The 288358-nt window shown below is 43.9% G+C and overlaps 6 protein-coding genes, 3 long non-coding RNA genes, 1 other non-coding gene and 1 pseudogene across 21 annotated transcripts; 8 read left to right on the forward strand and 3 right to left on the reverse strand.

Moving 5' to 3' along the window:
• Nucleotides 1-12402: 12402 nt before the first annotated feature.
• Nucleotides 12403-46485, forward strand: ENTPD3 (ectonucleoside triphosphate diphosphohydrolase 3). Its single transcript, XM_061127838.1, has 11 exons — nt 12403-12481; nt 13281-13332; nt 17023-17150; nt 25240-25357; nt 33077-33227; nt 35568-35727; nt 36705-36938; nt 41573-41845; nt 41990-42100; nt 42976-43113; nt 44892-46485. Exons 2-11 carry the CDS (start codon nt 13293-13295, stop codon nt 45126-45128), a joined length of 1590 nt encoding a protein of 529 aa, XP_060983821.1. The 5' UTR covers nt 12403-12481; nt 13281-13292; the 3' UTR covers nt 45129-46485.
• A 6996-nt stretch (nt 46486-53481) lies between these two features.
• Nucleotides 53482-71802, reverse strand: LOC133046214 (uncharacterized). The gene is made up of 3 exons (XR_009690436.1): nt 70982-71802; nt 68568-68798; nt 53482-53822 (listed from the first exon to the last, which is right to left on the reverse strand). It is a non-coding gene; the product is annotated as an uncharacterized LOC133046214 (long non-coding RNA).
• A 285-nt stretch (nt 71803-72087) lies between these two features.
• LOC133046369 (U6 spliceosomal RNA) lies at nt 72088-72194 on the forward strand. Its single transcript, XR_009690499.1, has one exon. It is a non-coding gene; the product is annotated as a U6 spliceosomal RNA (small nuclear RNA).
• A 1746-nt stretch (nt 72195-73940) lies between these two features.
• On the forward strand, nt 73941-77431 carry RPL14 (ribosomal protein L14). Its single transcript, XM_061127839.1, has 6 exons — nt 73941-74029; nt 74567-74668; nt 75507-75601; nt 76648-76747; nt 76839-76892; nt 77101-77431. Exons 1-6 carry the CDS (start codon nt 74027-74029, stop codon nt 77371-77373), a joined length of 627 nt encoding a protein of 208 aa, XP_060983822.1. The 5' UTR covers nt 73941-74026; the 3' UTR covers nt 77374-77431.
• A 3024-nt stretch (nt 77432-80455) lies between these two features.
• ZNF619 (zinc finger protein 619) lies at nt 80456-101805 on the forward strand. The gene is made up of 5 exons (XM_061127840.1): nt 80456-80587; nt 81073-81155; nt 86809-87009; nt 87983-88099; nt 93040-101805. The coding sequence occupies exons 2-5, from the start codon at nt 81113-81115 to the stop codon at nt 94281-94283; spliced, it is 1605 nt and encodes a 534-aa protein (XP_060983823.1). The 5' UTR covers nt 80456-80587; nt 81073-81112; the 3' UTR covers nt 94284-101805.
• LOC133045646 (zinc finger protein 621-like) lies at nt 88016-130013 on the forward strand. 4 transcript variants are annotated; one of them, XM_061127848.1, is made up of 5 exons: nt 88016-88099; nt 109793-109876; nt 126901-127027; nt 127572-127679; nt 129049-130013. In XM_061127848.1, exons 2-5 carry the CDS (start codon nt 109853-109855, stop codon nt 130011-130013), a joined length of 1224 nt encoding a protein of 407 aa, XP_060983831.1. In that variant the 5' UTR covers nt 88016-88099; nt 109793-109852. The 4 variants fall into 4 exon arrangements, with proteins under 4 accessions (XP_060983831.1, XP_060983830.1, XP_060983833.1 ...); XM_061127847.1 differs by lacking the exon at nt 88016-88099 and adding an exon at nt 108954-109325; XM_061127850.1 differs by lacking the exon at nt 88016-88099 and adding an exon at nt 108954-109084.
• A 150-nt stretch (nt 130014-130163) lies between these two features.
• LOC133045649 (uncharacterized) lies at nt 130164-157974 on the reverse strand. Of its 4 annotated transcripts, none has more exons than XR_009690296.1 (4): nt 157784-157974; nt 157588-157696; nt 156999-157127; nt 130164-130569 (listed from the first exon to the last, which is right to left on the reverse strand). It is a non-coding gene; the product is annotated as an uncharacterized LOC133045649 (long non-coding RNA). The 4 variants fall into 4 exon arrangements; XR_009690298.1 differs by lacking the exon at nt 130164-130569 and adding an exon at nt 141666-141786; XR_009690297.1 differs by lacking the exon at nt 130164-130569 and adding an exon at nt 153196-153874.
• On the forward strand, nt 141085-141652 carry LOC133045647 (zinc transporter ZIP9-like; annotated as a pseudogene).
• LOC133045645 (zinc finger protein 621-like) lies at nt 157926-169274 on the forward strand. Of its 2 annotated transcripts, none has more exons than XM_061127845.1 (5): nt 157926-158155; nt 158864-158947; nt 166198-166324; nt 166871-166975; nt 168337-169274. In XM_061127845.1, exons 1-5 carry the CDS (start codon nt 158084-158086, stop codon nt 169272-169274), a joined length of 1326 nt encoding a protein of 441 aa, XP_060983828.1. In that variant the 5' UTR covers nt 157926-158083. The 2 variants fall into 2 exon arrangements, with proteins under 2 accessions (XP_060983828.1, XP_060983829.1); XM_061127846.1 differs by having other exon boundaries at nt 158052-158396.
• Nucleotides 169275-169371: 97 nt separating this feature from the next.
• On the reverse strand, nt 169372-192813 carry LOC133045650 (uncharacterized). 4 transcript variants are annotated; one of them, XR_009690300.1, is made up of 4 exons: nt 192623-192813; nt 192427-192535; nt 191838-191966; nt 169372-169777 (listed from the first exon to the last, which is right to left on the reverse strand). It is a non-coding gene; the product is annotated as an uncharacterized LOC133045650 (long non-coding RNA). The 4 variants fall into 4 exon arrangements; XR_009690302.1 differs by lacking the exon at nt 169372-169777 and adding an exon at nt 174970-176561; XR_009690301.1 differs by lacking the exon at nt 169372-169777 and adding an exon at nt 188248-188715.
• LOC133045644 (zinc finger protein 621-like) lies at nt 192765-206279 on the forward strand. 2 transcript variants are annotated; one of them, XM_061127843.1, is made up of 5 exons: nt 192765-192994; nt 193703-193786; nt 201038-201164; nt 201712-201816; nt 202956-206279. In XM_061127843.1, exons 1-5 carry the CDS (start codon nt 192923-192925, stop codon nt 204005-204007), a joined length of 1440 nt encoding a protein of 479 aa, XP_060983826.1. In that variant the 5' UTR covers nt 192765-192922; the 3' UTR covers nt 204008-206279. The 2 variants fall into 2 exon arrangements, with proteins under 2 accessions (XP_060983826.1, XP_060983827.1); XM_061127844.1 differs by having other exon boundaries at nt 192891-193235.
• Nucleotides 206280-288358: the final 82079 nt, after the last annotated feature.

The raw sequence follows: 288358 nt of genomic DNA on the forward strand, positions 1-288358 counted from the left end.
ATGTTACAGCAAAAAAGTACATTCAAGGGCTTAGAGCACCCCCTGGGGAGTTACTCTGGGGAGTACAAGGTGAGGAAGCCAGCCTTGAGGAGCAAGCAGAAGGGATTGCTTTATTCTTCCATTAAAATTTGTTTTTGTCCTTACAGAAATATGTTCATTTTAGAAAGTGAGAAAACAATCATTGACAGAAATTAATTCCATGGAGCAATTCATCCATTCCACTCTCTTTTTTTTTTTTTTGGTCCTTTGGTTTTTGTTTTCTGGTCATGTTGCTCAGCTTGGAGGATCTTAGTTCCCCAACCAGGGACTGAATCTGGGCCACAACGATGAAAGCGTCGACTTCTAACCACTGGACCATCAGGGAACTCCCAATTTTTCTTATTCTTTTATTTTTCTTTTCCTTTATTCAGTTCAGTTCATTCACTCAGTTGTGTCCGACTCTTTGCAATCCCATGATTGCAGCACACCAGGCTTCCCTGTCCATCACCAACTCCCCGAGCGTACTCAAACTCATGTCCATTGAGTCGGTGATGCCATCCAACCATCTCATCCTCTGTCGTCTCCTTCCCCTCCTGCCTTCAATCTTTCCCAGCATCAGGGTCTTTTCCAATGAGTCGGTTCTTCGAATCAGGTGGCCAAAGTAAGGAGTTTCAGCTTCAGCATCAGTATCCAATATCAGTATCATCAACATCCAATGAATATTCAGGACTGATTTCCTTTAGGATGGACTGGTTGGATCTCCTTGCAGTCCAAGGGACTCTCAAGAGTCTTCACCAACAGCACAGTTCAAAAACATCAATTCTTCGGCACTCAGCTTTCTTTATAGTCCAACTCTCCCATCCATACATGACTGCTGGTAAAACAATAGCCTTGACTAGATGGACCTTTGTTGGTAAGGTAATGTCTCTGCTTTTTAATATGCTGTCTAGGTTTGTCATAGCTTTTCTTCCAAGGAGCAAGTGTCTTTTAATTTCAAGGCTGCAGTCACCATCTGCAGCAATTTTGGAGCCCCCCAAAATAAAGTCTCTTACTGTTTCCATTGTTTCCCCATCTATTTACTATGAAGTAATGGGACCAGATGCCATGATCTTAGTTTTCTGAATATTGAGTTTTAAGCCAACTTTTTCACTCTCCTCTTTCACTTTCATCAAGAGGCTCTTTAGCTCTTCTTTGCTTTTTGTCATAAGGGTGGTGTCATCTGTATATCTGAGGTTATTGATATTTCTCCTAGCAATCTTGATTCCAGCTTGTGCTTCATCCAGCCTGGCATTTCTCATGATGTACTCAAATTTTCATAAACCTCCACATGGATCCCAGACTCACCCTGGGAAAACTGGACTAATAGTTTCTTGGGAATATGTGGATATGGGGCTAGTGGGGGAAATTCTTACTTGACAAGTTTTGCTTTTGTATTTTTAAAGTGTGTGTGCTAGAGTATATGTGTGTATACATTTCATGGTTATTATTACTTGGGGACTATTCCATGAAATCAAGTCAGACCAGATCTCTCTGTAGAAATGTTCATCTCAGTCACCTCTCAGTTGCCTTGAAAAATTCATTTACCAAATGATAAACTATCCAAACGTATATTATAAGAAGAGGAAGAGACACCAGACCCCCCCCCCCCCAACCTCTCTCTCTCTCATACATACAGGGAAGGCCATGAGAAGACACAGAGAGAAGGTGACCATCTGTAAGCCAGGAAGAGAGCTCTCACCAGAAACCAACCCTGACAGCACCTTGATCTTGGACTTCTTACCTCCAAAACTGTGAGAAAATAAATCCCTGTTGTTTAAACCACCCAATTTGGGGTTTCCTGGTGGTCCAGTGGTTAAGACTCCATGTTTCCATTGCAAGAGTCATGAGTTCAATCCCTGGTTGGAGAACTAAGATCCCACAGGCTGTGTAGCCAAAAAAAAAAACAGTGTGCTTAGGTTTGATCCATGGTTCAGGAGGATCCCCTGTAGAAGGAAATGGCTACCCACTCTGGTATTCTTGCCTGGAAAATTCCACGGACAGAGGAGGCTGGCAGACTACAGTCCATGGAGTCGCAAACAGCCATACACGACTGAGTGGTTAAGCCTGACAACAAACCATCCAATGTGTCGTATTTTGTTATGGCAACCTGAGTAAACTAATACAATAGATAAATTGCAACAAAAGTGGTAGATGGGAGAGCGGATCAGAGTGATTGTGTTTTACAGATTGTGTACTCTTTGGGAGTAAAATAAAGATACAGATTTTCTTCATCAAGCATATATTTTACATAGCAGAGCATACATGTTAAAGACAAGAGAGTAACTGAAAGGAAGGAAAGAACATTTTTCCTCTGATCTCAACACTTCTGACCCCAAATGTGTGCAAGTTTTTTCTCAACACTAATTCTTCGCGTTGTCTGGATGTCCCAGAATTCAATTATGATGCTAACTACCTGCAGTTAGTGCAGATGACATAGGTTAAGGGCTCAGCCCTGCAAGACTGCCTCTACTTCAGATGCCAATCACAGCCTCAGGTTGTCACCCAATGTTCTCTGAGTTACTTGGCTACTAATTGGGGGTTCCCACAACCTTCTCCTCAGGTTTCATAATTTGCTATAGGGAAACACATTTATCAATTTATTATGAAGGATACAATAATGGATACAGATGAACAGTCGGATAAATAAGTACTTAAGGTGAGAACCAGAAATGTTCCAGGGGCAGTGGAATTGGGATGAGCCACCATCCTGGCACATGGATATGTTTCCCAGCTCACTCTTCTTTGGATTAATTCATTTGGGCTGTGCTGGGTCTTCGCTGCTGTGTGGGCTTTTCTCTAGTTATGGCAAGTTGGGGCTACTCTCTAGTTGCGATGTGTGGATCCTGGACCAGGGATCAAACCTGTGTCTCCTGCAGTGGCAGGTGGATTCTTTACCAGTGAGCCACCAGAGAAGTCCCTATGATTGATGATTAACTCAATCTGCAGTCCATCTCCTCCCAGGAGAATGGCAGGGGCTGAAAGTTCAAAGCTTCTAGTCAAGTTTGACCTTTCTGGTGACCAGCCATCCATGAGCCTAGCAAGACTTGCCTCATTAGAACAAAAGATGTTTCTATCACCTAGGAACTTCCAAGGGATTTAGGAACTCTGTGTCAGGAACCAAGAGCAGGGACCAAATATATATTTCTGACTACATCACAGTAACCAACAAAAGAATAAAAATAGAATGTATATATTCAAAACTGGTGAATGGAAAACAAGGAAATAAAGAAAACTCAATCTGGAAAGGCAGGAAAGAGGGAAAAAAGAAGCAAAGACAAAGAGATAAAGCACAGAAAATGAAGATCACTAAATAAGATGATAGAAAATAAATAAACATGTATCAGCAGTTACAAATTTACCTTAAACATAGAGTGGTTTTAAGAAGTACATAAAACCTGCATCCCAGCAGAATCCAGATAAGATGGCTTAGGGACAATCCACGCAGGGAGGTGGGATTTAGGAAATAAATAGGCAAGAAAAACAGGCAGAAGCTGTTGCTACTCTCAGGCTGGAAATGACAGGAGGAATAAGTTCTGTCAGATCTCAGAGTATGCTGGAACCCGGAGGAGAGATCTCCATCAGCCATGGAGGAACATGGCTTCCACCAGATAATGTAGCTTAGATGGAGGAGGGTGGAACAAGAAATACTTGACCTCTTTCTTCTCCATTCTTACAACTCCTGCCTCCCACTGGTGACCTAACCATAGGCAGCTGGCAAGGGAGCTTGGCTGATGCAGTCTGTGGGCCAGAGCAGGGAAGAGAAGGCGGGGAATGTATCTGGGGTCGGGGCAAACAGCATGGCAATCTTCATACTGGATAGGAAGGACTTTAAAACAGTAAACCTTATTAGGAATACAGAGGAATTTTGCTTAATGGTAACAGGAACAAGTCACAAGGCTTCTCAATATAAAAATAAAACACCACAGGGGTTATAAGGAGACAACAGCAAATATACTCTCATAGTGGGAGGTTTTAAAATATCTCTCCCAGAAAGTGATAGACCCAATAGACGACATTTTTCTAAGTCTACAGAAAATTTGAACAACACAAAAAGCTTCATATAATGGACGTATATCATCTTCTACTCCCAATAACTTAAAACAAACAGTGTTACTGAAAATCTTACAAATGTCCTTCAGCTGGTGAATGGATAAACAGACTGTGGTATATCCATACAATGAAATACAATCCGGCAATAAAAGTGAATGACTTATTGACACATGCAACAATGTGGATGAACTTCAAATGCATTATGCTAAATAAAAGTAGTCAGACTTAAAAAGTCACATAGTTTATGATTTTATTTACATGACATTCTAGAGAAAGCAAAATGAAAAGAGCAGAAAACAGATTAGAGATTGCCAGGTGCTTTGGCAGTGAGGGGAGAGGTTGACTAGAAAAGAGCAGTAGAGGTTGCTAGGATGGTTCTGGTTCTATTGTGGTAGGTAGTCACTGGCCTCTGTTCATTTGTTAAAACTTAAAGAACTGTACTCCAAAACCAGGAATGTTATGCATATAAACACATTTTCCAACTGAATCCTAAAAGCATTAGTCTATTCATGCTAGGTTGCTTCAGTCACGTCTGACTCTTTGCAACCCCGTGGACTGTAGTCTGCCAGGCTCCTCCGTTCATGGAACTCGCCAAGCAAGAATACTGAAGTGGATTGCCATGCACTGCTCTAGAGGATCTAGCTGACCCAGGGATCAAACCTGCGTCTCTTATGTCTGCTGCATTGGCAGGCAGGTTCTTTACCACTAGTGCCATTGGGAGTCCAATAAATTATCTACACATTTGACAAAGTACATGACCACAAAGGCAATATTAAAACTATCATACACACTAAATTCACTAACTACAGTACAATATAACTCTAAAGCAATTATAAAAATTTTGCTCCCAGGGAATTTGGGGGAGAATGGATACATGTATATGTATGGCTGAGTCCCTTTGCCGTTCACCTGAAACTATCACAGATTGTTAAGTTGCTATACTCCAATACAAAATAAAATGTTCAAAAAAAGAAAAATTTCGCTCCCAAACCTCATACTTTTGGAAACTAAGAAAAGACATTTTTAAAAAATCAATGGGTCAAAGAATATCATAATACAAATCACAAAATATTTAGAGCTGAATAATGACAAAAATGTTCTTTATGAAAACTTGTGGAACGTAGCTGAAGTGGCAGTTGAAATAAAGAGCATAGCCTTGGAATGTCATCTCAAGTATATATATAGAAGACAGGAATTTTAACCATTTTGCTCAGGAAGTTAAAAAGGACAGGAAAAAATTTTAAGTAGAAAGGGGGAATTCTTTTTAAAAAATTAGCTGTAATTGTAAACAAAGGCACATTGTAAAGAACAATAAAACTGTGGCTATAGCCAAACAAGAAAACTATGAGAGTAATGTAGGAGCCAATCAGGTGGAAAAAAAGATAATTTAAAGCCAGTCAAGTGAAGAAGGAAGTTAGGCATATTCCAACAAGGAGTGGGTAATTTCATTCCCCTAAATTAGGTGATAAAAATAGAAAGAGATTGCAATCAAAATCGGTGCCCAAAGGACAAGTGAAGCGCTTGTTTATAAATCTTACCCCACAGAAATGTTTTGACTGGGCTGCCCATGCCTGCCCAGTCCCTGGCATGGACAGGGCCCAAGTCTAAGGGAGGTTTAGTATGTGCCCGTCTATGACTCAGAACACAAGTTCCTCAGACCCCAACAAGGTTTTATTTTTCATGGGTTTTAACTCCCATGGTTAGAGAGCATCACTGACTCAATGGATATAAATTTGAGCAGACCCCAGGAGATAGTGGAGAACAAAGGAGGCTGGCGTGCTACAGTGTATGGGGTCGCAAAGAGTCAGACATGACTCACCCGCAAACAACAGCAACAAAATAGATAACAACATGGGTAAATCTCAGGGGGAGAAACTTTTGAATGAAAAAGGCAAGTGGCAAAAGAATAGTATGTACAACATTAGTAAATTTTTTAAGGCAGAAAAAAAAATTGGCAGAAGATCTTTGAATGCCAGGCTGATAGACATTTCAGTAGGCAGTGAGAATTGATTGTTGAATGAATGAGTCATCAAAAGATTTTGAGCCAGAAACCCACTGTTGTGCTATAACAATCACCCAGCAGGTTCTTAAACTGGAGTCCACAGACAAAACTCAGGGGGCTTACATCCTTGCATGGGGCAGGGGGATACTTTTTTATCTTCAGGAAATGGAGTGCTTCCTTCAATTATGAATATAGTCAACAAAGCATAATGGTACTGGCAAGACCTGTGATTTTGTCACCAAAAGAAATCACAGATATTTTCATGTCACATTACCGTTGTGGTAGATGTCCTTCAATATCCTTTTACACTCATCACACTTTGAAATTAAACCAGGCATTAGATCTGCTACTGGACCTCATGACTTAATGAGTTAATAAAAAAGTACATACAACACAAGTCTGATTTTTAAAACATTTTTAAAATGCATTTCAACATAAAGATTTCCTTGCAATTCTATGTACTTCATTTTATACATTTAAAAAAAACAATTCTGAGAATGTCCATCAGCTTCACCAGACTGCAAAAAGGGTCCATGATGGCAAAAAAAAAAAAAAGTGAAAACTAAGTAAGAGGGCTAAGAGGGGAAGGTGGGGCAGATCCTTGGAGGCTGTGAAAAAGTCTAAACCAGTGATAAGAGAGCTGGAATGAGAAGGTGAAGGACAGGAGTGAACTCAATCCCCCAGGAGTCACTCATTTCCTGCCCAGACCTGGTACTAGAACGGTGCTTGGAACACGAGGCCACTAAGTCAAATTTTTTAAATGAATGGAAAATAGAAGTGGCGTGGAGGCAATTGTGAGGTGGAATATACTGGGCTGATCCACTGAGTGGGCTTATGAGTCAAAAAAGAAGGGTCAAAGGGGTATAAGGTGTTGCATGAAAGCTGGGGCATTCAGAGAGGTCTGGCACTAGAGTAGGTGTAGGAGGTTGGAGACTCACAGTGAGCTACCGCAGCGGAAGGATTTATTCATCTTCTGAGCCTCTACATCACCTGGAATCACGCACTGATCTTAAGTTTTAATTTCACCCATCTGGTTCTAAACTGCTTTTCTCCTTTATAAATGAGACTCTATAGAGCCATTGTCCCAAAGCACATTTGTCAATCTTCCTGAATATCTTCCACAAAAGCATGTTGGAACGAGGTTTTTCTAGCCCAGAACACTTAATGCAAGGCATGACTTGTCCTATATGATACCACCCAGGCAAGTCTTGGATCTGGGACCAGAATCATAAAATTCAAGAAGAGGCAATTAGATTTCATAATGGTTAATTTTATGTGTTAGCTTGACTGGATCTTCAAATGTTCAGCTGGTTAAACAAATACTGGCAGAATGGGGACAGTGTACTTTCTGCCTGACTGTCTTAGAGCTGGGACATTAGTCTTCTCCTAGCTTCGCACATGGACTCAAACTGAAACGTTGAAATTACACCATCAGCTCTCCTGGTTCTCAGGCCTTCAGCCTCAGGCTTGTAGAGCATTGGTTCTCCTGGGTTTCTAGCTTGTCAAAACAGCAGATCCTGGGACTTCTCAGCCTTCATAAACACATGAGCCAGTTCCTCACAACAACTCCAACTCCATATATATGTGTATATATATGCTCTAAATCATCCACATAGAAATGTTACATACCATAAGTTCAGAGAAAAACTGTTTGCTTCTTTTGCTTTACTTAATTCATTAGAGTAGCAAAAGAACATTAAGAAACATGAGGTGATGAATTTCAGTGGGATTTAGGTTTGGTTCACACAGTGAAGGCGAGGACTGCTTTAGAAGAGCAGGAATTAAGGTCATCTGGGGCATATGCTCACGTGCACACACCTGCTCCCCTTCCTCCTTAACCACTCTTCATGACTTCTGGCAATCTGGCTTCCACCCTGAGGCTCCATTATTAGACCTTTACTCCTGGTCATCTCTAGTCTTCCTCCAAATTCCAACCATTCCCATCCAATAATGATGTATAACTCTAGCCTTAAGCTTTCAAAAATAATGGAATCATACACAGATGCTAACTACTGTCTCCATTTCACAGGTTAAAAAAAAAACAAACCAACAACCTAAGGATCCAAGAAGTCTAGAGATGTGTTCAGGGTCACGTACCTGCTGGTAATTAGAGCTGAGATTAAGTAGTCGGGTTTCCTAAATATCAGTTTAACACTCCTTTGGATAACCCAGTTGTCCCTCTGGTCTATGAGCAACACTGAACTATCTCCAATTAGATATGCTTTGTTCAACTCAAAGACTTCAAGCTGCAACATGCAGTTAGAAAGACAGCAGTAGCTTGTAAAAATGCTGAGTCTTAAATGGAAAACTGGGGGAAAGTATGTGTCATAGAAGATAGTCAAAGGGTTAATATCCTCCATTTGTAAGACAGCATCGTGTCCATTTGACTGATATTTATTGAGAACTTACTAGCTGCTTGACTGTGGTAGATACTAAGAATACCATGGTAAGTAAAAATAGCATGGTTTTTACTTGCACGGGATTTACCACCTAGTAGGCAGGGACAGACTCATCAGAAATCATTGTTGGGAAACGCAGTCACATGCAGCTTCCTGCCTCCTGCCTGGAAGGGTTGCCCTGGGCCTAGAACGCTTCCTTACAAGGAGAGAAAAAGCCCGACAGCCTGTACCAGCCATACGTCTTTGCTTTGGAACATCTTCCCCTGCTCCAGGTTTGATGTGTGCTTTTTTGTTCTGCTTGAGCATGTGGCTCATTGGCCCTCAGGGATGTCCCCAACTTTTTGAATTTCAAACCCATATGGGGGACAGGGTGTCCTTCACCTGCAGCAGAAAAGGGGTTCACGCACCATCTCCCTGTCTTACTCTGGGCTGTGGAGTGAGACCCGCTGACCACAGGGGATGGATGCTGGCTGTTGAAGCTGCTCTTGCTCTGTCTCTTTACGGGGGCAAGTGTTGTTCCATCCAGAGCCTGTGTAAGTTCTTTCTTGGCAACCCTGACACCTGCAAACCATGCAGTGGGTTGACCCCCTGGTACTGCTGCTGCTGGTGGGAGGCAACAGGTGTCACTTGCTCCACAACTGCCGTAATGAAACCACAGCTGAAGGGAAGAAAAGCCCCCTGAGGGAGCACGTAACTCAAGGGTGGCTGTGACTGAGCTGAGAAGGAAAGTATAAACCAGAGTCAGTTAGGGAAAAATAAAAGAAGAGGCAGACACCACCCTGTCCCTTAGGCAAAGGCAAAGGAAAGTATGTGCAACTGCCCTATGGCAGGAGGAAATATATTTGAAAAACTGGAGACTTCCCTAGTGGGCCAATGGCTAAGACTCTACATTCCCAATGCAGGAGGCCCAGGTTCAATCCCTGGGCAGGGAACTAGATCCCACATGCCACAAATAAACGTTTGCACACTGCAATTAAACATCCCGTATGCCACAACTAAGACCTGGTACAGCCAAATTAACAAATTTAAAAAACTGAAAGAAAGCTGGCATGCCCTCAGGGCATAAAGTAAGAAGAAGGATGAGACTAAAACAGGCAGAGAAAGGAAGGTTGGGACCAGACAGAGCAGGACCTTCTAGGTTATATTGAGGATTTGAGTCTGTATCGGTTGAGAAATGGATAGCACAGAAGTGTCTGTTAAGGACGGGGCTGACACAGTGAGATTTGTCTTTTGGAAAGAGGAGGGTGGTAGCAATGGGAAAATGGATCAGAAAGGAAGAAAGTGAGACCACTGCCCACGTCCAGGAGCGAGACAATGGTAGCTTAGACCAGTGGTTCTCAAATTGAGAAATTTTACCCCTCAGAAAACACTTGGCAGTGTCTGGAGACATTTTTGGTTGTTCCACTATGTGTGGAGGGATGTCACTGGCATTTAGCAGGTAAAGATCAGGGATGTTACTAAATCATGATACAGAGAGCTGCCCCCACAACAAAGGATTATCTGGCCTGAAATACAAATAGAGCCAAAGACCGGGAAACCCTTGCTCAGAATGTGGTGGTGGTGAAGATAAGAGTACATATTGCAGAGATAATTAAGAGGTTAATATCCACAGTAATTAGTGGCTGATTATGAGGAATGAGGGAAAGATTATCTAAGATAACCCTCAGGTTGCTGGCTTGCCCAAGTGGATGAGCAGGAGTGGCTTCCACTGAAATGAGAAAATTTTGGAGGAGGTGATGATCTGGTGGGAGAAGATGAGGAATTCAGCTTGAAGCCTCATAAACTGAGATGACTTTTAAGACATCCAAAGAAGTCAAACAGCCAGTTCTCTAAGTCTACAGCTCAAGGGGGGAATCCTGAGTAGGAGACATGTATTGGAGGGGCTTTTGTGAATAGAAGAGAAGTTGTGGGCATGGATGAGATTACCTAGGAAGAGAGTACAGAGTAAGGAGAAAAGAGGGCCCAGGACTACTTGTTGAGAAACTCCTGGGAGAAGAGCACAAACTAGCAAAAAGCTTCTAGGATGTGGAAAGAAAACCAGGGCATGTCACATCCCAGAAGCTTCAGAAAGGCCTGTTTCCCCCACAGCTTCTCCAACATGGAGTATCATAGATCTTTTTTGGTGCTGTTGTTATATTCATTTGTTTGTTGTATTTTTAGATTTCATATACAAGTGATATCAAACAGTACTTTGTTTCTGTCTTATTTCACTAACCACATTGCCCTCCAAGTCCATCCATGTTGTTGCAAATGGCAAAATTTTGTTCTTTTTATGGGTAATATCGTACACACAGACATACACATCACAGTTTCCTTAACCATTCACGTGCTGATGGACACTGAGGTAGCTGCCATATCTTGGTTATTATAAATAGTGCTGCTCTGAACATTGGGGTGCATGTATCTTTTCCAACTTAGGGGAACTGCTGGATCTTATGGTAGCTTTATTTTTAGTTTTTTTGAAGAACCTCCATACTGTTTTCCACAGTAGCTGCACCAATTTACATTCCTATCAACAATGTAGGAGGGTTCCCCTTTCGCCACATCCTCACCAACATTTGTTTTTGTGTTCTTTTTGACAATAGTCATTCACATAGTTTTAGCTTCGCTATTGCTCCGTTTAAAAAGTCTAATTTAAAGATATCAAAGTTTTAGGCCCAGGACACTCTTCTCAGCTGCTGGGAAACCCTAGGGGATGTTAAGGTCAGCTATTCACCCCTTCGAGCCAGTGTTGACCCCAGGTCTAGGTGCAAAATCAGCAGCTGCTTGTGGGTTTAGGACCCACCCAGTCCTAAGCCTTGTGATTCATTGACGCACAGTGTTCAATGAAAAGAAGCCTTGCAAATCAGCAAGTATTTACTGAATGCCCCACTCTAGACTCTGTACAAATCCTGTTCAACAGTCCATGTCCATCAGACTTAGGGTGAATGATTGGTGCCCTTGCATGCTTGTATGTGTGTGTGCACCCACATACACACACCCAGCTTGGGACCCTCCTCTCTGGGCTCAAAGGTCTCAAAAAACAGGGGTACTGTTCTCTGAAGGCCCTTTCGTCTCATGAAAGGTTTGGCCCTACCTGCACAGGACAGAACACTAGTGGTGCACAGGATCTAGCTCCCAAGGACATAGTCGAGGTCTCAGCAATTCCCTTCAAAAATTCAGGAGCCACAAAGAGGGATGACTCAACAGAAGCCTGCTTACGCATCTTGCTGGGATCATTCCAAGAGTCCCAGGGGGTCACTCAGAGGGGCCACAAGGCTACCTACTGGTGCATTAAAAACAGACTCCTGGTGCATGTGAATGGCTGCATTTTGGTCACTTTTCCTATTTGGCCTCTTCCAAGAAGTGCTTGGACTGAATTTTGGCCTATAAAATGCAGTGAGGGACAGCATTGCTCAGTAACTAGTAAGAATGTCCCTGGACATAGTGAAGGCAGTTCTGCTAAACTATCTGAGAGGGAAAGACTCTGTATTACTTTGCCCTCCTGCTCCAAGTGACCCAGGGACCGGTCTGCTTACTTGTCTCACCCCCACCATTTCAGGTGTTTACAGGTGTCCTCGATGTCACGGAAAGATGGAGCACCAGTGCACACCCACAGAGTGCCTAGTCTCTGCCCTGCCCTGACTCCACTTCCCCTCCACTGAGGCTTGGGTAACAGTGGAGGAAACCAACAGTTAAGTCAAAAGGCTGTTGGCCTTGACATCAAAGAGGGCAGCAGTTAAAAGACATCACCCCCGCCCCACTTTTCCCAGGTAGGCCCCGGGCGGGATCGCTAGTGAAGAGCCAAGGCCCCGCTGCGGTTCCCAAACCTCCCCGCCCCCACTCCGCATGACGGTGAACTAGAAGAGGGAAGGTGAAGAGGTGCTTGGCCAGGACCAGTGGGCGGGCCCAGGACACGGAAGCCCCGCCCTGCCCCCGCCTCCGCCCCGCTCCCGCAGGAGCCCCTGGAGCTCTGGCTGCCGGCGGGCACTGCGGCAGCGCCAGTCGCCTTCCTCCGGTCGTCTGCGCACAGGTGAGGAGTGGACCCCGCGTCTGAGCCGCTGCAGAAGGAGTGGGAAGCTTCGTGGGGCTGAAATCTGGGAGGGAAGGAAACGGAATCGAATTCCTCAGGGGGCCGGAGGGAGGGACAGAAGTACGCGGGCCCCACGTCCTCGGGCCGTGGGGAGGTGATCCATGCGGCCCCCGGAGAGGTGGACGCGTCTTTAACCGAGCGCTTCTTCGGGTCCAAAGGAGCGCCGGGAGCTTGGATGTCTTGACTCTATGGGGATTCAGTCCAGAGTGGGGCCTCCTAGATCCTGGGGCGCTGGATGCTGGGGGCCCGACATCCTCTTGCAATGGTAGCCAGTCAGCAGCGACAGATACTCGTCTTGGATCTTGAAAGAGCGACCTCGGGCTCGCGAGCCGCGAACACACAAAGAAACCTCCCTTGCTGGCGTGCTTTGAGAAAAAAGCCCTGCCTCAAACTGTGAATGTTGATAATAGGTTGAAGATTTGTTCTGCCCCAGGAGGTGTGTACAGGTGGGAAAATCTGCAGGAGAAGCTTGACTTCTTCGAAAATTTTTTGAATTTAAAATTTCAGCAAGCCTGTCCTTCCTTTTTGCATGGGGGGAGGTGGGGGTTGGCGAGAGAGGACTCTAGAATATAAGCCCAGCTTTGGGTCTGCCTGGGAAGTTCTAGGTTCATCTGGCCCCCAGCAGGCTTTCCTTTGGAAAAAGTGAAGTGGGTTTGTGCTTTAACGCGGTGCAAGTTTTCGGAACTTCTTAAGTCAGGGACCAAGTGCGCGCCGTCATTCTATGTTCTCTCACCTGCAGCTGGAAGGAGAGATGTTCACGGTGCTGACCCGCCAACCTTGTGAGCAAGCAGGTCAGTATCACTCAGCAGGCAGCGAGTATGATTTTGTCACGTCACCCAAGAATCCCAGCTTCAGCCCAAAGGCTCTTTCATCCACGTCCCCAGCAAATGACGGTTTAACCTCTTTGGTGGGAGACTTAGTCGTCACCGGGCTTTTGCCACCGGCATAAAGTAATTCTTTTCCTCAAAGCCACACAAAACAAGGACTAGCATGCTTGTTTCGCTTAAACGGTTTTTCCGGTTTGCATAATCCATTAATTTGGCCCTTGTGGTTTCCCTTACCCAGCTGTGTGTAAGGTCTGCTTTAGAATATTGTTGATTTTGTGATGAACTGTAAAGTACTTGGAGCTTGTCTTTCTTTCCATCCAAGTTGCTGCTGGCCTGGTGCCTACAGCATCCCTTCCCCCTCCCCTCTTCCCTCCCCTCCCTCCACCCCCTCCGCCCCCCCAACCCCTGCCATGGTCAGTGTTGTTACCACCTTTTACTGCAGGCACATGGGTAGAATTTGCACACACACACACACTTCTGAGCTTGTCCTGCCCGCCTGCCTGCCTGCCTGCCTCTGGAGCACATTCTGCAGCTGCTCTGTGTGGAAGCCTAGAAGGGTTTGGCCTCTCCCCTCTCGGGAGGCACCTAGTAATGACAGTGTTCTCCAGCCCTAATGACAGCACAGCTCTAGGCTGCAGTTCCCTAAACGAATGAGACCTGGTCTAGTCCATTTTGGTCTACGACAGGCTTTTCTGCTGGAGCAAGGCTTTGCTTAAAGTAATCACAGCTTTTCACCTGAAAACTGCTGAAGCGCAGAGTACTTAGGAGGCTAGGCTCGTGGCTGTGGTCAGGAGACTGCTTACGTATCACCCCCAGTTCCGCCCCATGGACAGATGTTCTTTAGTGGTACCCCTAAATTGGTATTCAAAACACTTTGATAGTTTAACACATATACTGTAACATCACACATGCAGAGTAACTTGTTACATTCCTTCCAAAGGACAAGTTTAACTTGGCAGATTAAATGTCTACCTTGTCTTGTATATAACTGACCTGGCATGTGCACTGTGTAACAGTTGATGCAAAAGTTTGCCTCTGCGGATAAACCGGTTTCTGTCTGGGTCATACCCTTTGATCTGGAATCACAGAAAAGTGAGGCAAGACCCCTCCAGAGGCTCTGAAGGTTAACGCCACAGTGGCTGGCCTCCCTCCAGGTGCTATGACAAACGATTCCGCAGTGAGTAACTTGGTGTATAAGTCGTTTAACACACTTAGGACCAGTTCTGTGGAATAGATTCCCAGAAGTGGGATTATGAGGCAGATAGTATACACATTTGCAATTTTGATACATTTTGACAAATTCCCCTCCAGTTCACTCCCAGTGACAAGGTAGGAGAATTAAGGCACCTTGGACATCAAGATGTGTCTGTGGCAGTATTTATACTGCAGGGGAATCAGATGAGGTAAGTTAAGAGTTGGCTCTTCTGAGGTATTGAGACCTACTGCATGACTGACCTCCCCAAGTAATGAGCACTGTGATGTGACTGGATATTGAGGTTGAATCTGACTCTATATGGTATTAAATACATGCTCTTTTTTTTCTTCCAAGAAAATATCTCCTAGAAATAATGGAGTAGTAAAGAATAGCTTATGATGATCTAAAAGTAGATGTTCCAGAATAGGGCAGGTTCTACCCCATTGCTGTTCAATAGAACTTTCTGTGATGGTAGAGATGTTCTGTAATTACACTGTCCAATATGGTAGCCACTTTTGATTATTTAACACTTAGAAAGTGGCTAGTGCAACCGAGAAACTGTATTTTTAAATTTTATTTACTTTTAATTAATTTAAATACTCAATTGGTGAGACATATTTGGATTCTCTGAATTCAATGATCTTCTTCTTATGCTAGTGTTTATCATAGTTCAGCCATTTGAGTGTCACTACTTATGTTTATGTTGTAATAGTTCTAACAAGACTATTATTTAGTCAATATTTTACTCTAATGTCTTTTTATCTTTAAAAAAATTAGGTATAAGTTATATATAGTGATAGGTAGTGGTGGTGGTGGTTTAGTCGCTCAGTCGTGTCCTAATCTTTGCAACCACATGGACTGTAGTCCACCAGGCTCCTCTGTCCATGGGATTTCCCAGGCAAGAATACTGGAGTGGGTTGTCATTTCCTTCTCCAAGTGATCTTGTGACCCAGGGATCGAACTCGGGTCTCCTACACTGCAGGTGGATTCTTTATGCTGGTAAATGCAGGAGACCCATGTTTGATTCCTGGGTCAGGAAGAGCCCCTGGAAAAGGAATAGGTTACCCACACCAGTATTCTTGGGCTTCCCTTGTGGCTCAGACAGTAAAGAATCTGCCTGCAACGTGGGAGACCTGGGTCTGACACTACTGAGTTACTTTCACTTCTTTAATATATAGTGAAATGGATAGATCTTAAGTTGTGTCCCTAAATCTGGTATTCTTGCCTTCTGGAAGGATTATGTTTTTAGAAAATGGGCAATTTATAAGAATATTTTTTAAGGGAAATTGTATCTAAAGGAGCTGGTTTGCTGTGATTTTTAGTTTTTTTCCAAAGGATTTTGGAAAGTTTGATAAATTTTGAAAAATGCACAAACTCATATACCCCACAATCCTATTTAGATATAAGAGCATTTTCATTTCTCTAGAAAGTGCCTGCCCCAAACCCCTGTGCCATCACTGTTCTGATTTCTATCACCCACCTGTTTTAGAGGGTAACATAAATGGGGTCATTTCAGAAAGTTTCTTTCCTTCTTTTCTTTTTTTTTTTTAAATAAATATATTTGCTACTTTATTTATGAAATTTTCATTAGCCCACACTGGTACATTAAGACCCAAGTAAATATTTGCTCACAATCATCTAGTTAGGAAATATTAGCTTAAATTTAGTAAGTAAAAATAGTCCATTATGATACATTGTATATTATCATACAATGCATATAATTATATAATTATCTTTACTTAGAGGCTATATTTAGTTGAAGACAACTCATATGCTACTTTTTTTTGTTTTGCATTTACTTTTATGATTAAAATATAAAATATAAATACCAGAGATTACATGACCCCTTTGGGAGGGAACATGTGGATTGGGGTCTAGTTACTCTTCATTTGTAAAAATGTCTATGTCTTTACTATAGACACAGGGAAAATGACTGAGGTTGAATTCTTACTGGACACCCACACATCTTAGGAATTCAGACACATTACCATTTGTTTGACAATGTCACCATGTACTAAACTTTAAAATCATTGATTGTATCTGAAATACAATAGGAATTTCTTATTTATCCGAGGTTATTTTTTTAATGAAATATTGTATCACCTGCTTTAATAGAAAACTCATAATTTTCAAATATACATTGAAATAAATGTTATTGGAAATCATCTCAGGGACAACCAGTAATATGCATAACACACTTTGGGAAATACCAGAGAGCTAGACTATGCACACCCTCCTTGCAAACGGTGTTTTAGTCCACTCTTTGGAGGAAAGATACTCAAATGGGTATTTGAGCCCAGTTGTAGTTCTAAATGTTTGGGTCTCAAAAAAGCCAGAGGAAGTGGCTTATGCATGCAGCTGAGCACCTAGTTAAGCACCCAATTCACAGATTCTACGAAGAAGGGCAGAGCCCTGTTCCTGATTCCCCCTCATGTGTCTTCTGGGCTTCCTCATTTTAGGCCTCAAGGTCCTCTCCCGAACTCCAGCCATCATCGCCTTGGTGGTCTTGTTTTTGAGCATTGTGGTGCTTATGGCTATCACACTCATCCAGACACACCAGAAAGAGGTCCTCTTTCCAGGACCAAAGGTAGGTGTGAAGGGGTTGGCACTGAAGGGAAGAAACGGGCTCTGGCATCAATGACTCTCAAGCTGTGAGTTAGAAGAGAAGAAAATTCTTGCCCTTCCTCACCTCCAGCTGGAGCCAGGGAAAGGTGGGGTAAGACCCAAGGAGAAAGACTGGACATGCTAGATTTGTGGTGTTTGAGGTGACAGACTGATAGTGGTGACACCTTCTCCTAGGATGATGTGGTCTTGCTTTGACTCCTGACTTTTGGAACCAAAGCACACTTTGTTGCCAACTTCCCTGGTGGCTCAGACGGTAAAGCATCTGTCTACAATGCAGGAGACCTGGGTTTGATCCCTGGGTCAGGAAGATCTCCTGGAGAAGGAAATGGCAACCCACTCCAGTACTCTTGCCTAGAAAATCCCATGGATGGAGGAGCATGGTGTCCCTGGGGTCGCAGAGTTGGACACGACTGAGCGACTTCACTTCCACTTTCACCAAAGATTTACCAGCTTGTCAGTCTCCCCAGATGACCCAACCTTGCTCATGAGCAGAGACCAGGAGACCCAGGCTCTTCTTCTGGCCTAGCCTGGGTAAACAAAATCAAGGACCTGGAAAGTCTCCTTGATCTGTGCTGTGCTACGTCTCTTGAGTCTAGAAGTATGCCTTGATCCCTCTGACTCCTCCCCCCACCAAAATTATTCCGGACCTCATGCTAAGTTCCAGAGACCTCTGTCAGCCTTGGCAAAACCATCCCCCAGTGGATGGACTCTGGTAGACAGAATTGTACGTGCCCTCTGCCTTGGCTGTAAGGGTGACGGGAGGTGATCCCCTGAGGGAATGTCAAGTGAAAGGTGAAGATAATCGGTGAGTCCTTCAATTATTTTGAGTAGAAGTCAGCAAACTTCCTCCGTAAAGAGCCCGACGGTACATATTTTAGGTTTTGAGAACCACTTATAGTCTATTGCATATCTTCTTTTCTTTTTCTCTTCTTATGACTCTTTAAAGCTATGAAAACCACTCTTAGATGGAGCGCCATAGGAACCATGTTATTTGAATCTCATTTAGTATTTATCTTTGACCTTGGGTCTTTTCTAAATCTTCCTGCAGTTAGGGACTGTTCATAGGCTATATTTGATATAGAGGTTTTTAAAAGATAAAAAGAACCATTTTTGCCTTGACTCTGTGGTTGAGTTTGATCTACCATCCAGAGTCCACTTTGCTAAAGGAGTAGAGGAAAATCTGTTTCTTTCTTTCTGTCTGTCTGCCTGTAAATTAATTAATTAAATTTTTTTCTGGCTGCAAAAAGAAGCTTGTGGGATCTTACTTCCCCAACCAGGGATCCAGCCCAGGGGCCCAGCAGTAAGAATGCCGAGTCCTAACCACTGGACTGCCAGAGAATTTCCTAAAATCTTTTCTAGATAATGGAATTTTGTTCTTTTATACTTTTCTTAAGAATCTCAGCCTCCCATGAATAACATGAATAAAAAAGAAAAATAAAAGCCTCGTGCAGCTGTCCAGTGGTGAGAGGAAAACAGATTATCTGGCTGTCCAAAGACATTAGCTAAGGCCTAGAGAAGCTATTTTCCCAAGCTCCAGGCACTGCCTTCCTCTATAAACTGTATAAAATCAGGAGTGCAACTAGAGGAAATACCATCTCCTTACTCTTTGTAAATTGCTAGTCAGTTGAGTGAGCATTTTTCCCTGAATAATCTCACTGAAATCTTGTGCCAGCTATGGAAGATGGACAAGCCCTGTCACCACCATTTTGCAAGTGAGGAAACAAAGGCTTGCTCAATGGATGGTGGGACCAGAACCTGAAACCTGAACATTCCTCTACCCACCGCCAGGGCTCTCTTCATTTCCTTCCAACTGTTCCTTGATCCTAAGTTCTGAATAGGGAGGCCAGGAGGAGATACTGGCTTCTGATAGGAAAACATGTCCTCCTTTGCACAGGAGGGGAGGACGGGCACAGAGACAGGAAGGTGCTGAATCGCAGGAGCGACTTGGGGGGCAAGTCCATTCTTAGACCCTAGTACCACCCTGTGCATGCGTGCTCAGCCGCTTCAGTTGTGTCTGACTCTGCGGCCCTATGGGCCATACCCCGCCAGGCTCCTATGTCCATGGGATTTCCCAGGCAAGAATACTGGAGAGGGGTTCCATTTCCTCCTTCAGGGGGTCTTCCCAATCCAGAGATCGAACCCACGTCTCTTACATCTCCTGTTTTGGCAGGCAGGTTCTTTACCACTAGCACCACCTGGGAAGCCCATTACCGCCCTTAGACCCCATAAATCAAAGGAACCAGCTCTAGCTGCACTCCAGGTACACCTTTCCATGGGACAAGGGAATGTGCCCACCAAGAGCCATGCTTCCCCTTCTAAAACATGCTGGGGACCCCAGAATCCAGGGTCTGTGTGGGCCTTCCCCTGAGAGCAGACCTCACCACTGACCTGAGGGGTGGCAAAGGGGCAGCAGCTTGCAGGGGGAGTAGACAGAGCATGGGCATGGTCTGTAGTCTGAGCTAGCCCACCTTCTACAGTCAACGTCCAGTGCATGAGGCTGTTCACACTGTGGATTTGCCTGTGGATGAGAAAAAGACAGGCGGCGGGGCGGGGGCGGGGCAGGACAGGGCAGAAGTCTTCCTTTATAAAAAAGGGTCTCTTGGGCCCTTCAAATGTGAGGGATGGGCTGGTTAAGACAGTTGTTTGGGGAGATGAGAGGTAAGTTCAAACTGGAGGGACATGGAGGAATTAGAAGACCTGAAGAGTAAACTGGGGAGAGAAAAGTGGGTCCCAGAGCAGTGTGGAGGGTGCTGTTGAAGGAGACCACACATGTTTAGTTCCACTGTGTCAGAGCGGTTTCCCTAGTCAAAGATGCCTGTGCAAGACTGTCATGTGGGGGTGACCCCAGGAAGCACTGGGGGGGTGGAAGTGAGACAGAAGTGAAGGCAGTCAGTGGAGGGGCTGATACCCAGCAGGTTACCACTGTGGGCAGCTGGGACTGCCCTGGGAGCCAGTGCGGAACTCACCTCAACTCATCTGTCACGGGCATACAGAACACCTGCCTCACAGTCATCCGAGTCCGGGGCGTATTTACACACCAGCTTCCATTGGTCATCGGTTGAGGGCTGCTCCCTGGGGGACATAAGCTCTCTAGTATTTCTGGCATATTGTGAGCTCAGGTAGGCTAGGCCAATGGAGACAGCCTTCAGGCAGGTAGAAAGTACATAAGTGGACATCACAGGGGTGAGGTCTGAGAGCTTGTGGGTGGGGAACCCTCAGTGACTGTCACCCCGTAGGTAGATTATTTTCATTCCCACTTTGAAAACGAGAAAACAGAGGAACAGAAAGGGCAAATAGCTTCCTGCGATTACACAGATTAGAAGTAACATAATTGGCATAGAAGGAAGAAAAAAGCAGAGAACAGTGGCCTAAGGCAAGAGTTTGGAAGGATCGGTATGTATATCCTCATTAGCAGACACAGTTCAGAGAGGGGATTTTTAATTTCTTCAGCCCCAGCTGTAGGAGAATGAGTTCTATGACATTGGAATATTGGCTCAGGGGCTCATCCTGTTTCACTGAGAGAGTTAGGTGTGAGAAAAGACAGATGTTGTGGGCCAGCTGAAGTGGAGTGGAATGACAGCTTGGAAGGGGGCCCTTCACATGCAACTTTTCTCAGGCTGTCCAGACACCTGTCCTTCTGTTGTGCAATGTGTGCTGGGGGTGGGAAGGGCAGTGTGGAAGTGGAGGCAGTGAATATTAAAAAAAATGAAAAAATATATAAATTTTTCACTGTTTATGTTTTCATACCTTGCTTTATCTTGCCTTTGCATGCAGCTGGTGGTTCTGAGGGGCCAGCTCCATGGTGGTCTGCCTATATAGGGAGCCCTGGAATGTTCCTCAAGACATGAGAGGTCAAGATTTCTAGCTATTAAATCCAATGTTGGCCCATCTGACCTTGTTTTATCTGAGTGTTCTATTAAGTTCAGTTCAGTTGCTCAGTCGTGTCCAACTCTTTGCAACCCCATGGACTGAGGCACACCAGGCCTCCCTTTCCATCACCAACTCCCAGAGTTTACTCAAACTCATGTCCATTGAGTCGGTGATGCCATCCAACCATCTCATCTTCTGTCGTTCCCTTCTCCTCCTGCCCTCAGTCTTTCCCAGCATCAGGGTCTTTTCAAATGAGTCAGCTCTTCGCATCAGGTGGCCAAAGTATTGGAGTTTCAGCTTCAACATCAGTCCTTCCAATGAACACTCAGGACTGATCTCATAGAGTGGAACTATTAAAACTTAGGCAACAATAGAAATATCCCCAGTCCCTTTTTCATTGTTACTGGTTTGACCTGCTCTATCAGCTTGAGGAATAAACATGACAACATTGCCTTTGTTTTTCACCTACCCTGCCGCTTTATTATCGTTAAGTCTGACATCCTCCTCTTGAGGTTTTACCTCCCAACCCCCTCACAGTTGCCTGGAAGCCCTGAAGCCTCTCAGTCCCATCTGATCAGCATCCCTGCACCCACCTGGCGTCACTGGTGGAGAAGGGCATGCAGAGTCCCAGGTCTCAGGGACACTGCTTTTCTGCCATGACCTGCTCAGGTCACATTAGAGCCCAGGTTGGATCACACAAAAGCACAACAACCGGACCAGGCTGTGTTAAAACCATTTCCTTCTAACCCTCATCCATTCTCAGTCATCAGCCTGGGTATCAGGTACCCTGTGGCCCACCCGGGTTTACCTCTTGGAAAACAAGAGATGGGTAATTGGTTTATTCCTTTCTAGAAAGCCCTGGCTCCTTATTCACATTGGTCATTCTCCTCTCCACCCAGATCTGCATACCACTTAACTAAGAGTTTGCTTTCAAGGGTCTTTTGTCTGAACAAAGTCTGCCATACCATACCAGGCACCTTCTTACTAATCAGTCACCATGTTAAGACTTGTTTTTCTTCAACAAATATCATATATTAATGCATCTATATGGAATCTAGAAAGATGGTACTGATGAACCTATTTGCAGAGCAGCAATGGAGACACAGACATAGAGAACAGGTTTGTGAACACAGAGTGGGAAGGAGAGGGTGCGACAAATGGAGAGAGTAGCATGGAAACATATACACTATCATGTATAAAATAGATATCCAGTGGGAATTTGCTCTACGACTCAGGGAATTAAAACTGGGGCTCTGTGACAGCCTAGAGAGGCGGGATGGGGTGGGAGGTGGGGAGGAGGTTCAAGGGGGATAGGACATAGATATACCTATGGGTGACTCATGCTGACGTATGGCAGAAACCAACACAATACTGTAAAGCAATTACCCTTCAATTAAAAATACATTTTAAAAAAGACTTGTTTTTCTTGGAACTCAGTGAAAGTATAGGGGCTATGAGTACAGTTTGAGAGTCAGATCCCAGCTTGATCCCAAGTCTGTGACCTTGGCTAATTTTACCTCTGTGAGCCTCAGTTTTCCCATCTGTCAAGTGGAGATGATGATAACACCTGCCTTATAAATGCGACATTAAGGCCCTTTCTGTAATGCCTGGCATATTATAAGGGTTCAGCAAATGTTTATTACTATCCCTATTCTTATTATTATAGTAAGAGTAATGATGATGATGATAAACACAGCTAAGAAAGCTGATCATGTGATCTTTGCTTTTGCTTTTCCTAGACGCTCACACAGTCCATGACCATGGGTTAATATGGAAGACTGTTTTTTTTCTGTTGACCCACTGAGTGTGTCTTCAGTTCTGCGTCAGGCCATGTGTTTTTTTCTGACAGTGCATTAAACAGAGGGTGCCTTGCTGCTTTTCACCCAAACATCACCCACTTCATTGAACTGAATGAAATTCATTCTCCTCTTACACCTTCCTCCATGGAACCACACTGAGTTGCACTGATCTAGGCAAATGAACTCTGAAAACCGGTTAAAGACCAATTTTTCCACTTTTGAAAATGCCAGTGAAAGATGGTGGGGTGGGGGTGGATTGTGTTAGTGAGAAGTAGCCCTGGGCCTGGAGGCTGCCCCTGTCAGTACATCAGCAGGTACCCAAGGGGCTGCCATTTCTCCTGCAAATCTCAGAGCAAAGTCTCTGGCTGCACCCACTGTGGTGAAAACTAAATCCCATTTTTCTGGAGTTACAAATGAAAGTGAACATTCTTCTTTCTTTCTGATCTTGGCCCAGGAACCCTAAGCGTTCTTCATGAAGGGTTGGAATAAAGAAGATTTGGGAATAGACAGTATGGTATCTTGTGGAGTGGTTGCCTTCTTATGCTCACTCTCCTCTTATCAGTACCTGGCCTGGAGGGGCTGGTGGAGGGGTAGTGAGCAGGCTGGCAGCAGAGGGAAGGAAAGAAAGCACTGACATGGAGGCTCAGACCTCTGGAGTACCTGATTTCCTTCAGTTTCAACCTGTGCTTTAATCTCATGGGGAGCCTCTGCCTGGAACAGATTGTGAACAATGCCTCCCTTGTTCGCCATAGAGGGGTGTCATGTCAAGATCCCAAACAACACGCGTCATCAGACTGAACAGCCAAGTTGAAGAGGCTGTTCAAATTCAAATACCAGTGTACACAGCGTGTTCTAAATCTTAATAGAATGGAGGAGCTGGAGTAACACTTTTTTATTTGCTCCTATTTCAAATGAAGCAAGTGTTCATGGCAGAAAGTTTAGAATCAGGGGATTGGATAAATGAATTACTGTACGTCTCACAGTCAATGTGATGAATGTCTTAAAAATCACGATGTCAGTGTTTTTACTGATAGGGAGAGATGTTCTTGATATATTTTTCTAGTAAGAAAAGAGCACTGGAGAAGCTTCTGTGTAATATAATCCTATGTTGATTTAAAAACATATGAAACACAGGTGTATATGTAGTTGTATGCATAGAAGACCACTGGAAAAGATATATAACAAGGTGTTAAAACAGTAGTTGGGTTTGAGGAGTGTTATTCACTTTTCTTTCCTCTTTTTCTTGCTTTGTAATTTTATTGATTTTGCTTACTGGTTTTTCTATGTAGCCTGAATTTATTGAACAGCCAGTAAGCATCAGGCAGATGGTCTCCTATTTACTTCCGAAAGGAAGTTGTCTGCAGATGATGGAATCCAGAGAGCTTAGGTCTCTTACACAATATCGGAAAAGTAGGAATCCATCCGATTTGACCTGCCTCCAGAACCCAACGTCATCTTCCTCTCAGACAGGCTAGGCTAACTCAGTGGCAGAGGAATTGGGGAAAAGCTGCCATCCAGAAGCCTCTGATGCCCTAGGCTGACTCCAGCCCAACCAGATACTGACCTAGGTCAGCATAACTCATTCCCGTGCCCCTTGGCTGCTACTGCATGCTCTGTCTTGGGCAGGCCTGGTCCAGGGCCTGGGCTGGGCCACACCTTCAAGCAAAGCTCTCTGGTAACTGCCTCAAGCTGGATGATATGGCTGGCAGTACCCTCCTGTCCATTCTTCCACACATGAGTCACCAAAGTGAGATGATATATCAACAATCTATTGTATTTTGGTTTTTTCCTCCTTAAGTACTTCCTTCCATGGTTTCCTATTGGTTGCTTATTCCCAGGCGGATAGTCCTGGAAGTTTGGAGAAGAAACGGCAGCAGGTGACTGACTATTCATTTTCCTCCTGAGACCCAGGTGGCTTCTGACCTCCCCTACTTCCACCCTGCGGAATCTGGATGAAGGAAAACCAGGAGATTGTCTTTGCATGCACAGTCCTTGGGGTACTCATCTTTAACCTTGGCTGCATTTTGGAATCACCATGGGAGCTTTAAGTACTGTTTGTGCCTGGGACAATTGACAGAGATTCTGATTTAATGAGTCTCAGGGTGTAGCCTTGGCATTGGGAGCTTCAAAAGCTCCCTAAGTGATTCCACTGTGAACCAAGGCTGAGAACTGTGGCCTGGAACACCTGACCCATCTCCTCCCCACCCCTCCCTCCAGTATACAGAAACAAAGTTGGTTTGGAGAAGATAGTTTTTTCTGGTCAGGTTCTATATAAAGGAAGCAGTGTGGGTTAAACTCTTGGGACGACTCAGGGTTCTCTGGGAAAAGGGGTCCTCAGAGAGGCTGAGCCTGTAATTAACTCTCCGTCCCCCTTTTATTCAGTATGGAATTGTACTTGATGCCGGGTCTTCCAGAACCACAATCTACGTGTATCAATGGCCAGCAGAGAAGGCGAATAATACTGGAGTGGTCAGTCAAACCTTCAAATGCAACGTGAAAGGTAAGGCCCAAGGGCAGAAGGGAGCATCCTAATGTCCTTTGGAGGCCTGCAGGGGTCCTGAAATACTGCCTGGAGGCGAGGAGTGAGCACTGGGCTGGGCGTCAGGGAAATGAGACCTCTCCTTAGCACTGCTACTCTTCAGTACAGTGACCTTAGGCTAGCCCCTTCCCTTCTCTGGATCTCAGATTTCTCATCTGTAAAACGGGAGGTGGGGGTGTCAAGAACTGTGAATGGTGTGATACAGGTGCTGGTGAAAGACCCAAAACTTCTGTCAGAAACAAAGGAGAGTTTATTACTCACACAAATAGCTATAGCCCAAGGATCAGCATTTTCTTGTCCTGGTTCTCTGAGCCCAATTTGCACAGGGTGATATAGAGAGTGCCAGATGGTACCTGCTTGCACAGTGGGTTGTATTACCAATAAGGAACCCTGAGATTAGAGAACTTGAAAGATTTATAATGGGCGCCTGCCTTGCTCTGGAGGGAAACACTATCCGTATCTTCTTAGCCTGCTTATTATGCAAATATCCCTGAACAGATAGTCCAGAACAACAGCAGTGAGTGCCTCTGCTCATAAGATATGTAGAAACACAAGAAATTCATGGAAAATTATATTCCAATAGGAAAATTATATTCCAGTTGGCTGTGTATGGTGGGAGGGGAGGGTAAAAAGAGATAGAGATGGACCATCTGTAAAAAACAGGCTTGTGTGGCTCTGTTCCAGTAAAACTTTCTTTATGGACCCTGAAATTTTGAATTTCATATAATTCTCAAATGTCACAAAATATTATTTAAAAAAAAAAGTTCAACACCATCTAAAAATAATGCACGAATATCTCAGTTCATAGGCTGTATAAAAGAAGGTGGTGAACTGTATATGGCTAGGGAGTTGCCAATTCTGAAACAGAACGTTATCAGTGTCTTTAATGACCCTCCATGCACTTCCTGCTTCCTCCACAATATATCCTGAATGTTATGTTGACTATTTACTTGTTCTTTTTTATAGTTTTGTCCTTATGCATTTAGTTTTTCCTGGTTTTGGAAATGGAATCAAGTGCATATTTATACAATTGGAAGCAAACACTTATTCTGTAATTTGCTTTCTTCACTACCACTTGGTTTTTAAAATGCATCTCTGTTGCTATGAGTACCTGGTTCATTTTTCCCTGTTGAGGGATATGTGTATTTCCCTGGTTACTAATACGGTTAAGTATCTTTTTATATATTTATGACTATTTCTGTTTCTGCGAAATGCCTGTTCATGTCTTTTGCTCATTTTTCTACTGAATTGCTTGACATTTTCCTATTGAGTTGTGGAATTCTTTGTCTGTATTCTGAATATGAATGCTTTGCTATATTATTATTATATTGTTGCTAATATCTCTCACAGTTTATGGTTTGTCTTTTTAGTTTTTCATGATGTCTTTTGACAAATAAAAGTTCTTAATTTTTACAAAGGTACAGTTATCAGTCTTCTGCCTTTTCGTTTGCTCTTTTGTATGTTTTATTTAAGAAATCCTTCCCTAACTTGAAGTCATAAAGATATTTTTCTATCAAAAGTTTTGAACTTCCCTGGCAGTCCATTGGGGATCACAGGTTCAGGCCATGTGGCACAATCAAAACAAAAAAGTTTTCTAAATTTGCCTTTTACAATTAAGTCTTTAGGCCACATAATCAAGCCCAGTGAGTGAGTGTATATGTATGTGCCACCCTCTTTAGAGCACTATGATTTTTGACTTGGCCTGGATCTTCCCAACCAGTGTACAGGATAGGTTACAGGGATACCCTCAACCTAGAGGATGAGTTAGACTCTGGGCCAGTCACCCCAAGCAACTTCCTTCATTTCCCTCAATAAGCTGCTCAAATAGAATACCCTCTTGCAGATCGTGGTAGAGAAAACGTTGGGAAGCAGAATTAGCCTTTCCCGTAGAGAGACCAGGAGTTGTCTCTGGATAACCAGGGTGCACTCTGACCATCTGCCCTTCCATGGAGGACAGCCAGGAGCTCGCCGATCCTGGAACATAGGTGTCACAGCTAGGGTCTTAAGGAGCAGATGCGCAGACAGAGGCTGGGGTGCAAGGGAGTGATGAGTGGAAGAGAGGCAGAAAGAGGAGGACTGCACAGAAAGAGAAGTCAGATTGCAACTCAGGCAAGGCAGAGCTCCAGCCAATTAGAGGTGTCCTGCACTGGGTATAAATGGTCTGAAATGACCGGATGGTGATTCCTCCTGTCACTGTCAGTTATTGGATGCTGCCAGCTTGGGAAGAAGGTGTTGACCAAGAGTTTTCTGCAGCTAAAGAAAACCCTGAAGGAACTAACATCTGAACACTAAGCCTTTATTTGAAGGGGCATCTGTGTGGCACTTCTCTTGGCTCCTCACAACAGGGAACTTTTGTGTCTTCTGAGAACCGCTTGCATCATTACCTGCACTTCACCAGCAGCAGCAACCTTTCTGAAACTTCAGCCAGAGACCCCATCTCTGTGCTCCTAACTTCTGAGCTATCTCTTCACTGTGAAGCATGAAACAGGATGCTTTTTTAGGAAAGACAGACCAGCCACTCCAAGCAGAGATAATATTGTAGGACAGTGATGAAGACATCACCCTCATCCCTACTGTGAAAGCTCTGGAAACTTATCTGAGCTCTCTGCATCTTGACTCCCTCATCTCTAAAATAAAAAGCATAATAACAGTAATACCCACCCCACAGGAATGATTTGGATTAAATGACATAATATGTATAAAGCAGGTCCATGGGATTTTTCAGGCAAGAATACTGGAGTGGGTTCCCATTTCTTCCTTCAGGGGATTTTCCCGAGAGCTTGGCGGGCTGCAGTCCATGAGGTCACAAAGAGTCAGACACAACTTAGCAACTGAGCACCAGCACACATAAAGCAGGTAGCAAAGACCTGGCATACAGTAGGCACTCAATAATTGTTAGCTATTATGTGGCACCACACTTTAGAATTCCCAGTGGATATTCTTGCTAAGAGGCTGTCTTAACATAGTTGTAAGATCTGCCTCTAGCCCTGGGAGGGCAGTTTAGCCAAGTCAGTCGTGATGGCCTCAAACTGTAGGAAGAGGTGGCACTTTCGTGGGGAGGGACCCGGGCAGTCTCTCAGGGGCAGGGGCCCTTGGCCCACCCTGGATGTGATTGAGGGGTGGAGCAGGGTCATGGAGCCCACACCACATCCATAAATGGATCTTCTCTTTGATCACAGTAGCCTCAGGGATCCATATATTCTCGGAATGACCAGAAGACCACAAACTACAGCTCAAATAACAGAGTTGAAGTTTGGCAAGTGTCATCCACTGGAAGACAAGTGGCTTCGCCAAGCATAATTTGGGTTTCTAGTTTCTTAGCTGCAGATTTCCCCAGGACTCCCCTGGCTTGGCCAGTGTGAGGGAGCTGTGAATGTTTGCTTGCCTAGCAGTGTTCCCTGAATGCCCAGGGCCTTAGAAATATCTTTCTCAGGGCATTAGTGGTAGGCGTCAGTCCTCAGATGCTGCTGTTTTCTGTGAGTTCAGTGGGTGCTGCCTTAGCTCCTGGGCGCCATGCCGGTGTCTGTTACTCTGGCTGCTTATTTTAAAGCCATTCTCTGAGGGTCACTGGCTCCTTGCCTGTCCCTCATCTCTTGTGCGGGATGCACTGCTCAGGCTTCCTGCTGCCTTCTCTCAGAGGTAACAGTCATGTTTTCCCTTTACACCAGCAGTTAAAATTTTTTTCAACTCCACTGAGACTAGACTTAACCATCTCCACTGAAATACCTTCAAAAGTTGCTCTAGGGACCAGATCACTATAGCACTGAAAACCGTCTTTTGCTCAGAACATGTCTTTTGCTCCTGTCCCACCTCAAGTAAGTCTTATGCCAGCTGTCCAACCCTCTCTTCTCAGACTGGAATAGCAGTTTTAGCTCTTTCGTTGGAGTTTCCCAGTATTCCATGAGCCTGTGAACCCAATCTCCTTTTCCCTCTGGGAGGCTTAAGGGAACCTTATGAAAATAGGTCCCTGAGGGACATGCTCAAATACTCCACATTTCAACATTCTAGCAATGCTCCTAACCAGTTCCTGTCCAGAGATCAGTTCTTGCAGAAATATATTTTGTTTGCTCTAGACTGAACTACACAATCCCCTTCCTATAGTGTGGTGGGCTGATCTGAAAATCTCACTGATTGATTGATTCATTCATATATTTAATAAATATTTATTTGGGTGCTTGCTATTTGCCAGTAACTGTTCTTGACACTGGGAATTCTAAAATAACCAATGTACAAAATGTACAAATACATGTACAAATGTACAATGTACAAAATGTACAAAGTCTCTACTGTTATAGAACTTACAGTCTAATGAAGGAGAGATAGCAAATAAATGGGTATATGATGTCAGTCAGAAATGCTGGGAAGAGAAACTAAGCCAGCTAGGTGGATAGAGAGTAATCATGCGTTTCATGGGAGAGCAAAGGTGACAGCTAAGCAGAGACCAAAGTGAGATGAGAGGGTGAGGCATGCGCGTGTTTGAGGGAAGAACGTGCTAGCAGAGGGCATGGCAGGAGAAAAGACCATGGGTGGCAGCAGCTCAGCACTTTCTAGGAAAAGCAGAGGGGCCAGTGTGACTGGAGCAGAACGAGTAAGAGATTCAAGTGAGAAATGAGGCCAGAGCTGTTGCAGAGGCCAGCTCAGGGAGGACCTTGAGATGGAGTAAGGGGTTTGACTTTTACTCAGATGAATTTTGTTCACAGTATATTGGGAAGCCATTAGGAGATTCTGACCAGGGAGCTAACATTAGATGACATCATTTTAACGGATCACTCTGTCAATGTAGAACATGTAGTCAAGAGACCTAGAGGCAGGGAGACCAGGGTTATTAGAGCAGTGCAAGTGGGAGGTGATGTGTGGGTGGTCTAGCCTAGACTCGTGCTTCTCAACATAGGGCAATTTTGCCCCCCAGGGAACATCTGTCACTATCTGGGGATATTATTTTTTTTATTTATTTAACGGATTTATTTGGCTGCACCAGGTCTTAGTTGTGGCATATGGGATCTTAGTTCCCTGACTAGGGATTGAACCCAGGCCCCCTGCGTTGGGAGCATGGAGTCTTAGCCACTGGACCACCAGGGAAGTCCCTCTGGGGACATTTTTGGTTTTCCCAACTGGGGTTTGTGGTGCTGCTGGCATCTAATGGTAGAGAACAAGGGCACTGCTAACCACTGCATGACTTGCAGGACAGTCCCCACAATGAAGAACCATCCAGCCCAAAAGGTCAGTAGTGCGGAGGCTGAGAAACACTGGTTGAGAATGGTTCTGGGGAAGGAGTGAGAAGTGCTGAGATTTGAGCCGTATTTTGGAAGTAGAGCCAACAACATTTTACGATTGTTTTAATGTATGGCATCCTGGCTGGTGGTACCTAAGCATCAGTTCTGACCTGAGTGACTGTGTGCATGAAGGTACTGTCTCCTGAGAACGGGCAACACTGAGGGTTGGGGCTATGGCACGGATTAAGGAATCTGGTTTTGAATATATTAAGTTGAAGGTGCCAATAAATCATCTAACTCAGGAGACAGCAAACTTTTTCTGTAAAGAGCTAGAGGATAAATATTTTTCATGTGTTGGCCATATGATCTCTGTTGTATTTAACTCTCCTACTTTAGCATGAAACCAGCCATAGACCATCTGGAGACAAATTAGCATGTATGTATTTCAAGAAGACTTTATTTATGGACACTAGTATATGCCTAATAGGATATACCCTAAGGACAAAAAAGAATTTCAAAAATGTTTAAATTGTTTTCAATAATCCTACCACTGGTGGTAGTGCCGGTACTGTCACTGTCATGCTGAGACTGCTGCATGTGGACTGTGAAATAAAGCAAATGAGTTATTAAGTTGGAGGGATTGGGGAACAGGATTTTTAGCATAGGAAAAGGAAGGTAAAGATACAAGATCAGTGAATTCAAGGGAAAAATTGAAGTTCTGAATTAGAAATACCACTAAGAATTCATGACATATTTTCTCTTGAAATAAAGTTTTCTCTAGGTCTGTCTTCTGGAAAGGTTTGCAATGAGCACCCTAACTTCTAAATTTTGGATACTAGATACCATTACTCAATAAAAGAAATCAGGATTTCTTGGAGAAATGGCAGATTCCAGATCTGGGGCAGGAAGTATATAGGTCATTGAGACACTGCATATCAGAAAGCAGAGAAGTTCTTAAAGGTTTTTGGGATCATGTCAAAAGAACTCAGCTACCAAACTGAAGAAAGCACCACTGGATAAAGATGGGCCATCAATAAGAATAATAACTGCAATATTATATAGCAAACGTATCTGTAGATTCATAAGCCCTTAAAGATATTAAACAAACAAATAAAATCCCTCATTGGTTAAGAAGATACTGGAGATGCAACATACACACACACACACACACATATATAGCATATATATAAATTTTAAAAATTTATTTGGTCACGTGGCATGTGGGATATTAGTTCCCCAACCAGGGATCGAACCTCCGCCCCCTACATTGGAAGCGTGGAGTCAACCACTGGACTGCCAGGGAAGTCTACAATCAATATTTTTTAAGCTGGTAAATAAAGGGAAAGAATCAAGCACATATCTATCCAACCTTCCCTGTACCAACTGTACTATAGGGTAACCAAGTAGTTAATGATGGGGAAGTTTTCCTCTTTTAAAAGCATTTTAAATAAAAAGTGAAACAAGAATGATGGAAATAAAATATCACCATTTCACAAACCCTAATGGGCTAATGGATCTAGGCAATGATCACTGATGCCTATTAACAGCACAAAGAGAGAAGCAACCAGATGCTTGTGCGTCTTATTGGAAATGCACATCCCTACAAATGACTGTTTCTGAAAAAGTTCAGACCTGAATCTGATTAAGCCTCTGTGTTCAGTTACCAATTTATAGAAAACACTGAAACCAAATAACATATTAAATGAACCATGGAGATGTGGTCAGCAAATTCTAGACTTTAGGAAACTATAGGACAAATGAAATTGCAAGGGAAAAAGTGTTTAATTACAAAGAAAAATTAGAAAGAGAGGGCAGAATCTACATATTAAAGGAAATTTAAAAGACATGGCAACCAATTATAATGGATGGAATTTATTTGGGCCCTAGTTCAAACAAACTAGATAGAGGTAGAGGGAGAGAAAAAACATGAATATGGAGGAAATGTGAATCTTAATTAGATATTTAATTATATTAAGTGATTATTTTTTAAACTTTTATATAGACTAATGAGACTATGGTTATGTTTCTTTAAAAGAAGTCTTATCTTTTAATGATACATAATGAAATATTTATAGAATGAAATGATACCATGTCTGTAGTTTGCTTCATTAGGAGAGAATGGGAGAGTGCAGATGGGGCAAGATTGATCACTGTTAAAACTGGAAGATGGGTGCATGGGTTTGTTGCACTCTTCTCTCTACTTTTATATATATTTGAAATTTCCATAATGAGAACCTTTTTTTAAAGCAGGTTTCGGCTCAATTTTTTTCACCTTTGTAATTCTTTCCTTCTATATTTTGAGAATTGACTCATCTGTGTGGCCACATGGAACTTAGCACATATACTGTTTTCAATCCCCTACAAAAACCCATTAATTTACAGAGCTGATTTGCTTTTTTATTTAAAAGTTGTATGGCTCTTGTTGGTTCCTGGTAATGCTAAGAAGTGATGAATGTTTGCTCTTCAGGCTCTGGGATCTCCAACTATGCGGAAAACCCCCAAGATGCCCCCAAAGCCTTTGAGGATTGCATGCAAAAAGTCAAGGGGCACATTCCAGTCCATCTCCATGGGTCCACCTGCGTTTACCTGGGGGCCACAGCTGGGATGCGATTACTGAGGTAAGAGCTCGAATGGCCCAGAGAAGCCCGTTGGACCAACATAGCCAGGAATGTGTCGAACCTTTCCAAGAATATAACTATTTCTGGGAAAGAAACCCATATTCTGCCATAAATTTAGGCTTTCAAAGTTGGGAAACTTTTAGTCTTAATACTCAGAAAGAAACAGTTCTATATTTAATTCCCTTCCCCATGGTGATTTTATTGAGAACTCTGAAAAAAAAATGAAAGTAACATGAAATCTAGTCATGGGATGTACCTCTAGTTTTCTTGAAAAGTAGAAACTGTTTTTGACCTCTGGTATTTTAACACTGGGGTTTCCCTGGTGGCTCAGTGGTAAAGAACCGGCCTGCCAGCGCAGGAGACTCAGGTTTGGTCCCTGATTTGGGAAGGTCCCCTGGAGAAGGGCATAGAAACCCCCTCCAGTATCCTTGCCTGGGAAATTCCATGGACAGAGGAGCATGGCAGGCTACAGTCCATTGGGTCATAGAAGAGTCAAACACAACTGAGCGACTAAATAACACCTTTAATACCTGTGCACAACCAGTGCCACTAAATGTAAGCCACTATCCTCCTAAGCTATTTAGCTTCTACCCATGTACAAAATGTCACCGAAATATCTGCTTTCAAATAATGGGAATTCTGCTCCTCGCCCCAAAGCCTTTGGGGTTACTATAAAAAATAAACATCTCATTTCCTTCAATTAAGCAGTTCCTTCTAAATTTTCAGCCATGACTTTTAGCCCCATTGTATTGTTTTTGAATGTCCTTTCTCATTTTTTTTCTCCATGATAATATTTCCTTGACCTTGAAATTAAAAAAAACAACAACAGTTTTTTAAAAACCCATCAAGCTTAAAACTACCAAAATTAAAGGGCAGATGCTGCCCTAAACTTTGAAAATAAGGCTTTCTCCCCAAAAGATGACACTCATTTGGTTGCAAAGTCACTTTGTCTATGATCCTAGGGATGTAAAATTATACGTATTTTCTTCACCACATGCAGAAACTTCAAAGGAACAAACAGAGTCGCTTTCAGATGATCATCAAAAAGATCATGAAGCACTTTCAGTTGGATTAAGCCTTTTCCTTGTAGTTTTCCTCTCATTTTTTTTCTATTCCTATGTCCTGGTTGATCAAGTAGAATGTGGAAGGAAGTCAGATTTCTTTGCTTACTCTTGGATTTTGCAGTGTGTTTTCAAGATTGCTGTGTTTACTTGAAATAGAAATGATATAGAAATCCCTTCCTTCTGCCTTTTCTTTCTAATGGAAGCAAAGAACTCAACTTTGTCTTGGTTGCTTTTTTCTCCCAGTCCTCTCAGTGAGAAATCATTCAAAGGCTCTGTAATTTATAGCCATGGAAAAAAACATGGAATAGAAAGTTTGCAACTTAGTGAGAAGGTGAATGTTACATTTGAATAGATTAAATACTGATGCTTCTTTGTGAACTCTTTCACAACCTCTGATGGTGATCCATTTCTTCTGAGGAACTAGTTGATATTTTAATTGCCAGAAAAGTCACATATAGAAAAAACAATAATTTGAGTCTCTGGGATAGGAACTAATAAAACTAGGAAAATCATTCATTATTTTCCAAGCAGTGATAAACTGCTACTGAACGGGAATGGACTTCAGCTTGTAGCATTGCTCTTTCTTCTTCTTCAGCCAAGAGTGAGCCACCCCCCTGACTTTCTTAACCCACTGATGAAAGGGAAAAGAATGTCCCAAGTGAGCTTTCTTCCATCAAATGGCACAGATGAATGATACAAATATACTATGTCATGGGTGATAGGAATCCTATGTCACCACTCCTCCATGGGTCAGCACACTAAAGGATTTCAATTCAGTGACAACCGTGATGGCCATCATATCCCCTCATGCCAAAGCCCTCCCAAAGAGCAAAGCAGGGACAGCGAAAAACCCCTCTTCCTTTCCCCCTCCCTCCTAAGCTCCCCTTCCTTCTGGCCTGATGAGGGTTTCTTTGTATAGTGCCCCAAGCGAATACTTGTGCTACTCCTATGCCTTCACTAATCTCCTTTTCTCTGCTGATCTGAGACAAGCAATAGTGATTGAGTAGGAGGCTCTTTAGCTGGTTGCTAGATAGCAGAATAGGAACAGGTAAGGGAGGCGAGAACAAGTGATATTTTTACTGGTAGCTATTTCCCTGCTTGGCAGTTTGACAGGTAACAAGTGCAGCCTGCCTTCATGGTTGCCTGGAAGGCTTCAATTTGCAGAGGGGGTTCCTGTGTCTACATCTGGAAAATGGTCCCTGCCTGAGGGAGTGGGGAGGTTATTTTAAGACTGTTGTCTGGGCACTCAGCCTTTTGTGTTCTGTGCCTTGAATAGGTTGCAAAACGAAACAGCAGCTAATGAAGTCCTTGAGAGCATTGAAAACTACTTCGAGTCTCAGCCCTTTGATTTTAGGGATGCTCAAATCATTTCTGGGCAAGAGGAAGGGATATATGGATGGATTACAGCCAACTATTTAATGGGAAATTTCCTGGAGGTGTGTGAAAACAAATGCATGGTTTTTAATCTTGCTGTTTATTCTGTCCCCTGGGATTGGGAGCTTAAGCAGAGGTGCATGCTGACAGGGCCATCTGTCCTGCATCATTTCTATCATGTAATGCATTAGGGAAACACCAGTGATAAAACAGCCAGGACAAGACATGTATAGCTGGGAAAAAGCCTCGGATCCTAAATAAGACAAATGCATGTGGTGGGGGTGGGAAGGATATCATTTTACCAACTAACAAGAAATTTGAGGGGGGGGGGGGAGGATCTAAATCTTGCAGTGGGCCATGAGTCTTTTGAAATCCAACTAGAGAAGGACCCTTCCAAGAAGTCCTGTAGCTGTCAGGAATTTACGGAGCCCTCAGGCCGCCTTCTTCTCACTCACTCTGTGTCCTCAGGCCTCCTCACACTCCAGTCTCCACACTCCCTGCTCCTTTGGTGCAGAGGAAAGCTGCCTCTGAAAGATTGTCACCAGGTCACAGAGGGTGTAAACTGAGGATACCCCTACCATGTCCAGCCTAAGACCTGTTTTCTTCCCCCTTGAATATATTTTTAGTTAATTAATTTAGTTAATATTTTGGAAAAATTCACATAGAAATCCACAATTCTAGCTTCTTCTGGACTCCCTCACTCCCCAAAAGTTGGAAGAGCTGGTCAGAGTAGACTCACATTCCTGCATGCCAACAACCAACTGGAACAGAGTATATAACTCATACATTCCCCAGATGGCCACAGTCCTCTCACCATTCCCTGTTGTGTACACCTAATCTACTCACTCATTTCTGTTGCCTGTCCAGTCCCTGAAAGCATTTGAGTTCACCACCCGTGAAACTAAGGAGAGATTTGGCCCTGAATGCACCCTATGTCATACTTCTTAGCAATAAGAGATGGATCCTGGGTGATGAACCCTGGCCAGTCAGAGATGGCACCTTTGGTCTTTTTTTCTTGCTTCTTTTTCCAACTGTGTAGAAGAGCCTGTGGCATATGTGGGTGCATCCAAGTGGAAAGGAGACCACAGGTGCCCTGGATTTGGGTGGTGCCTCCACCCAGATATCCTTCGCGGCAGAAGAGAAGGTGGGGCTGAACACCAGCGACATCATGAAGGTGACCTTGTATGGCTATGAATACACGCTCTACACACACAGCTTCCAGTGCTATGGCCGAAACGAGGCTGAGAAGAGGTTTCTGGCAACCCTCGTTCAGGTACCTGAGGCAGGGGGCAACAGGTGTTCCCTCGGGGAGAAGATGCCTTGCCTTCTGGGGTCTGTCCTTTCCACTCCAATTAGAAGGTGGATGGAAACAGCAGCATTTTCTTGTTAACTTGTAGGGGTCCAAGCGTTCTCTTCCTCTCTCTCTCTCTCTGATACATTGACCACTTCCAGTATATTTGAGTCAGAAGTCCAGGGAAATTCCAGAGCCGCAGAGGTTTTATAAATGATTCAGGACTTGGGATCCCTTTATGGATATAAACTGCTTTAAACTAGTAGCTAAAGAAGCTGGACATTGCAGAGACTCCCCTGAGTGCAGACAAAATAATATACCTATTCACAGGAGAAATCCTTGCTGACAACAGAGAGGGCAGAAGACCTCCCCAGGCTCAGGCTTCTTTTAGATGAGCCTGTATTAGGCAGATTTAATGCGCTTTATATGGTGGGATCTTAGAGCAGCCGAATTCCATCACACTGGCCAGTAATTTATATGGTAACTGAATATGATGGCCACCTCAGACATCAGTTAGGCTGCCACTAACATAAAGTTGACATGAGTACTGTTGGTGGCAGCGAGAGCACTCACACCATGGATGTGACCCTGGGCCCCAAACTCCAGCGCTCAGGGGACGTCCATCTCGGCCATGGCTGAAAAGGGAAGGTGAAGATGAAAGGAGAATGAAGGGAAGGAACCTTGATCACCTGGAGGGGCATGAGGCCAACCGGAGGCCACAGATCCTAACTTCTGAGGGGAGCCGGGGCAGGGCACAGGGGCTGAGTCAGCCTCTGAATGTAGTGGACACAGCATCAGTAGGTTAACCCCCACCACTGCAGCTTACTCTGGTCATGAGGAAGGACGCAGTGTTTCCCAGCCACTAGCTGTAGAAAAATTGGGTTGGTTTACAAAGAGTCATCAGTAGAACTCACATCTTCAAATCCCTGCATTTACTGAGTATTCATGCAGAGTGGATTGTGAGAATTCACCCTCCAGGTCTGGCCCTCTTCCCAAAACTTCTCTTCCAGCCTCACATGAAAGGCTGGAGCCCCAGCACACATGTATGCCACATGTATTTTGGGGAGAGGCTGGGTGCTCCTGGGAAAGACAGAGCGGGGGCCCTGCCGGCAGCCCTGAGCTATTTCTCCACGGCTCAGGAGACTCGGTGCCCAGGCCAGACTCCCAAATACAATCCCAACTTGGCCAAACCAAACCCCGCAAGGAGCTTAGTCAACCCTCTCTAACTGGGCTCCTCTTTTCTCTCCCTTTTTATTTCTAGCAATACTTAAGGCCCCTTCCTTCAGCTCTGGCCCTAGAAGCGGTGCAGGGTGGGGCAGGGAGGGCAGGGCTCCTCTGAACTTCAGATGGGAGAAGGGAGGCAGGAGAAATCACCCTTTTCCCAGGGTGAATGTAGGTTTGAGAAGCTAACCTATTAAATTTGGCTGGCCATGAGGGGGTGTGTATGTATATTTGTGCACACACTCCTACAAGATTTATTAAAGAATGACTGTCTATGTACCAAACAGTCTACAGTAGAGAAGTGAATACACCATCTGGGTGAGGTCTCATTCGAACTTGAGAATGCAGGTCTCAAGGTGTGAGCCCAGGTCTGGGGACAGAGGTGGGACACCCCTGCCTCTCACTGTATATAGTCAACTCACAGGGACAGGGGGCATCTCCAACTTGCCTGATAACATGTGGATGCCTGAGAGAGTGGCTTTGCCCTCTAAGCCTTCTGACTCATGTGTGGGGAAGGATCCAGGTGTGATGAGGATCACCCACAAATGCATGTCCCGACCTGCCCAGCCAATACTTTCATGTTCCAAAGATGTGTTGCCAAGCCCCAACTTAAAGGTTCCCAAAGCTTATTGCATCATGAACGCTGCCTGAGTAATTGCCTCCAGTCCAGGTCTCAGTTCCTGGACTGAAATATAAAGGGCTACAGAGTATGGTGAGAGTGACACCTAGATATATGAAAAAGTGAAAGTGTTCATCAGTCGTGTCCAGCTCTTTGCAACCCCATGGACTGTAGCCTGCCAGGCTCTTCTGTCCATGGAATTCTCCAGGCAAGAATATTGGAGTGGGTTGCCATTTCCTACTCCAGGGGGTCTTTCTGATCCAGAGATTGAACTCAGGTCTCATGCATTGCAGGCGGATTCTTTACCATCTGAGCTACCAGTATATACTTTGCAAATTATTTTCTTAATAAGGGATCTCCAGCGACCCTAAGTCTCAAGTCTCACTCTGATAGCACGTTAGCATTAGTGACATGCATTCACTTTGTCTCCCTTGTTAAGTAAGATTTTTTTCTTCTGGTTTTAAAGTAACACATAGTCGGTGGGGGAAAAAAAAACAGAAAATACAGACATAAAGAATATAAATAATAAACAACAAAACTTGGAATTACCCATTATCAACATATTGCATTTTCTTCCAGTTTTGTTTTAAATGCAAGAATATGTGTATTTACAAATTTGGCTTCATACGGTATATATATGGGCTTGCCAAGTGGTGCTAGTGGTAAAGAACCCGCCTGCCAATGCAAGAGACATAAGAGACACAGGTTAGATCTCTGGGTTGGGAATATCCCCTGGAGGAGGAAATGACAACCCACTCCAGTATTCTCGCCTGGAAAATCCCATGGGTGGAGAAGCCAGGCCAGCTACGGTCCATGGGGGTTGCAAAGGGTCGAACACGACTGAGCACAAGCACAGGCAGTATTCCAAATACATTATTTAAAAAGAAAAGCTATGTTGGTCATGTAGTTACAAAGGAGAGTACATGGCCCTTTCATGCTAATGCCCTGCAAAGACTAAATTCAGGGAAGATTTATTAAATGGCGAGGGACTAAGTAACTTGGCACATTGGCAAGTTATATTTCAGCAATGCTATAACAAATAATTCATGATCCAAAAAGAGAAATGAATTAATCTTTACCAAGCTTCTTCTAGCCAAAAAATAATTTATATTATTTTGCTTCTTCTCCAAGCCAGGCCAGAAATGATTTATTTTAATTATTTAAAAAGTGTAAGTCAGCTTTGGAGGGGGAAACTAAATGATTAGTTGTTTATTTGACTTTTTTTTCTTTCAATGATTATTTCAGCCATAGGGTGACCGTGATGTGCTATGTTACAAATCAGACGTAACAGCTTTTGAACACCATAGACTTTTTCACGCCACTGAAGCAGAAGGGGCCCATTTGCTGCCTCCACAGTCATATTAAGATCTTTCTGTAGGACACTCATATGTTATATCGGATGAGTGTTGGACTTCTGTAGGATTCTGCATAGAATCCTATGACAGCCTTTCATTAAATGATTACATTATTTTGATGTGTACCTCAGGTTCCTCAGCAGTAAAATGAGAGAGCTGAGCTAAGTGTTTTCTGGGCCAAGATTTTACTGTAGAGGATAAAATACACTTTAGTAGCTTTGAAATTACACAGAGTTCAAATCCAATTTCTTGGGAAAGAGAGCCCATAAATTGAACCAAACACATTTTGGAATTTAGCATTAAATAAAGGGAACATTTTCACCATAGATAGAAGACTGGATAATAATCTGGAGGAAGTAAAATCAAATCCCTACCACAATCTTAATACCAAATAAATTACAAACAGATCAAAGATTTTATGTAACAGGGTATTTATTACATCATTGTTTTGTAATGGCACATGATTGGAAACCAGCTCAATTTTCCTCTAGATGGGATTCCCTAAATAAAGTACGGTTTATTTGTACAGTGGAGTTCTATGTAGCTAGCATGAAAGAAGCTAGTGTAAAAAGAAGAGGTCACTCTTACACCAGGGGCTTCCCTGGTGGCTCAGAGGTTAAAGCGTCTGCTTGCAATGCAGGAGACCTGGGTTTGATCCCTGGGTCGGGAAGATCCCCTGGAGAGGAAAATGGCAATCCACTCCAGTATTCTTGCCTGGAGAATCCCATGGACGGAGGAGCCTGGTGTGCTACAGTCCACAGGGTCGCAAAGAGTTAGACACGACTGAGTGACTTGACTTCACTTCACTCTTACATGGACAATGAAAGGAAAATCTCAAAGATATATTCTTAAGTAAGAGATGCACGGGACAGAACAGTGTGTATAGAGCACTATCATTTATAATTTAAAATTTAAAGAAAGAGAAAGAGGGGAAAAGAAAATGTAATTGCACATGCATAGAAGAAGTATACACAGAATCTCTGTTAGAATACACTATAACTGGCAATAGTGGTTACTTCCAGGGAGGGAACCTGGGTGGATAAAGTGGGTGGGAATGAGCCTTAATTTTCATAATACATTTATTTGTACCTTTTTAATTGTTATTTTTAGATGGATAGATAACATGCTCTTCAAAATGGTCAATTAACCTAAACATATCTTGCTTTCTCATCACAATGGAGTTCATAAACCTGCTTCATGGAGCTGCACTAAGTGCTGGAGCAGAGCCTGGTATTGTGCCTGGTGCAGGGTGACAAAGCCCCCACCCCAAGTAGAGTTATCTAGACAACCTGGGACTTCCCTTCCAGTGGACGTATAATGGCCCTTTTTCCATTTCTCTCTTGGCATTGGAGGGGAACAACAGTGAGGACTTGCAAAAGGAAAGTATTGTGATTTCTAACACCTTACTCTTATACCTATAGGATTATACCACTGAAACCACGTTCACCAACCCTTGTTACCCTCAGAATTACACCACCAACTTCACTGAGGCACAGGTGTTTGGCAGCCTGTGTACAGAGGACCTGAGGCCTGAAAGATATAATCCCAACAACATCATCACTTTTGAAGGAACTGGGGACCCATCACTGTGTAGGGAAAAGGTGGCTTTCCTATTTAACTTCAGCGCTTGCCGTGATCACGAAGCTTGTTCCTTTGATGGGGTGTATCAGCCAAGAGTTAAAGGGTCATTTGTGGTAAGAGCAAAACAACAGAGATTCCTTTTCCCCCTACTGATTATTTCTCACCTTCCTGTTTTTCCTCTGCTGAGGTGTTTCCCACTTTCTTATTCCCTGCCCTGAAACCTCCATTATATTGCATTCTGTACAACTTCCTTACAGGCTTTTGCAGGATTCTACTACACAGCCAATGCTTTCAACCTTTCGGGTAGCTTTTCTCTGCACACCTTCAACTTGAGCACCTGGAATTTCTGCTCAAAGAATTGGAATCAGGTCAGTATTTAAAGAAAAAGGATCCATATTGGTACAAAACAGTAGAGCAGGGTAGATTTCATTTGCGCCTGTGTGTGTGTGTGTGTGTGTGTGTGTGTGTGTGTGTGCGCGCGTGCGTGTATGTATGTTCTGAATTTGACTTTTATCCTGTTCTCCTTCACCACATCTGTAAGATGGGGGTAATAAGGAGCCCCACCTCATAGCTATGTTGTGGATTAAATGTTCTATTCATGGGCACAATGTTTATAACAGTGTCTGGCATGTAACAAGCACTCTATAAACTTAAGATTGCTCTTCCATGATATTGTATGCATTTTAAGTCGCTTCAGTCCAACTCTTTGTGACGCTGTGAACTGTAGCCCACCAGGCTCCTCTGTCCATGGAATTCTCCAGGCAAGAATACTAGAGTGGGTTGCCATTTCCTTCTCCAGGGGATCTTCCCAACCCAGGGATTGAACCTGCATCTGTTACGTCTCCTGCATTGGCAGGCGGGTGGTTTACCACTCGGTTATGTTGTAAAGGGATTTTTTTTTTAATATAGGAGATGTGGTGTATATATACAATGGAATATCACTCAGCCATTAAGAATGAAATGGTGCCATTTGCAGCAACATGAGTGGACCTGGAGGGTATTATGCTTAGTGAAATAAGTCAGATGGAGGAAGACAGATACTGTATTTTATCATGTATGTGTGGAATCTAATGAAACAAATGAACATAAAATATGGATATTTTGTCATTGTGTTATTTTATAGTAATTTTAATGATTAAATTCTCTGGGTGATAAGATTCTTTAAAATATGACTGCTGACCTAAGCTGTTCTGAAATGCGCATTCTAAAACCTGCCTCCTCCCCGTTTTGAACTCGTCTCCAGCTCCCACCGCTGCTGCCCCGGTTTGACGAGCAGTATGCGCGCTCCTACTGCTTCTCGGCCCACTATATCTACCATTTGCTTGTAAGTGGATACAGATTCACCGAGGAGAGCTGGCCCCACATACATTTTAAAAAGGAAGTAAGTCAAAGCACAAATTGTTTTCCTCTTCTTCCTCTCAAAATAGATGTTTGTTTGTATGTGTGTGAAAGAAATGTAGGAGATAAGTGGGAATTGGGGATTTAAACTTGCTGAATGGGAGCCAATGAGCTTATGAGCCCTGGTGAGCTTATGAGAAGAGATAATGGAGAATTTAGAGGAAGTGGTCATCAGAAACCTTCTATGTGAGCTAAAGAAGCCAAGAACTGTGGACTCTAAGCTCTGTCGGGGCAGGGCTTGCTTTATCATCCTCATATTCCTAGCACTCACACAAGACTGAGAACATAGGAGGCTCTTAGTAAATATTGTTGAGTGAATCCATAAATATGTTAAGGAACTGAGACTTTTAATCCTAACAAGAAGCTTCAGATACAACAATTTTGTTAAGAGGATAGTAACTAACTGATCTCCGTTTTACACAGATGTCAGAAGGAGATCTATTCTTTAGAGCACAGGGATTAAGTAAGCAGCGTTAAATAAGAATTTGATCTTGGAATGAGTCTGAGGTCACCGTATTCACTTTCAAGTGTCCAGAATGGTCTGACGCTGGAATGACAGCTGACTGGTGAGGTGCCTCTGTACTTTGCTTCCAGGACTCAGCCTTGCTGTTATATTGATCCAGCACTCTGTTCCCTGGGTTCTTGGAGGGTTTTCTCATTTCAGGAATAGCAGATGTAAAGCCTGAAGTATGTCTGGAGTCAGTCTGTTCAACATGAGCTTCAGCAGTAATTAGATTACAGCAAGCAATATCCAGTATTAGGCTTGTGACTGTTTTACATGGATAAAATTGAGTCGGCCGTAAAAAAGAAGGCTGTCTGGAGACAGATAAGGACTGCTGGTGGCATGTCCGCTCCAAGCTTTGTTTCTAACTAATCTAATTACCAGGAAAGCACATTATGATTTTCCATTAAATACCAATTCGGGGGGGGGGGGGGGATACATAATTCTAGGTTTCAAGTTCCTTTCTTTTATTTATAAAGAATTTAATATCAGTCAAATCAGTATTCAAATGTGAGGATGTAAAAAGACTTCAGGAGATTTGCCAAACCCCAAACAAAGATTTATATCCAAAATATTTGGGGGGTTTCCCTGGTGGCTCAGTAGATGAGAACCCACCTGCCACTGCAGGGGACACGGGCTCAGTCCCTGGTCTGGGAAGATTCCCCAGGCCAGGGAGCAGCTAAGTCCATGCGCCACAACCACTGAGGCTGTGCAGCTTCTAGTCTGTGCTCCGCAACAAGAGAAGACAGCACAGTGAGAGAGAGAGGACGGAAGGTTACAAATGTGAAACATTCATACATCTACCAAAATGGCCTAAAAACATGCCAACAAAAACTGATGGAACCACCAGATGAAACTGACACCGTCTGCTTCCCACTTAGACTGACCTTCTTTCCTTAGAAACTGGTCCTGGGTTTGGTAAAACATGCATCACCTCTTTTTTAGCTAGAGACACTTCTGTACCCAGTGACAGAAAAACTTCCAACTGTTGTTAACTGTGCCCTCTTCACACTGGCTGTGACAAGGCTGTGAGGATTACTTCTCTGCAGTGTGGGAGGTTGGACACTCGAGCCTTTGTGGTCATGATGACCAGGGTTCTAGCCCAGTCTCTGCAGTTTCTGAACTTAGGCAAGTCCTTTGACCTCCTTAGGCCACAGTTCCTGGGGGTGTCTCAGGAGGGTGACCATGGTGTGTCCTGGGGATATAATCTGTGCCTCAAGCCCAGTCCTGAGAACTGAGCCATCTCCTCTACTCCTCAGGTGGGGAACAGCAGCATAGCCTGGTCTCTCGGCTACATGCTCAGCCTGACCAACCAGATCCCAGCCGAAAGCCCCCTCATCCACCTGCCCATCGAGCCATCTGCCTTCGTGGGCACCCTCGCCTTCTTTGCAGCAGTGGCCTTGCTGTGTCTGACGTATCTCGTGTACTTGTGTGTGTTGTCCAGGAATCAGAGGCGCTCCCAGCATGCCTTGGACAACATGGTGGACTCTGAGTGAGCCTCACAGAGTGGTTCCTAGAGCCTGAGAGCTGCCCATAACCAGCTTGGGGGGCACCAGACAATGCAAGCAAAATGTCCATCTTCAGGAAACACAGCTAAAGTCCAATGCCTAGGTCCTGTGCCTCTCAGATACTGATTTACGTCAAAACACCTCTTGGGAAGTCCCTCAGCTGCTCTGTGCACATTCCTCTGCCAGAGACCCCGCCACCTACTAGCTGACCTATTGGGGAACAGGGAGAGACAGGCCATCAAGGTCAGCCTCCTTATTCCAAGTGTCCCACAGGAAGAGTAAGTTGAGAAGATGACAGATGAATGTGGAAGAGTTGACCTCAGGGCTCAGTTTGCATTTTCCCTTCTTCAAAAATGCCATAAGTCCTCCCAGTAGGATTGGAAACTGGCAGGTGTCTAGTAAGCATCTGGTCTAATCAAATGTCTCATTTTATGGCTTCCTCTCATTGGTCCTTAACTAAGAATTTCCTTAACAACCGTTAATAACATGGTGCTCCCTCAGCTTGGTAGAATATTGTATCTGGGGGAAAATCCTCCTCCACCCCCAAGGACAGTGGCCACAGCCAAGCTTCTGTCATGCAAGCAGAACCTGAAGGGCAGAGCCACACAGAATATTTACCAGAACACTACAGGCCATTCCTGAAGTAGGATTCCCTCTCAGGGCTCTGGTCATTAGATCTCCACCTGTGTGTGTATCATCCTCGTTGCCTCCCCTTCCCCTTGCTGTGTGCCCTTGTGAAATGTTTATTCCTAGCAAGGCTATCAGACTCCAGATCATTTTGCCTTTGCTAGGCTTTTGCTTAGGGTTGTCTTTCCATCATTAGCAACCTGAGTATATTTCACCCACCATTCCCACAGGTCCACCTGATGCTGTCACAGGACATCCTCTTCTCTGATTTGCTTACCAATCACTTTCCTAGATGGTAGGCCTTTGCACAGTAGCCATAGTTCCTGACTTTGAAGTGGGGAAAGGAAGCTGCAGGGATATTTAACTACAAAGTGGGAGGGAACTCTAGCAAGTCCAATGGCTACAAAGTAAAAATCAACATTCTCTCAGATTATAGCTTGTTCACTGAGTACAGAATAAAGGAGACTTATTGTGACTTGCTGTGTGTGTGTTACTGTGCATATGGTACTCTTTCTCCTAAGGACCCAAGGTGGCATCTATGAAAAGAAGCTAAACAACTAAAAGAAGTTTCTTGAGCAAACTTTCCTAGTATATTAAGAAAGTCATGCATCAGTATCATCTTTATTCCAGAGAGTTCAAAGTATTTCACTTTAATAAACCTTTGGTTCCTTGAGATAACTGAGTCCAACATTTCCTTACCTTATCTGACATTGCAAAGCTTCTGTGAGGCTACAACCTGCCACTCACCTCTTGATTCCAAACCAGAATGTCTGCTCCCATCCCAAAGTGCACCACTGTTCAGTTTTCCCTACCTAGACTGAGTCATCCTCCCACTCATCCAAACCACCTCATATTTCTCAAGGTTCAATCCCAGCTCTACTTCTTTCACAAAGTATTCCTTGCACACACTCATGCACGTGTACATACACACATCATGATCTATCTCTTGGACTACTTTTTTAAAACTACATAAATTTTCATATTGTTGCTAATCATGTAACTGGACTACAAAATTCTAATCTAATCTCAATTCACAATTTCCATGACTTCTTTAAAGGCAGAGTGTTTTCTCCAGGCTTCCCTGATAGTTTAGTTAGTAAAGAATCTGCCTGCAATGCAGGAGACCCCACTTCGATTCCTGGGTTGGAAAGATCCACTGGAGAAGGGATAGGCTACCCCCTCCAGTATTCCTGGGCTTTCCTGGTGACTCTGATGGTAAAGAATCCTCCTGCAATGTGGGAGATCTGGGTTCGATCCCTGGGTTGGGAAGATCCCCTGGAGAAAGGAAAGGCTACCCATTCCGTATTCTGGCCTGGAGAATTCCATGGACTGTATAGTCCATGGGGTCACAAAGAGTTGGACATAAGTGAGCAACTTTCACTTCCATTTCATTTTCTCCAGGAAAGAAAGTCATATTCAAAGCATTAGGAGGATTTGACTGTTGCTAACTTGAAGATGGAGAAGGCTAGGTGGAAAGGGCCTTAGGGCAGCCCCTAGGAACTAAGAGTAACCCTTGGCTGACAGCCAGCATGGAAGAAGGACCTCAGTCCTACAACTGCAAGGAGTTGAGTTCAGCCACCAACCTAAGTGAACTTGGAAGCAGATCTCCCCAGAGCCTCCAATCATTTCAGCCTTGTGAGTCTCTAAGCAGAGAACCCACCCAGACTTCTGACCTCCAGAACTGCGAGGTCAGAAATGGGTGCTGTTATAGGGCACTGAGTGTGTGGCTACTTGTCACACAGCCATAAAAAATTAACATAACTACAGAACTCCAAGCCCCTAAGCTACAAACAGGGCAAGTGCTTACATGTGAAATGTGTACTGATGATAAATCACTAACTACGATTAGGTGTCACAAATTATGCCTACTCCTTATAATAACCATGCAAGAAAAACACGGGCTCAAAGGTAAAATAACACGCCAGCATCACCAGCTAGTAAGTATTTCTGGAGATAGAGACTGTGAGTTGAGAATCTGGTTAAGTCTAAAATACATTTGGAAAAAAACAAATAAATTAAAAAAAAAAAAATTGGGGAATTCCCTGGATGCCCAGTGGTTAGGACTCCACACTTTGACGGCAAGCAAATCACATTATGTCCATCATATTTCCCTTCACAAAGTCAATATCATGACAGTTGGGCATCTGACTTTAGAATTTTGTAGTTCAACATACCTATTCATATATAGTTGTGTGATTTATGACAGAGGTGTCTCATCAGAGCAATAGTGAAAAATGTGGGACAACTGGATTTCCACATGGAGAAATAAAGGAAATTCAACCCTTCCTCTCACATTTTCAAAAATCATTCCCAGGGACTTTCCTCGTGGTCCAGGGGGTAAGACTGCCTTGCAATGCAGGGAACACGGGTTCAATCCCTGGTTGGGGAACTGAGATGCCACATGCTGCAGAGCAAGTAAGCTGACACGCCACAACTAGTGAGTTTGTGAGCCTCAACAAAAGATCCTGCATGACACAAAGAAGATCCTGTGTGCCAAAAGTAAGACCTGATGCAGCCAAGTAAACAAATAAGGATTTGAAAAACATCATCCCCAGGTAGTAAGTGTGAAAGATAAACCTACAAAAGCTTTAGAATATAATGTAGGGTGGAAAATGTAAGATCTTGAATAAGAAAAGGGTTTCTTAAACACTACACAAAAAGCATTAACCATAAAAGAATACTGGATATGATGGATCACATTAGATTAAGAACTTCTACTTGTCAAAAAACAGCATTAAGAATGAAAAAACAAGCCATAGAATGGGAAGAGGTATCTGCAAAGTATATAGCTGATTAATTGTATGAAGAACCACAAATCAGTGAGAAGAAGGCAGATGACCTAGTTTTTCTCAGTGGGCAAAAGGTTTGAAAAGACATTTTACAAAAGAAGAAATCTAAATGTCCAATAAATATAAAAAGGTGCTCAATTTCATTAAACAGGTCAGGGCAATGCAAATTAAAACTACAAGATAGCACAATATACCCATTATTCTGGCAAATTTAAAAGTCTGACAAACCAAGTGTTAATGAAAGTATAGAAAAATGGAATTCTCATTCACTGCTGGTGGGAATGTAAGTCAGTGCAACCACTCTGGGAACCTGTGCTATTATCTAATAATGCTGAAGACACGCATACCAGATGGTCGGAAAATTCCAGGCCAAGGTATATATCTTTGAGATATGTGTTCTAATGTATATCAGGATACATGCCTAGGAATGTTCTTACCAGCAACCAAGACTCCCATCTCATAAAATGGAAGAATAAATAGTAACATGTTGGTACTAGAAAATACCATACAGCATTAAAACAGAAGAACCACAAATATATACTCAATATGGATGGATCTTACAAACATAATGTTGAGGTTAAAAAACAAGTCATTAGGTAGGTAGATAGAATAATTCCATTAATATGAAGCTCAAAAACAGGTAAAACTAAACAAAGAAAGTAAAATTGGTACCTTTTGTATGGGGAGAGATAAACAGATATTTCAGTCTGCTAGGGCTACCACAATAAACTACCACAGACTGGGTGGCTTAAACAACAGAAGTTTATTTTCTCACTCTTCTGGAAGCTAAGAAGTCCGAGATTAAGGTGCTGGTCAGTTCAGTGCCTGGTGAGAGTTCTCTGCTTTGTAGATGGCTACCTTCTCACTGACCTTTCCTCTGTGCTTATACAGAAAGGGAGAGTGAGCTCTCTCTTTTTATAATCATCTCATCATGATTAGTGAACCCCCCTCATAACCTCATCTAACCCTAATTACCTCCCAAAGGTCCCATACCCAACACCACCACATTGGGGGTTATGGTTTCAACATATGACTACTGGGGGCACACAAGCAGACAGTCCATAAAAACAGGACTTATGGAGTGACAGTTCAGTTCAGTTCAGTCACTCAGTTGTGTTGCAACCCCATGGACTGCAGCATGCCAGGCTTCCCTGTCCATCACCGATTCTCAGCGTCTGTTCAAACTCATGTCCATCGAGTCAGTGATGCCATCCAGCCATCTCATCCTCTGTCGTCCCCTTCTCCTCCTGCCTTCAATCTTGCTCAGCATCAGGGTCTTTTGAAATGAGTCAGTTCTTCGCATCCCATGGCCAAAATACTGGAGTTTCAGCTTCAGCATCAGTCCTTCCAATGAACACCCAGGACTGATCTCCTTTAGGATGGACTGGTTGGATCTCCTTGCTGCCCAAGGGACTCTCAAGAGTCTTCTCCAACAACACAGTTAAAAAGCATCAATTTTTCAGCACTCAGCTTTCTTTATAGTCCAACTTTCACATCCATACATGACTACTGGAAAAACCATAGCTTTGACTAGATGAACCTTTGTTGGCAAAGTAATGTCTCTGCTTCTTAATATGCTATCTAGGTTGGTCATAGCTTCTCTTCCAAGGAGCAAGTGTCTTTTAATTTCATGGCTGCAGTCACCATCTGCAGTGATTTGGGAGCCCAAAAAATTAAAGTCTTTCACTGTTTCCATTGTTTCCCCATCTATTTGCCATGAAATGATGGGACCAGATGCCATGATCTTGGTTTTCTGAATGTTGAGCTTTAAGCCAACTTTTTCACTCTCCTCTTTCACTTTCATCAAGAGGCTTTTTAGTTCCTCTTCACTTTCTGCCATAAGGGTGGTGTCATCTGAATATTTGAGGTTATTGCTATTTCTCCTGGCAATCTTAATTCCAGCTTGTGCTTCTTCCAGCCCAGCGTTTCTCATGATGTACTCTGCACATAAGTTAAATAAGCAGGGTGACAATATACAGCCTTGACGTACTCCTTTCCTAATTTGGAAGCAGTCTGTTGGTCCATATCTGACACTGAGGTTCTACAAATGGGTAGTAGTTACAGGTATTCCCTTTTTCAACCATTCATACACTTTCTGTACGTCCTACATGACATTTAAAAATAAAATTATAGATCTGGGCTAACTCAGGATTTGCTATCTCTATGATGTTCATAAAGTCCTTCAATCTCTTTGACCATTAGATTTTATCATGTATAAAATGGAGATAATATCTGCCTCCTGTTAAAAATTTTAAAAACAGAAGATGTAGCACTCAGCTAGTACCTGGCACAGAGTATAGCCAATGAATAAAAGTATAAAAAAGTATTTCCTTCACCCATTTATTTATTCACTTATCATACATTTACCAAGGGCTTTCCAGGTGACTCAGTGGTAAAAGAATCTACCTGCCAATGCAGGAAATGCAGGAGACTCAGGAGACATCAGTTTTATCCCTGGTTCGGGAAAATTCCCTAAAGAAGAAAATGGCAACTTACTCCAGTATTCTTGCCTGGAGAATCCCATAGATAGAGGAGCCTGACAGGCTACAGTCCACTGGGTCACAAAGAGTCAGACATGACTGAGCACGCTCGCACTAATATTTTCCAAAAGTCTATCAGGTGCTAAATCACTCACTGGGCTGAAAGACTAAGGCTGGAAGAGAAAATTTTCCTCTTGAAACATATGAGACACTAATGCCCCCTACTGGAGCTATGGAGAAAACTCTTCCTGGTTATGCCCTTTTTTTCTCCCGAATTATAGGTGCTGAAAAAAAAATTAAGAGTTCAAAAATATTTTTAATTTTATAAAATAACAAGACAATTGGAAATTAAAACATTTGGCAATATCAAGGACTTTCTGTTAATTTTTGTTTAGGTGAGACAATGGTATTGTGGATTTCTTCAAAAATAATCCTTACTGTTTACCTACCACCTATGAAAATAAAAACAAAAATAAACAAATGGGACCAAATCAAACTTTAAATCTTTTGCATGACAAAGGAAATCATAAACAAATGAAAAGATGACCCTCAGAACTGGAGAAAATATTTACCAATGAAACAACTGACAAGAGATTTATATACAAACAGCTCAAACAGCTCAATATTTAAAAATGGGTGAGAGACTTAAATAGACATTTCATCAAAGAAGGTATACAGATGGCCAACAAACACATGAAAAGATACTCAACATCACTAATTATTACCAAAATGCAAATCAAAACTACAATGAAAAAAGAAACTGCAAGAAGTATCACCTCACACCAGTCAGAATGGCCATCATCAAAAAAAATCTACAAACAATAAATGCTGGAGAGGGTGTGAAGAAAAGGGAACCCTCTTGCTCCGTTGGGAATGTAAATTGATAAAGTCACTATGGAAAAGAGTATGGCGGTTCCTTAAAAAATTAAAAATAAGACCCAGCAATCACACTCCTGGGCTATACCCAGGGAAAACCATAATTCAAAAAGACCCATGTACTCCAGTGTTCATTGCAGCACGATTTACAATAGCAAGGACATGAAAGCAACCTAAATGTCTATTGACAGAGACAAATGGATAAAGATGCAGTAAACATATAGAACAGAATAATACTCAGCCATAAAAAGGAATGAAATAGTGCCATTTGCAGAGATATGGAAGGACCTAGAGATTGTCAAGGGCTTCCCAGGTGGCGCTAGTGATAAATAACTTGCCTGCCAATGTAGGAGACAGGAGACTCAGATTCAATCCCTAGGTCAGGAAGATCCCTTGGAAGAGGACATGACAACCCACTCCTGAACAATCTCGCCTGGACAATCTCCAGGCTCCATAGAGGAGCTTGGCAAGCTACAGTCCATAGGGTCGCACAGAGTCAGACATGACTGAAACAACTTAGCATGCACACAGAGACTGTCATACAAAGTAAAGTAAGTCAGAAAAAGAAAAACAAATATCGTATAATATCACTTACATGTGAAATATAGAAAAATGATACAGATAAACTTATTTGCAAAGCAGAAAGAGTCACAGATGTAGAGAACAAATTTATGGTTATCAAGTGGGAAGAGGAGTTGGAGGAATTGGGAGACTGGGATTGACATATATACATTCAGTTCAGTTCAGTCGCTCAGTCGTGTCTGACTCTTTGCAACCCCATGAATCTCAGCACGCCAGGCCTCCCTGTCCATCACCAACTCCCGGAGTCCACCAAAACCCATGTCCATCGAGTCGGTGATGCCATCCAACCATCTTATCCTCTGCCGTCCCCTTCTCCTCCTGTTCTCAATCTTTCCCAGCATCACGATCTTTTCCAATGAGTCAGGTCTTCACATCAGGTGGCCAACGTCTTGGAGTTTCAGCTTCAACATCAGTCCTTCCAATGAACACCCAGGACTGATCTCCTTTAGGATGGACTGGTTGGATCTCCTTGCAGTCCAAGGGGCTCTCAAGAGTCTTCTCCAGCACCACAGTTCAAAAGCATGAATTCTTTGGCACTCAGCTTTCTTTATAGTCCAACTTTCATATCCATACATGACCACTGGAGAAACCATAGCCTTGACCAGATGGACCTTTGTTGGCAAAGTAATGTCTCTGCTTTTTATTTTTTTATTTTTTGTCTCTGTTTTTTAATATGCTATCTAGGTTGGTCATAAGTTTCCTTCCAAGGAGTAAGCGTCTTTTAATTTCATGGCTGCAGTCACCATCTGCAGTGATTTTGGAGCCCAGAAAAATAAAGCCAGCCAGTTTCCACCGTTTCCCCATCTATTTGCCATGAAGTGATGGGACCAGATGCCATAATCTTTGTTTTCTGAATGTTGAGTTTTAAGCCAACATTTTCACTCTCCTCTTTCACTTTCAGCAAGAGGCTCTTTAATTCTTCTTCACTTTCTGCCATAAGAGTGGTGTCATCTGCATATCTGAGGTTATTGATATTTCTCCCGGCAATCTTGATTCCAGCCTGTGCTTCCTCCAGCCCAGCGTTTCTCATGATGTACTTTGCATATAAGTTAAATAAGCAGGGTGACAATATACAGGCTTGACATACTCCTTTTCCTATTTGGAACCAGTCTGTTGTTCCATGTCCAGTTCTAACTGTTGCTTCCTGACCTGCATACAGGTTTCTCAAGAGGCAGGTCAGGTGGTCTGGTATTCCCATCTCTTTCAGAATTTTCCACAGTTTATTATGATCTACACAGTCAAAGGCTTTGGCATAGTCAATAAAGCAGAAATAGATGGTTTTCTGGAACTCTCTTGCTTTTTCGATGATCCAGCGGATGTTGGCAGTTCTACGTACAAAATAGATAACCAATAAGAACCTCCGTAGCACCGGGAACTCTACTCAATAACCTAGATGGGAAGGAAATCTTAAAAAGAGGGAATACATGTATACACATAACTGATTCACTTTGGTGTACAGCAGAAATTAACACAAAACTGTGAAGCAGCTATATTCCAATAAAAATTGAAAGAAAAAAATCTTTACCATTTAGAAATTTTTTAAACTATTTCAGATGAACTGATATGTCTATTATAGCAGTTAGGATTTAACCCAAGAAATAGAACAAGTAGGAGATACACTGATACATACAGTTTCAATTTCATGAGAAATTGCTTTTGCTAGTAACTTACATGATTGTAGGGGCTATCGAGGCAAGTCTGAAACCCACAGGACAGCCTCACCTAGATTACCTAGGATAATTTCCTATACTTAAAAACAACTGATTATGGTTGTAGTCACTTTAGATTAATAAATAACACAGGACTATAGCCTAGCCATGGTGACACATAAAACTGACCATCACATTTGTGAACTGATTCAAAATAATATGGAAGGGAGAATGCAGATGGAACAGGACTGGCCCATGGTTTGATTGTCTTTGAGCCTGGGATGATGGGTACATGGAGGTTTGCTATAGTTCTGTCTTCTTTGTATATGTCACAATTTTCTACAACAAGAGAGTTTTAAAATATACTTTAAATCACTCAGAAACCCACTGCTTTATATTTGGTATCTTTACTTCTGGATCTTTTCCTCTACATGTTTTCACATAGTTAAGAGCATACTGGAGTTACAACTTTATATCTACTTCTTTTATAGCATTTCATTACTTATTTCATTAGCACTTTCACACCTCATTAAAAATTCTTCCCAAATATCAAACAAAAAGATTAATAATTCAGGCACTGATATCACACAAATCTGGTTTGAATCCCAGTTCTTCTATTAGATGCTGAGTGACCCTGGCCTACACTTCTTAGATGCTTTCTATACCTCAGTTTCTTTTAATATAGTCATCCACTTGTTCAGCTAATACTGTGAGTATCCTCTGAACCAGATCCTGTTCTTTTTTTTTTTGTTTAATTGAAGGATAATTGCTTTACAGAATTTTGTTGTTTTGAACCAGTTCCTGTTCTTGATGCTGTGGCTACACCAATTAAAAAAAGTCCCTTCTCTCATGGAACTGACATTACTGGAGGAAACAGACACTAAGTACATATTGTGCAGGGGATTACAACTAATCCAGAGAAAAATGAGGCACAGTAAAGGGGATAGGGAGTGCAGGGATTGCTACTTCACACAAGTCAGGCAAGTCTTGTCTGATAAGGTGACATTTGAACAAAGACTTGAAGGAAGTGAAGGAGTCAGCCATTTGAAATTATTTGGCAGAAGAGCACACTAAGCAAAGGAAATAGCATATGCAAGTAGGAGCGCATTCAAGGCACAGAAAGAGGCCAGAGTGACTGGAGGAGAACGAACAACTAGACGATGTGGGAAATGGGCTCAGAGAGTTAACAGGAAACAGACTGTGCAAGATAGAGTCGTTAGGTGGTTTTAAACAAAGGAGGGACATCTGGCTTCTGGTTTAGAGGGTTTACTCTCTAGCTGCAGCAATAAAAATAAAGTGAAAGGGGCAAAGACAGAAACAGGAAAATCAACTGGTAGTCTATTAGAAACATACAGACAAAAGATGCTAGTGGCAAGGACCAGGCTGGTAGTGCTAGAGACTCTGAGCAATAGTCAGAGCCCCAAGATTTGCTGTTGTATTTATTAATACGTGGGGTGAGAGAGAGGAGGAGTCTAGGATTATTCTAAACTTTTAGCCTAAGCAACTAGAAATATGGGGTTGCCATTAACTGAGCAGTGAATGCATCAGAGAGAGTTAACTCTGCATTGTACCAGCACAAATCCACAACTATGGGAAAGAGGAGAAGAGAAAATGGCAACAGCTTTGGCACCTGAAAAGCTGATGGACCAGGGTTAATGGCTTAGCTATCCAAGAAAGCCTAATCCTAACTCAATGAGGAAATTGAGAATCAACCTGTTTAAACAGTAGCATCTTTAAAAAGTTCAGGAGTTCATGGTATCACGTACAGCTGGAAGCTGAGTTCGTGGGTATAAAATAAAGACGGTTAAAAGGTTAAAACAGTTTAAAGCTGTTTAAGAATGTAGCTCCCTAATCCCTTCTCCTACTTTGCTAAAGAATGATTATCTCTCCCAAACACAGGCAGAGGACTGGACAGCACAAGTCACAGCTGAAGTTGGAGGTATCATACCCAGAACAGCAGGATTTAGAGAATCAGACAGAGCACACACACTGTTTAGATCTCAAGTCCATCCCTCGGGTTCTGTGTAACTCTCCCTCCAGACAGGACTTTGGAAAAGTTTTCCATTATGGGAAATCCAAGCAGCCCAGGAAAAAGGACAAAATGTGCTGACATTTGGAGTTCCCCAGTTAGATCACTCAATAGTGAAACTTGAGTCAAGAACTTAGAACTTACATCAGCTTTTCATCCTATCCACCAACATCCACGCTCAAAAATGAGATGATAAACAAGGATTGCCAAGTATCTAGGCAGAGCCTCATTGTACTTTTACTGGAGTGTCAGGAAGGAATGCAATTAGATGTTGGTTTTCTATCAGACATCTTTACCCAGAGTCTGTCTGCTTTATTTCTACCTCCCCACTATCTTTTTTCCTTTGCCCTATTCTTTCCTTAAAAAGAAAAGAAAAACAAAGCAATATTCCAAGAGGCCCCTGGTTTTGGTCCTTTGTTCTTATCTGCCTAAAACTAACCTCTGAATCATCTTAGAACTTGACCTTTCTTCAGGATGAAAGTCTCACTGCCTTTCTCTGGATTTCAGAAACCTAGTCAGGAATAAAAATACACTGTATGAAGTGATGTGGGCCCTATCAAGCACTCCTGATGGCGTGTAAATTGGTGTCAACTTTCTGGAAAATTATGGGTAATATGCTGTAAGATTTTAAATGAGCAATCCAACAATCTAATTTCTAGAAATTTATACTAAGGAAAATTTTTAATGTGAATACTATTAGTGGTAATACATACTGAAGTGCTTATGAATATATGGATACAATGTCTAAAACTTGCTTCAGAATAATCATATTTAGTGGGTGTATTTATATATTCTCATATGAAAGCCACTATGTACATAGTCCCATTGTAGTGTGCTGTAAATGTATAATACACACTGGATTTTGAAGACTTAATACCAAAAAGAAAAAGTGAAATATGTCATTAATAATTTGCATATGGGGCATCTATTAAAATAATATTTTGGATATATTGAAAAAAAGAAAATGTATCATTAAAATTGACTTCACCTATTTCTTTTCTCTTTGTGAAATGGAACTAGTAGAAAAGTTTAAATCACATTTAAGCAACATTTTTAATTATAAATGTGGCTTGTATTAATATTTGTGGTTTACATTATGTTTCTATTGGACAGCACTGGTATAGAGTCTGTATACCATCAGTACGACATATCTGCAGGTTTCACATTCTTCGGAGTCAACCAATCTCAGATCAAAAATATTCAGGGAAAACAAAATTCCAGAAAGTTTGAAAAGGAAAACTTGAATTTGCCATATGCTGTAAACTATTTAGAGCAGTTGACCCAGTTGACCCTTCCACAACACTAGGGTTTGGGGTGCCAACCCTCTGAACAGTGGAAACAGAAAGAGTTGGCCCTCTATATCCATGAGTCTTCTACATTCAAGGTCACCAGTTATAGATTCAACCAACTGTGGATCATGTAGTACTGAAGTATTTACTATTAAAAAAATCTGAATATAAGTGGACACTTGCAGTTCAAACCCAGGTCAACTGTATTTACAACTATTAATATAGCTTTTATATTGTATTATGTATTATGAGTAATCTAGGGATAACTTCAAGTATACACACAGGAAGATGTGTGTAGGTTACATGTAAACAGTAAGTCATTTTATATACTTTTTATATACATTTTATATACTTGAGCCTTTGTGGATTTTGGTATCTATGGAGGTCCTGGAACCAATCCTCCATGGATACCAAGGGATGACTGTATTCTTATCAATAAAACAAAATTTTGCATTAAACATGAATATGTTTGAATGACTGAGCATAAATGGGTAATTATTCAAATTAGGTGATGGGTACACAGGAATTCTTTATATCCCATTCTCTACTTTTGTAATTTCCCATAAAAAAGTTTTAAATATATGAACAAAGCTGTTTTCAAGGTGTTCACTCCTGTTTATACAACACTAAAAAGTGAGAAAAATGTCCAGTACTTATAACAGCAAGTTCAGTTCCGTCACTCAGTCATGTTCACCTCTTTGCGACCCCATGGACTGAAGCACGCCAGGCTTCCCTGCCCTTTACCATCTCCCAGAGCTTGCTCAGACTCATGTCCATCGAGTTAGCAATGCCATCCAACCATCTCATTTTCTGTCATCCCCTTCTCCTCCCACCTTCAATCCTTCCCAGCATCAGGGTATTTTCCAATGAGTCAGTTCTTCACATCAGGTGGCCAAAATATTGGAGTTTCAGCTTCAGCATCAGTCCTTCCAATGAACACCCAGGACTGATCTCCTTTAGGATGGACTGGTTGGATCTCCTTGCTGCCCAAGGGACTCTCAAGAGTCTTCTCCAACACTACAGTTCCAAAGCTTCAGTTCTTTAGCACTCAGCTTTCTTTATAGTCCAACTCTCAGATCCATACACGACTACTGGAAAAACCATAGCTTTGACTAGATGAACCTTTGTTGGCAAAGTAATGTCTCTGCTTTTTAATACACTATCTAGGTTTGTCATAGCTTTTCTTCCAAGGAGCAAGTGTCTTCTAATTTCATGGCTGCAGTCACCATCTGCAGTGATTTTGGAGCCCAAGAAAATGAAGTCTGTCACTGTTTCCATTGTTTCCCCATCTATTTGCCATCAAGAGATGGGACTAGATGCCATGATCTTAGTTTTCTGAATGTTTAGTTTTAAGCCAACTTTTTCACGCTCCTTTCTCACATTCACCAAGAGACACTTTAGTTCTTCATAACAATAAAGGAATATTTAAATTATGTTCACCCATGTGCTGCATACAATCACTAAATAGTAAAATAAAAGTAACATCTAACATTTGAATTCTAATTATATTCCCGGCTTTGTGCTAAACAAATTATATCGTTATATCATTTCATAGTCACAATAGCTAAATAAGGTAGACGAAGTTCATATTTCCTTCACTCCAGATTTATATATCTAATAGCCTGCCAACTGATATCTATTAGCTGGAATATAAGGGTAAAGAACAAAACAAATCAACAGGAAAAAGTGAATTGGAAGAAACAGAAACTATCCACAGAAAAGAAAAAAAAATTTTTTAAGGAAATTTTGAATAATTAAATTAGTTAAAACTACAGGCCCATATCACTGATGAACATGAATGCAAAAATCCTCAACAAAATTCTAGCAAACAGAATTCAACAACATATGAAAAGCTCATACACCATGATCAAGTTCAGTTTATTCCAGGGATGCAAGGATTCTTCAATATATGCAAATCAATCAGTGTGATACAACATGTTAGCAAACTGAAAGATAAAAACCATATGATCATCTCAATAGATGCAGAAAGAGCCTTTGACAAAATTCAGCACCCATTTATGATTAAACCTCTTCAAAAAATGGGCATAGAAGGGACTTACCTCAACATAGTCAAGGCCATATATGATAAGCCCACAGCAAACATTATTCTCAATGGTGAAAAACAGAAAGCATTCCCCCTAAGATCAGGAACAAGACAAGGGTGTCCACTTTCAACACTATTATTCAATGTAGTTTTGGAAGTCCTAGCTATAGCAATCAGAGAAGAAAAAGAAGTGAAAGGAATCCAAACTGGAAAAGAAGAAGCAAAACACTCACTGTTTGCAGATGACATTATACTCCTTACAGGAAAACATAGGCAGAACACTCGATGACATAAATCAAAGCAAGACCCTCTATGACCCACCTCCTAGAGTAATGGAAATAAAAACAAAAGTATACAAACGGGACCTGATTAAACTTAAAAGCTTTTGCACAGCAAAGCAAACTATAAGCAAGGTGAAAAGACAACCCTCAGAACGGGAGAAAATAATAGCAAATGAAGCAACTGACAAAAGATTAATTTCCAAAATGTAGTGTCAATGGACATCTAGGACATCTATTGTTCATCTGTCAGTGAATATATAGGTTGCTTCCATGTTATAGACGTTGTAAATAGTGCTGCAATGAACACTGTGGTACATGTGTCTTTTTCAATTTTGGTTTCCTCAGGATATATGCCTAGGAGTGGGACTGCTGGCTCATATGGTGGTTTTATTCCTAGCTTTTCAAGAAATCTCCATACTGTCTTCCATGAAGGCTGTATCAATTTATAAGTTCAACATATTGAGCTTTTACCAGTCAATACCAGAAAAAAAAAACAACCCAATCAAAAAGTGAGGAAAAGACCTAAACAGACATTTCTCCAAAGAAGACATACGGATGGCTAACAAACACATGAAAAGATGCTCAACATTGCTCATTATTAGAGAAACGCAAATCAAAATTACAAGGAGATATCACCTCACACCAATAAGAATGGCCATCATCAGAAAGTCTACAAACAAAAACTGCTGGAGAGGGAGCCCTCCCTCTGTGGAGAAGAGGGAGCCCTCTTGCACTATCAGTGGGAACGTAAATTGATACAGCCATTATGGAAGACAGTATAGAGATTCCTTTAAAAGTACGAATAAAACCACCATATGACCCAGCAATCCCACTCCTAGGCATATATCCTGAGGAAACCAAAATTGAAAAAGACACATGTACCACAATGTTCATTGCAGCACTATTTACAATAGCTAGAATATGGAAGCAACCTAGATGTCCACTGACAGATGGATGGATAAAGAAGTTGTGGTACAGATACACAGTGGAAAATTACTCAGCCATAAAAAGAAATGCATTTGAGTCAGTTCTAATGAGGTGGATGAACCTAGAGTCTATTATACAGAGTGAAGTCAGTCAGAAAGAAAAAGATAAGTATCAAATACTAACACATGTATATAGAATCTAGAAAGATGGTACGAAAGAATTTATTTGCAGGGCAGCAATGGAGAAACAAACATAAACAGACTTATGGACATAGGGAGAGGGGAGGAGAGGGTAAGATGTATGGAGAGAGTAACATGGAAACTTACATTACCGTATATAAAATAGATACCTAATGGGAATTTGCTGTATGTCTCAGGGAACTCAAACAGGGGGTCTGTATCAACCTAGATATAGATGGGGAGAGAGATGGGAGGGAGGTTCTGGGTTGGGGGGGCATATATGTATACCTATGTCTGATTCATGTTGAGGTTTGACAGAAAACAACAAAATTCTGTAAAGCAATTATCCTTCAATTAAAAAAATAAATACATTTTAAAAAGGAAGTTTTGATTAATATCAAAGAGAGATAATAGAAGATATTGCTTCTATGAGACAGCAACATTTTTTTAAAAAATGCAGGTGGAATTAAGAAGAAATAACTCTTGAAAATTAATAATCTAATAGCAGACATTAAAAACTAACTAGACATTTCATCAAACCCTCAGAAAGTAGAGACAAGACAAAGGAATGGGCTCACTCCACTCACAGTCAGCTCAGTTCAGTCTCAGTCATGTCCGACTCTCTGCGACCCCATGAACCACAGCACGCCAGGCCTCCCTGTCCATCACCAACTCCCAGAGTTTACTTAAACTCATGTCCACTGAGTCGGTGATGCCATCCAACCATCTCATCCTCTGTTGTCCCCTTCTCCTTCCGCCTTCAATCTTTCCCAACATCAGGGTCTTTTGTTTTTGTTTTTTTTTGTTTGTTTGTTTGTTTTTATCAGGGTCTTTTGAAATGAGTCAGCTCTTCGCGTCAGGTGGCCAAAGTATTGGAGTTTCAGCTTCAACATCAGTCCTTCCAATGAACACCCAGGACTGATCTCCTTTAGGATGGACTGGTTGGATCTCCTTGCAGTCCAAGGGACTCTCAAGAGTCTTCTCCAATACCACAGTTCAAAAGCATCAATTCTTCGGCACTCAGCTTTCTTTATAATCCAACTCTCACATCCATACATGACTACTGGAAAAACCATAGCCTTGACCAGACAGACCTTTGTTGGCAAAGTAATGTCTGCTTTTTAATATGCTGTCTACGTTGATCATAAGTTTCCTTCCAAGGAGTAAGCGTCTTTTAATTTCATGGCTGCAGTCACCATCTGCAGTGATTTGGGAGCCCCAAAAATAAAGTCAGCCACTGTTTCCACTGTTTCCCCATCTAATTGCCATGAAATGATGGGACCAGATGCCATGATCTTGGTTTTCTGAATGTTGAGTTTTAAGCCAACTTTTTCACTCTCCTCTTTCACTTTCAGCAAGAGGCTCTTTAATTCTTCTTCACTTTCCACCATAAGGGTGGTGTTGTCTGCATATCTGAGGTTACTGATATTTCTCCCAGCAATCTTGATTCCAGCCTGTGCTTCCTCTAGCCCAGCGTTTCTCATGATGTACTCTGCATATAAGTTAAATAAGCAGGGTGACAATATACAGCTTTGATGTACTCCTTTTCCTATTTGGAACCAGTCTGTTGTTCCATGTCCAGTTCTAACTGTTGCTTCCTGACCTGCATACAAGCTTCTTAAGAGACAGGTCAGGTGGTCTGGTATTCCCATTTCTTTCAGAATTTTCCACAGTTTATTGTGATCCATACAGTCAAAATGACCATTGTTAAAAACTCTACAAATAACAAATGCTGGAGATGATGTGGAGCAAAGGGAATCCTCCTACATTGTTGGTGGGAATGTAACTTGGTAAAGTCACTATGGAAAACAGTATGGAGGTTCCTCAGAAAACCAAAAACAGAATTATCATATGATCCAGCAATCCCATTCCTGGGCATATATCCAGACAAAACTCTAAGCCAAAAAGATACATGCACCCATATGTTCACAGCAGCACTATTCACTATAGTCAAAACATGGAAACAATCTGTATGTTCATGGAGAGATAAAGGGATAAAGAAGATGTGGTACATATATACAATGGAACACTACTCAGCCATAAAAAGAACAAAATAATCCCATTTGCAGCACATGGATGCAACTAGAGATTACCATACCACATGAAGTTAGCCATACAGAGAAAGACACATATGATACCACTTATATATGGAATCTAAAGTGACACAAAGGAACCTGTCTGTGAAACAGAAACAGACTCATGGACATAGAGAATAGACTTGTGGTTGCCCAGGGGATGGGGGTTGGGGGTGATGAAGTGGGAGGTTGGGGTTAGCAGATGTAAGCAATTATATACAGAATGGATAAACAACAAGGTCCTACTGTATAGCACAGAGAATTATGTTCAATATCCTGTGATAAACCATAATGGAAAAGAATATTTTAAGAAGAATGTACATGTATGTATAACAAAACCACTTAGCTGCACAGCAGAAATCAACACGACATTGTAAATCAAACTATATTTCAATTAAAAAAAAAGGAGGGGGGAGACAAAGGAATGAGGAAAAGGAAAAGACTCTAAAGTCAAAAGAATTCTAAAACCAGTCCTCAAAGGTCCCCATTTGCAAAACACAAAATCAAGGAAGACTTCCTACTAGTCTGCTAATCCTCCCATCCAGCGTCCAGCAAGAATCTGGCCTCTTTTTTATTTACCTGAAGACAAGGAAGCCCACAGCTCTTAGAACATCCATCTGGCACACACTTTAATATTGAATACATTATTACAGAGACTAACTGAAGATGGATTCTGTGATAGGTTAAGGACTTTATCTATACAAAGGGGTTGGCAAAGGATGGTCAATTCTAGCTACTGCCTGTTTTGGTAAATAAAGTTTATTGGAGCAGAGCCACATCCATTCATTTTTGTGTTACCTATGGCAGCTTTTCCACTAAAACAAATGAGATCAACAATTGTGGCTGAGATTCTATGGCCACAAAATCCAATACATTTACTATAACGCCCTTTACAAAAAAAAAGTTTGCTGACTTCTCATATAGATTATTCCTTTTAGACCTAACAGTCCTTGGAAGTTGATGTTTTTCATCCTTATTTTACCACAAGGGAACCTGAGATTTAGAGAAGGCAAGTGGCATGCCCAGATTCAGACAGTAAGTATTGGGAACATGATAAAACTGTCTTTTGACAACCATATACAGTCTCCTATTGGAGTAATTTCCCCACCTCATGGGACATTTGTCTCATAAGAAATCAATCAGAGGACACAGTAGGTCACAGAACTCCGATATTGAGATATCAAGCCAGCCAAGATAACATGAGTATTCTTGCTGGAGCTGAAGGCCATCCCATGTGCCTCTGTCCTTTTACTTTTTCAGAAGTGACCCTGTCCACTGATATAGGAGCACCAGCCTTGTTCTAGTATCCCAACCAACCCTCTACTTTTGTTGTTGTTCAATCACTAAGTCATGTCTGACTCTTTGTGACCCCATGGACTATGGCACACCAGGCTTCCTTGTCCTTCACGATCTCCCACTTTGCTCAAAGTCTTGTCCATTGAGTCAGTGACGCTAACTAACTAACTATCTCATCATCTGTGGCCCGCATCTTCTTCTGCCCTCAATCTTTCACTGCATCAGAACCTTTCCCAATGAGTCAGCTCTTCACATCAAGTGGCCAAAATATTTGAGCTTCAACTTCAGCATCAATCCTTCTAATGAATATTCAGGGTTGATTTTCCTTAGAATTGACTGGTTTGATCTCCTTACTGTCCAAGGGACATTCAGGAGTATTCTCCAACAACACAGTTCAAAAGCATCAATTCTTCAGTGCTCAGCTTTCTTTATGGTCCAACTCTCACATCCATACATGACAACTGGAAAAACAATAGCTTTGATTATATGGACTTTTGTCGGTAAAGTGACATCTCTGCTTTTTAATATGCTGTCTAGGTGTGTTATAGCTTTTCTTCTAAGGAGCAAGTGTCTTTTAATTTCATGGCTGCAGTCACCATCTGCAGTGATTTTGGAGCCCAAGAAAATGAAGTCTGTCACTGTTTCCATTGTTTCCCCATCTATTTGACATGAAGTGATGGGACCAGATGCTATGATCTTCGTTTTTTGAATGTTGAGTTTTAAGCCAACTTTTCATTCTCCTCTTTCACTTTCAGCAAGAGGCTCTTTAGCTCTTCTTCACTTTCTGCCATAAGGGTGGTGTCATCTTCGTATCTGAGGTTATTGATATTCCTCCCAGCGATCTTGATTCCAGCTTGTGCTTCATCCATCACAGCATTTCACATGATGTACTCTGCATATAAGTTAAATAAGCAGGGTAATAAAATACAGCCTGACGCACTCCTTTCCCAATTTGGAACCAGTTCGTTGTTCCATGTCCAGTTCTAATTGACCTGCATATATATTTCTCAGGAGGCAGGTAAGGTGGTCTGGTATTCCCATCTCTTTCAGAATTTTCCAGTCTGTTGTGATCTGCACACTCAAAGGCTTTAGTGTGGTCAATGAAGCAGAAGTAGATGTTCTTCTGAAATTCTCTTGCTTTTTTGATGATCCAGTTGATGTTGGCAACTTGATCTCTGGTTCCTCTACCTTTTGTAAATCCAGCTGGAACATCTGAAAGTTCTCAGTTTACATACTATTGAAGCCTAGCTTGGAGAATTTTGAGCATTACTTTTCTCACGAGTGGGATGAATCCAATTGTGCAGCAGTTTGAACATTCTTTGGCATTGGCTTTCTTTGAATGAAAACTGACCTTTTCCAGTCCTGTGGCCACTGCTGAGTTTTCCAAATTTACTGGCATATTGACTGCAGCATTATAACAGCATCATCTTTTAGGATCTGAAATAGCTCAGCTGGAGTTCCATCACCTCCACTAGGTTTGTTCGTAGTGATGCATCCTAAGGCCTATTTGACTTCTCATTTCAGGAGGTCTGGCTCTAGGTTAGTGATCCCACCATGTGGTTATCTGGGTCATATTTGTATAGTTCTTCTGTGTATTCTTGTCACCTCTTCTTGGTATCTTCTGCTTCTGTTAGGTCTATACAATTTCTGTCCTTTATTGTGCCCATTTTTGCATGAAATGTTCCCTTGGTATCTGTAATTTTCTTGAGGATATCTCTAGTCTTTCCTTTCTATTGTTTTCCTCTATTTCTTTGCAAATGGGTCTCACTTGGGTGCTTATGGGTAAGCGCCTGCATACTAGGAGAAAAGTTATATAACTTAAAGCTGTCAATCAACTTGTTAAATAACACAGGACACAGGGAAGGATCACCACTCTAAAAAACCCACACTATCCATTTGGCCTGCTCTCCTTTTCTAGAAGCATACTTTTGCTTTTTTAAAAATATAATTCTGGCTGCTTAAAACTGTGCTGTCTGTTGACTGAATTATTTTCTTTGGGAGCACAAAAGCAAAGGTATTGCCACTTTGCTGGTAACACTACTTCTTCTGGTATAAGTACAAACTCCATTTACACTGGAAATTCTTTTTAAAACAATTTTTTTTTCTCCTGGTTGCACCATGCAGCTTGTGAGATCTTAGATCCCTGATCAGGGATTGAACTCAGCCACAGTAGTGAAAGTGCTGTGCCTTAAACACTAGACCACAGGGAATTTCCTAAAACAATCTTATAAAACAGAGAGCAAATCTCAGAAACATGCTCAGCAGACACATTTGCCCTGAGGCAAGTTCCCAGTACCCATATATTTCAGCAACTCAGAAAACATTCCAGCCACTGTCAGTGTCAATAAAGCAGAAGTAAATGTTTTTCTGGAACTCTCTTGCTTTTTCGATGTGTGGATCACAACAAACTGTGGAAAACTCTTCAAGAGATGGGAATACCAGATCACCTTACCTGCCTCCTGAGACTGCATGCAGATCAAGAAGCAACAGTTAGAACTGGACATGAAACAACAGACTGGTTCTAAATTGGGAAAGGAATACGTCAAGGCTGTATACTGTCACCCTGCTTACTTAACTTATATGCAGAGTACCTCATGCGAAATGCTGTGCTGGATGAAGCACAAACTGGAATCAAGATTGCCAGGAGAAATATCAATAACCTCAGATATGCAGATGATACCACGCTAATGGCAGAAAGCGAAGAACTAAAGAGTCTCTTGATGAAAGTGAAAGAGGAGAGTGAAAAAGTTGGCTTAAAAACTCAACATTCAGAAAACTAAGATCATGGCATCTGGTCCCATTACTTCATGGCAAATAAATGGGGAAACAGTGCAAACAGACTTTATTTTCTTGGGCTCCAAAATCACTGCAGATGGTGACTGCAGCCATGAAATTAAAAGATGCTTACTCCTTGGAAGGAAAGTTATGACCAACCAAGACAGCTTATTAAAAAACAGAGACATTACTTTGCCAACAAAAATACTAGCTATGGTTTTTCCAGTAGTCATATATGGATGAGAGAGTTGGACTATAAAGAAAGCTGAGTGCTGAAAAATTGATGCTTTGGAACTGTGGTGTTGGAGAAGACTCTTGAGAGTCCCTTGGACTGCAAGGAGATCCAACCAGTCCATCCTAAAGGAAATCAGTCCTGAATATTCACTGGAAGGACTGATGCTGAAGCTGAAACTCCAATACTTTGGCCATCTGATGCGAAGAGCTGACTCATTTGAAAAGACCCTGATGCTGAGCAAGATTGAAGGCAGGAGGAGAAGGGGATGATAGAGGATGAGATGGTTGGATGGACACGAGTCTGAGTAAACTCCGGGCGTTGGTGATGGACAGGGAGGCCTGGAGTGCTGCGGTTCATGGGGTCGCAAAGAGTCAGACACGACTGAGCAACTGAACTGAACTGAACTGTCAGTGTAAATATATGTCAAAGTCATCCAAGACCTTAGGCATATTAGGTGTCCTGAGGAATACCTGTTAGGGGCAGTCAAAGCTCTTGCTTCCTTCCAGAATGCCTCTGACAGATTCTGATCCTTTCCACCCCCAGGTGGGACATAGACAGGTATAGTGGCTAAAATAGTGACCATAATGAAGAAGGTTGTATTAATGCTGGCATAGGAAACGATGGCAACTAATTCAATCTCAGATCCTTTCCCCCTCTTCCTGAAAATCAAAGGATGGGACTGAAAGCTCCAACCCTCTAATCACAGAGTTGGTTCTCCAGGCAACCAGCCCCCATACTACTTTTAAAAATCATCTTATTAACATAACAAGAGACACCTTTAAAAGTTGTAACAAATACAGCTAAATTAAAAAGAAAAAAAAAAAAAAAGACACCTTTATCACTCTCAGCATTTAGGAAATTCCAAGTTTTAGCCATCTGAATGACCAAATAAATATTTTCCTTATAAATCACAACGTCCCACTTCTCTTCCTCCTCCCAGTATTCACCCCATTCATTCAGGGATGCCTGCATCAAACCCAGGTGAGATGCAAAGTGCTTTGAGAATGCTTTTAGTGGTACCGTGATGACTTTGGCCATAGTGTCTAGAAGTTAGTGACTGACTACACTGCACAGGACCAAATAATAGCTGAGTCCAGCTCCTGTAGCTTAGAAGCCAAGAACAAATTCTTCCAGCTGGCCACTCATGAGATCACCTTCTGATCATCAAAACCCCACAATAATTCCTTTGGTAAACCCCAGGCTGCTCTTCTCTACAAGAAGCGTTAGGTTGGGAGATTCTGTCGTGTCAACAGCCTCTACAAAGTCAATTAGATATTAACAAAGCTCCACTTACCTTCCTTACTCTGGTGAAAACAGCACACAAAGGGGGAGATTTTCTTTGGAAGAGATACCAGCGTTCCCATCTATGATCACACTCAAGAATTCAGCTGCTTTTACCTGCTCCGCGAGCTTGTTCTGGATTTGAAGGCTTATTAGCTTATCAGTTCATTCTGTATTTATTCAGTTATTTCCAGAGCACCATGCAGTACATAGCTAATGTTCTCTTTCAATACTGGGTCCAATCCTGTAATATAATGTGAGAGTGCATATTTAATCCTGGTGTTAGTGAGCCTTCTATGCAACAAAATATTCTATCTCCCACAGAAAGTGAGTTTAATGGTCTACTTTAGATCATGACACCTTTTGTCAACTTCTAATACTCAGGGGCAACAAAAGCCTCCAGCTTTGCTGTGGCCTTACTATGTTATGATATGTTTCCCCAAGTATTTTTTTGAAATTTCAGTATAGTTGATTTAATGTTAATTTCTGCTGCACAGCAAAGCAATTCTGTTACACATGTGTGTTTGTATGTATGTGTGTGTGTATGTATAATAATGAGGTCCTACTGTATAGCACAGGGAACTATATTTAATATCCTATGGCAAACTATAATGAAAAAAATACATATATTTTTTCAATATCCTGTGGTAAACTATGACATATATTCATTATAGTTTATATAATAAACTATATTAAAATATAGTAGAAATGAAAGAATATATATATCATTATAGATTATAGCTTACCACAGGATATTGAATGTAGATCCCTGTGCGATACAGTAGGTGCTTATTATTTATCCATTCTATGTATAATAGTTTGCAAATGCCAATCCCCTTGATCTATCAATCACCATATTTTCCCAAGTAATTTCTTGACACTGGACCAGTCTGTATTGGCACAGAAACCAACACTACCTCCTTGGTTGTTAAACAGAACAGACAGACCAAAAATATTCCATCCAGGCATTTGGAGTATTGGACGAACTTGTACTACTAAAACATAAAACTGGGCATTACATCCCAAGAGTCATGACCCACTTCAGTGCCTGTTAGCTTCTTTATGAACTGGAATTCAGAAGTGAGGAACCACTGGGTTAGTAAGTAAGCTTCATTTGATATTACTTAGGTTCTTGTGATTGAATAGGCCAATGTCCTCCTCATGATGGACATTTTATTCATCCATGGATGTGTAATTTCCTGTGGTTTGTGAGTTTACCTCTTGCTTTGCAACAGAAAAGATTTAAAACTTCCCCATGGATGAAACCCTCAGGATATCTTCCTGTACATCATCAACATTTCTGTTAATTAAAAATTAGCTCTGTCTCAGAAAGTTAAGATCTGCATGACTATTCACTGTGCAGGAAAATCAGATACAAATAAAGTAAATAGGAAAACAATATTTCTACCAATGAATGCTACATCTGTGAAGAATCATGTTAACTTTCTTCTTTAAGTGACTACTGCTTTCTTACGGAGAAACTCTGTTGTCTAAAATCAGAGCCTCTGGAAAACCTTGTGCTTTACATTTTATCAGTAAGAATGAAACAATTCACCTTCCAGGGATAAAGCTTCAGAAAGGGTGTTTCTGGACATTTTAATAAAAACAAGACCATGGGTCCGTTTTGTTGTCTTAGGGCTGATGTTGATCACTTTAGAAAACTCTGCTCTGCTTTGTCTACGCAATATTTCATTTGTATTTCATCTAAATTTCACGTCTCCACAATCCTACAACCCTACCTCATTCTTTTGTTCAGTTATATGTCCCATAATGTCTCTGGTATGCAGTGTCCTTCATTATAATTTTATCAAGAGATCTGACTTTGCTGTACTACAGGTTTATTCCAGGTGGTCTTAGGTTGATGGGGCTTGGACCCTGTCTTGTTCAGCTTCCAGGGTCCAAACACGGAAAAATTTTAAACAGTTGCGTGTAGGAAAAATGCTGCCATGTCAGTAACAAAGGATGTTGCAGCCATCAATTACTGTAACTACCCCAACTATGCACTCAGAGGGGAATCACGACGGAGAAAAGCACAGCATATTGTTTCTAGACAGCCCTAGAAGGACTACAGCTATAATACACTATAGCTGTAATAGCTAAATTATTGCTCAGTCATGTCCAACTCTTTGAGGTCCCATGGACTTGCAGCCCACCAGGTTCCTCTACCCATAGAATTTTCCAGGTAAGAATACTAAAGTGGGGTGCCATTCCCTTCTCCAGGGAATCTTTCCAACCCAAGGATCGAACCCGGTCTCCCACATTGCAGGCAGATTCTCCATGGTCCGAGACACCATGGGAGCCCATTATCAAAAAGATAATTGCAAAGAGCCCACACTCTTGCATTTTCCCATACATAAAAAAGCACTAAATTCATGAACTTCGCCGGTTTTATTACAAAACTCCTGTGTATCTTAGCTCCTCCCTTACCTCTTCAGTAGTCCCTCAGGGAGATCTGAGAGGCTCTCTTCCGATCTTAAGTCCTCAGAAGAGCCACCAAATACAACACAATTCTCAACTGTTAGGTGGTAGTTTTTTCACTTGACTGTAATATGCATTTTTCATCCCTAAATATGCCAGGTAGGCATATTATAGTCTACCATGCCAGTTTCATTATAATTGGGATGAGTTCATATCCCAGAAAGGGTACAGGAACAAGGTTGTCACGGTACTCGGTGGCTTTTACTTCATTTCTTGGAACAGGCTTAGATTTTTTCCCCCCCTCTTTTTAGTCCCAAACATTTCCTCTGCTAAACTGATGCTTCCATTCCTCATGACTGAGAGGAATAAAAAACTCGAGACACGTTTACTCAGCTGAGGCTATACGGGTAGACAGCTCTGGCCACGTTGACATTCGCAGGTATTGTGGAAACTGGGGGGAAGGGGACAAGCTGCTGCCCCACCCCCGCAATCCGCGTCCTGGATCCAGGACCAGCGTACTCCTCTGCTCTCAGCCTCAAACCGAAACCCGAAGCAGGGCGCCCGCCTCGCCTTTAACATTCAGCACTTCTTGTCACAAATAGGCACTAGGGCGCTCGGCTTATAAGGAAACATAGTTTCCAAGACACTTCACGCTGACGAAACACCTGAGTCCTACAACGCTCTACGGTCGCCATGTTTCTCGCGGGCGCCGGCTTTGACCCGCCTTTCCTCTCAGTGATTGGACGAGTAGGAACGGCGTACGACAGGGGCGTGGCCCCGCAGGGAGAGGATAAGGAAACTACCGGATGGGGCTAGGACGCCATCTTGGATCCTGGCATCCTCCTTGAGTTGCCCTTCCTCCTGGTGATTGGACGAGCCGGTTAGGTGTCCTGGAAGGGACGTAACCAGCCAACCAGACCTGGGAACGTGCGTTTTCTTTTCCCTTGTTTCAAGGGTGTAAATATATGAAATGCTCTTGCTCATTTCTGGACGACCCTGACGTCGCGATGCAGAAAAGGCTTGCTTGGAGAGTTATCTTGCATTTTAATGGAGCTTCGAAAAACCTGAAAACTGCCTGGGGCTGTTTGGGAAGGCGTCTTAAAATACTTCAACGAGTGCTCGCTTCGGCAGCACATATACTAAAATTGGAACGATACAGAGAAGATTAGCATGGCCCCTGCGCAAGGATGACACGCAAATTCGTGAAGCGTTCCATATTAAAAAAAAAAAAAATACTTCAGGGATGCGTTGCCATTTTTCAAAGAGAAAGATGGGGACCACATTCTAGGAAGAGGGAGCTGATTACATGAAAAGTCCCGAAACTTGTTAACTATTGCGATATTAGGGGTAAAGGAGGCAGAATGCCCAGAGAGAAAAAAACCTAGGAAGGGTTTGGGGTTAGACTATGGAGGCCTTGAATTGCTGGGGAGTTAGGACTTTATCCTGTAGATTGGGTCAGCGGTCCCAAGTCTTTTTGGCACCAGCGACCAGTTTCGGGGAAGATAACTGTTCCCCTCCTGCTGTGAGTTCTGGTTGCAGGGAATTGGGGACCCCTGGATTGTGTGGTGAAAAATGGACTTTTGGAGTACTTAAAACAAGTGGGACGTAATCATTTAGTGAACTCTAGAAAAATAACTGGGGAATCCCAGTCTTTCCCAAAGTATTCAGTGAAAGACTTGGGGAGCTTGTTTATTAAATGCAAATTCTTGCTCCTCTGCAGACCTGCAGATCAAGATTCTCTGATTGTAGAGCTAGGAAATGTGTTTGGGGGAAAGAAATGCACAAATCATAAAGGTAGAGATTTGAATGTTCACAAGCTGAACACACTCGTGTAACCAACACTCAGATGAAGAAACTCACCAGCAGCTCAAAAACCCCGTTTCCCCCTCCAAGCCACTGCTGCCTGCACCAGGGGTAAAAATGACTACTAACATAGATTAGTTTGCTTGATTTGAATTTTCTATAAATGAAATTACAGAGCATATACTTGAGACCTATAAAACAACTAGCCTGTATTTTTAAATGTCAGTAATATGAACGACACAGATAGGTTTATTACAGATTTTAAAAGATCATACGTAACTAAATGCAGGTTGTAACCCTTCACAAGATTATAAGCCCTGAAGACTTTTTTCATTTGCTGGCAATAACATAAATGGAACAATTTCTAATAGTTAAATAAAGAGTGCAAATTAATAAATTAGGTGGGAATTCCTTGGTGATCCAGTGGTGAGGATCCTGGGCTTTAAATCTGGGTCAAGAGTCTGGGCCCTTGGTCTGGGAACTAGGATCCTGCAAGCCTTGAGGCACAGCCAAAATAATACATACATACATACATACATGTACATACATAAGTGTGTGTATATATATATACACACATACATATGACTGTTATTAACTTACTGAATTTGACTATTGTACTGATTATATAAAATCATGCCCTTGTTTCTAAGAAACATCACATTTAAGTGTAAAGGAACATCATGTCTGCAGTTTCCTCTCAAATGGGTCAAAAAAATTATTAAGCAACAGGATAATGTTAACATTTGGGAACTCGAAGTGACATGTTTAGGGGGATTACTTATACTTGTTCTGTAACTTTTCTGTAAAGTTTGAATTCTTTTAAGAAGAAAGGTTAATAAAATTAATAGGGTCACTTACGGAGAGGAAAAAAATCGTACTAAGACATCAGTAACATTTAGACGAATAGTGGAAGAAAAGATGGAAGAACGTTAAAAGATGAAGTCGAAAGGACTGCAAACAGTCACAAAGGAAAGCACAGCTTCTGTGCTCTTCTGCACCCTGAAGTCTTAAGAAACAGCTGCTCACGCGCGGTGTCGACTAAGCCAAACCCACGAAACCCAACCACGAAAGCATAGCCGAGCTCCAGCAGACTCCACCATGTTTTCCCAGTGACCATGTGTGCGCGTACGTGCGTACGTCCCAACCAATCGGTGCCCACGTCGGCGACTCGTTCACTACCGGGGCGGGGCGGCCTCCTACACATGCGCAAGGTTGGGCGGGCCTTCTTCCTTCTCGCCGAACGCCGCCAACATGGTGAGTATCGCCGGCGCGGGCTCCATGTCTGACCCCTATACCGCTCCAGCTTTGCCTGGGCTGGGGGCCGGAGGCGAGCAGCGGCGCTCAGCGGGTCTTAGGTATTGTGCAGTGAGGTTCCCCGGGTGGGCAAGACACAAGAGTGTTGGGAGCTTTCAGGATGAGCGCCCGAGGAGCGCGTGGAGGGCCCGGCATGCCGGGCGCTCGCTGGGTCACGCGTGCGCGCTCTGGCCGCCTCCGCCGCGTCGTTGCGGCGGCCAGTCGCCTAGCCAGCCCGCCGTGGACGAAGCAGAGCGTTGCATGGTGGTCTGGCCGTGCTGGCTTCGTGGACCTGGAGGCCAGCGGGAGCCTGACTTGCCACCGTTCCCTCTGTGGATTTCGTTCATCTTGGTTGTCCCATGGTACTTCGGCGTGTTTTCCTCAACATTCTTTTTTCCTGTTTTTAGCCATACTATATTTAAGTTACAAAGACGGCAAACTGGATCGTATTTTTAATCAGTCTCGCTGTTCTCTCTCCCCCCCGCCTCCCAATTTTAGGTGTTCAGGCGCTTCGTAGAGGTTGGCCGGGTGGCCTACGTCTCCTTTGGGCCTCATGCCGGGAAGCTGGTCGCGATTGTAGATGTTATTGACCAGAACAGGGTAAGTGTAAGGAAAAGGTTACGGCTTCACATGGCACTGGAGGCAGTGTAGACGACAGAGGTAAATGGTTTCAACGGCCCCCTTAAGATAGTACAATGGGTGGTAGTTTTAGTTAAACAGCCAGCGCAGATAGGGGTTACAGAGCAGAGGCTTGAATTGACCTGTACTGCTGGGTTTGAGTAATACTTTTGTCTTTTAAACTAGGCAGTTTTCTTTTTTTTTTTAAATAAATTTATTCACTTTAATTGGAGGCTAATTACTTTACAATATTGTAGTGGTTTTCCTATACATTGACATGAATCACCTACGGGTGTACATGTGTTCTCCATCCTGAACCCCCCTCCCGCCTACCTCCCCATCCCATCCTTCTGGGTCGTCCCAGTGCACCAGCCCCGAGCACCCTGTCCCATGCATCAAACCTGGACAGGCGATCCGTTTCACATTTGATAATATACATGTTTCAGTGAAACTAGGCAGTTTTAAACTAAAGGTGGGCTAAAACATTGGCGAGATGTAAATCATTTATTATGTTCAAAGCGAATTTGGAACAAAGCCAGTCCCATAGAAAGCCCTTGTTTCCTGTTGTCACTACTTGAGCACCAGAAACTAAGGGATTGAGCAAAGATAGTTTTTTTTTGTGGGAAGTGGAAGGATTAAAGACAAAACTATATGTTGGGTTCTATGCTTAACTATTACTGCTAAGTCCTTTTTTAACCTTTAAGAAAGATTTTAAATATAAGAATTTGATGATTCTGAAAAGACTAATATTATGTAGGATATCTGCATTTTGAATGCTGTTACATTTTTATACTGAGATCCTTGATCTTACCTCTTCTAGGCTTTGGTGGATGGACCTTGCACTCAAGTAAGGAGACAAGCTATGCCTTTCAAATGCATGCAGCTCACTGACTTCATCCTCAAGTTCCCGCACAGGTAACTATCCAACTGTCACCCCCTCCCATAGTTTTATTAATACTAGTAAAAGTTTGCTTAATTTCATTTAAAAATGTTGTTGGTTATTTTTTTTTTCTCTTGAGAATATAGTAAGCAGTGTGAGAGTGAGAGCCATTTAGAAGAGAGATTGGCATTGTAAAACTAGACATTATTTACTAATAAAATGCCTTGTGATCCGGTGGTTCTCTGGCTTTCCCTTTGTCCAGATTTCCCATTCTTTTTCTCTTGTACCCCTTTCTTTCAGGATTCACACAACAGAGAACCTCCTATATGTGTGGTTCCCTGAACATGTGTTAGTCAATTTTAGCTTTAGAACAAAAACTACTATCATTAGTTGAACTTTTCATATGTATCAGCTAATACTTAACATTACCGTCATCTCCTTATGACAGCCACCAAAGAGGTTCTATTCCTGGCTATTCATGAGCAATTAAGGCAGTCATTCTGTGATTTTTAACATGATGTAGGTTATAGAAGTTAAAAACTGGTGTGTTGCTGTGTGGTGACGATTGTTTGCAGTGTAACCTGTGCTGTGACTGGTTTACTTTCTAAGCATACTGGATTTTGATGTTTGAAAGAAATTCTAAAGTGGTTATAATTCCATTTTATGGCATTTGAACACAAATCTTTAAGCATTACTGTACAGAATAAAGCAAGCCATAAGGGACAACTATGTTATTTATGAAAAGGAAATTGCTTTCTACTCATCCACTATTTGAGTGATATGTGCACATTATTAGAGGTGATTTTTAAACTCTGAAAGTGGAGTGGTTTGCATATTTTTATTTTAAAAATTGTGTGTTTTGAGGATATAAGACATCCTGGCTTAGTGAACGCTGTTGGAACAAGTAGAAGATAACATTGTGCCTTGTGTTGTGTTCTGTGGAGACAACTACAACTGGAAGTAGAAAATGCAAGGGTTCTTGTGGCATTTTCTTGTGCTTTTTCAGAGGATGAAAAGTTGTCCTTGAATCTGTGTGACGTCAGAGCTGATTTCTTAAATCTTTGTTCTTGGTTCTTTCTAGTGCCCGCCAGAAGTATGTCCGGAAAGCCTGGGAGAAGGCAGATATCAATGCAAAGTGGGCAGCCACAAGGTGGGCCAAAAAGATTGAAGCCAGAGAAAAGGTAATGATTTAGAGATATTTGAATTTGGACATGTTCTGATTTTGGAGGATTAGAAGGTGGTTTGACAGAGTTCTTTTTTTTTGAAACACAGAAAGCCAAGATGACAGATTTTGATCGTTACAAAGTCATGAAGGCAAGGAAAATGGTAAGTTTTTGTGATTGTTGTGTTCCAGCACTGAATTTACTTGTCCGGTAATTCTTTTTGCCTAAGTGTATTGACCATAAAGTTGACTTCATAGAATTCTTATCCATTATAAGGGTGGTCTCCTGTATCTACCTATATATCCATATATATTCGATGGGTAAGAGTTTTGTGTGCATATATAATGAACATTTTTATTGAAATTTTTCAGAGGAACAGACTAATCAAAATTGAAGTTAAGAAACTTCAAAAGGCAGCTCTCCTAAAAGCCTCTCCCAAGAAAGCCCTTGCTGCTAAGGGGGCAGCTGCAGCAGCTGCTGCCGCTGCCAAGGTTCCAGCGAAAAAGATCACCACCGGGGGTAAGAAGGCTCCAGCCCAGAAGGTTCCTGCCCAGAAGGCCGCACCCCCTGCTAAATCTCAGAAGGGTCAGAAAGCTCCATCCCAGAAAGCACCTGCTCCAAAGGCATCTGGCAAGAAAGCATGAGTCTGTAAGAGGCTATTCAAATCAGAATAAAGGTTCTTTTTGACGTGCTGGCAAATTATTTAATCTGTGGATTAGTCTTGTTGCTGGGGCTGGGTTTATGAAGTAGATTGATGGTAGGATTGTTACTGTCCTCATTGGAGAAGGAATTCCTGAGTCCCACTCTGTCCAGACTCAGATACTATCAAGTCATCACACAAAGTCCTAAGTAATGTTCTTACGGGAAATCATGATAATTAGGCCACTGGGTTAATTTTCTTTCCTTGTACAAATATACATCTCATAAATAACTAAAATCCCAGATGCTTCTTATGCTCAAGAGTAAATTTTCATATAAAAGTACACTCTAGGTAAACAGATACTACATTTGGGTAGGTTGGTTACTTAGTTTCCAGTTCACAGTCATTTCTCATTTTTTAGTGGCATTAATAGGCAAGTGATACAGTGTAATAGTTGCTGTGATAGAGGAAATACGGCAATTTTGGATTACTTGTCCTAACAAGTACAAGGTGGGTTGTCTAAAGTGGGATCTTAAGTTTCCACCCAGAACACGGTGTAGGGGGAAGGGAGGTATGAATCTCAGGCATGTAGAAGACTTGCCAGAGACCACAGGACTAGGAAGCCAGGTGTTGGCTCTGTGGTGGGTGGATAGTGTATAGAAAGCCATAGAGTCCTTTTTGAATAGAGTGATGTATAAAATTTAGATTGTGTCCTGTTGAATGAACTGAAACGTGGGACAGGAAGAGTTGGGAAGGTCAGGTGGTTTCAAGCTTGGCAGTATTCCTTACTCTGTAAACAATGTCCAAAGTGGCACTAGTGAAATTGTGTTGAGGTTCATGAACTGCATCTTCTAGTATCCCAGTTAGCATGAGTATAAAAATTTATGAATGCTTTTTTGTCTGAAATCGTCACTGATAGCTCAGTTGGTAAAGAATCCACCTGCAATGCAGGCGACTCTAGTTCAATTCCTGGGTCAGGAAGATCTGCTGGAGAAGGGATAGGCTACCCACTCCAGTGTTCTGGCCTGGAGAATTCCATGGACTGTATAGTCCATGGACATGTATATTTTGGGCTTCCTGGTGGCTCAGATGGTAAAGTGTCTGCCTCCAATGCAGGAGACCCAGTTCAGTCCCTGGGTTGGGAAGGTCCCTGGAGAAGGAAATGGCAAGCCACTCCAGCATTCTTGCCTTGGAAAATCCCATAGTTGGAGGAGCCTGATAGGTTACAGTCCACGGGGTCACAGTCAGACACAGCTAAGCGACTTTCAGTTTTCACTTTGCTTGCCTGAAAGTAATTTCCCCCTTAAGAAATTTTACTGAAGCACATCTGATAGAAATGCCCAGGTGAGCCACAGACAACACAGGTAAGCGGATCTGTGCATGGTCATTCACTTCAGTCGTGTCTGTGTGATCCCATGGACCGTAACCTACCAGGCTTCTCTGTCCACGGGATTCTCTAAGGCATGAATACTGGAGTGGGTTCCCATACCCTCCTTCAGGGGATCTGACTGACCCAGGAATTGAACCCATTCTATCTCCTGCCTCTTCTGCATTGCAGTTGGATTCTTTACAGCTGAGCCACCAGGGAAGCCCCAGAGGGGTTTGTCCTGACTTCAAATGCCAATTGCAAGGTTCTCAGGCCTCTTGTACTTCTCACGGCGCAGCTGTAATTGGAGTTCCCATGACTGCCTCTGTTAATAGAACTAAGGCATGTTGCAGTCTTCCCCAGGTGGCTCTGCCTGCCAAGCAGGAGACTATCCCTGCAGGTTCTATGCCTGGTTCGGGAAGATCTGGAGAAGGAACTCGGAAACATATGTTACAGGAGTGTCCAAAAGGTAACTCCGAACAGCCAAATGGAAATGCATGAGTTAAGTTGTGAGGGAAGGGGCACACAGCTTACATGCCCTTTCTAGCTTGTTACCCTTCCAGCACCTTTATGTTCATCCCGGAAGCTGCCTTCCGTTTAGAGCCCCCTACCCCTTTAGAGTTTCTATGGAATTTCATTAGGTAGGCATGTTTGATTAAATCATTGGCTATTGGTGGTTAGTTAGATCCCCAGCCCTTCTGCTCCAGGCAGGTCGGGGGTTGGTGGTGGTGGTGACCAGGTCACCCACGATGGCCACAGTCCTGGTGGTTCCTCTGCTGACCAGCCCCTCCATCCCATCCTGAAGTTAGGAGACCCTAGCCACTGGTCATCTCAGTCAAAAAGGACAGTCCTACCACTCTGGAGACTCCCAAGAATTTTAGAGGCTTCTTGTGTCAAGAACTGGATGGGAAGACCAAATACGTAATTTTTAAGTCACAGTATTACACCCTGTACCTGATAATTTGCAGTTTATGAATTGACTCAGTTAATCCATTGAATTTATGAGTTTGAAACTATTTCCATTCTCAATTGAGAAACTGAGGAAGAGTTTAGTAATTTGCCCAAGGCCATACAGTGAAGACAGTTCAAACCTAGTCAGATCCCAGACTTCATGATTTTAGGTCACAGTCCAGGCCATCAGCCAGTAAGCCAGGGAGACGGGCTATATTGCTAGATAGGTTAGATTGCTGCTGGCAAGTGTGGGGCTTCCCTGGTGGCTCGGACGGTAAGAATCCGCCTGCAATGTGGAAGATTGTGTGCTCGATCCTTGGGTTAGGAAGATCCCCTGGAGCAAGGCATGGCAACCCACTCCAGTATTCTTGCCTGGAGAATCCGCATGGACAGAGGAGCCTGGCGGGCTACAGTCCGTGGGGTCACAAAGAGTCTGACAGGACTGAGCGACTAAGCACACACAGCAAGTGTTAGCGACAGAACTTAAAGCATCGCAAGTATAATGTGGAATCTCTGTCCTTGAGGAAGTGTCAACTTGGCGTAAGCAGCCACAGATACGAGCTAATGCGCGAGCAGTCATCGGGTATCTGGCTTGGGGGGAACCATAGAGAAAGACCAGCCTCCGGGCTTCCTAGAGAGGCGCAGAGAGCGCCAGTTGGGAGCGCTTCCGCTTCCGCCTTGGCTAACTTTGGCGGGCCCGCTGGCACTCGCGCTCACCGAGCTGCCGGGAATTCCGCGATCCCATTCCCTCGTGGCGCAGGGAATGCGCCCTCCTCATCCTGGAGCTCGCCGAGCAGAGGCCTCCGAAGCTCTGCGAGCCTGGGCACAGCCCTCTGCTGGAGAGGAGCAATCGACTTTTCTGCCCTGAAGAGCCGGCCCGACCTCCTTCCTCCGACTCGCGGTACTCAGGGTGCGGGCTGGTGACGTTTAGAGTCGCCTGTTTCCCAGAGTGGAGTGTTCATATCCGGATGAGGACTTCGGTCTTCATAGCCCAACAAGGACGTTAAACGTTTTACCCTTTCCTCCCGGGGCCAGAACTCCGCTTGCATTTTGTTCTGCAGCCCTTGCAGAGGTCCAGAGGCCTATATTACCCTACTTTCTCTGCAAAGGCTTGTTTGGGATCTTTGCCAGCCGTGGTCAGTAGAAGCCTTCGGCGCAGACTACATAGTAATGCATTCAAAGCGGGCCAGGGACTTTCTTAGAAGTCAAATGTTCTGCAGTCCTTGACTCTTGCTTCAGAGATTCTTTCTAGGAATTTCTGTCCTCATCAGGTAAATTTGTAGAGTATCTTTCCTAGGATGGTGGTGAGGAGACTGAGGGAGGAAGAGGTGGCGAGTGTGAGGAGCAAGACAGGGTCAGTCTCACTGTGGTTCTTTCTCCTCTTAGCTCTCCAGGTTCTTGCTTTTCCAAACAGAGAGGGCAGTGCATGAAGCCAGGGGTCATCAGCCATTCTCCAGACATGGTCTCAGGTGAGCTTTTTCCCAGCTTTCCACATTCAGAACAGGTATGAAAGGGCATTACAGGACGTGCCTTGGCCAGTCATGTCCTTAGCTTTGCAGCCATCAAAGAGTATGGCAGAGGAGTGTGTTAGGGGAGTTAATGAGGCAGAGTAGAATAAATTTGGAAGGATCAGGTGTGCAAAGAGGGAAGCACCAGCCTAGAAATTCTAGAAAGTGAGAATCTACATCCAGGCAGACCGTGAGGACGCTGCACAGATGAACAGGTTTGGCCTGACCAGAGGGCTCATTAGAAAGGCAGAACCTCATCTACTGAATCAGAATCTACATTTGTACAATATCTGGGGAATTAATGGGCAGGTTAAAATTTGGGGAGCGCTAGTCTGTGGAGGTTCGTGACATTGTACAGGAGACAGGGATCAAGACCATCCCCATGGAAAAGAAATGCAAAAAGGCAAAATGGTTGTCAGAGGAGGCCTTACAAAGAGCTGTGAAAAGAAGAGAAGCGAAAAGCAAAGGAGAAAGGGAAAGATACTCCCATTTGAATGCAGAGTTCCAAAGAATAGCAAGGAGAGATAAGAAAGCCTTCCTCAGCGATCATTGCAAAGAAATAGAGGAAAACAACAGAATGGGAAAGACTAGAGATCTCTTCAAGAAAATTACAGGTACCAAGGGAACATTTCATGCAAAGATGGGCACAATAAAGGACAGAAATGGTATGGACCTCTCAGAAGCAGAAGATATTAAGAAGAGGTGGCAAGAATACATAGAAGAACTATACAAAAAAGATTTTCACGACCCAGATAATCACGATGGTGTGATCACTCACCTAGAGCCAGACATCCTGGAACGCGAAGTCAAGTGGGCCTTAGAAAGCATCATTACAAAGCTAGTGGAGGTGATGGAATTCCAGTTGAGCTATTTCAAATCCTGAAAGATGATTCTGTGAAGGTGCTGCACTCAGTGTGCCAGCAAATTTGGAAAACTCAGCAGGGGCCACGGGACTGGAAAAGGTCCATTTTCATTCCAGTCCCAAAGAATGCTCAAACTACTGCACAATTGCACTCATCTCACACGCTAGTAAAGTAATGCTCAAAATTATCCAAGCCAGGCTTCAGCAATACGTGAACCGTGAACTTCCAGATGTTCAAGCTGGTTTTAGAAAAGGCAGAGGAATCAGAGATCAAATTGCCAATATCCACTGGATCATCAAAAAAGCAAGAGAGTTCCAGAATAACATCTATTTCTGCTCTATTGACTATGCCAAAGCCTTGGACTGTGTAGATCACAATAAACTGTGGAAAATTCTGAAAGAGATGGGAATAACAGACCACCTGACCTGCCTCTTGAGAAACCTATATGCAGGTCAGGAAGCAACAGTTAGAACTGGACATGGAACAACAGACTGGTTCCAAATAGGAAAAGGAGTATGTCAAGCCTGTATATTGTCACCCTGCTTATTTAACTTATATGCAGAGTACATCATGAGAAACGCTGGGCTGGAAGAAGCACTAGCTGGAATCAAGATTGCCGGGAAAAATACCAATAACCTCAGATATGCAGATGACACCACCCTTATGGCAGAAAGTGAAAAGGAACTAAAAAGCCTCTTGATGGAAGTGAAAGAGGAGAGTGAAAATGTTGGCTTAAAGCTCAACATTCAGAAAACTAAGATCATGGCATCTGGTCCCATCACTTCATGGGAAAGAGATGGGGAAACAGTGGAAACAGTGTCAGACTTTATTTTTCTGGGCTCCAAAATCACTGCAGATGGTGACTGCAGCCATGAAATTAAAAGACGCTTACTCCTTGGAAGGAAACTTATGACCAACTTAGATAGCATATTAAAAAGCAGAGACATTACTTTGCCAACAAAGGTTCATCTAGTCAAGGCTACGGTTTTTCCAGTGGTCATGTATGGATGTGAGAGTTGGACGGTGAAGAAAGCTGAGTGCTGAAAAATTGATGTTTTTGAACTGTGTTGTTGGAGAAGACTCTTGAGAGTCCCTTGGACTGCAAGGAGATCCAACCAGTCCATCCTAAAGGAGATCAGTCCTGGGTGTTCATTGGAATGACTGATGCTGAAGCTGAAACTCCAGTACTTTGGCCACCTCATGCAAAGAGCTGACTCACTGGAAAAGACCCTGATGCTGGGAGGCATTGGGGGCAGGAGGAGAAGGGGATGACAGAGGATGAGATGGCTGGATGGCATCACTGACTCGATGGACATGAGTTTGAGTAAATTCCGGGAGTTTGTGATGGACAGGGAGGCCTGGCATGCTGCGATTCATGGGGTCGTAAAAAGTCAGACACGACTGAGCGACTGAACTGAACTGAACTGAGTCTGTGTGGCAATACACAGAGGAAGGCCACCTCCTGAGATTAAATAGGCATGCCTCCAGGAGGAGTTTGCTCTGCAGACCACAGAGTCAGGGTGCAATGAAACCCAAATTGGGAGCATTGGAGGGTATGGATTGATGAGAGAGGTGAATTCTTGGAGGAGTGCTGAGTTTGGAACTGAAGCCAGTGCCTCTAAGGCCACTGCAAAAACTTCAGTTTAATCTGTGTTAAAAGGCTGTATTCATTGTTGGCACAAATTCATGTAGCATTGAAGGAAGTTTTCCCTCTGGAGTTTTCTTACTGATAGAGGATGATTTCAGTGAATTTCTCTCTAGATTCCTAGACCATGCAGTGAGAAAGCTGGTGTGTCATGTAATGGATGTATCATAAAATGAGAAAGCTCCATCCCAGAAACTTAAGAGCAGTGTGTATTTGGTTCATTTTTCTGGACCTTGGATCATCCACTTATGTTTCAGCGCTTAAGCCAACATCAGTTCCATGTTCGGAAAAATTTTAACATCTTTGGAGTCAGTCTTTTCTCTCCAGGGGCTTTGCCTAAAGTATGGTAGTCATGGGGGATTATGTTCCACTAAGAAACCCCCCAACTGACGAATTCCCTGGCAGTCCAATGGTTAGGACTCAGGGCTTCCACTGCAGTGGGTGTGCATTTAATCCCTGAGGAGGGAAATACGATCCTCCATGCTCTGTGGTGTGGCCAAACAAACCAACCCAAGTAACAGTGACTTAAACGTGGCTTAAACAGGAAAAAAGCTTCTCTCTTACACCAGAGAAGTCTGGGAGAGGCAGTCTAGGGCGAGTGTGACGGCTGCACTATTATCACACATCCAGGTTCTTTCTATCTTTCTGCTCCACCATCCTAGCACTGGCCTTCCTGCCCTAGGGTACTTCACAGTCTAAGGCGGCTGCTTGATCTCCAGCTATCATGTGCATTCTAGCTAGAAGAGGAGATGCTAAAAATGCAAACCTCTCAGCTGTTCTCTTTTAGAAACCTCTTAGAAGTGAGATAGATGGATGGATAGATATATTAAGAACTGTCAGTCTTTGCTACAATCTCTATGAGAAACATTTGTTATTTGGAATCACCTAGTAAGTTCCCCCAATCTCATCTGTTGTTGTAATAAGTGCAGAGATTTATATATTATCATGTGCCAGGTGATGTTTGCTTTACACATACTAATTCATTCCATCCTTACAAGAGCCTCATTAGCTTCATATTGCTAGTATCAGTTTTTTAGATGAAGAAATTGAGGCACAAAAAGTTAAGTGTCTCTTCTAAGTTCAGACAGCTAATGGCTATAGCAGTGGAATCTGAACCTCGGGAGTGTGACTGTAGAGATGGGTTTGTCAGCCTCAGCACTGTTGATGTTTGGGGCCAGGTAATCCTTTGTTATGGGGGACCCTTCTGTGCACTCTAGGATGTTAAGTAACTTGCATCCATGGCCTCTAACCACTAGGTGTCAGTAACTTCACGTGCCCCCCGCCCCCCGCCGCCATGTGAAATCTTTCTGGATCAGGGCTTGAACCCCAGTCCCCTGCATTAGCAGGCAGATTCTTAATCCCTGGACCACGAGGGAAGTCCCCTGTTAATTTAATAATGGAGAGGGAGGAAGTGTCAGCAAAGGAATGAAGTAGAATGATGAGAGATAGAGCTGGATGTTGAGAATCTGCATGTTGCAGAGAAGAAAGAACAAAGGATACATAAGTAATTAGAGAGGTGTGGAGGGTAGACGCCCTAAAGTGAAGGAAGATGGTCAGGACTGTGCTCTCGGCTGCTGACTCTCAAGGAAGTAGAGGCAGAATATTAACATTCAGGGTCAGCCAAGTGTCTGTTATCCACTGTTCAGTAAGGGAGCCACTAGCTACAGGTGCCTATTTAAATTAAAATGAATTAAAATTAGAAATCCAGTTCATCAGTCACACTAGCCAACTTTAGATTTCCTGGTCAAAGTGTTATCTGATTTCTTCACTGTATAGTTATTATTTTTCCCCTGCAACTGATTAGAAATCTATTGGGAAACATTTTTTTTTTTACATGATTAAGAAGTTGAGTATTTTATTATTAAATTGTTTATTCTCTTGCAAGGCTGTTGCGTCACTGTATAAAAATAGCACCAGCAAACACAGTATATTGCAAAATTAAGACAGTAATATTCTTCACTGGACACTATACAACGAACAAACTTTTCTCCACTGGCAGTTATTTCTAGTGGGAAGATTATTTTGACCCAAATCCAAGGAGAGCTGTAAGCAAGTTACAGTGTCATATAAGGTATAAGATAACCATGTTATCCTTGAACTACATAATTTTTGTAATTAGTTTTACCAGAGATAATTTCAGGAATTCTGAATGTTATAACTGGAGCCTAGCCTAAAAATCACAGGATGCTGTGGAAAAGATGCACAGTGTTTATCTGAAGGCATTAGAAAGTTAAGGGGTAGTTTCTTCAGGAAACATTGTTACAAGTAGTTTCTTTTGCTAAAAGTTGCTTTTTAAATATCTATCCACCACTAATTTAAGACAACAATGCTAGATTAAGTTGTTTCAAAGTAGTTTATTTATGGGTTCCAGTTTCATTCCTCAATAGATTTTATGTATTTCTGATATGCTTCTTCACTCATTAGTTCATGTAGTTCTGAAGGGTTACTGAATGTCATCTTATCAGCCAACCATCTTCATAAGACTTGTTGACAAGTCCTGGATTTTCTGCTAGAGCTTTATTAATTTCAGTTACTTCTCCTGATAGAGGGGAATAGAGTTCACTAGCAGCTTAGCACCAAACTCCTCTTGTTTGTTCAACTTTGTCCCAACTTCAGGCAGACTACAGTACACAACATCTCCCAACGCTTCCTGTGCAAAATTGCTGATTCCCACTGCTCCAACACCGTTTTCTGTTGTTACCCATTCGTGTTTTTCTGTGAATTTCCGCACCGACAGCAGAGCAGGGCCGGTGCGCAGCGCCCGGACGGCACCCGCCCGCAGCCCCCAGGGCCGCGGCTAGCAGGGCGCGCTGGGTGCCGAGATGGCGCGCTGGCTGCCGTGGCCCGCACGCTCCGCACCGCTTGCAGCGCCGTGTTCGCACGGGTGCAGGGGGTCTCCGCGCCGCACCTAGAGCACCCCGGCCGGCGGGGGCGGGGGCGGGGCGGCCCCGGGCCGGAGCGAGGGAAACATTTAAAATCATGCAGATATCCTGCTTATCAACATTTCCTCCTAGATTTTGCATCTAGCAGTGGTTCTTCTCTAAACCGGTCTTTACAGTGATGGCTATAAGTCCTCTGCTTCTTCTTCCGTGGCTCTTTTTTCCAGGACACGCCCTCCCGGAAGTTCAGGCCCCTCCTTTTGCCCCCGTCCAGGGCTTGAGAAGAAGCCTGTTGTTTCAGGAGCCAGTGACCTTTGAGGACGTGGCTGTGTACTTCACCCAGAACCAATGGGCCAGCCTGGACTCTGCGCAGAGGGCTCTGTACAGGGAGGTGATGCTGGAGAATTATGTAAACATAACCTCCTTGGGTGAGTCCTCCTTCCTTCCTAAAACTCTGCTTCTGCCCTTGAGGGCTCCTGGCTTCCTCTGTAATGTATCTGGGATCTCTTAATACCACCAGAATTGATGCTCCATGAGCTGAGCTCCCCGATCCTCAGTTGCAGTAACTAACTACTGGAGAAAGATCTGGGTTCATTTCAGTTTTAAATAAGACTTCCCCGATATTCCCTGGCAGTCCAGTGGTTAGGACTCCACACTGCCAAGCTGCTGCTGCTGCTAAGTCACTTCAGTCGTGTCTGACTCTGTGCGACCCCATAGACGGCAGCCCACCAGGCTCTGACGTCCCTGGGATTCTCCAGGCAAGAACACTGAAGTGGGCTGCCATTTCCTTCTCCAGTGCATGAAAGTGAAAAGGGAAAGGGAAGCCGCTCAGTCGTGTCCAACTCTCAGCGACCCTTAGGACTGCAGCCTACCAGGCTCCTCCATCCATGGGATTTTCCAAGCAAGAGTACTGGAGTGGGTTGCCATTGCCTTCTCCAACACTGCCAAAGGTGTGGGTTCAATCCTTGATTGGGGAACTAAGATCCCAGAGGTTGAGCAGCGTGGCCAAAAAAAGAAAAGACTTCCTTCTTTCCCTTTGGGAATTCTCCTGGGAGGGGCTTTGCCCTGGGGTCAGAGCACTGAGAAGGTTCCATATTCATTCCTTCACTCTTTCAGTTCCCTGGAGGAGACTGTGGCCCCATCTTCTCTGTGTGAGAGTCTCCTAAGGCCTTCTGTACACTCTTCCAGTGACAGTGTGGACTTCCTGTGCTTTCAGAGCCAGAATAATCTTCCTTGGCAAAACAGTTTGGGCCCTCATTTCATCCCCAGAGTCTCTCCACCCTGGCCTCCCTTCGTCTCCTGGGACGTCACTGCTTTTTCCACCTGGCAAAGTTGGGGGTAGACTGAGAGGGGTCTGAGGAGACTCTCCTCAACTTTCTATTCCTCTTCTGTGTCCTTCAGCAGCATTTCCACTCCCCAAACCAGATCTGATCTTCTGGCTGGAGCAAGGGGAAGAACCAGGGCACCTGGATCCCTGGACACTGGTCGGGGAAGAGGACCTGAGAGGCATCTGCAGAGGTAAGCAGGAGAACCTGCCATTCTCTCCTCCATAGAGCTTCAGCCCCAAACTGGAAAAGACTAGTCCAGACCTTTTATTTTCCATCATTCTTCTTTGTAAAGCTAAAGGATTTCAAACCTTTAGTAATGAAGGTAGACTTCTGTTGATTAACGTAAGAATATACACAAAACAGACAACTTGTTTCTGTAAGGACATTTTGTATGTGTTTGTGTGTGTGTGTGAGAGAGAACTGTAGCAGGAGAATGGACTTTTTATAAATTCCTAAACACTAAATTAGAAAGTAGCTTTTGAAAGAAATCCTGTTTATTTTGGGGAGTGTTTTTCTACTTTTGTTAAAAAAATGCCGTTGGCATCTTGATAGAGGTTGTATTGACTCTATAGATGACCTTCGGCAGTATTGACTTTTTTTTTAAGATTTATTTATTTATAGCTGTGCTGGGTCTTCCTTGATGTTTTCAGGTTTTCTCTGTTATGACGGGCAGAGGCTACTCTTTCTTGTGGTGCAAGGGTTTTTTGTTGCAGTGGCTTCTCTTGCGGAGCACGGGGTCTAGAGCACAGGCTCATTAGTTGTGGCCTACAGGCTTAGTTGCTCCGAGGCATGTGGGATCTTCATGGAACAGGGATTGAATCCATGTTCCTGGCATTGGCAGGTGGATTCTTAACCACTGGACTACCAGGGAAGTTCAGTATTGAATTTTAACAGTATTAATTCTCCCAGTTCACGAACATGGAATATTTTTCCATTTATTTGTGTCTTCTTTGGTTGTTTTCATCCATGTCTTGTAGTTTTCAGAGTAGAGATCTTTCAACCCCTCGGTTAAATTTATTTCTAAGTATTTTAGTGTTTTTGATGCTGTTATAAATGGTGTTATGAATGGGATCAATTTCTTTATTTCTCAGAAAACTCATTGTTAGTATTCAGATTTCTGTATGTTAATTGTATATCCTGAAGCTTTACTGAATTCACTGTTTAGATTTAACAGTTCTTTTTGTTGAGTCTTAAGAATTTTCTGTATTTTAAATCTTATTATCTGCAAATAGAACAAATTGTATTTCTTCCTTCCTAATTCTGGTACTTTTTCTTTCTTTTTTTTTTTTTTGCCTGTTTGCTTTAGCTAGGATTTTCAGCATTGTGTTAAATTGGAGTGGTGAGAGTAGACACTCTTGTATCTAATCTTAGAGGAGGAACTTTCAACCTTTCACTCTTGAGTATGATGTTAGCTGTGGGCATTTCATTTATGGCCTTTTTTATGTTGAGATATGTTCCTTCCCTGTGGCGGTGGTTTAGTTGCTAAGTCATGTCCAACTCTTATGACCCCATGGACGGTAGCCTGCCTGGCTCCTCTGTCCATGGGATTCTCCAGGGAAGAATACTGGAGTGGGTTGCCATTTCCTTCTCCAGGGGATCTTCTCAACCTTGGAATCAAACTAGGAACTCCTGCATTGCACGCAGATTCTTTACCAACTGAGCTACAAGGGAAGCCCATGTTCCTTCTCTACCTAATTTGTTAAGTTTTTATGGTGAATGAATGTTGAGTTTTGTGAAATTCTTTTCTTTACCTATTGAAAGTGAAAGTCGCTCAGTTGTGTCCAACTCTTTGCAACCCCATGGACTGTACAGTCCATGGAATTCTCCAGGCCAGAATACTGGAGTGGGTAGCCTTTCCCTTCTCCAGGGGATCTTCCCAACCCAGGGATCGAACCCAGGTCTCCCGCATTGCAGGCGGATTCTTCCACAAGGGAATTCCTGGCGTGGGAAGCGCACAGGGTAAGAATACTGGTGTAGGTAGCCTATCTCTTCTCCAGCAGATCTTCCCTACCCAGGAATCAAACTGGGGTCTCCTGCATTGCAGGCACATTCTTTACCAACTGACCTTTCAGGGAAGCCTTTACCTGTTGAGATGATCATATTAAAAGGTTGTTGCTGAACGATAAGACGCGGGATTCTTGGCCTCCGGAGGAGACGAATTCAATCCGGGGCCAGAGACGAGGCTGGATCGCTCAGAGCTTTTGTGTAATAAAGTTTTATTAAAGTATAGAGAAAGCTTCTGACATAGGCATCAGAAGGGGGCAAAAGAGTACCCCCCTCCTAGTCTTTAGCTGTATGTTATATAGTCACTCACAGTCTGTTAATGAAATGAAAGGAATGTCAAAAAATTTAGAATGGCACCAGATAATTCATCCCAGGCCATAAAATTGACTTGAATCTTGTAGAAGGGCAGAATACCAACAAATAGTTCCATTTACATAGATTACGGGAACAATACCTGAGTAAGTAAGTTAGGCCATTTGGCGGAACCAACTTGAAGATAGAGTCTGGGGTTCATTAACATAGCTTAAGACAATATTTCCATACGAAAAAGGAATGTATTGGTTAACTCAAGGTTTGAGAGTAGTTAGCTTTAGGTGAGACCAGGTGTCATGGCAACACAGAAACCTCCTTTTAAATTTGTAAATTTCCCCTTAGCCCCCCCCCAAAAAATAAATAAATAAATAAATTTGTATAGAGAAGGAAAAACAGATCGCTGGTTTGTTTCTTCCTGCCGCTTAAGAGAGATAAAAATGTCTGGCACTTACAGCCTCTTTCCTCCATTTGGAGACCCCTGGCCTTCCTGCCTGTTACCCTCTCAATATGATTCTTTTCTTTCATTCTATTCATATGAAGTTTCATATCAATTGATTTGTGGAAAGCACGTTTATTTATTGGGAATGAGTGGTTTCCTTTTTTGTCTTTTGCCTGAGGGATCTTAGTTCCTCAACCAGGGAATAGAAAAACCCCTGCCCTGCTGCAGTGGAAGCATGGAGTCCTAACCACTGGGCTGCCAGGGAATTCCCCTTCCTTGAAAGATAATGAATTGAAGTTAAATGTGAAGAACCATCCACAGATTTGGTGGATAGTCTTTCTCATTCAATCGCCCTGTTCTTATACTCCCTCAACCCCTAATGCTATTCAGAACCTCTGTAAACCAAATGCCCCTATCTTACTCACCCCGACTCTGTCTGCATTCAGCCCCTTTAGATTGACTCCAGCACTTGAGCCCACCTTGATGGAAAAAGCTTTCCCAGGGGCCCGCCTGCACTTGTCAGTGAATCCCTTTGCCACAGCTGCACACTGTCCATTTAGCCTCTCAATAGCTTTGGCCAGTAGGACTTTTCTACAGTGATGAAAATGTTATGTATCTGCACTGTCCAATATGGGAGGCATTAGCCACATGAGCACTTGAAATGTTAGTGATACAACTGAGGAACTGAATTTTTAACTTTGTTCCATTTTAATTAAATAACCACATGTGGTTAATGTCCACCTAATCAGGCAATGCAACCTAAAACAATTTTAAACACAGCCTCCAGCTGCTTCTTTTAGTTTCCAGATCAGTGGCTGTCAAACCCAAGTGTGCATCGCTTGTTAAATCACTTGTGGTGCTGGACGCCACCTCCAGAAATTCTAATTTGGTAGACTGGGGTGGGGCCTGAGAATCTGCATTTCTAACAAGTTCCCAGACCATGATGATCCTGGGACCACACTTTGAAGACCTCTCTTCCTGAGAATCTTGAACTGTGGCTTTAAAATTCTGGGTTGCAACTCATTAGTGAGTTGTGCTCACCATTTAAAAATTAGACTAGATTGGGCTTGACTTAAATAAAATAGACCAAACTAGTATAAAATCCATCATATATTCATCATTCTTACTAAGGGTAGTATTCTTTAAAACTCTTGTTTCCATGGGATCTAAATGGTGAGTCCTGGTCAAAATAACTTGAGAAGCACTAAGCTAGAAGTTTCACTTGTCAAATCTTTGGTGTCTGGAAAGGCAAATATGGCTTCTCTGTTGTAGTACCATCAGTAAGAGTGTGGGTCCCCCCTCCCCACCAGTGGCCATCTCCAGTCTTAGAAGGGTCTGAACCAGCCATGTCTTTTTTCCTTCCACAGCTAAGTCTCTCTCCCACGGGACAGCACACGAGTTTTGGAATTACGGTCCTTTTATGAACCCCTCACAACCCGCAGTGTTACAAACTGTCCTTTCCCCAGTCAGGCTTGCAATATAAAACATCTCTTTAAACATTACAGAATATTCTAAAGCATTCGGACAGTTTCTTGCCTTGATGGGGACCTTGACATCTGCTGTTACAGACAGCATCTTCCAGCCCTCTGGATCCTGTGTGGTGTGAGAGCTGCTTACTCAGCTGTTTTTGCCCCAGTTTAAAGATCTTCTTCAACCTCAGCTCCATCTGCTTTCTTTTTTTTTTTTTAATTTTTGCCACACCTTGGATTTGTGGGATCTTAGTTCTCAACCACGGATTGAACCCAGGGACACAGAAATGAAAATGCTAAGTCCTAACCATTGGATTGCCTGGGAATTCCCTCCCTCTGCTTTTCTTAATTGTTTCCCATTCAGCATTTTCTCCACCCTATTCCTGTTTTTTCTTCTTTCATTTGTCTCCATTAATAATTTTTGCTGTCTCTACTGATTTTGTTGTCCTAATGGCATTGCTTGCTTTCTCTACCTCCAGTATTTTTACTTTTTCTTCAGGGTATCATCAGGAGGCTATGTCTCTCTCCAAAAAGTACACATGTCCTGGTCACGGCATTAATAGTACTGCTTAATCCCTTTCTCCTTTCAGCATAACTAGGTGACTGTTATGTTTTCTTTTATTTCTTTTGGATACCTTTATCAATATATAATACCCATTTTTTTTTTGTTACAGTCTTTGTTTTAAACTGTATTGTGTCTGGTTTGAGTATTGCTACTCGAGCTTTCTTTTTATTTCCATTTCCATGGAATATCTTTTCCCATCCCTTCACTTTCAGTGTTTGTGTGTCTTTATTACTTATTTTAAACTTTTATTTCATATTAGAATATGGTTAATTAACAGTGTTGTGTTTCAGATGTACAGCAGAGTGATTCAGTGATATCATGTTATGTTTTCATCATGCTAGGTGGTAAAGTCAAGACTGAGAACAGAGGGCAGACTACAGAGCTGAGCATTTCGAAGGGACCAGAGTCTCACAAGTTGATAACGGAGGTGCCGCTGGTGGATGTTCCCAGGCACCCTCACTTTGAGAACAGCTTAGAGAAGCTGCAGCTCTATGACCCAGGGAAGAAAAAATACTCAAAGAACGGCAGTTTCACAGGTTTGCCAGTCCAGGATCGTCCATCCTCCACTGCTGGAAGAGAAGAGACAGCCAGACAATTGCAAGGAGGCTGTGGTGTCTGCATGCATCTCATTACTAAGCAGGGCCTCCCTAGAGAACAGGTATTTTATAATTGTGGTGAGTGCGGCAGATATTTCAACCAACATTCAGACCTTCACCAGCATCAGAAAATTCACAGGGACGAAAAGCCCTACAAATGCAAAGAATGTGGCAAAGCCTTTAGATGTAACTCAAAACTGTCACGGCACCAGAAGATCCATACTGGGGAGAAACCGTACCCTTGCCAGGAATGTGGGAAAGCCTTCAGTCAAAACTCACACCTCCTTCAGCATCAGAAACTCCACAGGGGAGAGAAGCCCTACAAATGTAAGGACTGTGGGAAAACCTTCGACTACAACTCGAAACTTATCCGGCATCAGCGAATCCACACTGGGGAGAAACCCTTTAAGTGTAAGGAATGTGGGAAGGCCTTCCGGTGTAACTATGACCGCGTCATCCATGAGCGAATTCACACTGGGGAGAAGCCGTATGGATGTAAGGAGTGTGGGAAAAGCTTCAGATCAAATTCAGTTCTGATTCAGCATCAGAGGATCCACACCGGGGAGAAACCTTACAAATGTAAAGAGTGCAGCAAGGCTTTCCGCCGGAGTTCGCTGTTTCTCCAGCACCAGAGGTTCCACACTGGGGAAAAGCTCTATAAATGTAACGAATGTTGGAAAACTTTCATTTGTAGCTCACGCTTTATAGTACATCAGAGAATCCACACTGGGGAGAAACCTTATGAATGCCAGGAGTGTGGGAAGGCATTCAACCAGAAATTCACCCTGGTTCAGCACCAGAGAGTTCACACTGAGGAGAAACCTTATGAGTGTAAAGTGTGTGGGAAATCCTTCAAATGGAGCGCGAGTTTCATTCACCATCAGAAAGTGCACACCAGGAAGAAACCCGACCAAGTTACAAGGCCATCCCCGGTGAAGCCCTGCTGCCCCACTTCAGTCCTGTCCTCTCTGTCTCCCCAACATGCGTGACCTGCCCCAGCCACGCCAGGGGCTCCCCTGTCTTGTTCACGGGCACTGCTGCTTCCTCCTGCTGTGCCTCCCTTCCTGTTGTTCCCCTCATCGGAAATGGCCAAGTCTTCACCTGTCCAAGTTGTGCATTTCTTTCAGAATCATGCTTCTCCTTGGAAGTCGTCTACTCATAGCCTGAACCCTTTACCTCATTCCCTGTGAGCTCCTGCACGTTTCCAACTCCGTCATCCCTAGTGTGGCAGACTTTCCTCTGGGCTTCTGCTCATGTCTTTGATGATACTCTTCTGGTCTCCTATAAGTAAGTCATTATTGTTTTCCCAGCTCCATTTAAGTTCTCATACTTAAGGACCAAGTTTGATTACCCTCTTCTGTCCCCTGGTAGGGCATCCCTGGTGGCTCAGACGGTAAAGAATCTGCCTGCAGTGCAGGACACCTCAGTTCGATCCCTGGGTTGGGAACATTCCCTGGAGAAGGGAATGGCTACCCACTCTAGTATTCTTGCCTGGAGAATTACACGGACAGCAGAGTCTAGTGGCCTACAGTCCAGCAGTTCAGTTCAGTTGTGCAGTCGTGTCCCAACTATTTGCGACCCTATGGACTGCAGCACACCAGGCTTCCCTGTCCATCACCAACTCCCAGAGTTTACTCAAACCCATGTCCATTGAGTCAGTGATGCCATCTAACCATTTCATCCTCTTTCATCCCTTTCTCCTCCTGCCTTCAGTCTTTCCCAGCATCAGGGTCTTTTCCAATGAGTCAGTTCTTCACATCAGGTGGCCAAAGTATTGGAGTTTCAGCTTCAGCATCAGCCTTTCCAATGAATATTCAGGACTGATTTCCTTTAGGATGGACTGGTTGGATCTCCTTGCTGCCCAAGGGACTCTCAAGAGTCTTCTCCAACACCACAGTTCCAAAGCATCAATTCTTATGTGCTCAGCTTTCTTTATGGTCCAACTTTCACATCCATACATGACTACTGAAAAAAATCATAGCTTTGACTAGATAGACGTTTGTTGGCAAAGTAATGTTTTTGCTTTTTAATACGCTCTCTAGGTTTGTCATAGCTTTTCTTCCAAGGAGCAAGTGTCTTTTAATTTCATGGCTGCAGTCACCATCTGCAGTGATTTTGGAGCCCAAAAAAATAAAGTCTCTCACTGTTTCCATTCTTTCCCCATCTATTTTCCATGAAGTGATGGGACCAGATGCCATGATCTTAGTTTTCTGAATGTTGAGTTTTAGTTCAACTTTTTCACTCTCCTCTTTCACTTTCATCAAGAGGCTGTTTAGTTCTTTGCTTTCTGCCATAAGTGTGGTATCATCTTTGTATCTGAGGTTATTGATATTTCTCCTGGCAATCTTGATTCCAGCTTATGCTTCATCCAGTCCAACATTCCTCATTATGTACTCTGCGTATAAGTTAAATAAGCAGGGTGACAATATACAGCCTTGACATACTCCTTTCCCGATTTGGAACCAGTCTGTTGTTCCATGTCCAGTTCTGTTACTTCTTTACCTGCATAGATTTCTCAGGAGGAAGTTCAGGCAGTCTGGTATTCCCATCTCTTTAAATATTTTCCGCAGTTGTGTTCCACATAATCAAAGGCTTTAGCATAGTCAATAAGACAGAAGTAGATGTTTTTCTGGAACTCTTTCACTTTTTCAATGATCCAGCAGATGTTGGCAATTTGATCTCTGGTTCCTCTACCTTTCCTAAATCCAGCTTGAATATCTGGAATTTCATGGTTCATGTACTGTTGAAGCCTGGCTTGGAGAATTTTGAGCATTACTCTGCTAGAGTTTGAGATGAGTGCAATGGTGTAGTAGTTTGAACATTCTTTAGCATTGCCTTTCTTTGGGGTTGGAATGAAAACTGACCTTTTCCAGCTCTGTGGCCACTGCTGAGTTTTCCAAATTTGCTGGCATATTGAGTGCAGCACTTTCACAGCATCATCTTTTAGGATTTGAAATAGCTCAACTGGAATTCCATCACCTCCATTAACTTTATTCATAATGATGATTCCTAAGGCCCACTTGTCTTCGCATTCCAGGATGTCTGGCTCTAGGTGAGTGATCACACCATCGTGATTGTCTGGGTCATGAAGATTTTTTTTGTATAGTTCTTCTGTGTATTCTTGCCACCTCTTCTTAATATCTTCTGCTTCTGTTAGGGTCATACCATTTCTGTCCTTTATTGTGCCCATCTTTGCATGAAATGTTCCCTTGGTATCTGTAATTTTCTTGGAAGAGATCTCTAGTCTTTCCCATTCTATTGTTTTCCTCTATTTCTTTGCACTGATCCCTGAAGAAGGCTTTCTTATCTCTCCTTGCTATTCTTTGGAACTCTGCATTCAAATGGGCACATCTTTCCTTTTCTCCTTTGCCTTTGACATCTCTTCTTTTCTCAGCTCTTTGTAAGGCCTCCTCTGACAACCATTTTGCCATTTTGCATTTCTTTTTCTCGGGGATGGTCTTGATCACTGCCTCCTATACAATGTCATGAACCTCCATCCATAGTTCTTCAGGCACTCTGTCAGATCTAATCCCTTGAATCTGTTTGTCACTTCTGTATAATCATAAGGTATGTGGTTTAGGTCATACCTGAATGGTCTAGTGGTTTTCCCTCTTTCTTCAATTTTAAGTCTGAATTTGGCAATATGGAGTTCATGATCTGAGCCATAGTTAGCTCCTGGTCTTATTTTTGCTGAGTGTATAGAGCTTCTCCATCTTTGGCTACAAAGAATATAATCTGATTTTGGTATTGACCATCTGCTGATGTCCATGTGTAGATTCCTGGGGTCACACAAAGAGTTGGACACGACTGAGCAATTAACACCTTCACTTTCCCCTGGTATGAAATGGTAGTGTTTGTTCCTTTTTCTTTTTCTTTTTTTGACTGCACCATGGTGCTTACTGGATCTCAGTTCCCTGACCAGGGACTGAACGCAGGCCAAGGTAGTGAAAGCCTAGAATCCTAACCATTGGGCCACTAGGGAACCCCAGTAGTATTTGTTCCTTTTTTATTTATTTATTTTTTTTTCTGGCTGCTTCGAGTGTTTGTTGCAGCATGTGAACTCTCAGTTGCAGCATGTGAGATCTAGCTCCCTGACCAAGGATTGAACCTGGGTCCCCTGCATTGGGAGCACGGAGTCTTAGCCACTGGATCACCAGGGAAGTCCCAGTATTTGTTCTTTATCATGCCCAGTTTTGGCCTACCGTCAGTCCACTCCTGCCTTCTAGGGATACTAGAGTTGGAAGAATTGGTAGAATGTTTTGGGTTTTAGGAGGATGGCATTACAACAAGAAGGGCTATCGTAATTCAAAAAGTAGAGGAAATGCAAAGTCTGTGGGAGGAAGTAACCATGAAAAGTATCCAATGATTACTTTCAGAATTTCTGGAGGGCCCTTTGGTGGGGCCAGTAGCAAAGTTCACCGTGGGGCATCTAGCCTTGGATTTCTATTACCTCGATAGTGACCATTATCAGGATCTTGTGTAACCAAGCTATACAGCAGGAAAATAATCAGTGACAAGAACATGATTGAAAGGAGATGTGGTTTTTCTGTTTGGGTTTCTTTGCTATTCCCATCCATGTCACTGTTTAACTTTAGTGCCTACTCAAGTATGTTGGTACAGAAGTGACTTGAGCTTGTGCCTTTGAGGGCAGGTCTCTGGGTGTGTCTGTAAATTAGACATGGGGTGATCTTGTTGGCATCACACTGGGAAACACCGGAGGGAAGAAGAGAAGCCCAACAGTGACTTGCTGTAGCTCCTGAATTAGAAGAGAGCCTGTTCCTGATCCGTTACCATGCCTGCCGTCAACGTGTTCACAGCTGCTCCATGTCCCCTATCAGTCGTTTGTAAGGGATGGTGCTTTTTTATATTTAATTTGATTATTGTCATTGTCATCTTATGTTTTGGCCAAGCTGGGCAGCATATGGGATCTTAGTTCTCTGACCAGTGATTGAACCTGAGCCTCCTTCATTGGTAGTGCAGAGACTTAACCGCTGGACCACTAGGGAAGTCCTGGGGGTGGGGTGCTTTTGAATTAATTTTCTAATTAATGATTTTGATAACACAAGAGTTTAAAGAATGCTAATCTGACCAGATGTTATGATCTCACTGGCTTGATCACACTTTTCATCCAGTGGTTAGAGGCCCTGTCCTTTCTCAGAATCACAGCTTCAGACAGTGTAGCAATATAGAAGTTACTTTTAAATAATTACATGGAGATAGATACTAAGAAAATGATATGTACATTGGGCATAAAGACAGGGTTTGGATTTTGGTTAGGCTTATTGAGATATACTTTATAGACAGTTAATTCGTACTTTTAAATAAACAGTTTGGCAAGTTTTGACAAATGAATATAGTTATATAATTGAGACATAGAAAATTTCTATTACCCCAAAAAGTTCCCTCAGCACAGGAAAAATTTAAAAGGTTGGTAGGGTGTTAAGGATATTTTTCTTTATTCTCATTTCTTGATAAGGTTTATGTAATACAAGAGACTAATAGGCACAAATCAAACTTAATTTACCGAACTGTGGTCAGAGCTTCCACAATATGCAAAGATGCCTTATCCAGAATCATTGTAAAGAAAAAGTCAAAATGTAGGGAAATGACAGTAACTATGGTTTCATTATCTTATTCCTGACACATGTGTTGCAGAAACCAGTACTCGAGAAACCAAGCACCATGCTCAAGAGAGTTGGAGAACTCAGGTTTACTATGCCGGCGGGCCCAGAGGAGTTAACACTCCAGGCTCTGAGCCCTGAACAAAGTGGTTACAGAGATTTTATAGACAGACTGTAGTGGGCAACACTAGCTGTTAATAGGCTGGTTTAAACTAAGGGGTTTCACACACAGGAATAGCAGTCAAGATGGGGAGGGGGATGCCTCACCTTTACATGGACAGGCATGATCAAGCAGGTTTGCAGGGGCTGGGCATTTGCAAAGAGCAGGACAAGGGTGAGAGTTAAACTCCAGTTCCTAGTATTGTAAGTCCCCACTTTCTGAGACTACATGACCTACGTGATCCAGACTTTGCAAGGAGCAAGCTTAGTTACAGAGGCTCGAAGGAGCAGGAGGTTATGTAAAATTTTAACTTTTCCTCTTCACATGCACACCTATACATATGTGTGTGTGTGTGTTGGAAATATTATATATTTATATGTAATATGCATATATATGTATGTATATGTATATAAATTTTGTCCTATTTATTTCCCCAAAACACCATTTAGCAAGAAGGGGCTCAAGGCACCTGAGAGGATTATAACAAGGAAGGGTGGGACTAAGGACTCTTAACTAGCCAGCAGAAAAGAGGAACTTCTAAACAGATTATACCATGAGAGGAAAGCAAGAAATGTAGGAAAAAGTAAACAGATCTGCTCTGGGCTGGAAGTGGCTTTTGAGTCCTCCCAGCCAAGAGAGTTATGATTTTCTGACTTTTGGTAACTTCTGTTTTCCCATTTATTTCCTCCTTTATTCATTAATTCAATAGGCATTTAGGGTTTTCGCCTGTTGTTAATTGAACATTATTATTATTATTCAGCACCTACTAGGTGCTGAAGGATGAGTAATGGGCCATTCTTTCTAACTCAGGGCTCAGGGTCGTCAGGTGTCTGGCACTTCATTAGATGTTCAGGAGTTTTTTGAAAAGGGCCATAATGTAGCTCACAGGAAGGATAGATGTGTAAAAATAAACTTACACATAGTGTTCTTTCACAACTTTGTATTTCTTTCTGAAAGTGAAATAACAGTATAACCAGTTGACCTCCCCCACCCCCCGCCGATTTGCTTGAGGACTGCCTGCTTCCCTCCAGAAAGGTATGTGGGTGTCATTTTACCTGAGTCATTCAGTTCTGAGACATTTGCATTGACCAATGACTTGCTAAGTATGTTATTTAGGATCTGTTTAAGAATAGCAGAGACCCACTTGAATTAACTCAGATATACTTAATTCATTATGACTCCTGTGTGTATCCTGGCACCCAAGGGTGAGATTCCAGCAGAGGTGTCTGGAGTCTGGAAACCCAGTAAGAACCTCATGCAGCACTCAGGCTCAGTCTAAGCAGGCTTTGCACCTTCCATCTCTTCTCCCCTCTTTGAATTCCTGTTTTCTTCATCCCCAGGCACAGGGCAGAATTTGCTACAGGTCCCACATTTATAACTCCATTCTAGGGACCAGCCCAGTCATAATCTCATAGGTTTGATTCCATATTCTAAGGAAAGACAATCTGAACTGTCCAGTTTAAGTGCTGACTTCTGGCCTAGTCTCCTCTGAGGGTAGGGTGGTTCACACAATGCAGTGAGGCTGCTGGGGCCCCACCCTGTGGAAAGGGAGCAAGTACCCAAAAGATACCTGTGGCCGACTTCTCTGATGGCCATCTGTTGTTTTCTTCTTTTGTTGTGCCATGCAACTTGTGGGATCTTACTTTTCAACCAGGGATTGAACCCAGGCCTGTGAAAGCATGGAGTCCTAACCACTGGACCACCAGGAATTCCCTACAATCTTCCTGTCATTCCTATAGCTCCATGTCTCCTAGCAACAAAGATAACTTCAAGATTTTTTTTCCCTACTGGCGGGAAGCTTTGGGCAATTTATCTTTGATAGTCTTCCACCAGATGCACTGACCATCCTCTGTTAACATTTCCTGGCTCACAGTGAGCTCAGTCTGTGCATTCAGATTCTCCTTTTTGATGGCTTGTGGCTGACCAGGATTGGGGTAGATTTGCTGGTGGGCTTATGTGAAGTGGCTTCCCTTATAGCTTAGCTGGTAAATAATCTGTCCGTAATGCAGGAGACCTGGGTTTGATCCCTGGGTTGAGAAGATCCCCTGGAGAAGGGAAAGGCTACCCACTCCAGTATTCTGGCCTGGAGAATTCCATGGACTGTATAGTTCATGGGGTTGCAAAGAGTCGGACACGACTGAGTGACTTTCACTTATGTGAAGTGGGGATATGCTGCCAATGATTTCTGTGCTCTATGTTTGGGGTAAACCAGTACTTCTGGCCATGGACTGAGGGAGGCTCTGTTGCTCTTAGATCTTTTTCTTTGGGATGTATGTGTGTAATTAACTCAGCAGTGGCAAGGCTGACTCTCTGGTTATAGCTTTCCATCTTGTTCATTTCTGCTTATAGTTCTTCTGCTTTTCCTTCTCTTTTCACAGTCATTCCAATGTGGAAGCTGGGTTGCTGATAAGAAAAACAAATAGCGGCATGATTTCTCCCTTACAGTAGCTTCCAGTGCCTTGCCTCGGAAAGGAATAGGCCTCTGAGAGAGTATTTCCCGCGAATAACATTTGTCTGGTAGAGATTTACAGGAACATCTTCACCTGATCATGACCTGCCCTCTAGAACAAAGAATTTGACATCAAGAAGTCTGCAGCAACTAACCATGCCCCTCCCTTACCTTTCCTATAAAAGGGCTTTGCTGAGAGCTTTTGGGGGGCTTGGGGTTTTTAAGGCCTGGGCCACCCATCTCCTTGCTTGGCCGTGCAATAAACCTTTCTCTGTTCCAGACTTTGAGATTTGGTATTGTTTGGCTTCACTATGCATTTGGCACATGGACTTGCGGTTCCCTAACATTTATAGGTGACGGTTCAAAGGCCTAGCCGAGAAAGGGCTTAGAGGAGCCTGGCTAGAGTTTGGTCAAGGACAGAATCTTTATCAATGGTTATGGTCACTGGACACTGATAGGGCCTACATGGATCTCATTGTTAAGATGGCTCATTATGTTGAGCTCGAAAACAAAGAATAAAATCACAGTGATCCTTGAGACTGAGCAAATTGCCCAAACGACATTCTGTTTTCTCACTGGCGCCTACCTTCTCAAAGCTACACGACCACCAGATTCCAGACCTCCTGCTACGTGACCACAGGACTCAACTACAGGATAAAAATTAACTGTCACTTCAGAGAATTTTTCATTGGTGGGGTGTAAGAAAGACCCTGTAAGAAAGGGAGGACGCTGGTTCTCCTTAAGGGCCAGTCACCCTCTTGTTTCCCTCTAATAAATTTCCCTTTTCTTGCCTGATTGCCCGATTTGCTGTGTTTTTCTTTGCACTCGCCTTACAGACACATTCAGTAAAAATTACTTTCTATTCCAACCCAAGCAGTCACTGAGGCTAGGACCCTCCTTTAGCTGAGACTCAGTTCTGGATAATGGGGTGTTGTGGTAAATTTTGAGAAGCCTTGTGCCCTGCCAGTAAGTGGACAGAGCAGTTAAAACTCCATGGGTGAGGGCCAGGCTGCCATGGAGTGGTAGAGCAGTCACTGTTCTAAGAGTTAAGGGAATCCAGGGATGGTGGTGAGAGATGTGAAGGGGAGTAATGCTCACATGGACTGCAAGAGAGGGGTGGTTTCACTCAGGGCTCTTTTCTCCTTACTTAGACCTGAGACTCTTCCTTTTCTCAAGTCTGAGAGCCATGCAGGTGCAGGAAGCCAGGGAACTCCGGCCATACTTCAGAAGGCATGGTCAGAGGCGATCTGGCCTCTTGACAGCTTTTCTTAGATGAGCGCTCAGAGAAGTCAGTACCAGACTCAGGCCTGCCTTGGCTTCCCTTTGACCAGCAGTTATGGCAGGTGTGGATGTGTGTCCACCCAGGTGGGGTTGTGTTTGGGGAAATGTGGTTTAAAGTGAGATGAGATTATCCCAGTGGCAGATACCTTTGTCTACAGTTCAGTTGGTCAGTTGTGTCTGACTCTTCGGGACCCCATGGACTGCAGCACACCAGGCTTCCCTTGTCCATCTCCAACTCCTGGAGCCTGCTCAAACTCATGTCCATTGAGTTGGTGATGGCATCCAACCATTTCATCCTCTGTCATCTCCTTCTCCTCCTGCCTTCAATCTTTCCCAGCATCAGGGTCTTTTCAAATGAGTCACTTCTTCACATCAGGTGGCCAAAGTATTGGAGTTTCAGCTTCAGCATCAGTCCTTCCAATGAATATTCAGGACTGATTTCCTTTAGGATTGACTTACTGGATCTCCTTGCAGTCTCAAGAGTCTTCTCCAACACCCCTATTCAGAAGCATCAGTTCTTCAGTGCTCAGCTTTCTTTATGGTCCAACTCTCACATCCATACATGACTACTGGAAAAACCACAGCTTTGACAACATGGACTACTTTCGGGACAGTAATGTCTATGCTTTTTAATTGCTGTCTAGGTTTTTCATAGCTTTTCTTTCAAGGAGCAAGCATCTTATAATTTCATGGCTGCAGTTACCATCTGCAGTGATTTTGGAGTCCGAGAAAATAAAGCCTGTCACTGTTTCCATTGTTTCCCCATCTATTTGCTATGAAGTCATGGGACCAGATGCCATGATCTTTGTTTTTTGAATGTTGAGTTTTAAGCCCGCTTTTTCAGTTTCTTTCACTATCATCAGGAGACCCTTTAGCTCCTCTTCACTTTCTGCCATAAGGGTGGTGTCATCGCATATCTGAGGTTATTGACATTTCTCCCGGCAATCTTGATTCCAGCTTGTGCTTCATCCATCCCAGCATTTCACATGATGTACTCGGCATATAAGTTAAATAAGCAGGGTGACAATATACAGCCTGATGTACTCCTTTCCCAGTTTTGAACCAGACCATTGTTCCACGTCCAATTGTAACTGTTGCTTCTTGACCTGCATACAGATTTCTCAGGAGGCAGGTCAGGTGGTCTGCTATTCCCATCTCTTTAAAAATTTTCCAAAGTTTGTTGTGATCCACTCAGTCAAAGGCTTTGGCAAAATCAATAAAGTAGATGTTTTTCTGGAATTCTCTGGCTTTTTCAATGGTCCAACACATGTTGGCAATTTGATCTCCAGTTCTTCTGCCTTTTCTAAATCCAGCTTGAACATCTGGAAGTTCTTGGTTCACGTGCTGTTGAAGCCTAGCTTGGAGCATTTTGAGCATTACTTTGGTAGCGTGTGGGATGAGTGCACTTGTGTGGTAGTTTGAACATTCTTTGGCATTGCCTTTCTTTAGGATTGGAATGAAAACTGACCTTTTCCAGTCCTATGGCCACTGCTGAATTTTCCAAATTCATATTGGCATATTGAGTGCAGCACTTTCACAGCATCATCTTTTAGGATTTGAAATAGCTCAGCTGAAATTCCAACACCTCCACTAGCCTTGTTCATAGTGATGCTTCCTAAGGCCCACTTGACCACATTCCAGAATGTCTGGCTCTAAGTGAATGATCATACCATCATGGTTATCTGGGTTATTAAGACCTTTTTTGTACAGTTTTGTGAATTCTTACCACCTCTTCTCAATCTCTTCTGCTTCTGTTATGTCCATACTGTTTCTGTCCTTTGTTGTGTCCATCTTTGCATGAAATGTTCCCTTGGTATCTGTAATTTTCTTGAAGAGATCTCTAGTCTTTCCCAGTCTATCGTTTTCCTCTATTTCTTTGCACTGATCCCTGAAGAAGGCTTTCTTATCTCTCCTTGCTATTCTTTGGAACTCTGCATTCACATGGGTATATATTTCCTTTTCTCCTTTACCTTTCGCGTCTCTTCTTTTCTCAACTATTTGTAAGGCCTCCTCAGGCAACCATTTTCCCTTTTTGATTTCTTTTTCTTGGGCGTGGTTTTGATCGCCACCTTGTATACAGTGTCATGAACCTCCTTCTATAGTTATTCAGGCACTCTATCAGATCTAACTCCTTGGATCTATTTGTCACTTCCACTGTATAATTACATGGGATTTGATTTAAGTCATACCTGAATGGTCTAGTGGTTTGTTTTCCCTACTTTCTTCAATTTAAGTCTGAATTTTGCAATAAGGAGTGCATGATCTGAGCCACAGTCAGCTCCTGGTCTTGTTTTTGCTGACTGTATAGAGCGTCTCCATCTTCAGCTGCAAAGAATATAATCAATCTGATTTTGGTATTGACCACCTGGTGATGTCCATGTGTAGAGTCTTCTCTTGTGTTGTTGGAAGAGGGTGTTTGCTATGACCAGTGTGTTCTCTTGGCAAAACTATTGTTAACCTTTCCCCTGCTTCATATTTTACTCCAAGGCCAAACTTGCCTGCTACTCCGTGTATCTCTTGACTTCCTATTTTTGTATTCCAGTCCCCTATGATGAAAAGGACGTGTTTTTGTTTTTTTTTTTTTTTTTGGTATTAGTTCTAGAAGGTCTTGTAGGTCATCATAGAACTGTTCAAAATCAGCTTCTTTGGCATTAGTTGTTGGGGCACAGACTTGGATTACTGTGAAATTGAATGGTTTGCCTTGGAAATTAACAGAGATCATTCTGTCATTTCTGAGATACATCCAAGTACTGCATTTCAGACTTTTTTTGTTGACTATGAGGGCTACTCCATTTCTTCTAAGGGATTCTTGCCCACAGTAGTAGGTATAATGGTCATCTGAGTTAAATTCACCCATTCTGGTCCATTTTAGTTCACTGATTCCTAAAATGTTGATGTCCATTCTTGCCACCTCCTGTTTGATCACTTCCAGTTTACCTTGATTCATGGTAATCATCAGTAATCAGACGGTAAAACGTCTGACTGCAATGCGGGAGACCTGGGTTCAATCCCTGGGTCAGGAAGATCCCCTGGAGAAGGAAATGGCAACACACTCCAGTACTCTTGCCTGGAAAATTCCATGGACAGAGAAGCCTGGTAGGCTACAGTCCGTGGGGTTGCAAAGAGACAGACATGACTGAGCGACTTCACTTTCACTTTTTCTTTCATGGACCTAACATTCCAGGTTCCTGTGCAATATTGTTCTTTACAGCATCAGACTTTACTTCCCTCAGCAGTCACATCCACAACTGGGAGTTGTTCTGCTTTGACTCCATCTCTCTATTCTTTTTGAAGTTATTTCTCCACTGTTCTCCAGTAGAATATTGGGCACCTACTGACCTGGGGAGTTCATCTTTCAGTGTCCTATCTTTTTGCCTTTTCATACTGTTCATGGGGTTCTCAAGGCAAGCATATGAAGTGGTTTGCCATTTCTTTCTCTAGTGGACCACGTTTGGTCAGAACTCTCCACCATGATGTCCTGGTGGCCCTACACAGCATGGCTCATAGTTTCATCGAGTTAGACATGGCTGTGATTCATGTGATAAGTCTGGTTAGTTTTCTATAATTGTGGTTTCCATTCTTTCTGCCCTCTGATGGAGAAGTGTAAGAGGCTTGTGGGAGCTTCCTGATGGGAGAAACTGGCTGTGTGGGAATCTGGGTCTTGTTCTGATGGGCAGGGCCATCCTCAGTAAATCTTTAATCCAATTTTTTGTTGATGGGTGAGGCTATGGTCCCTCCCTGTTGTTTGGCCTGAGGCCAAACCAGGGTAGGGGTAATGTAGTAATGTGGGGGCTAGAAACCCACATCAGTTTCTACAGACAAAGTCTACAAACAGGTAGGTCTCCTGTGCCAATTATTCACACCTGTCTTTGGGGGCCATGGGATTTAGGAGATTTTGGAAGACACCATTGGGATAGTAGGATGAGTAGAGCATGAATCTAGGAGGGACAGGAGGAGGACTGCAAATACCATGACATCAGGCAGTTCAGACAATTGCTGGGGAAACACAGGAGGACTGAGCAGTGGAGCAGAGGCTGTGGGCTGTGGGGGCTGGGAATTCTCTGTCATGTTTCCATGGTGTTGAAAATGCTTTTCAGCTCCCAGGAGAAACTGTACAGATGTTGGTTAATAGGCTTTTCTAGCTCTGTGGCCTCATATTACACCTAAACTTCTTGAGGTTCAGTATTCTCACTTGTAAAATGGGGAACATAACAGTACCTACCTAAGAAATGAAGATGAAAAGCAATGATGCTTATAAAGCCTTAGCATAGTTTCTAGCACATATTAAGGTCTCATAAATCTTAGTTATTATACAAAGGCGATTTAAGTGACTAGTGCAACACAACAATGAATATGAATTGATTGCAACAAATTCATATGTTTTCAAACATATTAGTTTTTCCTTTTGGATTGCTGTTGCTATCTAGCTGTTTCTGTTTGATTTCAGTATCTATTTATATGTGTAATTACAAAAGGGAGCTGGGCTGGAGCAATGTGAAGCAGATGCTTAATTTCAGGAGAATTTGAGTATACAGTGTGTGAAAGGCCCCCATCATAGGGCTTCCTAGGTGGCATTAGTGGTAAAGAATCTGCCTGCCAGTGCAGGAGACATAAGAGACATGGGTTTGATCTCTGGGTTGGGAAGATTCCTTGGAGGAGGAAACGGAAGCCCACTCTAGTATTCTTGCCTGGAGAATCCCGTGGACAGAGGAACCTGGTGGGCTAAGTCCAAGGGTCGCAAAGAGTCAGACATGACTGAACAGCTGAGCACAAAAGGTCCCATCATGTGGCATTTGAAACAGCAGAGGAGAAGTCCCTGACAGTGCAATACCTGTGGTTACAGAAGAGAAGCCATTCCTGTTTCAGTTTCTATTCAGGGCCTCTGTCATGTAGTTGCACTAACTGAAGGTGCCTTTGTAATTAAACCTTTCTGGATAGTGGTGCTGAATTTCTCCAAGTTGAGCCTGGAACACACATACAGGTATATGGAGGGAAGGGGCTCTAAGCATAAATGATAATCACTGTTTCCCTAAACTGTGCTACAGGCTGGAGCCCCAGCAGGACTTGTATCTCTAAAAACAACACAGTTATAAAACAGAACAGACTCTCAAGGACTTTTTGTGCCAGGCACCACTGTAAATACTTTGCCAATCTGTGAGTTCATTTAATTATTAACCTTCATTTATTATTAACAGCCCTTTGTGGGGGGTACCCCCATCATACCCATATAACAGACAATGAAACAGGCAAAGCAACTTGTTGCTGATCCCCCAGTTATTAAGTGGTACCGCCAGGTTTCTTTTTTTTTTTAACCGCAGGGTTTCTGGAACTAGCTAGTTGATGCTCTCAACGCATAAACATTTGGCCACTGAAATGGTGGGCACTACTCTTCCCATTTCCAATTCTCCCACAGTGGTGTAGACACAGGACCTAGGTCGCCTGGGCACATTTGGAGCAATGTACCTCAGTTATCTTGAATGGCAACCACAATTGGCATAGACAAGAGAACCCTGGGTAGTCCTCAGGACTGAAACCATTCAGCAGTTTGAACCGGATTCCCAGCAGATCAGTGGTGAAGAATCAGCCTGCAAATGCAGGAGATGCGGGTTTGATCCCTGGGTCTGGAAGATCCCCCTTGAGGAGCAAATGGCTACTCACTTCAGTATTCTTGCCTGGAGAATCCCATGGACAGATGAGCCTGGTGGACTGGTACACCGTTGTCCAAATATGAGGGGGTCTAGTTCTATCCTAAAACGTCCCACACACGTCTAGGTCCTAGGAAGGGAGAGGGCTTTAAAAAGGTGGAAACCATGGTTTTCCTAAGGGCTGCCCAGCCTAGGACACAAACAGGCTCCCTGGCGTGGGCCTCTGAGAGATGACACAACAGGAGTCACTCTCCCCAAACTGCACAGCCCAAGCTCCAGATGACCCACAAAGAAAATGAGGCAAACAGCTGATGAAGCTGTCCGTTAACTGCGGCCCCACCTAAGCCCAGAGGCGGAGATCTAAGTAGATTAAGGGGTCAACATTGCGCGACACGCCGCCCCTAATCGGCTCAGCCTTTGGAGCACAAACGTGGATGGACCAGCCCCTAGCGCTGCATTACGGCGCCCACTAGTGACGTCACGGCCAAGTGACGGCCAGAAGCCCGCCCCTTCGGGTCACGTCAGGTCGCGTCGCCTGGACCACCGAAATGCGCTGCCTAGAAGTGCGGTGGGCGCCAGCGCTCGCTTCTGTGTGGGCTGTGAGAGTGCTTCTTGGGGTTCGGAGGGGAAGAGGGTAGGTTCTGGCGAGTTTTTCGTGCCAGTCTTGTCCGGCGCCGGCTTCCTCGTTCTCCTTAGCGCCTCGTCAACACGCTGCCCCTGAACTCGCTTGTCTGACCGGATGCCCCCCGCGTCTCGGCCTCACAGAAGCCGCAGAGGTGGCTGCGGGGCCTCCTGGAGCCCCGGTCCAGTCCCTTGCCACCGAGGCGTGATCCTCTTCGTTTAAAAGAAGTTGGCCCAACAGCCCCCCGTGGCCGGTACTGAAGTTTCTGATGTTTGGGGTCTCCTGCTTGCTTGGGTGGAGAGGCTCTTGGGGTCTCCCATGCCCTGATAGCTCTTGTGACCCAGAATATTTTACTCAGTCCAAATCCAGCCAGCCTTGTCTCCTCTCTATAGGCACTTTTGGGAGTCATTGACGTGGTCCCCATAAGCACTTTTTTAGGTTTTTAAGTTTGTTCAGACCCAGCACTGTAGGGCCCGGATTCGTCATGCGTGTCTCGGTCCACTCGGTGTGAATGGGCCCAGTAGCGCACTTGGGCAGAGGAGACAGGTGGTGGATTGTCCCTAAGACCAGCCAGAGCAATTCATGAAGAGGTGGGGGCAGTCGGCCAGTGGAGGGCTGGTAGAGACTCCTGCCAATGCTGGCAATGAGATGGAAGACTGGGCGTTTGTGGGTGATGATGTAGAAAAGGGACCATTGCGCTCATGGCTGTTCTTCTCTTAGCTTTTAAGGTTCTTGCTTTTCCAAACCGGGAAGAGTGCACAGAGCCAGGGGACATCAGCCATGCTCCAAACCACTTGGCCTCAGGTGAGCCTGCCTTCATTTCAGTCTTAAAAGTCACAGTAGCTATCAGGTCATTAGGAAGGGACCAAAAAGGCCTCACTTGGCCAGGCTGTGATTTCCCTCTTGAGTCCATCCCCCGGGCTAAGGTTGTAAATACGTGGCGGAGGAGTTTAGAGTCTTGTGTGTAGAGTGAAGAGTTTGTACATATACGTTTAAGTAGAAAAGGGGGGACCCATGCCAAGAAATTCCCCAGAACATGAAAATCGAGATCATTTGAGATATTCTACAAATAAAAGTTGTTTGCACAGATATAGAAAACAACTTTGCCTAAAGGGAAGCATGTTGGGGATGGAGGATAAATTAGGAATATGGGATTAGCAAAAAAATAAATAAGGTTGCTAGGTGAGAAAAATTGTTAATTGAAGAGATTGCTCCACAAATACTAGGTGTGTCCCAGAGAGACCTGCATTGTTCCTTCCATATGTGCTTTCAGACACTAGGCACATAGTGCTGAATAATGCAGACGAGTTCTCCTTTCTCATGGGGGTACTTTTACCAAAAACAAGTAAGTTGATATCATAAGTACCTGTTGCTCAAGTACAGTGCTTCCTAACAGTGAGGTCCACAGATGGGCAGCATCAGGATCACCTGGGTACTTATTAAAACTGCAAATTGCTAGGTGCCACCCTAGATCAGTAATCATACTGGGGAGGAGGGTAGGTCGGGTTAGGAATCTGTTGTAGCAAATTCTGTGGGTGATTCTTATGCATCCTCTCAAATTTGAGAAGCCTCAAAGAAGCTCCCTTTGAAGGTGGTTGTCAGGGAAGCCCTTGTGGAGGTGGTCACATGAGCTTGAGACATCATGAAAGGGGTAAAAATAGGATGGAGAACTACTGGCGAGAGCCACACTTTCCAGAGAGTATAGCAAATGTGTCAGCCTTGAGGTAAGAGAGAAAGCTGGGTGTATTCTAGAGATAGAGAGAGGTTAGAGGAAGTAGTTCATTGTGAGGTGGGACAATTAGGTACGTGTTTTGGAGGTCACTATGAAGATTTTGGTTTCACTTCTGAGTTCAGTAGGAAGACCCTAAAGGATTTTAAGCAGGGAATGTGAAAGGGATGGATTTACATATTAAAAATATTTTTGGCCCATAGTGGTGAGTTGGTTGCAAGAGTGTGAGTCAATTAGGAGGATGTTGCAGTCCAGGTAAGAGATTAAGTATTGCTCTCCCTGCACCCTCATCTTTCTTTTTTTAGTAGACTCTTTTTTTTTTTTTCCCCAGAGAGAAATTTTAGGTTCATTGCATAATTGCGTAAAAAGAACAGAGTCCCCAAATGCTTTCTGGCCCCATACATGGATAGCCCATTATCAGAGTGGTACATTAATTCAACTGATGAACCTACATTGACATACTGTAGTCACCTAGAGTCCATAACTTGCACTAGGGTTCATTCTTGGTGTTGTACGTTCTGTGGGTTACACATGTATAAATGATGTGTATTTACTATTATCGTATCATAACACTGTCTTTTCACAGGCTCTAAAAATCCTTTGTCCTGCCCTCCCTTCCTGGCAACTGTTAATCTTTTTGCTTTTTCCAGAATACTGTGTAGTTGGTATCCTACCTTTTCATGTTGGTTTCATTCACTTAGTAGTGTTCATTTCAGGTTCCTGTGTGACTTTTCATGGCTTGATAGCTTATTTCCTTTTTAGTGCTCTATAATACTCCATTGATTATACCACAATTTATTCACCTACTGAAGGACCATTTGTTTGCTTCCAAGTTTTGGCAGTTGTGAATAAAGCTACTATAAACATCGTTGTGCTTGTTTTTGTGTGGCCATAAGTTTTTAGCTCATTGGGAAGATACCAAGGAGTATGATTGCTGGATCATATGGTAAGAATGTGTTTAGTTTTGTAAGGAGCTGTTAAACTGTCTTCCAAAGTGACTGCACCAATTTGTATTTTCACCAGCAGTTCATGTTGCTCCACATCCTCACCAGTATTTGGTGGTGTCAGTGTTTCGGACTTTGGTCATTCTGCTAGGTATGTTGTGGTATCTCATTGGTTTAATTTGCATTTCCCTGCACACACAAGTTGTAGAGTATCTTTTTATATACCTGTTTGCCATCTGTATAACTTCTTTGGTGAGATTTCTGTTTGGGTCTTTTGCCTATTTTTTGATCAGGTTCTTCATTTTTCTGTTGAGTTTTTAGAGTTTTTTGTGTACTTGAGATAATAGTCCTTTATTATGTGTGTCTCTTTAAATGTTTTCTCACTTGTATTCTCATTTCCTTGAAGTATTGTCCTTTTAAGGTAGTGTTTAATTTCCCCTTGTCTTTTTGTTCAAAAATGTATTTCCTTCAAAACTTTCTCAGCTCTAAGATGACTTACTTTTTTCTTCTTTTTTTTTTTGACTTACTTTTTTCAAATGACTTTAAATGAACCTCAACTGCTGCATAAATCTCATTGATTTTTTTTTTTTTTGATGGAGAAGTTGATTTTATTGGACTCATTGGCAAAATTGGGGATTGACTTCTTTACAAGTTTGATTTTTCCCATTTAGAAGCACTGTCTATTCTAATTTATTCAGTTCCTCTTTTATTTATTTTAATAGACATTTAGTTTTCTTCATCTTGGTTTTATAGGTTTTTGTTGTGTCTGTTCTTAGCTCTTTTCATATGAATGGCATCTTATTTTATCCCATTTTGTCTTTTAACTGTTTATGGTGATATTTAGGAAAACTAATCATTTTGGTTCATTTATCCTATATCTAGGTAACTTAATGAATTATTCTGCCAGTTTTAAATGTTTCTCATTGTCTTAGGTCTTGGATATTTTTTAAAAAGATAGCTATTTCATCTGCAAGCAAAGGTATTTATGTTGCTTTTCTATATTTATGTGCCTTCTCCAGTCTTTTTAAAAAAAAAAATTATTTTTAATTGAAGGATAATTGCTTTACAATATTGCATTGGTTTCTGCCAAACATCAACATGAGTCAGCCATAAGTTTACCCGTGTTCCCTCCTACTTGACCATCCCTCCCATCTCCCTCCTCATCCCGCATCTCTAGGTTGTCACAGTTTGAGTTCTCTAGTCATGCAGCAGATTCCCATTGGCTCTATGTTTTACATGTGGTAGTGTATGTTTCCATATGGCTCCCTCCATACCTCCCAGCCTCTCCTCCTCCCCTACCCCCAGCCATGTCCATAAGTCTGTTCTCAATGTCTGTGTCTCCATTGCTTCTCTGCAAATAGTTTCATCAGTACCATCTTTCTAGATTCCATATTTGAGCATTAGTATATGGTAATTGTTTTTCTCTTTCTGCTTTACTTTGTATAATAGGCTCTAGGTTTATCCGCCTCATTAGGACTGACTCAAATGTGTTCCTATTTATAACTGAGTAATAAACCACTGTATATATGTAGCACAGCTTCTTTACCCATTCACCTGTTGATGGACATCTAGATTACTTCCATGTCCTAGCTCTTGTAAACAGAGCTGCAACGAACATTGGGTTACATATGTCTTTTTCAGTTTTGGTTTCCTCAGGATATATGCCTAGTATTGGGATTGCTGGGTCACATGATAATTTTATTTCTAGTTTTGTAAGGAATCTTCATACTGTTCTCCATAATGATTGTATCAGTTTGCATTCCCACCAACAGTGCAAGAGGGTTCCCTTTTCTCCACACCTTTCCAGCATTTTTTGTTTGTTGATTTTTTGATGATAACTATTCTGACCCATGTGAAATGATGACTTATTGTAGTTTTGATTTGTATTTCTCTAATAATGAGCCATGTTGAGCACCTTTTCATATGTTTATTAGCCATCTGTATATCTTCTTTGGAGAAAGGTCTGTTTAGGTCTTTTGCTCATGTTTTCATTGGGTTGTTTGTTTTTCTAGTATTGAGTGGTATAAGCTGCTTGTATATTTTGGAAATTAATCTTTTGACAGTTGTTGCATTTGCTATTTTTTTTCTCCCATTTTGAGGGTTGTCTTTTCACCGTGTTTATTGTTTCCTTTGCTGTGCAAAAGCTTTTAAGTTTAATTAGGTCCCACTTGTTTATTTTTGTTTTAATTTCCATTACTCTAGGGGATGGGTCATAGAGGATTTTGCTGTGATTTATGTCATAGAGTGTCCTGCCTGTGTTTTCCTCCAGGAATTTTATAGTTTCTAGTCTTACATTTAGGTCTTTAATCCATTTTGAGTTTATCTTTGTGTATGGTGTTAGGAAGTGTTCTAGTTTCATTCTTTTACACATAGCTGTCCAATTTTCCCAGCAGCACTTATTGAAGAGACTGTCCTTGCCCCATTGTATATTCTTGCCTCCTTTGTCAAAAATAAGGTATCCATAGGCACATAGGTTTATCTCTGGGCTTTCTATCTTGTTCCATTGGTCTCTATTTCTGTTTTTGTGCCAGTACCATACTGTCCTGATGACTATAGCTTTATAGTATAGTCTGAAGTCAGGAAGGTTGATTCCTCCAGCTCCATTCTTCTTTTTCCAGATTGCTTTGGCTATTTAGAATCATTTGTGTTTCTGTGTGAATTGTGAGATTTTTTGTTCTAGTGGGGAAAATGCCATTGATAATTTGAGAGGGATGGCTTTGCATCTGTAGGTTACATCTGGTAGTATAATCATTTTCACAATATTGATTCTTCTGACCCAGGAACATGGAATATCTCTCCATCTGTTTATGTCATCTTTGATTTCTTTCCTTAGTGTCTTATGGTTTTCTTTATACAGCTCTTTTGTCTCCTTAGGTAGGTTTGTCCCTACGTATTTTATTCTTCTTGTTGCAATGATAACTGGGATTGATTCCTTAATTTCTTTGTCTGATGTTTCTTTGTTAGTATGTATAAATGCAAGTGATTTCTGTGTATTGATTTTCTATCCTGCCACTTTATTAAGTTCACTGATAGTATCTTTAGGGTTTTCTATGTAGAGGATCATGTCATCTGCAAACAGTGAGAGTTCTACTTCTTCTTTTCCAATCTGGATTCTTTTTATTTCTTTTTCTTCTCTGATTGCCTTAGCTAGCACTTCCAAAACAATGTTGAGTAATGGTAAGAGTGGGCACCGTTGTTTTGTTCCTGATCTTAGAGGGAATGCTTTCATTTTTCACCATTGAGAATAATGTTTGCTGTGGGTTTATCATACATGGCCTTTATGTCCAGATAGGTTCCTTCCATGCCCATTTTTTAAAGAGTTTTTTTTTTTTTTATCATAAATGGATGTTGAATTTTGTCAAGAGCTTTTTCTGCATCTGTTGAAATTATCTTAAGGTTTTTATCTTTCAATTTGTTAATATGGTGTATCACATTGATTACTTTGCATATATTAAAGAACCCTTGCATCCCTGGGATAAACCTGACTTATCATGGTGTATGATCTTTTTAATGTGGTGTTGAATTCTCTTTGTTAGAATTTTGCATCTATGTTCATCAGTGATATTGGCCTATAATTTTCCTTTTTTGGGTTTTCTTTGTCTTGTTTTGGGTATCAGAGTGAGGGTGAACTTGTAGGATGAGTTTGGAAGTGTTCCTTCCTCTGCAATTTTTGGAAGAGTTTTAGAAGGATAGGGATTAGTTCTTCTTTAAATGTTTGGTAGGATTCACCTGTGAAGCCATCTGGCCCTGGGCTTGTGTTTTGGGGGAGATTTTTTATTACAGTTTCTATTTTGGTGCTTGTAGTAGGCTTGTTCATAATTTCTACTTCTTCTTGGTTCAGTCTTCAAAGATTGAACTTTTCTAAGAATCTATCCATTTCTTCCAGGTTGCCCATTTTATTGGTATATGAAGTGAAGCTAAGTGAGAGTCTTTCAGTTATGTCCGAATATTTGCAACCTCATGGACTATACAGTCCATGGAACTCTCCAAGCCAGAAAACTGGAGTGGGTAGCCTTTCCCTTCTCTAGGGGATCTTCCCAACCCAGGGATCAAACCCAGGTCTCCCACATTGCAGGTGGATTCCTTACCAGCTGAGTCACAAGGGAAGCCCTCATTGGCATATAGTTGCTCATAATAGTCTCTTATGATCCTTTGTGTGTCTGTGTTTGTTGTAACCTCTACTTTTTTCATTTCTAATTTTGTTGATTCTTCTCCCTTTTTTTCTTGGTGAGTCTGGCTAATGGTTTGTTAATGTTGCTTATTTTCGCAAAGAACCAGCTTTTAGTTTTATTAATCTTTACTATTATTTCCTTCATTTCTTTTTCATTTATTTCTGCTCCAATCATAAAAATCATAAAATCATAAAGATTTCTTTCCTTCTACTAACTTTGGGGTTTTTTCTGTTGTTGTTCTTTTTCTAGTTGTTTTAGGTGTAAAGTTAGATTGTCTATTTAATGTTTTACTGTTTCTTGAGGTAGGATTGTACTGCTATAAAAGTCCCTTTTAGAACTGCTTTTGCTGTATTCCGTAGGTTTTGAGTTGTTGTGTTTTCATTGTCATTTGTTTCTAGGAATTTTTTGATTTCTTCAGTAACCTGTTTGTTATATAGAAACTGATTGTTTAATCTCCATGTGTTTGTGTTTTTTTAAACAGGTTTTTTTCCCCTGTAATTAATATCTAGTCTCATAGAGTTTGGTCAGAAAAGATGCTTGATATGATTTCAATTTTTTGGAATTTACTGAGGTTTGATCTGGAACCCAAGATGTTTCCTCTCTTGGGGAATATTCCAAGTGCACTTGAGAAGAAAGTATATTCTTTGCATTTGGGTGGAAAGTTCTGAAGATATCAGTTAGGTTCATTTAGTCTAATATTTCATGTAAGGTTTGTGTTTCCTTATTTTCTGTTTTGATGATCTGTCCATTGGTGTAAGAGGGTGTTAAAAGTGCCCTACTATTGTGTTGCTATCAATTTCCCTTTTATGTCTGTTAGTATTTGCCTTATGTATTGAGGTGCTCCTGTACTGGGTTCAGTTCAGTTCAGTTGCTAGTTGTGTCCAACATTTGCCACCCCATGGACTGCAGCTCGCCAGGCTTTCCTGTCAATCACCAACTCCTGGAGTTTACTTGAACTCATGTCTATTCAGTCAGTGATGCCATCCAACCATCTCATCCTCTGTCGTCCCCTTCTCCTCCCCCCTTCAATCTTTCCCAGCATCAGGGTCTTTTCCAGTGAGTCAGTTCTTTGCATCAGGTGGCCAAAGTATTGGAGTTTCAGCTTCAGCATCAGTCCGTCCAATGAATATTCAGGACTAATTTCCGTTAGGATGGACTGGTTGGATCTCCTTGCTGCCCAAGGAACTCTCAAGAGTCTTCTGCAACTCCACAGTTCAAAAGCATCAATTCTTCGGCACTCAGCTTTATTTATAGTCCAACTCTCACATCCATACATGATTACTGGGAAAACCACAGCTTTGACTAGATGGAACTTTGTCAGCAAAGTAATGTCTCTGCTTTTTAATATGCTGTTTAGGTTGGTCATAGCTTTTCTTCCAAGGAGAAAGTATCTTTTAATTTCATGGCTGCAGTCCATCATCTGCAGTGATTTTGGAGCCCCCCAAAATAAAGTCTGTCACTGTTTCCATTGTTTCCCCATCTGTTTGCCATGAAGTGATTAGACCGGATGCCATGATCTTAGTTTTCTGAATGTTGAGTTTTAAGGCAATTTTTTTACACTCCTCTTTCACTTTCATCAGGAGGTTCTTTAGTTCTTCTTCGCTTTCTGCCATAAGGGTGGTATCATCTTCGTATCTGAGGTTATTGATATTTCTCCTGGCAATCTTGATTCCAGCTTGTGCTTCATCCAACCCAGCATTTCACATGATGTTCTCCACATATAAGCTAAATAAGCAGGGTGACAGTATACAGCTTTGATGTAATCCTTTCCCGATTTGGAACCAGTCTGTTGTTTATTGTCCAGTTTTAACCATTGCTTCTTGACTTGTATACACGTTTTTCAGGAGGCAGGTAAGCTAGTATGGTATTCCCATCTCTTTAAGAATTTTCCAGTTTGTTGTGAGCTACACAGTCAAAAACATGGCTTAGTCAATAACACAGAAGTAGGTGTTTTTCTGGATGATCCAGCGGATGTTGGCAATTTGATCTCTGGTTCCTCTGCCTTTTGTAAATCCAGCTTGAATATCTGGAAATTCACAGTTCATGTACTGTTGAAGCCTAGCTTGGAGAATTATGAGCATTACTTTGCTAACGTGTGAGATGAATACACTTGTGTAGTAGTTTGAACATTCTTTGGCATTGCCTTTCTTTGGGATTGGGATGAAAACTGACCTTTTCCAGTCCTGTGGCCACTGCTGAGTTTTCCAAATTTACTGGCGTATTGAGTGCAGCACTTTCACAGCATCATCTTTTAGGATTTGAAATAGCTCACCTGGAACTCCTTCACCTCCACTAGCTTTGTTCGTAGTGATGCTTCCTAAGGCCCGCTTGACTTCACGTTCCAGGATTTCTGGCTCTAGGTGAGTGATCACACCATCGTGATTATCTGGGTCGTGAAGATCTTTTTTGTATAGTTCTTCTGTGTATTCTTGCCACCTCTTCTTAATATCTTCTGCTTCTGTTAAGTCCATACCATTTCTATCCTTTACTGTGCCCATCTTTGCATGAAATGTTCCCATGGTATCTCTAATTTTCTTGGAGAGATCGCTAGTCTTTCCCATTCTGTTGTTTTCCTCTGTTTCTTTGCATTGATCACTGCGGAGGGCTTTCTTTTCTCTCCTTGCTATTCTTTGGAATTCTGCATTTAAATGGGTATATCTTTCCTTTTCTCCTTTGCCTTTAGGTTCTCTCCTTTTCTCCGCTAGTTGTAAGACCTCCTCAGACAACCATGTTGCTTTTTTGCATTTCTTTTTCTTGGGTACATACAGTCTTGATTACTGCCTCCTGTACAAGTCACGAACCTCCTTCCATAGTTTTTCAGGCACTCTGTCAGATCTAATCCTTTGAATCTGTCAGTTTCACTGTATAATCATAAGGGATTTGATTTAGGTCATACGTGAATGGCCTAGTGGTTAACTCTACTTTCTTCAATTTAAGTCTGAATTTTGCAACAAGGAGTTCATGATCTGAGCCATAGTCAGCTCCTGGTCTTGTTTTTGCTGACTGTATACAGCTTCTCCATCTTTACTGCAATGAATGTAATCAATCTGATTTCAGGACTGACCATCTGGTGATGTCCATGTACAGAGTCATTTCTTGTGTTATTGGAAGAGGGTGTTTTCTATGACCAGTGTGTTCTCTTGGCAAAGCTGTTAGCCTTTGCCTTGCTTCATTTTCTATCCCAAAGTCAAAGTTGTCTGTTACTCCTGGTATCTCTTGACTTCCTACTTTTGCATTCTAGTCCCCTGTGATGAAAAGGACAACTTTTTTTGGTGTTACTTCTAGAAGGTCTTGTAGGTCTTCCTGGAACCATTCAACTTCAGCTTCTTTGGCATTACTGGTTGGGGCACAGGCTTGGATTGCTGTGATATTGAATGGTTTGCCTTGGAAACAAACAGAGATCATTCTGTCATTTTTGAGGTTGCATCCAAGTACTGCATTTTGGACTCTTTTGTTGACTGTGAGGGCTACTCCATTTCTTCTAAGGGATTCTTGCCCACAGTAGTAGATATAATGGTCATCTGAGTTAAACTCACCCATTCCAGTCCATTTTTGGTTCACTGATTCCTAAAATTTTGATGTTCACTCTTGCCATCTCCTGTTTGACCACTTCCAGTTGACCTTGATTCTTGGACTTAACATTCCAGGTTCCTATACCATATTGCTGTTTACAGCATCAGACTTTGCTTCTATCACCAGTCCTATCCACAACTGGGTGTTGTTTTTGCTTTGGCGCCGTGTCTTCATTCTTTCTGGAGTTGTTTCTCTACTGTTCTCCAGTAGCATATTGGGCACCTGCCCAGCTAGGGAGTTCATCTTTCAGTTTCCTGTCTTTTTGCTTTTTCATACTGTTCATGGGGTTCTCAAGGCAAGAATATGAAGTGGTTTGCCATTCCCTTCTCCAGTGGACCACGTTTTGTCAGAACTCTCCACCATGACCCGTCCATCTCGGGTGACCCTACACGGCATGGCTCATAGTTTTGTTGAATTAGACAAGGCTGTGATCCGTGTGATCAGTTTGATGAGTTTTCCGTGACTGTGGTTTTCATTCTGTCTGCCCTCTGATGTGGCATCCTGTCCCATAACTTTATGGCAGGTAGATGGGGAAACAATGGAAACAGTGAGAGATTTTATTTTTGTGCACTCTAGAATCACTGCAGATGGTGACTACAGCCATGCAATTAAAAGATGCTCGCTCCTTGGAAGAAAAGCTGTGACCAACCTAGATAGCATATTAAAAAGCAGAGACATTACTTTGCCAACAAAGGTCTGTCTAGTCAAAGCTATGGTTTTCCTGGTAGTCATGTATGGTTGTGAGAGTTGGACCATGAAGAAAACTGAGCAATGAAGAATTGATGCTTTTGAACTGTGGTGGTGGTGGTTTAGTCGCTAAGCTGTGTCCAACTCTTGCGATCCATGGACTGTAGCCTGTCAGGCTCCTCTGTCCATGGGATTCTCCAGGCAAGAATACTGGAGTAGGTTGCCATTTCCTTCTCCAGGGCATCTTCCAGACCCAGGAACGGTGGTGTTGGAGAAGACTCTTGAGAGTTCCTTGGACTGCAAGATCAAACCAGTCAATCCTAAAGGAAATCATTCCTGATTATTTATTGGAAGGACTGATGTTGAAGCTGAAGGTCCAATACTTTGGTTACCTGATGCAAAGAGCTGACTCATTGGAAAAAACCCTGATGCTGGGAAAGATTGAAGGCAGGAGGAGAAGCGGAAGACAGGACGAGATGGTTGGATGGCATCACCAACTTGATGGACATGAGTTTGAGTAAGCTCCAGGAGTTGGTGATGAACAGGGAAGCCTGGTGTGCTGCAGTCCATGGATTTGCAAAGAGTCAGACAGGACTGAGACTGAACTGAACTGAACTGCCCTCTGACGAATAAGTATAAGAGGCTTATGGAATATTCATGGGAGAAACTGACTGGGAAACTGGGTCTTACCCTGATGGCTGGGGTCCTGCTCAGCAAATTTAGTCCAATTTTTGTCCCTAGGCGGGGCTGTGTTCCCTCCCTGTTGTTTCACCTGAGGCCAAACTATGATGGAGGTAATGGAGATGATGGGGACCTCCTTCAAAAGGTCTTGTGCAGGCACACTCAGTGCCCCCAACCATGCAGTGGCCACTACTGACCCATGCCTCCACTGGAGACACCTGCACACGCATGGGCAAGACACTCATGTTGGGTATATACAGTCTTTATGTCTTCTTGGATTTCTTGGATTGATCCCTTGGTCATTATGTGGTGTCCTTCTTTACCTCTTGTAATATTCTTTATTTTAATGTCTGTTTTGCCTGACATTGAGCATTGCTACTCCAGCTTTCTTTTGATTTCCATTTGCATGGAGTATCTTTTTTCATTTTTTAAATTTTTTATTCCCCCCTATGCTTCGCTTCGCGAGAGAGCGCATGCACACACTGCCCTGTCTGACGTCATGTGACCCCCTGGACTAGTTCTGAAGGCCAGATGGTAGCTTTCTCCCTTCTGCAGCGGATCTTCCCAACAGGGATCAAATCAGGGTCTCCTGCATTGCAGGCGGATCCTTTACCAACTGAGCTATCAGGGAAGCCCTTCTATTGGTTTACTTTCAGTCTATATGTATCTCTAGGTCTGAAGTGGGTCTATTGTACACAGCATATATATGGATCTTGTTTTTGTATCCATTCAACCAGTCTGTGTCTTTTGGTTGGAGTGTTTAATCCATTTACATTTAAAGTAATTATTGATATATATGTTCCTATTGACATTTTTTTTAATGTCAATTAAAAACATTTGTTTGTTTTTGGTTTGTTTTCATAGGTCTTTCCTTTCTCTTGTGTTTATTGCCTATATATGTCCCTGTTTGGTGAAGCTAAATTCTCTTAACTCTTCTTCTCTGTAAAGCATTTGATTTCTCCATCAGTTTAGAATGAGATTCTTGCTGGTTAGAGCAATTTTGGTTGTAGACATTTTCTTTCAGTACTTCACCTAGTACTGACCTAGGAACTGAAATTCCACAGGTGGTTTTTTTTGGCATTAAAGAGTATTAAAACAAGCACACTAAAACAAGAAAAAAAAATGCAAACCCCAGACAAATGGCAAATGCAAAATCAGGCAAATGGTAACTACAATAATGGAATACACACACACACACACATACACCCATAAACAAAACCAAAGCAGTCCAAAAAAAAAAAAAGAAAGAAAGAAGATATTCACCCTTCAAGCAAAGGAAAGCAAAAATGATATCAACTAGTTAAAAACAAAACTAACTAAAGCATAAACTGGAAAAAAAAAACCAAAGCAATGTGCCAATTGGGGAATAATGCAAGAAAAACAAAACAGGCTAATAAACATGGTGAGGAAAAGAGAGAAAAGGAAGAAAAGACTAGAAAAGCAAAGTTAAATAGAGGTAGCTAAAGGAGATTTATATATATTAAAAATAACAACAGGAAAAGAATAAGAAAGGCAGACAAAAATGTATGTAGAAAAATGATAATAAATTCAAAAAGTTTGTTTTAAAAGGGAAAAACCCCCTCAAAACTGCAAAAGGCCAACATAAAGTCAGATGTATTTAAAGGAAATAAAAAATTCTCAAAATCATGAATAGATTTAATAGTACTAACAAGGAGAGGGGTGGTGGCGGGGTTAAAAAAAAATAGTACTAATAAAATCAACAACTATAGCAACAGAGGAAAAGAAAAATCCAAAGGCAACTACCATATAAATTAAAATATAAAAATAATAAATTTTTTCTTGGATCTCAACTGTCAGTGTCTTTTCCCTTCCTGTGAGTCAAAGTCCATCTCGTTTTCCTAGGATGCCCTCCAATACTGGGCTGGTCTCTGGATCTGTTTGGGGGCAGCTCAGACTCTAATCTGGTCCTCCAATGGCGTGTTCTTGCCTCCATTGTCTGTAACTGCCAATGCTAGTGTGTTTTCTTTTGCGGGTCTCATTGACCTTTTCTATATTCCATAGACACAAAATCTGCCTAGTTGATTGTGTGGATTTAATCTGCAGCTTGTTCCACTGGTGGGAAGGTTTTGGGTTCTTTTTCTTAGCCACACTGCCCCTGGGTTTCAGTTGTGGTTTTATCTCCACCTCTGCATGAGTCATCCCCAGGGGTTTGCTCCCAAGGCTGCCCTGGAGGAACTGGATCTTCCCCAGGGAGGACTCTGTGTGGAGGTGGTGTAGCTGCTTGGATCACAGGAGCCCTGGTAGTCTCGGGTACTCAGGGGAGCCACTGTCTAGGGCAGCAGGAAATATGGTGCTCAGGGTTTTTCTGGGCTTCCCTGGTGGCTCAGAGGTTAAAGCGTCTGCCTGCAATGCGGGAGACCTGCGTTCGGTCCCTGGGTCAGGAAGAGCCCCTGGAGAAGGAAATGGCAACCCCCTCCAGTATTCTTGCCTGGAGAATCCCATGGACGGAGGAGCCTGGTGGGCTACAGTCCACGGGGTCGCAAAGAGTCAGACACAACTGAGCAACTTCACTTACTCAGGGTTTCTCTAGCCTCTGGCTGCTCTGTCCCAGTGGGGATCACATGAGGAGGTGGCAAGAGAGCTTGCATCACGGGGACCCTGGCAATGCCAGATATGCAGGGGTGCCGGCGGCAGTTGTCACAGGAGGCATGGTGCTAGTAAAGCTTTTTCTAGCTTCTGGCAGCTCTACACCAGTGAGGATTGAGCATGTAGGTGGCACAGCTGCTTGCTTAGATCATGGGAATTCTGGCAGCGCTGCGTATTCAGGGACACCAGCTGCCTCAGACGAAAGAGCTATGGTCCTATCAGTCTCCTAGCCTCTGGCAGCTGGTGATCAAGGGCCTCTGGCTGGTTCTTCTCTTGCTTGGCCTGTTCAGACACTTACAGGACCTTTACATTAGGGTCCTTCTCTGGTTTTTGGCATGTCAGGCACTCACAGGATCCACCAGTTGGGGTTCATTTCTGTTTTTCGGCACATCAGGCACTTAAAGGGCCACCCTCGCTGGGGTCCTTCTCTGTTGTTTGGTACATTAGGCACCAAAGGGCCACCCTGGTGGGATCCTTCTCTGTTGCTCAGAGCGTCAGGAGCTTAAAAGGCTACCCTGTCTGGGGTCTTTCATCTGTCCAGTGTTGAATGTGTGGGGAGAGAGAGGCTATAGAGATGGCTCCACCCCGTGTGTGACTCAGCAGTATCCCCTGCCTCCATGTTTGCCTGGCTTTCCTTCACATGCATTTCCCACTGCAGTCTCCTCCCTCATGTCCACTCCAGCTGTCTCCCTGCAGTCAGTAGTAGACCTTGCCTTGGGATTGCTCTGAAATCGCTAAGCTCCAACTCCCAGCTGCTATGCTTTCTAGGGGACTTCTGTCCCTGTCCAAGGAGAAACTCCAGAAAGAATGAAGAGTTTGAGCCAAAGCGAAAACAACGCTCAGTTGTGGATGTGACTGGTGGTGGAAGTAAAATCAGATGATGTAAAGAAATAGTATTCCATAGGAACCTGGAATGTTAGGTCCATGAATCAAGGTAAATTGGAAGTAGTCAGACAGGACATGGCTAGAGGAACATCGACACTTTAGGAATCAGGGAACTAAAACGGACTGCAATGGGTGAATTTAACTCAGATGACCATTATAACTACTACTGTGGGTAAGAATCCCTTAGAAGAAATGGAGTAGCCCCTCACAGTCAACAAAAGAGTCCAAAATGCAGTACTTGGATGCAACCTCAAAAATGACAGAATGATCTCTGTTTGTTTCCAAGGCAAACCATTCAATATCACAGTAATCCAAGCCTGTGCCCCAACCAGTAATGCCAAAGAAGCTGAAGTTGAATGGTTCCAGGAAGACCTACAAGACCTTCTAGAAGTAACACCAAAAAAGTTGTCCTTTTTCATCACAGGGGACTAGAATGCAAAAGTAGGAAGTCAAGAGATACCAGGAATAACAGGCAACTTTGACTTTGGGATAGAAGATGAAGCAGGGACTGATGTTCAAGCTGAGGCTCCAATACTTTGGCCACCTGATGGGAAGAACTGACCCATTGGAAAAGACCCTGATGCTGGGAAGGATTGAAGGCAGGAGGAGAAGGGGACAACAGAGGACGGGATGGTTGGATGGCATCACCAACTCGATGGATATGAGTTTGAGTAAGCTCTGGGAGTTGGTGATGGATGGGGAAGCCTGGCATGCTGTAGTCCGTGGGGTCGCAAAAATTTGGATCAACTGAGCCACTGAAGTTATACAGCATCCCTGTTCAGGGTACGTATGGCTGCAGCAAGGATTGTCTGTGTGATTCTCATTCCATTCGGACAGTCACAGATCAGTTGCCTCACTGTCCAACAGCCTCAAGTGCTTCTCCTCTGTCCCAAACGGTTGTTTCAATGTGGGATCTCACCCCTGCTTCAGTTCACCCCCAGGTGCAGTCCTCTTCACACTCCTCTTTTCCCCCCTACTTCTTTCATCCTACAGAGTTTGCATGGTTCTGTATATTCTTTTCTGGTGATCAGGTACTGCTGCTCACTCTCAGCTGGTGTTCTGCAAGATCGTCTGTGTCTGAAGGTGTATTCCTGATGAATCCATGGAGGGAGAAGTACTGTTTGTCCACCTATGCCTCCACCATCTTGGATATCCCGAACATGCCTATTTTTAGTTTTTTAAGGAACCTCTGTACTCTTTTCCACAGAGTCTGTATCAGTTTACTTTCCCATGTAGGGAGGTTCTCTTTTCGCCACACCCTCTCCAGCATTTATATTGGTAGATTTTTGGATGATGGCTCTTCTGATCAGTGTGATACCTCACTGTAGTTTTGATTTGCATCTTTTCGTGTGCTTCTTGACCATGTGTGTGTCTTCCTTGGAGATGTCTGTTCAGATCTGCTCATTTGTGATTTGGGGTTTTTTTTTTAATTGAATACATGAGCTATTTGTAAACTTGGGAGATTAATCCCTTATTGGTAATATGGCTTGCAGATATTTTCTCCCACTCTGTGGGTTTTTTCTGTGCAAAGGCTTTTGAGTGCAATTAGGTCTCATTTTCTTCTTTCCATTACTCTGGGAGATGAACTTAAAGATACTGCCGCGATTTATGTCAGTGTTCTGCCTATGTTTTCCTCTGTTTTATAGTATGGGGTCTTACATTTAGTTATTTAATCTATTTTGAATTTCTTTTTGTAGATGGTGTTAAAGAAAGTTCTCATTTCATTTTTTTTAATGTGTAGCTGTAGTGGGACTATTTCAAAGGAGTAGCTTCTCTGTGTGTAGTGGAAGCTGGTGGGGAAGGCTAGAGAGAAACTAGGGCGAGGAAACCATGCGGTTATGCATGTGTATTTTCACTGAGCAGAGATGGGGAGAGTAGTTGGTGTACAGAGAATAAGGTGACAGGTTATGGGTACCTCAGACTTCCCTGGTAGCTCAGCTGGTAAAGAATCTGCCTGCAATGCAGGAGGCCCTGGTTCAATTCCTGGCTCATGAAGATCTGATGAAGAAAGAAGAGGCTACCCACTCCAGTTTTCTTGGGCTTCCCTGGGGGCTGAGATGGTAAACAATCCACCTACAATGCAACAGACCTGGCCTTGATCTCTGGGTTGAGAAGATCCCCTGAAGAAGGGAATGGCTACGACTCCAGTATTCTGGCTTGGAGAATTCCATGGACAGAGAGCCTGGCAGGCTACAGTCCACGGGGTTGCAAAGACACAACTGAGCGACTTTTACTATGGTATGTCAGGGCAGCAGATGCTAGAGAGACAGCTCCATGGAGACAGGGACATAGGCAGTTGATACAGTCACAGCCTGGAGAGCCCCGGATGCCAGGCTGTGAGGTTGGGATGACAGTTTGGAGCCGCAGGGCTGAGCAGGTGGGACAGCCTTGGCGTTCCACATTTGAAGGTGGGAGCCAGTGCTCTTGTCCATAGAACAGGCCTTCCATGAGGCTCAGTCACAGACCTTGGCAGGTCCACCTCTTCCCAGAAGCTCACACTGGCCCCCTCTGGCCCTCACTCAGAGCTTGAGCAGGAACCTGTTGTTTCAGGAGCCAGTGACCTTTGAGGACGTGGCTGTGTACTTCACCCAGAACCAATGGGCCAGCCTGGACTCTGCGCAGAGGGCCCTGTACAGGGAGGTGATGCTGGAGAATTATGCAAACGTGGCTTCCCTGGGTAAGGTCTCTCAGTGGTGCTCTGATAGTTGACGTCCTCCTCAATTGTCTTGGAGGTTCTAGTAGTCCTTAGGGTTCTGTGGAGATGCTGGGTGGGGAAATCCCAGGTTCCCTCTGGCTTTGAAGTTGGACTTTATTCCTTCCCAGGGAAGAGCATGGTTTTGGACCCTGAAGGAAAGGACTCTTGGGGTGCCCCCAGGAGGCCTCAGTTCCTCCGTCCTTGCAGTGTCGTGGATGTGGGCCCTCTCCTGTGTGCAGGAGCCTCCCAGGATCTCAGTACATTCATCCTTCCTGAGGGGATGTCCTTTCTTCTGAGTCAGGGCGAGCTTGCACTTTCTCCCTGGGAAGAATCACTGTCTCCCTGATCTTTCCACAGAGTGTAGTTTGGACCCTTTCCTCAGAACCCCTGTGTGGCTCATTTGTCCCCCAGGAAGCCCCCTTCTCCCCCCCCAGCTCAACTTGCCTGCCTTGGGGTGGGCAGAGGGATCTCAGTAACAGCTCTGGGTGTCTCCCTTCAACTTGTCTGTCTCTCTTTCTTGCTGGAGTAGTGTCTCCGTTCCCCAGACCCAATCTGATCTCCCAGCTGGAGAGAGGGGAAGCTCCATGGGACCCCAATCCCTGGGAAGCAGAGGATTTGAGAGGCATCTGTCCAGGTGAGTAAGGGGACTTAGCACCTTCTGGTTTCGCCTTCCTGGTTTACTGGAAATGTTTCTTCTGCAGTGGAGAGCAAAGCTCCCTGTAGCTGACTCGGTCACTTGCTGACCCGTATTGAGTTCCTGTTCCTAACCTGTAAGGATGGTTTTCATGGCGGGGTGGTAGGGTTTCAGCCATACTTTAAGGAAAGTGTGATTCTGTGCATCAGACTGATTGATTTGTACCATAGCTATGATTTTATTTGCCTTTTTAGTGTTTATATCATTTTTAGTATTTTAAAGTTCCTGATGCTAGAATGTTGTAGTTTACAATGAATTTGTTTAAATGGGGCCATAGAGGAAAGGGCAAGAATACTGCCCCATTTCCACACTGAACACACACACACCCACTCACCCTAAAATTTCCTGGAATCTTTGCTGATGAGTTAATCCTGGGAGGTTTTAATTATTTGGGTTTTCTTTGCTCATTCCCAGGTGGCTCCGATGGTAAAGAATCTGCCTGTAATGTGGGAAACCTAGGTTTAATCCCTTGGTTGGGAAGATCCCCTGGAGAAGGAAATGGCAACCCACTCCAGTATTCTTGCCTGGAAAGTCCCATGGATGGAGGAGCCTGGCAGGCTACAGTCCATGGGGTCATAAAGAGTTGGATGAGACTGAGTGACTTCACTTTTCTTTGCTTTAGGAAGAAACTTTCCAGGCCTCACTTCTCACACATATTGTGATATTGTAAAAAGTGGTTTCTTTAGCAGTAAAACCATGGTGGCCTACAGTTCTCCAATCAACTTGTATTCCCACTGACTTTCTGAAATAAATAATGTTTTATCCCAGAATATTATATGAAATATTTAAAAGTAGAATTGTTGTGTTGTTATTTAGAATTCAAAGTTGGGAGTGGTTTCCTGGCTTCCAGGTGGGGCATTGGGATCCATCATTTCTCTGTTTGTGTTTCTGGGCTTCTCAGCTGCTCCCCTTCATCTCACCGATGTCTCTTCCCTCCTTGGGGGTCTCCCTCTCTCTCTTTTGTAGCCTGTTTGCATTTCGTGCTGGTCTGTCTTACCTCGCCCACTCTTTTTTTCCCCTCTTGGTTCCTTTCCTTCCCACTCTTTTAAGTTCTCATTTGCCCACCTCACCTTCCCTGGTTCATTCCCCAGCCCTTCCTTATAAGAGGCACTTCCTGGACTGCAGTGTCATCACTTGTCCAGTTTATGCTGTTATTTTTGCTTATCTCTCTCATCCTCCTTTATGGAAACTCATAACCATCTCATGGTATATTTTTGAAATATCGCATCCTAGAAGAAAAAACCAGGACTGCTGGAACCCATTTCCCTTCCAGTTCAGTAATGAGGAAACTTGTGGTTTCTTTGGTCAGGTGGTGAGAGGGGCATCAAGACAGAAGAGCCGGCGGTAGAGCACCAAGCCTCTGAGGGCACAGAGGCCCACGGCAGGCCCGTGGGAGGGCTTCTCACGAACGTGTCTCAGCACTTGGATTTTGAAAGCAAGGCAGTGTGGCAGACTTTCAATCTGAATCCCAATCTGATACTCCGAGGCGGCATGAAGTTCTACAAATGTAAAGAATGTGGCAAGATCTTCCGATATAACTCTCAGCTCCTTAGGCATCAGAGTAGGCACACTGGGGAAAAGCCCTTCAAGTGCAAGGAGTGTGGCAAAGCTTTCAAGTCCAGCCAGAACTGTATCATACATGAGAAAAATCACATTGGCAAAGGACCCTATGAATGTAAGGAGTGTGGCAAAGGTCTGAGTTCCAAAACCGCCTTAACCCAGCATCAGAGGATCCACACGGGGGAGAAGCTCTATAAATGTACGGAGTGTGGCAAAGGTCTGAGTTCCAACACTGCCTTGACCCAGCACCAGAGGCTCCACAGTGGGGAGAAGCTCTATAAGTGTAAGGAGTGTGGGAAGGCGTTCACCCAGAAGATCACCTCCATTCAGCATCAGAGAGTTCACACCGGAGAGAAGCCCTATGAGTGTAAGGTGTGTCGGAAAGCCTTCAAGTGGTACCCCAGCTTTCTTCAGCATCAGAAAAGGCACCGTGTGGAGAAGCCCATCAAGGCTCTCGGGCCACCCCTGCTGCGTCCCCAGGGCCCCTCTGCACCCTCAGCTCCCGGGCGTCTCCAGGACCCGGGCTCTGCTCCTGCTGTGACCGTGGCCTTGCCACACGCCGTCCTCATTCCTGCCTCCGGGCCCGTGTTCATGCTGCTGCCCGCCTCTGGGGTTCTTTCGTCCCCTGTCCAAGTAGTTCGTGTCTTCCAGGGTCTTCCTCCTGCTGTGAAGCCTTCCCCAGTTATTCTGACTCCTGCTCCTCACCCCCCGTGACCTCTGTCTTGGCACTTCTCTTGCGGTTGCAGCAGATCTCTAACCTACCTTCAGCTTGATCTTGGCACTTCTCTTGCTGTTACAGCATATCTGTAACCTACCTTCAGCTTGATTATACTGTACCTGTGTTCCAGCTATTTGAGCATAAACCCCATTGTAATCGAGATATATTTAAAGACTGTGTTATATACAATATATTCTCTTCTGGGTAGAAAATGGAAGCACTTGACTTTCATATTGGTCCCTTTCAGACTTGAACAGTGATGACCGTATCTGCATCATGGGGCTGCTCGTGGGTGAAGTGCTGGTAGGACGCTGCGGTGAATTACGGACATTTGAGAGAAGATATCCCCGTGTCAGGTCCCTGTGATGTGAGAGAAGCTGCCTGGGAGAAACAGGAGGCATGTGAGATCTGTCAGAGTTTAGAATTGGCCTGAGTTTCCAACCAGGGCCTCTAGAAATTAATGCAGGTGGTTCAGTGGTTGAAGTTTCATGGTGTTTTCATGCAGTTGAAGTTGGGTTATCTTTGACACAGGTCATTGAGGATCTCGCACATCTGCAAAAAAATCATGTGAAATAACCAGTTAAAAAACATGTATTGGGCTTCCCTGGTGGCTCAGGGGTAAAGAATTCACCCCCAATGCAAGAGAAACGGGTTCAATCCCTGGTCCGGGAGATCCCACATGCTCTGGAGAAACTAAGCCCCTGTGTTGCAGCTACTGAGCCCACCTGCCTCAGCTGCTGGAGCCCGATTGCCCGAGAGCCCATGCTCTGCAGCAAGAGAAGCCAGTGCCATGAGAAGCCTGTACTGCAACTAGAGAATAGCCTCTAATTGCTGCAGGTAGAGATCAGCCTGTGCAGTAAAGAAGACCCAGCAAATCCAAAAAAAAAAGAAAGAAAATATGTGTACACAGTGATAGCAATTATTTATATGATTGATAGCAGTCATGTCGTGAAAGGTTTTTTTTTTTTTTTTAATCTTTAGTTTTGCTCTTGATATGTAGTTGTTTCCTTTTAACTTTGGTTTCCTAAGCACACATACACCAAAGCATTCGTCTTTGCTCCACCCATTGTGTACATTTTTCTTGGTGGTGGTTCTGGTTTGCTGTTTGCAAGCGTTGGTTTCTGCATTTCCTTTTCTCCAGATAGCATAAATTATGAGTTTGGCAGATTACTAAAGAAATAGGAGCAGATGATTTGGGGGAAATCTGAATATGCCTGTGTCATGTTTTTAAAATAATTATTTATTAATTTTTGTTGGCACTGGGTCTTCATTGCTGCACATGGGCTTTCTCTACATGTGGTGTGTGGGCTTCTCATTGCAGTGGCTTCTCTTGTTGTGGAGCATGGGCTCTAAGGTGTGTGGGCTCAGTAGTTTTGGCACATAGCCTTAGTTGCCCCATATTATGTGAAGTCTTCCCAGACCTGGGATCAAACCTGCAGCCCACCAGGCTCCTCTGTCCTCCACTGTCTCTTGGAGTTAGCTCAAATTCTTATCCATTGATCGGTGAAGCTAGTTAACCATCTAATCCTCTGCCTTCTCCTTTTGCCTTCAGTCTTTCCTAGCATCAGGGTCTTTTCCAGTGAGTCAACTTAATATCAGGTAGCTAAATTATTGGAGCTTCAGCTTCAGCATCAGTCCCTCCAATGAATACTCAGGGTTGATATCCTTTAGATTGGCTGGTTTGATCTCCTTGCAGGTCAAGGGACCCTCAAGAGGTTGTGACAGGTTAGTGAAGTAGAACTATGGAGTGCTCTTGCTTTTGACTTTAGATGAGGTCTTTTATAACTATGCAAAGGACTATGTGAAGTAATTCCTGGGAAAAGAACTTGAGTTATGCATTACAGGCACACCTTATTTTATTGCGCTTCATTATATCTGTTTTGCATATACTGTGTTTTTTACAAATTGAAGGTTTGTGACAATACTGCATTATTCGAAAATGGCTAATATTTTAGCAATAAATAGTTTTTAATTAAAGCTCTTCCTCTTTTTTTTTTTTTTGACATAATACTATTACACACTTCACAGATTGTAAATAACTTTTATATGCACTGGGAAACCAAAAAATTCATGTGCCTTGCTTTCTTGCTGTATTTGCTTTATGATGGTGCTCCGGAACCAACCCACAGTATCTCCAACATATGCCTTACTAGCACTGTTGTGCTGTGCTGCGTCACTCAGTCGTGTCTGACTCTTTGTGACCTCATGGACTGTAGCCTGCCAGGCTCCTCTGTCCATGGGGGTTCTCCAAGCAAGTATACTGGAATGGGTTGCCATGTCCTCCTCCAGGGGATCTTCCCAACTCAGGGATCAAACCTAAGTCTCCTGCATTGCAGGCGGATTCTTTACCATCTGAGCAACCAGGGAGCCCAAGAATACTGGAGTAGGTAGCCTTTCACTTCTGCAGGGGATCTTCCCGACCCAGGAATTGAACTGGGGTCTCCTGCATTGCAAGCGGATTCTTTCCCAGCTGAGCTACCATGGAAGCTGGTAAAGTATTAGCACAAATTTAAAGTAAATCCTTAAATGTTTATGGAAGGGGCCATACGTTTTTTAAAGTTGCTTTTCTATCTACATGTTTCTCCGTTGCAATTAGTGCTTTTTAAACTTCACCATGTGTCTCAACAACCTGGTATAGAAAGAGTAATTTTCTGGCCTAACTCTCAGAGATTCTGATTTTTAAAACAATGTTTTATGAGAGTATAGTTGATTTACAGCGTTGTGTTAGTTTCTGCTCTACAGCAAAGTGTCTGATTGTGGATATCCATGGTGCTGCCCAGCCCTTTAGTGTGGACCACGCTTTGAGAGAGCTGCCTTGAGCAGAAGATGTCTGGGGGCGTACATTGATAAAGCGCTTGCACTGTTAACTCAGTGGTCTTCAGGAAAGAGACCTCTAAAAATAGTTTGGGTGGTGTCACTTTAGAAGGAGAGAGAAAAGGAAGTGGAATTGGTCCATAGGGAAGAAAAGGGAAGGGGAAAGAGATCTGATGTGGCCTATGGAGAGTCCTTGAGTTCTCAACCACCAGGAAGTTCCTGAGGTGGACAGTGGCTACTTTTTGCTGTTTTTGTGGCTTATTTGCATGTTGACTGAAAGAGTGAGAAAATTTTTTTGCTTATATAAAGTTGGGTTAAAGAGAGCACAAAGTGGATGCTGCAGATGAATGGAACTGAACAACAGCAGTAAAAATGAGATGTAGCTGGGTCTATGGGATGTGACAGAAGGTGGGGCTTGGAATAAGGTTTATAGTCTTGGATGCATTCTTTGTGTGAAAAGTCACTCGGTCATGTTCTGACTCTTTGCGACCCCATGAACTGCATAGTCTGCCAGGCTCCTCGGTCCATAGGATGTCCAGGCAAGAACACTGGAGTCGGTAGCCATTCCCTTCTCCAGGGGATCTCCCGACCCTGGGATCCAACCCAGGTCTCCTGCCTTGTCAGCAGACTTTCATCAGAAGTTACCTGAATCTTTCCTAACCTTTTCTGCCACATGGAGGCGCTGTTCAGCTTCCCGCAACTTGCTTTAGGATTTACTTTTCTTAGCTCTACTCAAAGTCAACTACTCCTTCACCTAATTTTGATTTTCCAAACTGTTATAATTAGCTTATTTTCACTGTCCTTCTGAGTTTATGCCTTTCAATTTTTAATCTCTTTCTCAATGGGGTTTCAGGAGGATGTGAATGCTATATTCAATGGCCATCTTTAACAAAGTCCATTGTATCTTATTTCTGCTAAGTTTACTGGGGGAAAGGGTCTATATTTGTTTTTAGGTTTTGGGTAATTATTTTGGTTCCCACAACTACCACCATCCCCAACTGTGAACTACAAGACTTCAAACTTCCCAGGTGGATTAGTGGTAAAGTGTCTGCCTACAAAGCAGGAGACCTGGGTTTGATCCCTTGGTCAGGAAGGTCCCTTGGACAAGGAAATGGCAAACCACACCATTATTCTTGAGTGAAAAATCCCATGGACAAAGGAGCCTGGAGGGCTACAGTTCGGACATGACTATGCGACTAACACTTTCTCTTTTCTGGAAGTGTAGGTGATGCTGGTGGGGTGAAGAACAGAAAAATCAACTAAAAGTCTTTAAGAAACACTGAGATTCCATGTCACTTCCCCACCCCCTCTCCTTGGGAGCAGTGTAGCAGGAATTTTGGGTGTCGGGGAACAACAATAAATGTTAAGTCCTTCTCCCTGTAACCAAAACCTCATCTCTTGAGGATGCTGCTTCCCTAGCACCATCCCTCACATCACATATTCTGGGTCCTTTCTCTGTGAAAGTTTCAGGCCATTCTTCACCTGTGACTTTTCCCCAAAACCTCCACCTTTGAATCCTGTCATCAGGCTGGAACCTCTGGGTCCTGTGCCCTTTGTTCCTTGAAGATGTCAGCTCATCACCTGCTCTCACTCTGCTCAGCATTAATCTTCTCTGAATTCTTGGTGTTTTCAGTGGACGAGCCTGCCAACAGCTCACCTCTCATTTTCCTTCTTACCCTTTCTTTTTACCTGAACCACTCCTTTGATTGTGTCCTAGACCTCTTCATGATACTGTATCTCTAGGGTTCCCTGCATTTTGCTGGACTGCTGCTATGCACCTCCTCTCACAAACCTCCCAGTACCTCCTGCCCAGTCCTTCAGCCTCAGCTGATGGATTCTGCTCTCTGCTGGGATAACTGACCTCCAGGGAGTGGCTGTGCCTTTAGCCCTGGTGCCAGAGTGAGAAGACACAGATGGGCCCTACCTCATCTCTTCCACCTCCTTTTCAACTTGCAGTACTCAGTTCTCATTCTTGTATACTAAGGCAGTTCTGTCACATTCAGCAACCCACTTCTACTTCCTAATTCTGTGTCTGTGTGTAGTTGCAGACAACGTTATCTTTTTTTCTTTGGTCACACTGTGCAGTTTATAGGATCTTAGTTCCCCAAGCAGGAACTGAACCTGGGCCCACAGCAGGGAAAGTGCAAAGTCCTGTCCACTGGACCATCGGCGAATTCCCCAGAATCTATTTTAACATGTTTAAGCAGAAATGGATTTGCTACAAACCACTAGGTAGTTTACAGAATTCCCAAAAAGGAACTAAGCTGGACTCTCACATAGGCAGATGGTCAGAAAAGGGACCAAGGACAGTACCAAGAGGCTCCAGTGGAAACCCAGCAGCTGCTGGTGCCTGCTACTAGACTGGCACCCTCACCGCACCGAAGAGAGGGGCTAGACCTCCAGGAGGTTTGCTACCTGTTCTGAGAAAAACCAAGTCATCCACATCCACTTGAGAAGGATCCTGCCTATACGGTCTCATGACCTTTATTTCCATCTTCCAAGTTGTACCTGCTCAGTGAAAATTGGTTGTATGTGTACATCTAAAGAGCAAGGGCTTCTGGGAAATAGTTTTTGAATTCTGCCTCAGAAAGTGAGATTTATAATGTGGAGCAGTCCTAAAACAGAAAGGATTTTCAAAACATTTTGGACAGCTTTTATAAAATATCAAATATTCATTTCAGGCATAGAAAATGATCAAAATTTCTGAAGAATACATGATATTCATGGGTAGGGAAGGAATATCCAGATTTCAGTTTTTGCCAAGTGAATTTTTATGTTAAAAGTAATTCCAATCAAAATTTACAAGGGAAGTTGTCTGTGTGTGTGTGTACGTGTGTACGTGTGGAACCTCACAAATTGACTCTAGAATTTATACAGAAGAGAAAAGGACAAAGAATAGCTAAGACATTTTTGAAGAAGTTGGCTGATTTTGTGCTACCAGATAATATACATACTGATAATCAAAAGCAACAAAACAAAAGCAAAAACAAAGCCTCCCTAACCTTAACATACACTGTAATATGATTTATGTGAGTTAAAACAGCAAAGGAGTCTTTAGAAATAGACACATTTTATACACAGTTATATACCTTTATACAAAGTACAGAATTACAGAGAAAGTATAGAGTGATCAGCATCAGTGGCACAGGCTGAGAAAATACACTTCCTCTCCTCTTCTTGCTCCTCTGTTCTCCTCTTACTACTTCTTGCATTCTGTCCCACACTCCAGGAACCCAGTCCCAAATGCTGCCCCTCAGTGGTCCAACACTCCACACCTTTGCCCTATTCCTTTTCTGAAAGCAATAGTAGATATTTTGTTTCTAAACTATCTTGATTTAAAGGTTCTCAAAGTGCTTTACAAAATGTGGTCTTTTTACACCTCTATAAGTAGATCAGTACTAAAAGCTTATTTTACGGCTGTCCAGAAAGAAGTTATATGGTTTCAGTTCACTTCAGTCGCTTAGTCATGTCCAGCTCTTTGTGACTCCATGAACCATAGCACTCCAGGCCTCCCTGTCCATCACCAACTCCTGGAGTCTACCCAAACCCATGTTCATTGAGTTGGTGATGCCATCCAACCGTCTCATCCTCTGTTGTCCCCTTCTCCTCCTGCCCTCAATCTTTTCCAGCATCAGGGTCTTTTCAATGAAGCAGCTCTTCATGTCAGGTGGCCAAAGTATTGAAGTTTCAGCGTCAGCATCCGTCCTTCCAATGAACACCCAGGACTGATCTCCTTTAGGATGGACTGGTTGGATCTCCTTGCAGTCCAAGGTAATTCTGAAGAGTCTTCTCCAACACCACAGTTCAAAAGCATCAATTCTTCGGTGCTCAGCTTTCTTTATAGTCCCAACTCTCACTTTCATATGTGATTACTGGAAAAACCATAGCCTTGACCAGACGGACCTTTGTTGGCAAAGTAATGTCTCTGCTTTTTAATATGCTGTCTAGGTTGGTCATAAGTTTCCTTCCAAGGAGTAAGCATATTTTAATTTTAAGGCTGCAGTCACCATCTGCAGAGATTTTGGAGCCCCCCAAAATAAAGTCAGCCACTGTTTCCACTGTTTCCCCATCTATTTGCCATGAAGTGATGGGACCGGATGCCATGATCTTAGTTTTCTGAATTGCTTTAAGGTAAAAATCATATTGTTTTATTAATTTTTTAAAGATTTGTTTATAGCTGTGCTAGGTCTTCATTGCTGTACTCTGGCTTTTCTCTAGTTGCAGCGAGTTGAGGCTACTCTGTTGTGGTGCGCAGGCTTCTCATTCAGTGGCCTCATTGGGATGGGCATGGGCTATAGGCTCTCAGACTTCAGTAGCTGCAGCTCGCAGGCTCTAGAGCGCTGGCTCTATAGTTGTGATGTATGGGCTTGGTTGCCATGCAGCATCTGTGATCTTCCCAAAGCAGGTATCAAACCTGTGTCCTCTTCATTAGCAGGTAGATGCTTAACCACTGCGCCACCAGGGAAGCCCCCAAGCCATATTATCTTAAAAGCTAGATAATATATAAAAGAATATGTTGCTTAAAGAAAATATTTTGAAACTTCTATTACATGAAGCCCAGTTGTAGGGCTGGCTCATCTATTTCTCATAAATGAATCAGTAATGATTGTTATTTCTACGATCTCCTCACTAGTTACAATGTGTGTTAGTTGCTCAGTCTTGTCTGACTCTTTGTGACCCCATGGGGTGTAACCCTCCAGACTCCTCCGTCCATGACATTTTCCAGGCAACAATACTGGGGTGGGTTTCCATTTCCTTGTGCAAGGGATCTTCCTGACCCAGGGATCAAACCCACGTCTCCTGCATTGTAGGCAGACTGTTTACCGTCTGAGCTACCAGGACTGTTACAGGAAATTTCAGTTGGCCACAATTTTCAATTTACCCCATTACCACCTTCTTGAGGACACCTTGAATTGCTTTAGTCATGACCTGTGGCTTATGGGATTTAGTTTCCCAACCTGGGATCGAACCCAGGCCCCTAGCAGTGGAAGTGGACAGTCCTAACCACTGGACCACCAGGGAATTCCCCTTGGATTTTAATAATGATAAAAATATCTACTGGTGCTGTTTACCATTTAACATTTAAGCACAATGCCACTGAAAGTTAGATATTTCTATATCAGGTTTTTATTTTAAAAAACTACACGAACGGTAAATGATCTTGCTTCAGGACAGTGACTAGAGACAGAACTGAAGTGTATCAATGGCCACTTTCAGCTCTAATCTTTACTTTCTAAGAAAAGCAGTCTCAGATATAGCAGTTCTCAGTGTATCAAATAATTATGTGGGATAGATGAATTTTTTCTTGCCCTTGTTTTGCCGGCAATCTTAGCAGTTTAGTTATAATTTGTTCTTCAGTGAGTACTAGCAAATTGGTTATCTAAGGAAGGAGTGATGTTCATTAGATTCTGTCAATAAAAGTGCAAATAATGAGTCTCAAATGTATAGGGAGCACAAATGTGAAGCCAAATTGTGTCTGTTCCTAAGAACGAGGTTTTCTTTATAGCCACTGTTCTGGGAACAGAGCAGTTTTCTTGTACCTTTTCAGCTCTCTCATTTTACATAAACAAGATGCCTGATTATTATTTTTTAAATATTTATTTATTTGACTGCATGGAGTCTTAGTTGAGGCATACTACAACAATCTTCATTGCTTCCTGTGGGATCTTCCACTGTGGGGCACAGAATCTCTACTTGCAGCTTGAGGGCTTAGTTACTCTGAGACATGTGGGATCATAGTTCCCTGACCACAGGGGTTGAATCTGTGAACCACTGCAAGATGGATTCTTAACCACTGGACCCGCAGGCAAGTCCTGATACCTAATTATTTTATAAGCAATTAAGAAGAGGTGTCTACATTATCTCCACTTTTAATCTCTTGGCCATATAAAGTGGCTTTTAAATTTCTTTTCTTTTCTGATTAGAAATAACATGCTTTGGAGCAAAAATTTTGCCTGGAAAAATACCTAGGCCTGAATTTCACCATGTTTAATTCTTTGGTGAATATATAAACACACACACAGTGAATGTGGATGCATCCATGAATTATAATTATGCATACTCTGTCATAGAGTTCTTTTAAGTTAGCAGAATACAATGTAGGTGTCCTAGTAAACAAACGATCTATAACATGTTTAATAGCTGCATGATATTGCACTGCATGGATTTCTCTTCTTCCTGGAACTAATTTCTTATTATTGAATGTTTAGGATATTTCCATTTTGAATCTCTCTGAATACTTAGATGAACAGCCAGTACATATGATTGACACAGTTATAATTTATCATTATTTTTTTACCTCATTCCATTTAAAAGAAGTGGAATATTTCTGTTAAACTAAGGGCCTCTTTGATACCCAGCCCAAGCTCATCCTGCTTACTGCACAACAGGCCAATAAATTAGGAGATGAGTTGTTGGAGCAAGAAATAATGACTTTAACTGGAAAGCCAGCAGGCCAGGAAGATGGTAGACTAGTGTCTTACCGCAAAGAACCATCTTTCTTCAGTCAGAATTTGGGCTCCTTTTACACAGGGAAGGGGGAGGGCTCACTGCAATGCCAATGGGCCAGGGGGACCCACCCCTATTACACCTTTTGTTCTTCTACTTCGCTTATTATTTCTCCAGAGCTACTCTATAAATAATAAATGGCACTGCTTTTCATGCTGAAAAAGTCAGCGTTGGTGCGACTGTCCCAGGGATGCTGGAGAGTCATGCCCTGTGTAGCCTTGTGTGCCAGTTCTCTGTTTGTCTCGGTGGGTTATTAGTCTCTCCCCTGTTACTCAGCAACATGCTCCCCCATTAACATTATGCTTGAGGTGTATTACTAGAGGATTCAGGAAAGTAAGGGAGTAAACCAAAAAGAAACATTTAGAGCTCCGGAAATGGAGGATCCAGCATTCACAGGGTAGTGGAGGGAGGGGAGGAGAGTTGTACACCGGTCCTAGGCAGCAGCCCGTTTGGACTGGAGCAGGACGACGAAGTACTGTGGGGGTTAGGCCTCCAGGAAGAGAGGACAACAGTATTCTAATTCCAGGCACGTCATTATGCACTGTCAGAACACCAAGGATTAAAAGAAACTAAGAGCTTCTGCGGGTGTGTGGGAGTGGGGAACAGGTCACATACATCAAGGAACTGGAATTGGAGTGACATGAGACTCCTCATTAGCATCATGGGATGCTCCAAGAGGATGGACAGTGCCTTAAAAATTCTGGAGAAAATTATTTTCAGCCTAGGATTCCATCCCTAGCCAAACTGCCCATCAAAAGTAAATTAATGCAAGTAGAATGCTAAGTGCTAACTATAAATGTACTGAGAGTACTGAAACTGTAAATCACTTTGTGACCATTATAATAAAGACTGGTTCAGGTAAGAATCATCAATGGATGCTCAGTATAGGGGGAGATTTAACGAGGATCAGAATATTTGTATCATCTTCAGTGTTTCCCACGGAAGCTCATTAGTTGCAAGAGAAATCACAAAGTATCTACAAATTGCACAGCACCTTGACTGGATTATCAAAATTAACAACACCACAGAGGGGCATTTGGAGATTGTATCCTTCATACCTGATGACCTGAGAAAAGCACATCACTTGTGAGTATCCTAGTAAGGGATGATTATCCCGAATCTAATCACAGGGAATCACCAGGCAAACCCAGTGTGGTGTATTTCTATTCAAAAGGGCGATTCCATGTTCTTTTAAAAATGTGTCATAAAAGACAAAGACTGGAAAAAGCTACAACCTGAAAAAGTTCCTTGTTAACAATAGCTGCATGATCTGTTAATCTGCAGCAACCAGAAGACGAAAATTGAAGTGTGGAAGCAACCACGATTCCTTGGCATCCTCGTGAGCATCTCCTTTTTGCAGATTACAAAACACAGACACGCAAGCCAAAAAACAACCATTCCCACCCATTCTACTTAGATTCTAAGTAAAGTGGACCCTGAGCTGAATCTATCTTTTCCACTTCCAGACCCAAGAGAATATAAATAAAGGAGCGACTAAAGCTGGTGACTGTTTTGGGTGCCGGCCTCCTCTGTGGAACTGCACTGGTGGTCATTGTGCCTGAAGGAGTACAAGCACTTTATGAAGATATTCTTGAGGGGAAGCACCACCAAGCAAGTCAAACACAGAACGTGATTGCATCAGACAAAGCAGCAGTAATACCAGTTGCCCATGAACATGAGCACAGCCTTGACCACACACAGCTACATACCTACATCGGCGTTTCCCTCATACTGGGCTTTGTCTTCATGTTGTTGGTGGACCAGATTGGCAGCTCCCATGTGCATTCTACTGACGATCCAGAAACAGCAAGGCCCAGCAATTCCAAAATCACCACCACGCTGGGTCTGGTCGTCCATGCTGCAGCTGATGGTGTTGCTTTGGGAGCAGCAGCTTCTACTTCACAAACTAGTGTCCAGTTAATTGTGTTTGTGGCAATAATGCTACATAAGGCACCAGCTGCTTTTGGGCTAGTTTCCTTCTTAATGCATGCAGGCCTTGAGCGGAATCGAATCAGAAAGCACTTACTCGTCTTTGCACTGGCAGCCCCAGTTATGTCCATGGTGACGTACTTAGGACTAAGAGCAGTAAAGAAGCCCTTTCAGAGGTCAATGCCACTGGAGTGGCCATGCTTTTCTCTGCCGGGACCTTTCTTTACGTTGCCACAGTACATGTCCTCCCTGAGGTGGGCGGATTGGGGCACAGCCACAAACCCGACCCCACTGGAGGGAGAGGTCTCAGCCGCCTGGAGGTGTCAGCCCTGGTTCTGGGTTGCCTCATCCCCCTCGTTCTGTCAGTAGGACATCAGCATTAACTGGTGAGGGTCCAGCCTCGGTCCATGGCCGGTCGCCATTCAGTGAGAACAGCCGCTCACTCCCTCAGTCTCCTGTCTCGCCTCGCCCATCTCCACCTGTATTCCTGAAGAATCCGGAGGGAGGTGAGATGAAAACCTGGAGTAACGAAAAGCTTTTCAAGTAGAAACAACACACTGCGAAGGATACAGACATTCCGTTGTGTTGCCTTTTCAAGGGCCCTTGGCATTTTGAGTTTTGATGTTTCCCTTAACCCTATTCTCAGGGAAGATGGAATTTAGTTTTAAGGAAAAGTGGAGAACTTCCTACTCATAATGAAATAATTATGAAAGTACAGTATTCTGTAATTAAGCTAAATCTCTTAGTTTAGAGGCTCTGCCACTTTATCCATTGATTTTTTAACATGGTTCTCACCGTGTAAGACTGGTGCTTTAGCATCTATGCCCCTTGCCTTGAATGAAGGTCATGATGCCCACTGTGTTAGATGCTAAAGATAAGTAGTTCATTTGGGGCTAGAGTCAAGAAAATGATGGCAAGACACATTGAAAACTGACTTTACACTTGAGAGATCTGTTGAAGAGGGGACATCTGGGGAGACTTAAACACCCCATTTAGCACGTGCCTCTTTACAGAGAGCCTGCCTTCCATCAGATGGAGCAGCAGAGGTGGACTAGCTTTTAAAGAGGTGACGTGTTTTATAAAACATTTTTTTTCAAGTCCTCCTGTTTGTAGTGGAGGAGCCAAGTTCTAGGAGGTTCAGACCAACCTAGGCTTCCCTTCTGACTGTTCTAAGAACAGTCAGATCCCAAAGTATCTTTGGAAATTAAGGGGTGTTAAATTTTAAGTGAATTTGGACAGTTACTCACATCTTTGTAGTAACCTTTTTAGAAGATCACCAAAACCTACTTGTCCTTTTTTGTCTCTTTAAGTATTTATCTTAGTAGACCAGCAGTCCCTCTGGCAAAATACTCAGTGCTCCTTTGGGACTGCCAGGTCAGCATCACGCAAGCACCTGTAGCAGTGAAGAAAGTCAAGATGTATCACAAATGGGAGGTGTTTGCCTGTTGATTTAACGCTTATTAAAATCATGTCTTTTGTCTCTTCATCTTTCCCATATTTTATCCGTAACTTTTCCCTACAGCCCTTCCTCCCGACAATTTGCTGCTTACTGCTGGTGGTGATGCTAATATTTTTGTGAGTTAAGTTCTCATCAGGACAACCTCTTCTTGGAACTGTGATGATAAAGATAATATTGTCTCTGTTCTCTGTTCCTTTCAATGAAGTTACCTTTGTGTCAATTGCAGCTTTGTTAAGCCCTTAAAATGTCAACTTCCTCGTATGTGAGATGATACAATCACTGATATTCTGGTAATTTAACCAATTGAGATATTAAAAATAGTAAGCAAACTAGGATAATTTGTCCATATTTGCCAAAAATCCCTGTAAACCTTGTGTTATCAAATAAGTGTATAATATTGTTAATTTATTTTGATTTTCTGTACCATTTCAAAGCACATTTCATAAAGTGTGAACCAAGAAAAAAAAAAAAAGACAAAGACTGAGAAGGTATTCCAGATTAAGTGTGACTAAAGAGATATGATGCTAAATGCAATACTTGAGTGGATGTTCTGTTGAAGGAAAAATAAACTGCTATAAAGGACAGTATTGGGCTGACATACAACATTAAAATATAGACAATAGATTAGATACAAATTGGATCAATATTAAACTTACTAAAGGTTAAAGTATTGTTATTATGTAAGAATATTCTGAGGAAAGATGCACACTGAAGTATTTATGGATAAAGGGACATGATGTATGAACATTACTTTTTTATTTTTAATTATTTATTTTAATTGGAGGCTAATTACTTTAAAATATTATAGTGGTTTTTGCCATACATTGACATGAATCAGCCATGGGAGTACATGTGTCCCCCATCCTGAAACCCCTCCCACTTCCCTCCCCATCCCATCCCTCAGGGTCATCCCAGTGCACCGGCTTTGAGTGCCCTGTTTCATGTATCAAGCTTGGACTAGTGATCTAGTTCACATATGATAATATACATGTTTCAATGCTATTCTCTCAAATCATCCCACCCTCACCTTCTCCCAGAGTCCAAAAGTCTGTTCTTTGTATCTGTGTCTCTTTTGCTGTCTCGCATATACAGTCATCATTACCATCTTTCTAAATTTCATATATATGTGTTAATATACTGTATTGGTCTTTTTCTTTCTGAGTTACTTCACTCTGTGTAATAGGCCCAGTTTCATCCACCTCATTAGAACCAATTCAAATGTGTTCTTTTTAATAGCTGAGTAAGCTCTCTCCCCCGCCGCCAGCCCACCACGTGCGTTCGCTCCTTCTCTCTCTCTCTCTCTCTCTCTCCACAACCTACCACCCCGCACTGGCGCACTCCTCCACTCTCTTCTCCTTCGAGGATGGATTCTCCTTCTATCTTCCTACTAAAATAGAGCTGTAACACTGATTTGTCTAAGAGCTATGACATGGTTTGTCCAGACCCAAGAGCCGAGGGCTTTAATGTCCATGGCGCCAAATCATTGTTGTGACGAAACAAGAACCTAGGAGCATACCCTCGCCTGACATCTGTGTTGCCGTGACTCGGATTTAACCTGGCAGAGACAACCTCCACACAGAAGAGTCCAGGCACAGCAGGGGCCCAACTCAGCAAAGCTCCCGCGGTAAAACCCTAACGCCAAGAAAACCCAGTGCAGGGGAAGGCCCATCGTGCTGGAAACCGGGACAGTGAAACACGAACTCGGCAGAAAGCCCACGCGGCTCAGGCTCAGGTTCTAGAAGACCTCTGGTTAAGATAGGTCTTCGTTCCTGTGGCTGGAGGAACATGCCTAACGAAATCTTAATTCCTTTACAGTCTCTCGTTTCTTGTTTCCTCGAACGCCCCGCAAACAGGCGGGCAGCAGTGGGCGCAATTGAGGGGCTCTGGAGAGGCTACTCTTTGGTATGTCTCAAAGGCGCTATCTGCTGGGCCCCAGTAGCTGTTACCCAAGCCGGTGGGGGTTCTTCTGTCCTTACTCTTGTCTGTGCCAAGAATCAGGCCAATGAAAACTGTGAGCACAGGTCAGGTATTTAGCAGATTTTCCAGCAGGCTATGAAGGGGATCCCTTGGCACGTTTTTCCCACTGCTTTTTCGTCCTGTCCTTCAGCTCTCTCCCGGGACTCGAGCCCGGCCAAAACCCAGAATGTCTGGTTTCAGGACCTAATAAAGCTCAGGCTCTGAGGTCTTATTGCAAAAATTCAGTGAGAGACAAAGCCAAAGGTAAGAGGTGGATTTGTTAGGATTCAGAGGGAATCTTCAGGGTGTGGGCCATTGCTGAGGGCAGTGTGGTCTGGATAGGTTTTGCGAGTGAATTCATATGCTAATGAGTGGGACGATCTTCCCAGCCCTGGGGGAGCCAGCCACTCCTCCCTCTTTGACAGTGCCTTGGAGCTGTCCTGTCACCTCTGGGCGTGTCTGTGGTTTATAGATTGGGGATTAAGGTTTACTTGAATTTGACTTGTCTTCTTGGACCCAATTGATTTTAATTGGTTTCCTTTATGCTCTTGTGCTATGTCATTCTTTCAAAGGTTGTGCTCTACCTCCTCCCCTCCTGTTTCATGCTCCTTTCCTCAGCCCCATCCTGGCCCACAATGTTGCCTCTACAATCTTCTAGAGGGACAATCAGAAAATAGATGGACTTGGGAGGGAAATACTGTATAATATCCAACCCCTTAATCCTACCTAGCACTGGTAAAAAAAAAAAAAAAAAGCTGAGTAATATTCCATTGTGTATATGTACCACAGCTTTCTTATCCATTCGTCTGCCAATGGACATCTAGATTGCTTCCATGTCCCAGCTACTGTAAACAGTGCTGCGATGAACATTGGGGTACACATGTCTCTTTCAATTCTGGTTTCCTCGGTGTGTATGCCCAGCAGTGGGATTTCTTCATCGTATGGCAGTTCTATTTCCAGTTTTTAAAGGAATGTCCACCCTGTATGAACATTACTCTGAAATATTTCAGAGAAAATGATCATCTGTCCCCACCCATCTACCCCTCCCTCCCTCCCTCCATCCATCCGTGAGAGAGAAAGAGGAGAGACAGAAAAAGAAAAAGCAGATATTAAAATGGAACAAAACGCTAGTAACGGGTGAATGTGTGTAAAAGGCAACACAAGTTTCATGTAACTATTCTTATTCTTAGAACTATAAGTTGGAAATATAAAAAAAGTAATATAAACATGTTTTCAGACATCCAAGGACCATATAGTTTAACCGTCATGTTATAAGAATGTGTGCTTCAGAAAAAACTACAGATGATCTAGGAAACTGGAATTCCAGCACAGGAGAGAAGGAGAAAGGAAGCCCCGAGAAGGCAACAGTAATCAGTCCAGATTGGAACAGAAGGATAAAGCATGGTGGGAGAGAGATCTGGAAAAAAAAATGGGACTGACAGATTACTTGGAAGTGTTTGAGTGTTCAGAAAATTATTGTTTCACAAATCTGTAGGAGAATTTGGAAAAAAAAATAAGGGGCAATACAAAACAAAGCAAATTTCAAAAGAAAAAACAATTCAGGCAACTGTGAAGTACAGGAAAAGCCAAAAACTTAAGAAAGAAAGAAAAGGTAATCATAAAACACACCATGACTTATCAGGTAATGACATTTACAGTCATGATAAGTAAACACTGCATTTGTATAATCAAACTTTGTGATATATTGGGAGAATGATGGAGTATAGTGAGATGTAAAAAATTACATCCTCAATAATCATCATCAGAACTCAACAGATTCTAAACAGCCCTGTGAAGAGCAATGTAAACGTATGTGGCCGTTGCCGCTGTTTGCCTACAAAACAGCCAAGCCCTTTGTTCCTCCTCCTGGATTTTGTTCAGCATTTCCCTCCTTCCACTGGCCATGTGTAGCAGGGGCATCCCCAAAGGGGAAATGCTCTTGGTCCAAGTTGATCATGCTGGGCCTATACCTCTCTTTTTACCAGCCAGGGCATGGCAGTGTGCTGTAGTTCTAGCTGATGACACGCTAGGGAGGGCTTCTCAGAGGTTTCAAGGAGTACATTTTACAATCTTAAGAAATACATAGCAAGTGGCCTTTAGGCATTGTCATTTCTGGAGTGGTGTTCAGAGCTTCTGAGTCATCTTGTGGGCCTGAGGGGAGCCAGACAAGATGGCAGAGGGCAGAGCCCAGATCCTAGAGGAAGGGAGCCCTGGTCACACTACAGCCTCTCTTTTCTTTTGAAGTATCTTGTAAAGATACAATCAAGGGAGTTCCCTAGTGGTCCAGTGATTAGTGGACTAGAGTTCCCTAGTGGTCCTGTGCTTTCACTTCTTAGGGCTCTGGTTCAACCTCTGGTCAGGGAACTCAGATAACAAGCCTTGCGCATAGCCAAAAAAAAAAAAAAAAAACATGATACAATCAACATACAATAATAAACAATTAAAGACAAAAAATTGTAGTCTTCACCATCTGAATCTTTCATCTATATGTTACTGTGAACAGAGTGTATGTTATTCTGGCCTTTTGCATATGTTTATGCATGTGTTTGATTTTTAATATATGTCCATATGTATGTGTTCATATACATGTACACATACATAATTCTTTAAACCCACAATGGGATCCTCCAAGAGACCAGTTCTTCTCAAACTTGAACGTGCTTAAGAATGATCCTGAGGAGTCCATAAACACAGATTGCCCGATGCCATCTGCAGAAACTGCCTCACTTCAGGGCTTACACCTCAGTCCTTCTAGGAACCAGTGGACAAACTCACCTGCAGTCCTGCCATGTGAGATCCTCTGAACACTCCCGATTCATGTTCCCATCCTCCCATTTCTTTCCAATCCTGGGAGCACAACTGTCTTCGTTCTGGGTTTCCGTTCCAACCAGAAAAGCACAAAGCCTGCACTGCATCTTCTCCCTAGTCTAGTTAATGTCCTCCTTGTTTGACTTGCTACCTACTTCCAAACCCAGGTACTTTATGGAGACATTGAGAAACAAGCTGGCAGAGACCCTCAGGGTACACCAGCTGACCCGAATTGAAAAGGCTGTTTTTTAGAGACAATCCTCAATACCCATCAGTGCAGGAGGGCCCCCAAGTGGTATATTAATAGCAAATGCCTATTAAAAATTTTTTCTTTTAGATTCAAAGAGATTTTTATAATGATAAGATAATTATATCACTGCTGTGCTGTGCTGAGTTGTGTTCGACTCTTTGCAACCTTGTTATAGCCCATCAGGCTCCTCTGTCCATGGAATTCTCCAGGCAAGAATACTGGAGTGGGTTGCCATTTCCTCCTCCAGAAGTCTTCCCAATCCAGAGACAGAACCTGAGTCTCCTGAGTCTCCTGCAGTGCTGGTGGGTTCTTTATCACCAAGCCTCCTGGGAAGCCCATTTGTATCATTAGTAGTTCCTTTTAATTTCTTGGGCAAAATTTAGTAGGTGAAGAATCGAGATAAACTTGTATTTCCTCTTGGAGGTACTTCACATGGGTAAAAGAGGCCACATATTTGAAGGTTAAGGCCTGGCTCTCAGTGAAGAGCCCATGGATGGCTCTGTCTGGCAAGGCCATTGCTGGTAATATATAGAAAACTGGAGGTCCATAGCTTAGGTTAAATATGCTCATTGGTCCATCTTATTGGGAGAATATCAGTTCAGTTCAGTTGCTCAGTCGTGTCCGACTCTTTGTGACCCCACAGACTGCAGCACGCCAAGTCTCCCTGTCCATCACCAACTCCCAGAGTTTACTCAGACTCATGTCCATTGAGTTGGTGATGCCATCCAACCATCTCATCCTCTCTCCCTCCCCTTCTCCTCCCGCCTTCAATCTTTCCCAGCATCAAGGTCTTTCCAAATCAGTCAGTTCTTCCCTTCAGGTGGCCAAAGTATTGGAGTTTCAGCTTCAGCATCAGTCCTTCCAATGAATATTCAGGACTGATTTCCTTTAGGATGGACTGGTTGGATCTCCTTGCAGTCCAAGGGGACTCTCAAGAGTCTTCTCTAACACCACAGTTCAAAAACATCAATTCTTTGGCACTCAGCTTTCTATGTAGTCCAGCTCTCACATCCATACATGACTACTGGAAAAGCCACAGCTTTGACTATATGGACATATGTCAGCAAAGTGATGTCTCTGCTTTTTAATACACTGTCTAGGTTTGTCATAGTTTTTCTTACAAGGAGCAAGTGTCTTTGAATTTCATGGCTGCAGTCACTATCCACAATGATTCTGGAGCCCAAGAAAATAAAGTCTGCCACTGTTTGCATTTTTTCCCCATCTATTTGCCATGAAGTGATCTGTGGTAGTTAGGTTCCATAAAGTCACTGTGAACACTGAATTAGCAAATATAGAAGAACTCTTTATCTCAGGGGAAGTACAGGAGTAGGTTTGTGAGACCTCTGGCCATAGTTTCATCAACTAATAAAAACATGACCTTACTCAATATGTGTTTTATTTTAGAGACAAGTTGTTTAAAATACATCATTGATTCATTAATACTGAACTCATGGCCAACAGTATCATAACACATGCCTGAATGAAGTTTATCTAACAGACATATTTTCTCCATAAGGCGCATCACAGCCTTCCTGCTCTTAGAAACACTGGATTGCATTTCAGGACATAACTCCGGAGCCATCCTAAGCAGTGAAATTACCAACAAAAAGTGGCACAGAAGTGTGAACAGAGTGACATTAAATAGACTACAGAAACGACACTTGTGTATAGTCTGAAGGATGAATCAAGAAGGCAGAGTCCCCTTGATCAACCTCATCTAGGAATATGCAGGGTGGGTGACTCAAGGTTTTTAATCATTCTTCACATGTCTGTGAATGACCACAGAAACACTGAGGGTATTGATTTTGGGGTTACTAGTGAATTTTAGTGAATATAGAAATCCACAAATATAGAACCTGTGAATATTACAGATTGGCTGTATGTATCTCTTAAATATAAGAATTATTTTAAAAACATAGCTTCAATTACCATTTTTGCTGCTGGATTCCTTAACATTATGGAGTAGCCATCAAAATTCACATTTTCCCAACTGTCTTCTTAAAGCATCTTTATGAATCCATTGATTTAATCATAGCTGACATGTTTGAATTCATTTGCAAAGATTATTATGATTCATATTATTATTTATCTTATTATTATCACCCATGGTCAGACTGTCCCATCTTTGGCCAGTAGTACTATTTGTCCAGGCAGCATTGGTTCCTTTCCATGAGAAATGGGCTGTAGAGACCCTGCTACGGGTGCTCACTGCTATTCAGCAGTCAGTTTCCAGTGGACAGAACCGGGAAACACAGAAAGTACCTGTCTGTCTATGTATCTGTCTACCTATCTAGCTATCTATCTATTTAATCATAAAATACATCATGAATTTGAACCTGTGCTTCCTTTTAAGGTTCTGGATTATATGATTTTTACTCAATTCTTCTAATACTTGTATTTCCTACTTCCCACACCCAGAATCTTTGTTCTCAAAAACAACGTGAATGATAAAACATCATGTAATTATTCAGCAGTTTTATCTGACATTGCATTACCCATGTGACAGGTCTAAAATAGCAGAACCACAGTAATATCATTATTGAAAAGTTACTTTGTTGCTGTTTTTCAAAATTGGAGGATAATTGCTTTACAATATTGTATTGGTCTCTGCCATACATCAACATGAATCAGCCACAGGCATACATATGTCCCCTCTCTCTTGAACCTTCCTCCCACCTCCCACTCCATCCCACCCTTCTAGATTGTCACAGAGCACCTGATTTGAGCTCCCTGCATCATACACCAAATTCCCACTGGCTCTGTTTTATATATCGTTATGTATGTTTCCATGCTACTCTCTCCACTTGTCCCACCCTCTCCTCCCCGACTGTGTCCACAATTCTCTTCTCTGTCTGTATCTCCACTGCTGCCCTGCAAAGAGATTCATCAGTACCATCTACAGTCCTTTTTGTACTTAGGATGCATCCCACTGGGAGTGTGCAGTCAAATACTTATAGCTTATCTCTGCAGTTTTGCTACCAAAATGGATACACAGCTAGGTTCATTTATTTCATTTTTTATATTTTGGGATTAATATTTTAAAGTGTAATGTTGTCTTAATAGATGTAAAAGAATCACATAGCATCAAAGACATATCTAGAAACCAAAATATATGCAAGGCTAGCTTCTATCTATCCCTGTCTCATCCACTCTATACCTTTCTTTATCCTATAGAAAACCCTTAAAACCTTTTTGTGGTTTACTTGTCCATGGAAAAATAGAATTAAATCTGTATATATTTATATCCTTTATTATAGAAATAGTAGTATACACATTTTTCTGCACTTAAAAAAATCACTTTAACAATGTATTTTGGAAATTACTCCATAGTAGATGGAGATACTCATTATTACAATATAGTTATATACTACTCTATCATAAGGATATACATAATTTATTCAATCAGTCCCAGATTGTGGCATTTTAATTGTTTTCTGTCTTACCTATTATAATGAGTGTCCTTGTATACCTATCTCTTTCTAAAGATTTATTTATCTGTTTATGACTGCAGTGTGACTTTTAAAAGCTTCTTTACGGCTGTGCTGGGTCTTCATTGCTGTGCATGGGCTTTCTCTAGTTGCAGTGAGCAAAGGCTACTCTTTAGTTATGGTGCCCAGACTTCTCATTGCAGTGGTTTCTCTTGTTGCAGAGCATCGGCTCTAGGAACCGTGGGCTTCATTAATTTCAGCTCCCAGCTCTGGAGCACAGTAGCTCTGGTACACAGGCTTAGATGTCCCTTGGCATGTGAGATCCTCCCGGACCAGGGATCAAACCCATGTCGCCTGCATTGGCAGGTGGATTCTCTACCTCTGGGCCGCCAGGGAAGCTCCATATATCTCTTTTATATTTGCCAGTATATATGTGAAATAGATTTCAAGAAGGATGATTACTGAATCAAAGGGTAAAAGAATATATAATTTTGCTAAGTATCTTCAAATTCTCTTCCATCCAGGTTATTCCATTTGCATTCCTTCTGTGTGCAAGCCTGTGTGTTCAGTCACTTCAGTTGCCTCCGACTCTTTGCCACCTAGGGACTGCAGTCCACCAGGCTGCTCTGTCTCTGGGGCAAAAACACTGGCACGGGTTGCCATGCCCCCCTCCAGGGTATCTTCCTGACCAGGAACCAAACAGGTGTCTCCTGCATTGCAGGCAGATCCCGTACGCACTGAGCCACTGGGGAAACCCCTGTATTCCTTCTAGCGATGTGTAAAGGTGCTGGTTCTCCCAAAGTTTCATTAACAAGAGTGTACTGTTGGACTTTTTGATTTTTGCTAATCTTTCGGAAAGGCGAGAAATTGTATCAGTGTAATTTGCATTTGTTATTATTGCCCAACTTTTTGAGGAAAATACAATGTATTGGTAACATATAAAATAATACATTTCACAGAAACCCGAATCTCCTTTCTTAAAAAGTTAATGCAGCTGCATCAAATCAACATTTCCAGCTGGGGTGACTGGCTGGGACTGAGTCCAGTTGTCCATGTTAGATGGGTGTGTGGTTCCTAGTTTAATACAAACTCCACTCTGCCCTAACTGAGGGCCTGCCTTTCCCTGTCAGTGTTTGATCTATCAGCCCATCCCTTGACTTGGAAAGTAGGTGTATCAGTTATCTGTTGCCAGAGAATGCGGCATCATGAGCATCACAGTTACAGAACTGCGGTGGCCTCTATCACACTGAGCATTTGTTGTTCTGCATCTGGGGTGGTTGGCTGGGTGGCTGTGCTGGTGTTAGCTGGGCTCACTCACTGTGTGAGGGTTTGGTTAGCTGTCAACTGATCTAGATGAATTTTGACTGTATGGTTAGAGCCACATAGATGTGACCCCATAAATGTAAAGCATAGTGTGTATTGGGTGGTGTGCTCTTTGTCCGGATGCCGCTCATGCACGAGCCCTCACTGCTAGGCTTATGGGGGGCTATGTCCCCCTAAGAGCCATGTGTCCTGTTCTCTGGGTGCCTCATGCCCTGATGACCCACTCCCAACACTCTAGTCTCAGACGTCTGCTCGCTCAATAAGGACTTTTGCTTCTACCAGGTCCCTCGGCTCTCTCAAAGGTGGGAATGTGGTCTGGTTCCGCGTGAACTATGTGGTGGGGCAGAAGAACGGAAGTAGTGATGTTGACCTGAAGAGAAGAAGGCTGAGCTCCCCGGGGAGAGGGATTCCTGTCCCTGACAACGTCTGGGCTCAGACGGCAGCTCTTGCCTGGGTCTCCAGCCTGCCGGCCCGCCCTGCAGATTCTGGACTTTCCAAGCCTCCACGAACCAATTTCTTTCTTTCTTTTTAATTATTGGAGTATAATTGCTTTACAATGCTGTGTTAGTTTCTGCTGAACAATGACGTGAATCAGTCATGTGTACACATATATCCCTCCCCACCTCCCACATCCCACCCCTTTAGTGTTATCACAGAGCACTGAGCTGAGCTTCCTGTGCTTTATATTAATAGCAAGTCCCCACTAGTTATTTATTTTACACATGGTAGTGTATATATATGTCAATCCTAATCTCTCAATTCATCTCAGTCTCCTGCCCCCCTCACCCCCGCCCCATGTCCAAATGTCTATTCTCTATGTCTCCAACTCTATTCCTGCCTTGGAAATAAGGTAATCTGTACCATTTTTCAGATCCGGCATAAAAGAAATAATACTCAATATTTGTTTTTCTCTTTCTGACTTCACTCTGTATGACTGACTCTAGGATCATCCATGTATCTACAAATGATCCTATTTCATCCCTTTCACTGGCTGAGCAATATTCCATTGGCTTCCCTGGTAGCTCAGCTGGTAAAGAATCTGCCTGCAATGTGGGACACCTGGGTTCAATCCCTGGGTTGGGAAGACCCCTGGAGAAGGGAACAGCTACCCATGCCAATATTCTGGCCTGGAGAATGCCATGGACTGTAGAGTCCATGGGGCTGCGAAGAATCAGACACGACTGAGCAACTTGCACACACACACACACGAGCTCGTTTCTTTAAAGCTTTTTAAAGATGTGGTTTTCATTTATTTATTTTTGGCACTGGGTCTTTCTGGCTAGTTGTGGCTGACAGGGGCTGCTCTCTGTTGTGGCGGGAGGGCTCTCACTGCAGTGACTTCTCCTGTTGGGGAGCACGGGCTCCAGGCGTGAGGACGGACTTCTGAAATCGTGGTGCACAGGCTTAGTTGCTCGCAGCATGTGAAATCTTCCCAGACCAGGGACTGAACCTGTGTCCCCTGCCTCGGCAAGCAGATTCTCATACACTGGGCCGCCAGGGAAGTCCCTGCATGAGCTAATTTCTTAGTCTCTCTGTACACACACACCCCGTTGGTTCTGTTTCTCTGACTAGTGCAGAATGTTAGCAGGGGAGGGGCTTCAGCCTGTGTTGTTGCTGGTTTCCTTCTAAGGCAGTTTGAGAACAAATACGCTTCCCCACAGTGAGAATTCATTTCCTTCAGTTTTCCATGAATAGATGACTATTCCTCACATAAACAAAAGGCTGCCTTCATTTCTTGTTTATTACAATTCTATCCTTAGGATTCCATCCCTTCTTGTTCCATGTTGCACTCTGGAGATTTCTGGAATTAACTGACAATGTGTGGTCTAAGCACCAGATAAGTGTTCTGTAATCCCTAGGTTTTTCTCCTGGCAGGTTGAATGGGGTGGTCAGAGAGTAAGACTGATGTAAAAGAAGTCTTTTCACCCTGCCACGAATCTTTAGAGGATCTTTGTAGTTATACCCTTCAAAGATTTAGACCTTCCCTAAGCACTATTTATTTTCAGAAACTGTCCTGGGTTCCATGGCAGTTTCCATTTAGGCCAAACCCAATAAAAGGGATGGAGCAGTCATAAGAATGCATTGAGCCATTTTGTCTCATTGAACCTACTAGAATTTGGTTACTTATTTTTGGCTGTGTGGCATGTAGGATCTTAGTTCCCTTTCAAGGATTGAACCCACCCCCTGTGCATTGGAAACCCAGAGTTTTAACCACTGGACCACCAGGGAAATCCCACTGAACCTAGGAGGATTTATACTCAAGTCTCTGAGTCTTAAAACTGGGAGGCTCTGTGTGTCTTGGATATTTTGAGTTTTGTACAAATGGCACCACTGACACATGGGTCTCACACATCCTCCAGGATTCCTGAGCGCGCACGAGAAAGATCTCAGTAGCCAGACTCGGAAAAGGAGAAGAAGACAGGGCACAGCAGGCAAGCTGGACTCTGCGTTCAGTGGCAGAGGCTAGGCTGCTCCTCTTCCTATCACATTATTCTGCAGATATTCCATGAAGTGTTTTTTCTAAACGTCCTCTGATTTAGCAGAGGCACCTTGGCATCATGGGGAACTGGCATTTGGGAGAAGCACTGAAGGTGCTTTGCAGTGGGGGCTGATTTCTTAAATGCTCATAAATTCTGCACACTGTGCATACAACCATACCCATCACAAACACACGCTCTCAAAATCCTCTAATGAATTCTTTTCAGTCTGTGCCTCTGCAGAGAACACGGGTGTCATCTGAAAAATAATCACATGATCTCCCAGACTCACAGTGGGATGAACGAGGGACTGATGGGCTTGACTCCCCATATTTGGAACCTCTCAATCCCCAGGTTCCAACATTACAACTCACTAGTGGGGATGCCGGGGTGAAGGGAGGAAGGGGAGAGAAGGGAGAGAAAAGGGAAACAGCCAGTCACCAGTGGAGTCACAGCTCTTCTCTGGGGAGAGACTGATGTGAGGAAGGTGGGGAAATACATCTACCACAGCATAGAGGTTTTTGAGTCAAATATATCTGGGTCTAAATCCAATTCCTATTGCTTACCAGCTGCATGACCAGAGGCAAGTCACCCAAAGCCCTGAGCCTTAGCTCCCTTACGTGTACAAAGAGGGTAAGAGCTAACTACCTTGAACAGTTGCTGGCAGGCTAAGATCATGATTGTGAAGAACACGGCACACAGTGGGTCTGCAGGAATGCAAGCTTCCTGACAGCTTTTCTTAGATGAGCGCTCAGAGAAGTCAGTGCCAGACTCAGGCCTGACTTGGCTTCCCCTTTGACAAGCAGTTATGGCAGGTGTGGATGGATGTGTGTCCACCCAGGTGGGGGTGTGTTTGAGGAAATGTGGTTTGAGGTGAGATGAGATTATCCCAGCGGGAGATACCTTTGTCTACAGAGAGGACATGATTTTCAGAAGATCCATTTAATTGCATCAAGTGGAAGCACCTGTCAGTACAATTTTCTGGGGGCTAGAAACCCACATCAGTTTCTACAGACAAAGTCTACAAACAGGTAGGTCTCCTGTGCCAATTATTCACACCTGTCTTTGGGGGCCGTGGGATTTAGGAGATTTTGGAAGACACCGTTGGGATAGTAGGATGAGTAAAGCATGAATCTAGGAGGGACAGGAGGAGGACTGCAAATACCATGACATCAGGCAGTTCAGACAATCGTTGGGGAAACACAGGAGGACTGAGCAGTGCAGCAGAGGCTGTGGGCTGTGGGGGCCGGGAATTCTCTGTCATGTTTCCATGGTGTTGAAAATGCTTTTCAGCTCCCAGGAGAAACTGTACAGATGTTGGTTAATAGGCTTTTCTAGCTCTGTGGCCTCATATTACATCTAAACTTCTTGAGGTTCAGTATTCTCACTTGTAAAATGGGGAACATAACAGTACCTACCTAAGAAATGAAGATGAAAAGCAATGATGCTTATAAAGCCTTAGCATAGTTTCTAGCACATATTAAGGTCTCATAAATCTTAGTTATTATACAAAGGCGATTTAAGTGACTAGTGCAACACAACAATGAATATGAATTGATTGCAACAAATTCATATGTTTTCAAACATATTAGTTTTTCCTTTTGGATTGCTGTTGCTATCTAGCTGTTTCTATTTGATTTTAGTATCTATTTATATGTGTAATTACAAAAGGGAGCTGGGCTGGAGCAATGTGAAGCAGATGCTTAATTTCAGGAGAATTTGAGTATACAGTGTGTGAAAGGCCCCCATCATAGGGCTTCCTATGTGGCATTAGTGGTAAAGAATCTGCCTGCCAGTGCAGGAGACATAAGAGACATGGGTTTGATCTCTGGGTCGGGAAGATTTCCTGGAGGAGGAAACGGCAACCCACTCCAGTATTCTTGCCTGGGAAATCCCATGGACAGAGGAACCTGGCAGGCTACAGTCCATGGGGTTGCAAAGAGTCAGACATGACTGAGCAACTGAGCGCTAAAGGTTCCATCACAGGGCATCTGAAACAGCAAAGGAGAAGTCCCTGGGTACCACAGTACCTGCGGCCACAGGAGAGAAGCCATTCCTGGTTCAGTTACTATCCTGGCCCTCTGTCGTTGCACAAATTGAAGATGACTTTGTAGTTAAAACCTTTCTGGACAGAGGTGCTGAATTTCTCCAAGTTGGGCCTGGAACACACATACAGGTATATGGTGGGAAAGGGCTCTAAGAATAAATGCTAATCGCTGTTTCCCTAAATTGTGTCACAGGTTGGAGTCCCAGCAGGGCTTGTATCTCTAAAAACAATACAGTTACAAAACAGAACAGCCACACAAGCACTTATTTCATGCCAGGCAGCACCGTAAACACTGCCAATCTGTGAATTCATTTAATGATTAAACTTCAACAGCCCTTTGTTGGGGTACCCCCATCATACCCATATAACAGACAGTGAATCAGGCAAACCAACTGCTGCGGATCCCGTTATTTTGAGCGGTTCAGACAGGTTTCTGAAACTAACTGGTTGACGCTCTCAACCCGTACACATCTGGCCACTGAAATGGTGGGCACTACTCTTCCCACTTCCAGTTCTCCCACAGCGGTGTAGGCACAGGGCCCAGGCCGCGTGGGCACATTGGCGCAATGTACCTGTTATCTGGAATGGCAACCACAAGTAGTGTACACCTGGGAAATCCTCAGGACTGCAACCATTCAGCCGCTTGCACCGGATTCTCATGTAGACCAGTGGTGAATTCGCCTGCAAATGCAGGAGACCCAAAGTTCGATCCTTGGGTCTGGACGATCTCCCGGAGGAGGAAATGGCTACTCACTCCAGTGTTCTTACCTGGAAAATTCCTTGGACAGAGGAGCCATGGGGGTGGCAGAGTCGGACACTACTGAAGAGACTTAGCACACAGCACATACCTGGGCCCAGAGGCCGCGATCTGAGTAGATTAAGAGGTGCCGCGAAACCCAAACTCTGATCGGCTCAGCGGCTGGAGCACAGGGGCGGAGCGACCAGCCTCTAGTTCTGTGTTACCGCGCCCACCAATGACGTCACGGGCAAGCGCCTGTCCGAAGCCCAGCCCCTTCGGGTTACGTGAGGTCGCGCCGCCGGAACCACCGAGATGGGCAGCCTAGAGGGATGGTGGACACCGGCTCTCGCTTCTGCATGATCTTTGAGAGAACCCCCTTTAGGGGTTATGAGGGAAAGAGGGTAAATTCTGGCGAGCTCTTCTTGTCAGTCCCGTTAGGCGCCGGCTTCCTCGTTTTCCTTAGCGCCTCGTCAGCACGCTGCCCCTGAACTCGCCTCCCTCTGACCGGATGCCCCGGCGTCTGGGCCTCACAGAATCCGCAGAGGTGGCTGCGGTCCCAGAGCCCTGGTCCAGTTCCTTGCCCACCGAGGCGGGATCCTTTTTTTGTCTAAAAGAAGTTGGCCCAACAGTCCCCTGTGGCCGGTACTGAAGTTTCTGATGTTTGGGGTCTCCTGCTTGCTTGGGTGGAGAGCCTCTTGGGGTCTCCCGTGCCCTGATAGCTAATATGACCATGAATATTTCACTCAGTCCAAATCCAGCCAGCCTTGTTTCCTCTCTGTAGGCACTTTTGGGAGTCAATGACGTGGTCCCCATAAGCAGTTTTTTAGGTTTTTAAGTTTGTTCAGACCCAGCACTGTAGGGGCCGAATTCGTCATGTGTGTCTCGGTCCACTCGGTGTGAATGGGCCCAGTAGCGCACTTGGGCAGAGGAGACAGGTGGTGGATTGTCCCGAATACCAGCTAGAGCAATTCATGAGAAGGTGGCGGCGATCAGCCAGTGGAGGGCTGGTAGAGACTCCTGCCAATGCTGGCAATGAGATGGAAGACTGAGCGTTTGTGGGTGATGATGTAGAAAAGGGACCATTGCGCTCATGGCTGTTCTTCTCTTAGCTTTTAAGGTTCTTGCTTTTCCAAACCGGGAAGAGTGCACAGAGCCAGGGGACATCAGCCATGCTCCAAACCACTTGGCCTCAGGTGAGCCTGCCTTCATTTCAGTCTTAAAAGTCACAGTAGCTATCAGGTCATTAGGAAGGGACCAAAAAGGCCTCACTTGGCCAGGCTGTGGTTTCCCTCTTGAGTCCATCCCCCGGGGCTAAGGTTGTAAATACGTGGTGGGGGAGGTTAGAGTCTTGTGTGGAGCCTGAAGAGTTTGGACATATAGATTTAAGTAGAAAAGGGGGGACCCAGGTCAAGAAATTCCCTCAGAATGTGAAAATCCAGATCATGTTGTACAAATAAAAGTTGTGTGCACAGATATAGAAAACAACCTTATCTAGAGGGAAACACGTTGAGGGTGGGGGATAAATTAGAAATATGGGATTAGCAAAAAAGATAAGGTTGCTAGGTGAGAAACAGCTTGAGACAAATTCTTAATTGAAGAGATTGTTCCTCAAATAGTAGGGGTATCCCAGAGAGACCTGCATTGTTCCTTCCATATGTGCTTTCAGACACTAGGCACTTAGGGCTGAGTAATGCAGACGAGTTCTCCTTTCTCATGAGGGTACTTTTACCAAAAACAAGTAAGTTGATATCATAAGTACCTTTTGCTCAAGTACAGTGCTTCCTAACAGTGAGGTCCACAGCTGGGCAGCATCAGGATCACTTGGGTGCTTATTAAAACTGCAATTTGCTAGGTGCCATCCTAGATCAGTAATTATACTGGGGAGGAGGGTAGGTCAGGTCGGGAATCTGTTGTAGCGAGTTCTGTGGGTGATTCTCATGCACCCTCTCAGATTTGAGAAGCTTCAAAGAAGCTCCTTTTGAAGGTGATCATCAGGGAATCCCTCATGGAGGTGGTCACGTGAGCTTGAGACCTCAAGGATGAGGTAGAAATAGGATGGAGAACTACTGGAGAGAGAGCCAAAGCTGAGCTTTCCAGACTGTAGAAAATGCATCAGCCCTGAGGTAGGAGAGAAAGCTGGGTGTATTCTAGGGTAGAGAGAGGTTAGAGGAAGTAATTCATTGTGAGGTGGGACAAACTAGGCACAGCTAGTGTCTCGGAGGTCACTATGAAGACTCAGGTTTCACTTCTGAGTTCAGTAGGAAGATGCTAAAGGATTTTAAGCAGGGCATGTGAAAGGGATGGATTTATATATTAAAAAGATTTTGGCCCATGGTGGTGAGTTGGTTGCAAAAGAACATGAGTCATTTTGGAGGATATTACGATCTGGGTAAGAGATTAAGTATTGCTCTCTCAGCTCCCTCCCTTTTCTTTTCTTAGTAGACTTCTTTTTTTTTTTTAGAGAAGTTTTAGGTTCATAGCATAATTAAACAAATAGCACAGAGTTCCCATATGCTTTCTGGCCCCATACATGCATAGCCCATTGTCAGAGTGGTACATTAGTTCAAATTGATGAACCTCCATTGACACATCATAGTCACCCAGAGTCCATAGCTTGCACTAGGGTTCACTCTCGGTGTTGTACATTCTATGGGTTACACATGTATAATGATGTGTATTTACTATTGTTGTATCATACAGAGGCTTTTCACGGGCTCTAAAAATCCTGTGTCCTGCCCTCCTTTCCTGGCAACTGTCGATCTTTTTGGTTTTTCCAGAAAATTGTGTAGTTGGTATCCTACCTTTTTATGTTGGTTTCATTCATTTAGTAGTATTCATTTCAGGTTCTTGTGTGACTTTTCATGGCTTGATAGCTTTTTAAAGCGCTGTATAATATCCCATTGACTGTACCACAGTTTATTCACCTACTGAAGGACCATTTCGTTGCTTCCAAGGTTTGGCAATTATGAATAAAACTACTGTAAACATCCTTGTGCTTGTTTTTGTGTGGACATACGTCTAGCTCATTGGGGAGATACCAAGGAGTATGATTGCTGGATCATATGGTTAGAATGTGTTTATTCTAGTTTTGTAAGAAGCTGTTAAACTGTCTTCCAAAGTGACTGTACCAGTTTGTATTTTCACTAGCAGTGAATGAGAGTTCGTGTTGCTCCACATCCTCACCAGTATTTGGTGGTGTCAGTGTTTTGGATTTTGGTCATTCTGCTAGGTATGTTGTGGTATCTCATTGTTTTAATTTGCATTTCCCTGAACACATATGCTGTAGAGTATCTTTTCGTATACCTGTTTGCCATCTGTATAACTTCTTTGGTGAGATTTCTGTTTGGGTCTTTTGCCCATTTTTTAATCGGGTTCTTCATTTTTCTGTTGAGTTTTTAGAGTTCTTTGTGTACTTGGGATAATAGTCCTTTATTATGTGTGTCTCTTTAAATGTTTTCTCACTGTCTGTGGCCTATATTCTCATTTGCTTGAAGTATTGTCCTATTCAGGTAGGGTTCAATTCCCTCCCATCTTTTCTTTCAAAAATGTATTTCCTTCAAAACCTTCTCAGGTAGTCTGTCACACTTACTTTTCTCAGATGACTTTAAATGAGCCCCAGCCTCTGCATTCATCCCATTGATTTTTTTTGGTGGAGAAGTTGATTTTATTGGAATCATAGGCAAAATTGGGGATAATTGACTTCTTTACAAGTTTGATTCTTCCCATTTAGAAACACTGTATATTCTAATTTATTCAGTTCCTGTTTTATTTCTTTTAATAATCATTTTGTTTTCTTCATCTTGGTTTTGCAGGTTTTTGTTGGGTCTACTCTTAGCTCTTTTCATATGAATGGCATCTTATTTTCTCCCATTTTGTCTTTTAATCGTTCATAGTGATATTTAATAAAGCTAATCATTTTGGTTCATGTATCCTATATCTAGCTAACTTAATGAATTATCTTGTCAGTTTTAAATGTTTTTCATTTATTTTCTTGGGTCTTGGATATTTTTTAGGCAGATAGCCATTTCATCTGCAAGCAAAGATATTTATGTTACTTCGTTAGCTGTATTTATGCTGCTTGTCCAGCCTTTTACCGAAAGTAGAACCTCAGCGCATGGTAAATTATCAGCCATCAGCTTTAATGGATGTGCCCTGGCATTTCACTGTGAAAGTGGTATTTGCTGTTCTTTTCTGACCTTCTTCATATGCGTAAAAATTCTATTTGTGATCGAACCATTTTTGAAATTAATTTTTCCCCAGATTCATATTAATCATCTTGGATCTGCCAGACACTAGGAAAAGCTACTACTAGCTTTTACCTATTGCCAGGCACTAGGGAAAGCTACTAAGAAAACCTACTGTGCACTAGGAAAGCAATAATGAAGAAAGCAGAATCCTTGCCTCATGGCTTACATTCTGGTGAGAGGGAGATACCCGATAAAAGTGTAATTTGTCAGATGATGAAAAAATACAGTGGAGAAAAATAAAGTGAGGTACACAGGGACCATCCACAGGAAGAGGAAAATTATATCAACAACCTAACTGTCTTAAAATAGTAAGTTCCCCTTTATTTAAAAAAACATGTTTTACTTATTTTTGGTTGCACCGGGTCTCTGCTGTTGTGGTGCTTTCTCTAGTTGTGAGCGGTGATTACTCTCTGTTTGCGGTTTGAGGGCTTCTGTGTTGCAGTGGCCTCTCTTGTCGTGGAGCATGGTCTCTAGGCACGCAGGCTTCAGTAGTTGCGGCACAATGGCTTAGTTGCTCCACGGCATGTGGAATCTTCCCAGACCAGGGATTGAACCAGTGTCCGCTGCATTGCAAGGAAGATTCTTATAAATTAGACCACCAGGGAAGCCCAAGTTCCCCTTTAATAATGGGCATTTTTTTGGACTCATGATACCTGGGAATATTTGAAAGCAGGTGGGAAGAACAGCATGTCAAGGAAGATGGTACTGGGTGGGGAAGACTGTGAGAGCAGCTCTGGAGATGTGAGGAAGTGAGACTTGACTTCCGGGAAGCAGAGTGAAGTTCGGTTTTCCTACCAGACTGTGGCCACTGTCCTCAGAAGCCCTTAATGCCTTGTTGCTGAATCGGTGATTACTCACAGGACATCGTGGTTCTATCTGATGTTTGGATTTTGGGCTCAACTATTTCAGGGTACCTATGGACTTTGTCATTGCCCAGTTTAAGGGTCAGCTCTCCTTTGAGAAGTTTCTAAATTAGTTCTTTTATGTTCTTTTTCTTTCACTCTCTCCTTTTGAATTTCCTAGTTCTGGTTTGAAAAGGACCCCCTCATAAGGACCTGAGTTTAGAGCGAGGAGAGTAGCTAGGAGCAGTTACCAGCATTTATCCTGGGGATGTGTTTCTTCCCTGCTTCCTCCAGCAGCCGTTGTGAGAGTGTTCCCTTCTCCCTGTCCCCTGTGCTGTCTCCAGAGCACAGGCTGCTTTGGGGGCTGCCGGGAGAGTTTGGGACATTCAGAGAATCAGGGGCTTAGCTGAGCCCCAGTGGGTAGGTGTTTTCATTTTCATCGGCTGAAAAGAATGCTGACTGCATAGGCTAGTGAGACTCCCAGGAGGTGGAATCATCTGTGGGGTCATCAACGTGAGAAGGTGCAGAAGACTGGAAACCCCTTCTAGGTTGGGAGTCCAGTCTCTGTGGTCTGCATGGGGCAGCCTGTCCATAGAAGCAAAGAGGGTAGGCAGTGGACGCCGTTAGAGACTGTTCTTGTGTCTCAGAAGATGCAGAGGCTCTGGCTTCTAGAATGATGTGTGCTGTTCTGAAATAGATGATCCCTCAGTCTAGTCTGGGGGAGGGGTCCCGTGTGGCCTGGAGGGAGCATGATAAAGATAGATTGACTGTTGATTTTGGAAGTTGTGGGTGTGAAAAGATCTTCTCCAGACAGGGGCGACACCAGGTTATGAGGAGGTTCAGGGGTTGGCTCTGTGTTTGGAGAAGTTCATGAACCCCGTGTCGGAGGCAGCTCGCTATGTGGGAGGAGCCCAGGTTTGCTGTTTGACAAGTTTGGGTTGAAGTCCCAGCTCTGTCACTTCCTGGCTGTGTGATTTGGGGCAAAGTAGTGAATTTTTCTGAACTTTAATTTCATCCTTTGAAAAATGGGGGTAAATAACTCTGACTTCATATTGTGTTGTAAAGAGTAAATGACAGACAAGATTTAGAAGTACCCACCCAAGAGCCTGGTGCCTAGGGTCTAGTCTATGAATATGAGTTCTCGTCACTCTTGGGATGATGGAGGTGGCCCGGGAAGACAGAGAGGAGTGAACTTCCACGAGTGGGATGAAGCGCAAGACACAGGGCAGGGGATGTGCCCATGCCTAGGGACAGCACACAGCCAGCCCTCTCTAAAGATGTGCGGTTCAGAGAAGAGGCCAGAATAGGCAGGCTGCAGGTTTCCTTCAAGAGAGCTGGCTTTCTAATATGGTAAGAAGGAATGAAAAGAAATTTGTGAAATATTGGGAGTGTTTTTTAAGAAATGTTTGTTTCCTGTTGTAATATAGTTGATTAGCAATGTGTTAGTTTCAGGCACACAGCACAGCAGTTCAGTTATACGTATTCAAGTATCTATTCTTTTTCAAATTCTTTCCCTATATTGGTTATTGCAGAATATACAGATATACAGAATATACAGAGTTCCCTGTGCCGTGCAGTGGGCCTTTGTCAGTTATCTCTTTTAAACATAGTAATGTATACATGTCAGTCCGGAACTCCCACTCTTTCCCTCCCCACTGACCTTCCCCTCTGGTAACCACAAATTCCTTCTCTAAGTCTGTGAGTCTGTTTCTGTTTAGTTCTTTCGTATCTTGTTTTTCTTTTTAAAGATTCTGCATATAGGCTATATCATGAGATTCTCTCTCTGCGTCTGACTGACTTAACTCAATATGACCATCTCTAGGTCCATCCGTGTTCCTGCAGATGGCATTATCTTATTCTTTTTTTATGGCCAAGTATATTCCATTGCGGGCTTCCCAGGTGGCTCAGTGGTAAAGAATCCGCCTGCCAATGGAGGAGACGCAGGAGAACTGCCTGGAGGAGAAAATGGCAACCACTCCAGTATTCTTGCCTGGTAAACCCCATGTACAGAGGAGCGTGGTGGACTACAGCCCTTGGGGTCACAGGAGAGTCAGACACGACTGAATTACTAAACATCAGCAACAATATTCCGCTGTATATATGTACTACTCCTCCATTGATGGACATCTAGGTTGCTTCCGTGTCCTGACTGTTGTAAACAGTGATGCAGTGAACACTGGGGTACATGTATCTTTTTGAATTATGGTTTTCTCTGGATATATGCCCAGCAGTGGGATTGCTAAGTCATTTGGTAGCTTTGTTTTTGTTTTGTAAGGAACCTCTGTACTCTTCTGCACAGAGGCTGTACCAGTGTACGTTCCCATCAACAGTGTAGGGAGGTTCACTTTTCTCCATACCCTGTCCAGCATTTATTGTTTGTAGATACTTAGGTGATGGATATTCTGAACCGTGTGATACCTCATTGCAGTTTTGACTTGCATTTCTCTAATAGTCTCTCTAAAGATGCTGAGCATCTTTTCACATGCCTCTTGGCCATGTGTATGTCTTTTTTGGAGAAATGTCTGTTTGGATCTTCTGCCCATTTTTGATTAAATTTTTTTTTTATTGAGTGCATAAGCTGTTTGTAAATTTGGAAGATTAATCCCTTGTCAGTAATATTGTTTACAGATATTTTCTCTCACTTTGGGCTTTTGCTGTGCAAAGGCTTTTGAGTGTAATTAGATTCCGTTTGTTTATTTTTGTTTTTCTTTTCATTACTCTGGGAGACGAACTGAAAAAGATATTACTGTGATTTATGTCAAAAAGTGTTCTGCCTATGTTTTCCTTTAGATCTTTAATCTATTTTGATTTTTTTGTTATACATCATGTTAGAGAATGTTCTGATTTCATTTTTCTTTTTTTTAACGTGTAGCTGTACTGGGGCTCTTTCTAAGGAGTGGCTTCTCTATGTGTAGTGGAAGCTGGTAGGGAAGGCCAAGGAGAAACTGGATCAGGGAATACATGCGGTGGCGTACATGTGCTTTGGCTGAGAGGAGACGGGGAGAGTAGTTGGGGTACAGAGAATAAGGTGACAGGTTATGGGTACCTCAGGGCAGTGGGTTCTAGAGAGACAGCTCCATGGAGACAGGGACATAAGCGGTTGATACAGTCACAGCCTGGAGAGCCCCGGATGCCAGGCTGTGAGGTTGGGATGACAGTTTGGAGCCGCAGGGCTGAGCAGGTGGGACAGCCTTGGCGTTCCACATTTGAAGGTGGGAGCCAGTGCTCTTGTCCATAGAACAGGCCTTCCACGGGGCTAAGTCACAGACCTTGGCAGGTCCACCTCTTCCCAGAAGCTCACACTGGCCCCCTCTGGCCCTCACTCAGAGCTTGAGCAGGAACCTGTTGTTTCAGGAGCCAGTGACCTTTGAGGACGTGGCTGTGTACTTCACCCAGAACCAATGGGCCAGCCTGGACTCTGCGCAGAGGGCCCTGTACAGGGAGGTGATGCTGGAGAATTATGCAAACGTGGCTTCCCTGGGTAAGGTCTCTCAGTGGTGCTCTGATAGTTGACGTCCTCCTCAATTGTCTTGGAGGTTCTAGTAGTCCTTAGGGTTCTGTGGAGATGCTGGGTGGGGAAATCCCAGGTTCCCTCTGGCTTTGAAGTTGGACTTTATTCCTTCCCATGGAAGAGCGTGGTTTTGGACCCTGAAGGAAAGGACTCTTGGGGTGCCCCCAGGAGGCCTCAGTTCCTCCGTCCTTGCAGTGTCGTGGATGTGGGCCCTCTCCTGTGTGCAGGAGCCTCCCAGGATCTCAGTACATTCATCCTTCCTGAGGGGATGTCCTTTCTTCTGAGTCAGGGCGAGCTTGCACTTTCTCCCTGGGGAGAATCACTGTCTCCCTGATCTTTCCACGGAGTGTAGTTTGGACCCTTTCCTCAGAACCCCTGTGTGGCTCATTGGTCCCCCAGGAAGCCCCCTTCTCCCCCCCAGCTCAACTTGCCTGCCTTGGGGTGGGCAGAGGGATCTCAGTAACAGCTCTGGATGTCTCCCTTCAACTTGTCTGTCTCTCTTTCTTGCTGGAGTAGTGTCTCCGTTCCCCAGACCCGATCTGATCTCCCAGCTGGAGAGAGGGGAAGCTCCATGGGACCCCAATCCCTGGGAAGCAGAGGATTTGAGAGGCATCTGTCCAGGTGAGTAAGGGGACTTAGCACCTTCTGGTTTCGCCTTCCTGGTTTACTGGAAATGTTTCTTCTGCAGTGGAGAGCAAAGCTCCCTGTAGCTGACTGGGTCACTTGCTGACCCGTATTGAGTTCCTGTTCCTAACCTGTAAGGATGGTTTTCATGGTGGGGTGGTAGGGTTTCAGCCATACTTTAAGGAAAGTGTGATTCTGTGCATCAGACTGATTGATTTGTACCATAGCTATGATTTTTTTTGCCTTTTTAGTGTTTATATCGTTTTTAGTATTTTAAAGTTCCTGATGCTAGAATGTTGTAGTTTACAATGAATTTGTTTAAATGGGGCCACAGAGGAAAGGGCAAGAATACTGCCCCATTTCCACACTGAACACACACACCCACTCACCCTAAAATTTCCTGGAATCTTTGCTGATGAGTTAATCCTGGGAGGTTTTAATTATTTGGGTTTTCTTTGCTCATTCCCAGGTGGCTCCGATGGTAAAGAATCTGCCTGTAATGTGGGAAACCTAGGTTTAATCCCTTGGTTGGGAAGATCCCCTGGAGAAGGAAATGGCAACCCACTCCAGTATTCTTGCCTGGAAAGTCCCATGGATGGAGGAGCCTGGCAGGCTACAGTCCATGGGGTCATAAAGAGTTGGATGAGACTGAGTGACTTCACTTTTCTTTGCTTTAGGAAGAAACTTTCCAGGCCTCACTTCTCACACATATTGTGATATTGTAAAAAGTGGTTTCTTTAGCAGTAAAACCATGGTGGCCTACAGTTCTCCAATCAACTTGTATTCCCACTGACTTTCTGAAATAAATAATGTTTTATCCCAGAATATTATATGAAATATTTAAAAGTAGAATTGTTGTGTTGTTATTTAGAATTCAAAGTTGGGAGTGGTTTCCTGGCTTCCAGGTGGGGCATTGGGATCCATCATTTCTCTGTTTGTGTTTCTGGGCTTCTCAGCTGCTCCCCTTCATCTCACTGATGTCTCTTCCCTCCTTGGGGGTCTCCCTCTCTTTTGAAGCCTGTTTGCATTTCGTGCTGGTCTGTCTTACCTCGCCCACTCTTTTTTTCCCCTCTTGGTTCCTTTCCTTCCTACTCTTTCAAGTTCTCATTTGCCCACCTCACCTTCCCTGGTTCATTCCCCAGCCCTTCCTTATAAGAGGCACTTCCTGGACTGCAGTGTCATCACTTGTCCAGTTTATGCTGTTGCTTTTCTTTTTCTTTCTTATCCTCCTTTGGATGCTCATAACCATCTCATGGTATATTTTTGAAATATCGCATCCTAGAAGAGAAAACCAGGACTGCTGGAACCCGTTTCCCTTCCAGTTCAGTAATGAGGAAACTTGTGGTTTCTTTGGTCAGGTGGTGAGAGGGGCATCAAGACAGAAGAGCCGGCGGTAGAGCAGCAAGCCTCTGAGGGCACAGAGGCCCACGGCAGGCCCGTGGGAGGGCTTCTCACGAACGTGTCTCAGCACTTGGATTTTGAACGCAAGGCAGTGTGGCAGACTTTCAGTCTGAATCCCAATCTGATACTCCGAGGCGGCATGAAGTTCTACAAATGTAAAGAATGTGGCAAGATCTTCCGATACAACTCAAAGTTCCTTCGGCATCAGAGGACCCACAATGGGGAAAAGCCCTTCAAGTGCAAGGAGTGTGGCAAAGCTTTCAAGTCCAGCCAGAACTGTATCATACATGAGAAAAATCACATTGGTCAAGGACCCTATGAATGTAAGGAGTGTGGCAAAGGTCTGAGTTCCAAAGCCGCCTTGACCCAGCACCAGTGGATCCACACAGGGGACAAGCCCTATAAATGTACGGAGTGTGGCAAAGGTCTGAGTTCCAACACTGCCTTGACCCAGCACCAGAGGCTCCACATTGGGGAGAAGCTCTATAAATGTAAGAAATGTGGGAAGGCGTTCACCCAGAAGATCACCTCCATTCAGCATCAGAGAGTTCACACCGGAGAGAAAGCCTTCAAGTGGTACCCCAGCTTTCTTCAGCATCAGAAAAGGCACCGTGTGGAGAAGCCCATCAGGCCACTCGGGCCACCCCTGCTGCGTCTCCAGGGCCCCTCTGCACCCTCAGATCCCGGGCGTCTCCAGGGCCCGGGCTCTGCTCCTGCTGTGGTCGTGGCCTTGCCACACGCCATCCTCACTCCTGCCTCCGGGCCCTTGTTCATGCTGCTGCCCGCCACTGGGGTGCTTTCGTCCCCTGTCCAAGTAGTTCTTGTCTTCCAGGGTCTTCCTCCTGCTGTGAAGCCTTCCCCAGTTATTCTGACTCCTGCTCCTCACCCCCCGTGACCCCTGTCTTGGCACTTCTCTTGCTGTTACAGCATATCTGTAACCTACCTTCAGCTTGATTATACTGTACCTGTGTTCCAGCTATTTGAGCATAAACCCCATTGTAATCGAGATATATTTAAAGACTGTGTTATATACAATATATTCTCTTCTGGGTAGAAAATGGAAGCACTTGACTTTCATATTGGTCCCTTTCAGACTTGAACAGTGATGACCGTATCTGCATCATGGGGCTGCTCGTGGGTGAAGTGCTGGTAGGACGCTGCGGTGAATTACGGACATTTGAGAGAAGATATCCCCGTGTCAGGTCCCTGTGATGTGAGAGAAGCTGCCTGGGAGAAACAGGAGGCATGTGAGATCTGTCAGAGTTTAGAATTGGCCTGAGTTTCCAACCAGGGCCTCTAGAAATTAATGCAGGTGGTTCAGTGGTTGAAGTTTCATGGTGTTTTCATGCAGTTGAAGTTGGGTTATCTTTGACACAGGTCATTGAGGATCTCGCACATCTGCAAAAAAATCATGTGAAATAACCAGTTAAAAAACATGTATTGGGCTTCCCTGGTGGCTCAGGGGTAAAGAATTCACCCCCAATGCAAGAGAAACGGGTTCAATCCCTGGTCCGGGAGATCCCACATGCTCTGGAGAAACTAAGCCCCTGTGTTGCAGCTACTGAGCCCACCTGCCTCAGCTGCTGGAGCCCGATTGCCCGAGAGCCCATGCTCTGCAGCAAGAGAAGCCAGTGCCATGAGAAGCCTGTACTGCAACTAGAGAATAGCCTCTAATTGCTGCAGGTAGAGATCAGCCTGTGCAGTAAAGAAGACCCAGCAAATCCAAAAAAAAAAGAAAGAAAATATGTGTACACAGTGATAGCAATTATTTATATGATTGATAGCAGTCATGTCGTGAAAGGTTTTTTTTTTTTTTTTAATCTTTAGTTTTGCTCTTGATATGTAGTTGTTTCCTTTTAACTTTGGTTTCCTAAGCACACATACACCAAAGCATTCGTCTTTGCTCCACCCATTGTGTACATTTTTCTTGGTGGTGGTTCTGGTTTGCTGTTTGCAAGCGTTGGTTTCTGCATTTCCTTTTCTCCAGATAGCATAAATTATGAGTTTGGCAGATTACTAAAGAAATAGGAGCAGATGATTTGGGGGAAATCTGAATATGCCTGTGTCATGTTTTTAAAATAATTATTTATTAATTTTTGTTGGCACTGGGTCTTCATTGCTGCACATGGGCTTTCTCTACATGTGGTGTGTGGGCTTCTCATTGCAGTGGCTTCTCTTGTTGTGGAGCATGGGCTCTAAGGTGTGTGGGCTCAGTAGTTTTGGCACATAGCCTTAGTTGCCCCATATTATGTGAAGTCTTCCCAGACCTGGGATCAAACCTGCAGCCCACCAGGCTCCTCTGTCCTCCACTGTCTCTTGGAGTTAGCTCAAATTCTTATCCATTGATCGGTGAAGCTAGTTAACCATCTAATCCTCTGCCTTCTCCTTTTGCCTTCAGTCTTTCCTAGCATCAGGGTCTTTTCCAGTGAGTCAACTTAATATCAGGTAGCTAAATTATTCGAGTTTCAGCTTCAGCATCAGTCCCTCCAATGAATACTCAGGGTTGATATCCTTTAGATTGGCTGGTTTGATCTCCTTGCAGGTCAAGGGACCCTCAAGAGGTTGTGACAGGTTAGTGAAGTAGAACTATGGAGTGCTCTTGCTTTTGACTTTAGATGAGGTCTTTTATAACTATGCAAAGGACTATGTGAAGTAATTCCTGGGAAAAGAACTTGAGTTATGCATTACAGGCACACCTTATTTTATTGCGCTTCATTATATCTGTTTTGCATATACTGTGTTTTTTACAAATTGAAGGTTTGTGACAATACTGTATTATTCGAAAATGGCTAATATTTTAGCAATAAAGTAATTTTTAATTAAAGCTGTTCCTCTTTTTTGTTTTGACATAATACTACTACACACTTCACAGATTGTAGTGTAAATAACTTTTATATGCACTGGGAAACCAAAAAATTCATGTGCCTTGCTTTCTTGCTGTATTTGCTTTATCATGGTGCTCCGGAACCAACCCACAGTATCTCCAACATATGCCTTACTAGCACTGTTGTGCTGTGCTTCGTCACTCAGTCGTGTCTGACTCTTTGCGACCTCATGGACTGTAGCCTGCCAGGCTCCTCTGTCCATGGGGGTTCTCCAAGCAAGTATACTGGAATGGGTTGCCATGTCCTCCTCCAGGGGATCTTCCCAACTCAGGGATCAAACCTAAGTCTCCCGCATTGCAGGCGAATTCTTTACCATCTGAGCAACCAGGGAGCCCAAGAATACTGGAGTAGGTAGCCTTTCCCTTCTGCAGGGGATCTTCCTGACCCAGGAATTGAACTGGGGTCTCCTATATTGCAAGCGATTGCATTGCATTGCAACCTCTTTCCCAGCTGAGCTACCATGGAAGCTGGTAAAGTATTAGCACAAATTTAAAGTAAATCCTTAAATGTTTATGGAACGGGCCATATGTTTTTTTAAAGTTGCTTTTCTATCTACATGTTTCTCCGTTGCAATTAGTGCTTTTTAAACTTCACCATGTGTCTCAACAACCTGGTATAGAAAGAGTAATTTTCTAGCCTAACTCTCAGAGATTCTGATTTTTAAAACAATGTTTTATGAGAGTATAGTTGATTTACAGCGTTGTGTTAGTTTCTGCTCTACAGCAAAGTGTCTGATTGTGGATATCCATGGTGCTGCCCAGCCCTTTAGTGTGGACCACGCTTTGAGAGAGCTGCCTTGAGCAGAAGATGTCTGGGGGCGTACATTGATAAAGCGCTTGCACTGTTAACTCAGTGGTCTTCAGGAAAGAGACCTCTAAAAATAGTTTGGGTGGTGTCACTTTAGAAGGAGAGAGAAAAGGAAGTGGAATTGGTCCATAGGGAAGAAAAGGGAAGGGGAAAGAGATCTGATGTGGCCTATGGAGAGTCCTTGAGTTCTCAACCACCAGGAAGTTCCTGAGGTGGACAGTGGCTACTTTTTGCTGTTTTTGTGGCTTATTTGCATGTTGACTGAAAGAAAATTTTTTTGCTTATATAAAGTTAATACACTTGGGTTAAAGAGAGCACAAAGTGGATGCTGCAGATGAATGGAACTGAGCAACAACAGTAAAAATGAGATGTAGCTGGGTCTATGGGATGTGACAGAAGGTGGGGCTTGGAATAAGGTTTATAGTCTTGGATGCATTCTTTGTGTGAAAAGTCACTCAGTCGTGTTCTGACTCTTTGCGACCCCATGAACTGTATAGTGTGCCAGGCTCCTCGGTCCATAGGGTGTCCAGGCAAGAATACTGGAGTCGGTAGCCGTTACCTTCTCCAAGGGATCTTCCCCAGCCTGGGATCCAACCCAGGTCTCCTGCATTGTCAGCAGATTTCAGAAGATACCTGAATCTTTCCTAACCTTTTCTGCCTCATGGAGGAGCTGTTCAGCTTCCCGCAACTTGCTTTAGGATTTTTCTTAGCTCTACTCAAAGTCAACTACTCCTTCACATAATTTCAGTTTTCCAAACTGTTATAATTACCTTATTTTCACTGTCCTTCTGAGTTTATGCCTTTCAATTTTTAATCTCTTTCTCAATGGGGTTTCAGGAGGGTGTGAATGCTATGTTCAATGGCCATCTTTAACAGAGTCTGTTGTATCTTATTTCTGCTAAGTTTATTGGGGGAAAGGGTCTATATTTGTTTTTAGGTTTTGGGTAATTATTTTGGTTCCCACAACTACCACCATCCCCAACTGTGAACTACAAGACTTCAAACTTCCCAGGTGGATTAGTGGTAAAATATCTGCCTACAAAGCAGGAGACCTGGGTTCGATTCCTGGGTCAGGAAGGTCGCCTGGACAAGGAAATGGCAACCCATTCCAGTATTCTTGAGTGAAAAATCCCATGGACAAAGGAGCCTGGAGGGCTACAGTTCGGATATGACTATGCAACTAACACTTTCTCTTTTCTGGAAGTGTAGGTGATGCTGGTGGGGTGAAGAACAGGAAAATCAACTAAAAGTCTTTAAGAAGCACTGAGATTCCATGTCACTTCCCCACCCCTCTCTCCTTGGGAGCAGTGTAGCAGGAATTTTGGGTGTTGGGGAACAACAATAGATGTTAAGTCCTTCTCCCTGTAACCAAAACCTCCTCATCTCTTGAGGATGCTGCTTCCCTAGCACCATCCCTCACATCACATATTCTGGGTCCTTTCTCTGTGAAAGTTTCAGGCCACTCTTCACCTCTGACTTTCCCCCAAAACCTCCACCTTTGAATCCTGTCATCAGGCTGGAACCTCTGGGTCCTGTGCCCTTTGTTCCTTGAAGATGTCAGCTCATCACTTGCTCTCACTCTGCTCAGCATTAATCTTCTCTTAATTCTTGCTGTTTTCAGTGGACGAGCCTGCCAACAGCTCACCTCTCATTTTCCTTCTTACCCTTTCATTTTACCTGAACCACTCCTTTGATTGTGTCCTAGACCTTTTCATGATACTGTATCTCTAGGGTTCCCTGCATTTTGCTGGACTGCTGCTATGCACCTCCTCTCACAAACCTCCCAGTACCTCCTGCCCAGTCCTCACCAGCCTCAGCTGATGGATTCTGCTCTCTGCTGGGATAACTGACCTCCAGGGAGTGGCTGTGCCTTTAGCCCTGGTGCCAGAGTGAGAAGACACAGATGGGCCCTACCTCATCTCTTCCACCTCCTTTTCAACTTGCAGTACTCAGTTCTCATTCTTGTATACTAAGGCAGTTCTGTCACATTCAGCAACCCACTTCTACTTCCTAATTCTGTGTCTGTGTGTAGTTGCAGACAACGTTATCTTTTTTTCTTTGGTCACACTATGCAGTTTATAGGATCTTAGTTCCCCAAGCAGGAACTGAACCTGGGCCCACAGCAGGGAAAGTGCAAAGTCCTGTCCACTGGACCATCGGCGAATTCCCCAGAATCTATTTTAACATGTTTAAGCAGAAATGGATTTGCTACAAACCACTAGGTAGCTTACAGAATTCCCAAAAAGGAACTAAGCTGGACTCTCACATAGGCAGATGGTCAGAAAAGGGACCAAGGACAGTACCAAGAGGCTCCAGTGGAAACCCAGCAGCTGCTGGTGCCTGCTACTAGACTGGCACCCTCACCGCACCGAAGAGAGGGGCTAGACCTCCAGGAGGTTTGCTACCTGTTCTGAGAAAAACCAAGTCATCCACATCCACTTGAGAAGGATCCTGCCTATACGGTCTCATGACCTTTATTTCCATCTTCCAAGTTGTACCTGCTCAGTGAAAATTGGTTGTATGTGTACATCTAAAGAGCAAGGGCTTCTGGGAAATAGTTTTTGAATTCTGCCTCAGAAAGTGAGATTTATAATGTGGAGCAGTCCTAAAACAGAAAGGATTTTCAAAACATTTTGGACAGCTTTTATAAAATATCAAATATTCATTTCAGGCATAGAAAATGATCAAAATTTCTGAAGAATACATGATATTCATGGGTAGGGAAGGAATATCCAGATTTCAGTTTTTGCCAAGTGAATTTTTATGTTAAAAGTAATTCCAATCAAAATTTACAAGGGAAGTTGTCTGTGTGTGTGTGTACGTGTGTACGTGTGGAACCTCACAAATTGACTCTTAGCTAAGACATTTTTGAAGAAGTTGGCTGATTTTGTGCTACCGGATAATATACATATTGATAATCAAAAGCAACAAAACAAAAGCAAAAACAAAGCCTCCCTAACCTTAACATACACTGTAATATGATTTATGTGAGTTAAAACAGCAAAGGAGTCTTTAGAAATAGACACATTTTATACACAGTTATATACCTTTATACAAAGTACAGAATTACAGAGAAAGTATAGAGTGATCAGCATCAGTGGCACAGGCTGAGAAAATACACTTCCTCTCCTCTTCTTGCTCCTCTGTTCTCCTCTTACTACTTCTTGCATTCTGTCCCACACTCCAGGAACCCAGTCCCAAATGCTGCCCCTCAGTGGTCCAACACTCCACACCTTTGCCCTATTCCTTTTCTGAAAGCAATAGTAGATATTTTGTTTCTAAACTATCTTGATTTAAAGGTTCTCAAAGTGCTTTACAAAATGTGGTCTTTTTACTCCTCTGTAAGTAGATCAGTACAAAAATCTTATTTTACGGCTGTCCAGAAAGAAGTTATATGATTTCAGTTCAGTTCAGTCGCTCAGTCGTGTCCGACTCTTTCCGACTCCATGAACCGCAGCACTCCAGGCCTCCCTGTCCATCACCAACTCCTGGAGTCTACCCAAACCCATGTTCATTGAGTTGGTGATGCCATCTAAGCATCTCATCCTCTGTTGTCCCCTTCTCCTCCTGCCCTCAATCTTTTCCAGCATCAGGGTCTTTTCAGTGAGTCAGCTCTTTGCATCAGGTGGCCAAAGTATTGGAGTTTCAGCTTCAGCATCAGTCCTTCCAATGAACACCCAGGACTGATCTCCTTTAGGATGGACTGGTCGGCTCTCCTTGCAGTCCATGGGACTCTCAAGAGTCTTCTCCAACACCACAGTTCAAAAGCATCAATTAAAAAAAAAAAAAATTCAAAAAAAAAAAAAAAGCATCAATTGTTCGGCACTCAGCTTTCTTTATAGTCCCAACTCTCACATTCATACATGACCACTGGAAAAACCATACCCTTGACCAGACGGACCTTTGCTGGCAACGTAATGTCTCAGCTTTTTAATATGCTGTCTAGGTTGGTCATAAGTTTCCTTCCAAGGAGTAAGCGTCTTTTAATTTCATGGCTGCAGTCACCATCTGCAGTCATTTTGGAGCCCCCCAAAATAAAGTCAGCCACTGTTTCCACTGTTTCCCCATCTATTTGCCATGAAGTGATGGGACCGGATGCCATGATCTTAGTTTTCTGAATTGCTTTAAGGTAAAAATCATATTGTTTTATTAATTTTTTAAAGATTTGTTTATAGCTGTGCTAGGTCTTCATTGCTGTACTCTGGCTTTTCTCTAGTTGCAGCGAGTTGAGGCTACTCTGTTGTGGTGCGCAGGCTTCTCATTCAGTGGCCTCATTGGGATGGGCATGGGCTATAGGCTCTCAGACTTCAGTAGCTGCAGCTCGCAGGCTCTAGAGCGCTGGCTCTATAGTTGTGATGTATGGGCTTGGTTGCCATGCAGCATCTGTGATCTTCCCAAAGCAGGTATCAAACCTGTGTCCTCTTCATTAGCAGGTAGATGCTTAACCACTGCGCCACCAGGGAAGCCCCCAAGCCATATTATCTTAAAAGCTAGATAATATATAAAAGAATATGTTGCTTAAAGAAAATATTTTGAAACTTCTATTACATGAAGCCCAGTTGTAGGGCTGGCTCATCTATTTCTCATAAATGAATCAGTAATGATTGTTATTTCTACGATCTCCTCACTAGTTACAATGTGTGTTAGTTGCTCAGTCTTGTCTGACTCTTTGTGACCCCATGGGGTGTAACCCTCCAGACTCCTCCGTCCATGACATTTTCCAGGCAACAATACTGGGGTGGGTTTCCATTTCCTTGTGCAAGGGATCTTCCTGACCCAGGGATCAAACCCACGTCTCCTGCATTGTAGGCAGACTGTTTACCGTCTGAGCTACCAGGACTGTTACAGGAAATTTCAGTTGGCCACAATTTTCAATTTACCCCATTACCACCTTCTTGAGGACACCTTGAATTGCTTTAGTCATGACCTGTGGCTTATGGGATTTAGTTTCCCAACCTGGGATCGAACCCAGGCCCCTAGCAGTGGAAGTGGACAGTCCTAACCACTGGACCACCAGGGAATTCCCCTTGGATTTTAATAATGATAAAAATATCTACTGGTGCTGTTTACCATTTAACATTTAAGCACAATGCCACTGAAAGTTAGATATTTCTATATCAGGTTTTTATTTTAAAAAACTACACGAACGGTAAATGATCTTGCTTCAGGACAGTGACTAGAGACAGAACTGAAGTGTATCAATGGCCACTTTCAGCTCTAATCTTTACTTTCTAAGAAAAGCAGTCTCAGATATAGCAGTTCTCAGTGTATCAAATAATTATGTGGGATAGATGAATTTTTTCTTGCCCTTGTTTTGCCGGCAATCTTAGCAGTTTAGTTATAATTTGTTCTTCAGTGAGTACTAGCAAATTGGTTATCTAAGGAAGGAGTGATGTTCATTAGATTCTGTCAATAAAAGTGCAAATAATGAGTCTCAAATGTATAGGGAGCACAAATGTGAAGCCAAATTGTGTCTGTTCCTAAGAACGAGGTTTTCTTTATAGCCACTGTTCTGGGAACAGAGCAGTTTTCTTGTACCTTTTCAGCTCTCTCATTTTACATAAACAAGATGCCTGATTATTATTTTTTAAATATTTATTTATTTGACTGCATGGAGTCTTAGTTGAGGCATACTACAACAATCTTCATTGCTTCCTGTGGGATCTTCCACTGTGGGGCACAGAATCTCTACTTGCAGCTTGAGGGCTTAGTTACTCTGAGACATGTGGGATCATAGTTCCCTGACCACAGGGGTTGAATCTGTGAACCACTGCAAGATGGATTCTTAACCACTGGACCCGCAGGCAAGTCCTGATACCTAATTATTTTATAAGCAATTAAGAAGAGGTGTCTACATTATCTCCACTTTTAATCTCTTGGCCATATAAAGTGGCTTTTAAATTTCTTTTCTTTTCTGATTAGAAATAACATGCTTTGGAGCAAAAATTTTGCCTGGAAAAATACCTAGGCCTGAATTTCACCATGTTTAATTCTTTGGTGAATATATAAACACACACACAGTGAATGTGGATGCATCCATGAATTATAATTATGCATACTCTGTCATAGAGTTCTTTTAAGTTAGCAGAATACAATGTAGGTGTCCTAGTAAACAAACGATCTATAACATGTTTAATAGCTGCATGATATTGCACTGCATGGATTTCTCTTCTTCCTGGAACTAATTTCTTATTATTGAATGTTTAGGATATTTCCATTTTGAATCTCTCTGAATACTTAGATGAACAGCCAGTACATATGATTGACACAGTTATAATTTATCATTATTTTTTTACCTCATTCCATTTAAAAGAAGTGGAATATTTCTGTTAAACTAAGGGCCTCTTTGATACCCAGCCCAAGCTCATCCTGCTTACTGCACAACAGGCCAATAAATTAGGAGATGAGTTGTTGGAGCAAGAAATAATGACTTTAACTGGAAAGCCAGCAGGCCAGGAAGATGGTAGACTAGTGTCTTACCGCAAAGAACCATCTTTCTTCAGTCAGAATTTGGGCTCCTTTTACACAGGGAAGGGGGAGGGCTCACTGCAATGCCAATGGGCCAGGGGGACCCACCCCTATTACACCTTTTGTTCTTCTACTTCGCTTATTATTTCTCCAGAGCTACTCTATAAATAATAAATGGCACTGCTTTTCATGCTGAAAAAGTCAGCGTTGGTGCGACTGTCCCAGGGATGCTGGAGAGTCATGCCCTGTGTAGCCTTGTGTGCCAGTTCTCTGTTTGTCTCGGTGGGTTATTAGTCTCTCCCCTGTTACTCAGCAACATGCTCCCCCATTAACATTATGCTTGAGGTGTATTACTAGAGGATTCAGGAAAGTAAGGGAGTAAACCAAAAAGAAACATTTAGAGCTCCGGAAATGGAGGATCCAGCATTCACAGGGTAGTGGAGGGAGGGGAGGAGAGTTGTACACCGGTCCTAGGCAGCAGCCCGTTTGGACTGGAGCAGGACGACGAAGTACTGTGGGGGTTAGGCCTCCAGGAAGAGAGGACAACAGTATTCTAATTCCAGGCACGTCATTATGCACTGTCAGAACACCAAGGATTAAAAGAAACTAAGAGCTTCTGCGGGTGTGTGGGAGTGGGGAACAGGTCACATACATCAAGGAACTGGAATTGGAGTGACATGAGACTCCTCATTAGCATCATGGGATGCTCCAAGAGGATGGACAGTGCCTTAAAAATTCTGGAGAAAATTATTTTCAGCCTAGGATTCCATCCCTAGCCAAACTGCCCATCAAAAGTAAATTAATGCAAGTAGAATGCTAAGTGCTAACTATAAATGTACTGAGAGTACTGAAACTGTAAATCACTTTGTGACCATTATAATAAAGACTGGTTCAGGTAAGAATCATCAATGGATGCTCAGTATAGGGGGAGATTTAACGAGGATCAGAATATTTGTATCATCTTCAGTGTTTCCCACGGAAGCTCATTAGTTGCAAGAGAAATCACAAAGTATCTACAAATTGCACAGCACCTTGACTGGATTATCAAAATTAACAACACCACAGAGGGGCATTTGGAGATTGTATCCTTCATACCTGATGACCTGAGAAAAGCACATCACTTGTGAGTATCCTAGTAAGGGATGATTATCCCGAATCTAATCACAGGGAATCACCAGGCAAACCCAGTATGGTGTATTTCTATTCAAAAGGGCGATTCTGTGCTCTTTTAAAAATGTGTCATAAAAGACAAAAGACGGAGAAGGTATTCCAGATTAAGTGTGACTGAAGAGATATGATGCTAAATGCAATACTTGAGTGGATGTTCTGTTGAAGGAAAAATAAACTGCTATAAAGGACAGTATTGGGCTGACATACAACATTAAAATATAGACAATAGATTAGATACAAATTGGATCAATATGAAATTTGCTAAAGGTTAAAGTATTGTTATTATGTAAGAATATTCTGAGGAAAGATGCACACTGAAGTATTTATGGATAAAGGGACATGATGTATGAACATTACTCTTTTTTATTTTTAATTATTTAATTGGAGGCTAATTACTTTAAAATACTGTAGTGGTTTTTGCCATACATTGACATGAATCAGCCATGGGTGTACATGTGTCCCCTATGCTGAAACCCCTCCCACTTCCCTCCCCATCCCATCCCTTAGGGTCATCCCAGTGCACCGGCTTTGAGTGCCCTGTTTCATGCATCAAGCTTGGACTAGTGATCTAGTTCACATATGATAATACACATGTTTCAATGCTATTCTCTCAAATCATACCACCCTCACCTTCTCCCAGAGTCCAAAAGTCTGTTCTTTATATCTGTGTCTCTTTTGCTGTCTCACATATATGGTCATCATTACCATCTTTCTAAATTTCATATATATGTGTTAATATACTGTATTGGTCTTTTTCTTTCTGAATTACTTCACTCTGTGTAATGGGCCCAGTTTCATCCACCTCATTAGAACTGATTCAAATGTGTTCTTTTTAATAGCTGAGTAATATTCCATTGTGTATATGTACCACAGCTTTCTTATCCATTCGTCTGCCAATGGACATCTAGATTGCTTCCATGTCCCAGCTACTGTAAACAGTGCTGCGATGAACATTGGGGTACACATGTCTCTTTCAATTCTGGTTTCCTCGGTGTGTATGCCCAGCAGTGGGATTTCTTCATCGTATCGCAGTTCTATTTCCAGTTTTTAAAGGAATGTCCACCCTGTATGAACATTACTCTGAAATATTTCAGAGAAAATGATCATCTGTCCCCACCCATCTACCCCTCCCTCCCTCCCTCCATCCATCCGTGAGAGAGAAAGAGGAGAGACAGAAAAAGAAAAAGCAGATATTAAAATGGAACAAAACGCTAGTAACGGGTGAATGTGTGTAAAAGGCAACACAAGTTTCATGTAACTATTCTTATTCTTAGAACTATAAGTTGGAAATATAAAAAAAGTAATATAAACATGTTTTCAGACATCCAAGGACCATATAGTTTAACCGTCATGTTATAAGAATGTGTGCTTCAGAAAAAACTACAGATGATCTAGGAAACTGGAATTCCAGCACAGGAGAGAAGGAGAAAGGAAGCCCCGAGAAGGCAACAGTAATCAGTCCAGATTGGAACAGAAGGATAAAGCATGGTGGGAGAGAGATCTGGAAAAAAAAATGGGACTGACAGATTACTTGGAAGTGTTTGAGTGTTCAGAAAATTATTGTTTCACAAATCTGTAGGAGAATTTGGAAAAAAAAAATAAGGGGCAATACAAAACAAAGCAAATTTCAAAAGAAAAAAAAATTCAGGCAACTGTGAAGTACAGGAAAAGCCAAAAACTTAAGAAAGAAAGAAAAGGTAATCATAAAACACACCATGACTTATCAGGTAATGACATTTACAGTCATGATAAGTAAACACTGCATTTGTATAATCAAACTTTGTGATATATTGGGAGAATGATGGAGTATAGTGAGATGTAAAAAATTACATCCTCAATAATCATCATCAGAACTCAACAGATTCTAAACAGCCCTGTGAAGAGCAATGTAAACGTATGTGGCCGTTGCCGCTGTTTGCCTACAAAACAGCCAAGCCCTTTGTTCCTCCTCCTGGATTTTGTTCAGCATTTCCCTCCTTCCACTGGCCATGTGTAGCAGGGGCATCCCCAAAGGGGAAATGCTCTTGGTCCAAGTTGATCATGCTGGGCCTATACCTCTCTTTTTACCAGCCAGGGCATGGCAGTGTGCTGTAGTTCTAGCTGATGACATGCTCGGGAGGGCTTCTCAGGGGTTTCAAGGCGTACATTTTACAATCTTAAGAAATACATAGCAAGTGGCCTTTAGGCATTGTCATTTCTGGAGTGGTGTTCAGAGCTCCTGAGTCATCTTGTGGGCCTGAGGGGAGCCAGACAAGATGGCAGAGGGGCAGAGCCCAGATCCTAGAGGAAGGGAGCCCTGGTCACACTACAGCCTCTCTTTTCTTTTGAAGTATCTTGTAAAGATACAATCAAGGGAGTTCCCTAGTGGTCCAGTGATTAGTGGACTAGAGTTCCCTAGTGGTCCTGTGCTTTCACTTCTTAGGGCTCTGGTTCAACCTCTGGTCAGGGAACTCAGATAACAAGCCTTGCGCATAGCCAAAAAAAAAAAAAAAAAAACCATGATACAATCAACATATAATACTATACAATTAATGACAAAAAATTGTAGTCTTCACCATCTGAATCTTTCATCTATATGTTACTGTGAACAGAGTGTATGTTATTCTGGCCTTTTGCATATGTTTATGCATGTGTTTGATTTTTAATATATGTCCATATGTATGTGTTCATATACATGTACACATACATAATTCTTTAAACCCACAATGGGATCCTCCAAGAGACCAGTTCTCAAACTTGAACATGCTTAAGAATGATCCTGAGGACTCCATAAACACAGATTACCCGATGCCATCTGCAGAAACTGCCTCACTTCAGGGCTTACACCTCAGTCCTTCTAGGAACCAGTGGACAAACTCACCTGCAGTCCTGCCATGTGAGATCCTCTGAATACTCCGATTCATGTTCCCATCCCTCCCATTTCTTTCCAATCCTGGGAGCACAACTGTCTTCGTTCTGGGTTTCCGTTCCAACCAGAAAAGCACAAAGCCTGCACTGCATCTTCTCCCTAGTCTAGTTAATGTCCTCCTTGTTTGACTTGCTACCTACTTCCAAACCCAGGTACTTTATGGAGACATTGAGAAACAAGCTGGCAGAGATCTTCAGGGAACACCAGCTGACCCGAATTGAAAAGGCTGTTTTTTAGAGATAATCCTCAATACCCTTCAGTGCAGGAGGGCCCTCAAGTGGTATATTAATAGCAAATGCCTATTAAAAAAATTTTCTTTTTGCTTCAAAGAGATTTTTATAGTGATAAGATAATTGTATCACTGCTGTGCTGTGCTGAGTTGTGTTCGACTCTTTGCAACCTTGTTATAGCCCATCAGGCTCCTCTGTCCATGGAATTCTCCAGGCAAGAATACTGGAGTGGGTTGCCATTTCCTCCTCCAGAAGTCTTCCCAATCCAGAGACAGAACCTGAGTCTCCTGAGTCTCCTGCAGTGCTGGTGGGTTCTTTATCACCGAGCCTCCTGGGAAGCCCATTTGTATCATTAGTAGTTCCTTTTAATTTCTTGGGCAAAATTTAGTAGGTGAAGAATCGAGATAAACTTGTATTTCCTCTTGGAGGTACTTCACATGGGTAAAAGAGGCCACATATTTGAAGGTTAAGGCCTGGCTCTCAGTGAAGAGCCCATGGATGGCTCTGTCTGGCAAGGCCATTGCTGGTAATATATAGACAACTGGAGGTCCATAGCTTAGGTTAAATATGCTCATTGGTTCATCTTATTGGGAGAATATCAGTTCAGTTCAGTTGCTCAGTCGTGTCCGACTCTTTGTGACCCCACAGACTGCAGCATGCCAAGTCTCCCTGTCCATCACCAACTCCCAGAGTTTACTCAAACTCTTGTCCATTGAGTTGGTGATGCCATCCAACCATCTCATCCTCTGTCCGTCCCCTTCTCCTCCCGCCTTCAATCTTTCCCAGCATCAGGGTCTTTTCAAATGAGTCAGTTCTTCCCTTCAGGTGGCCAAAGTATTGGAGTTTCAGCTTCAGCATCAGTCCTTCCAATGAATATTCAGGACTGATTTCCTTTAGGATGGACTGGTTGGATCTCCTTGCAGTCCAAGGGGACTCTCAAGAGTCTTCTCTAACACCACAGTTCAAAAGCATCAATTCTTTGGCACTCAGCTTTCTATATAGTCCAGCTCTCACATCCATACATGACTACTGGAAAAGTCACATGACTACTGGAAAAGTGACATACCTATAGTCACTTTGACTATATGGACCTTTGTCAGCAGAGTGATGTCTCTGCTTTTTAATATACTGTCTAGGTTTGTCATAGTTTTTCTTCCAAGGAGCAAGTGTCTTTTAATTTCATGGGTGCAGTCACTATCTGCAATGATTCTGGAGCCCAAGAAAATAGTCTGCCACTGTTTGCATTTTTTCCCCATCTATTTGCCATGAAGTGATCTGTGATAGTTAGGTTCCATAAAGTCACTGTGAACACTGAATTAGGAAATATAGAAGAACCCTTTCTCTCAAGGGAAGTACAGGAGTAGGTTTGTGAGACTCTGGCCATAGTTTCATCAACTAATAAAAACATGACCTTACTCAATGTGTGTTTTATTTTAGAGACAAGTTGTTTAAAATACATCATTGATTCATTAATACTGAACTCATGGCCAACAGTATCATAACACATGCCTGAATGAAGTTTATCTAACAGACGTATTTTCTCCATAAGGCACATCATAGCCTTCTTGCTCTTAGCAACACTGGATTGCATTTCAGGACATAACTCCGGAGCCATCCTAAGCAGTGAAATTACCAACAAAAAGTGGCACAGAAGTGTGAACAGAGTGACATTAAATAGACTACAGAAAGGGCACTTGTGTATAGTCTGAAGGATGAATCAAGAAGGCAGAGTCCCCTTGATCAACCTCATCTAGGAATATGCAGGGTGTGTGACTCAAGGGTTTTGCCATTCTTCACATGTCTGTGAATGACCACAAGAACACTGAGGGTATTGATTTTGGGGTTACTAGTGAATTTTAGTGAGTATAGAAATTCACAAATATAGAACCTGTGAATATTAAGGATTGGCTGTATGTATCTCTTAAATATAAGAATTATTTTAAAAACATAGCTTCAATTACCATTTTTGCTGCTGGATTCCTTAACATTATGGAGTAGCCATCAAAATTCACATTTTCCCAACTGTCTTCTTAAAGCATCTTTATGAATCCATGGATTTAATCATAGCTGACATGTTTGAATTCATTTGCAAAGATTATTATGATTCATATTATTATTTATCTTATTATTATCACCCATGGTCAGACTGTCCCATCTTTGGCCAGTAGGAGTTCTGTTTGTCCAGGCAGCATTGGTTCCTTTCCATGAGAAATGGGCTGTAGAGACCCTGCTACGGGTGCTCACTGCTATTCAGCAGTCAGTTTCCAGTGGACAGAACCGGGAAACACAGGAAGTACCTGTCTGTCTATGTATCTGTCTACCTATCTAGCTATCTACCTATTTAATCATAAAATACATCATGAATTTGAACCTGTGCTTCCTTTTAAGGTTCTGGATTATATGATTTTTACTCAATTCTTCTAATACTTGTATTTCCTACTTCCCACACCCAGAATCTTTGTTCTCAAAAACATGAATGATAAAATAGCATGTAATTATTCAGCAGTTTTATCTGACATTGCATTACCCATGTGAGAGGTCTAAAATAGCAGAACCACAGTAATATCATTATTGAAAAGTTACTTTGTTGCTGTTTTTCAAAATTGGAGGATAATTGCTTTACAATATTGTATTGGTCTCTGCCATACATCAACATGAATCAGCCACAGGCATACATATGTCCCCTCTCTCTTGAACCTTCCTCCCACCTCCCACTCCATCCCACCCTTCTAGATTGTCACAGAGCACCTGATTTGAGCTCCCTGCATCATACACCAAATTCCCACTGGCTCTGCTTTATATATCGTTATGTATGTTTCCATGCTACTCTCTCCACTTGTCCCACCCTCTCCTCCCCGACTGTGTCCACAATTCTCTTCTCTGTCTGTATGTCCACTGCTGCCCTGCAAAGAGATTCATCAGTACCATCTACAGTCCTTTTTGTACTTAGGATGCATCCCACTGGGAGTGTGCAGTCAAATACTTATAGCTTATCTCTGCAGTTTTGCTACCAAAATGGATACACAGCTAGGTTCATTTATTTCATTTTTTATATTTTGGGATTAATATTTTAAAGTGTAATGTTGTCTTAATAGATGTAAAAGAATCACATAGCATCAAAGACATATCTAGAAACCAAAATATATGCAAGGCTAGCTTCTATCTATCCCTGTCTCATCCACACTATACCTTTCTTTATCCTATAGAAAACCCTTAAAACCTTTTTGTGGTTTACTTGTCCATGGAAAAATAGAATTAAATCTGTACATATTTATACCCTTTATTATAGAAATAGTAGTATACACATTTTTCTGCACTTAAAAAAATCACTTTAACAATGTATTTTGGAAATTACTCCATAGTAGATGGAGATACTCATTATTACAATATAGTTATATACTACTCTATCATAAGGATATACATACTTTATTCAATCAGTCCCAGATTGTGGCATTTTAATTGTTTTCTGTCTTACCTATTATAATGAGTGTCCTCATTGGACACTCAGGTGAGAATCCTCAGGTGGATTCTTTACCTCGGAGCCACCACGGAAGCTCCATATATCTCTTTCATATTTGCCAGTATATATGTGAAATAGATTTCAAGAAGGATGATTACTGAATCAAAGGGTAAAAGAATATATAATTTTGCTAAGTATCTTCAAATTCTCTTCCATCCAGGTTATTCCATTTGCATTCCTTCTGTGTGCAAGCCTGTGTGTTCAGTCACTTCAGTTGCCTCCGACTCTTTGCCACCTAGGGACTGCAGTCCACCAGGCTGCTCTGTCTCTGGGGCAAAAACACTGGCACGGGTTGCCATGCCCCCCTCCCGGGTATCTTCCTGACCAGGAACCAAACAGGTGTCTCCTGCATTGCAGGCAGATCCCGTACGCACTGAGCCACTGGGGATACCCCTGTATTCCTTCTAGCGATGTGTAAAGGTGCTGGTTCTCCCAAAGTTTCATTAACAAGAGTGTACTGTTGAACTTTTTGATTTTTGCTAATCTCTTGGAAAGGCGAGAAATTGTATCAGTGTAATTTGCATTTGTTATTATTGCCCAACTTTTTGAGGAAGATACAATGTATTGGTAACATATAAGATAATAATTTCACAGAAACCCGAATCTCCTTTCTTAAAAAGTTAATGCAGCTGCATCAAATCAACATTTCCAGCTGGGGTGACTGGCTGGGCCTGAGTCCAGCTGTCCACATTAGATGGGCGTGTGGTTCCGAATTTAATACAAACTCCACTCTACCTCTCACTGGATTATAGAACCTGCCCTTCCCTGTCAGTGTTTGATCTGTCAGCCCATCCCTTGACTTGGAAAGTAGGTGTATCAGTTATCTGTTGCCAGAGAATGCGGCATCATGAGCATCAGTCACAGAACTGCGGTGGCCTCTATCACACTGAGCATTTGTTGTTCTGCATCTGGGGTGGTTGGCTGGGTGGCTGCGCTGGTGTTAGCTGGGCTCACTCACTGTGTGAGGGTTTGGTTAGCTGTCAACTGATCTAGATGAATTTTGACTGTATGGTTAGAGCCACATAGATGTGACCCCATAAGTGTAAAGCATAGTGTGTATTGGGTGGTGTGCTCTTTGTCCGGATGCCGCTCATGCACGAGCCCTCACTGCTAGGCTTATGGGGGGCTATGTCCCCCTAAGAGCCATGTGTCCTGTTCTCTGGGTGCCTCATCCCCTGATACCCACTCCCAACACTCTAGTCTCAGACGTCTGCTCGCTCAGTAAGGACTTTTGCTTCTACCAGGTCCCTCGGCTCTCTCAAAGGTGGGAATGTGGTCTGGTTCCGCGTGAACTATGTGGTGGGGCAGAAGAATGGAAGTAGTGATGTTGACCTGAAGAGAAGAAGGCTGAGCTCCCCGGGGAGAGGGATTCCTGTCCCTGACAACGTCTGGGATCAGACGGCAGCTCTTGCCTGGGTCTCCAGCCTGCCGGCCCGCCCTGCAGATTCTGGACTTTCCAAGCCTCCACGAACCAATTTCTTTCTTTCTTTTTAATTATTGGAGTATAATTGCTTTACAATGCTGTGTTAGTTTCTGCTGAACAATGACGTGAATCAGTCATGTGTACACATATATCCCTCCCCACCTCCCACATCCCACCCCTTTAGTGTTATCACAGAGCACTGAGCTGAGCTTCCTGTGCTTTATATTAATAGCAAGTCCCCACTAGTTATTTATTTTACACATGGTAGTGTATATATATGTCAATCCTAATCTCTCAATTCATCTCAGTCTCCCGCCCCCCTCACCCCCGCCCCATGTCCAAATGTCTATTCTCTATGTCTCCAACTCTATTCCTGCCTTGGAAATAAGTTAATCTGTACCATTTTTCAGATCCGACATAAAAGAAATAATACGCAATATTTGTTTTTCTCTTTCTGACTTCACTCTGTATGACTGACTCTAGGATCATCCATGTATCTACAAATGATCCTATTTCATTCCTTTCACTGGCTGAGCAATATTCCATTGGCTTCCCTGGTAGCTCAGCTGGTAAAGAATCTGCCTGCAATGTGGGACACCTGGGTTCAATCCCTGGGTTGGGAAGACCCCTGGAGAAGGGAACAGCTACCCATGCCAGTATTCTGGCCTGGAGAATGCCATGGACTGTAGAGTCCATGGGGCTGCGAAGAATCAGACACGACTGAGCAACTTGCACACACACACACACGAGCTCGTTTCTTTAAAGCTTTTTAAAGATGTGGTTTTCATTTATTTATTTTTGGCCGCACTGGGTCTTTCTGGCTAGTTGTGGCTGACAGGGGCTGCTCTCTGTTGTGGCGGGAGGGCTCTCACTGCAGTGGCTTCTCCTGTTGGGGAGCACGGGCTCCAGGCGTGAGGACGGACTTCTGAAATCGTGGTGCACAGGCTTAGTTGCTCGCAGCATGTGAAATCTTCCCAGACCAGGGACTGAACCTGTGTCCCCTGCCTCGGCAAGCAGATTCTCATACACTGGGCCGCCAGGGAAGTCCCTGCATGAGCTAATTTCTTAGTCTCTCTGTACACACACACCCCGTTGGTTCTGTTTCTCTGACTAGTGCAGAATGTTAGCAGGGGAGGGGCTTCAGCCTGTGTTGTTGCTGGTTTCCTTCTAAGGCAGTTTGAGAACAAATACGCTTCCCCACAGTGAGAATTCATTTCCTTCAGTTTTCCATGAATAGATGACTATTCCTCACATAAACAAAAGGCTGCCTTCATTTCTTGTTTATTACAATTCTATCCTTAGGATTCCATCCCTTCTTGTTCCAAGTTGCACTCTGGAGATTTCTCGAATTAACTGACAATGTGTGGTCTAAGCACCAGATAAGTGTTCTGTAATCCCTAGGTTTTTCACCTGGCAGGTTGAATGGGGTGGTCAGAGAGTAAGACTGATGTAAAAGAAGTCTTGTTACCCTGCCACGAATCTTTAGAGGATCTTTGTAGTTATACCGTTCAAAGATTTAGACCTTCCCCAAGCAATATTTATTTTCAGAAACTGTCCTGGGTTCCATGGCACGTTTCATTCAGGCCAAATCCGATAAAAGGGATGGTGCAGTCATAAGACTACGCTGAGCCATTTTGTCTCATTGAACCTACTAGAATTTGGTTACTTATTTTTGGCTGTGTGGCATGTAGGATCTTAGTTCCCTTTCAAGGACTGAACCCACCCCCTGTGCATTGGAAACCCAGAGTTTTAACCACTGGACCACCAGGGAAATCCCACTGAACCTAGGAGGATTTATACTCAAGTCTCTGAGTCTTAAAACTGGGAGGCTCTGTGTGTCTTGGATATTCTGAGTTTTGTACAAATGGCACCACTGACACACGGGCCTCACTCATCTTCCAGGATTCCTGAGCGCGCACGAGAAAGATCTCAGTAGCCAGACTCGGAAAAGGAGAAGAAGACAGGGCACAGCAGGCAAGCTGGACTCTGCGTTCAGTGGCAGAGGCTAGGCTGCTCCTCTTCCTATCACATTATTCTGCAGATATTCCATGAAGTTGTTTTTCTAAACGTCCTCTGATTTGGCAGAGGCACCTTGGCATCATGGGGAACTGGCATCTGGGAGAAGCACTGAAGGTAGTTTGCAGTGGGGGCTGATTTCGTAATTGCTCAAATTTTGCATGCTGTGCATACAACCAAACCCATCACAAACACACGCTCTCAAAATCCTCTAATGAATTCTTTTCAGTCTGTGCCTCTGCAGAGAACACGGGTGTCATCTAAAAAATAATCACATGATCTCCCAGACTCACAGTGGGATGAACGAGGGACTGATGGGCTTGACTCCCCATATTTGGAACCTCTCAATCCCCAGGTTCCAACATTACAACTCACTAGTGGGGATGCAGGGGTGAAGGGAGGAAGGGGAGCGAAGGGAGAGAAAAGGGAAACAGCCAGTCACCAGTGGAGTCACAGCTCTTCTCTGGGGAGAGACTGATGTGAGGAAGGTGGGGAAATACATCTACCACAGCATAGAGGTTTTTGAGTCAAATATATCTGGGTCTAAATCCAATTCCTACTGCTTACCAGCTGCATGACCAGAGGCAAGTCACCCAAAGCCCTGAGCCTTAGCTCCCTTACGTGTACAAAGAGGGTAAGAGCTAACTACCTTGAACAGTTGCTGGCAGGCTAAGATCATGATTGTGAAGAACACGGCACACAGTGGGTCTGCAGGAATGCAAGCTTCCTGACAGCTTTTCTTAGATGAGCGCTCAGAGAAGTCAGTGCCAGACTCAGGCCTGACTTGGCTTCCCCTTTGACAAGCAGTTATGGCAGGTGTGGATGGATGTGTGTCCACCCAGGTGGGGGTGTGTTTGAGGAAATGTGGTTTGAGGTGAGATGAGATTATCCCAGCGGGAGATACCTTTGTCTACAGAGAGGACATGATTTTCAGAAGATCCATTTAATTGCATCAAGTGGAAGCACCTGTCAGTACAATTTTCTGGGGGCTAGAAACCCACATCAGTTTCTACAGACAAAGTCTACAAACAGGTAGGTCTCCTGTGCCAATTATTCACACCTGTCTTTGGGGGCCGTGGGATTTAGGAGATTTTGGAAGACACCGTTGGGATAGTAGGATGAGTAAAGCATGAATCTAGGAGGGACAGGAGGAGGACTGCAAATACCATGACATCAGGCAGTTCAGACAATCGTTGGGGAAACACAGGAGGACTGAGCAGTGCAGCAGAGGCTGTGGGCTGTGGGGGCCGGGAATTCTCTGTCATGTTTCCATGGTGTTGAAAATGCTTTTCAGCTCCCAGGAGAAACTGTACAGATGTTGGTTAATAGGCTTTTCTAGCTCTGTGGCCTCATATTACATCTAAACTTCTTGAGGTTCAGTATTCTCACTTGTAAAATGGGGAACATAACAGTACCTACCTAAGAAATGAAGATGAAAAGCAATGATGCTTATAAAGCCTTAGCATAGTTTCTAGCACATATTAAGGTCTCATAAATCTTAGTTATTATACAAAGGCGATTTAAGTGACTAGTGCAACACAACAATGAATATGAATTGATTGCAACAAATTCATATGTTTTCAAACATATTAGTTTTTCCTTTTGGATTGCTGTTGCTATCTAGCTGTTTCTATTTGATTTTAGTATCTATTTATATGTGTAATTACAAAAGGGAGCTGGGCTGGAGCAATGTGAAGCAGATGCTTAATTTCAGGAGAATTTGAGTATACAGTGTGTGAAAGGCCCCCATCATAGGGCTTCCTATGTGGCATTAGTGGTAAAGAATCTGCCTGCCAGTGCAGGAGACATAAGAGACATGGGTTTGATCTCTGGGTCGGGAAGATTTCCTGGAGGAGGAAACGGCAACCCACTCCAGTATTCTTGCCTGGGAAATCCCATGGACAGAGGAACCTGGCAGGCTACAGTCCATGGGGTTGCAAAGAGTCAGACATGACTGAGCAACTGAGCGCTAAAGGTTCCATCACAGGGCATCTGAAACAGCAAAGGAGAAGTCCCTGGGTACCACAGTACCTGCGGCCACAGGAGAGAAGCCATTCCTGGTTCAGTTACTATCCTGGCCCTCTGTCGTTGCACAAATTGAAGATGACTTTGTAGTTAAAACCTTTCTGGACAGAGGTGCTGAATTTCTCCAAGTTGGGCCTGGAACACACATACAGGTATATGGTGGGAAAGGGCTCTAAGAATAAATGCTAATCGCTGTTTCCCTAAATTGTGTCACAGGTTGGAGTCCCAGCAGGGCTTGTATCTCTAAAAACAATACAGTTACAAAACAGAACAGCCACACAAGCACTTATTTCATGCCAGGCAGCACCGTAAACACTGCCAATCTGTGAATTCATTTAATGATTAAACTTCAACAGCCCTTTGTTGGGGTACCCCCATCATACCCATATAACAGACAGTGAATCAGGCAAACCAACTGCTGCGGATCCCGTTATTTTGAGCGGTTCAGACAGGTTTCTGAAACTAACTGGTTGACGCTCTCAACCCGTACACATCTGGCCACTGAAATGGTGGGCACTACTCTTCCCACTTCCAGTTCTCCCACAGCGGTGTAGGCACAGGGCCCAGGCCGCGTGGGCACATTGGCGCAATGTACCTGTTATCTGGAATGGCAACCACAAGTAGTGTACACCTGGGAAATCCTCAGGACTGCAACCATTCAGCCGCTTGCACCGGATTCTCATGTAGACCAGTGGTGAATTCGCCTGCAAATGCAGGAGACCCAAAGTTCGATCCTTGGGTCTGGACGATCTCCCGGAGGAGGAAATGGCTACTCACTCCAGTGTTCTTACCTGGAAAATTCCTTGGACAGAGGAGCCATGGGGGTGGCAGAGTCGGACACTACTGAAGAGACTTAGCACACAGCACATACCTGGGCCCAGAGGCCGCGATCTGAGTAGATTAAGAGGTGCCGCGAAACCCAAACTCTGATCGGCTCAGCGGCTGGAGCACAGGGGCGGAGCGACCAGCCTCTAGTTCTGTGTTACCGCGCCCACCAATGACGTCACGGGCAAGCGCCTGTCCGAAGCCCAGCCCCTTCGGGTTACGTGAGGTCGCGCCGCCGGAACCACCGAGATGGGCAGCCTAGAGGGATGGTGGACACCGGCTCTCGCTTCTGCATGATCTTTGAGAGAACCCCCTTTAGGGGTTATGAGGGAAAGAGGGTAAATTCTGGCGAGCTCTTCTTGTCAGTCCCGTTAGGCGCCGGCTTCCTCGTTTTCCTTAGCGCCTCGTCAGCACGCTGCCCCTGAACTCGCCTCCCTCTGACCGGATGCCCCGGCGTCTGGGCCTCACAGAATCCGCAGAGGTGGCTGCGGTCCCAGAGCCCTGGTCCAGTTCCTTGCCCACCGAGGCGGGATCCTTTTTTTGTCTAAAAGAAGTTGGCCCAACAGTCCCCTGTGGCCGGTACTGAAGTTTCTGATGTTTGGGGTCTCCTGCTTGCTTGGGTGGAGAGCCTCTTGGGGTCTCCCGTGCCCTGATAGCTAATATGACCATGAATATTTCACTCAGTCCAAATCCAGCCAGCCTTGTTTCCTCTCTGTAGGCACTTTTGGGAGTCAATGACGTGGTCCCCATAAGCAGTTTTTTAGGTTTTTAAGTTTGTTCAGACCCAGCACTGTAGGGGCCGAATTCGTCATGTGTGTCTCGGTCCACTCGGTGTGAATGGGCCCAGTAGCGCACTTGGGCAGAGGAGACAGGTGGTGGATTGTCCCGAATACCAGCTAGAGCAATTCATGAGAAGGTGGCGGCGATCAGCCAGTGGAGGGCTGGTAGAGACTCCTGCCAATGCTGGCAATGAGATGGAAGACTGAGCGTTTGTGGGTGATGATGTAGAAAAGGGACCATTGCGCTCATGGCTGTTCTTCTCTTAGCTTTTAAGGTTCTTGCTTTTCCAAACCGGGAAGAGTGCACAGAGCCAGGGGACATCAGCCATGCTCCAAACCACTTGGCCTCAGGTGAGCCTGCCTTCATTTCAGTCTTAAAAGTCACAGTAGCTATCAGGTCATTAGGAAGGGACCAAAAAGGCCTCACTTGGCCAGGCTGTGGTTTCCCTCTTGAGTCCATCCCCCGGGGCTAAGGTTGTAAATACGTGGTGGGGGAGGTTAGAGTCTTGTGTGGAGCCTGAAGAGTTTGGACATATAGATTTAAGTAGAAAAGGGGGGACCCAGGTCAAGAAATTCCCTCAGAATGTGAAAATCCAGATCATGTTGTACAAATAAAAGTTGTGTGCACAGATATAGAAAACAACCTTATCTAGAGGGAAACACGTTGAGGGTGGGGGATAAATTAGAAATATGGGATTAGCAAAAAAGATAAGGTTGCTAGGTGAGAAACAGCTTGAGACAAATTCTTAATTGAAGAGATTGTTCCTCAAATAGTAGGGGTATCCCAGAGAGACCTGCATTGTTCCTTCCATATGTGCTTTCAGACACTAGGCACTTAGGGCTGAGTAATGCAGACGAGTTCTCCTTTCTCATGAGGGTACTTTTACCAAAAACAAGTAAGTTGATATCATAAGTACCTTTTGCTCAAGTACAGTGCTTCCTAACAGTGAGGTCCACAGCTGGGCAGCATCAGGATCACTTGGGTGCTTATTAAAACTGCAATTTGCTAGGTGCCATCCTAGATCAGTAATTATACTGGGGAGGAGGGTAGGTCAGGTCGGGAATCTGTTGTAGCGAGTTCTGTGGGTGATTCTCATGCACCCTCTCAGATTTGAGAAGCTTCAAAGAAGCTCCTTTTGAAGGTGATCATCAGGGAATCCCTCATGGAGGTGGTCACGTGAGCTTGAGACCTCAAGGATGAGGTAGAAATAGGATGGAGAACTACTGGAGAGAGAGCCAAAGCTGAGCTTTCCAGACTGTAGAAAATGCATCAGCCCTGAGGTAGGAGAGAAAGCTGGGTGTATTCTAGGGTAGAGAGAGGTTAGAGGAAGTAATTCATTGTGAGGTGGGACAAACTAGGCACAGCTAGTGTCTCGGAGGTCACTATGAAGACTCAGGTTTCACTTCTGAGTTCAGTAGGAAGATGCTAAAGGATTTTAAGCAGGGCATGTGAAAGGGATGGATTTATATATTAAAAAGATTTTGGCCCATGGTGGTGAGTTGGTTGCAAAAGAACATGAGTCATTTTGGAGGATATTACGATCTGGGTAAGAGATTAAGTATTGCTCTCTCAGCTCCCTCCCTTTTCTTTTCTTAGTAGACTTCTTTTTTTTTTTTAGAGAAGTTTTAGGTTCATAGCATAATTAAACAAATAGCACAGAGTTCCCATATGCTTTCTGGCCCCATACATGCATAGCCCATTGTCAGAGTGGTACATTAGTTCAAATTGATGAACCTCCATTGACACATCATAGTCACCCAGAGTCCATAGCTTGCACTAGGGTTCACTCTCGGTGTTGTACATTCTATGGGTTACACATGTATAATGATGTGTATTTACTATTGTTGTATCATACAGAGGCTTTTCACGGGCTCTAAAAATCCTGTGTCCTGCCCTCCTTTCCTGGCAACTGTCGATCTTTTTGGTTTTTCCAGAAAATTGTGTAGTTGGTATCCTACCTTTTTATGTTGGTTTCATTCATTTAGTAGTATTCATTTCAGGTTCTTGTGTGACTTTTCATGGCTTGATAGCTTTTTAAAGCGCTGTATAATATCCCATTGACTGTACCACAGTTTATTCACCTACTGAAGGACCATTTCGTTGCTTCCAAGGTATGGCAATTATGAATAAAACTACTGTAAACATCCTTGTGCTTGTTTTTGTGTGGACATACGTCTAGCTCATTGGGGAGATACCAAGGAGTATGATTGCTGGATCATATGGTTAGAATGTGTTTATTCTAGTTTTGTAAGAAGCTGTTAAACTGTCTTCCAAAGTGACTGTACCAGTTTGTATTTTCACTAGCAGTGAATGAGAGTTCGTGTTGCTCCACATCCTCACCAGTATTTGGTGGTGTCAGTGTTTTGGATTTTGGTCATTCTGCTAGGTATGTTGTGGTATCTCATTGTTTTAATTTGCATTTCCCTGAACACATATGCTGTAGAGTATCTTTTCGTATACCTGTTTGCCATCTGTATAACTTCTTTGGTGAGATTTCTGTTTGGGTCTTTTGCCCATTTTTTAATCGGGTTCTTCATTTTTCTGTTGAGTTTTTAGAGTTCTTTGTGTACTTGGGATAATAGTCCTTTATTATGTGTGTCTCTTTAAATGTTTTCTCACTGTCTGTGGCCTATATTCTCATTTGCTTGAAGTATTGTCCTTTTCAGGTAGGGTTCAATTCCCTCCCATCTTTTCTTTCAAAAATGTATTTCCTTCAAAACCTTCTCAGGTAGTCTGTCACACTTACTTTTCTCAGATGACTTTAAATGAGCCCCAGCCTCTGCATTCATCCCATTGATTTTTTTTTGGTGGAGAAGTTGATTTTATTGGAATCATAGGCAAAATTGGGGATAATTGACTTCTTTACAAGTTTGATTCTTCCCATTTAGAAACACTGTATATTCTAATTTATTCAGTTCCTGTTTTATTTCTTTTAATAATCATTTTGTTTTCTTCATCTTGGTTTTGCAGGTTTTTGTTGGGTCTACTCTTAGCTCTTTTCATATGAATGGCATCTTATTTTCTCCCATTTTGTCTTTTAATCGTTCATAGTGATATTTAATAAAGCTAATCATTTTGGTTCATGTATCCTATATCTAGCTAACTTAATGAATTATCTTGTCAGTTTTAAATGTTTTTCATTTATTTTCTTGGGTCTTGGATATTTTTTAGGCAGATAGCCATTTCATCTGCAAGCAAAGATATTTATGTTACTTTGTTAGCTGTATTTATGCTGCTTGTCCAGCCTTTTACCGAAAGTAGAACCTCAGCGCATGGTAAATTATCAGCCATCAGCTTTAATGGATGTGCCCTGGCATTTCACTGTGAAAGTGGTATTTGCTGTTCTTTTCTGACCTTCTTCATACGTGTAAAAATTGTATTTGTGATCGAACCATTTTTGAAATTAATTTTTCCCCAGATTCATATTAATCATCTTGGATCTGCCAGACACTAGGAAAAGCTACTACTAGCTTTTACCTATTGCCAGGCACTAGGGAAAGCTACTAAGAAAACCTACTGTGCACTAGGAAAGCAATAATGAAGAAAGCAGAATCCTTGCCTCATGGCTTACATTCTGGTGAGAGGGAGATACCCGATAAAAGTGTAATTTGTCAGATGATGAAAAAATACAGTGGAGAAAAATAAAGTGAGGTACACAGGGACCATCCACAGGAAGAGGAAAATTATATCAACAACCTAACTGTCTTAAAATAGTAAGTTCCCCTTTATTTAAAAAAACATGTTTTACTTATTTTTGGTTGCACCGGGTCTCTGCTGTTGTGGTGCTTTCTCTAGTTGTGAGCGGTGATTACTCTCTGTTTGCGGTTTGAGGGCTTCTGTGTTGCAGTGGCCTCTCTTGTCGTGGAGCATGGTCTCTAGGCACGCAGGCTTCAGTAGTTGCGGCACAATGGCTTAGTTGCTCCACGGCATGTGGAATCTTCCCAGACCAGGGATTGAACCAGTGTCCGCTGCATTGCAAGGCAGATTCTTATAAATTAGACCACCAGGGAAGCCCAAGTTCCCCTTTAATAATGGGCATTTTTTTGGACTCATGATATCTGGGAATATTTGAAAGCAGGTGGGAAGAACAGCATGTCAAGGAAGATGGTACTGGGTGGGGAAGACTGTGAGAGCAGCTCTGGAGATGTGAGGAAGTGAGACTTGACTTCCGGGAAGCAGAGTGAAGATCGGTTTTCCTACCAGACTGTGGCCACTGTCCTCAGAAGCCCTTAATGCCTTGTTGCTGAATCGGTGATTACTCACAGGACATCGTGGTTCTATCTGATGTTTGGATTTTGGGCTCAACTATTTCAGGGTACCTATGGACTTTGTCATTGCCCAGTTTAAGGGTCAGCTCTCCTTTGAGAAGTTTCTAAATTAGTTCTTTTATGTTCTTTTTCTTTCACTCTCTCCTTTTGAATTTCCTAGTTCTGGTTTGAAAAGGACCCCCTCATAAGGACCTGAGTTTAGAGCGAGGAGAGTAGCTAGGAGCAGTTACCAGCATTTATCCTGGGGATGTGTTTCTTCCCTGCTTCCTCCAGCAGCCGTTGTGAGAGTGTTCCCTTCTCCCTGTCCCCTGTGCTGTCTCCAGAGCACAGGCTGCTTTGGGGGCTGCCGGGAGAGTTTGGGACATTCAGAGAATCAGGGGCTTAGCTGAGCCCCAGTGGGTAGGTGTTTTCATTTTCATCGGCTGAAAAGAATGCTGACTGCATAGGCTAGTGAGACTCCCAGGAGGTGGAATCATCTGTGGGGTCATCAACGTGAGAAGGTGCAGAAGACTGGAAACCCCTTCTAGGTTGGGAGTCCAGTCTCTGTGGTCTGCATGGGGCAGCCTGTCCATAGAAGCAAAGAGGGTAGGCAGTGGACGCCGTTAGAGACTGTTCTTGTGTCTCAGAAGATGCAGAGGCTCTGGCTTCTAGAATGATGTGTGCTGTTCTGAAATAGATGATCCCTCAGTCTAGTCTGGGGGAGGGGTCCCGTGTGGCCTGGAGGGAGCATGATAAAGATAGATTGACTGTTGATTTTGGAAGTTGTGGGTGTGAAAAGATCTTCTCCAGACAGGGGCGACACCAGGTTATGAGGAGGTTCAGGGGTTGGCTCTGTGTTTGGAGAAGTTCATGAACCCCGTGTCGGAGGCAGCTCGCTATGTGGGAGGAGCCCAGGTTTGCTGTTTGACAAGTTTGGGTTGAAGTCCCAGCTCTGTCACTTCCTGGCTGTGTGATTTGGGGCAAAGTAGTGAATTTTTCTGAACTTTAATTTCATCCTTTGAAAAATGGGGGTAAATAACTCTGACTTCATATTGTGTTGTAAAGAGTAAATGACAGACAAGATTTAGAAGTACCCACCCAAGAGCCTGGTGCCTAGGGTCTAGTCTATGAATATGAGTTCTCGTCACTCTTGGGATGATGGAGGTGGCCCGGGAAGACAGAGAGGAGTGAACTTCCACGAGTGGGATGAAGCGCAAGACACAGGGCAGGGGATGTGCCCATGCCTAGGGACAGCACACAGCCAGCCCTCTCTAAAGATGTGCGGTTCAGAGAAGAGGCCAGAATAGGCAGGCTGCAGGTTTCCTTCAAGAGAGCTGGCTTTCTAATATGGTAAGAAGGAATGAAAAGAAATTTGTGAAATATTGGGAGTGTTTTTTAAGAAATGTTTGTTTCCTGTTGTAATATAGTTGATTAGCAATGTGTTAGTTTCAGGCACACAGCACAGCAGTTCAGTTATACGTATTCAAGTATCTATTCTTTTTCAAATTCTTTCCCTATATTGGTTATTGCAGAATATACAGATATACAGAATATACAGAGTTCCCTGTGCCGTGCAGTGGGCCTTTGTCAGTTATCTCTTTTAAACATAGTAATGTATACATGTCAGTCCGGAACTCCCACTCTTTCCCTCCCCACTGACCTTCCCCTCTGGTAACCACAAATTCCTTCTCTAAGTCTGTGAGTCTGTTTCTGTTTAGTTCTTTCGTATCTTGTTTTTCTTTTTAAAGATTCTGCATATAGGCTATATCATGAGATTCTCTCTCTGCGTCTGACTGACTTAACTCAATATGACCATCTCTAGGTCCATCCGTGTTCCTGCAGATGGCATTATCTTATTCTTTTTTTATGGCCAAGTATATTCCATTGCGGGCTTCCCAGGTGGCTCAGTGGTAAAGAATCCGCCTGCCAATGGAGGAGACGCAGGAGAACTGCCTGGAGGAGAAAATGGCAACCACTCCAGTATTCTTGCCTGGTAAACCCCATGTACAGAGGAGCCTGGTGGACTACAGCCCTTGGGGTCGCAGGAGAGTCAGACACGACTGAATTACTAAACATCAGCAACAATATTCCGCTGTATATATGTACTACTCCTCCATTGATGGACATCTAGGTTGCTTCCGTGTCCTGACTGTTGTAAACAGTGATGCAGTGAACACTGGGGTACATGTATCTTTTTGAATTATGGTTTTCTCTGGATATATGCCCAGCAGTGGGATTGCTAAGTCATTTGGTAGCTTTGTTTTTGTTTTGTAAGGAACCTCTGTACTCTTCTGCACAGAGGCTGTACCAGTGTACGTTCCCATCAACAGTGTAGGGAGGTTCACTTTTCTCCATACCCTGTCCAGCATTTATTGTTTGTAGATACTTAGGTGATGGATATTCTGAACCGTGTGATACCTCATTGCAGTTTTGACTTGCATTTCTCTAATAGTCTCTCTAAAGATGCTGAGCATCTTTTCACATGCCTCTTGGCCATGTGTATGTCTTTTTTGGAGAAATGTCTGTTTGGATCTTCTGCCCATTTTTGATTAAATTTTTTTTTTATTGAGTGCATAAGCTGTTTGTAAATTTGGAAGATTAATCCCTTGTCAGTAATATTGTTTACAGATATTTTCTCTCACTTTGGGCTTTTGCTGTGCAAAGGCTTTTGAGTGTAATTAGATTCCGTTTGTTTATTTTTGTTTTTCTTTTCATTACTCTGGGAGACGAACTGAAAAAGATATTACTGTGATTTATGTCAAAAAGTGTTCTGCCTATGTTTTCCTTTAGATCTTTAATCTATTTTGATTTTTTTGTTATACATCATGTTAGAGAATGTTCTGATTTCATTTTTCTTTTTTTTAACGTGTAGCTGTACTGGGGCTCTTTCTAAGGAGTGGCTTCTCTATGTGTAGTGGAAGCTGGTAGGGAAGGCCAAGGAGAAACTGGATCAGGGAATACATGCGGTGGCGTACATGTGCTTTGGCTGAGAGGAGACGGGGAGAGTAGTTGGGGTACAGAGAATAAGGTGACAGGTTATGGGTACCTCAGGGCAGTGGGTTCTAGAGAGACAGCTCCATGGAGACAGGGACATAAGCGGTTGATACAGTCACAGCCTGGAGAGCCCCGGATGCCAGGCTGTGAGGTTGGGATGACAGTTTGGAGCCGCAGGGCTGAGCAGGTGGGACAGCCTTGGCGTTCCACATTTGAAGGTGGGAGCCAGTGCTCTTGTCCATAGAACAGGCCTTCCACGGGGCTAAGTCACAGACCTTGGCAGGTCCACCTCTTCCCAGAAGCTCACACTGGCCCCCTCTGGCCCTCACTCAGAGCTTGAGCAGGAACCTGTTGTTTCAGGAGCCAGTGACCTTTGAGGACGTGGCTGTGTACTTCACCCAGAACCAATGGGCCAGCCTGGACTCTGCGCAGAGGGCCCTGTACAGGGAGGTGATGCTGGAGAATTATGCAAACGTGGCTTCCCTGGGTAAGGTCTCTCAGTGGTGCTCTGATAGTTGACGTCCTCCTCAATTGTCTTGGAGGTTCTAGTAGTCCTTAGGGTTCTGTGGAGATGCTGGGTGGGGAAATCCCAGGTTCCCTCTGGCTTTGAAGTTGGACTTTATTCCTTCCCATGGAAGAGCATGGTTTTGGACCCTGAAGGAAAGGACTCTTGGGGTGCCCCCAGGAGGCCTCAGTTCCTCCGTCCTTGCAGTGTCGTGGATGTGGGCCCTCTCCTGTGTGCAGGAGCCTCCCAGGATCTCAGTACATTCATCCTTCCTGAGGGGATGTCCTTTCTTCTGAGTCAGGGCGAGCTTGCACTTTCTCCCTGGGGAGAATCACTGTCTCCCTGATCTTTCCACGGAGTGTAGTTTGGACCCTTTCCTCAGAACCCCTGTGTGGCTCATTGGTCCCCCAAGAAGCCCCCTTCTCCCCGCCCAGCTCAACTTGCCTGCCTTGGGGTGGGCAGAGGGATCTCAGTAACAGCTCTGGATGTCTCCCTTCAACTTGTCTGTCTCTCTTTCTTGCTGGAGTAGTGTCTCCATTCCCCAGACCCGATCTGATCTCCCAGCTGGAGAGAGGGGAAGCTCCATGGGACCCCAATCCCTGGGAAGCAGAGGATTTGAGAGGCACCTGTCCAGGTAAGTAAGGGGACTTAGCACCTTCTGGTTTCGCCTTCCTGGTTTACTGGAAATGTTTCTTCTGCAGTGGAGAGCAAAGCTCCCTGTAGCTGACTCTGTACACTCACTGACCCGTATTGAGTTCCCGACCCGAACCTGTAAGGATGGTTTTCATGGTGGGGTGGTAGGGTTTCAGCCATACTTTAAGGAAAGTGTGATTCTGTGCATCAGACTGATTTGTACCATAGCTATAATTTTATTTGCCTTTTTAGTGTTTATATCATTTTTAGTATTTTAGAGTTCCATAATGTTGTGGTTTACAATGAATTTGTTTTAAATGGGGCCATAGAGGAAAGGGCAAGACTATTCCCCCAATACCACACTCTCAAGACACATCCACCCATCCTAAAATTTCCAGAGTCTGCTTACCAGTCAGTCCTGGAAGGTTTAATTACTTGGGTTTTCTTTACTTTAGGAAGAAACTTTTCAGGTCTCACTTCTCACACATACTGTAATGTTGTAAAAAGTGATTCTTTTAGTGGTGACACCACAGTGGCCTATAGTTCTCCAATCACCTTATGTTCCCTCTGACTTCCTAAAAGAAAGAATCTTTTATCCCAGAATATTATGTGAAATGTTTAAAGTAGAGTCATCTGGCTGTTACTTAGAATTCAGAATTGGGGGTGGTTTCCTGGCTTCCAGGTGGGGCATTGGGATCCATCATTTCTCTGTTGGTGTTTCCGGGCTGCTAGCTGCTCCCCTTTATCTCACAGATGTCTTTTACCTCCTTGAGGGTCTCCCTTTCTCTCTTTTTTAAAGCCTGTTTGAATTTCTTTCTGCTCCCTCTTATCTCTGCCATTCTTTTTTCCCCTCCTGCTTCCTTTCCTTCCCACTCTTGAAGTTCTCATTTGCCCACCTCACCTTCCCTGGTTCATTCCCCAGCCCTTCCTTATAAGAGGCACTTCCTGGACTGCAGTGTCATCACTTGTCCAGTTTATGCTGTTATTTTTGCTTATCTCTCTCATCCTCCTTTATGGAAACTCATAACCATCTCATGGTATATTTTTGAAATATCGCATCCTAGAAGAGAAAACCAGGACTGCTGGAACCCGTTTCCCTTCCAGTTCAGTAATGAGGAAACTTGTGGTTTCTTTGGTCAGGTGGTGAGAGGGGCATCAAGACAGAAGAGCCGGCGGTAGAGCAGCAAGCCTCTGAGGGCACAGAGGCCCACGGCAGGCCCGTGGGAGGGCTTCTCACGAACGTGTCTCAGCACTTGGATTTTGAACGCAAGGCAGTGTGGCAGACTTTCAGTCTGAATCCCAATCTGATACTCCGAGGCGGCATGAAGTTCTACAAATGTAAAGAATGTGGCAAGATCTTCCGATACAACTCAAAGTTCCTTCGGCATCAGAGGACCCACACTGGGGAAAAGCCCTTCAAGTGTAAGGAGTGTGGCAAAGCTTTCAAGTCCAGCTACGACTGTATCGTACACGAGAAAAATCACATTGGTCAAGGACCCTATGAATGTAAGGAGTGTGGCAAAGGTCTGAGTTCCAACACCGCCTTGACCCAGCACCAGAGGATCCACACGGGGGAGAAGCCCTACACATGTAAGGAGTGTGGCAAGGCTTTCCGTCGGAGCGCCGCCTACCTGCAGCACCAGAGGCTCCACACAGGGGAGAAGCTCTATAAATGTAAGGAGTGTTGGAAAGGCTTTGGGTGTAGGTCACTCTTTATCGTCCACCAACGCATCCACACCGGGGAGAAACCCTACCAGTGTAAGGAGTGTGGGAAGGCGTTCAGCCAGAAGATCGCCTGCATTCAGCATCAGAGAGTTCACACCGGAGAGAAGCCCTATGAGTGTAAGGTGTGTGGGAAAGCCTTCAAGTGGTACAGCAGCTTTGTTCAGCATCAGAAAGTGCACCCCGTGGAGAAGAAGCCCATCAGGGCTCTCGGGCCGCCCCTGCTGCGTCCCCAGGGCCCCTCTGCACCCTCAGCTCCCGGGCGTCTCCAGGGCCCGGGCTCTGCTCCTGCTGTCGTCATGGCCTTGCCACACGCCATCCTCACTCCTGCCTCTGGGCCCGTGTTCATGCTGCTGCCCGCCTCTGGGGTTCTTTCGTCCCCTGTCCAAGTAGTTCATGTCTTCCAGGGTCTTCCTCCCGCTGTGAAGCCTTCCCCAGTTATTCTGACCCCTGCTCCTCACCCCCCGTGACCTCTGTCTTGGCACTTCTCTTGCGGTTGCAGCAGATCTCTAACCTATCTTCAGCTGGATCTGTAGCTTTTACACTGTACCTGTGTTCCTACTATTTCAGCATAAACTCCATTATAATTGAGATATATTTAAAGATTGTGTTTATATAATGTATTCTCTTTTCTTCTGGGTAGATAATGGAAACACTTGACTTTCATATTGGTCTCTTTCAGACTTGAACAGTAATGGCCATATCTGTATCCTGGGGCTGCTGGTTTGGGAAGTGCTGGTAGGACGCCATGGTGTATTAGGCACTTTGAGATAGGACACCCCATATAAGCCCCCTGTGATGTGTGAGAAGCTGCCTGTGAGAAACAGGCATGTAAGATCTGTCAGAGTTTAGAAGTGGCATCAGCTTCCAACCAGGGCCTTTAAAAATAATTGCAGGTGGTTCAGTGGCTGAAGGTGTGGTGTATTCATGCAGGTGAAGTTGGGTTGTCCTAGACACAGACTGTTGAGGCTCTTGTATGTCTCTGCTAAAAATCATATGAAATAACCAGTTAGAAAACATATATGTGGCTTCCCTGGTGGCTCAGTGGTAAGGAATCCCCCTGCCAATGCAGGAGACAGGGGTTTGATCCCCGGTCCGGGAAGACTCCCACATGCCGCGGGGCAACTAAGCCCATGCGTCACAACTCCTGAGCCTGCTCTCTAGAGCCTGGGAGCTGCAACTACTGAGCCTGCGAGCCCTAGAGCATGTGCTCTGCAGCAAGAGAAGCCACTGCAGTGAGAAGCCCATGTATTGCAGCTAGAGAGTAGCCCCCACTTGATGCAACTAGAGAAGAGCCCGTGCAGCAATGAAAACCCAGCACAGTCAAAAATAAGTAAATAATAATGATAATAAATGTATGCAGTGATAACAATCATTTATATGATTGAGAGCAATCAGGTCTTGAAACATGAACTTGTTTTTTATCTTTAGTTTTGCTCTTGATACCTAGTTGTTTCTTTCTTTCTTTTTTTTTTTTTTTTAAGCAAATGAACTTTTAAAAAATTTATTTGGCCGTTCCAGGTCTTCACTGTGGCACAGGCGCTTCTCTAGCTGTGACACATGGGCGTAGTTGCCCCGCAGTATGTGGGATCTTAGTTCCATGACCAGAGATTGAACCCAGGCCCCCTTGCATTGGGAGCTCGGAGTCTTAGCCACTGGACCACTTTGGAAAGTCCCTGGTTGTTTCCTTTTAACTTTGGTTTCTTTAGTATGTGTACACCAAGACATTCATCTTTGCTCCGTCTATTGTGTAAATTTTTCCTAGTGGGCATTTTGGCTTCCTATTTGCAAGCAGTGCTGGTTTCTGCACTTTTCTCCAGATAGCATAAATTATAAATATGAATTTGGCAAATTACTAAAGAAGTAGGAGCAGGCGATCTGGGGAAAATCTGAATATGCCTGTGGAATTTTTTTTTTAATAATTTTTATTTATTTTTGTTTGCATTGGGTCTTTGTTGCTGCATGTGGGCTTCCTCTAGTTGTGTGTGGGCTTCCCACTGCAGGGGTTTCTCTTGTTGCAGAACATGGGCTCTAGGGTGCTTTGATTCATGGTGACACATGGCCTTAGTTGCTCCATGGTATGTAGAATCCTCCCAGACCAGGGATCAAACCTGTAACCCACCAGACTCCTCTATCCCCCACTGTCTCCTGAAGTTAGCTCAATACATGTCCATTGTTCAGTGATGCTATCTAAACATTTCATCGTCTGCTGCCCCCTTTTCATTTTGCCTTCAAGCTTTCCCAGCATTAGGGTCTTTTCCAATGAGTTGGCTCTTCACATCAGGTGGCCAAAGTAATGGAGTTTCAGCTTCAGCATCAGTCCTTCCAGTGAATATTCAGGACTGATTTCCTTTAGGATTGACTGATTTGATCACCTTGCAGTCCACGGGACTCTCAAGAGGTTGTGACAGGTTAGTGAAGTATAGTTTTATTTATTTATTTTTTTTAAATTTTTATTATTATTATTATTATTTTTCCAGTGGGTTTTGTCATGAAGTATAGTTTTAGATTGGTCTTGCTTTTGACCTTAAATGAGGTCTTTTATAACTATGCAAAGGACTATGTGAAGTAATTTCTGGGAAAAGAACTTGAGTTATGCATTACAGGCACAGCTTATTTTATTGTGGTTCATTGTATCTGTTTTGCAGATACTGTAATTTTTACAAATGGAAGGTTTGTGGCAGCACTGCATTATCATATAATGGCTAAGATATTTTAGCAATAAAGTATTTTTTAAATAAAGTTTTTCCTTTTTTTTTTCCCCTGACGTAATACTGTTACACACTTCATAGACTATAGTGTAAACAACTTTTATATGCACTGGGAAACCAGAAAATTCATGTGACTTGCTTTCTTGCTGTATTTGCTTTATCATGGTGGTCTGGAACCCAACCCACAGTATCTCCAAGGTATGCCTTTATTAACACAAACTTAAAGTAAATCCTTAAATGTTCATGGAAAGTTGCTTTTCTATCTACATGTTTCTACCTTGCAATCAGTGCTTCTTAAATTTTGCCATATGTCTGAATAACCTGGTGTAAAATGAGTAATTTTCTGGCCTAACTCTCAGAGATTGATTTTCTAAAAACTTCTTATTGGAATTTAATTGATTTACAATATTGTGTTAGTTTCTGCTCTACAGCAAAGTGTCTGATTGTGGATATCCATGGTGATGCCCAGCCCTTGAATGTGGACCACGCTTTGAGAGACTGCCTTGAGCAGAAGCTGTCTGGGGGTGTACATTGATAAAGGGCTTGCCCTGTTTCTCAGTGGTCTGAGACCTCAACAAGTAGTTTGGGTGGTGTCAGTTTAGAAGGAGAAAGAACAGCAAGTGGAATTGGTCTGTAGAGAAGAAGAAGGAAGGGGAAAGAGATCTGATGTGGCCTATGGGGTCCTTGAGTTCTCCACTGCCTGGAAGTTCCTGAGGTGGACTGTGGCTGGGTTTTGCTGTTTTTGTTGTTGACTTGCATGTTGGCTGAAAGAACATTTTTTTTCTTACATAAATTAATACACTTTAAAATAGCTCCTGAGTTAAAGAGAGCACAAAGTGGATGCTGCAGATGGTTTAGAAATGAACAACAGTAGTCAGGAGACTTAGCGGGGTCTATGCGATGTGGCAGAAGGTGGAACACAGAGCAAGGTTTACAGTCTTGGATGCATTCTTTAGAAAACTAGTTTGAAGGCTTGCAGTTCAGAAAATTTGGGCTGGTGGTAGTGGTGGGAGCCAAAAAAATTAACCAGAAACTAAAACCAAACAAATAGACCCCTCCTCCTCCAGTAAACTTTGTGGAAATAAGATGCACAGTGTAGTTTTGTAAAGATGGTGGTTGAACATGTTGACATTCACACCCTCCTGAAACCCCATTAAGAAAAATGAATTAAAAATTAAAAGACATAAACTCAGAAGAACAGTGAAAATAAGCTGATGATAATGCTTTGGAAGCTCGAAATCAGATGAAAGAGTTGTGACTTGGAGCAGAGCTGAGAAAAGTAGATCCCAAGCCACATTGCAGGGAGCTGAGCAGTGCCCTCGTGTGGCAGAAAAGCTTAGGAAAGACTCAGATAACTTCTGGAAGTGTATGGGGATGCTAATGGGGCAAAGAACAGGAAAATTGGGTTAAGTCTTTCCTAAAGACTTAGATTCTGGGTCACCTCCCCACTTTTCTCTCCTCAATAGCAGTGTAGCAGGAATTTTGGGTGTCAGGGAACCACACTGAATGTTAAGTCCTTCCTGCTCTGATCAAAACCTCCTCACTTCTTGAGGATGCTGCTTCCCCAGCACCATCCCTCACATCACATATTCTGGGTCCTCTTTCTCTGTCAGTTTCAGGCCACTCTTTACCTCTCACTTAGCCCCCAAGCCACCTCCACCTTTGAATCCTGTCATCAGGCTGGAACCCCTGGGTCACGTGCCCTTTGTTCCTTGAAGGTGTTAGCGTATCACCTGCTCTCACTTTGCTCAGCGTTAGTCTTAATTCTTGGTGTTTTCAGTGGATGAGCCTGCCAGCAGCTCACCTCTCATTTTCCTTCTTACCTTTTCATTTTACCTGAAACACCCCTTTGATTGTGTCCTAGACCTTACCATTTTAAAACTTCACCCCTCTGTAACCTCAGCACTTTAAATATCTTGCTCTGTGACCTGTCTCTCCAGTTTCTTCCTTTTAGAATCCTGATGCTAACAGTCCTTCAGCTCCCACTGTTTCTCTCTTTCACTGCCCTTCACTTCCTTCATGCCTGTTCTTTCTTTATCCCGCTTAAAGTCCATGGTCAGTTATTACAGCAGTTCCTCCACATTCTCCTTTAATGGCCTTGCCCTTTTCTGGCTTTGGTATATGCTCATTTGGCAGGACCCCATCTCTGACTAAATGCAGTTCTCTGCCTTCTTTGTGCCTGCATCCATGCTACCAAAAGTGGTCAGGAGAAAGCGCATTGTCATGTGGACTTATCCTGCTTGAGGTTCATGACAAGTAACTTCAAGTAGGCCCTCAATGCCGCCTATAGGCATACTGTATCTCCAGGGCTCCCTGCATTTTGCTGGACTGCTGCTACGCACCTCCTCTCTCAAACCTCCCAGTACCTCCTGCCCAGTCCTCACCAGCCTCAGCTGATGGATTCTGCTCTCTGCTGGGATAACTGAGCTCCAGGGAGTGGCTGTGGCTTCATCCCTGGTGCCAGAATGAAAAGACACAGATGGGCCCTACCTTATCTCTTCCGCTTTTCAACTTGCAGTATCTGATCTTCTACCACCCAGTTCTCATCTCATGTACTAAGGCAGTTCTGTCACAATCAGCAACTCGCTTCTAGTTCCTAATTCTCGGTCAGTGTGCAGTTTCAGACAACAGAATCTTTTTTGGGTTTTTTTTTTTTTTTTTTTGGCCACACCATGTGGCTTATAGGATCTTAGTTCCCCAACCAGGAATTGAACCTGGGCCCATAGTAGTGAAAGCATAAAGTCTTGTCCATTGGACCATCAGGGAATTCCCCAGAATCCATTTCAACATGTTTAAGCAGAGAGGGATTTGCTACAAACCACTAGACAGCTTACAGAATTCCCAAAAAGGAACCAAGCTGGACTCTCACATAGGCAGATGGTCAGAAAAGGGACCAAGGACAGTACCAAGAGGCTCCAGTGGAAACCCAACAGCTGCTGGTGCCTGCTACTAGACTGGCACCCTCACCGCACCAAAGAGAGGGGCTAGACCTCCAGGAGGTTTGCTACCTGTTGTGAGAAAAACCAAGTGCATCCACATCCATTTTGGTAGGATCCTGCCTATACGGTCTCATGACCTTTATTTCCATCTTCCAAGAAGTTGTACCCGCTCAGTGAAAATTGGTTGTATGTGTACATCTAAATAGCAAGGACTCCAGGGAAATAATTTTTGGATTCATTCTCAGAAAGTGAGATTTATAATGTGGAGAAAGGAGAAAGGATTTTAAAAATATTTTGGGCAGCTATAAAATATCAAATACTCTTTACAGGCATAGAAAATGACTGAAATCTCTGATGAATGTGCTATATTCATGGGTAGGGAAAGTGAATATCTAGATTTCAATTTTTACCAAATGAATTTATATATTAAAAGCAATTCCCATCAAAATTACTAGAGGAGGGGGTTATGTGTGTGTGTGTGTGTGTGCGCGAGCGTGCGGACACACCAGCAGCCTTACAGATTGATTCTAGAATTTATACAGAAGAGCAAAGGACAAAGAACAGCCAAGCCATTTTTGAAGAAGATGGGAGATTTTGTGCTACCAGATAAACATTAAATACATTGATAATCAAAAACAGAACAAAAGCAAAAACAAAACCACACCCCACAACCTAATATACACTGTAATATGGTTTATATGAGTTAAAACAACAATAGAGTGTTTAGAAATAGATGCATTTTATACAAGTAGTGAAGTAGTGAAAGTCGCTCAGTTGTGGAGGATTCCATGGACTGTAGAGTCCATGGAATTCTCCAGGCCAGAATACTGGAGTGGGTAGTCATTCCCTTCTCCGGCGGATCTTCCTGACCCAGGAATCGAACCAGGATCTCCTGCATTGCAGGCAGATTCTTTACCAACTGAGCTATGAGGGAAGCCCTAGTTATGCACATTTATACAAAGAGCAGAATTTTAGAGAAATTACATTTAGAGCGATCAGCACCAGTGGTGCAGCCTGGGGAAATATACTGTCCTCTCCTTCCTCCATTCTCTTACTGATACTGCTTCTCTAGTTCCGTCCTCCATTCCAGAAACCCAGTCCCAAACGTTGACTCCCAACCTTTGCTCTACTTGTTTTCTGAAAACAATCGTGGATTTTGTTTTCAAAAATTAATGATTCTCAGAGTATTTTACGAAATGTGGGTCTTTGAAAACCCCTGTGAGTAGATCAGTACAAATAGCTATTTCATGGCTGTCCAGAAAAAAGTCATATGATTTGCTTTAACCTAAGAATCATATTATTTTATTTTAAGATTTACTTATTTTTAGCTGTGCTGGGTCTTTGTTGTTGTGTTCAGACTTTTGTCTAGGTTACAGCAAGTCGGGCTTACTCTTCGTTGCAGTGCGCGGGTTCATTGCATTGCGGCAACCTCATCCGGGTGGAGCAGGGGCTATAGGCTCTGCAACTTCAGTAGTTGCCGCTCACAGGCTCTAGAGCGCTGGCTCTGTAATTGTGATGTGTGGGCTTAGTTGCCATGTGGCATGTGGGATCTTCCCAGAGCAGGGATCAAACCTGTGTCCTCTTCATTAGCAGGTGGATTTTTAACCACTGCGCCACCAGTGAAGCCCCCAAATCATACTGTGTTAAAAGCTAGATATTATATAAAAAAATATATTGCTTAAAGAAAACATTTTGGCACTTTCATTACATGAAGCTCAATTATAAGACTGGCTCTTGTATTTCTCATAAATGAATCAGTAATGATTGTTATTTCTACCAGTCTCCTCACTAGTTACAATAGATTTGTGCTGTTAAAGGAAATTTCAGTTGGTCACAATTTTCATTTTACACCTTTGCCACCTTCTCAGTTCAGTTCTGTCGCTCAGTCACGTCCAACTCTTTGCGACCCCATGGACTGCAGCACGCCAGGCTTCCCTGTCCATCACCAGCTCCCAGAGATTGCTCTGATTCATGTCTGTTGAGTTGGTGATGCCATCCAACCATCTCATCTTCTGTTATCACCTTCTCCTCCTGCCTTCTGTCTTTCATCAGGGTCTTTTCCAATGAGTCAGTTCTTCCCATCAGGTGGCCAAAGTATTGGAGTTTCAGCTTCAGTATCAGTCCTTCCAATGAATATTCAGGACTGATCTCATTTAGGATGGACTGGTTTGATCTCCTTGCAGTCCAAGGGACTCTCAAGAGTCTTCTCCAACACCACAGTTCAAAAGCATCAATTCTTTGACATTCAACTTTATTTATAGTCCAACTCTTATGGATTACTGGAAAAACCATAGCTCCAACTAGATGGACCTTTGATGGCAAAGTAATGTCGCTAGTTTTTAATATGCTGTCTAGGTTGGTCATAACTTTTCTTCCAAGGAGTAAGCGTCTTTTAATTTCATGGCAGCAATCACCATCTGGTGATTTTGGAGCCCAGAAAAATAAAGTCAGCCACTGTTTCCACTGTTTCCCCATCTATTTGCCATGAAGATGCCATGATCCTAGTTTTTCGAATGTGGAGTTTTAAGCCAGCTTTTTCACTCTCCTCTTTCACTTTTATCAAGAGGCTCTTTAGTTCTTAGCTTTCTGCCATAAGAGTGGTGTCCTCTGCATATCTGAGGCTATTGATATTTCTCCTGGCAATCTTGATTCCTTTCCCAGTTTTGAACCAGTCCATTGTTCCATGTCTGGTTCTAACTGTTGTTTCTTGACCTGCATACAGATTTCGCAGGAGGCAGGTAAGTGGTCTGATATTTCCATCTCTTTATAAAAATTTTCCAAAGTTTGTTGTGATCCACACAGCAAAGGCTTTGGCATAGTCAATAAAGTAGAAGTAGATGTTTTTCTGGAATTATCTTGCTTTTTCTGTCATCCATTAGATGTTGGCAATTTGATCTCTGGTTCCTCTGCCTTTTGTAAATCCAGCTTGAACATCTGGAGGTTCTCGGTTCATGTGCAGTTGAAGCCTGGCTTGGAGAATTTTGAGCATTCTCCAAGTTTGAACATTGTTTGGCATTGCCTTTCTTTGGGATTGGAATGAAAACTGACCTTTTCCAGTCCTGTGGCCACTGCTGAGTTTTCCAAATTTGCTGGCATATTGAGTGCAGCACTTTCACTGCATCACCTTTTAGGACTTGAAATAGCTCAGTTGGAATTCCATCACCTCCACTAGCGTTGTTCATAGTGATGCTTCCTAAGGCCCACTTGACTTCACATTCCAGGAGGTCTGGCTCTAGGTGAGTGGTCACACCATTGTGATTATCTAGGTCGTGAAGACCTTTTTTGTATGGTTCTTCTGTATATTCTTGCCACCTCTTCTTAATATCTTCTGCTTCTGTTAGGTTCATACCATTTCTGTCCTTTATTTTGCCCATCTTTGCATGAAATGTTCCCTTGGTATCTCTGCTTTTCTTGAAGAGATTTCTAGTCTTTCCCGTTCTATTGTTTTCCTCTATGTCTTTGCATTGATCCCTCAGGAAGGGTTTCTTATCTCTCCTTGCTATTTTTTGGAACTCTGCATTCAGATGGGTATATCTTTCCTTTTCTCCTTTGCCTTTAGCGTCTGTTCTTTTCTTAGCTATTTGTAAGGCGTCCTCGGACAACCATTTTGCCTTTTTGCATTTCTTTTTCTTGGGGATGGTCTTGATCACTGCCTCCTGTACAATGTCACGAACCTCCTTCCATAGTTCTTCAGGCACTCTGTCTATCAGATCAAATCCCTTGAATCTATTTGTCACTGCCCACTGTATAATCGTAAGGGATTTGATTTAGGTCATACCTGAAGGGTTTAGTGGTTTTCCCTACTTTCTTCAAGAAGACCTTTAATTTTTTCTTTTCCACTGCAGGGGGCCAGGTGTTTATTTGTTTGTTTGTTTGAAAAACACCTTCTCAAGAGCACCTTTAATTTTTTTTGGTTGTAACACTTGGCTTGTGGGATCTTAGTTCCCCAACCAGGGCTTGGTCCTGGGCCCCCTGCAGTGGAAGTTGGGATTCCTAACCCCTGGACCATCAGCAAATTCCCCTTGAATTTTAATAATGATAAAAATATCTACTTTCCTGGTGCTATTTACCATGTCATATTTAAGCACAATGCACTGAAAGCTGTACTTCTCTATGTCAGGTTTGTATAAAAAGAAACTCCAGAAATGGTAAGTGACCTTGCTTAAGGACCCAGCGACTAGAGACAGAACTGAAGTATTTCTTTTTTTTTAGATTTGAGTTCTTTATTTTTTTTTAAATTAATTTATTTACATTGGAGGATAATTACTTTACAGTATTGTGGTGGTTTTTGCCATACATTGACATGAATCAGCCACGGGTGCACTTGTGTCCCCCCCATCATGAGCCCCCCTCCCACCTTCCTGCTCACCTCATCCCTCAGGGTTGTCCCAGAGCACTGGCTTTGAGTGCCGTGCTTCATGCACCAAACTTGCACTGGTCATCTATTTCACATATGTTAATATATGTGTTTCAATGCTATTCTCTCAAATCATCCCACCTTTGCCTTCTCCCACATAGTATGTTCTTTACATCTGTGTCTCTTTTGCTTTCTTGCATATAGGGTCGTCGTTACTGTCTTTCTAAATTCCATGTACATGCGTTAATATACTGTATTGGTGTTTCTCTTTCTGACTTACTTCACTCTATATAATAGCGTCCAGTTTCATCCACCTCACCTCATTAGAACTGACTCAAATGCATTCCTTATTATAGCTGAGTAATATTCCATTGTGTATATGTACTACAACTTATGCGTTCATCTGCCGATGGACATCTAGGTTGCTTCCATGTCCTAGCTATTGTAAACAGTGCTGCAACGAACACTGGGGGTACATGTGTCTCTTTCAATTCTGGTTTCCTTGGTAGAACTGAAGTATTTCAATGCCCACTTTCAGCTTTAATTTTTACTTTCTAAGAAAAACAGTTTCCAGTATAGCAGGCATTTTCAGTGTATCAAATAATTACTTACATGGGATAGATGAATTTTTTTCTTGCCCTTGTTTTGCATGCAGTCTAACAGCTTAGTTGTAATTTTTTCTTCAGTGACTGCTAGCAAATTGGTTAACTATGGAAGGAGTGACGTTCATTAGATTGTATCAATAAAAGTGCAAATTATGAGTCTCAAATGTATAGGCAGCAAAAGTGTCTAGACAAATTCTATCTATTCCTGAGAAGGAGGATCTTTTTATAGCACTGTTGTGCTGGGAACAGGGCAATTTTCTTGTACCTTCTCAGCACTCTCATTTCTATAAACAAGATACCTAATTATTGTATAAGTAATTAAGAAGAGGTATCTATATTATTTCCACTTTCAGTCTCTTGACCATATAAAGCGACTTTTAATTTCTTAAGTTTCTTTTTTTCTAATTAGAAATACATGCTTTGGAGCAAAAATCTTGCCTGGAAGTACCTAGGCCTGAATTTCACCACTTTTAATACTTTGGTGACCACACAAACACACAAAGTGAATGTGCATGCATCCCTTAATTATAATTGTACATACTCTGTCATAAACTTTATCTAGTTAGCAGAATACCATATACCTGTCCTAGTTGGCAGATCATCTGTGATATCATGTTTAATAGCTACATAAAGTTGCAGTGCATAGATTTCTCTTCTTCCTGGAACCAGTCTCTTATTATTGAATAGTTAGGATATTTCCATTTTGAATCTCCTTAAATACTTTGATGAACATCTAATACATACATGATTGACACAGTTACGGTTTTTTATTATTTTTTTTAGTTCATTTATACAGTTTTCTTTAAATAAAAGAAATGGAATATTTCTGTTAAACTAAGGGCCCCTTTGATACCCAGCCCAAGCTCATCCTGCTCCCTGCAGGACAGGCCAATAAATTGGGAGATGAGTTGTTGGGGCAGGAATAATGACTTTAACTGGAAAGCCAGCAGGCCAGGAAGATGGTAGACTAGTGTCTTGTGTCAAAGAGCCATGTTCCTCCAGTCAGAATTTGGGCTCCTTTTACAAAGTGAAGTGGGAGGGCTCCTTGCAATGCCAGTAGGCCTTGGGGACCCATCCCCGTTACACCTTTTGTTCTTCTGTTTCACTCTTATTATTTTCCCAGAAATAATCTATAAATAATAAGTGGCACTGCTTTTCACACTGAAAAGTTGGTGTTGGTGCGACTGCCCCAGGAACGCTGGAGACAGTTACGCTGTGTGCAACCTTGTGTGCTGGTTCTCTCTCATCTCGGTGGGTTATTAGTCTCTCCCCTGTTCTCAGCAACATGTTCCCTCTTTAACATTGTGCTTGAGGTGTATTACTAGAGGATTCAGCAAAATAAGGGAGTAAACCAAAAAGGAGAAATGTTCACAGCTGAGGAAACGAAGGCTTCAGCATTCACAGGGTAGTGGAGGGAGGGGAGGAGAGCTCACACCGGTCCTAGGCAGCAGCCCGTTTGGACTGGAGCAGGACGACGAAGTACTGTGGGGGTTAGGCCTCCAGGAGGAGAGGACAGCGTTCTAATTCCAGGCACATCGTGATGCACCGTCAGAACACCAAAGATAAAAAAGGGTGTGTGGGAGTGGAGAACAGGTCACAGGCATCAAGGAACTGGAATTGGAATGATACGAGACTCCTCAGTAGCATCATGGGATGCTCCAAGAGGATGGACAGTGCCTTAAACTTTCTGAAGAAAATTATTTTCAAACTTGAATTTAATTCCTAGCCAAAGTGTTAGTCACTCAGTAGTGTCTGACACTTTGCGACCCCATGGACTGTAGCTTACCAGGCTCCTCTGTCTGTGGGATTTTCCAGGCAAGAATACTGGAATGAGTTGCCATGCTGTCCTCTAGGGAATTTTCCCAATCCAGGGATCGAGCTCAGGTCTCCTGCATTTTAAGCGGATTATTTACTATCTGAGTAGCCAAACTATCCATCAAGTAGAATTAATGCAAGTAGATTCTACATTAATGCAAATAGAATGCCAAGTGCTAACTATAAATGTACTGAGAGTGCTGGAACTAGAAAAATCATCACTTTGTGACCATTATAATAAAGATTGGTTCAGATAAGAGTCATCAATGGATGCTCAGTATAGGGGGAAATTTAATGAGAATTGGAGTATTTGTATAACCTTCAATGTCTACCTGTGGAAAGCTTATTAGTTGGAAGACTAATCACAAACTCTACAAATTGTACAGCATTTTGACTAGGTTATCAAACTTAACACCACCAGTGAGGGGCATTTAGAGATTGTATCCTTCATACCTGATGACCTGAGAAAAGCACGTCACTTGAGTATCCTAGTAAGGGATGATTATCCCGAATCTGGTCACGGGGAATCACCAGGCAAACCTAGTATGGTGTATTTCTATTCAAAAAGGAGTTTCCATGTTCTTTCAAAAATGTAATTGTCATAAAAGACAAAGACTGAGAAGGTATTCCAGATTAAGTGTGACTGTAGAGATATGATGCTAAATGCAATACTTGAGTGGATGCTCTATTGAAGGAAAAATTAACTGCTATAAAAGGACATTAATAGGCTGACATACAACATTAAAATATAGACAATTAGGTAAAAATTGGATAAAAATTAGTTTAAAATTGGTATTAAATTTACTTAACATAATAGTATTGTCATTACATAAGAGAATATTCTAAGGAAATATACACACTGAAGTATTTGTGGATAAAGGGCCATGATGTATGCAAATTACTCTGTCTCCTTCCATCTATCCCTCCATCCATCCATGAGCGAGAAAGAGAAGGAGAGAAAGAAAAAGGAAATGCTAAAGAAAATGGAGCAGAATATTAGTAATAGGTGAATGTGGGTAAGAGATAACATGACTTTCATGGAATTAGTCTTAGAACTATTCTACAGGTTTGAAATTTAAAAGTAGTATAAAATGTATTTTCAGACATCTAAGGACTAAGTAATTTAATAATCATGTTACAAGAATATGTGTGCTTCAGAAAAAGTTATGTAGAAAAAAATACAGCAGATCTGGGAAATTGGAAGTCCAGCACAGGAGAAGACGAAAGGAAGCTTCAAGACGGCAACAGTAACCAGTCCAGATTGGAGTCGAAGGAGAGAGATCTGAAAAAACAAAAATGAAACTGATAGATGACCTGAAGTGTTTGGCTGTTCAGAAAAAAATATTGTTTCAAAGATCTATGGGAGAATTTGGAAAGGATATTAAGGGGCTGTACAAAACAAAACAAATTACAAAAGAAAAATCTAGGCAACTATGAGGTACAGGAAAATAAAAACGCTGAATAAGAAACATGTAATCATAAAACATACCTTGGCTTATCAAATACCTATTTACAACCATAATAAGCAAGCACTACATATCTTTTTTTTTCCATCTATTTTTATTAGTTGGAGGCTAATTACTTTACAATATTGTAGTGGTTTTTGCCATACATTGACATGAATCAGCCATGGATTTACATGTGTTCCCCATCCCGACCCCCCTCCCACCTCCCTCTCCATCCCATCCCTCTGGGTCTTCCCAGTGCACCAGCCCCGAGCACTTGTCTCCTGCATCCAGCCTGGGCTGGTGATCTGTTTCACCCTTGATAATATACATTTTTCGATGCTGTTCTCTCGAAACATCCCACCCTTGCCTTCTCCCAGAGAGTCCAAAAGTCTGTTCTGTACATATGTGTCTCTTTTTCTGTTTTGCATATAGGGTTGTCGTTACCATCTTTCTAGATTCCATATATATGCATTAGTATACTGTATTGGTGTTTATCTTTCTGGCTTACTCCACTCTGTATAATGGGCTCCAGTTTCATCCATCTCATTAGAACTGATTCAAATGTATTCTTTTAATGGCTGAGTAATATTCCATGGTGTATATTTACCACAGCTTCCTTATCCATTCGTCTGCTGATGGACATCTAGGTTGCTTCCATGTCCTGGCTATTATAAACAGCAAGCACTACATATCTTACAACCAACATTTGTGATATATTGGGAGAATGATGGAGTATAGTGAGATGTAAAAAATTACATCCTAATGATCACAACCAGAAAATGTCTAAAATTAATTACTCTGTGAAGAGCAGTATAAACATGTGGCAGCTACTGTTGATTGCCTACAAAACAGCCAATCTTTTTCTTCGTTCTACCCAGTTTTCAGCATTCTCTCCTTCCGCTGTCCATGTGTAGCAGGGGCATCTCCAAGGGGTAAACACTGCTTGGTCCAAGTTGATCGTGCTGGGCATATACCCCTCTTTTTACCAGCCAGGGCACGGCACTGTGCTGTAGTTCTAACTGATGACATGCTAGGGAGACCTCAGGAGTTTCAAGGAGTACATTTTCCACTCTTAACAAAAGAGACACATAGCAAGTGAATCTTTTAGCCATACGTTACTGTGAATGGAGTCTGTTATTCTGGCCTTTTTGCATATGTTTATGAATGTGTATGATTTTTAAATATGTGTACGTATATATACGCGCGTGTGTGTATGTACATGTACTCACACACAATTTTTTAAACCCACAATGGGATCCTTCAAGAGACCAGTTCTCAAATTTGAACGTGCTTACGAATGATCCGGAGGACTCCATAAGCCCAGATTACCCGATGCCCTCCACAGAAATTGCCACACTTCAGGGCTTACAGCTCAGTCCTTCCAGGAACCGGTGGACAAACTCACCTGCAGTCCTGCCACCTCAGACCCTCTGAATACCCCCGATTTGCATCCGCATCCCTTCCATTTCTCTTTCCAATCCTGGGAGCACAACTGTCTTCATTCTAGGTTCCCCTCCCAACCAGAAAAACACAAAGCCAGCATTGCATCTTCTTCCCAGTCTAGTTAATGTCCTCAAGAAATTTGTTTCTAATAGCAAATGCCCAGTTTTAGTTTTTTAATTTTTTGGCTTCAAAGAGATCTTTAGAATGATATTTATATCCTGCGCTCTGCTGTGCTCAGTCGTGTCCGACTCTCCGACCCCATGGACTGCAGCCCACCGGGCTCCTCTGGCCATGGGATTCCCCAGGCAAGAATACTGGAGTGGGTTGCCGTTTCCTCCTCCAGGGGATCTTCCCGAGCCTGGAGTCTCCCGAGTCTCCTGCCTTGCAGGTGAATTCTTTACCACTGAGCCACCTGGGAAGCCCAGTTATATCACTAATAATCTCTTAATTTCTTGAGAGTTAAGGCCTGACTCTCATCCATCCCATGGATGGATCTGACTGGCAAGGCCATTGCTGGGAAGTAGACAACTGGAGGTCCATAGCTTGGTATGAAATATGCTCTTTGGTGCATCTTTATGAGAATGTAGCAAATGCCTGAAATGTTGTTTTCATGCTAGACTCTGATTTACAGTTCTTTTTTTTTTAAGAAACGAAACACAAACCCTTCTTAACTGCCCCCATAGGGAGAGGGAAATCCAGATTTTACTTTCTGAGATATCTGGCTACTCTCCTGGGAGAAGGAAAAAATTGTTATCACTCTTGGATGAATGACAGTAGTAGAATAAAAAAAAAAAAAACCCAAATCACAAGCCACTTTCTTAGTCACCCTGCCACATCCCCCATATGACAGGTGCTGTAGTAAGCTCTGGTAGGTCATCAGATGAACCTTTGCAGAATGTCTTCTGTCTTGTCCTTGACTGATTTACCATGTTCTGTACAACAAATATCCTCCCTTAAAGATTGCATGCTCTATGTTATTAATATTTGATATGATTTTAAGAATATTGAAGATTACTTAGTATTGTATTTTAGCCTAGATTAGTTAAAATTGAATACCTAAAGAGATTTTTGAGTTGCAAAAAGATTATAAGTGCAAGTTAAAAAGATAAACATTTATTTTCTGAGTCTGTAGGAGAAATAAACTGAACACATAGTTTTGTAGTCACTACCTTGTTGAACAAATGGGTTTTTCTTATATAGTTGTGTCACACTGAACCAGTGCATTGTACCTTATACATTAAATTAAGTGGTATAAGGTGGGCTTTACTTGTCTTTATAAAAATAAACGTTATAAATCTATTAAATAAACATGAAAATGGCAAAAAAAAAAAAAAAAGATTGCATGCTCATTCTATTTGATTTTCTACCCACCCCCAAACCCAGGTCTGTTTGGAGACATTGAGAAACAAGCCAGCAGAGATCTCCAGGAAACACAAGCAAACCCTAATTGAATATGATTGATGTTTTCTCAGAGACAAACCTCAGTCCCCTTTGATGCAGGTGGAGCCTCCAGAGGTTCTGGCCTCCTTTCTGCTCCTGCTGCTGGGGCTGGGGAACAGGAGAGGACCAGTGTCTGCTTTAAGCATGTCCCTGGAGGTTTCCTCTCTCCTCCTTGTGAGGTCACAAGGAAGAGTGCTGTCAGGGTGCTGATCCTGTGGGGCTGCAGGTGGCCCTGCCCCATGTGCCTCCAGCACCACCTTCTTCCTGCCGGGATTCCTGTCACCAGTCCTGGAGTCTAATATGAGCTTTATCTACTGCACCATCAAGGGCCCCGTTTGTGGAAATGAGCCTCTGGCGGGATGGCCAGAAGATGCCACCAGGCAGGATCCAGTGTCCTCACGTCCACAGGGGCCCTTCTTGGATTCCCACCTTGTTCCATTTCCCTCATCTCAAAGGACAAGCCCCCCAGCACCCTCCAGCCCTCTGCCTCCCTGGGAGTTTGGTCAGGAAGTTTGTGCTGCGCAGGGCTAGGGCCCCGTGTCTTAATTTATTCTGGGCTCTGGGGCTGATGGGTTGGTTTGTTTTGTGCTAATAAAAGGATAGTTAATTTAAAAAAATGTTTCCTTGTAAAATGTCCCCCGGTCTTGATATGTATGGTTACTTCCTCTGGGTACTGACTTGTTCCTCTCTTCTCCGTATCCTTAAAGTTTGTCAAGAGATTTGTTTAGATTCTGGCAAAAACATGTAATGGTGATGCAGTATCTTTCAGGAGGCTTTATGCTAAGATACCTTCCTATTAGGACTTCCCCAGTGGCTCCGTGGTAAAGAATCTGCCTGCAATGCAGGAGATGTGGGTTCAGTCCCTGGGTTGGGAAGATTCCCTGGAGGAGGGCATGGCAACCCCGCTCCAGTATTCTTGCCTGAAGAATTCCATGGGCAGAGGTGCCTGGTGGACTACACTTCATAGGGTTGCAAAGACTCAGACATGACTGAAGCGACTTAGCATGTACACGTGCACCTTCCTATTAACAATGCTAAGTTTGATAACTTGGTTAAAGTGGTAATCACTCAATCTTTCCATTGTAAAGGTACCTTTTTCTCTTTGAAATCACTGTGTAATTTAATGTCATGATACTTTAACATTATGCTAATTTTTCATTCCCCAACAACCTTTTGTCTAATTGTTTTAGAATCCATTAATGATTTTTTTCCTGAATAGTTCATTAGAAATTGCAGGAGGGTATTTTTCCACTTCTATTATTTCTTCTACATTATTTAGCCAGTGTAAAGACAATCTTTTTAGAGAATTCCCTGGTGATCCAGTAGTTAGGACGTCATGCTTTCACAGCCATGGCCTGGGTTCAATCCCTGTTAGGGAACTAAGATCCTCCAAGTGTGTAGCATAGCCAAAAAAATAATAGCAATGATAATCTTTTTATCCTTTTTCACTCTAAATATTGCTGTGGACTCATGCTTTTTTGTAATCATATTTCTTCCTCTTATTATTCTTAAATTATCTCCAATTAGTCCTTGATCATTTTTGCGTTTTCTGGCTGATAATTCCCATCCCCAGCCCTAAAAGAAACCATTTCTCCAAGGAGCCCTGATTTGGGGAACAGTATTTGGAAACTGAGAGCTGGGAGCCGGGTGTCTTGAGTTAGCTTGGGCATGAATTGTTCGAGGCTGAGGTTGGTACATCTAGTCTAGTTCATGGCTGTGGGGCTGTTGGACCTTTTTCTGGCTTTCCAACTCTCTCTTCATGCAGAAACCCAACCTGAATGATAAGGTAGATCTCTGTAATCTTGGTGCTGAAAGATGGTAATCAACAGTCATCAGTTGTTGGTTCTCATTTGAACTTGTAGCCATTGTGGTGGTTTTTTGGTGTTTTTTTTTTTTTTTTAGTATATGAAAAGAGTAAATAATCTATGGTTGACTGACATGTCTAATGCATACAGCTCTCTCGTTCCAAATAACTGACAGAGTGCCTGACACATTGAAGGCTTTCAATAAATGCTTTTTGAAGAAATAAATTACAAAAGCATCTTTGTGTAAGTAGTTATTGCCTTCATCATAATTCATGCTATAACTTAATGTCACCAGAAGACTAAGCAGTAAATATATAGGGATTCATGAACTATAAATTGTAAAACAGCCTTCACTACATACTAAAATACAGACAAATAATATCTATGGATCCTAGTTTGTTTATAAATTGAACAAGCTCCTCCCACAATGATAGGATTACTTTAAGGACATGAAGAAAAGATTTTCTTAAAACATTAAGCAAATGTACATTTGTAGATGGGCTTCCCTGGTAGCTCAGATGGTAAAGAATGTGCCTGCAATGCAGGAGACCTGGGTTTGATCCCTGGGTTGGGAAGATCCCCTGGAGAAGGGAATGGCAACCCACTCCAGTATTCTTGCCTGGAGAATTCCATGAACTGAGGGGCCTGGCAGGCTACGGTTCATGGGGTCGCAAAGAGTTGGACATGACTGAGCAACTAACACTTTTACTTTCACATAGATAAGTGCCTGTTATTAGCAAAAAGCAAATGAACAACATAGGAAGTGGAGTGTTTAGTCTTTCCTTATTGATGAGGAAGGGGGCAAAATTAGGACTGTTTACAACTTTATTTTATTTGTGCCTAGATTTTAAGCAAGTGATATTTCTAAGAAAAACTGGTAATATTTCTAAGAAAAAGTGGTCTGAGAAAGCACAATGTTAGCCATGGAATATGAAGGGAATAAAATGAAATCCTGAGTCATGTTAGGTCCTCTTAGCTGGGTGCACATAGACCCCAAAACCAGTTCAATTTGGTTATATTGGGATCAACTGAGACTTCTGACTTTTCTGGCATGAGAATGATCCAGAGAAGGGATGAGCCCTGTTCAGATCTCCACCCTCATTTTTATCCCATTTGAAAAAAGATTCACCAGTCATATGTTAACAGTTTCCATATTTCATTTATCATCCTCTCTCTCTCCATATATACACTATGCACACACATACATAAATGTATATACTTGTGTGTGTATATATACACACACACACACACACTTTTTTTTTCCTGAATCATTTGAGAGTAGTTGCATGCCTCATGTCCCTTCACTCTTAAACACTTCCATGGGTAGATCCAAGAGCAAATATATTTTCTTCTGTAACGTCAACATAGTCGTCAGATTCAGGAAATTTAACGTTGATCCAATACTATTTTCTAATTTATACTCTACATTCCAATATTGCCAATTATCCCATTAATGTTGTTCATAGATATTTTTATCCTAAGCCAGGATGACACATTGTGTTTATTCTTCACGTCTCTCTGTGGTCCTGTAATTTGGAACAGTTCCTCAGCCTTTCTTTATCTTTTGTGACCTTTACCTTATGTAACTTTGGTTTCTATAATGTTTCCTCATTATTAGATTCAGATTATATACATTTTGGCCAAGAATAGCCTAGAAATGATATTACCTCCTTCTCAGTGTAATTGTGTGTTGACTTCACTGGATGCTGTGAACGTTGATCATTTGGTGAAGCTGGTGTCCATCAGCTTTTTCCACTATTAAATTCCTGTTTTTCCTTTTGTAGTTAGTAAGTACTTTTGCAGGAGATGCTCAGGGTTTATGTAAATATCCTTTTCCTTTCTTGTCTGTATCATCTCCCTGATTTTTAATCTCTCTCTCTATGTATATAATCTGTGGAACAAAAGACAGAACATGAATCAAGTTTTATAATTCTACTGAATTATCCTTGGCAGGTAAAATGGCTGCAGAATGCCAGCAGACTTCAGACTATTAATTCAGTAGACTGACAAAAATGCCAATCAGGTGAAAGCTGCCAGGTATTTTCAAACAGAGCTATAAACAACCCCAGGAGAAGAGAGAATAAATTCAGGTTGAGACTGGAGCTCCTAAGTCTTCAGGTCACAATTGTCCTGCTACTCAGAGCCAGGCGAACCTTGGCTAAGATGACCCTCTAGGTGATCCCACAGTATTCTTAGGACTGGGAAGACCCTCCATCTCTCTGCTGTGTTGCTGTTTCTTTTCAAAATGTACTTCTTTTCCAAGGCTCAAGTTCTTTCCTGAGGAGAAGCTTCACCTCTTCATGAAGAATCTTTAGACCTGTGAGGGGTGTGTAGAGATCACCTCCACCCTGACATCCTCCAATTCTTGGCAGTGAAGGGCAGAGAGGTCCCCTGCCTTCACTTGGACTTCTGGGTTTGGGCTTTTCTGGCTTCATTTGAGCATTTCTGGCTTCACCATATTCATTTCATTGATATGGTGCCTTTCGGCCTCTCCAGTGAGAACTTTCATTTTACATTCATCGGTCATGTGTGGTATGGACCCTTGACATACCTCCTAAGAAAAAAAAGATAATTCAGAATGAAGATCCCTAGTTGGGTGATTTGTTAGTGATAAACTGATGCTGGATTTTCCTAAGTATCCATGACCCCAGGATGGAATTATTCTCATAGCTACGTAACAGTACAGTTATTTTCATTCACTTCTTCACTGGCAAGGAAAACTAAGGCCTTATGGGCTTGCATGGAGATTCACATACAAAGAGAATATCCATAGCATTAGTCATGAAGAAAAGTGATAGCCAGAGTTCTTTAAGCTAAAAAACAACTGTTGTGATGGCAAGAGACTAAAGCCTACTTTTATTGAAATATAACTAGGATACAATAACATGTACATATCTGGAGCATTTGATGAGTTTGGGCAGTTATGTGTATACACCTGTGTGTCTTCAGCAAGACAAGATGTAGAACATCTCAGTCATCTCAGAACGCTTCCTCCTGTCCTCTTCCAGTCAACTAAGGCAGGTATATTCTAATTTCTATCACCATCTCTCCCTGCAAGGCATTTTAACCACTATTTTAACTTGTTTCTCAAATGGTTGGTTTTGCCTGTTTTTAATCTTCATGTAAAGAGAAACATACTCTTTGGGGATTTTCTTCTTTTTTTTTTTTTTTGGCTGTACCACAAGGCATGTGGGATATTAGTTCTCTAACCAGGGATTGAACCCCGATCCTCTGCAGTGGAAGCACAGAGTCCTAACCACTGGGCCACCAGGGAAGTCCCCTGTATGTACTCTTTTGGGGTCTAGTTTCTTAACATTGTCTGTGAGACTCATCCATTTGTTTGTTTTTAAAAATTGCTATGTAGTAGTCTCCAACATTATGTTAAAGCAAATTCCAAATACATGATCCCATTCATAAATGTCTCAGTAGGTAACTTTAAAAGTAGGTAGTTTTTCAAACCCTATATCATCACATCTAAAAGAAATGAGCACAGATGCTCTGACATACTTCTGAACCTCTGTCTGGGGGGTGGGGAATGTTGAGGATTGTGATTCAGGCTGGATCAGGAACACAGGGAGTGGGGGGTGGGACTTGCTCAGGGCAGAGGGGTGCAGAGTGGAAGGAAAGCATTCATGAGCCTTTAGTGAGGTCTGGGGAAGAAAAAGGCACAAAGAATGAGGGGGTGATGTCATCCCGTGGTCCAGGTTGGGTCATGAACACTGGAGGCTAGGGGCTTGCTAAATGTACGTGGAATAAATGAGTGGCAACGTCAGTGACCTGGGATGACCAAATGCCCTGTTTTCTACTCATTCTGCCTTTTAGTTTTGGATTCCTAGCCTCTGAGCCATATACCTTAAGAAACATTTATTCTTCTTATGTATGTTTATTATGCTTAAAGATTCAAGGAGCCTGCCTTCAGACACACAGTATCTCTCAACCCCAAATACCTTTTCTTCTCTTTGTTTAGAATGGGTCTTTATTCACATACCCACCCCCTCTTCTTGCAGGGATTTGATTTTGGCTAGAAAAGGTTGGTCCCGTTCCCAGGTTATCGAGAATCTGCCTGCATACTCTCTTTTCTTGTTCATTAAAAACCATGCTCTCCCATTTTAATTTTCTATTCCAAAAATGGTGTGTATTGGTCCAATCCAACATGCAAATCAGTGACAGCACATTTCATGTTTTTGGTCTATTTCCCTGCGCCTAGCTCTCTCTCTGCAGCCCTCCTGCTGTTTTCCAGCCTGTGTGTTCTTTTATCCTGTTGATAGCTTTCATTTTGGTCTTCCCTTCGCATCTGGCCCTTCCAGCTGGGCTGCGGTTCTGCATTGCGGTTGGACCGTTCAGCGATTGGACTCTTTCCAGTCCCCTCCAAATGCCGTCTCTTTCTGTAGCAGGAAGATGAGCTTAGGATGTCTTTCTTATGGTGCCCTGAATGATGGATTTTGCTTTGGGTGCAAAAGCCCATACTAACTTGAAATGGCTTGATTTTCTGTTGTTGTTATTTGAGATATATAGTTGAAAAGACAGGATTCCTGTCTTCAGGAAATATAATATCAAGAAAATATCAGCATATAATTATATGCAAAATATATAATGGGGAATAGAGGACATGGATGTGGTATGTGGTATATGTAGAAAAATGAGTAATTCAGCCTACTCCTTGTGGGGTGAGGTAACATGCATCACTATGCTCTAAGGTAGGTATTTTTAAATTTCCTCTAAAGAAAGGACTCCTCTAAAGGAGTCCTTTAAAGGTGTACATTCATGGAGTTCCTTTAGAGATTGAACGCAGGTTCGATTCCTGGGTTGGGAAGATCCCCTGGAGGAGGAAATGGCAACCCAGTCCAGTATTCTTGCCTGGGAAATCCTGTGGACAGAGGAGCCTGGCGGGCTACAGTCCCTGGGGTCGCAAAGAGTCAGACAGGACTGAGTGAGTCAACAACAACAGGCTGCTCTGCAGTAACAGGCAGCTCACCCTCTTTCAGTGGCTTCAGACAGTGAAGGGTAATTTTTTTGCTCCTACTCAAGTCCATGGTGGATTGCTCCGAGATTGTTCCGCATCATTGTTTTCATGACAGTACTCTGGTGACAGAGTATTCACCACCCGAGATGTTCCTGATCACTATATCAGAAGGAGAGGAGAGCACAGTGAAACTTGCACAAGCTCTTGAAGCTTTACTCACACGTAAATGGACTCACTTCTGCTCTTTTTATTGGCCAACAGGGCAAGAATATATGATCTTATAATCCAGAAGTTAATTCATCCAGAAGGGCAGAATCTAGACTTAAACCAGATCTTATGGTTCTAATGCTTTATCTCTTATAACATAGCTGTCCCAAATGATACTTGCCATAGTTTTCGGTTCTGAGGCTGGAATATTCCCTTATTTGTATTTCATCAGTATGGGCCAGATACTTCATGTACAAAGAATTTATTTAAGGACTTCCCTGGTGGTCCAGTGATAAAGAATCCACCTTCCAATGCAGGGGATGCAGGTTTCAAGCCCTGATTGGGGAAGTAGGATCTCACATGCTCTGGGGCAGCTAAACCTGGGCACCACAACTACCGAGCTGACACAGTCATAGATAAACAAATAAACAAACCTTAACACGATGTGATTCCAACTTTAAAAAAGGGATTTATCTCTTTAGCATACCTGTTTATTTATATACAGATATGTATATTAAATTTCTCCCTTTCCAATTTAGAAAGTTCTGTTGGAAATGAATTTTTATTAAAGTGGTACAAAATCAAAATAAAATATGCTTCAACACATTTTCCAAAATAATCAACACAAACCCAATGTGAGAATCAAACCATTAATACCTTCAGAATTAGCCCCAGATTATTAAAATGCAATTATACTTGAAAAAGTAACCCAGCAGGGGGGCCACGTTTATTTATTTTTTCTCATTTTCACAGTAAATTTTCTCAGTGTGCAGGGACACTGCCTCCATACTCTCCTCCTGACAGCTGAACAATACCCAGGACTCAAGGATAAGATGATTTATGACTTCCTATATTGATTTCAAAGAAACCAATCAGATACCAATCAAATGCAGTCAAATACAGCTTGCAGGGGTGTTTTATGTGGTTCACGGGGTTTACAATTAAACATAGTTAGCTGCCAATACTTAGAAGTCTGACATACAGGTTTGAATTTGCAGCCTTTCTTGGGAAACTGGAAGAGCTGGCGACTCTGGTGCCCTTCCCCTGTGGCAGCACTTTAAGGAAAGCCACGTGTCCTGTCATTGGACATGTCCCTTCTGCAGCATGCAATCCCCCACCCACCCCTGCCCAGAGCCTCGTCACTCCTTTGAGATTCCCAAGTGAAGGCAAAGAGGAACTGGGGCCTTTCTCGACATCCTTCTCTCCCCAGTTCTCTGCCGCCTTCCCACCCCCAGCTGTCAGAACCCTCTTGATGCACTGAGCTACCCTGTAGTTGGTGGTGGTTGTTTAGTTGCTCAGTCTTGTCCGACTCTTTGCGACCCCATGGACTGCAGCACGCCAGGCCTCCCTGTCATTCACTGTCTCCCAGAGTTTGCTCAATCTCGTGTCCCTTGAGTCGTAGGGGAGTCGTTGCTCCGTAGGGGCGCCTCCCTAGGAGCTGCCTGCAGGGCTGGGAGCCAGATGCCAGAGCAGCAGGCACTGGTGGACTTGGCCCTGGGCAGTGTGCACACATTCCCTTGGCTCCTCTCACGGACCTCAGGCGATGCCTGGCTCCTTCAGTCTTGGGGCCCTGGCTTGCCTTTCTGCTTCTGCTCTTGTCAAGGGACAGTCCACCCCTTGTTTGGCTCCACGAGGTGCATGGGCTCTTAGAGATGGCTGCAACCTTCCCTCAGCTCATAACCTGGCCACTTCCTCTGGCTCTGTCCACCCCTTGGGCTCCTAAGTGGGCTTAGCACTGCTGAAAACTTTTATTGGCCTAAACTTTGTTATTTATTCGCATAGAAAATGTCTGAAATGGTATCTTAGCTTCAGGAAGCTGAATGAATAACTGACCAATGGGACAGAATAGAGTCTGACCCACTCATAGTCCTCTGATTTATGACAAAGGTGACCCTGCGATATAGTGGGAACAAAATGGTCTATTTTGTTTTGTTTTTATTTATTTATTTGACTGCACTGGGTCTTAGTTGCAGCATGTGGGATATAGTTCCCTGACCAGGGATCAAACCCCGGGCCCCCTGCATTGGGAGAGTGGAGTCTTAGCCACTGAACCACCAGGGAAGTCCCCCCAAATGGTCTTTTGAATAAAAGTCTTGGGTCAGCTGCATAGCTACATGGGGAAAGAGTCTAGCTTTACCCCTGCCTCATGTATACACAAAATACAGGTGGATTTCAGATCCAGAACAGAAAGGCAAGATTACAGAAAGGAAGATTACAGAGAACATCCTCACGACCCATTTGTTTATTCCGTTCTGTTTTTTCAGCCATTCAACACAAATGGGGATTGAGAACTTACTGTATTCTGGACTCCGTGCTGAGCAGCAGGGACACAAGAATAAAGAAGACAGTCCCCTCTCTGTAAGAGCACACAGTTTCACCGCATGAGAAGCAGCAGGATGCCAGCGAAGTATGACAGGAGCCTCCGAAGTGTGCTCTGTGAGCCAGAGATGGAGTGCCCGGTCCAGTCCAGGGGAGTGAGGAGGAGGGCCTTCTGGAGGAGGTAAGAGGTGTATGAGGGAGGGGTTAGCCAGGAGGAACGAGGCAAAGAGCATGCCAGGCTGAGAACCCAGCATCAACAAAGGCAAGGAAAAACAGGGTGTAAGGATTGCCACCTATTGCTTCAAAACATGTAGAAATTTGCGTGGCTTGTTTGTTGGATTCTTGCAGAGAAATATCAAAAGTTTATCTGTGCAGCACATTCACCGTGACAGATGTGATGTGATGTTGAGGCTGGGTCTTATCCTGGTTACACAGGTGGGCAGGCAGAGTTGGAGAACTTGGGTGACTTACTGAGTCCACCTAGGTGGAGACGGTGAAATTCGAATTCAGGTATTTGGTTGATTACTTTTATACTCTCTGCCACACCAGGTGACTGCCGGTTCAGCTCCGGCCAAGCCCTCCAGACGTTACAGAGTCCTGTGGGCTTTACGGGCAAGAGGAAAGATGCTCTGGGCAGTCTTGGGCTGGGTTTAGAATTAGGCAGTTAGTGCCTTCAGGCTTCCCGGCATGGTTAAAGCTGAGGAATTGGCACAGGGCAGGATATATGGACAGCTTCACAGAGGACCAGGGCCACAGGTGTGCTGAATCGGAAGTGTCCATTTCCCATGTGATGACTCGGGGTAGGCAGGCGGCCCTGGAAGAAAATGCACACTCGGACGCCATGCCCAAAGATGCCACTAGGTGGCGCCCAGCTGCAGGCATAAACGGGTAACTCGGCGGTGGCTACACCTGCGCAGAGGGCACACGAATGTAGTGGGATCTCTGACCGAAAATGTGAAAGTGTGAAGCGGGCGGGGAGAACTGGACACGTGGAAGATGATGACATCTATGTGAGGGCCTTCCAGAATCTGCTCTTCGGCCTCATGAGATCTGAATGCCCTGAGACTAGCAAGGAAACTGCCCTGTCGGTATTTACCCGAGGGAGGGGGCACACAGCTGGGTGTGGACTCTGGAGAGCTCATGGCACCCCTCTCCTCCTCCACAAGTGTAAACACACCCCTGTGCCTGCAGGACCCCAAATGAGCATAGTGCGGATCACCAAGGAGTATCTCTAGGTTTTCTGATGGTGCAATTCTGGAGGGCCTTATCAGACTTCCTCTCTTTTTCTGATGTTCCTGGCTTACCAAGCATTGGGCAATCCATGTGGATGAGAAGCAAGGCACTTGGCACTTTGAAACCTCAGTTTTTTCTTCTGTGATGTGGGCATGATTACAGCTCGAGCCTCCTGGAGCATCACGTGAAAGAATAGAACTAAGAGTACTTTGGCCATAAGGGCTTACTGCGGCTCCACCTATAGTCCCAAGCCTCCTGTTATGCCATTTACTCCTCTTCCTCCTCTGGGATAGCATCAGTCATGTGCCGGGCACAACGCTGAATGTTTCATCATTCAGAAACCTCCACACAGTACTTCTAGACTCTCAGCAGGCTAGTTAGTAGCAGAGGGAGGCTTCGAACCCAGGCTGTGGCTTTAAGACTTAGCCCCTTCCCCAATATCTGAGATGGCCTCTTCTAATCAAAGAGATATTGCTGCAGTGGGAGACAATGTCTTACCGTCCACATTTTCATGTATTAGCAGATGGAGGCGTCAAAGTCCTTTCCCCCCTGTGTCTATACAGCTGCAGCCCCAAGGCTGCTCTTTGGGCTCAGTGGTACTTCAGTCGCATCTGCTTCTCCCTCCTGGGGTGGAGTGGAAGAGACGAGGGTGGTGGGAGGTCTGGAAAGGCAGGGTGGAGAGCCCTGCTCTGGGTATGTCCTACTGCAGGGAGAGTGGACGAGGGGAGGGGTCTCCCCGCCCCAGGCACCACCTGGCTTCCTCAGGGACAGACATTTCCAGGTGTGTTCTCAGTGACCTGTTTAGATGCTGTTGACTGGAGTCACGCTGAGAACAGAGAATTGGAAGATATAGGACATTCTTCCTGAGGCTGATGGTCTCCTCACCACCTCAGAGCTGTTACTTCCTGCTTTTCTCTTCTCTGAAAGGCCCCAGAGTGTCTGGGAGCCTCCCAGGTCCCAGGGCTTCATCTAGGAGATGAGGGAGTGTTTGTACCAGGTGGGCATTGGACCTGGTACCTTTTCAGCTTTTTTGTAATTTCGTGGAGGGATGTCTGTGTTAACAAGGATCCTGGTCAGCATCTGAATTTTAAGTTCATGAAGAAAGAGTGAGGGGTGTGAGGAGTATTACTAGCCCAGTCGTGTCTGACTCTTTGTAACTCCATGAACTATAGCCCACCAGGCCCCTCTGTGGGATTTCCCAGGCAAGAATATTGCAGTGGGTTGCCATTCCCTTCTCCAGGGCATCTTTCCACCTCAGGGATCAAACTGGGGTCTCCTGCATTGCAGGCAGATTTCTTTACAGTCTGAGCTACCAGGGAAGCCCAAGGAGGGGGAGGGGATGTGTTTTGTAAGCATCTCAAGTTATGGCAGCAGGGCTGAAAGATGGGATGGTAGGCAAGAGGACAGAAAGGGTGCTGGTGGTAAACACCCCTTTCATCCTAAGCTTCTGGGATTCAATGACCGGATCACATTCATTTGTTTTCATTAAGGTGTAAATGACTGATACGTTATACAACAATCCTTAGATTTTACCCAGGGACTATGAACAAGGCCTCTTTCAGCCACATTTTCCAGACGGCACTTCCAGAAGTGAACAGAAGGAGCTGCACCGCTGTGGGAGATTTCTTCCCCAGCTCCCCGCCGTGTACTCTAGTGAGGAGGCTGGGTTGAGAGGGTCAGCCAGGCCCAGGGTGGGCCTGGAACCCTGGCTCAGGGACCCCCCCCTCGCGTGGCTGCTCCCCCTGGGCCCCACAGGCACCTCTGGCCAAGTGGTACAGGAAAGTTGGCCCCTCTCCCTGTCACCGGGATAACCAGGCGAGGGAGTGGACCAGGAAGAAAACCTCTTCTCCTCCCAGGACAACTCCAAAGGCCAATATTTAGCCCCTGGTCAGGTCCCAAGTCCCAGTTTCCAATTCAGCAAGTCGGCCCCTGAGCATAAGGGCAGTGACATCCAGGTGCCAAGAGGTTAGGGAATCAGCCACATATTTTCTAAGGCCTTTCCAGATGGACTCTAGGCAGGAAGATGAACCAGCGGTCAGGTGACTGCGTGATGTTGCTGGCAGAGGAAGGCGAGGGTGGGCAGTGTGGTGGAACTCAGAGAAGGGGGCACCCCACCTGAGGGGTCGGGGGAGGAGACAAGGGAAGAACCATCTTGGGAAGGTTGATGCTTGGTAACAAGTTCGAGTTAGGCAGGTGATGAAGGCTAGAAGGGCTTCCAGGCAGAGGAGCTGCTTATGCAAGCCCAGGGGAGCCCTGGGCTCAGCAAACAGCTCTGCCTTTGAGAGAAGCAACCCTGCGGAGAGGTGGAGCCTGAGAGGTAAGTGAGCCACTTTAGGGACATTCAGAAAAGGAAGGCATGCCCAAGGGTACACACAGCATCTGAAGTCAACAGCACCAGGGACTTGCCTGGTGCCCCAGTGGTTATGACTCCATGCTTCCAATGCAGGGGGCATGGGTTCAATCCTTGATTCGGGAACTAGGATCCCATGCCTCATGGTGTGGTTCCCCCCGCCCCGCCCCAGATTAAGTCAACAGCACAGACAGAAAACCAAACGCTGTCCAGAGCATCCCATCTAGTCCCTGTGACCTGGGGGAGCAGGCAGGCCAGAGGGCGTGGAGCAGGGCTAGGCTGCCTGGGCCGGTGGGGGCAGAGGTCCCTTCACACTCCATTAAACATGAATCACTCGTGGGGTCCTTGCCACGCCCGGCCCCTTCTAAAGGCCACTGGTCCAGAGTGCCTGGCACTGTCATCTGTAGCCGCAGCCAAGTGGGGTGTCTCTGGTCAGGGGCCATCTTGGTGAGATGTTTACAGAGTCGGTTCCTCTGTGTGTGTGTGTGTGTGAGGGGGTCACAGCCCAAGATGGCCATGGCAGGAGGAGAAATGCTGTCAGAAGATTCCAGGGTGGCCAGGATGTTCCTTGCTCTACCAAGCCTCCCAGAGCCCTGGCAGTGGGGGGAGGGGATTAAGGAGACACCCCCTCCCCCAACCTTACAGCAGAATAGCCTCCCTGAGTCCCGGCCACTCCCAACCTGGCCCTGTGGGCCTCACAGGCAGGGCTTCCTTGTTGCTGGTCTGGTCTGGTGTGGATAACGTAGGTCCGGTTACATCATTTCATCTTTCCCGAGAAGGGGCATTCTGGCAGTGATGGCCACAGCACACAGGATCAGGGAAGGGGCAGCGGTGTCAAATGCTGATACTGAATAAGCCAGTTGCATCCACTGGGCAAATCACTCAGCTTCTTGGAACCTGTACTTTGTAGTGGCAACATCTCCACCTTGCAGGGCTAGGGATTGAATGAGACGATGTGTATAACGCTGAGGCGCAGGCCCAGTGGAGTCCTTCCAGCCACGGTCTGGCACCTCACAGAGGACCATTCTCCAGCCACCTTGGGCCAGGTGGTCAGAAAGTCTCCAGCGGCTGGCAGAAGCCTGGCTGCGCCTCAGGGTCCCCAGGCTTGGCCGGCTTCCCGGGTGCCCTGCCGCTCATGGCCTGCAGGGGGCAGCAACGGGACACACAGCCGCATTCAGGCGTCTTCCCCATCAGGCAATGTTCTCCTTGCCTGTCTGGGATAGAAAGTTCTCCAATTGCATCAGTGAATGCAGCTTGGGTCGATTTGTTTTTAAATGGGTGACGTTTGAGATTCCTTTGTGAAAGCCCTTCACATCTGGCATCCAAAGAAAATCATCAGTCTAGACTCTCAGGCTGATAGCACATTGTATGACATTTGGGCCTGTTTTCCAGTAAAAGTGCCTGCCTGCTCCCAGCCCCAGCCCCCCCGCCCCCTCCCTGCGCTCCCGCCTTCTCTTCTTGTGACCTTTTATCTCAGCGGGAGCCCTGACTAGAAAGAGGGTTCTGGAAATGTGGTGTGTTTCTCATTAAGTTTCTGCATCAAAAAAAAAAAAAAAGAAAGAAGGAAAGAAAGGAAAATTCACGTGATGCAAAGCTCTTTTTCCCCCATTCTCTCTTTACCCCTATGTATCTCCAGTAACTCCTGCTGCTTAGGTTTTATTTACTTTGAGATAACTGAAGATGGAAATTTTGTTGATACCAAGAGTTAAAAAAAAAGTCTGTCTCTCGGGTCTTGGTGACATGCTTGGGTCCCTTTTCCTCACTCAGCCTGGAGGTGGTCACAGGATTCCAAACAGAATTAATCCTCTCGAGGGCTGGACAATCCCCATGGCCTTTTTTCCAAACCTGAACATTTCTTTCTTGAAAACCTGAGACTTTGACCTGGGAGACTGTATGGGTTGAGCAGGCCCTGGGTTCTGAGGGGCCCTTAAGGAGCCTCTGGTGGCTCAGATGGTAAAGAATCCGCCTGCAATGTGGGAGACCTGGGTTCGGTCCCTGGATTGGGAAGATGCCCTGGAGGAGGGTAAGGTAACCCACTCCAGTGTTCTTGCTTGGAGAATCCCCATGGACAGAGGAGCCTGGCAGGCTACAGTCCACGGAGTCGCAAAGAGTCAGGCACGACTGAGTGAGGAAGCGCAACAGCGCAGAAGCAGCCTCTGGGGCTGGAGGGAGTCTCCCCGCTCTCAGAAGTTCGCTGCGGTGAGCCAGGTCCCCCCTTCCCTGCATATGTTGAGAGGCCTCCATCTGAGCCCAGTGGTCTGTGGCAGCAGAATTGAGACAGAGCGGGACAGAGAGAAAGAGAGGGGGGAGGCCACAGGTCCTGACGACTCCAGGTTCCCTTTATCTTCTCCTGGGACCAGTGGGCCTACATTTTCCCTGGAGGCAGCCTCTGTGAAAGCTGAAGCCACGGGTCAGAGTGTGTGAGCTGGCGTGTCTCAGAATAGGCTCACAGTGTGGGACTCCCCTGGTGGCCCAGTGGTTAGTACTCTATGCTTCCACTGCCAGGGGCCAGGGTTTGATCCCTGATCAGGGAACTAAGATCACACACGCCTTGAGGGGATGCAAAAAAAAATTAAAAAATTAAAAGGCTCAAAATAGACTTCGTTCCTAAAGCAGAGGCCTGTGAGAGCAGGGATTGGGTCACCCCCATGCAGGTAAGCAGTGCAGACATGGAGGTGTGAACCCGGGGTCTCTCCTCAGCTGGTCTCGGCACTCTGAGCCCCTGGGACGCCTCCTCCCTCAGCCCCTCACCTTGACCTCGGCAATGGGAGGGACAAGGCTTCCATCTTCCCTTGAAGAGCAATAGGGGCCCAGAACTCATGGGTCAGCATCATCCTCTGCCTTAGGGTTGCCCCTTCGCTGTGCCCCCTCAGAGGCAGACCCCAGAGGGGCAGGCTGACGGTCATCTCCACGCCTGGCTCTTGGCTGACTTCTCCCCTTTCCTTCTCCTCCTGGGGCAACATGGCACCCTCTGCTGTCAGCAGTCAGAGAAGCCTTCAAGATCCAGTTCTACCCACATGAGATTCGCCTCTGAACCGCAGGGCAGAAACAAGAAGTGGGCTGTCCACTTCTAGTCTGACTGCCACTAGCTCCCCAGGGGACCTCAGGCAAGTCCCCTCCACCCTCTGAGCTGGTCCTCGTCCTTGCCACCCGGGGTCGGATCTGATGTTTGCTAAACTCCCAGTTCCAAGAGCCTGTGGCGGGAGTCAGGGCATGACTGCCCACAGTGGCCTGTTTTTCTCAGGAAAGCTTAATGGGCCTACAGCCAAGCCCATCATTTCCATACCGTCTGGGCTGCTTTTGCAAGGCAACAGCAGAACTGAGTCGTTGTGGCAGAGGCCGCGTGGCCCTCTAAGCCTAAGATATTTACTATCTGGCTCTTTACAGAAAAAATTCGCCGGCTTCTGGTCTATGGCTTTAATTTTATTTTATTTTCCCCAGAGTGAGGCAGAGTTGTTCCCAAAGGCACAGTCCTTTTGTTTTGCGGTGATGGGTCATTTGAATGAGGCAGAAGAAGCTCTTCCGGGATCCCAGCCAGAGAGCAGGTGAAGGAATCAGTATTAGTCAGGCCAGGCGGCTGTAACAAATACCCACAGGCTAGGCGGCTTCAACCACAGATATTTATCTTCTCACAGTTCTGGAGGCTGGAAGGCCAAGGTCAAGATGCTCACAAATTCAGTTTCTGAGGCCTGTCCTGTTGGCTTTGAGGCCACTATCTCGCTATGTCCTCACACGGCCCTTCCTCGGAGCGCGGGCATGGAGGGGAGGGGAGGGGATCTGGTGTCTCTTATAAGTTCACTAATTCTCTTGGATCAAGGCTGTAGTCATGACCTCTTTTAACCTTAATTACCTGCTTATAGGCCGCATCTCCAAACCACAGTCACTTTGGGGTTGGGACTTGGACGTATGAATTCTGGGGAGACACAGTTCAGTCTATAACAATTCTAACCCTTTGCTCGGGAGACTTTCTAATTATGCCTCCCTGGCAGATGGGGAACCCACAGCTGTGGAGGGTCAGATGCTTGCTCTGGGTCTTTGGTTGGATTTTCCAGAAACAGACCTTGAGATGAAGACTTAGGTGCTGGTGATGTGTTGAAGATGGGCTTGCTGGGGGACAGGTCAGGGAGTCTGCAGGGGCAGGGTAAGAGCTCAGGCATGGACCCGCAGCAGGTGGCTTCATCCTGCAGGGAGCGCTGGGCTGTGGGTTCCCTCCTGGAGTCTGGGACGCTGGCACCCGTCAGTCACTGGCTCAAGGCTGCCTTGGGGGACGTCACCTCCCAGGCATTTCCAGTCTCTACAGGTGCGGGCAAAGCAGCTCTAGTCGCCTGAAGGCAGTCCTTGATGGGAGGTACAGGCATCAGAAATAGGGGATTGTGCTGCGAAAGCGATTGGAGGGGGTCTGGGCAGGGCATTGCCTGTGTGGTCACACCCTGCAAGGAAAAGTCTGAGACGACAACAGAATGTTTACCCAAGAGTGCAAGGCTCGGTCTAGGAGGAAGGATCCATGCCTTTGGATTCTCACGTTCCCGGCCCTGGCACACAGTAGGTGCTCAGTTAGGCCTCAGGGCTTTGCAGAAGAGCTGGAGTGACGGGTGATGGGCTGGGTCAGGCGTGGAGGGTCACGGCTCTCCTCACGGCTAGGGCCCCTGCCCTGAGCATGACAGTCCAGAAAAGCTTAGAGATTGACCGGTCACCAGAACAAAGAACTTTTGTGAATGTGGGTCTCAAAGACTTTCTTCACAACACAAGGGAGGGACTTCCCTCGGGGCCTAGTGGTTAAGGTGTCAGGCTTCCACTGCAGAGGGCGTGCGTTCAATTCCTGGTCAGGGAACTAAGATCTTGCATGCTGCGTGATGCAGCCGAAACACACGCGTGTGTGAGTGCACACACACAGCACATAGGAGTAGCCTTTTCCCAGGGGTGTCCTGAGGGGAGGGGCATGGAAGCTTTGGGGTAGGGTGGGTGGGAACAGGCTAATCGCAGGTAACCTGAGTAGGATTTCGTTTCCAACTTTTTTTTTTTTTTAATCCATTTCAGAACAAATAGAATGGTGGCTGATTTCACATGTTTTTTGGTCAGTTTTGTCACACAGCCTAAATTTTTTTTCCTTGGGTAGTATTGAACTGAAAAACTGTTAGAAATAATGAGAGTTCAGTAAGGAAGCCAGTCACAAAATAAATGTACAAAAATCAATAGCTTTCCTATTTCCCACAGTAACCACTCAGAAAAAAATAATGGAAAAGAAAGATCTCGCTCACAGCAGAAACAAAAAATATTTATCACTTCGAAGCAAACTTGTAGGAGAAGACACACATCCTGAACCTTCGTCTCTCTGCCCCAGCCACCCCGCCGTGGTGGGAAAGACAATTGTTATATAACTATGAGCTCGGATTCCTGGCCCCCACCTCTCAGAGCATAGCGGGTCAGCATTTCCTTGGCTCTCTTGGCGGGAGGTTTTTGTCTCTCAGAGGCATTTTGAAGATATAAGCTCATGACAGCTGCTCTGGGCAGCTGCCAAAGGGTGGCTGGCCTGCTGGGTGCCCGCTGTGGTCACCGTGTGTGGTCGCCCGAGCCCAGGGTCTGGCCTGGACCAGGGAGCCACTGGAGTGGTGCTGCCTCCTGGAGGGCCGGTTGACTTAGACAAGAAGAGGGCTGACCGCTGCGCCCACTCAGGGAGGTCTCAGTGATCATGCTGGCTGTGCCACCATAGGTGCGGGGCACAAAAGTGATCGTTGGAAAGAGTTCTTCCTGGAACCAGACTGGTGTCTTGTCTGGGATGGGGTGAGGTCAAGGAAGAAATCCCAGGAACACCCTAAGCCAATTTCTGACTTGGGTGGAAGCGTTACACACACTGTTGTTGTTGTTGCTTAGTCGGTAAGTTGTGTCCAACTCTTTGCTACCCCATGGACATTAGCCTGCCAGGCTCCTCCGTCCATGGGATTTTCCAGGCAAGAGTACTGGAATGTGTTGTCAATTTCCTCCTCCAGGGGATCCTCCCAACCCAGGGATTGAGCCCTTGTCTCCTGCATTGGCCGGCAGATTCTTTACTGCTGAGCCTCCAGGAAAGCCCGTTACATACATTAGTCAGGATGATTTTCCTTTGTAAGGGGCAGAAAGCCTATCTTAACCTGCTTTTCCCTTGCCATGTGCCAAAATGATCTGAAATAAAACAAGAGGATTCTGCCCATATCCCCTTGGTGCAGGGCAGACGTCTTGACTGCCCACCACCAGCCCCTAAAGCTGCCCAAGGAGCCTGCTTTGCCCATTCTCATGGTGGGCCAGCAGTGAAGGGTACCACGCCCCTCCAAGGAGCAGCCTGACGCAGCAACAGGAAGAGAGGTGGGTCAGCACCTCAGCTCTCTTGCCCCTCGAGCAGGATGGCTCTGAAGTGTGTACTCCGCAAGGTCTCCCACAGTGCCTGGATGGGCCTGAGCTCAAGCTGGCCTTTAGCAGTTACCTGCTCAGTAATGTATCTTCTTTTCCTTGTCTTACTTCCCCAGTCTCCTAGTGATGTGTTCTGGGATGACTGTGAAATAAACTCTTTGCATATGCATCCTTTTAGAAGGCGCCTCAACTGAAGGAGAGAGATTGATTCAGCCTCGTATAACTGGAGCCCAGGCATAGATTTGGCTTCAGGTAGGATAGGATCCAGAGGCTCATTAGAACTTGCTCTCTCTCCTCCCATTACTTGCTTCCCAGGCAGAATTTCTCAACATGCTGGTTCCCAGCAGGCTTATATTCTCCCAACTAAACCACCCTAGCAGAAAGAAGAAACTCCAAGTGAATCTTATCTTTATTTACTTATTTATTTAATTTGGCTGTGCTGGGTCTCACATGTAGCAGGTGGGATCTTTGATCTTCACTGTGGCATGTGGGCTCTTTAGTTGGGACATGTGTCTAGTTCCCCAACCAGGGATGGAACCCAGGCTCCCTGCATTCCGAGTGGGGACCACCAGGCAAGCCCCCCAGGCAAATCTCAGAACTGAGGACCACTGGTCTGGCCCGCAGTCTCTGAGGCAGCACTGAGGCTAGGTGGATGGAATGGCCTGATTGCCCGGTCCTGAGTCAGCTGCCTGTGGTTCTCTGGAGGAGAAGGTCTTCTTCATCCACTCCCTCTCTCCTTCTCCCACCCGCAGCACCTCATTCACTGGAGGGATCAGAAGCAGGGACCAGGGACTGGTGTTTTGGAAGTAAACGAGGGCAGACACTTTCTGTGTCAATCTGCCGATGTCTGTAGAAGGGAGAAGCCTTGAATGTACCTGTCCCTCTAGAGCAGACTTGCTAATTACCATCAGACAGTATTGGTGACCCATTTTCAGAGAATCTGTGGGTAAGCCAGGCCACCATTTTCCTCAAAGTCATGAGAGAGAAAGAAAAGAACATCGCATCTGAAATGCTGCATCTGCTTTTCATACTCATGATTCCTGTGGATGAAACCAGTCTTTGATGGGAAAATAGAAGGTGAGAAGAGGGCTCATATCTGGAGATTAACTACTGTGTGCTAGGCAACATCTTAGCCCTGTGTGGTTTGGATTCATTTAACATGAACCCCACCTGCTCCTCTTACGGATGGACAGACCCAGAGATAAGGAGATGTTAAGTCAGATGCCGAGAAATCAAGATAGAAATTCTGAGCCTGGACTGTTTTCACCCCTCAGCCATGGTATTGTCACTATTTTAGATGCTTTCTCTCAGAAAATGGGCTTCCCAGGTGGTGCTAGTGGTGAAGAACCTGCCTGCCAATGCAGGAGATGTAAGCGACGGGTTTGATCCCTGGGTTGGGAAGATCCCCTGGAGGAGGGCACAGCAATCCACTCCAGGATTCTTGCCTGGAGAATCCCATAGACAGAGGAGTCTGGTGGTCTACAGTCCATGCATGGGGTTGCAAAGATTCAGACTTGACTGAAGCAACTTAGCATGCATGCACCCTTGGAGAATGGTGTCAGAAAAGGGATGTGTGCTCTTCTGGTTCTGTGGTTAAGATAACCCATCTTGCCTCGAGTCCAAGTACCTTGTTATTGGAAAGGGGAAGCTTAAAGTGAGTGGGGCACTGTTATATATACATCGTGTAAGAATTACAAGCAAACCATCAGTGCTCATGAAATGACAAAGAGCTTAATAGCAAAGAATTCGTTGTGTGTTCAGACCAGGCTGGTGAAGCCGATCTGTGTAGTTCACAGGACAGGCAGGAAGAACCAGACAGCTTGTCTCCCAAGAGCAAGGACTCTGCCTGCGTGTATTATGACTTTGTGTCCACACCCAGCCTAACACACAGTAGATACTCAGCACACACCTGGTGAGTGAATGAACAAATGGGTGCATGTTGGTGGCTTTTTTTTTAAAAAACAAAACAAAACAATATTACTTTCCAAATGTCTTTCCATGCCAACAAAGAAATCATTTCTACTGGCTGCATAATAGTTCCTAACAGGTCCATTTAACACTTGATTGAACTGACAGTTCAGTAGTGTTTGATATATTTAACTATTGAATTCCCTGTTTTTGAACAGTTGGATAGTTTATATCTTTGTTTTCATTTATTTGTTCAGTCATGTCCATCATCTTTGTGACCCCATGGGCTATAGTCCGCCAGGCTCCCCTGTCCATGAGATCTTCCCAGGCAAGAATACTGGAGTGGGTTGCCATTTCCTTCTCCAGGGGATCTTCCCAACCCAGGGGCTGATCACATGTCCCCCTTATTATCAGACTGATTCTTTACCACTTAGTCACCAGGGAAACCCAGTTTGTATCTTGGGAGGATATTAAACAATACTATGAGTGAACATCCTTGCACTTAAATTTTTGCAATTTTTCAAATAATTTCCCTAAGATATATGCAAAAAAGAATTACTTGGCTAAGTAGCATGCATGTTTAAAGGATTCTCCATCCCCCCCTTTATTTTTGGATATACATAGCCAAATAGATATCCACATATAATAAGAAAAAATGTAATTTACTTTAAAAACAAAACAGATTTGCCCTTGATGCAGTCTTGGGCTAGACATAGCACACATTAGCACTCCAAAGCTAATTAGTTCATTTTTATGGATTCTTGTTTAAGAGAAGTGAGGCCCTGGATAAGGTTGGAAAATCCTCTGCTTGCTATTTATTCCCACCATCAGGTCCTGTGAATCTCTGTTGACTCCCTGGAGGGGATGAGCGCCTTGCCTTTGGGCTGATGCCGTGTCTTATGGAGCTCACATCTTCCTTTGCTTCCTCTCCACCTCATCACCTCATTAGTGCCTCGCACAGGATCCAGATTCCAAAAATACTTGTGGAATTAAGCGTTGGCAAGAGGGTGGGAGATCCAGACTTGCACACACTGTTGGTGGGAGTATTAATTGGTACAGCCACTTTGGAGGCAGTTTGGCAGCGTCTGTTAACATGTGAAATGTGCGTACCCTGTGACTGAGCGATCACAGTTCTCCACATCTTCTCAAGAGAAACTGTTGCACATGTGCAGACGTTCACTGCAGCACCAATCTTGAGTGCAAAACCGAAAGTAGCTCACATGTCCATCAATCGGGGAATGTGATGGAAAACATTTTTGTCCTGTGCAGTAGTTCAAAAGGGTGAAACAGACCAGACGCCTGTGCAATAGTTCAAGAGAATGAAACAGACCAGCATCTGAAAAGTGGATCCTGTGAACCAAATCCAGGCCAGCAGACACTTTCTATTCATGTTGCACAGTATTTTTGCTCCATATAATCTGCAACTGTTTTAGTAGAGTCTATTCTTGTTATCTGTGGTAGTTAGTTTCCATAAAGTCACTATGAACACCGAATTAGGGAATATAGAACACTTACTCACAGGGAAAATACAGGAGTAGGTTTCTGTGAGCCAGTTTTGTCAACCAGTAAATTCATAGCTTTGTTTTGTGTGTGCTTTGTTTAGAGACAAATTATTTAATATGCATTATTGATTCATTAATACTGAACTCACAGCCAACAGTATCATAACTCATGCCTGAACAAAGTTTATCTAACAGATGTATTTTCTCCATAAGATGCATCACAGCCTTCTTGCTCTTAGGAACACTAGATTGCACTTCAGGACATAACTCTGGAGCCATCTTAATCAGTGAAATTACCAACAAAAAGTGGCACAAGAGTGTGAACAGAGTGACATTACATAGACCACAGAAAGGGCACTTGTGTATAGTCCGAAGGATGAATAAAGAAGGCAGAGGAGTTCCCCTTGATCAACCTCATCTAGGAGTTGAGGCAACTCAAGCAAAAGTGACTTGAGGCAAAAGCGACTGAAGGCTTTTGCCATTCTTCACACGTCTATGAATGACCACAAGAATACTGAGGGTATTGATTTTGGGGTTACTAATAAATTTTAGTGAGTACAGAAACCCACAAATATAAAACCTATGAATATTAAGGATTGGCTGTATGCATCTCTAAAATATAAGAACTCTTTTAAAAACATAACCTCAATTACCATCATTGCTCTTAGATTCCTTAACATTATGGAATAGCCATCAAAATTCACATTTTCCCAATTGTCTTATTAAAGCATCATTATGAGTCCATGGATTTAATCATAGCTGACATGTTTGAATTCATTTGCAAAGATTATTATGATTCATTTTATTATTTATCTTTAATATTATTATTATCCATGCTCAGATCGTCCCATCTTTGGCCAGTGGGAGTTTTCTCAAGTTGGCATAAACCCAGTAGGCTTTGATAATTTTCTTTCTGATACAATTTGATATTTAGGCTCCTCTTACTTATTTCCTGTTCCCGACCCAGAATTAGCTATTTCTCCATGCAGCATTGGTTCCTTTTCATGAGCAACGGTCCCTGGAGAGCCTGATATGAGCGCTACGGGTGCTCGCTGCCGTCAGCACTGTCAGTTTCCAGTGGACAGAACTGGGAAGCACAGGAAGTGCCTGTCTGTCTGTGTATCTGTCTACTATCTAATCAGTCGTGAAATACATGATGAGTTTGAACCAATGCTTCCTTTCCGTTTCTGGATTATATGGTTTTTATTCAGTTCTTCTAATAGTTGCATTTCCTTCTTCCCACACCCAGAATCTTTGTTCTCAAAAACAACATGAATGAGAGAATATCATATGATTATTCAATAGCTTTATCTGACATTGCATTACCCATATGACAGGTCTAAAATAGCAGAACCACAGTAATATCGTTACTGAAAGCAGTTACTTTGTTGCTGTTTTTTAAAATTTATGTTTCATTGGTGGATAATTGCTTTACAATATTGTATTGGTCTCTGCCATACATCAACATGAGTCAGCCACAGGCATACATATGTCCCCTTTCTCTCGAACCTTCCTTCCACCTCCCACCCGTCCCAACCTTGTAGGTTGTCACAGAGCACCTGACTTGAGCTCCCTACATTGTACACCAAATTCCCACTTGCTATCTATTTTACATATGGTTATGTATATGTTTCCATGCTACTCTCTCAATTTGTCCCACCCTCTCCTTCCCCAACTGTGTCCACAATTCTGTTCCCCGTCTGTGTCTCCACTGCTGCCCTGAATATAGGTTCATGAGTACCAACTACAGTTCTTTTCGTACTTAGGATGCATCCCACTGGGAGTGTGCAGTCAAATGCTTATAGCTTACCTCTGTGTAGTTTTGCTACCAAAATGGATACACAGTTGGTTCATTTAGTTCATTTTTTATGTTTTAGGATTCATATTTTAAAATTTATTGTTGTCTTAATAGATGTAAAAGAATTACACAGCATCAAAGACATATCTAAAAAGCAAAATACGTGTAAGTAAATCTAGCTTCTATCTATCCCTGTCTCATTTACTCTATGCCTTTCTTTATCCTATAGAGAACCCTAAAAATCTCTTTGTGGTTTATTTGTCCATGGAAAAATAGAATTAAATCTGAATATATTTATATCTATATATCTCTTTATTATAGAAATAGAATATGGCATTTTTCTGCACTTAAAAATCACTTTAACAATGTATCTTGGAAATTACTCCATAGTAGGAGATAGAGACATTCCTCATTATTACAATATAGTTATATATTACTCTATTACTCTACCATAAGGATGTATGTAATTTATTCAACCAGTCCCAGACTGTGGCATTTTAGTTGTTTTCTGTCTTAGCTATTATAATTTGTGTCCTTGGACATCTCTCTCTCTCTTTTTAATATTTATTTACAACTGCACTGGGATTTTTTTTAAGATTTATTTATTTGGGCTTCACTGATTCTTTGTTGCTGCACAGGGACTTTGTCTAGTTGCGGTGAGCAGAGGCTACTCCCTAGTTACGGCGTGCAGACGTCTTGTTGCAGAGCACGGGATCTAGGGCGCGTGGGCTTCAGTGGTTGCGGCTCCCAGCTCTAGAATGCCGGTCCAGTAGCTGTGGCACACAGGCTTAGGCTGCGGTGTGTGGGATCCTCCCAGACCAGGGATTGAACCTGTGTCCCCTGTACTGGTAGGTGGATTCTTTACCACTGAGCCACCAGGGAAGCCCCATATATCTTGTTTTATAGTTTTGCCAGTATATATTTGAAATAGATTCCAAGAAGTATGATTATTAGATCAAAGAGTAAATGAATATGTAATCTCGCTGAATACCTTAAAATTCTCTCCCATAGGGGTTATTCCATTTATGTTCCTTCTAGCAATATGTAAAGGTGCTGGCTCTTCCAAAGCCTGATCAACAGAGTGTACTGTTGAACTTTTCGATTCTTGCTCATTTTTTGGAGAGGTGAGAAATTGTATCTCAGTATAATTTGCATTTCTATTATTATTGCCCAACTTTTTGGAGGAAAATACAATGTATTGGTAACATGTAAAGTAATACATTTCATAAAAACCCTAATCTCCTTCTTTCTTAAAAAAGTTAATACAGCTGCACCAAATCAACATTTCCAGCTGGGGTGACTGGCTGGGCCTGAGTCCAGCTGTCCACATTAGATGGGCGTGTGGTTCCGAATTTAATACAAACTCCACTCTACCTCTCACTGGATTATAGAACCTGCCCTTCCCTGTCAGTGTTTGATCTGTCAGCCCATCCCTTGACTTGGAAAGTAGGTGTATCAGTTATCTGTTGCCAGGAAATGCGGCATCATGAGCATCACAGTTACAGAACTGCGGTGGCCTCTATCACACTGAGCATTTGTTGTTCTGCATCTGGGGTGGTTGGCTGGGTGGCTGTGCTGGTGTTAGCTGGGCTCACTCACTGTGTGAGGGTTTGGTTAGCTGTCAACTGATCTAGATGAATTTTGACTGTATGGTTAGAGCCACATAGATGTGACCCCATAAATGTAAAGCATAGTGTGTATTGGGTGGTGTGCTCTTTGTCCGGATGCCGCTCATGCACGAGCCCTCACTGCTAGGCTTATGGGGGGCCATGTCCCCCTAAGAGCCATGTGTCCTGTTCTCTGGGTGCCTCATCCCCTGATGACCGACCCCCAGCACTCTAGTCTCAGACGTCTGCTCGCTCAGTAAGGACTTTTGCTTCTACCAGGTCCCTTGGCTCTGTCAAAGATGGAAATGTGGTCTGGTTCTGCGTGAACCATGTGGTGGGGCAGAAGAATGGAAGTAGTGATGTTGACCTGAACAGAAGAAGGCTGAGCTCCCCGGGCAGAGGGATACCTGTCTCTGACCACGTGTGGGCTCAGATGGCAGCTCTTCCCTGGGTCTCCAGCCTGCCGGCCCGCCCTGCAGATTCTGGACTTTCCAAGCCTCCACAACTGCACAAACCAGTTTCTTTCTTTCTTTTTAATTATTGGAGTATAATTGCTTTACAATGCTGTGTTAGTTTCTGCTGAACAATGACGTGAATCAGCCATATGTATATGTATATCCCTTCCCTCTTGGACTTCCCTCCCAACCCCTCCTCCAACCCTCATCTCATCCCTCTGGGTCATCACAGAGCACCAAGCAAGCTGCCTGTGCTTCATAGCAGGTTCCCACTAGCTATTTATTTTACACGTCAATCCTGATTTCACAATTCGTCTCACTCTCCCCTTCCCCCACTGTGTCCACTTGTCTGTTCTCTACGTCTGCATCTCTATTCCTGCCTTGGAAATAGGTTCATCTGTGCCATTTTTCTCGATTCCATATATATACATTAATACATGATGTTTGTTTTTCTCTTTCTGACTTACCTCATTCTGTGTGGCAGACTCTACATCCATCCATGTGTCTACAAATGACCCTATTTCATTCCTTTTAGAGGCTGAGTAATATTCCATTGTATATATTAATATGTGCATGACCTAATTTCTCAACTGTCTCTCTCTGTACACACACACCCTGTTGGTTCTGTTTCTCTGACTAGTGCAGAATGTTAGCGGGGGAAGGGCTTTACTTGTGTTGTTTCTGGTTTCCTTCTAAGGCAGTTTAAGAACAAATATGCTTCCCCACAGTGAGAATTCATTTCCTTCAGTTTTACATGAACAGATGACTATTCCTCACATAAACAAAAGGCTGCCTTTATTTCTTGTATATTACAATTCTATTCTTAGGATTCCATCCCTTCTTGTTCCAAGTTGCACTCTGGAGATTTCTGGAATTTTAACTGACAATGTAGGGTCTCAGCACCAGATAAGTGTTCTGTAATCCCTAGGTTTTTCTCCTGGTGGGTTGAATGGGGTGGTGAGAGAGTAGGACAGAGGTAAAAGAAGTCTTTTCACCCTGCCACAAACCTTTAGAGGCTCTTTGTAGTTGTACCCCTCAAAGATTTAGACCTTCCCTAAGCACTATTTATTTTCCGAAAATGTCCTGGGTTCCAAGGCAGGTTCCATTCAGGCCAAACCCAATAAAAGGGATGGTGCAGCCATAAGAATACATTGAGCCATTTTGTCTCGTTGAAGCTACTAGAATTTAGCTATTTATTTATTTTTGGCTGTGTAGCATGTAGGATTTTAGTTCCCTTTCAGGGACTGGACTCACCCCCTGTGCATTGGAAGCCCGGAGTCTTAACCACTGGACCACCCAGAAAGTTCCCAGAACTTACCAGAATTTATACTCGAGTCTCTGAGTCTCAAAAGTGGGAGGCTCTGTGTGTCTTGGAAGTTCTGAGTTTTGTACAAATGGCACCACTGACACACGGGCCTGACTTACCCTCCAGGATCCCTGAGCGCGCACGAGAAAGATCTCAGTAGCCCGGACTTGGAAAAGGAGAGGAAGAGAGCGCACAGCAGGCAAGCTGGACTCTGCGTGCTTGCAGGAGAGGCTAGGCTAGGCTGCTCCTCTTCCTATCACATTATTCTGCAGATATTCCATGAAGTGTTTTTTCTAAACGTCCTCTGATTTAGCAGAGGCACCTTGGCATCACGGGGAACTGGCATCTGGGAGAAGCACTGAAGGTGCTTTGCAGTGGGGGCTGATTTCTTAAATGCTCATAAATTCTGCACGCTGTGCATACAACCAAACCCATCACAAACACATGCTCTGAAAATCCTCTTATGAATTCTTTTCAATCTGTGCCTCTGCAGAGAACATGGGTGTCACCTGAAAAATAAATAATCACACGATCTCCCAGACTCACAGTGGGATGAACAAGGGACTGATGGGCTTGACTCTCTCATTTGGGTCTCAACCCCGTAATTCCAACATTAAAAGCCCACTAGTGGGGGGAAGGGTGGAGGGGTGAGGAGAAGGAGAAAGAAGGAGAGAAAAGGGAGAAAGCCAGTCGCCAGCGGAGCAACAGCTCTTCTCTGGGGAGAGAGACTGATGTGAGGAAGGTGGGAATAAGAGCCACCACAGCATAGAAGTTTTTGAGTCAAACACATCTGGGTTCAAATCCACGCCTTACTGCTTGCCACCTGTGTGACCAGAGGCAAGTCACCCTGAGCCTCAGCTTCCTTACTCATACAAAGAAGGTAATAGCTAACTACCTTGGAGACTTATTGGCAGGCTAAGATCATGATTGCGAAGAACATGGCACACAATAGGTCTCCATAAATGTCAGCCATTTCTTTTATTTTTATCACATGCCTGATTGTGGCCCTGTAAGGAAGGCCCCTGGGCACATCTCTACCTTCTGGGAGGGCTGTGGAGAAGGGAGACAGAGGGAGGAGTCCCTGTGATGAGTCAGTGGAGGGTGGAGAGTGGAATTCTTGGCTCCAGGTGGAGGAAGTGAAGTGAAAGTCGCCGTGTCTGACTCTGTGAGTCCTACACAGGACATGGAATTCTCCAGGCCAAAATATTCCTGCGGGCTGACTGTTTACCAGCTGAGCCACAAGGGAAGCCTGAGAATATTGGAGTGGGTAGCCTATCCCTTCTCCAGTGGATCTTCCTGACCAAGGAATCGAACCAGGGTCTCCTGCACTGCGGGCAGATTCTTTACCAGCTGAGCTATGGAAGAGGCTCAGTCTAACTAAAGGGCCTGATTCTTGATAAGCCATTGCCTGAATGGTTGGAGGAACTAGATGAGCCCTGGGGACAGGTGTGGGTTTTGTTCTCTGACCCATGGCCACCTTGCCTGGGGGAGGCAGCTGAGTGCAGGGAATATCCTGTTGTTGTTCAGTCGCTCAGTCATGTTGACTCTTTGTGACCGCATGGACTGCAGCACGCCAGGCTTCCCTGTCCTTCACCATCTCCCGGAGCTTGCTCAAACTCATGTCCATTGAGTCGGTGATGCCATCCAACCATCTCATCCTCTGTCCGCTTCTCCTGCCTTCAATCTTTCCCAGCATCAGGGTCTTCTCTAATGAATCAGCTCTTTGCCCCTACTTATCTGGGCCATGAATCTCTCTGGACAGAGTCCTCAGCAGGGCTTCCTGTGTCTCTCCCACATGCCCCACAGAACAGGCACTGACCCCTGAGAGGCTGTGGCTCTGCTTAGAGCAGCTTCTCTGGCCTCCATAGGACACATTTTTCTTACATTATTCAGTTCTCTGTGTGTGTGTGTCTTAATATAGATTAATAGGAGGTCTGCAAGGTGAAAAACTCCTAAAGAGAAATGAATCAAACAATCACTCCACAGAGAGACCTCTCCTCTGCCCCCACGCATCTCTTCTTTCTTCTGATAAACTCGATATTAACCCCAGCTGTTGCATCATGGTAAAATCTTGGCCTTTCCAAACTATCCATGACAGTTAGATCAGGGTCATTTTTCCTCGAAGGGTGAAGTTATATGAAAGAACTGCGTTACCCAAAGTGAGATAGCAGCGTGCTGTACTGGCAGAGTAGAGACTTTGAGTACAGTTGGCCTGAGTTTGTGTCCTGACCTGTGACTCTGGGGCTGTGTGACCCTGTGACCTGGAGTAAATTACTTACCTGCCTTGAGCCCTAGTTTCCTCATATGTGTAAAAGATCTTGGTTTGCTTACTTAAAAAAAAAACAACCAAAACTTTTTAAAATTTTTGAACAGCTTTATTGAGATATAATTTACATATCATAAAATTCATCTATTTAATGTGCACAGTTTAATGGTTTTAAGTATATTTAAGAGTTGTACAATCATCATCATAATATAATTTTAGAACATTTTCATCATCCCCCAAAGAAAAGGCTGGTTAGCAGTCACTCCCCATTCCTAGCCTCCCCCATCCCCTGGCTCTAGGCAACCACTAGAGCCACAACCATTTTCTGTCTCATTGTCTATTCTGTACATGTCATATAAATGGAATCATAGAATATGTGGTCATTTCATTTAGCATAAAGTTTTCAGGTTTTGTCCATACTGTAGTGTGTATCAGTACTTTATTCCTTTTCATGTGCTGGGTAGCATTCCATTGTATGGATATACCATATTTCATTTAGTCATTCATGAGTTGGTGGACATTTAGGTTGGTTTCACTTTATTCCTGTCTTTTTGAGTTGAGGTATAGTTGATTTACAACATTTTGTTAGTTTCAAGTGTATAGCAAAGTGGTTCAGATATATAAAAGATGGGCACAATAAAGGACAGAAATGGTATGGACCTAACAGAAGCAGAAGATATTAAGAAGAGGTGGCAAGAATACACAGAAGAACTATATGAAAAAGATCTTCATGACCCAGATAATCACCATGTTGTGCTCACTCACCTAGAGCCAGACATTCTGGAATGTGAAGTCAAGTGGGCCTTAGGAAGCATCACTATGAACAACGCTAGTGGAGGTGATGGAATTCCAGTTGAGCTATTTCAAATCCTAAAAGATGATGCTGTGAACGTGCTGCACTCAATATGCCAGCAAATTTGGAAAACTCAGCAGTGGCCACAGGACTGGAAAAGGGCAATTTTCATTCCAATCTCAAAGACAGGCAATGCTAAAGAGTGTTCAAACTACCGCACAATTGCACTCATCTCACACACTAGCAAAGTAATGCTCAAAATTCTCCAAGCCAGGCTTCAACAGTACGTGAATCGTGAACTTCCAGATATTCAAGCTGGATTTAGAAAAGGCAGAGGAACCAGAGGTCAAATTGCCAACATCTGATGGGTCATCGAAAAAGCAAGAGAGTTCCAGAAAAACATCTACTTCTGTTTTATTGACTATGCCAAAGCCTTTGACTGTGTGGATCACCACAAACTGTGGAAAATTCTTCAAGAGATGGGAATACCAGACCACCCTACTTGCTTCCTGAGAAATCTGTATGTAGGTCAAGAAGCAACAGTTAGAACTGAACATAGAACAACAGACTGGTTCCAAATTGGGAAAGGAGTACGTCAAGGCTGTATATTGTCACCCTGCTTATTTAACTTATATGCAGAGTACATCAGGAGAAATGCTGGATTGGGTGAAGCACAAGCTGGAATCAGATTGCCGGGATAAATATCAATAACCTCAGATATGCAGATGATACCACCCTTATGGCAGAAAGCGAAGAAGAACTAAAGAACCTCTTGATGAAAGTGAAAGAGGAGAGTGAAAAAGTTGGCTTAAAACTCGGTATTCAGAAAATTAAGATCATGGCATCTGGTCCCTTCACTTTATGACAAATAGATGGGAACACTGGAAACAGTGACAGACTTTATTTTTTTGAGCTCCAAAATCATTGCAGATGGTGACTGCAGCCATGAAATTAAAAGATGCTTGTTCCTTGGAAGGAAAGTTATGACCAACCTAGATAGCTTATTGAAAAGCAGAGACTTTGTCAACAAAGGTCCATCTAGTCAAAGCTATGGTTTTTCTGGTAGTCAGGTATGGATGTGAGAGTCGGACTATAAAGAAAGCTGAGCACTGAGAATTGATGCTTTTGAACTGTGGTGCTGGAGAAGATTCTTGAGAGTCCCTTGGACTGCAAGGAGATTCAGCCAGTCCATCCTAAAGGAGATCAGTCCTGGGTGTTCATTGGAAGGACTGATGCTGAAGCTGAAACTCCAATACTCTGGCCACCTGATGGGAAGAACTGACTCATTGGAAAAGACCCTGATGCTGGGAGAGATTGAAAGTGGGGGGAGAAGGGGACGACAGAGGATGAGATGGTTGGATGGCATCACCGACTCAATGGACATGAGTTTGAGTAAACTCCAGGATTTGGTGATGGACAGGAAGGGACGTGCTGCAGTTCATGGGGTCACAAAGAGTCAGACACGACTGAGTGACTGAATTGAACTGATGTACGTTTGTTTATACATGTTTTCGGATTCTTTTCCATTATAAGTTATTATAGGATACTGAATATAGTTCCCTGTGCTATAGAGTAATCTTTTTTACTTTCCTATTTTATATACAATAGTGTGTATCTGTTGGTTTGCTTACTTTTTGTATATGCCTCACTTTTTGCAATATTTGTGTTGTTTTCAAAATTGGAATTGTGATTTTAGAAAGTAAATAAGAACTGAACATCAAATTTTTTTATTTGAACATCAAATTTTTAAATGATCATTTATAATCATGCCTTGGATTGTGTCCACCTCTGGATCATGTCAGGGTATCAGGAAAAATGGCAAAAATTCCCCAAGGTTTTATTATACTGGGCAGGATTGAGAAGAAGTGAAGATTTTGAAGAAAACAAGATAAATGAATGTCTCATTTATGATGTCAAGAATCAGAGCATTGAAGGAATAAAGATCCTAAAAAAGCTAAAAATAGTTACCATGTGATCCAACAATCCTGATTACTCCTGGACATATATGTGGAGAAAACTTTAATTCAAAAAGATACATGTACCTCATTGTTCATTAGCAGCATTATTCACAATAGCCAAGACATGGAAGCAACCTATATGTCCATCAACAGATGAATGGATAAAGAAGATGTGATGTATATATACAATGGAATACTACTTAGCCATAAAAAAGAATGAAATAATGCCGTTTACAGCAACATGGATAGACCTAGAGGTGATCAGATTAAGCAAAGTAAGTCAGAAAAAGAAAGATGATTACCACATCATATCACTTACATGTGAAATCTAAATTATGACACAAAATGAACCTATATACAAAACAGAAACAGACAACAGATTCACAGACATAGAGAACAGAGTTGTGGCTGTCAAGGGGGAGTGTGTTGAGGGGAGGGATGGGTTGGGAGTTTGGGATTAGTATATGCAAACTATTATATATGGAATGGATAAACAACAAGGTCCTACTGTATAGCACAGGGAACTATATTCACTATCCTGTGATAAACCATATGGAAAAGAATATGTGTAACTGAATCACTTTGATGTACACCAGAAACTAACACATCATAAATCAACTATACTTCAGTTTGAGCTTCCCAGGTGGCGCTAGTGGTAAAGAACCCACCTGCCAATGCAGGAGACATAAGAGACGCGGATTTGATCTCTGGGTCGGGAAGATCCCCTGGAAGAGGGCATGACAACCCACTCCAGTATTCTTGTGTGGAGAATCTCACGCACAGAGGAGCCGGCGGCCTACAGTCCATAGAGTTGCAAAGAGTCAGACATGACTGAAGTAACTTAGCATACAGACGTACTTTAATTAAAAAAAAAAAAAGATCCCATGCCATGTGGAACGTGCGACATCATAGATCATTCTCAGCAATCTTGCAATTCCTGATTCAACGCAAACTCGTCCCTCTGCTTTTGCCCTACTCAGAAAGAGCAACAGTGGAGGCCATGGTGGCCAAGTACCTCACTCTGCCTTCGGCTAGACTTTCATCCAGCAAGGCGATTGTCCCCGCACCAGAGGTGTCGTGGCTGTGGAGAGCCTGCAGTTTGAAAAGTCCTCCACTGGTGGGTGGGATCATGGTAGGGTTGGGGGAGGTTCACAGCATTCCCTGTTGGGTGATGTCTCCTGACCACCTGCTTCTGCTGTAGGAGCCTGGGGGATGGGCTGTTATTGGGAGTAGAAAGATGCAGAACCTGAACTCTGATGGGCTTCTGCTGATATACTGGGTGGTCAGGACCATGGGGACTCTGAGGTTAGCAGATACCAGTGACCCTGAAAGGGTCCCAATCTTCCCATATATAGAGCTCAGTGTATATGATGCAGCTAAACCTAGGGAAGGGAGAAGGTGGGGCTTTTTGGATTCCTGGTGGCTTGTCAAAGCCTTCCTCAAAAAGGCTTCATTTACTGTTGCTGAGTGGTTTCTGACCCAAAGGAGGTGCCCTAGTGCTCCTACCTATAGCTCCTTAACCTGCGGGCCTTTTTGGAATATCTGTCAAGAAGAGCACGTAATAATTATCATAGAAGGAGTTTGTTAAACAATGCCCTTCAAGAAACTTCAAGCTGTTGTAACAGTGACTATCATTACATTGCCCTTTGAGCATCTTTATTCATCTCCAATAGAGTATATAGAGAAATCTCCCCCTGACAGTTGGATGCAAGTTCTTGTCACTGTTCCAAGGAGAAAATTCTCCCAGGAATGTAGTTTATGGAATCTTTCCCTAATGAGGTGGTTTTCCTGCAGGTGTTTATTGGCGAAGCCCTCCAGAGCAATATTATTCCCAAGACACTGTAATGTGGATAATATCCAACCTTTTATTCCCTTTCAGGAGGTAAACCATCCTGCTAGTTTGCTTGCTGTGGGCTGTACGTGATGCTTTATTTTACTAAGCACTGTGAATTCAGGAAAAGATGAGATTTCTGTTTCTGGCAAAATGGAAGATTAGAAATTCTAAAACCCTTCTCTTATGAAACAACTGAAAATACTAGATAAAAATGCTTACGTAAGAAACACGATTTTACATGCATGGATGACCTTGTAAGAAAATGAAGGAAGTCATCAGAGACCAGGGACGAAGTAGATGTGGGAGGGAGGGCAGGGGTGTGAGTGACAGGTGACATTGCTGGCTGCCCGGAGGCCCCTGCAGCCACAGACAGGAGGTGGATGAGACTTCAGGCCTGGAAAGAGTCAGAGGGTCTTCTCTCCACTCAGTACAGAGTTAGGATTCACAAAGGGCTACACTTAAAAAAAAAAAATTATTTGTCTGCACCGAGTCTTAGCTTGAGTTGCAGCTCGTTGGGCCTTTAGTTGTGGCATGCAAACTCTTAGTGGTGGCACATGGGATCTAGTTCCCCAACCAGGGATCGAACCCGGGCCCCCTGCAGTGGGAGTGTGGAGTCTTAGCCGCCAGACCACCAGGAAAGTGCCAGAGCTACACTTTTAGTAAGAAAGCAAACCAGGAAAAACCCTCCTTGCCAAGAAAAAATGCAAGGAAATGCATCTGTCTCAGCATCGTCTTGATTCTGAGTAAGAGAGGAAAATTACCCTCTGGGAATCTATGGACCCAGGCTGGCCCTCGGGAGGGGTTGGTTATTTGCAACATTTGAAATAAACGAGCTGAGAATTTTAATTTAATGTGGGCCCAGGATGGCTATCCCTCCCAATACTTTGAAGAAACAAATGGAGTTCCTTTCTAAACTCAGAGAAGTCCCTCTGATGGAATTCTAATGATTAAGGGCTCACACACACATGTATTACAAAACTTTGCAGGAAACAAGGCAGCTTGAGACAGTCAGTAGACACCGCTGTCCAGGAAAACCTCTTCTGTTTCTCTGTACTGTTAGTGCTCCCAGGATTTCACTTCTGGCCATCAAATGTGAGTTTCCCCCCCTCTACTTAGCAATTCTCTGACACCACCTGGGTGTCCTACAGTTTAACTCAATTCTAACCCTATTACTTGGAGACAGCATCAGATCCCACAAGTGAAGGGCTCAGTCCCACAAGACTGGCCCCACTTCAGCTGCCAAACACAAGTGCAGGCTGTCCCCTGTGCTTCCGACAGTCGGACTATGAATTGGAGGTTCCCACAACCCCCTCCTTGGCTTCAGTAAAGTGTTAGAGTGGCTTAGGAGAACTCAGGAGAACAGAACTCAGAACAGGCTACTCACGCCATCACTGGTTTATTACCAAAGAATAGGACTCAGCACCAGCAAGATGGAAGGGATGCCTAGGGTCAGGTGTATGGAGGGGGGCGTGGTATATCCATGCCCCCTCCAGGGGCACCACCTTCCAGAAGAACCTCCACGTGTTCACCATCCCAGAAGCGCTCTCCTGCTCCTTTGGTGAGGGTTTTCTTTTCTTTCTGTCTTTCTTTTTTAAATCACTTATTTATTTTGGCCTTGCTGGCTCTTGGTTGCTGTGTGGGCTTTCTTTAGTGGCAGTGAGCAGGGGCTATTCTTTGTTGCGCTGTGTGAGCGCCTCATTGTGGTGGCTTCTCTTGCTGTGGAGCGCGGGCTCTAGGGTGCATGGGCTTCAGTAGCTGAGGTGCATGGGCTCTAGAACATAGGCTCAACAGCTGTGGCCCATGGGCTCAGCTGCTCCGTGACATGTGGGAACTTCCCCAACCAGGGATCAAACCTGGATCTCTTGCCTTGGCAGGCAGATTCTTTACCACTGAGCCACCAGGGACGCCTTGGTGAGGGTTTTCTGTTGAGGCCTCATTGCATAGTCATGATTGACTAAATCACGGCCGCTGGCAACTAATTCAATTCCTCTCCCCTCCCTGGAGGTTGGAGGTCGGGAAGAGAGGAGAGGGGATATACATGAAAGTGCCAACCTTTTGGTCTCGTGGTTCCTCTGGCACCCTGCTCCCATCCTCCAGGCTTTCTAAAAGTCATTCCATTAACATAAACTTGGGTGTGGTTGAAAGGGACTTGCTAAACAACAACAAAAGATACTAGAAGCTAATTCTTATCACTGAGGACATTCAAAGGGTTTTAGGAATTCTGTGCTAGGAAGGGATAAAAGCTAAATATATTTCTTATAAATCACAATGTCATCACACTATACTTTAGAAAAAGATGCAGTAAAACTTCAGAGGTCAGAATTATCAGATCCATACAGAATATGAAATAAATATTCCCACAGCTTTAAACCATTTTTATTTATTTGGCCACGTGAAGCGTGTGGGATTTTAGGTCCCCAAAAGCGTAAGTAGTGAAAGTGATAGTTGCTCAGTTGTGTCCAACTCTCTTCGACCCCATGGACTGTAGCCCTCAAGGCTCTTCTGTCTAAGGGATTTCCCAGGTTAGAATACTGGAGTGGGTTGTCATTTCCTCCTCCAGGGAATCTTCCCAATCCAGGGATCAAACCTGGGTCCCCTGCATTGCAGGTGGATTCTTTGCCATCTGAACCATCTGAACCTTTAGTTCCTCACCAAGGGATCAAACCCATGCCCCTGTAGTAGAAGCACAATATATGTCTTGGGTCTTTATCTAATTCAAGTTAGCAGTGGAATGGAGCAAGAATCTGGAGTTTCTTACCCCAAAGCTCCACAGCCACTGCTCATCTTGGTGTACTCAATTCTTGCAGAGAAGTATTAAGAGTAGAATTTTAAAAAGCCTAACCTGGGCTTGGTGACCCAGTCTTTCCTTTTGATGGGCTGGAGTGTTTACCTCTGTAAAAGTAGCCACTGGAATCCTGGATTGGGGTACAGCCCTGAGAGCCCACAGCCTGAGAAGAGTAAATTGTAAATTGGTGGATGGATTTGTTCTGCCTGTGATTCAGAAAGCCTTTGCTCTACTTCTGGGTGCCTCAGCATTTGCCTGGAGGGAATCATTAATCAGCTCGATCACCTTAATTAAAGCTCTCCAATATTTCATTGGAGATTAATATCTATTTGCGAAGAGCTGAATTTTCAACAGTTAGGTGCAATGAGCTCCAACTCTGGGTCACAGACATTCTAAATTTCATCAGCACCTCTGGGGCAGAGCCATGCAGGGGATGACTCTGAAGGTCTCATGGGGCACTTTACCTACATGGAATAGTTATTCCTACTCTCCACCATCTCTACCACTCACCTTCTACTACTCTTACTATTGTTACTATGCACCAGGCACAGTGCAAACTTCTTTTCTGTGCATTATCTCATTTAATCTTCCAAACCATGCAACGAGGTAAGACTTATTATCCCTACTTCTCAAATGAAACAGTTGAAATTTCAAAAGGTTAAGCAATGTGTCCAGCAGCAGAGCTGGTGAATATCATATCCTGGGTTTGAATACAGTTTGAGTCAATGTCTTTAACCAAGATGTGAAGGTTTCATTATGTTTCTCTCATGTTTGGGACCCCATGACATTCCCAATCCTTGACTTGGTAAAGGGATTATATCTGTTGGAATGCTTTCTGCAGCAAACACCTTAGTCAGGTCTCAGCTAACTCAAGTCATCAGGAAATATGTTGCCTCATGCTCTCAGACAACAGTCCAGAGGAGATGGGTATCAGAGAGGAAGGTACGTATCATCATGGTGGCTTTGGTACTGTGTCTCTGAGATAACCCTGACTAGATCTTTCTCTATGTGGGCTTTATCCACAGATGGGCTTCCCTCATGGTGCTAATATAGTTGCACTTGCTCCAGGCTTTCCTTCTGCATTCCAGAGGAGGAGAAGGAACGAACTACTCTTTAGAGTGAGGAAGGCTGTGATGTGCACAGTTTCTGGTGTCCTCTCACCTCTTATTTATGGGCTCAGTTGACCTTAAAGATGATCGAATCTGTCATGACCATCATGTCTCCAGACTGGGCCTCTCCCCTCACCCTAGCAGCACTGCCACGGCTCACCACCAACTCCTTTGTTCTTGTCTTTTGGGGTCTAACAGGCTACCAACTAAAGCTAACTAAGTGGCTGGCCTGGTGTGTGCTATTCTACCGTGGGCGAAATGGATCTGTGAGCTCCTATTCTATCTTAACATGGAAATTCTATATTTTTAACTTGAAATGGAACTATGGGTAGACCCTTGACACTGTAGCAGTGGGTGAATTATATTCAGAAAAAGATCCTTATGATGTTCATCATTCCAAAAGATGTTTCTGGATGACTGAAACAAACTCAGTAGATTTGTAGTAAGAACACTGGACTGGAGTTCAAAAGAATAAACAAAATTCTACCTGTGAGGGACTTAGCCAGAGCCTGGCATGTAGTTGTTGCTGAATAAACAGAGGTCACCTTTGACGCCATTACCACCATCGTTACTTCCACACTGGTGTGTTCATCAATGGCCTTGGACAATTTCCTTGAGTTTCAATTTTTGAATCAAGGAGTATGGCTGCTCTTACCCGCAAAATGGAAACTGTACCATCTTCCCTCTTCTGGCCCCTGGTTGGTTATTTTGTGCCTCACGTGAAAAAAGGCAGTGGATGTGCTCTGTCAGCAGTAAAGTATTCTTCAAATGGGTGGGAGGAGCCGGGTGCTTCACCAGTGCCTTGCTTTGAAGAATGAATTAATATTTTCAGGAAATGTTCATTGAGCATCCACTATTGCAGAACCCAGTGTTAGGGGTCAGTGTGGATATCACTGTCTAACCAGGGGGCAATGAGATGTGACCAAGGATGTACAATAAGTATTATTAGGTATGCCAGCCCAGCACTCTGTGGAGCTTGGTGGAGGGCAGCAAGATCAGTGTGAGTGGGACCAAGAAAGGTATCCCGAGGCCAGGACATTGGCGCTGAGTCTGAGGGGGAAAGGGAGCTAACCAGGAGGTGGGCAGAGGCAGTAGGGACAGTCAGGGAGGAGATGATGAGCGTCACAGAACAGGACCATGTTCACCCTGGCTGGGGTGTGGCCCCGGGTGCACTGGAGGGTAGGGAGAGGTGGGTGCCTTGTATGCCATGCTAAGGGCTTGGGACTTATCCAACAGCAAGCCCTTAGTGGTGGCATGGAAACCCACAATCGACTTAGCTGCTTTGTGGAAAGTGGATTGAAGAGGGAGAGACTGGAGCCCTGAGACCAAGGAGAAGGCCGTGCGGTAATTCAGCCAACAGTCATGGGGAAGGGGAAGAGAGATGGAGATATTTGGGTTTGATTTAGGAAATCAAATCAACAGGGCTTGGTGACCAACTGGATAATGGGGTGACAGAGAGGGACTCCAGGGTGTCACGAGGTCTCTGGTTTGGGTGCCTAGAGCCAGAGAGACAGGAAAGGCAGGAGGAAGAACCAACTCTATGATGCTGAATACATGGCAGGGGTCTGATGGATCCAGATGCCACTCAGGAAAACCTCCCAAAGGTGGCTTTCATGAAAATCTGGATTTGAGGCTGAAGCGTCACTGTCGCTCAGAATCTCTGTGCTCCTCTCTGCATCCTTGGTGAAGATGGCTTGGCAAACAGGATACGGCAGAGGCTCACACGGGTGCCAGGTGGACGAGCCCACAGATGCTGATAATTGGTATTCTGTCAACTGAGACAGGCAGCAGGAGGGCCTTTGCGTTTTGTGGCATTTGCTTGGGGTGACTCAGAGCGATTCGAATGTCTCTTTGCTGCTTGCTGATGCGGCTGCATGGTAATGCATCCCTTTGTCTTGTCCAAATATTAATAAATATTTTGCATCGAGCTGCTGGGAGCCTTTCTGGAAGGTCTAAGGGCTTTGAGCAGGCTCTGGCTGAGGGAGAACCGATCTCTGCCAGGGAAGAAGCTGTGTCTCTGTGCTGCACACCAAGTCCTTTGGCGGAGGGTTTCAGAGCTGCTGCTGGTGAAGGGAGAGGCCTCTCATGGCCTCTCAGACAGAGCTGAGCCGGGAAAGACCGAACTGTTGATGCATCCACCTGAGATGGAGCTGGGCATCATCCCTGGGAGCTCCGTTTCCTCCCACCTTCCCAGGCCACTCACTACTTCCAATTGTGGACAAAGAGGTTGTGGATGGAGAAATGGAAAGCCACGAAGAGGGTGTGTTGGTCCATGCGCCATGCTAGGTGTGAGCTTTTGCTCTTTAATTTTCAAAATAGCCCCTTGAGGGAGACTTTCATTCCACTTAGAGACAAGGATCTGGAAATCGACAGATGCTAAGACCCTGTCTAGGACCCCACAGTGAGTCCAGAGCTGTGATCTCCCCACAGGGCTGTCATATATTAAAGCCCATGCTCTTTTCTCAATCAGATGAAAAGAAGAGAGGACAAGATCCACAGGCAACTAGAGTGTCAATGAGGATTCCTTGTGTAAAATGGATACAGCATTTCAAAGTTCCACTATATTGCCAGGGAATGATAAGCAAGATTCAAACTGCTGAACCAATGGAAACCATGAAAACTAAGGGCAGATTTGGGCCCCAAATAACCTCAAAGTACTAACAAAAGGCCAGATCTAACAAGATGATATAGCACAAGTGTTATATATTAGATTCTTGCAAGTACCATGGACTAGGCCAGCTCATGCATTGTATAGGCACTTTACACATAAAATCTCATTTGATGAGCACTGCTACCCAATGAGGGGCTTCCCAGGTGGTTCAGTGGTGAAGAATCTGCCTGCCAATGCTGGAGACTCAGGTTAGATCCCTGGGTTGTGAAGATCCTCTGGTGGAGGAAATGGCAACCCACTCCAGTGTTCTTACCTGGAAAATACCATGGACAGAGGAGCCTGGTAGGCTGCAATCCATGGGGTCGCAAAAAGTTGGACATGACTTAATGACTGAGCATGCATGCACACATCCAATGAAGTAGACACTGTTATACCATTTATAGTCAAAAAACCAAAAAACAACCCAGGTGTAGAGAGGGTAAGTAATTGATTAAGGTCACACCACTAAGAAGAGCTGACTCATTTGAAAAGACCCTGATGTTGGGAAAGATTGAAGGCAGGAGGAGAAGGGGATGACAGAGGATGAGATGGTTGGATGGCATCACCGACTCAATGGACATGAGTTTGGGTAAACTCTGGGAGTTGGTGATAGACAGGGAGACCTGGCGTGCTGTGGTTCATGGGGTCACAAAGAGTCGGACACGACTGAGGGACAGAACTGAGCCAATACTAAGTAAACATTGGATCCAATCTGACCCAGGACCCAGGTAGTCTGATCTGAAATCCCATCCCCTTGACTACTATGAACTGTTACCTTCCCATTGCAGCCAGCTCAAAACTTGCTTGGGTAGAACGATTAGATGGGCTCCCATTACCATCAGGGAGGAAACAAGGATGCTCAACATTGTACTGTTACTTAACAACTTACAAAATAGAGGAAATAGAGCAAAGGAATAAACAGAATTAAGGCTGAGCTCATCATTACAGACATTATTATCACCTATTAAAAGAAAAACCAAACAGACTCAACTGAAAAATCATTTAGGATAATATAAGATTACAGTATGAGGGTCATATTTTAAAATAGCAGAATTGATTATTTTTCTATGTCGGCAATAATCACTTATAGATTTTACCTTAAAAATCCCATTCAAAATAGGAATACAAATATAAAAATCTTAGGGATAAACTCAACCAAGAAAAACACAGAAACAATATATAAACAGAGGACAAAAGTTTTACTCAGAGACATAAAAGCATGAGTAATTTAAGAGGCATACCAACTTAAGAGTGGGAAGACCCAATTATGGATGTCGGTAATTCCCATAATAATTGCTGAGTTGCAATTCTGTTAATTCTATGTCAGTATGTTTTTTTAATTGATATAATACTTATGCATGGGATGGCAGTAATATCCAAATTAATGGTTTTGTACACCTCTTTTAAATATATATATATATACATATACATATATGTATATATATATGTGTGTGTGTGTGTATTTTCCCCTTTGGCCACACTGTGTACCTTGTGGGATCTTATTTCCCTGACCAGGGATTGAACCTAGGCCCATGGCAGTCAAAGTGCTGAGTCCTAACCACAGGACCACTAGGGGATTCCCTATATTTTTAATATGGATCTTATAAGAGAGTTAATATGTGTTCTTGATTTAAAAAATCAAATTGTACAGAAAGGTTTGTAAACTGTTTCTTACTTCATCCTTCCCACCAACCCCCACTCTTCCAAGATGAATCTTATTAATATGTTTAGCTATTTCTTTTGAAAGTTACTTCATATTTTAAAATAGATACTGATCAGTTTTGGACATTCATTGTTGACCTCCTGTACATGGGGACTTGGTTCCCTTCTACTACCTCTCCATCTCTCTCCAATGGCCTAATATAATTATATCACTCTTTATGGTTTCTATGGGTTACATTTATCACTTTCGGAAATAGGCTTACACTTTTTTTTTGGCTGCATCACTCAGCTGTGGGCTCTCAGTTCCCTGACCATGGATTGAAACTGGGACAATCAGCATCGAAAGGACTAACCACTAGACCACCAGGGAACTCCCAAAACTGTTTCTTGTTAGGCCAGTAATAGCGTCTTCTGCCTTCTCATTTGGTGAGATGAAGGTGTTAACATCCCTACAGGTCTCCTACCCCGTTTCCACTTCATTATCTGTACTTAAATGTCCACATCGTCAAGGTGGAAGATGTGTATGTTGTATTCTTTCGTCCTGAGTCTTCTTGCTTGACTCTAGGTAATTTTTTTAAGTGGAAAATCATTAAACAGTGATTGCACTGTTGTGACTACGTAAACACTATTCCTTGCAGAAACAACTAGTGTGTTGTGATCACGGCACCTTCCTTGAACAGGCTGCTTTTATATTTTCCTAGAGTTTAAAAGATCTTTTCTTTTGTTTTTAAATTACTTGCCTTCGGTCCAAATTCTGGGTGGTAAACGATTTCTTTAAATCTCACCTTCAGACTCCAGCCTTCCAACCTCTGTTGCTGTCTCAGCTGCTTGCCCATCTCTCTGACTTCCCCTCACCCTTTCTGCTCTATGTTTTGTGGGGGCCATGTCCACTCCCTTATTTGGGGGACGCACATCTTAGTGAATTCCTAAGAAAGAACAGATGGGAAGTAAATTTTCTCACTTTGACATAACTAAAAATGACTCTTCATTCTATTCTAACTCCTAATGGCTTTAACTCTCATTGATTAATCATTGTCTGAATCATTTCATTCAGGGCTGCAAACTGGTTATTTTAGCTGGCATTCTTCTGTAAAGAAGATTAAAAAAAATCATCATTAGGTGTAAACTGCTATTCCTGAAAAGCAGACGGTTGCTTAATTCTTCTAACAACTTTCAGAATAAGGAGTTGGTGAAAGAATCACAGGTCAGGTCTTTTTTCGGCTGTTTTGTTTTTAAATGTCAGTAGAATGCATTATATTTGTGAAAGTGAAAGTGTCAATTACTCAGTCATGTCCACACTTTTGTGACCCTATGGACTGTAGCTTACCAGGCTCCTCTGTCCATGGGATTCTCCAGGTAAGAATACTGGAGTGGGTAGCTATTCTCTTCTCCAGGGGACCTGCCTGACCCAGGGATTGAACCCATGTCTTCTGCATTGCAGGCAGATTCTTTACCATCAGAGCCACCATGAAAGAAACATAAAGCAAAAAGACACCTGGCTACCCTTCCATGTGGCTCATGCATAAGCAATCCACTGTGATGTCCGGATTCCTTCCTGTTTGAGAACCAGAAGACATGGAGAGTCCTGCACTGACAGATTCAAATCCCAAGCCTCTGCTTCAGGACAGGTAGAGAAAGGGAACAGGTCTCACCTCCTGGGAAAGCTTCCCGCCCCCTCCGGTAGCATCTCGGAAAGAATACCCTTAGCACCAGCTCAACCCACTGTCATTTGGGCATTTTAAAATTTCATGCTCCAGATGTTTTTAGAATAATTGCTCTGCCCAGCAAAGCCGTGTCTGCCTTAGCAAAGGTGTCCTCCCCAAACTCCCCTCCCCTCCCCAGCCCTGTCCTCACATGGGGGCTTGAATTAAAGGAAAAAAAGATCCCTAGTGGTTCTCCAGTCCTATTTGGTTAATTTGTCGTGTTGCAGTGAATACCCCTGGGCTTGGAGTTCATTGGAGCTTTGCAGTAAAAGGAGAAAAAGGAGGACATTTAAACTGCTTTGGAATCCTCTTGTCTCTTCAAGCAAAGATTGTAATTTCTGGTTCAAAGGAACTCTGGCACAGACAACTGGCCTTATTTTGATTGTCCCAGGGGAAAAAAATACAACCAACATCCAAAGTGGTCTCCTTTCCTGGTGTGTGTATACATTCGCCTACCTCTCCTTGGCTGTAGATTTCATTTCTCTCTCAACACAGCTGTGGGCCCTCTGCTGCTCCAGACCCTGGGCTAGACACAAACAGTGTGGCCACATCTAGGGGTGGACAGTCGTTTCCACACTCTCCCCCGAGAGACTTTCTTGAGGCAAGGCAGATTGCTCACAAAGGGTTTTCTCATCAGGAAAACGACAGGGTGCGCTTGGCAGAAGTCCTGTGCGACAGTGTCCTGTGCAGTGTGGGCATCCAGTAGGCAGGCGGTAAACTCACGCCCACCTCCCGCAGTGCTCCCCCAAGTCTCCTCTGGGCCTGCAGCTCCGTGCCTCCATCTGTAAGATGGTGGGGATCAAGGGCAGTGCTTCCTGGGGAAGCAGGTGGGAATTCCCTAGACTCACAGGCAGGGACTTCAGCTGTGCTGCTCATGAATGGGAGGAATCTAGGGAAGACTTCACCCAGAAGCCTAGCTCAGGGAATGAGGCCACCGGAAAGGCGGAGCTTATTACTCCCCTGATTCCCACTGGCTTTGCCATTTTTTCCTTTCAAAATGAAACTACATTTATGCATTTCCCCCCAATACTAAAAGAGTATGAAAAATTCAAACACTATAGAGAAAGTCCAAGTCCTTCTATCCCATGGAGGGAAATACTATTAATAGATGGATATACACTCGTACAGACCTAAAAACATGAAAAATATAGAAATGTAACTTAAATTCTATTACATATATGTAATCTCTGATTCTGTTCTCTCTTGAAACATATATATTGATGTCTGTGTGACCCTGTGTCACCAGCATCTTTCCAGGTCAGCCTGTATTTACAAGGAATTTTGTTGTCTGGAATTCTGGACCCCCTTTTCCCTCCTAGCTGGTCTAAGGACCTGATGTCACACACCTTCGGACTGCTAGGGGCATTCTTGCTAACTTCTCATCCTAACAGATTTTCCCAGGAAGGAGGGCTGGAATGAGTCTGTCTCTGTGGTAGCATGTTTTCCTCTCCATGAGTACTGACCACAGTGATAGAGGTGTTATTTACTTGCTAAGTCGTGTCTGACTCTTTGCAACCCCATGGGCTGTAGCCCTCCAGGCTTCTCTGTCCATGGGATTTTTCCAGGCAAGAATACTGGAGTGGGTTGCCATACTCCACATTAGGAGGGCACCCACATCGCTACAACCCTGACTTCTGTTTTGAGCCTCCCACTATCCATGAAATATTTCCTCTGCTGTCCTCTCCCAGAGAAGGCAAGTCTGCAAAGCTTTAAACCAGATCTCTGCTCTTCTGCTCAGGCCTCGTTTTTTTTTTTTTTTTCCTCGTTTCATTTTTGATTGGAGTATAACAGAGATGCAGGAAAGTGCACACATCTGATATTTACAATAACACATAACTGATATTGGAACCATCGGTATATCCACTGACCAGGTGGAGGCGCTAGTCGTAGCAGCCTCCTGGGTGCTGTCTCCTCTTGGCCTCTTTTCCCACTTCCTACATCGGAGAATCTCTTCTGGCTGCCTGTGGGGCCAACAGTACCAGGCAGCGCATAGCTGGGCCAGTGCATTTCTTACCCCAGGGGTCACTCCCTCACCACCCCCACCCCCACCCCCGACATTCTCCAAAGAAGTCACCACCCTCAAAGACCCAGCCGGCTTCTTAGTTCTTCCCATCTCCATTTTCCTGCATCTCCACTTCGGCCTGGACCTAGGTCCACACCCTAGCTCCCAGCAGCACCACCCCACCCTCTGAAGCCCCAACACAGTCCAGAAAGAGTTAAACTCAGGCGAGCACCAGCTCCACGCAGTTAATCCCGGATTCTCGGCACTGATCTCCGCGTCTGTCATTTGCATTTCTGTCTTTTGTGCGGCTTTTCTTCCTCCCCGTCTGCGGCCCGGGTGCCCGCATTAGCATACGGAGCCCGGCGCGGGCTGCAGGGACCCCGCTGCGCGCCAGCCTGTGCGATCTGCAGGCGCCATCAATTTTTCAGCACTTTTCTCATTTCTCATTACAGTCAGGCCCATGCGGCTCCCCACTCAACACTCTCCTCGGCCGTCCTGTCGGCGAGCTGGCTAGCTCGCCGGGGGCTGTCACGTCCCTCCCTTGCACGCCCTCGCTTGTTGAGGCTCCCGCCGTAATTAATCACAGTATTAATCCTGGCCAAGCTTGTCTTCCTGAATAATTGTGTCAACGCGCTCGGGTGTCTGGGCCCAACAGAAATGAGACCAATTTTGAGCACTGGACGGTATCCCTGCGCCCAGGACCCCCGCGAAGGCCTGAGCTCCGTGTTTACCCCTTGGCGCACGCACACACGTGCACGCACACGCGTGCACGCGCGCCGGCTTATACGGCACTTCCAGGCACAGGCTCCGCATGGAGCGTGAGCCACCTGTGAGGAGCAGAATGATGGAGCCCACGAGAAACCGCGTTTCTTCTCAAAGTAGGCCCTACTGTAGGGAAAAAATGGGGCTCAAGAGGATGGTCAAGTCTCAGGTTTCCTTGAGTGCCTAGACAGTCGCCAAGGCAGGGTCCTTGGCTTTGGGCAGGAAAGCGTTCAAGAGCAAGTGGTAGTAAAGTGAAACATGTTTATTTAGAGAGAGACACGGGCGGAGTGTGGGTCCTCTCAGAAGGCGAGAGCGGCCCTGGGAGATACACGCTCCACAGACAGAGTTCACACTGTCTCAAAGGTGAGAAGAGGCCCTGAGGTGTGGGGGTGGCTAATTTTTAGGGGCTGGATAATTTCATAGGCTAAGGAATGGGAGGAATGTTCTAGCTCTCTTGGAGAAGCAGAGGGGATTCTAGGAGTTGGGCCGCAGCCCCCTTTTGGGCCTTTTATGGTGGGCCTTGGATCTGTCATGGCGCCCAGGGATGTGCCCTTCAGTGTATGCTAATATAATACAGTGAGCACATAATAAGGCTCAAAGTCTCCCGGAAGTCAAGTCTTCTGCCGTCTTGGGCCTAGTAGGTCCTAACCGATTTCTGTTGTATCTGGTCTTTAAAGGTTGTGTCATACTTTTAATGGTTGTGCCCTGCCCCCTTCCTTCCTGTTTCAGAAGCATGGCCATACCATGAAGTTATCTTTAGGTACCGAATTGGATGGTTGTCATAGCGATGTGTGCATTATTAAGAGAGTGTTGTTCATCCCAGCAGCTAATCTTATAATGAAGCTGCCTCATTATCAGGTTGAGGCAAAATAGGCTCTTCTCTCCTTTTTTCTGGGGTGGGGGGCTGGGGTTCAATGGGGTCCCCAGGTTGGCTCCATGCTGGATCATGGAGTCCCAGCACGCATCTTTTGTTTGATTACCCTGTCCTTCTTCCCTGCTCTTCTCCGGGACAGATGCAGGACGCCGGGACTAGGCAGGGCTCGTCCCATCACCAGTGCCTGCTGTAGTTTGTGAAGCACTTAAGAGCAGCTGAGAACTGTGTTGGCCCAGGCACCTGGAGCCTGCGTGAATTAAAATTCCAGATTGGTGTGCAAACAACTGATTGCTCTGCCTTTCTTCTGCACCTGTTTGTCTTGCCTTCACAGCCCCAGGAAACCAACCTAAAGGACCAGCTAGTGCTTTTTGTATCACCCCACCACGATTTAGAGGGGACTTCTTTACTTCCCAGTGGTCACTGCAATTTTGTAAATTTTTAAGACTCATTAGAAGTCCACCATCACCTCAAGTTTGGGTGCCTGATGACGCTTTCCTTTATAACCAGGTGTCAGTTAATTTTAAATCATTTTGGAATTGTTTGCCTTTGCTTTCTTTGTCTCTGGTTTTGTTTTTTTTTTTTTTTTTTGGTAGATTGTTACAAAGGTCTGTTGGGTTCAAGTTTAGATTTCATGCTACTTGTGAATCTCAGCTTCCCTTTTCTTGTATAATTATGCTGCTTTTAATTTTGCTTACCATGTAGGTTAGGGGAGCATTTCCTACAAAGAAAAAGGAGCAAGCAAACAAAGTAAGCTGCTGCCAAGTACACCGTCCGGTGAGATGGTTGTCATGCATCTAAGAGGTGAGTGCAGAAAGGGAGCGGCTTGTCCTTACTCTACTCGCTGTCGGGTCATGGTGAGCAGAGTTGCTGCCCTCCCAGGGACAGCCCTCGGGATCCCCAGGTGCCCTCAGCACTGCCTGTCTCCTGTCCACCAGTTCTTCCAGAGCCTTCAGCAGCCTGCCCTCCAGCCCTGAGAGGCTAGCAATTTGTGGCAGGTTTTTTCAGAGCACAGTCCACCGATGTTGTGAGGCTCACCCAGGGTCTGATTAGAAATGCAGATCCTAGAGTTCCCTGACCAACTGGATTTGCCATTTTCAACGAGTTCCTTGAGTAAATATGACGCCCATAGATTGTTTTTTATGAGCCTCTGTTTAATTTAACAGTGCGTTTCCTTTTTCTTTCCCTCCTTTTAAAAGTAATATAGTGAGATGGTGAAGCTGGTTCAATGAAAAGGAGAATTAATCCTGAGTTGCCAGCCTCCCTCCTCAGGAACGCCTAACATTTTTGGTTTTTAAAAATACATCTTTTAAGAGACATTCTTTACATATTGTTACATTATTGTTGTTGTTTAGTCAATAAGTCGTGTCTGACTCTCTGCGACCTCATGAACTGTACCCACCAGCTCCTCTGTCTGTGGGATTTACCAGGCAAAAATACTGGAGTGGTTACCATGCCCTCCTCCAGGGGATCATCCCAACCTAGGGATCGAACCCATGTCTCCTGCATTGATAGGAGGATTCTTTACCACTGATCCAGCAGGGAAGCCGTAAATATTTATATAAACTACTTTAAAATCTGTAATACATTGTTCTGTCACTTGCTTGCTTCCCCATGAGATGTATCTTGGCTATGGTTTCATATCAACATATTGAGATCTTCCTCATTTAAAAAAATGAAAAAAAGAGAAAAAAAATGGTGGTCTAGTACATTTTGTATGGAATGTAGTAAGTTTTATGGGTTTTGGTGATATTTCTTGTCTCAAAACCAGAGTTAGAAATGGTTCTTAAAGAGAGTTTGAGCTGATATTTCAAAGTGGCATCCACAAGCCCCCCCCTGAGCCCCCCATTGGGCGGAAAGGTCAGGCCACTTGGGGAAGGGCAGAGGGTTGTTCCCTTCTGACCAGGGGATTCTCCTTTCTGAAACAGTCAAAAACGTGGGCCTTGTGGTGATTCTGTGAGTGTCAGAAACCATTTCTGTCAGGAACTGTACCGCATTTTCTCCTGAGAGCTGATGGCATGGTTGTCTCCTAGGTTTGGACACAAACTTGGGACAGCCATGCCCTCACTGGACCTGGATGAGGCATGGACTTGGTGGGTGTGGGGTCAGATGCCACAGGAACAGAAAGTGCCTTTCCCAGCACAACGCCACCCTGGGGGGTGGGACAGAAAAGCAGGAGCGGTCTTGGGCAACCGCCAGTTACAGCAGCGATCCTACAGAAAGGCTGATGAGAAGGAGAGCCAGTGTCTCCCGAACTGTAGTCAAACCTGGACTCAGAGTGTGAGCGGAGGGGCTGGGCAGCCCTTCTCAAAGTGTAGAAACCCTGGTGTCAGGAAATGAGGAAGCCAGTCTGGAAGGCGGGGACACAGGAAAGATCGGGAGGAAATGAAGGAGTCTCCTCCAGTCACTTGGGGAAGAAACAGTGGGATTTCGCACTAGCACTGCTTTGTACTAGGGATTATTTTTAAAGTGTCTCATAAAGGTGGAAAAGAAAAGAAGTGAAGAAACACACTCAGTTGTGTCCGATACGTTGTGACCCCATGCCCACCAGGCTCCTCTGTCCATGGAATTCTCCAGGCAAAAGTACTGGAGTGGGTTGCCATTCCCTTCTCCAGGGGATCTTCCTGACCCAGGGATCGAACTCGGGTCTCCTGAGTTGCAGTTACCATCTGAGCTACCTGGGAAGCCCGTAAAGGTGGAAGGATGATATTAAAGGATGATATTAAAACAATAGAAATGGATATTTGTATTTTTAGTTCCCTCACTTTTACCACAGTGGTCTCCCCTCTACCCCCAAACCTTCCAAGGGTCTAGGGGACCAGCCTGAAATAATTGTTTCAGGGACAGAAGTGACAAGCAGAAAGCAGAACGTAGCCTGCCAGTTTCTTCCTGACTTTGGGCTCCACAAATCGGGGCCCTTAGGGGATGGAGGGGACTTGGGCATAGACAAAATGCTAGGGGACATGGCATGAGGAAGGGGGATGTTTGAGGGGAGATGGCTTCTCCCTGGGTGGGGGTAAAGGGAGCCAGAAGGAAAGTGATGAAGGATGGGCTCTGGTGGTCCTAGAGGGAGGGGCCCCAGCTCTGGTTTCTCGGTGTAGCATTGGGGAAGCAGCCAAAGCCAACACGGGTCGATGAGACCTGAGAGGAGGCTTCTGTGTTCTTCCCTGGGTGGAGCCCTGGGGAAGTGGGAATATGGAATGCTTCCGAGGATTCTGTAACCCCCGTGTGGCCTGGCACAGAAATAGAAAGAGGGCCTGAGGGAGCCAGAGGACAGGAACACGGGGCGGCTCAGCCACAACTCTGTAGCCTGGTGGCCGGGATGTTGGGCTGGGGATGTCCCTGCTGACACCTCGGGGCAAGTGACGGGCCCACCGGTTACAGCATCTCCATCCATCTGTCCCTGCTATGCCTTTAGCCTGCAGAAATCCCCGGGAACCTGGACTTAAACCACGTTACTGTGAGTTTCTCTGGAAACAGATCCCGAGACAAGGATTCACCTGTGCATGCATGCTAAGTCGCTTCAGTTGTGTCTGACTCTGTGCGACCCTATGGACTGCAGCCTGCCAGGCTCCTCTGTCCATGGGATTCTCCAGGCAAGGATACTGGAGTGGGTTGCCATGACCTCTTCTAGGGGATCTTCCCGACCCAGGGATGGAACTCGCGTCTCTCGTGGCTCCTGCATTGCAGGTGGATTCTTTACTGCCTGAGCCATCAGGGAAAATAAGTAGTTTGTCTGGGAGGAGATTCCAGGAAGTGGAAGTGAGGGGGTGGGGGGAGTGAGCCAGGGGAGGAGGAGAAGCCAGTGGAAGGGGCAGCAATGAGCAGGTTAGCCCTGCAGGAGCTGGGGCTCTGTTTCTCTGGGGACCCTGGGATGGCCGGGTCTCAACATGGTCTTCCTCGATGACCTGGAGGCCAGGGGGCCTCCCCACTGAAGCAGCAGAACAGGGAGGTGTGGCGGCTCCTGCTCGGCTTGGGCTCTGGCAGCATATGTGGACCCTTGTGGACCTATCATCCGCCACTGGGCTAAAGCCACGTGTCTGGGGAGGTGTGGTGTGGAGCATCCCGAGTGCCTGCTATGCAGCCTGGGGAGGACAGGGGCCAGCAGTTGCCTGAGTTTGGGTTACCATCGCCCTGGTGGAATGAACTGGAGAGAGACATTAAGTTGGGTACTAGAAAACTCTAGAAAATTACATCTGTTAGACATGTGTGTTAGTAGACTGAGATTTTATTTCTGCTTTTATATGAAATATAGGGTTAATGTCAGTCTAGTATAAAGGAAAGAAAATAACTTTTAGAGTCAGATCAGCAGTGGGTTCAAATTCAGGTCCTATCACTAGTGGCTGGGTAACCATCAGTTGGTCGTGTTACTGTTCTAACCTTCATTCCTGCTTGTGTCAAAATGGGAATGATGACACTTAGCTTGGAGGTTTTGAGGGGATTAACAGTGGCTCATGTGAAAGCCCCAGTGATTGGTTTTCAATAGGTATCATTTTACTAAAGCTCAGTTTTACATGAAAGTATTTTGCAGTTTTACATTTTATTAAATCTCCTTTACTTACTGTTTGTCTACTAGAATCTCCTTGTTATTGAGAAAGTTCTTAGCAAAACTGTTGTTGCCAGGGACTGTTATAAACAGTGTAAACGAGTGAACCACAGTGTCATTGTCCTCATGGCCCTGGAGTCTGGCACAGTCGTACCAGGGAAGCAGGACACTTGGAGGGTGGCCACTGTGTCCTTTCTGTCCAAGTATGATGCATGTTACACTCAGGCTTGTTTTCCCGGATGACCTTTGGGTATTAAGCATTTGACTTGGGTATTTGTTTTTGGCTTGGAAGCCATTGCAGCGGAGGAATTCCCTTCCTTTCTCCTTTCCAGCGTCTCTCCCCACAAGCCAATAAAGCCTGAATGTTCCGTAGTTGCAAGTGGTGAGACGTGCATCTGTATCAGCAGAAGCCAAATCAACTACAGCTGGATGGAGCAGTGATCAGGGCGGAAAAAATGGGCAGTGAGGTGGCTGCACCGCCTGGTGTTCAGCCTTTGTTAAAAACTGGCTGACTCAGTGGAAAGACTCTTGCAGACACAATGTCTGCCGTCCTCAGAAGAGCTGCCCTGGGAGTGCGGTGTAGCCCTTGTGCTGAAAGCAGGGTGTTCTGGGCATCCTTGTCCCCCCATCCCCCATGGTGCCCAGCATGGTAAGCCTTTGCTGCCATGGGCGGCACTCACTTTGGGGCCACCTTGATTAACGTCATAGATATCTGAGCACACTCAGAACTCTTGGTAGCCCCTCCTCAGCCACAGTGGAAGCCTCAGTGCTTCTGTGAGGTCCCAGGAGTTCAGTTGCTGAACCTGGCAGGGCGTCACTTCCAGCTCCTCTTTTGAATTCATTAGCTTTCATCTGATGTCCTCAGTTTCCATTCCAGCTGGAGTCGGCCTCCCTGCTCAGTCCTTTGGCAGAATATCAACTTGGTTTTTCTGTTTTCTTTTCACCCCTGGATGCTTTCTGTTAGCTGCACTACCCAGGCTTCTTGCCCTGAGGGAGTTTATCTCACTGGGTGAATCACCGTGTGTATTAGTCAGTTTCTGTTGCAATAGGGCAGCATAACAAAGAGCACACATTTATTACTTTTGCTTATTGACCTGTGGGACCTCGAAGGTGGCTCTGCCTCAGGCTGTGGGTCTCCACAGGGCTCCTTCACCTAGTACCAGTGGCTCTTGGGAGCATGCCCTTCCCATGGCAGGTGGCAGAGGCTCGGGGGGCCAAGTTTGATGAAGCAAGTGCATTGAAAGCCACTGCTCACCACACCTCCACTGACATTCCACCAAGCAAAGCAAGTGGATAGAGGTGTGCAGCCCTCCTTGTCTAGTGGGGGGCCCTGCAGAGTCATGTGGCAAAGGATGTGGGTGCATAATGCCGTGGTGGGGGTGCTGAAGGGTAGGAAGCAGTAGTCCAGTTTACCACCTTGTGCCAGGCAGCCCGGGGCCATCTGCCAAACATCTGACTTCCAAGGAGATTCATGCCCCTTTGGTGGCGAGTTGTCTTTCTGTGAATTACCAGAAGATGCCCCTTGTGGGCAGATGGACAATCAAAGGTACTCCTGCCTGCAGGATGGTACAGCCCTAGTCTGGGGGGTTGGCTTGCCAAGGGGAGGATGGGCTGGAATCCAGTCCCCACTCACTCCCTGGGCAGGCACCCTAGAGCCAGGTCAGCCTGCAGGTCTGTGCCTTGTGACCCTGGGCATACCCGGGGTGGCTCACAGGACCTGAGGAAGCACTGTTGTCACAACTGAGTTCAAGCTGTGCATGGTGGTGCAGTCTGGGGGTAGTTTTCTGTAGCTGTCAATCCACGCCCAAAAAAGTGTGTTTTTTTTTCCCCCTTTATTGACCCTACCTTCAGAAAATAAATGAAGCCTTTTCTTTCCCAGAAATAGCCTTGCCAACCAACCACATAGGCCAAACCCAGTGTAAAAGGGACGATATGGCTGTAGAACATTCATAATTGTAGAGTAGCCCATCTGTCTTTGAAGAAAGGCCTTCTTCTTTCCCTGGGAACGACCGCGTAACCCGCAATTACCCTCACATTCCAAGTCAGAGGCCACGTCATGCTCTCTGGACAACAGTGATATCAGGTTCTGACAGTACAGTCTCCCGAGTGCCATGGTCTACCCTAACCAGTCGTGCAGTGCAAGTGAAGAGGGGGTGTCCTCCAGGATTTGTGGGGGCCACGTATGTGCGCATGCCATGCTCACCTTCATACTTCCTGATTACCAGAAATACCACAGGATGATTGGAACTCCAGTGCAGAGGAAGACTCAGGCTTTGGCAGATGGCATTATCAGTCTGCATCCTCAGACTGCTTGATACCCTTACCCTTACCCATCGTGGGTGGGATGTTGTCTCCACCCCTTGAATTTGGGCTTGGCCATATGACTTCCTTGGGTCGGTGGTCTATTGACAGAAACGAGTGGGTACCACTTCTAAGCCCAGGCCTGGAGAGGTGTCAGACATGTCAGATCTTTCTCTTATGCTCAGAGAAGACCTTCTCAGTATCTGCATCCCACTGAGTGTGGGCCCTGGAATGAACACATGTGGAGCAGAGATGAGCCAAACCTCAAGGAGGGCCAAAGCTTGAGGCAGAAACACTCAGCCAAACCCAGCCTGGATCTGCCAACCCCCAGATGACCTGGGGACCCACTGGCGTGTGAGGGGAAATGTGTGATCATTGCTAAGACTTGAGGTGGTTTTCTGGCTAGCATTAACTGCAGCAACAGTTCACGGATTCACTCGTCTCCTGATGGAATGCCACAGTATGCTGACCTTGGACACCGGATGTGGCTGGGACACAGGAAGCACCCCAGCAGAAAGGCCACTCTCTTTCTTTGACTTGAGGGCTGAGATCTGCCTGAAGGAGAAAGTGTGTGACTCAATTAAGATACAATTAAGATCCTCCTCCATGGCCTGCCTTTCATCTGCTGCCCTCATTATCCTGCTCCCTTTTCTTCTCACCGTGGGAATGGTGCTGCCGTTGCATGCTGATGAGTTTGTCTGTGGCCCAACTTCTGAACTAGAGACGTCTGGGTAATTAATTTGGATTTAAGCTCCTCCAGCCAGCCCTTGATAGAACCACGACTGAGTGCTTCGGAAGGCCTTGATTTCTCCTGGGCACTTTTTGGGTACTTAGAGGTCAAGAGTCATTTGATACCTGTCTATCTACAGTCAGTCTCAAAGTGAGTTTTGAAAAATGTATGAAAATGTACAGTGGTTTCAAGTGACTTAGCTGACTCCTGGGAAACTTCCCCCCCCGCCCCACACACACCCATCCCCCAACATGCTCTGAAGTGTTTTGCATTTCATCCTTACATCTTTTGGTTACCGAGCAAGTCTCCCTTATGAGTGTGTGAAATATTTGCTGGGCACAAGGCTTGACTGGAGCCCAAGCAGAATATGGACACCTTGACACAAGGCCCCTGTTGAAGGAAGGTGATGAGCAGGGAGACATGAGGCTATAACTCCAAAGCACAAGGGGAGGTGAGCGCAGGAGGGGATAGTCCCGTTTCACATGTTACTGTTTCTGAATAGTCAGTGTACTTTCCGACTTCTCGTATTTCTTCGCCTTGTCTCTATCAGCTTTGAATCTTCTCTAAGGCCTAGTTCTCTAGATTTCGTGAGGGTTAAATGAAGCCTCTTATGCTCAGAAATCTTGTACTTACTGCAATGGCTTTCAAAATGTTTGCTGTGTTCCATAGTAAGAAATCAATTTTGCATCAGTTCCTAACACACACACACACACACACACACACACAAACGGTTTTATATGAGTTTAAAGTTTCACTGTTTGTCTTAACCTGGGTTCCCCCAAAAGTGGACCTCAAGATAAGGGTTCATGTGCAGGTGGTTTATTTGGGAGATGATGCCAGGAAAGACTAGCAGGGGAGTGGGGAAGTGACCAGGGAAAGGAAGAAAGACGTTTGAGAATGTATTATCAAGAGGTGCTTAATCTGACTCAGGCTCTCTGGCAACAGTTTTTGTGGGAGCCATCTTAAAATTGGCCCCCAGTGATCCTGGCCCCGCAAGTTTATGTCCCCTGTGTAACTCCCTCCCACAGTGAGCTATGCATGTGGCCCATGTGTCCAGAAAGACATGGCAGAAAGGAGTGATGCCATTCACGATGGGCAGCCTCCAAGATGGCCTCAGTTGTCTCCCCTTCCTGAGGCCATGCCCTGTGGAAGTCCTTTTCCTGGAGGAGGGCCACTTGTAACCAGGAAGAAGTAACTCTGTTCTAACCAAAAGACTGTAACAAAGGCGGCAGTTCTCACTTCCGAAGATTAGGTCCCAGAAAGACTCTGGCTTTCACCTTGCTCTTTTCTCCACTGACTCTGAGAACAAACCAGCCCCCATGCTGTGAGCTGCCGTATGGAGAGACCCACATGGTGAGGAGCTAGTGTCTCCAGAAAACAGCCCCCAAGGCCCTGTGATCCTCCACTAGCCCTGCAAGGGAACCTGGAAGGGGATCCTTCCCCAGTCGAGCCTTGTGATGACTTCAGCCCTGGCTGCAGCCTTGAGAGAGACTCCGAGTCAGAGGCACCAAAAGGTACCCCCTTCCCTTCACTAAGCTGTTCCCAGATTCCTGACCCATAGAAACTGTGACTTAATACATTTTTAAGCTGATAAATCTGGGGTCATTAGTTATGCAGCTGTAGATAATTAACACAGCGTCTGATTTTTGAGGCAAGGTCATAACAGACTTTACTGTTTATACTTAGGTCTCTCTTGGATTACAGCCCCGGGGAAAGCTAGCCGCAGATTGTGAGGACACTCAAGAAGCCATGTGGGCAAGTGTGTGTGGTGATAGACTGAGGCCTCCTGCCAATGGCCAGATATGTGGATGAGCCACCTTGGAAGCAGGTCATGCAGTCTCAGTCAAGCCTGGGACTGACCGCAGCCCCAGCCGACATCTTGGTTACAAGCTCATGAGTAACCTGGCGCCAGACTGGCCAATCTCAAGCTGCTAGGTTTTGGGAGTAAGTTCTTATGCACTCAAAGATAATGAATACGGTGTAGAACAAGTGACTCAGAGTCTGTTCTGCCCAAATGAGAGATGCCCATCTGTCAGTGGATGCGGGCTGCTTCCCAGGGGTGTTGATTCACCCCCTGGGGGCAGAGAGGTGTTTAGTGCAGAGGAAGCCTGCAGGTACAGAGATGCAGGTTCTGGCAGTTGGAAGTCAAGCCTGTGTGTACCCAAAGGTAGAGGTGAGGAGGTAGGAGTCGGGGGGGTTCCCAGAGCCTACTAACTGTCAAACTCAATTCAAACCTCATATCTATTACTTTCATTCCCCCAGGCAAGCTTGGAGCCCCTTACTTTCTTTTTAGAGCCTGGTTCCTGCAGGATGTTGTCCCTGGTAAAAGGGAGAGAAGTCAAGCATCTCTTTCCATAATAGTCCCCTCTTGGGTGCTCCCTTTGACGGGCATTGGTGTTTCTTTTTTAAAAAAAAGAAATTTATTTTTATGTACTTATTTTGTTGTGCCAGGTCTTAATTGCAGCATGTGGGATCTAGTTCCTTGACCAGGGATAGAACCCAGGCCCCCAGCATTGGGAACAGAAAGTCTTAGCCTCTGGACCACCAGATAAGTCCCAGTGATGGTGTTTCTTGGGCTGACTCTGACCGGTTATTGATGCTCTCTGTGACCCGAGTCCAAAGGCAAGGCTTGCTTGTGAGGGATTTAGGTCTGGAAGGGCCCTGTGGTCATTCCCTGATGAAGACTGACTGCTCCCACACCCCACTCAGCTTTCACCGTGGAGCCTACCTCTCAGCCTCCTGCTGCCTGCCCTCCCCTGCCTGGCATACAGCCCAGAAAGACGAGTCCAGTCCAGTCTGTGATGTCTGCTTGATCTGTGGGGGACTTACCAGCACCGTCCTCAGCAGACAGGCTGTCCCAGGCACTCCGCTCCTGTCATGTGCCACCTCTCTAGGCATGTCCCTGCTAATGTAGACACAGCTCGTGCCTGGGACTTGAGGGGCCAGACTTGTAGGAACCCTCTTGTAGGAATCCCACATCCCTATCTTGAAGCCTTCTTCCTTGGCTTTGAGGAGAGGTTGGGGGAAGAATCACACTCATATCCAGCATGGCCTTCCAGTTGTGGCTGCACCGTGGGCCCCAGCTTCTGTTTCTGGAGGAACAGTCTTGTCCAGCACCTGATCATATAAATAAAACCCCTTTCTCAGTGCCGACGCAACTTATACTCCACAAATCCTCACTTTCCTCTTCCTCAGTGTCAGGGATGGGACATGCACCAGTGTGGTTGGCCAGAGGACGTGGTTTTAATGCAAAAACAGGACTCGGAGGGAGGGAAAGGAAAGAACGGGTGCATTCCTGCTCCTAGTGCAGTTTTGCATGGAGTGGGAGCTCAAGGAGCAGGCTCAGGAGCCTTTTCAATAGGAAGCAGGTGTACAGAGAAACAGAGGTCAGTGTCAGTCTCTGGTGCTGTGGGGGACACGGAGTGGTGGCCTTGCCTGGTCTTCAGTGGCTGCCCCCACGAGCCAGGGCTCTCCCTTCCCGGGCACCAGGCACTGCCATCCTGCTTGCCTCTTTTCTGTGAAATGTGGGGAGATGCAAGGCCCTTGCCACGCGCCCTCCCTTTTGGAGGCTGCCTTGGCTTCCTTCCCTTCTCTTTCTTCCTTCCTTTCTTCTTCCATCCATATATTTCTGTATCTACTACAAAGGTCAGAAAAACAAATCAATGAGAAGAAGGACCCAATAATCTTGAGACCTGGCTCGGGGATGGGAGGTGGGGAGGGAAGCCGCTCAATAAAATGAAAGAGAATTTGAAAATTCCCTGAACCAGGCACAGCATGGGGTCCCGATCAAAGGGCCAGGCAGCTTCAGCTTCTTGTGTGCGGGAACTGGATCCTCTGAGCTGAGGAAGAGACAGCCCCTGGCCTTGGCCCCTTTCTCCCGCCTGCCCAGCATACACACATGCACACGTGTGCACACGTGCACCTACACTTCTTGGACTACCACATGACTGCTAAAGAAGATCTGAGCATGGATTTCTGGAGTCTGAGAGGCAGAGGGGAGAAGGCATCGGGAGCCTGCTTAAATCCCCGTGAAAGTGTGAAAGTATTAGTTGCTCAGTCGTGTCCAAGTCTTTGCGACCTCATGGACTGTAGCCTGCCAGACTCCTCTGTCCATGGGATTCTCTAGGCAAGAATACTGGAGTGGGTTGCCATGACCTCTTCCAGGAGATCTTCCTGACCCAGGGATTGAACCCAAGTCTCCTGCGTTGCAAGCAGATTCTTTACCCTCTGAGCCACCAGGGAAGCCCTAAATCCCCATAGTGGTCCCAAGGCTGTCTCATTGTCCTGTCCACGCAAGAGGGGTCAGACACCCTCTGAGGACCAGACAATTGTATTAAGGGTGTTCCAAGTCCCTCCTGGCTTTTTTCTGAAATGACCTTGGAAAAAGGTGAGAAAATAAAAACCCATTAGTATGCAAAGAGCTGAATCAGCTTTTTAAAGCCCCTTCCTGTGAGTAGTAGCTCTTCTGTGAAGTCCTTCCTGATCTCTACCACTCCCCCATCTCCCACCCTGGGCTTGATTGAACATTTTCCCCTTGAAGCACCCACTGTACACCAGTAATCTCCCACCAGAGTGTGAAGCATCTGGGGTTCTTTATCATTCTTCATGACTAGTCTATCCCATTCTGTTCTAAGGGGGCCAGTGATAAAGTAGATCACGGACAGACTGGACATCACCCCTTATTGGCAAGTGACCTTGAACAAGTGATGTAGCTTCAGTTTCCTTATCGGTAAATTGGAGATGATAAATGTAATTCTTCTTTTGAACAGTGGCTCTTCAGATATATGAGGGTAGGTTTTGTCCTTCAGGCTCTGCTATAATATTTTTGCATTTCTTCACTATATTGTGTAGCTTCCAAAAATCCAAAAATGTTTTGAGCAAGAATAGCATTGTCAGCATCAGGATAGAGAGTCTACCCTTCAGGGAACCTCACTCAGATGTATGATCTGGCATATTTGCTATAAAGTGGCTTGTTGTTTGATATCATGCTTACTGTACATCCGTGTAGAAAACATGAAGACTTCCCTAGGTACGTAGGTGAAGGCAACATGTGTGCATGTCCATATTTGAGTGCATGTGTGTGTATAAGCATCCGTGTTTCTTTATGAGTGCATGTGATTATTTTCCTGATTCTTTCCAAAGAGTTTTGAGGTGGTTTGAAGATGAAAACAGAATAGGAAATGAATCATTTGCTAATAAAATGGAATAAAGATTACGGAAAGGATGTGGAAGTAGGTACTTTAAGATGTCTGAGTTGAACAGATTAAAGGTGCAGGAAATTTGGCTCTTTCTTGAAAGTTAAGGCTCTAAAACAAAGCTTTATGGTTACCTTTTTTTTTTTCAAAAATGGTTTTGTTTCCTGACTACTTCCCACTTGTAGTAAGTCAGAGTAATAGCAACTAGATCCAGGGAGATGAGAAATTTAAGTAGGCTTAGGAGTTGGTAGTCAGCATGTTGATTTGTGTCTTTTCTCATCTACTTTTGTTTGTTTCTTAGTTCAGGTCAGTTGCTCAGTCATGTGTGACTCTTTGCGACCCCATGAATCGCAGCACGCCAGGCCTCCCTGTCCATCACAAACTCCCGGAGTCCACCCAAACTCATGCCCATCGAGTTGGTGATGCCATCCAACCATCTCATCCTCTGTCATCCCCTTCTCCTCCCGCCCTCAATCCTTCCCAGCATCAGGGTCTTTTCAAATGAGTCAGTTCTTCGCATCAGGTGGCCAAAGTATTGGAGTTTCAGCTTCAGCATCAGTCCTTCCAATGAACACCCAGGACTGATCTCCTTTAGGATGGACTGGTTGGATCTCCTTGCAGTCCAAGGGACTCTCAAGAGTCTTCTCCAACACCACAGATCAAAAGCATCAATTCTTTGGCACTCAGCTTTCTTCACAGTCCAACTCTCACATCCATACATGACCACTGGAAAAACCATAGCCTCGGCTAGATGGACCTTTGTTGACAAAGTAATGTCTCTGCTTTTTAGTATGTTTCTTATTTATGTAACAGCAAAAACAAAAATCCTATATTTGTAAGCCAGTGTCCACATTATGCCATACACAAAATTGTTAGAGGGATAAACTTTATTCTTTCTATAAACTGAAGCCCCAGAGCATTATGCCCATTGTATAGATACACTGCAGTTTATTTATCCACTTTCTTATTGGTGGATATTAAAGCTGTTCCCCTGGATGGTCTTCCCTGGTGGCTCAGATGGCAAAGAATCTGCCCACAATGCTGGAGACCCAGGTTCTGTCCCTGGGTCAGGAAGATTCCTTGGAGAAGGGAATGGCAGCCCATTCCAGTATTCTCGCCTGGAGAATCCCATGGACAGAGGAGCCTGGAGGGTGTCAGTTCATGAGGTCTCAAAGAGTTAGGCACCGCTGAGCAACTCACACACAAAGCTGTTTCCACTTGGGACTTTTATAAATAAAGCTGCTGTGAATATTCTTGTACAGGTCTTGTGGATTTATGTTTTCATTTCTCTTGAGTAAATAAATATCAAGGGGGTGAGATCGCTAGTTCATGGAAGAGGTGAGTGTTTCAATTTCATTAAAAAGTCAAGCGGTCTTCCTCAGTGACTTTCCTAGTTGACGCTCCTTTGCCTTGGTGTCCAGGAGTTCCATTTCCCACTTATCCTCACTGATACTGGTGTTGTTCACATTTGTTGGTAGCCGTTCTAGTGAGTCTGTAGACGTCTTGCATTGTGGTTCTGATTTTCTTTCCCTTGACAATCAGTGACTTTGAACACTTTTCCCTATGTAATCTGGCCATTGGAATAGCTTCCTCAGTGCCCAAAGGAATGAGCTTCTGCTGTTCACAATAACAGACTAATTTCAAACACATTATGTTAGTTAAAGAAGCCAGACAAAAAGGAGAATGTACTATATGATTTTGTGTCCTGTAACTTGACTGAATTCAGTGATTAGTTCTTAATTTCTTGGTCTAGTCAGGGTTTTCTCTACAGAGCATCATAGTATCTGTAAACAGTGACAGGTTTACTTCTTCTTTTTCAATTTGGGTGCCTTGTATTAATATTTCTTTTTCTTGCCTAATTATCATGGTTGGGACTGATCTCGGGTGGCCTCAGCTTGAAGCAGGGTTTCAGTTCCTGGCCAGAGATTAAGGTTGGACCACAGCAGAGAGTGCTGAGTCCTAGTTTCTAGACCATTGGTCAGTGGCAAGGCCCTGGCCCTTCAGCTTTGCAGAGAAGAATTCCCACAAAGACAGAAAGTAGTTAAACAAAGTGTTTCTTGGAAGGAAAGAGTACAGTATGTGGATAGACACAGGGGTAGACTCGGAGTGTTGCACTTTTGTATGTTAAATAGTTTAACACAGTGTATCTTGTGGGTTTCCTTTGGCCAATCATTTTGGTTTAGCTGGTTATGAATCTGTGTTTGGTATATCTTGGGGTCCTCCCATATGTGCATGCACATCTCTCAGCCAAGTTGGATTCTAGTGAAGAGGCCTATAGGAAGGTTGATATCATTCCACTCTTGACCTCCAAGGGTCTTATTAGTCAGGAAGGTCTTCTTGACTTTGGGAATGGGGAATATGTGGTCTTTTATCTCTTATCTGGGCAGGCTCAGCCTCTCCTGTTATTCTCCTATAATCTTCATCTTGGAGTATGGGTCCATAGGGAACAGACTCCAGCTGCTCACTCTGGAGTCCATCTATCTCCTGTCTCAGGACTTCCAATACTATGTTGAACGAGAATGGCGAAAGTGGGCATCCTTGTCTTGTTTTTGACCTAAGAGGAAAAGCTGAAAGCTTTTGGAGAATGATTTTAGTTATTTTGCTATTGGAGAATGATTTAGTTATTTTGGAGAATGATTTTAGTTATTGGTTTGTCATATATGGCCTTCATTATGTTGCAGTATGTTTCCTGTATACCACTCTATTGAGAGTTTTTAATCATAAATGAATGATGAATTTTGTCAAGTGCATTTTGTACTTTTCTACATCTATTGAGATGATCATATGATTTTTATCCTTACTTTTGTTCATGTGATGTATCACACTGATTTGCAGAATATGAGCCATCCTTGCATCTCTGGAATACATCCCCTTGGTCATGGTGTATGATAAGAAGGAATACTTTTTATAATTTTATAAAAAGTCACCATTTAAGTCTACAGAAGCATTGTGGTGAACATCATGTCATGAAAAGCTTTTCATGAGCAAAGCCTGCCTGGGTATTTGTTGAAATAGCAGTTTAAGATCATTGTGGCAGAGAGACATCTCTTCCTAAAGATAGAAGCCCAACTTGAAAACATTTTTTTGCTTGTTCGTTCATTCCCACTCCCCTCTTCTATCCATCCATTCATCCATCCATCCCCCATACAACCAATATTTTCTGTGTACTTAGACTGATGAATACTATGCTCTCGGCTAGCTTCTGGAGATAAATTGGTATTTTTTTCCTTCTAAGCTGGGGATGCAGTGGCATTTTTATTTGTATGATCCTGCCTCTGACTCTCCAGGACTCTGAAACATCTCTGACCAGGGTATGAAAAACACCCTTGCTTTCCTGGCTGAAGAGTATAGCTCTGCCTTTGGGTATACACATGAGCTGAGGAAGGCTCGGTAAGGCAGTGTTTTCTCAGCTCCACACTATCAGCTCCGCTCTGTCTGTTGTTAGGGAGTCTTGCTGGCTTCAGCTCATTTGTGTTGCTGCCCTGTCTGGTCTTTGGCATCAGAGGACTCCTGGTGGATCAGGCGTAAAACACCAATTTAGACTTAATTAGAGAATAATCTTGCGTTCTGAAATAGAAAAAAAAAAAAAAAAGAAGATTGGGTAATAACCAAAGCAACGATCTCTTACATTTGTATAGCTCTTACCCACTTCTGACCTTTTTTAATTTTTCTATTGCCCATCAATAGGAAGGTAGGGGATAGATATTACTATTATCATTTTTTTTACTGTGGTAAAGACCATATAACATAAGTATACCCTCTTCACAGAGTTTTAAGTACACAGTGTAATATTGTCAGCTGTGGACACAATGCTGTGTAGAATTTCTCTAGAGCTTTTCACTCTATACCCATTGAGCAGTTCCCCATGTCCCTCTCCCCACAGTCTGTCAAGCAGGTTCTACTTTGTGTTTCTATGAGTTTGACTACTTTAGATACTTCCTCTAATCGGATTCATGCGTTTGTCCTTCTGTGACTGGATTATTTTTTATGGTTGAATAATTTTCCATTGTATGTATATGCCACATTTTCTTTATTCATTCTACTGATGGACCATTTAGGTAATTTCCATCTATTGGTTATTGTGAATAGGGCCACAGTAAACATAGGAGTCCAAATATCTTTTTGAGATTCTGATTTCAGTTCTCTTCGATAAATACACAGAAGAGGGATTGTTGGATTATATGTGGTAGTGCTAAGCTTTTTGAGGAACTTCTGTAGTAGGGGTGGGGTGGGCACAGGCCCATTAACACCTGGCGGATACCACTTCACCAGTGGTCAGCATTGCTGTGACCCATTTGCTCAGCCCGAGGAGCCTGAGGTCTGCTGGGTGCTGGGTACCTGGCTCCCTCAGTGATGATGGCCAGATGGGGTCTGGGGGCCTGGTTCTAAGGGCGTCTTGGGCTGAGATCTGCCTCCTCAGCTGGTCTGGGCACTGGCGGGAGGACCCAGGCTAGGGGCTGCACCAGCACTCCTGGGCAGGGTGACTGGCCTGCATGGGGACCCCTCCTCTTAGCCAGGGCCTGGGCCTGGGCCTGGGCCTGGGTGGGTGAAAGTTGAGTCTTGGGACCTTGAACAAGTGAAATGAGAGGTAATGATGTCGCTTTGCTTACAGATTTGTTAAGTGTTAAAAGTCACAAGGGGGAATGGAGATAGAATTCAGTGCCTCGGTTTCCCTTATTTGTATAATTCTCAAGGCTATGACCTTTAAGAATATTACAACTTTAGATAAAAAGTTGCAGAACAGAGAATAACATTTGTTTTGATGTAAGTTGAAGTTTACAGAAACATTGTGAACAAAAGTTTCCACACAAAGAAGTTTGCAACAACTAACCACATCCCTCCCTCACCTATAAAAGGGCTTTACTGAAAGCCTTCAGAGTTCAGAGATTTTAAGGCATGAGCCATCTCCTTGCATGGCCCCACAACAAACCTTTCTCTGCTTCAAACTGTGACATTTCACTATTGTTTGATCTCCGTGTGCTTTGGACACATAGACTTGCATTCAGTTACACTTTCATATTATTTTCCATGGTGGTTGTACCATTTAGGAAAGTGAAAAAGTCTCTCAGTCATGTCTACCTCTTTGGGACCCTATGGACTATACAGTCCATGGAATTCTCCAGGCCAGAATACTGTAGTGGGTAGCCGTTCCCTTCTCGAGGGGATCTTCCCAACCTAGGAATTGAACCCAGGTCTCCCGCATTGCAGGCAGATTCTTTATCAGCTGAGGCTCCAGGGAAGCCCGGAGGTAGATATTCTTAATCTACCTCCTAAATGGTGTACTCCTGATGCACACAGGAAATCCCAATTCATGGACCAGCTGGACACAGCTTCCCCGCTAACTTCTGACATTTATAGAGCCTCAACAGATGGAGTTAGCCAAGCAATCCCAGAATTTTCTTGGGATGGGGACATTCCCATTAACTCTTAGCATCCTTGTTCACCAGCACTTCCAACCAGCTGTTCTGGGAGCTGGAAATTTAGGGAGATGGTACGCAGTCAGTGGCCCTCTCACCAACAGGAAGGAGAGAAGGAAAAAAAAGGCTCAGAGAGATAGAGTGACTCAATTAATTCTCCTGGCTGGGCCAAGAATAGATGGCAGGGCCAAGAATAGAACTTTTACGTGATCAGATGTCAGAGATTTGTCTCATAGCAACTGACCTCTTGTTGCAGTGTAGGATTCTTATTTCACAATCAAGATTTCAGTCATTTCCTATTAATCTTTTTATTATTTATCATGTAGCAGTGGAGTTTGCAGAAATGAGATGATATCATGTGAGTCGAAGAGGACCAGGCTTGAAGAGAAGTGGAAAAATAATTCCTAGTTTGCTGTATGATTTCAATACCAGATTGACATGAAGCAGGTGTTTTCAAAGAAGGGCCATGGCTATAGATGGAAAGTGGGAGTGTGGGGGACTAGTGAGGACCTGCTCCTACTCAGACTGAGAGAGCAGTTGGAGATGTGGGTGGGCTAGAGCTGACTAAAGGCAGCATCAAACTGGGTGGTGCTTGGATATAACAAGCAGGTTGAAGACTTCCGTGGTGGTCCAGTGGTTGAGAATCTCCTGCTAGTGCAGGACATGGGTTTGATCCCTGGTCGAGGAAGATCCCTTGGGCCCCTGTGTGCCGCAGTTACTGAGCCTGTAGCTCTAGAGCCCATACTCTGCAGCAAGAGCAGCCACCGCATTGAGAAGCCCACATTGCACCTGGAGAGCAGCCCCCTCCACCACAACTGGAGACAGCCCACTTGTAGCAACAAAGACCCAGCACAGCCAAAACAGAAATAAATAGCATTTTTATATAAAAAATCAGGCTGATGTTCACTCTAGCAGGAAAGGGCCCTTGGATGGGACAGTGAGGGAGACTGGAAGCTTGGCTTGGAATAAAGGCTTGACCTGGAAGGTGAATTGACAAGCATCTGTCTAGAATAAAAACAGACATAGAGAAGGCATTTGAAAGACTCTTTAAGTCTTAAGGCAGAGAGAAACAGATTCGGTATTGAACTTGATATTGGATCTAACACAATGCTTTGTGTGTAGTATGCCTTCAACATATATTGGCTCCTCAAAAGATGTTGTGTAGTAAAAATCAAATGAATCCAAATAACCTCAGGGCAATTCTAGGTGAACATCTGTATAGTGAGTAGAAGGATCTTTGCAATAAGGATGCTAATGGCTTCTTCATTATAAAAATCGTGGTCACCCTTGTAAAAGCAGGGGTGCAAAGACCCAGAGTTCCTTTCCAGTCCTATTTGGTATTTGATTTTCTCCTTAGTGAACTTGTGAATCACCTTTTATGAACTCCCTTGGTTTCATGTCATACATTTAAAAAACAATAGGATAAATGATCTCTAAGGCCAATTCTAACTCTGAGTGAATGATTTGTGTTAGTACCAAATTTCTCCATAAATTATCCTGTGTTTTTGTCATCTCTGAGGTCTCCTTGATTTACTTTAGCTCCTATGGTTTAACTCTGTAGATACCTGTGTAGGTTTTGATGTCAGGGGTTATGTAAGGGCAGTTCCATGCCCTTTTCTAGCAGAAGACTGTCCTTGGTTGA

Source organism: Dama dama, chromosome 24 (genome assembly GCF_033118175.1).
Source record: "Dama dama isolate Ldn47 chromosome 24, ASM3311817v1, whole genome shotgun sequence".
Lineage (NCBI taxonomy): Eukaryota > Metazoa > Chordata > Mammalia > Artiodactyla > Cervidae > Dama > Dama dama.

Coding starts and splice junctions, on each gene's coding strand:
- ENTPD3 (XM_061127838.1), top strand. CDS start 13,293: ATGTTCACGGTGCTGACCCGCCAACCTTGTGAGCAAGCAG. Junction 36,939..41,572: donor TTCTGGCAACCCTCGTTCAG/GTACCTGAGGCA, acceptor TTATACCTATAG/GATTATACCACTGAAACCAC. Junction 41,846..41,989: donor GAGTTAAAGGGTCATTTGTG/GTAAGAGCAAAA, acceptor ACTTCCTTACAG/GCTTTTGCAGGATTCTACTA.
- RPL14 (XM_061127839.1), top strand. Junction 74,669..75,506: donor ATGTTATTGACCAGAACAGG/GTAAGTGTAAGG, acceptor TACCTCTTCTAG/GCTTTGGTGGATGGACCTTG. Junction 76,893..77,100: donor TCATGAAGGCAAGGAAAATG/GTAAGTTTTTGT, acceptor GAAATTTTTCAG/AGGAACAGACTAATCAAAAT.
- ZNF619 (XM_061127840.1), top strand. CDS start 81,113: ATGAAGCCAGGGGTCATCAGCCATTCTCCAGACATGGTCTCAG. Junction 87,010..87,982: donor TGTAAACATAACCTCCTTGG/GTGAGTCCTCCT, acceptor TGTGTCCTTCAG/CAGCATTTCCACTCCCCAAA. Junction 88,100..93,039: donor CCTGAGAGGCATCTGCAGAG/GTAAGCAGGAGA, acceptor TCATCATGCTAG/GTGGTAAAGTCAAGACTGAG.
- LOC133045646 (XM_061127848.1), top strand. CDS start 109,853: ATGCTCCAAACCACTTGGCCTCAG. Junction 109,877..126,900: donor TCCAAACCACTTGGCCTCAG/GTGAGCCTGCCT, acceptor CTGTTGTTTCAG/GAGCCAGTGACCTTTGAGGA. Junction 127,028..127,571: donor TGCAAACGTGGCTTCCCTGG/GTAAGGTCTCTC, acceptor TTCTTGCTGGAG/TAGTGTCTCCGTTCCCCAGA.
- LOC133045645 (XM_061127845.1), top strand. CDS start 158,084: ATGGTGGACACCGGCTCTCGCTTCTGCATGATCTTTGAGAGAACCCCC. Junction 158,156..158,863: donor GGGGTTATGAGGGAAAGAGG/GTAAATTCTGGC, acceptor TTCTTCTCTTAG/CTTTTAAGGTTCTTGCTTTT. Junction 166,325..166,870: donor TGCAAACGTGGCTTCCCTGG/GTAAGGTCTCTC, acceptor TTGCTGGAGTAG/TGTCTCCGTTCCCCAGACCC.
- LOC133045644 (XM_061127843.1), top strand. CDS start 192,923: ATGGTGGACACCGGCTCTCGCTTCTGCATGATCTTTGAGAGAACCCCC. Junction 193,787..201,037: donor TCCAAACCACTTGGCCTCAG/GTGAGCCTGCCT, acceptor CTGTTGTTTCAG/GAGCCAGTGACCTTTGAGGA. Junction 201,165..201,711: donor TGCAAACGTGGCTTCCCTGG/GTAAGGTCTCTC, acceptor TTGCTGGAGTAG/TGTCTCCATTCCCCAGACCC.